This window comes from Lepus europaeus, chromosome 5 (genome assembly GCF_033115175.1).
Source record: "Lepus europaeus isolate LE1 chromosome 5, mLepTim1.pri, whole genome shotgun sequence".
Taxonomy (NCBI): domain Eukaryota; kingdom Metazoa; phylum Chordata; class Mammalia; order Lagomorpha; family Leporidae; genus Lepus; species Lepus europaeus.
The window spans coordinates 69,571,749-69,842,747 of record NC_084831.1 but is presented as its reverse complement, the minus strand read 5'-3'; the positions used below and the strand labels follow the sequence as shown (position 1 = coordinate 69,842,747).

At 40.2% G+C, this 270,999-nt stretch overlaps 1 protein-coding gene and 1 pseudogene across 1 annotated transcript; both read right to left on the bottom strand.

Annotated features, from left to right (window-relative positions):
* Positions 1-55,783: 55,783 nt before the first annotated feature.
* ST6GALNAC5 (ST6 N-acetylgalactosaminide alpha-2,6-sialyltransferase 5) lies at positions 55,784-241,804 on the bottom strand. The gene is made up of 3 exons (XM_062193407.1): positions 241,790-241,804; positions 240,747-240,974; positions 55,784-55,849 (listed from the first exon to the last, which is right to left on the bottom strand). Exons 1-3 carry the CDS (start codon positions 241,802-241,804, stop codon positions 55,784-55,786), a joined length of 309 nt encoding a protein of 102 aa, XP_062049391.1.
* On the bottom strand, positions 124,781-124,893 carry LOC133761389 (U2 spliceosomal RNA; annotated as a pseudogene).
* Positions 241,805-270,999: the final 29,195 nt, after the last annotated feature.

The window sequence follows — 270,999 nt, the reverse complement described above, 5'->3', positions numbered from 1 at the left end:
CCCCAGAAGTCTGGATAATAATCCTGGTTCCCAAAGAGTGGATTCTGTGCTTCAGGAAGAAAACCTCTTTTTACCCAGTGTTGGAACTTTTTAAGTTTCAAATTATAAAAACTCATGTAGAGCAAAGGCAGTCCAACAGAGGAATTCGCTGGAGAGGTATTATGATATCTCATGTAAAATTCTTGTGGGGCGGGGCTTGGTCTGCACCTCTTTAGGAGTTGGAATGTCACCTGGATTCTTTTCATTCTGCCTTGATCCCTCCTGGAAACTGTCTTTTTGCATGTGGCTGATGACTACAGAGCCTCAGAGCTCATTCTTCTACCATGAGAACAATTACTGTCTTCCTTTAATCCCAGTTACAAAATCTTGTGGAAGAACCAATTTACCTCATACTTCGTCAGATGGCCAAGGACTTGTAAGCACCGTAAAGATCTCTGTTGACATGGGGGAAGAGAGAGAGAACAGGAGCTAGGCAGTCACTCTTACTTTCTTCTAATTTGCTATTCAACAGGTGGCCCCGTAAATCCCAGCATCTGTAACATAATCTGAAACTCTTTAAAATGCAGACTGCCAGGCCCCATCTGTGAATGAGAATCTGCATTTTAACCATATCCCCATGTAATTCGAATTCATTTGAAAGTAGGAGGAACCTGTATCTATTATACCTTCCTAGACTCAATAGTTCAATTTTATCTCCTAAAAAGAGACTGTAAAAGAAGATTGAAAACACTCGTTTGTACAACAAACAGCCATGGGTAGCATATTTTATATGTTAATTTACTCAGGCATCACTACCAGCTTCTACTCAGACCTTTTAAGACTATGTACCCTTCTCATTTTTTTTTTTGTTGTTATTCCTTCTGAGACTTATTCAAAATGTGATAAATGCTTAAAACAGGCATCTGGTTAGCATTTATTGTGTGTAGTGTCTGCAACTTCTTCAATACTTCAAGAGGTGAGGGTAAATTCCTCTCCCCTTGAATGTGGGCTGACATTAGTAACTTAGTTTGATAAGTGAAATATGACAGAATCAGACTGCATGATTTCAGAGGGTAGGCCATACAAGGAGATAGAGCATCTGCCTTACTCTTTCTCAGCATACTGCTCTTGGAATGCAGCCACCATCCCCAGATGAAGCCCAACCCACCTGGAGAAGCCACGTTTGGAGGACAGCCCAGTGATGTCCCAGGTAAGAGCCAGCATCAAGCTCCATGGATGCAAGAGGAGATTCCTGACTTCCTGACTGCAGCCACAGGGGAGGTTCCCAAGTGAGAACCACTTGGGAGATCCCCAGAACTGTGAGGGGTAATAATGACAGAAAGGGTTATTTGCCCCACTGGTATAGAGTGGTTGGTTGTAACACTCTTAATGTGTTGCCCACTCTAGATGCTAGCAACGTGGCATTAGTAGGTTAAGCTGCTGTGACTCTGGCATCCTTAGGGGAGCAGTGTGAGTCCTGGCTCCTCTGCTTTTGATCCACGTCCCTGCTAATACACTTGGGAAAGCAGCAGAAGATGTCCCAAGTACTTGGGCTCCTGCCACCTACGTGGGAGATCTGGATGGAATCCCTGACTCCCGACTTTGGCAGGTCCAACCCAGCCATTGTGGTCATCTGGAAAGTGAACCAGTGGATGGAAGATCCATTCCTCCACCAATGTTGCTTTGCATTTCAAATAAATAAGGTAATTTTTTATTAAAAATGTTCCCACTGTAGTAGATGCTTATGAGTGAATATAAACATGATTGTTGCTAAAAAGTCACAAATTGATTCTAGAAAAACATACATGAAAAAAGAACTTAGCAGGAAATGACAAGTGCCATTTAAGAGATATATGATAGGGGCTGGCACTGTGACTAAGCCTCTGCCTGAGATGCCTGCATCCCATTTGGGCGCAGATTCGTGTCCTGGCTGCTCCTTTTCTGATCCAGCTCTCTGCTGTGGCCTGGAAAAGCAGTGGAAGGTGGCCCAAGTCCTTGGGCCCCTGCACCCACGTGGGAGACCTCCTGGCTCCTGGTTTTGGATCATCTCAGCTCCTGCAGTGGCAGCCATTTGGGGAGTAAACCAGCAGAAGGAAGACCTCTCTGTCCCTCTGTGTGTAACTTACCTCTCAAATAAATAAATAATAAATCTTTTTAAAAAATAGATAGGAAGTTTAAAGAGAAACTACTTTTTAACAATTTCTATGTACATGAAAGTTACCAATATTTATCAGTGATGGGTCAGAGAGCATGTGTAAGTGGAAGTGAAATTTGAATGATGGTTTAAAGACAACCAAATTATATTTATTTCTTCCCTTCTCCATTTTTTGCCATTGTTTCAAAAGTGTAAGTTTTCTTCAATTTTCTTGTCCCTCCAACTCAGTTCTTCCTATCATCATAAAGCTTTGCTTTGTAATCGGAAAATTAAATTAGGAAAGATAACCAGTTTGACTTCCAGCTCTATCTCCTACATAATTATGTCTTATTTTCTCCCATCCCACCTCTACCCTACTCCTTTGGACTCAAAGGAGTGGACAACCCTCCAGCTATAGTCATTGATCCCATTCCGTCTTCTGGAATCTTATCACTAATAGACAATCATCTCTCATTTCTTCCATCAATTTCTTTTTGCATAGAACTGCTTTCCCTTATATTTTATGATGTTTAAATCTTCTTCATCTTAAAATTTGCTCTCAAAAATCACATGTTCTCTTCTGAATGCTTTGCAGGGCTCTGTTCTACTTTGTTTCAAAGCTATTATTTTAAATGAGGGGGCCAGGTTCACTGCCGGAGCCTTCCTGCCTTGCCTTCATTGTGAACACTCTGCAATTTAGCTTCGCTCCTACCACTCCCCTGAAGCTATTCTCTTTACTGATAACAGCGATTCTCTTTACCAAATATAATGTAAAATTTTCTTCCTATCCTTTCCACTTTTGTTTTATTCATTTTTAATTTATTTGAAAGGCAGGCAGACAGTTCACTTCCCAATTGCCTGCAAGAGGCAGGACTGGGCCAGGTTTAAACCAGGAGCCTGGTTCTCAATCTGTGTCTCCCACGTGGGTGGCAGGGACTCAAGTATTTGAGCCATCACCTCCTGCCTCTCACAGTGTGCTTTAGCACGAAGTGAGAGTTGGAAACGGAGCCAGGATTCAACATCAGTCACTTCAGTATAGTACATGAGCACAAAGCACTCACAACAAATCCCACTTTTAGAAAAACTTCCCTTACCAGGGGTCTGGCGCCTCAGCGTACTAGGTTAATCCTCCGCCTGCGGCCCTGGCATCCCATATAGACGCCGGTTTTTAGTCCCGGTTGCTCCTCTTCCAGACCAGCTCTTTGCTGTGGCCTGGGAGTGCAGTGGAGGATGGCTCAGGTGCTTGGGCCCCTGCACCCGCGTGGGAGACACGGAGGAAGCTCCTGGCTCCTGGCTCCTGGCTGCTGGCTTTGGATCGGCACGGTTCCAGTCATTGCGGCCATTTGGGGAGTGAACCAATGGAAGGAAGACCTTTCACTCTCTCTCTCTCTCTCTCTCACTGTCTGTGACTCTACCTGTCAAATAAATAAACATCTTTAAAAACAAAACAAAACTTCCCTCTCCAGAAAGCAGACATCCAGCCTAGTAGTTAAAATGCCCACATCCCACAGTGGAGTGCCTGGGTTCAGTTCTTGACTCAGGCTTCCTGCAAATGCAGATACTGGGAAGCAGCACTGATTGGCTCCTGCTACCCAAGTGGGAGACGTACTGAGTTCCCAGCTCTTGGCTTCAGCCCTCTGGTTGTCTCAAGCATTGGGGGGTTAGCCAGCAGTTGCAGACTCCCTGTCTGACTTTGTATCTATCTGTCTCTTAAACAGAGTAACTTAACAAAAGAATATTTCCCCTTCTGCCTTCATGATCTTGATATCTTCCTAGTTTTTCTGCACTTAGCCACTCCTTTTCAGTCTTCCAAGTGCTTCTGTTCAGTAGCCCACTCCAGATGTTCTGCAGAGTTATTTTCCAAACTTCAAATTCTGCACTCTCTTTGGATATGCTCTTCCTGATCTATGATTTCCACATTTGCTTTGCCTCGTTGGCAGCCAACTTTGTTTAAAAGAAAATATTTTTAAAGTTTATTTCAAAGTCAGAGTTACACAGAGAAGGAGAGGCAGAGAGAGAGAGAGAGAGAGAGAGAGAGAGAGAGAGAGAGAGATATCTTCTATCCGCTGGTTCACTTTCCAGATGACTGCAATGTCCGGAGCTGCATTGATCTGAAGCCAGGAGCCAGGAGATTCTTCTGGGTCTCAAATGTGGGTGCAGGGTCCCAAGCACTTGGGCCTTCTTCTACTGTTTTCCCAGGCCATAGCAGAGAGCTGGATCAGAAGTGGAGCAGCCAGGACTTGAACCGGCACCCATATAAGTACTCTTTTTCTATTTTCTTTTTTCTATTTTATATTCCAAACCTTTTCTGAATGGTCACAGATTGTGAAGGTGTATGTCCTATGCAATACTACCATAGAATATTCACTGCAGTGGAGGTTCTTATCAGGTGGATAAAATGACATACTCTGTAGATGTCAGCTTCTTTTCCCAGCCATCCTGGTGATTGCTCAGTGGACTCCTGAAAAAGTGGTTATGGTGCAAGGATAGGGAATATGTTTGGACTGGACAACATGGACTTCCCCTCACCAATACTAATACTAATAATGCTATTACTGAGTACTCAAACTGCCAACTGCAGATAACAACACTGAAACCCACCCACCAACTATATGGTGCCTCCATTTTGTAGGAGTCAATCACTCAACTAGTGTTAGGTTTATGGCATTGTTCGCTTTGTTCAGAAGGGTCGGTAGAAACACATCCTCACTGGCATAGACATATTCTGGGTGTGGATTTGAATTATCTACATCATGTGTGGACTCACAGATACCTTGCTCACCATCATGGCATTCTTCTCAATACGGAGTCTGATCAAAAAATTCATTTCATTGCATGGGAAGTGCAGCAATGAGCCTAGACTCAAGGAATTAACTGGACTTATCATATATTCCATAACCTAGAAGTAGCTGACCTAATTGAAGATGGAATGCCTTACTGAAGACTCAGTTATGTCACCTGTTGAGACTCTGAAAGGAGAGGGTTCTGTTTTACAGGGTGCAGATAGTCACTGCATGGTATGGTTTTCCCCATAGCCAGATGCATAGATTTTGGAACAAGGAAGCATGTGTAGGGGGTTCTGACCCTATTACATCATGGGGGTTTGCTTATCCTATCTGGGGACTTAGAGCTTTGCTAGTTTGGAAGTCTTAGCCTCCAAGGGAGGAATGCATTCATCAAAGGCAAAATCAAATGGAATTTGATTCCAGTGCATTTGAAGGAAAGATTGCCACCTGATCTTTACAGGCCGTTTATATCATTAAACCAACAGGCTGCAAATAAGGTGTTACTCTATTGGCTGGAGTTATTGATTCCAATTACCAAAGAGAAATTAAGTTGCTGCTACATACTGGGGATGAGGGGGGTTTTGTAGAATCCCTGGGATTCTCTGGAGCACCCTTTAGCAGTTCAATGGGCAATAGTAAAAGTTAATGAAAAACTGTAACAAACCTAAGTAAACAAAAACAGCAGGACAATTGGGTCTCTCTATCAGATAAAGAATTAACCAACTGAACTTCTGGTAGAGGGCAAGAGAAATATACTTTAGAGGCATCAACTATAGTCTTACAGACAACTACTAAAGGACCAAAGTCGCTTAGCATATTATCTTTGCCTATAATATATGTTATGTGTATGCTACTTTTTCTCTTTTTTCCATTTTTATTTTTATACAAATTGTGGTGCTTAATCCTGTGATATAGTCTGTTTAAAGATTTATTTATTTATTTATTTATTTTTAAACTTTTATGTAGTAAATATAAATTTCCAAAGTACAATTTATGGATTACAATGGCTTTTCCACCCTATAACTTCCCTCCCATCCATACCCCTCCCATCTCCCACTCCCTCTCTCATTCCATTCACATCAAGATTCATTTTCAATTATCTTTATTTACACAAGATCGATTTAGTATATATTAAGTAAAGATTTCATCAGTTTGCACCCTCACAGAACATAAAGTGTAAAATACTGTTTGAGTACTAGTTATAGCATTAATTCACATTGGACAACACATTAAGGACAGAGATCCTACATGAAGAGTAAGTACACAGTGACTCCTGTTGTTGACTTAACAATTTGACACTCTTATTTATGGTGTCAGTAATCTCCCTAGACTCTAGTCATGAGTTGCCAAGGCTATGGAAGCTTTTTGAGTTCACCGACTTTGATCTTATTCTGACAGGGTCATAGTCAAAGTGGAAGTTCTCTCCTCCCTTCAGAGAAAGGTACCTCCTTCTTTGATGGCCTGTTCTTTCCACTGGGATCTCACTTGCAGAGATTTTTCATTTAGGTTTGTTTGGTTGTTGTTTTTTTTTTGTTTGTTTGTTTGTTTGTTTTTTGTTTGCCAGAGTGTCTTGGCTTTCCATGCCTGAAATAATCTCATGGGCTTTTTAGCTGGATCTGAATGCCTTAAGGGCTGATTCTGAGGCCAGAATGCTGTTTAGGACATCTGCCATTCTATGAGTCTGCTGTGTATCCCGCTTCCCATGATAGATCATTCACTCCCTTTTTGATTCTATCAGTTAGAATTAGCAGACACTAGTCTTGTTTGTGTGATCCCTTTGACTTTTAGACCCATCAGTATGATCAACTGTGAACTGAAATTGATAACTTGGACTAGTGAGATGGCATTGGTACATGCAATCTTGATGGGATTGTATTGGAATCCCCTGGCACATTTCTATCTCCACCATTTGGGGCAAGTCCGATTGAGCATGTCCCAAATTGTACATCTCCTCCCTCTCTTATTCCCACTCTTATATTTAATATGGGTCACTTTTCAGTCAAATTTAAACACCTAAGAATAATTGTGTGTTAATTACAGAGTTCAACCAATAGTACTAGAACAAAAAAAAAAAAACTACTAAAAGGGATAAAGTTTTAAATTGTACATCAACAGTCAGGACAAGGGCTGATCAAGTCACTGTTTCTCATAGTGTCCCTTTCACTTCATCAGGTTTCCTTTTTGGTGCTTGGTTAGTTGTCGCTGATCAAGGAGAACATATGATATTTGTCCCTTTAGGACTGGCTTAATTCACTCAGCATGATGTTTTCCAGATTCCTCCATTTTGTTGCAAATGACCGGGTTTCATTGTTTTTGACTGCTGTATAGTATTCTATAGAGTACATGTCCCATAATTTCTTTATCCAGTCTACTGTTGATGGGCATTTGGGTTGGTTCCAGGTCTTAGCTATTGTGAATTGAGCTGCAATAAACATTAAGGTGCAGACAGCTTTTTTGTTTGCCAATTTAATTTCCTTTGGGTAAATTCCAAGGAGTGGGATGGCTGTGTTGTATAGTAGGGTTATATTCAAGTTTCTGAGGAATCTCCAGACTGACTTCCATAGTGGCTTTACCAGTTTGCATTCCCACCAACAGTGGGTTAGTGTCCCCTTTTCCCCACATCCTCTCCAGCATCTGTTGTTGGTAGATTTCTGAATGTGAGCCATTCTAACCGGGGTGAGGTGAAACCTCATTGTGGTTTTGATTTGCATTTCCCTGATTGCTAGTGATCCTGAACATTTTTTCATGTGTCTGTTGGCCATTTGGATTTCCTCTTTTGAAAAATGTCTATTGAGGTCCTTGGCCCATCTCTTAAGTGGGTTGTTTGTTTTGTTGTGGTGGAGTTTCTTGATCTCTTTGTAGATTCTTGTTATTAATCCTTTATCTGTAGCATAGTTTGCAAATATTTTTTCCCATTCTGTCAGTTGCCTCTTCACTTTCCTGACTGTTTCTTTTGCAGTACAGAAACTTCTCAATTTGATGCAATCCCAATAGTTAATTTTGGCTTTGACTGCCTTGCTTCTGGGGTCTTTTCCAAGAAGTCTTTGCCGGTACCTATATCTTGCAGGGTTTCTCCAATGTTCTCTAATAATTTGATGGTGTTGCATCATAGATTTAGATCTTTAATCTATGTTGAGTGGATTTTTGTGTAAGGTGTAAGGTAGGGGTCTTGCTTCATGCTTCTGCACGTGGAAATGCAATTTTCCCAGCACCATTTATTGAATAGACTGTCCTTGCTCCAGGGATTAGTTTTGGATCCTTGATCAAATATAAGTTGGCTGTAGATGTTTGGGTTGATTTCTGGTATTTCTATTCTGTTCCATTGGTCTATCCATCAGTTTCTGTACCAGTACCATGCTGCTTTGATTACAATTGCCCTGTAGTATGTCCTGAAATCTGGTATTGTGATGACTCCAGCTTTGTTTTTGCTGTACAAGATTGCTTTAGCTATTCGGGGTCTCCTGTGTCTCCATATGAATTTCAGCATCATTTTTTCCAGATCTGAGAAGAATGTCTTTGGTACTTTGCTTGGTATCGCATTGAATCCATAAATTGCTTTTGGGAGAATGGACATTTTGATGATATTGATTCTTTCAATCCATGAGCATGGAAGATTTTTCCATTTTTTGATATCCTCTTCTATTTCTTTCTTAAAGAATTATTTATTTACTTGAAAGGCAGTTACAGATAAAGAGCAAGAGAGTGAGCTCCCATCCAATGGTTACTCCCTAAATGACCTCAATTGCCAGCCTGAAAACAGGAGCCTGGAACTCCATCCTGGTCTCCCACATGGGAGGAGGCAGCCCAAGTCCTTGGGCCATCTTCCAATGCTTTCCCAGGCTCATTGGCAGGAAGCTGGATTGGAAGTAGAGCAGTCAGGATTTAACCAACACTCTGATATGGGATGCTGGCATCACAAGCAGTGGCTTAACCTGTTGGGCTACAATGATGGCCTTTTTTTTTTTAATTTCGGCTTCCACATGTAAGGGACAGCATGCAGTATTTGTATTTCTGTGTCTGGTTTATTTCTCTCAACATGATAGCCTCCATTTTAAACTATTTTGCTATAAAAGATAGAATTTCATTCTTTTTTATAGCTGAATAATGTTCCATTATGTGTGTGTGTATGTGTGTGTGTATAAAATATTTTCTTTATCCATTTACCTGAGAATGGATACCTTGGTTGATTCTACATATTGGCTATTATTGACAGTTGCTGCTATAAACATGATGGGACAGATATCTTTGGTACAGTGAGTATATTCCAGTAGTGGGATTGCTGGATCATATGGCAAGTCTATTTCTAGTTTTTAAAGAAATCTCCATACTGTTTTCCATAGTGGCTTTACTAATTTTCATTCCCACAAACAGCGTATAAGAGTTCCCCTTCCTCCACATCCTCACCAACATTTGTTATTTTCTGTCTTTTGGATAATAACCATCCAGACAGGGGTGAGATGATTTCTCATTGTGGTTTTGATTTGCATTTCTCATATTGAGCATTTTAAAATATATTTAATAACATATATTATTTAATATATTTGTTGACCAGTTGTATTTCTTTTATAGAGAAACTATCTATTCAGGTCCTTTGTCTTTTTCTTAACTGAACTGGTTTTTTTGTTGTGGAGTTTTTGAGTTGTTGATACATTTTGGATAATAATCTTCTATCAATAAGTAGTTTTCAAAAATCTTCTCTCATTCTGTCAGATGTCCCTTTACTATATTTGTATCCTTTGCTATACAGAAACTTCTGAGTTTGATATAATCCCATTTGTTTAGTTTTGTTTGTGGGGCCCTATGCAAGAAGTCATCACCTACACCAATGTCTGAAGTGTTTTCCCTACTTTTTCTTTTAGCAAGTTCATAGTCTGAGGCCTTAAAATTAATTCTTTGTTCCCTTTTGAACTGATTAATGTGAATGATGAGAGGTAGGGATCCAATTTCATTCTTCTATATATCTCCAGTTTTGGCATTAGCATTTATTAAAGAGATCTTTTTTCAATGTATTTCTGGGTATTTTTGTCAAAAATCAGTTGACTGTATGTACATGAATTAATTACTGGGCTCTCTATACTTCCTATTGATCTATATGTATATTTTTATGCAGTTCCATACTGTTTTAATTATGAAAGCTTTTGAGTATGCTTTGAAAGGAGGTATTGTGATACCTTGAATTTTAGGGTTACTTTCTTCTAGTTCTGTAATGAATATCATTGGTATTTTGATAAGGATTACATTGAATCTGTAGATTGCTTTAAGAGTATAGACATTTAATTCTTATAATCCATGAGAAAGGAATATATTTCCATTTTTTTGTGTCCTTGATGATTTCTTTTATCAATGTTTATAATCTTTCTTGTAGAGATCTTTCACTTTTTTGGTTAAATTTGTTTCTAAACATTTGATTTTTTGTGGCTTTTTTGAATGGAATTTTTTTTCTGATATATATTTTGGCAAGTTCATTATTGGTGTATAAGAAAACTACTGTATTTTTGTATGTTTATTTTGTAAGCTAGAACTTTACTGAATTGGTTTATCAGTTCTAACAGCTTTTTGGAGAAGTATTTAGATATTTTCATATACAACAGCTTGGCATCTGCAAGCATATTGACTTTCTCTTTCCAATATCAATGTCCTTTATTTTCTTTTCTTCCCTAATTTCTTTTATTAGTACTTCCAATATTATATTGAAAAAGAATGTTATAGTGTCACATGTTTTCAGGATTTTTACTTCTAATGTAAGACTCCCTTTAGAATTTCTTTTAAGGCTGATTTGGGGGTGATGAATTCATGTTTTTGCTTATCTGGAAAATATATTATTTCTTCCTCACTTCTAAAGGATGTCTTCACTGGATATAGTAGTCTTCTTGGTAGTTTTTTTTCTTCTTTTAAGACACTTGAATATATCATCCCATTCTTTTCTGGCCTTTGGAGTTTCTGGTGAGAAATTTGCTGTTAGTCTAATTGGTTTTCCTTTATATGTAATATGACACTTTCTCTTACTGTCTTTAGAATTTCCCCCATGCCTTTAACTTTTGGTAATTTACTACAATATGCCTTGGAGAAGATCTTTTTATTGGTTGAGTCTGTTTGTAGTCCTTTGAAACTTCTGTATCTGGATATTCATATATCTTTCAAGACTTGGGAAGTTTTCAACTACTATTTCATTTAATAGGTTCTCAATGCCTTTTTCCTTCTATGCTCTTTCAGGAATCCACATAATAAAAATATTTGGTTGTCTAATGGTATCCAATATTTTGCATAGCCTTTCTTCATTCTTTTTAATTCTTTTATCTTTATTTTTGTCTGGATTATTTCAAAACTCTTGCCCTCCAGATCAGTAAATCTTTCTTCCGGTTGGTCTATTATGTTGCTGAAGTGCTCAACTGCATTTTTTATTTTATTGATTGAGGTTTTCAGCTTCAAAGTTTCTGTTTGGTTCTTTTTAATGAACTCTACCTCATTAATGAATTTCTCATTCATGTCACCTATTGTTTTTCTCATTTCTTTAAACTATCTGAATTCACTTGCAATTCATTGAGTTTCCTTAAGATTGTTATCTTTGAATTCTATTTCAAACATTACATAGATTTCCTTTAGATGAGGATCTATTTCTAGAGGACTGTTGTGTTCTTTTGGAGATGTTATGCTGCCTTGCTTGTGCATGTTTCCTATGTTCCCATGTTGACATCTCTGCTTCTGGTGTAATAGTCCCTTCTTTATGGAGTACGTTTTGTTAGGAAAGGGTTTGTTAGGGAAGATGTTTTCTTTTTTTGATGATTTTTTTTTAATGTGGGATGCAAGGTATCACTTGGCTTGTTGCTTTGGCTTTGGTTCTAGGTGAGCCTAGAAGTGTAACCTCTGGATGATTTGTTTTGCTTTAACCAATGTCAGCAGTGTCTGTAACTAACACAGTTGTCTATTCTGCAGCAGTGCATGGAGGTCTAAATACATCTTTGAAACAGAGGTGGACTTCTTAAGGTGTATATCTTCAGTCTTCAGAAACTTCTGTATCAGTCACACTCAAATTTATAATAACCTGAGTCTTGTTTTTGATGCTGAGAGACACCAACGGCCTGTCCCTCATCCCACTGGGCAGACCTGAGTGATGTGGGGCTTTTTGCACCAATATCCATGGCTCTAGAACCGTGTGAAGTGGATAGGACCTTCTCCAGCTTCTGCTGGGAGACAGGTACTGGGTTTTATAGCACCAAAAGCCCTACTTCCAGAACCTAGCAATGTGGAATGGGGACCCTGCTGTGGATCTATATGGTAACTGCAAGTTACACTGGAGATTGTGCACTGGCAAGTATGAGTCTGGACAGGTGAAATGCAGCAGGTTTTTCCCTGGGCCTCACAGGGTAAATGTTGATGAATCTGAGGAAATTAATAATAATTCTAACAGTCCTGGTCCTGTGGAATGCTGTGGGGTCATTACCTATGTCTCCCAGGATTACAGTCAGTTGTGTTGGGAATGGTGGTAATTACTTTCCTGAAATAGCATCTCAGATAGAGCTCTCCAGATACCTCAAGTGAGTATGAGTTACTCCAGAGATTGTAATACCAACATCAGCAATACAAGCTCTGTAAGGCACAGATGGAAATGCCTCCCAATTCCCACATGACATGCAAGGGTGATACTGGCTGGTGTTTGTGCCTTGGGTTCCCAGCACTGTAATCTAGGAGGTGCAGAGGTAACTTCCTCCAGTCTCGTCCTCTTGAATTTTATCTAAACTGCTCCTGGTGCTAATGCCAAGAAACCAAGAGGAAACCCGCTGAATAACACATAGGGAGTGAGCTCAAGCCCAGGGTCTTATTCCTAGAAATCTCATAGTCACAGGGCACAGAGTGTCTGCTCTCTGCTCTGAAAAGCACCCTGTTCTGGCGCTGGTGGCTTTTGGTAGTAGCAGAACTGCATGCTGTCCGCTAGAACAGAGTTCACTGGTGAATCTACCACAGTGAATGAGGCTGGCACTTTGGCAGGGAGGGAACATTTGGCTTTCCTATTTAGAGCAAAATTAGCTTAGACACCAACCAGTTCCCTAGGCTAGACTTGAAGTTAGTGGGGACCATGGAATGCTGACACATTTAGGACTGCCAGTGGTGGGAGCCACAACACCTTCTTTTTTTTTTTTTAACTTTTATTTAATGAATATAAATTTCCAAAGTACAGCTTATGGATTACAATGGCTTCCCCCCTCCCATAACTTCCCTCCCACCTGCAACCCTCCCCTTTCCCGCTCCCTCTCCCTTTCCATTCACATCAAGATTCATTTTCAATTCTCTTTATATACAGAAGACCAGTTTAGTATATATTAAGTAAAGATTTCAACAGTTTGCCCCCACATAGCAACACAAAGTGAAAAAATACTGTTGGAGTACTAGTTATAGCATTAAATAACAGTGTATAGCACATTAAAGACAGAGATCCTACATGATATTTTTTAAAAATTGATTAATTTTGTATGCAATTTCCAATTTAACACCAGGTTTTTTTTTTCATTTCCAATTATCTTTATATACAGAAGATCGATTCAGTACATATTAAGTAAAGATTTCATCAGTTTGCATCCACACAGAAACACAAAGTGTAAAAATACTGTTTCAGTACTAGTTATAGCATCACTTCACATTAGACAACACATTAAGGACAGATCCCACATGAGATGTAAATACACAGTGACTCCTGTTGTTGACTTAACAATTTGACACTCTTGTTTATGGCGTCAGTAATCTCCCTAGGCTCTAGTCATGAGTTGCCAAGGCTATGGAAGCCTTTAGGGTTCGCTGACTTTGATCTTATTCCGACAGGGTCATAGTCAAAGTGGAAGTTCTCTCCTCCCTTCAGAGAAAGGTACCTCCTTCTTTGATGCCCCGTTCTTTCCACTGGGATCTCACTTGCAGAGATCTTTCATTTAGGTCTTCTTCTTTTTTTTTTTCCAGGGTGTTTTGGCTTTCCATGCCTACAATACTCTCACCTTCTTACCTCTTCCCAACATGATGCTATTCCCTGTCTGAAAGCTGGTGGAGTAGGTGCTGTGGCAGCTGGTGACAGTGCTATGTCTGTCCTCTCTCTTTGCTGTCTTACAGAGCCTTTCTGCTCTTCTGTCACTTCTTTGCTGGAAATTTCTCTTAGTTCCCTCTGAACACAATCCTCCCTTTGTTTTTCTGGAATTTCTCTGTGGCTGAGATGAGTGCAGTTTCTCACTCTTCAGCCATCTTTGATCCTGTCATGATATTTTCTTGGTCTCTTGATTGATATGTGTATTCTCTTCTTCTTGTTAAAAAACACATTTGGAAAGTTTACTTTCCTATTATTAAAATATATATCTATTTGAAAGTCAGGGTTCCAAAGAGAGAGGGAGAGACAAAGAGAGAGATCTCCCATCCACTGGTGCACTCCCCAAATGGCCATAATGGTCAGGACTGGGCCACACAGAAGCCAGGAGTCTAGAGCTTAGAACTCCATCCAGGTCTTCCAGGTGGGTGACAGTGGCCCAAGTACTTGGCCATCTTCTGCTGCTTTTCCCAGGCACATCGGCAGGGAGCTGGATAGAAAGCAGATCATCTGGGACTTGAACAAGTGCTTATATGGGATGCTGGTATTGCATATAATGGCTTAATCTGCTCTGCCATAATGGAAAGGTTTTTTCTTTTTTTAAACTTTTATTTAATAAATATAAATTTCAAAAATACAACTCTTGGATTATAGTGGCTTTTTCCCCCATAACCTCCCTCCCACCCGCAACCATCCCACCTCCCACTCCCTCTCCCATTCCATTCTTCATCAATATTCATTTTCAATTATCTTCATATACAGAAGATCTACTTAGTATTTACTAAGTAAAGATTTGAACAGTTTGCACCCACACAAACACACAACGTATAGAGTACTGTTTTAGTAGTAGCTTTACTGTTGATTCTCATAGTACAACATGCTAAGGACAGAAATCCTTCATAGGGAGTAAGTGCATGGTGACTCCTTTTGTTGATTTAACAATTGACACTCTTATTTATGACGTCAGTAGTCACCCAAGGCTCTTGTCATGAGCTGCCAAGGCTTTGGAAGCTTCTTGAGTTCACCAACTCCGATCTTATCTAGACAAGTTCGTAGTCAAAGTGGAAGTTCTCTCCTCCCTTCAGAGCAAGGTACCTCCTTCTTTGATGGCCCATTCGGAAAGGTTTTTTTCTAAGTTGTTTCTTATATGTCCAGTATTAGAAGTTTATGTAAGTTTTCTCTGGAGGATTTCAATATAGTTACATGACAAACTTTTTAAAAATTGCTTTGTAGCATATGTTCACTCTATAATGGGCATATTTTCTACTTTCTATCTGACATAGTCTTTTTTTAAAAACTATTTTATTTATTTGAAAGATAGAGTTATATGAAGAGAGTTAGAGACAGAGAGGGACAGAAAGATCTTCCATCTGTTGGTTTATTCCCTAGGTGGCCACAATAGCCAGGGCTGGACCAAGCTAAAGCCAGGAGCCAGGAGATTCCTCTGGGTCTCCTACATGGGTTTCAGGAGCCCAAGTGCTTGGGCCATCTTCTACTGCTTTCCCATGTGCATTAGCAGAGAGCTGGATCAGAAATGAAGCCGCCAGGACTCAAACCAGCACCCATAGGAGATGCCGGCATCCTAGGCAGTAGCTTATCTCACTGTACCACAATGCTGGCCCCTGATATTCTCCAAAGACAATATTCAGTGGAACAGTAGATTCAGTGAATGTTGGGTAAATGCACTTCCTTATTTTGGTTTCTTCATTAAAGAATAGGGATATTTTGTTAGGTCGATATACAGCGTTCTTTCATTGTATAGAATTCAACTGTATGAAGAATGGTGATTGAGTAGCCAAAGGAATCCACTGTTCCAGTTACTGATTCCTTATCTTTCAGCTCCACATCACTCCTTGCTGTTTTATGAGAATGGAATTGAACCCTTTAAGGATTTCTTCTTCACAGTGAACCTGATGTTAGCTTTGCCACTAGAGTATGCTGGAGGAGGGTTGCAGGTGGATGAATCTTCTCTTCCTGTTTCTGGTATCCTCCTCTTGCAGTGTGTGTGTGTGTGTGTGTACACACAAGTGTGCATGAGAGTGTGGTTCTTGCAGTACCCAACACCTGGTAGCACAGCCCATCCTCCTGTAGGCAGCTTCATAAGGAAGGGTTACCAGCAAGGCATCTCCTTATGAATGGCTGCCTCGGGCAATCTAGCCTCAGCAGCTTTGCAGTGGAATGCAGTTGGTGGGCACATCCTGGGAACCCCCTCCTTGGCCACCTACATCATGGAGTGCTACTGGCTGGACACTTCCCCCTGACCAGTATTCCCCACTCCCCTCCAGGTGACTTTTCAGTAAGTTTTTGAGACATGGCTCCTCCTTGAAACAAGCTTTCTACCAAATCCCACTGAACTTATCTGCCATCCAGTGAGCTTCACCGTGCCTTCTCCAGCGATGTCTGGACCTCAGCCCATGGAGTGAGAAGGTCTCTCCCTTGTGTTTTTTCTCTGTCACAGGGGTTGCCACCTCTCAGTTTTTAAAAGATTTACTTATTTTATCTGAAAGGCTGAGCTACAGAGAGGGAGATATAGAGAGGGAAAGCTAAAGAGAGAGATTTCCTTCATTTGCTGGTTTACTCCCCAAATGGCTGCAACGGCCTGGGGCTGGGCCAGGCGAAGCCAAGAGCCTGGAACTCTGTTTAGGTCTCCAAAGTGGGTGCAGTGGTCCAAGCGCTTGAGCCATCTTCTGCTGCCTTCCCAGGTACTTTAGTAGATTGGATTGGAAGTGGAGCAGTTGGAACTCGGATCAGTACCTATATGCAATGCTGGTGTTGTAGACAAGGGGTTAACCAGCTGTGCCATGACGCATGCCTCTCCTCTCTGCTTTGAGTTCTCTTTATCTCTTGCTAGTAATTCCTCCCTCTCTCTAATGTCTTGCTTAAATTACCTTGTGATGCATGTCTCCTGATTGGACTTTGACAGATACAGCTTCTTACAGAAACCAGATGGCAGTAAGTGGTGAAATCCTTGTTCACATTCATTTTTTAAAGGTTTATTTATTTATCTGAGAGGTAGAGTTAGAGACAGAGTGAGGGAGAGACAGAGAGAGAGAGAGAGAGAGAGAGAGAGAGGTCTTCTATCCGCTGGTTCACTCCTGAAAGTGCTTCAATAGCCAGAGCTAGGCCAATCAGAAGCCAGGATACAGGAGCTTCCTCTGGGTCTCCCAAGTGGGTGCAGGGGCCCAAGCACTTGGGCCATCTTCCACTGCTTTTCCAGGCAATCAGCAGTGAGCTGGATGGGAAGTGGAAGAGTCGGGAGAACCAGTGCCCATATAGGATGCCTGTAGTACTGCAGAGGGAGGCTTAACCTACTACAGCAGAGTGCTGGCCCCTCACAATCATTTTTATTTTTCAGATTATTCTTCTTTAAAAAGAAAAATCTCACCCTCTACTCCTACCCCACAAGAGATGGACTAAGGGTCAGAGCCCATTCTTTGCCATCTCATTCAGAAGGCTTCCCTGGAGATATCAACTGAGGGTTGCAAGATGAATGGGGCACCACCTCTGACATGGTTCTGGCCCGTGGCATTGGCCTGGTGATGCACACAACTATCGTATACGAGGTGTCTTCAAAAATTCCTAGAAAATTGGCGTTGTTTAAGAAACTATACATAGATTTCAAAGGTTTTTATTCCCCCCAAAAAGCAATTTTATGCATATTAGCTAGTTCTCATTCAAGAAAAAGAAAGAGAGAGAGAGGGAGAGAGCTCACTCCCATGTACTGGTTTATTTCCCAAATGCCTGCAGTTGATGAGGCTGGGCTGTGGCTTAAGCTAGGAGCCCCAAACTCAGTCTAAGTCTCTCAGATGGTAACAGGGATCCAATTACTTCAGCTTTCGCCTGCTGCCTTCCAGGGTCTACATTATTGGACATCTCCATTCAGGGGCTAGAGCCAGGAATAGAACCCAGATAATCCATTAGGGATCATATATGTCCTAAATGACATCTTAACCCTCAGACCAAAATCCTGCCCCTCCATGAACTATCTGAAGTGACTTCATAGATTGAAACCATCCACCAGTTTCATCAACTGACTTTGTTTTAAAAAGCCCTGATTCTTCTGGTCCGGGCAGTTTTTCCTGGCTCTGTCTAAGGAATATAAGGAAATGGAATGATTCAGGCAACAGGAGATCTTTCTGTAAACCTGCCAAGAATGAAGATGGATCAAAAGAAAAAAAGCCATGATGGGCTGATGGGTGTGGGAGACATCGCATTGAGTGAACTACAAAGGTCTTTACAGATTAAGAAGTATGAATAATGAGTGGAGAGGTGAGGAGCCTAAGTTTTGCTCATCGCCTGGATGAATACACACAATCCAAGCAACAGAAGAATTCAAATGGCAAATAATGTAAACTGATTTACTTTATAAACCAATGAAACCAAAGGCAGAGGAGAAGACCTGACATTGCAATAAGAACAACCAAACAAAAACAATACATGAAACAGTTACAAAACAAAACCAAAAGCTCAGAAATTAAAAATAAAAAACAGGGAAAAATGAGATAAGGGGAATAAAATTTAGATATTAAAATGAGAAGCTAAGACTCTAAAGGATATACTTATGAATAAAGTAAATTGCAAATTGGAAACAAAACTCTTTTTCAAGTTAAAATAATAGAAGGAAAAATTAAATTGAAAATAAAGAGTAATCCAGGTAGCTGAAACATTTTAAAGGCAGATTAAAAATAAGCTCACATTAGTGAAAGAATATAACATTCTCTAAGTGCTAAACAGTTAGAGAACAAAACAACTAAAAATAAATACAGAAGATAAGAGATGAACAATTTAAAACATGAGAACATTTTTCTAAAAGGCAAATTACCTGCTTTTAAAAGACATCTAACTTTTGTTATTCTCCAAACATTAACACAGCCACAAGTTCTAGTAGCTTCTATCTGTGGCTTTAATTTCCAAGGTCAGGATCTTGGCAAAGCATTCTTCAGAGTCCCATTGGACCAAACCCAAAGGTAGCAAGCAGTTAAGAATGTTTAGCTCTTCTATTTCCTCATTCTCCAGAGGCTTCTGTCTCCTCTGATTGCCTGGTTTTCAATTCAGTACCTTGTAGAGTTGGGTATGGAAAGAGGCTAGCGCAACACATGCGCTGGCTTGGCCAGCCCTATTTGCTGTGGCTCTAGGAGCAGGCCTGCCAATAAAGCCTTTACTACCAGCCTGGAAACCCAGGAGTAAGCCTATAAGGATGCAGATTGCCCAGGTATCTCCTGATCCTGAGGTTGCTGTGTGTCCTCCTTTCTTCCCCTCACACTGCTGGCTGCAGCTCAAGTAATCAAACTGCTTGTCATATTTCTTGCCCAGGAAAAGGCACATTAGTGTTTTTCATACCTTTTGGTTAGAACATACAGTAAGAAATACTTTTCCTGTCTTGACTCAGTACATATATATGCATATAAACATATCTATAGGACTGAAAAATCAATTTTACAAAACAAGTCCCTCTCTATCATTTTCTATTCTTTTGTATTCTGTATTATGGAATTATCTCAAATGGGAGCTAGATCAAAGGTTTTCAAAAAATATTTGGCTTCCATATACCCTAAAAATGCATGTTACATTGTGTTTCCTAATGCATATGTATGCATATGCATGTACATAACTAAAATAAAATCTTATAGAACAATTATGAGTCTTCTTTCATGTAGTGCACCTTTTAATTTTCTACTCTATTGTGTTACAGTCTTAACTATATCTACCTCTACTTGCATCTCCAAGCTTCCCACTAAGCCAATGCAGTGACAGCATGGAGAACCACAACCAAGGAAAGTTGTCAGCAGGGTGGCTTAATAATCATACACATTTAAAAAATATCTTTATTTATTTATTTATTTGAGAGGTAGACTTACATAAAGAGGAGGAGTCAGAGAGAAAGGTCTTCTATCCACTAGTTCACTCCCCAAGTAACTTCATTATGCAAAGCTTGGCCAATCCAAAGCCAGGAGCCAGGAGCCAGGAGCTTCTTCTGGGTCTCCCACATGGATATAGGCGCCCAATGACTTGGACCATCTTCTACTGCTTTCTCAGGCCACAGCAGAGAGCTGGATTGGAAGAGAAGCAGCCAGGGCTTGAACTGGCACCCATATGGGATGCCAGTGCCACAGTTGGAGGCTCAGCCCACTATACCACATACCAGCCCCACTATACCACTCACTATACCAGCCCTCATACACGTTTTTGTACCAACAGCACACTTAACTCCTCCCTCTTGCTGATTGGATCTATACTTTGCACCCTTGTTTCTCAAATGTTTACGAAGTATAAATACCTTGTATATGAATGAAAAGCTCTCTCACTGAGGTATGTATAATAGAGGATGAAGATCCAGGACCCTGAATAGGGCTCCAAAAGGGTTTCTAGAAGGTGGAGACATTGAAAGGAGACATTGAATGTTCGACACAGGTTTTTCAAAAGTGACAGAACCAACACACATATACTTAAATAAAAAGTAGAATTTATTTATGTAACTGAATCTCTAGGAGAGATCTGTCTTCAGGCTCAGCTTAATCCAGGACATGCTGACATTCTCAGTTCTGTTTCCTCTCAGATGGCTTTGCTCTCAAGGTGGTTCCTCTTGTGGTAACAAAAACTGAAGCCCTCCTGAACATCAAAGGACCATGAAGTGAGGTGAGTATGGGTGGGAGGTAGAGGAGAGGAGTTTGTATCCCTTTATAGGATCATGTTCCCATCTCCATTTATTGTATCTGGAGAGACAATAAATGGACAATAAAGAAACAATAAATGTTCCCATCTCCATTTATTGTATCTGGTCAACAAGTTTAAGCCAGTGAGGGCCTGTCCCCTGGAGCTACATATAGAGCAAGTCCCCCATAGAGTGAGTTGATTTTTACAAAGAAAATATGGGGGATTGTGTGTGAGAAGATGGAGGCTGGTGTTTACCTGCAGTGAGCCTTGAAGGCTGTGTGGAGATGGAGAAAGTTTGGCTGGGGAGCTGTGTCAACAGTTGGAGACTCAAAGGAGGAGACAGTGCTTTACTTGGGAGTAGAAGCTGGCATGAAGCCTGGAGCCACCTTTGTTCCTCTGGAGCATAAGCATACACTGGGAGCAGTGGGAGGTGAGACAAACTGGTAAGGCAGCCTTTGGGTTCTGAAGTCCAGGCTACAGAATGAGGACCACATCCAGCAGCTGGTCATTCTCCAGAGAAACATCTTAAGTAAAACCACTACTTTCAGACACTAATTTTGGGGGCAGAAAGGACTAGAGAAAAAAAATCCTAGAACTTCACACTAGTGAAGTTGCAAGAGTTCAGTTGAATGCCAAACAGTGTAGCTGTGGTTGTGGAGGGAGGAGGGAACTTATTGGGAAGCTCTTGGCTCTCTGCCTCATAATCCCAGGAAACTTTAAATAAATGCTGTTGACTTATGCTGTGTAGGAGAGATCCTTTAATATTTAATGACATTCAACAAAGATTAAATAAATTTAACAGGCTTTACTTTCCAAAAGAAATCACCTTTTGGAAGAAAAACAAACTAATGGTTATGCAACGCATTAACCATATCAACCTCATCAAATGGTTAAATTACTCTGTATATTAGAGAGAAAAATACCACCACTTCTAACTCACCATACAAGCTCCAGAAGCCTCCCTAGAACCTTGTGGTCACAACTCCTCTCCTCCCTTTCCTATAGAATGTGGTTCCAAAGGTGTTGTTTCAGCCTTGCACTCTCCTGTGTGCATCTTTGTGGCCTCCAGTTTTTGGTCAGTATGACAGAAAGCTCTTGCAGTTGAGTGAAATAATTTCCCAAGCACCTGTAGCTAGATTTAAGCACTAGAGATACAGAGATGAATCTCAGCAACCACCCCCCCGCCCCCCCAAAAAAGGAGGCTCTATTCTAGTGTGTCAAATGAGATATTTGTAGAGTGCAATGGGAGGAGAGGTCAGCTGTGTGTGGCAAGAACAAGAAATGTCTCACATGAGAGAATCTTTAATAGTGAGTCTTAGAAAATAAGTAGCCAGGCCAGCTCTCTGCTATGGCCCAGGAAGGCAGTGGAGGATGGCCCAAGTGCTTGGGTCCTGCACCTCATGGGAGACCAGGAGAAGCACCTGGCTCCTGGCTTCAGATCAGCGCGGTGCGCTGGCCGCAGCGCGCAGGCCGTGGTGGCCATTGGAGGGTGAACCAATGGCAAAAGGAAGACCTTTCTCTCTGTCTCTCTCTCTCACTGTCCACTCTGCCTGTCAAATAAATAAATAAATAAATAAATAAGTAGCCAGAGAAGATGGGTGGGAAAGAGGAGAGCCATGGGGAAGTGCTTCCCTGGCAGATGGTTGTATTCAACTGGTAAGGCCATAACAACTTTAACCTCATGGATATCTCAAGAAATCTGTGGCCATTTCTTTAGAGCACAGTTAGAGCTCCGTTCCAGTAGCCTGAATCCAAACCGTTGGTTGTACCCTTGCTCAGGCTGGGACTGATTATTCTAGTGAAAACCAATGTGCAGATTGATAGTTTTTCAAGAGCCTTTCACATGGTCTTTTTTTTTTTTTTTAAGATGTATTCATTTATTTAAAGGCAGAGTTACAAAGAGGCAGAAAGAGAGAAGGAAGCTTCGGAGCTGTGCCGACCTGAGGCCAGGAGCCAGGAGCTTCTTCTGGGTCTCCCAAGTGGGTACAGGGGCCCAATGACTTGGGCCATCTTCTACTGCTCTCCCAAGCTGTAGCAGAGAACTGGATCAGAAGCGGAGCAGCCAGGACTTGAAATGGCACCCTTATGGGATGCCGGCACTGCAGGCGGCGACTTTATCCGCTACGCCACAGTGCTGGCCCCGATCTTGTTTAATCTTATAATAATGCTGGATGATAGGAATGATAGGAAGGATGCTAGTTCTGTGGAAATCCTCAAGAGGCACTCAGCCAGGAAGGGAGTGGAGGGAGGGCCTGGGAGAAGTTGTGGCTCACAGGTCTATTTGCTCCACTAGTGTACATGGATGTCATCTTCTCTGCTTGCTGGACTCTGTGTTTTCAGAGTTGGATCAGATGTGAGAACTGGGGCTCTTTTTGCTGCTCACAGTGGTGCCACTACTTCATTTTATGTATCAGTCATCCTTACAGTTTTTCCACTTGCTTGATGAAGAAACCATTATAGATAGAATAAACTGTACACACACAGGCGCACACACACATACACACATATCTGGCAAGAGTGATGACAAATGTATGGTAAATGATGTATGACAGTAAGAATACAAGTTTACACTAATAGTTATACTGAGAAAAAGGAGTAATGTTGTAGAAATTGAAACATTGACATTTAATGATTTTGATGTCTTTCTTTAAAGGAAAAATTTTATCAGAAGAAAAAGTTTTTACTATTTCTAGAACTCTGTAAGTCATTCATTTATTCACTACGTCCATGCTTAATGAACTTCAGTGATACACTGCTAACATTGCCAAGTCCATACCCTTCAACTTGAGATTCTAGGTGTATTTCACCACAGGCTATGTTCCTAGTTACACATCCAAGCTGTCTTCCCCACCCCTTGTAGTTTCCCTCCTCTGTCCCTGCTCACTCCTCTCTGCTTACCTTCAGTTTTCAGCCTCCTCAGTGAGACCTACTGCTCTTGACAATGCTCTCTGTGCTGAGAACACTTGGCAATAAGCCAAAAAAATCTTCTGCGGACTAAAGCCTTGATGTAATATGTGATATGTGGTGGGCACAAATCTCTTGCCAGTAAACTATATATAGGTCTTCTTTCACCTTGTGAGTGAACCTGGATGGATGTACCTCCTTTTTTAGATATACTTTTTTTAGGAATTTAATTGATTAATTAGTTTGGAAGGCATAGACAGAAACACACACACACACACACACAGATATTTTCCATCTGCTGATTCATTCCCCCAATGCTCACAATAGCCAGCACTGGACCAGACCAAATCCAGGAGCCTAGAACTCAATCCTAGTCTTCCTGGTGGGTGGCAAGGACCCAAGCACTTGAGCAATCGCCAACTGCCTCCCAGGGTGAGCATTAGCAGGAAGCTGAATTGGAAGCAGAGCTGGGACTCAACCCAGAAACTTCAATATGGGATGTGGATGTCCTAGGCCATGACTTAACTGCTGCATCAAATGCCTGCTCTTAGATAATTTATACAAAAGAGTAGCTCTAGTCTCATGGAGGGCCTGTAGGTGGGTGGGCTATTTCATAACCATCAAGCCCATACCTGGTTACAACCTCAAAGAAGGACAGGTACTGAGAGTGAAAAGTCAGGGCATGGGATTTCATCAAATTAAAGAGCTTTTATATAGCAAAGGAAACAATCAACAGAGTGAAGAGACCACAGGATAAGGGAAAATATTTTCAAGTTATACATCTGATAAGGGATTAATAGCCAGAATATATATGGAGCTCAAGTAACTCAATGGCAAAAAAAAAAAAACCCAAATAATTCAATTTAAAAATGGGAAGTAGATTTAAACAGATATTACTTCTCAGGTGGGATCTGTCCTTAATGTGTCGTCCAATGTGAAGTAATGCTATAACTAGTACTGAAGCAGTATTTTACACTTTGTGTTTCTGTGTGGGTGCAAACTGATGAAATCTTTACTTAATATATACTAAATCGATCTTGTGTATATAAAGAAAATTGAAAATGAATCTTGATGTGAATGGAATGGGAGAGGAAGCGGGAGATGGGGGTTCGAGTGGGAGGGAAATTATGGGGGGGGGGGAGCCTTGTAATCCATAAACTGTACTTTGGAAATTTATATTTACTAAATAAAAAAAGAAAAAAAATAAACAGATATTTCTCAGACAAAACCATAGGAATGGCCAACAAATCCACAAATCCAAACCACAATGAGATATCACCTCATTCCAGTTATATGGACTGTTTTCAAAAAGATAAATGATAACAATTGCTGACAAGGATGTGGAGGAGAGAGAGCCTTGCTATGTTCTTGGTGGGAATATAAATTAGTACAGCATTTGTGGAGAACAGTATGGAGATTCCTCAAAAACCTAAGACTAGAACTGCCACATGATTCAACAATTTCACTATAGGGTATATATCCAAGGGATATGAAATTAGTCTGTAAAAGAGACATCTGCACTGTTTATTGAGGCAAGATTCATCACAATAGTCAAGAAATGGAAACAACTTACCCATTCACTAATGAATGAATAAAGAAAACGTTGAACATGCAAATAATGGGATATTGCTCAGCAACAGAGAATGAAATCTTGCCATTTGCAGCAACTTGAATGGAACTGGAAGTCCTTATGTTAAGTGAAATAAGCGAGCACAGAAAGACATATATCATGTGATCTTCCTCACATGTGGAGCCTAAAAAAAGGTGAATCATAGATGTAAAAAGCACAATTGTGGTAACCAGAGGCTGGAGAGAGAAGAATAGGAAAATGTTTACTAACAGGTACTAAGTTATGGCTAGCTGAGAGTAAGAAGTTCTGGAGTTCTCCCCCAAAGTAAGGTGACTATGGATAATGTTGATGCATTGTATATTCTCATATATAAAGAAAAAAGTTAGAATACAAGATTTTGAATGTTTATGCCCTATAAAGAAATGTTAAAGGAGGAGATGGGTAAATTTACCCTGATTGTACACTCCACAATGTATATGTGTGTATATTGAAACATAACATGGAACTCTATAAATACATACAATTTATTTAAAATCTTTTTAAAAAGTAAAGCAAGTCATAAAAGCAAACACACAAGCAAGCAGGCACGCCCCCACTTCAGTGCCTTGTCTCATCTTACTCCTTTTTAAAAATGCCAAGGCAGTTAAAAGAAAGACGCATATGTCTCTTGAAATCCAGAGAAGGAAGGAGGCAGGTGTGTGGGCCAAAGAGGTGAAAGGACATGGTCTGATGCAGAGAAGAGGAAGCGGAAAACCGTAGCAGAGAACTGCAGGGAAAGGGCAGGCTCTCAATGAGCCCAGCATCATGAGAAAGGGCTTGAAGCACTCTATGTATGAAGGAGAACTTAAGAGAAGGAATACAGCGTTCAGTGTGTGCTAACTTGGTTTTCTTTTTTAGGTTGGTGACAGGCCATGGGGATGATAGAGACAGAATGTTTGTATTGCAGTAACATGACTGAAAAAGTCTTCCTCTGCATCCATGAAAAAGAAGTGGTGAAATCTGCTGTGAATCCCAGTAACAAGCACCAGGTGGACAAGTCACATCCAAATGATCAGCTTTCTATTAATATTGGAAAACCTTAGCGGCAATGCCATCTTCTAATAATACACTTATCTACTTCATGTTTGGCATAAATAATAAGGGATGCAATATTGTTAGAAATGACAGGATTAAAGTGACTTTAGCAATCAGATACTAATATCATCAAGTTGAACGTAGATAAATGTTGAGTTTTATTTAGGCTGTGTTCTCCTGAAGTTGATGTGATCTGGTCTATAGGAGTACAGGCAGATGCTGCTATGCGCTGAAGGTCTGTGTGTCTCTGAACCCCACCTATTCCTGTGTTGAAAGCCTGTTCCCCAGTCCGATGGTATTGGCAGGTAAAGTCTTCAGGTGGTAATTAGGCCCTGAAGGTGGAGCCCTCATGAATGTGATTAATACTCTCTCCCTCCAAAGGCAGGGTTAGAAAGGGAAAACAGAGGCCAGTGCCGTGGCTCACTTGGTTAATCCTCCACCTGCGGTGCCAGCATCCCATATGGGCGCCGGGTTCTAGTCCCGGTTGCTCCTCTTCCAGTCCAGCTCTCTGCTGTGGCCCGGGAAGGTAGTGGAGGATGGCCCAAGTTCTTGGGCACCTGCACCCGCGTCAGAGACCAGGAAGAAGTACCTGGCTCCTGGCTTCATATCAGCGTAGCTCCAGCCATGGTGGCCATTTCGGGGGGTGAACCAATGGAAGGAAGACCTTTCTCTCTGTCTCTCTCTCTCTCACTAACTCTATCTGTCAAATAATTTTTAAAAAGTGCTCAGAAAGGGAGAAAAAGAGAGAGAGAGGTCTTTCATCTGCTGGTTCACTCTCAAAATGGCCACAATGGCCAGGGCTGGGCCAGGCAGAGCCAGAAATTTCATCTGGGTTTCCTATGTGGGTGTAGGGGCCCAAGCACTTGGGCCATCCTGGCTGCATTCCCAGGCACATTAGCAGGGAGCTGGATCAGAAGTAGAGTAGCCTGGAATAGAACCAGCACCCATATGGGATGCTAGCACCACAGACAGCTGCTTTACTTGCTTTGCCACAGAGCTGGCCCCAGATTAATAACATTGTAAAAGGAGGAGACATAAGATCATTCTGCTGTGCACCACACGAAGGTTCAGAAAAGAAGTTGGTCCCTTTTAAACAGTGATCTTGGACATCCCAGTCTCTAAAACTGTAAGACATGCTTGTTTAAGCCTCCCAACTTATGGCCATTTGTTACGGTAGCACAGACTTCATAAGATGCTATGGAGAACTGTAGTGGATGATATGAAAACTTGCTGATTTGAAAATCCATGTGAAGTATTTTTAATATCCCACTATAGTTATTTTATATTGGATATGTAATCCTAGCCTCTTTTTAAAACAATATTTACTTATATATTTTATAGTAAAATATTTATTTATTTATTTTACCCAGAAACCTTTTAGTTAAGTATACACACTTTATGCATTTCATAAATACAAATTTAGGAACATAATGATTCTTCCTGCCCTACCTACCTTCCCCCTCTCCTGCACTCACATCCTTCTTCTTGTTCCCTCTCCTATTTCTATACTTATTTTTTTACTAAGATCTATTTTCAATACATTTTATACTCATAAGACTAACTCTACACTAATTAAGAGTTCAACAAATAGTATGAGAAAAAAACTGTTCCTTAGCAGTCAGGACAAGGGCTGTATAAAGTCATCACATCTCAAGGTGTTAATTGAAATTCTATAGATTACATTTAGGTACTTTATGAGTTATCACAAATCAGGGAGAACATATGGGACTTGTCCTTTTGGGACTGCTTATTTCACCAAGTATGATGTTTCTAGTTTCATCCATTTTGTTGCAAATGACAGGATTTCAGTTTTTTTCTTACCACTGTGTAGTATTATCCATGGTGTACATATCCCACAATTTGTTTATCCAGTATTCAGTTGATGGACATTTAGTTTGATTCCGTATCTTAACTATTGTTGAGCTGCAATAAACATAGGCATATAGATAACTCTTTCATATGCTGATTTCATTTCCTTTGGTAAATTCCCAAGAGTGGGATGGCTGAGTCATATCCTAGGTCTATATTCAGATTTCTGATGTTTCTCCATACTGTCTTCCACAGGGGCTGTACTAGTTTACATTCTCACCAACAGTGGGTTAGGGTACTTTTTTCCCCACATTCTCACCATCATTTGTTGCTTGTTGATTTCTGTATGAAAGCCATTCTAAGTGGGATGAGGAGAACCCTCATTGTGGTTTTGATTTGCATTTCCATGGTGTCTAGTGATCCTAAGCATTTTTTTATGTGTATGTTGCATTTCCAATTTTGAAACATACTTGTTCAAGTCATTTAGCCCATTTCTTAAGTGGGTTGGTTGTTTGTTGTTGTAGAGTTTCTTGAGCTCTTTATAAATTCTAGATATTAATTCTTTATCAGCTGAATAGTTTGCAAATACTTTCTCCCATTCTATCAGTTGCCTTTTCACTTTCCTGAGTGTTTCTTTTGCAGTGCAGAGGCTTTTCAATTTGATGTAATCCCATTTGTCAATTATGGCTTTGATTGCCTGTGCTTCTGGGGTCTTTTCCAAGAACTCTTTGCCTGTGCCAATGTCTTGCAGGGTTTCTCCAATGTTCTATAATAATTTGATGGTATCAGGTCATAGATTTAGGTCTTTGATCAATTTTGAGTGGATTTTTGTGTAAGATGTGTGGTAGGAGTCTTGCTTCATACTTCTGCATGTGGAGATCCAGTTTTCCCAACACTATTTGTTGAAGAGACTGTCCTTGCTCCGGGTATTGGTTTTAGCTACTGTGTCAAAGATAAGTTGGTTGTAGATGCATAGATTGATTTCTGGAGTTTCTATTATCTTCCATTGGGCTAAAAGTCTATTTTTGTGCTAGTACCAGGCTGTTTTGATTATAACTGTCCTGTGGTATGTCTTGAAATCCGGTATTGTGATGCTTCCAGCTTTGATTTTGTTGTATAAGATTGCTTTAGCAATTTTGGGTCTCCTATTTGTTCATAAGAATTTCAGCATTGTTTTTTTCTGTAACTGAGAAGAATGTACTTGGTATTTTGATTGGTATTATATAGAATCTGTGAATTGCTTTTGTTAGTATGGATTTTTTTAACTTTTATTTAGTAAATATAATTTTCCAAAGTACAGTTTATGGATTACAATGGCTTCCCCCCTCATAACTTCCCTCCCACCCACACTACTGCCATCTCCCGCTCCCTCTCCCATTCCATTCACATCAAGATTCATTTTCAATTTTCTTTATATACACAAGATCGATTTAGTATATATTAAGTAAAGATTTCATCAGTTTGCACCCACACAGAAACACAAGGTGTAAAATACTGCTTCAGTACTAGTTATAGCATTACTTCACATTGGACAACACATTAGGGACAGAGATCCCACATGAGAAGTAAGTACACAGTGACTCCTGTTGTTGACTTAACAATTTGACACTCTTGTTTATGGTGTTAGAAATCTCCCTAGGCTCTAGTCATGAGTGCCAAGGCTATGGAAGCCTTTTGAGTTCGCCAACTCTGATCTTATTTAGACAAGGTCATAGTCAAAGTGGAAGTTCTCTCCTCCCTTCAGAGAAAGGTACCTCCTTGTTTGATGGCCCATTCTTTCTACTGGGATCTCACTCACAGAGATCTTTCATTTAGGTGTTTTTTTTGTTTTGTTTTGTTTTGTTTTTGTGCCAGAGTGTCTTGGCTTTCCATGCCTGAAATAATCTCATGGGCTTTTTAGCTGGATCTGAATGCCTTAAGGGCTGATTCTGAGGCCAGAATGCTGTTTAGGACATTTTCCATTCTATGAGTCTGCTGTGTATCCCACTTCCCATGTTGGATCGTTCTCTCCCTTTTTTATTCGATTGGTTATTATTTGCAGACACTAGTCTTGTTTGTGTGATCCCTTTGACTCTTAGACCTATCAGTGTGATCAATTGTGAACTGAAATTGATCACTTGGACTAGTGAGATGGCATTGGTACATGCAATCTTGTTGGGATTGTATTGGAATCCTCCGGCACATTTCTAACTCCACCATTTGGGGCACGTACGATTGAGCATGTCCCAAATTGTTCATCTCCTCCCTCTCTTATTCCCATTCTTATATTTAACAGGTATCACTTTTCAGTTAAGTTTCAACACCTATGAATAAATGTGTGTTAACTACAGAGTTCAACCAATAGTATTAACTAGAACAAAAAATTACTAAAAGGGATAAAGTTTTAAATTGTACATCAACATTCAGGACAAGGGCTGATCAAGTCACTGTTTCTCATAGTGTCTCTTTCACTTCAACAGGTTTCCTTTTTTTGTGGTTGGTTAGTTTTCACTGATCAGGGAGAACATATGATGTTAGTATGGATATTTTTATGATATTGGTTCTTCCAATCCATGAACATGGAAGATTTTTCCATTTTTTTGTATCTTCTTATATTTCTTCCTTTAATGTTTTGTAATTTTCACGGTTTAGGTCTTTGGTGTCCTTGGTTAAATTTATTCCAAGATATTTAATTTTTGTAGCTATTGTGAATGGGATTGATCTTAGAAGTTCTTTCTCATGGGGTTGGCACTGTGGCATAGTGGGTAAAGCCACCACCTGCAGTGACGGCATCCCATGTGGGCGCCAGTTCGAGTCCTGGCTGCTTCTCTACCAATTCAGCTCTCTGCTATGGCCTGGGAAAGCAGTAGAAGATGGCTCAAGTGCTTGGGCCCCTGCATCCATGTGGGAGACCTGAAAGAAGCTCCTGGATCCTGGTTTTGGATTGGTGCAGCTCCAGCCATTGTGGCCAATTGGGGAGTGAATGAAGGATGGAGGATCTCTCTCTCTGCCTCTCTTTCTCTCTCTGTGTAACTCTGACTTTCAAATAAATAAATCTTTAAAAAAGAAGAAGAAGTTCTTTCTCAGCCAAGGCATTTTCTATGTATACAAAGGCTATTGATTTTTGTGCATTGATTTTATATCCTGTTACTTTACCAAATTCTTTTATGTGTTTCAATAGTCTCTTAGAGGATTCTTTTGGATCCCCTATATATAGAATCATGTCATCTGCAAATAGGAATAGTTTGACTTCTTCCTTCCCAATTTGTATCCTTTTGATTTCTTTTTCTTGCTAATGGCTCTGGCTAAATCTTCCAGGACTATAGTGAACACAATGGTATGAGTGTGCATCCTTGTCTGGTTCAGGACCTTAATGGGAATGCTTCAACCTTTCCCCATTCAATAAGATGCTAGCCATGGGTTTGTCATAAATTGCCTTGATTGTATTGAGGAATATTTCTTCTATACCCAATTTGCTTAAGTTTTCCATTATAAAAAGGTATTTTATTTTATTAATTGCTTTCTGTACATCTATTGAGATAATTATATTACTTTTGTTCTTCAGTTTGTTAATGTGATGTATCACATTGATTGATTTGTGAATGTTGAACCATCGTGCATACCAGTTGGTCTGGTTGAGTGAACTTTCAGATATGTTGTTGGATTCTATTGGCTATTTTGTTGAGGATTTTTGTGTCTATGTTCATCAAGGAAAATGGTCTGCAGTTCTGTTTCTCTTTTGTATCTTTTTCAGGTTTAGGAATTAAGGAGTTTGGGAATATTCCCTCCCTTTCAATTGTTTTCCATAGCTTGAGAAGAATTGGAGTTACTTCTTCTTTAAATGTCTGATAGAATTAATCAGTGAAGCCATCTGGTCCTGGGCTTTTCTTTTTCTGGGAGGATCTTTATTACAGTTTCAATTTCCATCTTGGTTATTATTCTGTTTAGGTTTTCTATGTGTTCATGACTCAATTTTGATGGGTCCTGTGTGTTCAGGAATCTATCCATTTCTTCTAGGCTTTTGGCATTCTAGTCTTTGGAGTAATTCTTAATGATTCTCTTTATTTCTGTGGTATCTGTTGTTATATTTTATTTTTCGTCCCTAATTTTATTGATTTTGGTCTTCTTTTTTTGATTAGTTGAGCCAATGCGGTCAATTTTGTTTGTTTTTTCAAACAACCATCTCTTTGTTTTGCTGATTTTTTTCAAATTTTTGTTTCAATTTTGTTTATTCTCTAATTTTAATTATTTCTTATCTCCTATTAATTTGGGGTCTGGTTTGCCATTGTTTTTCTAGGTTCTTGAGATGCATTCATGGCTCATTTATTTGATGCCTTTCCAATTTCTTGAGGTAGGCAGCAATTGTTCCAAACATTCCTCTTAACACTGCTTTTTCTGTATCCCATAGTTTTGATATGTTGCATTGTTGTCTTCATTCATTTCCAGAAATTTTTGATTTCTTCAGTGACCCACTGTTCATTCAGGTGAATGTTGTTCAGTTTCCATGTGTGTGCATATGTTCCAAGATTCTTGAGTTATTGATTTCCAGCTTCATTCCATTGTGGTCAGAGAATATTGATGGTATGATTTCAATTTTTAAAAAATTTGCTGATACTTGCTTTATGGCCTAGCATGTGGTCTAATCTGGAGAAAGTTCCATGCACTGGTGAGAAGAATGTGTATTCTGCAACTGCAGGATTGAAAGTTCTGTAGATATCTGTTAGTTCCATTTGGTGTATAGTGTTGATTAACTCTGTTGTTTACTTAATGATTTTCTGTCTGTTCACTGCTCAAAGTGGAGTATTGAAGTCCTCCATTACTGCTGTATTTGAGTCTATGTCTCCCTTTAGATCCATTAACTCTTCTTTTAAATAGCCAGGTGACCTATAATTAGTTGCATATGTCTCTCTTTAGATCCATTAACTTCTTTTAAACATCCAGGTGACCTATAATTAGTTGCATATATATTTATTAAAGTCACATCTTCCTGTTGAATTGATCCCTTAATCATTACATAGTGCCCTTCTTTGTCTCTTTTAACAGTTTTTGTGTTAAAGTCTCTTTTGTCTGATAACAGGATGGCTACACCAGCTCTTTTTGGGTTTCCGTTAGCATGGAATATCTTTTCCATCCTTTCACTTTCAGTCTGCATGTCTCTTTGATGGTAAGATGTGTTTCTTGTAGGCAACAAATAGATAGGCTTTGTTTTTCAGTCCATTCAGCAAGTCTGCATCTTTTAACTGTAGAGTTGAGGCCATTTATATTCAAGTTAACTATTGATAAGTACTGACTTGGCCCTACCGTTTTTCCATAAGTATTCCTATTTTTACTTTGGATTTCCTTTGTACTTTTACTGTGACATTTTCTGCCTTCATCTTCTTTCATAGTGATGACCATGTTTCTGTGTTTCTGTATGTAGCACATCCTTAAGTATCTTTAATTCATTCATGGATTTGCTTCAGATTACTTCTAGTAATCCTATGATAAATTTTTTGAATTCCATTTCCAGTATCTCATCAATCTTTTCACCTTCACATTCTAGTTTTGAAGTATTGTTATGACCTTTTGGAGGCATGATGTTGTACTCCTTATTCTTGTTTCTTGAATTTCTGTGTTTATTTTTAGGAATTTGTGGAGATACTTGTTGGGTTTTTTTTTAGCCCCTATAATGGCTCTTACATTTGGACTATGTCTCTGTGGTTTAGTGAAATCTCTGCTCTTTCAGTCAACATCCAGAAGTGTGTGCTGGTTGTAGCCAGTAAGCTGTGTTTAGTGCTCCAGCACGAGAGGAGTATCCAAGGTGATACCCAAGTTAGGTGTGATAAATCCCCTCATTTTATTTTTTATTTATTTATTTTATCAGAAGGAAGGGTTTGGTCAGCTCTGTTGGTGTAGTCTCATGCTCACCTCTCTTCCAAGGCAACTAATGCCTGAATGCTAGCCCCAGTAGGTGTAATATATTTCCATACCACCACAAGAACCACACAATGGATATGTGTAGTCCTCAGTGTGGGCAGAGATCCTATAGCAATAGCCCTCCCCAGGCAATGAGGGAGCCTCGAGTGTGTGGAGCTGCCCACAGCGACTGCCCAGAGACCGAGCCGCATCCTGAACCCTCTCACACAGCCACAGTTTTTTCACAGTCCTAGCACATAAGGCTTCTACAGTCATGGGCACCCAGCCCCTGTTAATTCTCCCAGCATCTCCTCTCAGCTAGTTGCTGAGATACAGATACAAGCTGATGTAGCTATTACATATGACCAAAATGGCCCCTGGCCTCTCTCAGCTAGTTACAGGATGCCAGTAACTAGGTGATCAGGAAGAGAGAAACATGCCCCCTTTTTCCCCTTTAGGTTGGCAGGTATACACTGTTCCCCACAGGGCTCCAAGCCAGACTCATGCCAGGCTCTCCTCACAGTTTTATTGCTGGCGGCTTGGGCTGTTGCAATCTGGTCTTACCTCACTCTCCAAAGCTGGTGCTGAGGTTCTCAGCTGCTGGGGTCTTGCATTGTTTCCGTGTTCATGTTATGTGTCTACACTCTCCATGTACATCCACAGCATCCCTCTAACTTGCTGGAGTTTCCACTGCCATTTTCTCCCTATCTATTTTCTGAGATTGCACTCTCTTACTTTTTTTAAAACTATTATCCCCTAGACTAGAGCAGTAAGCTCCCTCCCTATTTCACCGTCTTGGAATATCCTGTATTTATTATTTATTTATTTATTGGAAAGAGAGAGAGAGAGAGAGAGAGAGAGAGAGAGAGAGAGAGAGAGAGAATCTCCTCCATCTGTTTGTTCACTCCCCAAATGACCACAATCATGTCTGGGCCAGGCTGAAACCAGAAACTAGTAATTCCATCTAGGTCTCTCATGTGGGTAGCGGGGGTTCCAAGTACTTGGCCCATCTTCTTCTGCTTCCAATTCCAGCTTCCTGCTAATGTGCATCCTAGAAGACAGCAGGTGACGGCTCAAGTACTTGGGTCCCTGCCAACCATGTGGGAGACCTAGATTGAATTCCTGGCTGCAGATATCCACTTGGCCTAACTTCGGTTGTTGTATGCATTTGGGAAGTGAACTAGTAGATGGAAGATTTCTGTCTGTCTCTCTACCAAGCAAAATAAAAATAATCATTTTTTTATAAAAAGAGTGCAAAGATTTTTGAAGTTGTATGATTTATATAAGGAAATATATGTTTTTTTGGTGTGAAAATTTTGAAACGTGCAAATTTTTTTCATAATATGCATTTTTATGAACTATTTGAAGTACCATCACACAAGTTAAGATCACAGTGAAGCATAATTTATATACACCAGCTGGGCAAAAACTTACAGTCTGGCAATGCTGAGTGTTGGCAAGGGTATGGATAATTGCTGTTAGGAATAAAAGGGGCCCAGTCACTTTGGAGGAAAAAATTGGCAATATTGTGTGCATATGGACAATTGTACTCACTAGCACAGCAATTTTATTTGTAAGTATATTTTCTAAAAAATTCTTGCACACATGTATGGGTACTAGAAGAACTTTCTAAGAATATTCAGAAAAACATTGAACCTATGCAGTGATTCAGATGTGATTTGTTCCCAAAAGGTTTATGTGTTGGGATCATGGCCCTCGGTGTGGCCTTTTTGGGAGATGAGACACATTTAAGAGGTGTAGTCTAGTAGGTGGTCATTAGGTCATTGGGGCTATCACCCTAAAGAGGTTATTGCTGATCTTGTGAAGTGAGTTAGCTATCCCATGAGAGAGTTGTTATGGAAAGAGCAAGCCTGGCCCTCAGATCCCTCTCTGGCTTCTTGTCTCATCATGTGTTCTCTTCCCCACACTTCCACACTGTTGTGATACCAGCTGCCATAAGACCCTCACCAGAGACCAAATTGGTAGGGTCTCCTAATCTTGGACTTTCAGCCTCCAAAACTGTGAGCTAAATAAATCTTTTTTTTAAAAAAAGTAAAAAGGCATTTTGTTATAGCAACATAAAGCAGGCATATTAGAACAAGCAGAAGACCCGAATGTTCACTGACAAAAGAATGGATAAAAATAAATTATGATGTATCCACACAATGGCATTATACAAGAGTGAAAATAATCAAGAACTCTATGCAAAGAAAATGAATAAGTATTTAAATAAAGCAAGTTCCAGAAGACTCTACACAATTGTTAAAATAGTCATAATGTTTACAAATATGTAAAACTAAAGAGTATAGTATTTATAGATGTATATGTAATAAAACTATTTAGAAATCATGAGAATGGTAAATAGAAATTCAAAGGTAATAGAAGGATAGTGTCTGCTTCAAAATTTTGATGTCTGCTTCAAAATTTGCACAATTGTCACATTTTGTTTGGTATGTATCAAATATTATTATGCAGTGATTATTCTAATAAAATTGTTACCTATAAGATTACAATTCTGTAATAAGAACATGGTGACCAACAAAAGAAACTGCACAAATGCACTGGTTTTTAATTGCCTTTCCCACTTAATAGTGGTAAGACCTTGGGGGAGTTACAGAAGTGTCTTGTACCTCAATTTTCACATCTGTAAAAGGGGAATGAAAAAAGAACCTAGTTGATGGGATTGTTGTGAGAAGTAAATGAATTTACACACATAAAGTACTTAGAGGAAAGCTTGGTACAAGCATGCTGTATGTCCATTTTTGTCTTCATCACCCTGGGGCCCAAATGCACAGCTTCTCTTTGTCTCAGTTTGCTTATTTGCATAACAGGATAATAGGATTATGGGGAAATAATATGAGTATATATGTCACGTATGTTATTTGCAAAACACAGTAGATATTCAATGGATAAAAATGTAGTTGCAAAGGTTTTGACTCATGGATTTCCTATATTTGATTTTAAAATTAAATATCTAGCCTCATGCTAAAAAACTATAGCCTTGAGGTGATTTATGTAGTGAGTGAAGACATTTTTTTAAGTGTAGTTACATGTGGCTATCTTTCCTAGCACCCCTGCTAGAATTCTGTTTGAAATCCTGTTACAATGTCTTTTAATATTTTATGAAGTAATATTTTGTGATTGTAATAAAAGTATTGAAAATATGGGAAAATCTATATAATTCTAGCTCTTCAGAAATAAGTACTCAACTCAGTTTAATGTAGTGTCTTGTAGCTTTTCCCCTATGCTTTAAAAGGTGAAATTAAGATCACACAATTAAGTAAGTATGTGGAAGAGCCAGCAATGAATGAGAGGTGTTCTGAAAAAATCCACATATCCAAGAAAGCAATGGTTATGATCCCTCTCGGGGGCAGCCACTGGCAGTGAATTCACCTTTACTGGAGCTGTGAGGTCCCTAGAACCAGGTGTCGGCCAGTAGTGATTCAGGAGCCTGGGACACTCTGCCAGGGACACCTTTTTCCAAGAATTCTCCTTTCTCCTCATATTGTGAAAACGTTAAAGCCAGTTTTGATTGTTTCACTGGCACAAAAGGATTTTGGTTGTTTCATTTTGTTCTTAAGATAAACGTGCACTTAATTTTTATACACCCTTAATAACCATCAGTTGGATTCCCAATAGCTTTAGGAGGCTGTCAAGGTTAAGTTAAGTTACACCTTGTCTCATTTTAGCCCTTCTTTTGTTAAATCACAAAGTCAGAGCCTGAGCTGCTTTTTTGCCCTTCTGCTTATGGTGTAGCATTTGTCAATACTAAATTTAATTTCAACTAGGACCAGTGCATGAACAGCAAAAACATAAAGCTTGTTAACTTGACTTTGTCTGTGTGCTCTGTACAGCCAGCATTAGCAAACCTAATGAATTCAGCAACATTATTCTATCCAAATCTAGGTCAGCTATGTTGATTAAAAAATTATAAGATTAAAGACTGGCCCTATAAAAACTCACTTAAAATTTAATTATATCATAAGCTATTGCATCTCTTGTACTTTTAATACAGAATGTATTTTACACCCAATTACCAATCCCAGTGGGTCAACATTAAGAGATCATCATCAACAACAGACATTTATTGAGCGCCTATTGTGTGCAAGGCACTGTACAAGGTATTGGGCTACAAAAACAAAGGAGAAATAGTCCCTGCCCTCAAGGAGCTTACAATCTAATTAGACTCACAGGACACGTACATACAAAGACAAAGAACAATCCAAGGTAGCATATAATGTTAGGGCACTGAGTAGAAACCAACAAGATTTCAGCCTTTTTTGCATTTGCATTTCAATACCCTGAGTAGGTGGGGGTGAGTAAGCTAGAATAGAGGGGCTACTCTTGTTGATACTCTCTCACCTCTTTCCATGCCAAAGTATCTTCTGGCATGTGATAAAACCTAGACAATGGTTTACTCCCCTTCCCCCCACCTCCCAGCTCATTATAGTTCTTGAGGTGGCAATTAGACAGGGTGACCTCCTGTCCCAGTTCCAGGACTGCCCTAATGTTAATATTGAAAGTCTGTGTCTTGGAACTCCCACCTCTACACTCCTCTCGCAGTCTTGGGAAAACAAGGAGGGTAATTCTGAAGTACCTTGTTTGGTTGCCAGATGTATGCCTCCCATCTACGACAGTCATTACTCTGGCAGTCATTACTCTATCTGTTCCCCAGATAGTTCTCTAGCTAAGAAACCTAGGAGGAAGACTTTAACAACCACAAAGACTGCTGGTGTAGACAAAAGAATGTAGACAAAACTCAGACAGAATGGGTCCCAAGAGAGATGTGAGGATGGGAGGAATGATTGAGCCAGTTATGAAATATGTCAGGTGTTGCATTATTGCATCTTTTCCTAACACTGCCAAATGAGAATGTGGCACAGACTCTCTCAGGGTAGGTCTACTTGACATTTGGAATCACCACTCTGAACCCATGATAGACTCCTAAAATGAGGCCACTCTACAGGGGCAAATATTTGGACAGGTACTAAACAGGTACAAGTACATTTAACTAGCACTGCCTTCATGCTAACAAAATTTCTACTTTTCCCTTCCACTATTCAGCTAGCATTCATTAGCTTATAAATGAATCATTTTAACTTTTCAAGGGGGAGTTTATTTCAAATGAGATAATTTCCCTTCATTCTAATGTAATTCAGGTAGATCAGGGATGTAGAGAACTGCAGAGCAAGAGCAATTTAAGTTGGAAGGTATCTGATAAACAAATGTGGTAATAACCTAAGGATTCCAAAACACAAATGTGGTAGTAACCTAGGGATTCTGAGAAACCACATGAATTTCTCTTTTAGGTTCAATACTCTGTTATATTTGTTTGTTTGCTTTTCAAGAAAACATCTAATGCTGAAATTTTAGCATGTTGGACATTCTAGAAGTGCTCTAGTTTTATGTCTAGCCCTTAGGAGTACACACCAGGGTTAGCGAGGCACAGGGACTTAGTTGCCAAACACCCATTAACAGTAATGGAAATCACATAGCTAAATCCCCATGCAGCACACTGAATATTTACCTCCTAATGTTCTTTTAATGTATGTTTTCTTGGGTGAATATTTACTGTAGAATATTAAATGTGAGATTCCTCTTTTTATGGGCCATTTGCAGTGATTGATTGTGTTTGTGAATCCCTGTATCTTTGCCCATAATGGCTATCTATTGTAATGGCCTCTGCCAAATGTTCTTGCATTGAAATAACAGAAGCCATGGATCGACCAGCTGTGGGATTGTATTACCTTGGTCTTAAAAGCTAGGAGGGAGCTCATGACACAGCTGGAGAGAGAAGAAAAAGGTATGTTGCAGGAGTGTGTGACTTGTGCTTCAAACACATTCCTATCCAGTGAAGTCAGTGAGGTCTGTAAATGTGGTTTTGTAGTCATCTTTTATATCAGAGTTTATATTGAATGGTGTTGAATGATGTTAAGACTGACAGTCATGAAATGATAGTAGCAAGACAAGAATTCAATTGCCCACAACCATGTCCATCAGCACAATCTATCAGAATTCTAGGCATTTCCCTTCATGCTGTGATAAAGCATCTATCCAAGCAATAATTTCTTACAATTATTTACACCACCATTTTTTTAAAAAAATGTGAACTCACATATCCTAGCTACATGTGATGTAAAACATTTCCCAGTGAAGCCAGGATTCTCAGAATTTGGTTGCTTTTTACTCTTTTGAGTATTGAAGAGGGAACAGTTACCAACAATGGAATTATCATGATTTTTTTTAAAAAAAGAAATCCCTAAAACCTGAAATACACAGACATATGAGATACTATTAGATAACTATATTTAGTTATATCCTTGCATGTCTCAAGTAGTCCATACAGATTTCCAAGAATAGAGAATTCTTAAAGGATTCATTTACATCTGAGTAATAGAATCTACCCAAGTGACTGTAAAGTGGTCTGTAGATAATTGTACTGAATTCATACACCTTTGCAGACCTTCAGAAAATACAATATTCAGAGTCCATGCTGCATAAGATTATTGGAAAAAAAATTCATAGTCCCTTCAAAACCTAGGAGAAAATTGAAAGACTGTGTTCTAGTTTGTTTTAATCAGCCATTTCAACTTTAGTGGCTTTTAACAGCTCAAGCCACATCACCCTAATACCAACTTTGGTTTTGCTGTGTGAACACGTGGACTGTGTTTGTATTTCAACAATGTCACTCTATAATTAAGAGTAGCAGTTAGTGTAAGGGGATGGAACCTCATTACTAATTTTAAAAGGAGAAAGATGTGGTAATGTGAGTGACCTTTAATCACAAGCCAGGTCATGTTCTATAAAACAGTGTCAGATTCCATACATAATATTTGCTGGTGCCTTCAAATTTGAAATTAAAGAAACTAATGCCTTCTAATCCTGGTGTAAGGAAAACACTATAATATTTTTAAAATACTGTATTTGAACATGACTCTTTTTTAAATGAAAATCTATAATACTAATTGATCTTGTCTCTGAATACTGTAAGTCCTTCATATTCCTTCAGACCAGGGAATGGTTGTGAATATAATCTAAGAAGATTTGCAAAGAGTATAAATAGTTCATAGAATAAGTGAGTTATCTGATAGAAAATCTCTTTGTATTATTTTTTCACAGAAGGTCAGTTCCTCCCTCTTGTAGACAGAAAACACCGCAGAAGTAAGTCTGTGTGTATGTGGGTGTGTGGTCTTTTCAGAGAGGCAGGGGATAGATTTTAGCTAATGGAAATGCAGGAGGAAGTATGTTTTTAACCACAAGAGGGCGATTACTAGCATTATGGAAATATTAATGCTCCCCCCATGTTCCTACTATTGTTGTAGTCTGATTTTTCCAAGTATAAAGTTCTCAAGTGGGTCAAGAGGAGGCTCATAGAATTGTAGATTCAGAGTAAAACCTTAGAGGTCATCTGGTAGAGTGATATCACTCTACTGAAGAGGAGAAACTAAGGCATTCACGAAGCTACTTACATCACCTATTATTCAAGAAAATTCTCTTTAAGTTTTATCTTGCTAGCATGTTTTTGTTTTAATAACACAGTTTTTGGTTTTCAATTTTGTCTTTTTGGAGCAGTTCTGCACATTAGAAAATGTTGTAGCTATTCTTACTATGAACAAGCAATTTGCCTGAAGCCTAGGTGTTCAAAGAATGCAAGACAACATTTCCAAGTCAAATACCAAGTGCATGCTAACAATGAGTATTGTGAACACAGTAACTCATCAATCCAATTCTAGGCCATTTCCAAAAATCATTCAGGATTAAAGAGTTAGGAAGAATAAATCACCACAGAATCATAATCTATAAAAATACTGGCCTAGAGTGCACTAAAAAACTCTCAATAAATAAATATTGGACATTTGCTTTATGAAAGTTAGTGGAGATGTGCTCTTCAGAAATCAAGTCCATATTTTCAGATTGCTTTGTACAAATCACACATACAGAGTCCAACAGATGACAAAGGTTACAGATCAGGTTAGAATACAACTGGATAGAAAAATGTCTTTTGACATGGTATTTTTATAAAGGAATGTGATTATTCTTGTTGAGTTGCTCATGTTTCGGTTTGAAAGGCAATACTTAAAGTGATCCAAAATGTTTTTAGCCAGGGCAGCATCAGTGAAATGAGTGTTGAGTGCCTAAAGTAGCCCCTTTCAAAGAGGCAACACTCATTAGGATGGATTAATTCTGGTATCTTCCCTTTAAACCAACTGTACTGCCTGTAGTCATGGGACATAGGCATCTGTTCATGGTACTAGAGGAGTGAAACTGTTTTTTGCTACCTGTTCCTGTCTGGCGGATCAGGAAGTCCAGCACCCCTGTGTCTGGTACAGTGGGTATCTGAGATTACAGCCTGGCATGCTCATTTCTCAGAACGCAGGTTTATTTTCAGGATGATTTATAGCAAGTGGTTCTGGTTTCCAGTCTGGCTGAAAAAAGTGGATGTTGAATGTCCGTGCCCAGTTCTTAAAGACTCTCTTCTCTGTGATAAAGCGGTGATGACTGCCCTTCCGTCCTCGCTCATGGGAGAGATACATTGTACATTCATCGGGTCCAAAAGGCTCATAATAATGATAAGGGACGGAGAGGTGATTGGGATCCCTGTAAGAGGAAAAATGAGATAACTCATTAAAGCAAAAAAAAATTTTTTTCCTTTGACTGACTCAAGTAAGATGTTATCTTTAATAAGCTGATAAGCACAAATCATACTTTCTAGTTAAATGAATTTCAGGAAATGGTTTTTCTGACGTTTAAGCAATAAACAAGTAGAGAGGTTTTGGGGTTGTTAAATAAATGCAATGACCCTCAGTCTCAAACAAAGAGATTAAATCTGTGTTGTGGGTAGTCAGGCTTCCAGGATGGAGACATAACATATCACTAAAGTACCACTGGAGTTCCTACTTCCACTCTTGCCCCCTTACAGTCTGTTTACACCAGTAGCTATAAAGGTATTTACAAAGAACAACCATATCATGCCCCTCCTCCACTTCAACCCCTCAAACCCTGCAGAGGCTTCCGGTTATACAGAGAGCAAGGCATACAAGGCACTCCATGAGCTGGCTATTCTCCAGAGTCTCCTAATTCACCTTACTTGTTCACTATGCCCTGGCCATATCTGTCTTTCTGGTTATTTGCTTCAGGTCCTTTGCACTGTTGGGAACACTCTCTACATGAGCTCTCTCCTCATCACTGGGAATAAACTCAGATGTATATCCCTCACAAGAGGCTGTTCCTGACACCTACTCCTTTCACTCCATCACATCTTTCTTTTCTTTATAGCATTAACTGCTCTCCAAAATTGCTGTTTTTGTTCATTTATTTATTGACTGTTCATGAGGGGAGAGATTTGTTGTATTCCTGGAATATCACCTGGTAGATACTCAATAAAAATTTTTGGAATTTCTTGTTACTGAAAATGATTTAAATGGGCTCAGCAGCTAAACAGCAAGCTTCTAAAGACATTTTCTCATCCAAGTCTGGGAAATAGATTTCTTAATTTGATCTCATGGAAGAACAAGGAAGATACCAAGTCAGACACTTCTATTTTTCTCTTATTGCTCTAAATGGTTTATGTGTAAACAAATACCCCAAGAAGTTCATGGAAAATGGAATTAAAAGACCAGTTCATTTTGCTACAAAATCTTTTGAAATCCACGCATATTCATACTGAATGTTAAGTCAGTCCAAAAATTTTAAGTTGTCAATCTCTTGTTGGTAGTCTGGCAATCCCAACAACTTTTGGCCTTTATATTCCCATTTCAGCCTCAAACAAGAAACATTGGCTCATTTCTTTAAGGCAGTGTGTACAGGAATAACATACCAGGATGGTGGTGGTAGATGCCCTTGTTGAAGGGTTAGTAGACTATTCAACTCCCAAAGAGTACTGATCTAAGACTGGCCTCCATTCTATGTCTACCCCATTTTTTCTGTCTTTTAAAGAGTAGATGAAAAGGTTAGTCAAGGTTTCTCAGAGGACAATCTTTCTATCTTGAGTTTTGCTCACCAATACACCTTGCTGAAGAGCGCAAAAAGAGAAAAGGCGCAGGCTGCGCAGCTTCAGAAGAATCACCTTTCAAGGCTGATGACCTGGGGTTCCCTCTCCAGTTGCTTAGGCTCTCCTGCAGGTCTCATAACTTAATTCCCCCCGATTCTCCTCCTGCTGGACACCTACGTGTGTTTTCAGAGAAGATCAATACACAAATGGCTTTTAAAGTAGCAACTTGACTGGGGTCAAAGATTGAAGTCTTTTATCATGAAGGGTATCGAGTTTGTGGTTCTGACAATAAACATTTGAGTGGCTTCTCCTCTCAGGGTAAAGTTCTTCCAAGAAGAGAGATTTTTTTTGTCATGTAGCATCAAAACATTTCTCATTCCACCTTGGATACTGTATTGAATTAACACTCTGCATCTCTAACACGCCTATCTCAGAAATCTCTGTGTTCTATTGTAAAACTGTGGACTCGCCTGTCTGATTATTGCATAGTTCACTAATTTACTTACTTTAGAACTGGGATCCCTGTAACATTTTAATAGATGTGTTATAAATACAGAAAATACTGCTAGGAACAGTCCAGTATAAAGAAGGAAGTTAACAAAGAGGAAGAGAAAGTTGTGAGACAAATCTCCCCAGATTCATGTAGCATAATTTGGGTAAGCTGCCAAGGTCAGCTTGCCATGGTATACTTAGGGTTAAGCTCCTGTTCAATCACAAGGCAGTCTCTAAATCCGGTCCATCTAAGTTCTGGACACATTATTGGCATCAGTCTGACTAAAGAAACAATTAGGTTTCTAAAAATATCAGGAGATTGATTAGACATCTAGGAATAGAAGGTAATTGGAAACCAGCTAAAGGATGCTATAGGATCAATTTCCTTATTCAGGAAGACCATCTATTTGAATGGAAATTTATCTGGCTCCATACTGGTCACCTAAAGGGAGAATTGAATTTCTGTATTTGGTTGTTAAGATTTCAGAGATATCCAAATAAGTTATTTGTGTAACTGAGAGTTGTTGTTACACTGGAAATTTTGTCCACCTGGCCGAAAAGTGCTTTGCTGGACTTGGAGAGGCAGAGCTGGGAACTGCAGGACCAGCTCTCAGGCCCTGAGAGCTTAAGGTCCTAATTCCTGAGGTCTTGTCTCGAGCCCACCTTTCTAAAAGCTGCCTTTTCTTCCTCCACCTGACTACAGTGAAAACCACCGAAAACATCAGCAGAATTTCCACAGGAGGAGGCTGTTGTGCAAGGAAGGATTCTGGTGCCCAAGCTCCTGTTTGGGGCCAAGAGAAGCCAAAGGAGAGGAGTGTGGGCTGAGGGTAGACAGGAATATGGGCACCGGTGTGCTAACCTCCAGTGCAGGAACAAATCCTGCCAAATGTGCAAAGAAAGATTTTTCTTAAAGAGAAAGCAGAGGGGAGAGTGAAGCAGCTAATGTTTAGTGCAGACAGAGAACTTGAAAGAAATACCACTGCATGTACTCCACAACCATAGATTTTGGTTTACATGATTTGGTGAGGGTCCCAGGTAGGGATGTTTTTTAAAAGTGCCATAGCATCAAAATAAATAATGGTAGCATTGAGTTATAAAATCTATAAAATGAAATAAATATCTATGAGTCCTTGATGATTTCAGTAAATAGCTGAATAAATAAATAAGGGAGAAGAAGAAATAGCATTTCATTATAGAAGCGGATAAATGCAGAAAGAATGAAGGAATAGAACATCACCTGTAGAACAGAGCAGCAATTGTAGTGGGCAAGATGCACCAATGAACAGAATATTTTGAGAGGCGGAAATGAAGAGAAATATATTATTTTTATATTCCTAAAATTTCTCCCCGAAGGTATTTATGAATTGCAAGGGAAAACTCAGAACTTCAGAATGGGTAAACTTAGCAGACACCACTTTAACCAAGCGATCAAATTTGTCATTGCCAGGAATAAGTCTTACTGACATTATGTATTTCCTGATATGAGATGCTGAGGAGGGCTCATTGCACTCTGTGGCAGTCTCCCTAGGAAAGTATAACCTCAATCTACTCATGGGGAAGTTACCAGACAAAGCCAAAGCGAGGGACATTCTACAACATCCTGACCAGTACTCTTAGAAAGAGTCAAGGTCATGGAGGACAAGGAAAGATTTGGAGAGATTAAAGAGGCATGATAAGTAAATGCAAAGGGACCTTGATTAGGTCCTAAAGGAGACAAAGGACATTAGTGAAAAAATAGATAAAAATCTCAATAAAGCCAGTAATTCAGTTGAATCTTGTACTGATGTTCTTGCTTTTGATAACTGGCCCACACCTATGCAAAACATTAACATCAGAAGAAGTGGGAAAAAGGGTCTATGAATTCTGCCACTTTTGGAATTTTTCTGTACCTTAAAATGAGTTGAAGCAAAAAAATTTATATGTAAAATATGTATCTTTAATAAACATATGATGCCCCTTCAAATTGTTTGTGGGGAAATGTAATTAAAATTAAAATTGATTCTGTGCAGAATAGTTTGAAATTGATGTGTAGTTGTTTTATATTATGTATTTCCCATGAGCTTTCTGAAGGGCCCTCGTAGGCTCTCCTTTACGTCTCTGTCCCCCTCTAAGGCACATTTTGCTGCTCCTGTTTGATAAGTGAACACCTGGCACCCAAGTAGAGAGTTCTCTGCCTGGCTTTAGGCACATACCCTCGACCATGTCAGGCTAGCATGCAGGGTTCAGCACTCCACATATGGTAATCCTCACAACTTTCCCCTAAGAAAGGCAGTATTCCCACCTCTATTTTACAGATGCGAATACCCAGGCACAGGAAAGCTGCAGATGTTTCAGATCCAAGATATGGACCAAGACCTGTTGCCACCAGACCGTGTACTATCAACAGGGAAGTTGTGGGTCTTAACAGAACTCCTGTCCTGTGGATGCGGATTCTGTATTAATGGCAGCCTGAGGCTTCTGTGGGAGCAGCAGCAGCACATGATCATGCCTCATTCTTTCAAGGTCCTTGCTGCAGAGGTGCCCTGTGTGTGGTGCCCGCTCTGTGGAGCTGGTCAGAGAGGATGTCAGACAGAGGCCTCACACTCATTACAGTTCTCCCCACTAATATTCATGGCAGCAGGCGCAGCTGAATATTTGTAACATTCCACGCTTGAATTTTCTAAGATTGAACTGAGCAATCAGGAAAAAAAATCTAATAACATTAACAAGCGAGGCAAGATACTTCCGTTCTGGGTACTGATAAGGTTCATGTCAGACTACCCCAAAATATGGTATTTTGACGGAGGAAACTGCAGAAGCAGGAAGTTTGTTCTCATTTTTTCCTCATCCTTCTCCTTTAAAACAGAACACAAAAGAATTCTCTGACCTTCTTCTAAAGAAGATTAAAGAAATCCCTTCATTATGGACATATCCTAAAGTGAAGGAACATTCTTATTCTTGAAGACACAGAGGTGGCAAGAAGAATCTTAACAAACAGGCCTTGTAAAATCTCCCACCTCTCAATTTATTACCAGTAGATCACATACTCTTTGTCCAACCATATTTCTCCACATCTATTGACTTTTTCAGCATCTTTGTATAAAATATACATGAATCCCTATTGTTTTCTCTTTTTTTTATTTAAGATTTATTTTATTTATTTGAAAGAGTTGCAGAGAGAGGTAGAGACAGAGAGAGAGGTCTTCCATCCTCTAGTTCACTCCCCAAATGGCTGTGATGGCTGGAGCTGAGCTGATCTGTAGCCAGGAATCAGGAGCTCATGTGGGTGCAGGGGCCCAAAGACTTGGGCCACTCTCCACTGCCTTCCCAGGTGCACTAGCAGGGAGCTGGATCAGAAGTGGGACAGCCAGGACTTGAACCAGTGCCCATATGGGATGCTGGTGCCATAGGCCAGGGCTTTAACCCTGTGCTACACCACAGCACCAGTCCCATGGATCCCTCTTTCTTAGGGTCTTCATTTCTGAAGACTCTGGTGTCCCAGAAAACTCATATTAAGTAAATGTGCTTATTTTTCTGTTGTTACTCTTTGGGTATAGGAGCTCAGTCATGAACCTGCTGGTGGGTGAGGGGAGGAACTTATTTTTTCTCCCCTAGAGTACCATCGAAGGTTGACCCTGCTCCTGGGTTTGTGGCTTGACCATCAAAAATGGAAACATATCCCAAAGACAGCATGTGGTCTTTGCTTCTCTCTCTCTCTCTAGACTCACAGACACTCTCTCTAAACACATTTCTATTCTTGGCATGGTACCTGCCTATTGTAGGTAGGAAGTGTTTGAAGAATGGTTGCATTAACAGCTGTCAAGTGGCTGGCTTGTTTTGCAATTGGGTTGTATGGGCAGCCATCAGGGATAGCATGTAGCATTCAGAAGAAAATGTTCAACAGCAGCCCTTCCTAAACACCTGTCTCAGGTCCATGAGATTCACTTGGCCAACTTCAGTGTTTTTGATTGAATTCTTGCCCTTAGAGCCTCTTTAAGAAGTATCACAGCTGCACACCTTGGAAGCCTGTGGAATGACACTTGTAGGTCTGGGACACACGGGACATCAAGAGCTTATAGCTGCCCGTCCTTCATGTGGCAAAGAGACAGAGTGAATCACCTGAGCCCCACCCAAGCCCCACAACCCAGGCACCTCAGGTGGTGCCATACATCTCATAGTGGAACAATGGTGCCCACAACCCAGGGACTGGAAAGAGTTGACCAAAGTTGGAAGAAACAATAAGCATTGAGGAAGAAATGCCACAGTATATTTGAAGTATATGCCATAGACTATAAGCCACAGGGGGATATTACTATTCCACACCACCTTCTGAGAGCACCCCCTTCTGCAGGGTAGACTGTCACCAAGTAGGAACTCTCCCTGTCACTGACACTGGCAGCTTTATTAATGTTCACTAAGTAATAATTCCAGCAGAATCAACTCTCTGGCATTCATGATACCTTTGAGATGTCCTTCACATTATGGATGAAATATTAATTTAGTTCCATGACAGTGATCACTCTGAATCATTACCCCACTAATTAATACTGAAGAAATGATGGGTAACAGAGAGTTGTAAACTTGGTAATGTGCTAAGTATGACTGGAAATAAGATTATTAGGTGGAATTTAAATGCTAGACCCATTATCATCACAAATAATTTACAATGGAGAATGAGATTAAAAATACGCACCGTAACTTAGTTTGGAAAGCAATGATAACAGACCTTTTCACTGCAATTTATAGTCCATCCAGAGAGGATGGATTGAGCTTCCTGTGTGGAGATGGCAAGATTTAAGGGTCTACTATCCACAGAATAATATATTTTGATGCTCTCTCAGTGCAACATGGCATTAATATTCTCCAGTTTTCAGAACACTGATGAGCCCGAAGTCTGGTGATGAAGGCAGGTGGGGTGGGAGGTGGGGGGAGGGGCTGATGCCTGAACCCTTCTCTGAGAATCCCAGGCTGGTGGTGGCTTGCAATAAAACATGATGGCCACCACTGACTTCTGGGGATCCCTCAAAATATGAATTTGCCATTTGCTCATTACATTTTTCATTCACCTAGCACTTTTGGCATTATGATAATAAGTCTAGAATTAATCTCTCAAACACCCCCCAAAAAAGTCTTTGTTGTTATCTATTGTGGAACCAATCTATATTGAGTATAAACTGTGTGACAGACACACATGGCGATTGAGTCATGCCCTCCTCCCAGGAGCCCAGCGGCAAATGAAGGAGATGGGGCAGGGTGGAAGCAGAGGAAGGCCCATCACACCCAGAAGGTCTGGTTCAAGTCAGCGGTCAGGGAGGGTGTGAAGAGGAGCAGCTGCAGTCTCTGACACAGTGGAATGAAGGGTTATAGACGTGCTTTTGAGCACAGGAGTCCTGGATTAAAATCCTAGCTAGCTCTGTAACTTATCTGTTCCATGACCTTGGCTAGCTGTCTCATGCCTTTTAGCCTCATATGTAAAATGGTGAGAGTAAAATACCTATTTCATGGGATTATTAAAACCAACTTCCATGAAAGAATGCATGCGTTCATGCTAAGCACAGAGCTGGCATGAGCTATGCAGACAAAATGTCAGGCATTATTATTATAGTAAAGAATGGTCATCAGGTAGATTAAAAAAAAAAAAAGCGGGGTGTGTTACAGTGGGTTAAGACACCACCTACAATGTTGGCATCCAGAATGAGCTTTTTTTTTTTTTTTAAACAAAATTTACCTTATCTTTATTCCCTGACCCAGAGATAGTCATTGTTAATGTTCCAGAGTCCGAGCTTTCCGACTTCTCTTTGTGAACCACCACCAAAAATGTAAGTGATATCATGTTATGCCCGCTTCTCACGACATGGTTAATGCTCATAGGACTCCAGAGACACATGTAGAGGGATTACAAACTAGGCCAGGCCTCTGTTCCTTGGTAGGTGTGGTTTGATTCCCAGCTGCTTCATTTCTGATCCCGCTCACTGCTAATGCACCTGGGAATATAGTGGAAAGTGATTCGAGTGCTTGATCCCCTGCACACACGTGAGAGACTGAATGAGATCTGGGGTCCTGGCTTTGGTCTGGCCTAGTCCTGGCTGTTATTGCCACTTGGGGGAGTGCAACAGGGGATGGAAGTTTCTCTCTCTCTCTCTCTCTCTTTCTCTCTCTCTTTCTCTCCTCCCCCTCTAACTATGCCTTCATATAAATATAAATGAATCTTAAACAAAGAAGAAACTGGGGGGATGAGCTCTCCAGGGCAAGAGCATAGGGACTGGTGTGTTTAGGGTGAGTTTTTTGATAAGATTTTCAGAATGGCTAAGATATATCTGTGACTACAGAGATGTGATTAGAGCAGCACGCAGAAACAGAACTCTGAAGGGCTCATGTGCTAAGCTAGGGAGTGTGAACTCTGTCCTAAAAGCTTTGAGGGAACAAGTAAAAACCTTGAAGTAACAGGGCCAGATTTGTGGTGGTATCTAGCAGCACAGGGATGGTTGGTAAGGAAGAAGACCAGAGTGGGAGAGAAGCAGGAGGTTTTATAGAAGCAAATGAGCATCCTGCTCAAGTGACTTTTGGTCATTATTAGACTCTGCCAGGTGTTGAGTAAGAAATGTCACTCATCTGCCACCATGGCCTCTGCTTCCACGGGTGGTTTTAAATATGAGTATGGGGATATCATTCTTGCCAAGGAATCTACATGCCTGACAGTTTTAGGGGCTACTTGAAGTTTTCTTGCCAATAAATGACTGACAGCTGGAAGTAACTCAGGCCCTTGGGTGGGCTGAGGTGGCCAGACCTCCAGGCAAGCTGGATGGAAAATGACAGTTCCAGCTTAGTAAGGATGAACATTCTACCCAGGCTGTCTGGGAGATCAAGCACTTGGGGCCTGCTTAGCTGCTTTTCTCCCCCAGAGTATAATTCAGGCTCCTCCTCCCTCCCTTCTGCATCTCCTCACTCACGACCAGGTCGGTCGCTGACCATCCCTTTGGGCACCACCACAGGGCAAGTATAGTGCTTTGTTTCTCTGTGCTCAATCTTCCTGGCAGTAAGGAGGTGATGAGTAAACTCTCCTGAAAAATGTGTGAGAATTTAATTTAGGCTGGAAAGCAGCACGATTGCATCTTACTCCAGAGGTTGCCAAAGTCCTTATCTACCAAGGGATCTTTCATTGGGAAGAAATCACAAGAGCCCATTTGTAAAACAGATCCAAGGGAGTCCGTTGTTGATCAAGTTGGGTGTGGGTGGTGTAAATCTCAGGTTCTTTGGCTGCAGAGAAATGCAGATTCCTCCAAGTCCACTTCAAAGCCAGAGGCAGATGTTCCAAGAGAACTCAGTGCTCTGATAGGCAGAGAGTGAATATTTTTTTTTTTCTCTTTCTCATGAGCACCACTGTCCCTCATGACTGGATTGTGGTCCAGTGAGACTTGGGTCACTGAAGGCAGACACTGCCTCATGTGTCTTTGATTACCTCCCCAGTGCCCAGCATGAGTTAGTGGAATGAGTGAAAGTCTCTGTGATATATTTAGCTGATGACTTCTTTTGAGGGTACTAATTGCATCTTAAGTTCAGAAACTGTTCGCCAAAAATGAACAGTTGGCTCTCCATTTCCTTGCTGAAATCATGGATTGTGTGGCTAACTTTCAGTCCACTGGGAGACAGGGAACTTCAGAGAAGCAACAGAATGACTGGGTACATTATGGACAGTCCACATGATGTCCCACAAGGAGCTGGGGGTCATGGGAAGCCAATTCTCAATGGGGAAGAAAATTGAGGTCCTGTTCACACAAAGATAACACGTAGCCCTCCCTTTTCAGGAACCAGGCCCCCCTCACCAATGGGTATTGATCATTCATGCTCTTGGGCTCTTCTGTAAATTGTGCTAAGGCATACCCACACTTGAAGATTATCAAATCCTCCTGCCCTGGTAACTTTCTGTGTGCATAACATACCCTGGCAGAGCGCTAGGCACTCCTCCTCTAGCATCTCTTGGAACTCTCAGAGAAACTCTCAAGACAAATATCGTCCTCAGCATTCTACAGATACAGAAGCTAAGACTTCAGGACACAGTCATTAAATAACTTGCCAGGGCCTCTAAGGCTCAGTGAGGTCAGATAACTTTGCCAAGATCACAGTTTCTGAGAAACCAACATGGTTAGTTTTCATTCATATACAAAACCCTCCACCACAGCACTAAAGAGAGAGAAGAGGATGAAGTCACTGACTGACTTAATAATTGGGAAGCATCTGCTGTATATTGGGACAGTACAGATCTACAGCTCTGTGCAGTAGGGTCCCAGTCCTGAACCAAACACACAGAACTCCCTGCCCTCCATGAGGTTATGTTTGAGCACGCTGGACTAGTTTCAGCTGTGCTCTGTCACAAAACTGTGCCTAATCTATTTGGGTCCTGGGGGTGATATCTTATCTCCTTAGGTTCTAGATCTCATGGCACATGGATCATGCTTTGGGTCTCTAATAGTTCTTGGCTTCTTTCAAAATAAAGACAATAGGGCATTAGTCAGACTAGTAGCAGGACTTATACATTAGTATTTCATTCTCACATGGCAGATACTGTTTGTAAAGGTCTTTGGACTCTTACACGAGTATTGCAAAAGCTGCTTCCTTTCACAGTCACGTGCTAAGTGACTGTGGTCACTTTTTTTTTTTTTTTTTTTTTTGCCCATGATCCTTTTTTTTTTTTTTTTTTTTTTTTTTGTGGTAAGGTTTATCATATGCCTGTAGTAGGCAAGTGTTCTGGTCTATTTTTAAATCTTTTTCTCTAAATTCTCTGTCTCTCTTTTTCAAAGATGTATTTATTTAAAGTGGGGCCAGTGCTGTGGCATGGATGGTTAAGCCTCTGCCTGCAATGCTGGCATCCCATATGGTGACTGTTCAAGTCCCAGCTGCTCCACTTCCGATCAAGCTCCCTGCTAATGCACCTGGGAGGGCAGTGCTTGAGACCCTGCAATCACACGGGAGACCCAGAGGAAGCTCCTGGCTCCTGGCTTCAGCCTGGTCCAACCCTTGATGTTGTGGCCGTTTGAGAGAGTGAACCAGTGGATGGATGATCTCTCTATCTCTCTCTCCCCCTCCTTCTTTTTATCTTTCAAATAAAATAAATAAATCCTTTAAAAAAGTGAAGATGTGAGGAACAAGGGCACCAGTCTTGCTGCTCTGGGCTTCCCTGCTGAGCCTCTGCCAGACTGGCATCATGATGGCTTGGAGGGGAAGAGCAGGATGCACTCTCCAGCCATAAGCCTCTCCTCCATGCATTCCGGCAGAAGCTGGGCATAGGCATCCTTTTGAACCATTCTTGCTAAACACTGTCTTGTGCACATAGCTATGGAATCTTTCTGATGGTAGCTGAGGTACAGAAACTCAGAGCTGGTGGCAACATATGGTGCCTTGACATTATCTTAATTTCCTTGTTAGTATCATTCAATGAATTGTTTCCATCCTACTGTACAGGAAATCCTAATGAACTAATTCTGAATTAGAGAAATGACAGGTTAACTTGATTTTCATTTGTTCTCCATGATGAAGGAATATTCTTTGAACACTCTAAGTCATTAACATTTCAATTTATTCACGCTTTCTCTTTCTGGCATCCTAATGGCAACAGTATGTAATTACATCTGCTGTAAAACCATCAGTGTTGACAGGTCCTTGCATGTCTGTAAGTGTTGCCCTACTGCCTTTGTTAGCCTGTTGGTCTGCAGAGGCAGATTGCTTCTTTATGGCATGCTACCTACTTTTTGCACCTACATTGTTTAAAAAAGAAACAAAGCCAGTGAATTAAATACTGAGGAACTGGGTGAAGATCCAAGCTACTTGCCTCGTACTCGATATGTCCTAGGTGCTGTTGCAAACACTTCACTTGTATTCTCTTGGTGTATCCGCCCCCAACCTTCTGAGGCAGAGTCTATTATCATCATCACACCCACTTATTCAGCTGAGGAAGCTGAGATGTAGACAGATCAAGTGATTGCTCAAGGTCACACTAGTCTGGTAAGTGCCAGGCTAGCCTTCACTCCTGGGCAGTCAGTCGGGCCCCCGCATAGGAAACTCATCAAAAGTCGGCTTCATCCCTACCTTCCCTTCTCCTCTGTGACCTTTTATAAGTTGGCACTGCTGTTGCTTTGGATCTTTAGGCTATAAAAAGTGGCAAAATGCTAATGCTGTTGCCATGGTTTGAATGTCCTCATCCAAACTCAAGTGGAAATTTCATCTCCATTGTGAGGTGTTTAGAGGTAATCGGGTGGGATTTTTAGATTAGGTCATGACAGATTTGCCCTTGTGAATGGAGGTGGATGAGTTAAGGAGTTATCTCTAGGGTGGGTCTGTCATTAAAGCTGGTTTGGCTCTGTTCTTCCTGAACGTGTCCTTCCTGCCTTAAGGTGCCCTGGGCTACTCCAGACTCCCCACTATGTCCCCAACAGCAGATGCAGCCCCTTAACCTTGGACCTCCCAGCCTTAGAACCATGACCTGAATAAACCTCTGTTCTTTATTAACGACCCAGTCTGTGGTCTTCCATTACATAGCAACAGCAAACAGACCAACACAGACATGGTTAAGTGCCCTTTCTCATATTGGCTTTAGACCTTGACTTTCTAGTTTTTGCCTGAAGACCCAGAGCCTTTGTATTCTTGTTAGGTTTAAAACACATGAAAGTTTAGGCAAGCATACATTTTAATGAGCAAGTTTAAAAATGTCCCCCAACCCAAGTCTGACCACTTGAAGATCAGGGCATTAGGTGTTCCTGAAAATTAGGGAATTTTTTAAAATTGATTGTCTGCAGTACTTCAATTATGGGTGATTAGTGGGCTTCCACAAATCAGGCCCTGAATTTCACTCAGAGAATCTGTTGGAACACACCAAACTCTGAATACAAATATTCCCAGAGGGGACTTAGGTAGCGATAGAGATGTGCGCATATTTCCTTTAAAGAGATACATCAAAATAATTTGCTGGTGTTTTTGGCCATAAAAGTACAAACTGAGGCTATTGGTGTGGCAAGGGAAAGGAGCCTGGAGGAGTATTTTAATTTTAGAAAGCAGGCCTCACTGTCAAAGGAATTGCCCTCTTTAGTTCATTAGAAAATTATCACATCCTTTCAAATGAGAATAAAACTGATATTTCTTAATGCTTGTTCTTTGTTAGTTTTATGTCAATTATTGCACTACTTTCAGGTGATAAATATTCAGAGGATAAATGAAGCCCACAAGATGGATTAATTCTCTATCAGTACAAACAAAAACTTTCAATATTTTATATCACATAATTAAATATGATTTGTTGTTTCTAGAACCAGAACTTGGGACATGCTAATTAATTGCTTCCAGAAGACAGTTAGATATGTCTCACGGTTCATATTCAGAATCAGATTATTTGTAAACACTGTGCAGCATTGCTGATGATTTACATTCACAGAATAAATCCTACCTGCAGAAGTCCGGGGGCACCATGCCATAAACATTGATCCTGTCACAGAGTTCCAGTGCAATCGTCATGGTGAACCAGCCAGTGCTCAGCCAAGTGTTGGAGATCTTCCTGGAAGGAACCAAAATTAGGCCTGCCAACTGGTAGAACTATCATTACACCAGGCACAATTATAGCTACTACCATCCTGAATCCATCCTGGAGTAAGGCTGACTATAAACAGACGTGCTCTTGCTCTTTATCTTTCACCAATTGGTAGATATCTGGAATTTCACCAAATTGAAATATCTTAGCAATATTACCATAATCATTAACTGGCATCGATTCTCCATCATGATGGATTTTTGACACTAAATGATGCTCAAGGGAACTCTACATCCTCAAATTCAATGGCCAAAGTTTCGATGTTCAGTTGTGTGTTAGCCTAACTCAATTCCTTGTAGATGGTAATGTCTGCATGACAATTCTTTAGTAACTAGAGTGCTTGACTAACTAGAAGTTCTCAAAGCAGGCTAGATAATGAAGAACTTATGAAATATGAATAAACATGTGGATGTGAATATCAATCAATATGTTGTTCAATCAATCTCAGAGTAAAAGGTTGCTTTCAAGTAAACTAATTAATACCAACATCTTGATTGAATGTCTTTCCTTATGAAGAATACACTCATTTAGGAAGAGGTTAATGACCAGAGAAAAAGGGCCACAGAAATCCTAATATTTAAATGAATATGTGCTGTATTTTATCTCCAAACATTCAGGGCCCTTTGAACATTTTTATTAGAAGGCCAAAACCTGACAAAATTTAAGGAATAAGTCCATGCATTCTACCATTCATTACTTTGCCCATTCACAATCAGTACCTAGTCTCATCCATGTGCCATGCCTATGGAAACCGTGGAGACATTAACATCAAGGTCTAAACTGAACGTGTGAGAACAACTCATTGGTCTACCACACTGTGCTGCGGTTGACATTAATTTCAATTCATCGGGGGTTGCCACTTTTACTTTTTTTTTCAGTGCTTATGGCATGCCTCATTAGCCAGTTTCAAACACCTTATCCCCAAGGTCAGACTGTCTGCCTTTGTCCAGCCATAGCACCATATGTGATGTGAATAACAGAGTTGCAGAAAGCCTTTTCTACGTGCACTGTGTGGCCCCCTTCTTTCAGGAGCAGGAAGATTTTTGTGTTCAGCACTTTGCATTATTTCCATTTGACATAGGACCAAAGAAGAAAAAAAGAAAAAAGAGAACATTTTAAGGAATCCTTTGTTTTGTCAAATATCTGACAGGCAAGGGTACTTTGGTTATTCTGGAGTTCATGGCTTCTAGTTCTTCAGCCCCTGCTCACTCACTCCAGGCTCCCCTACATTTTACTGTGTCCTGACCCAGTAACGTCCTCAGAAGCCAAGGGGGCATTAGAAGTTCATGGAAAATGCATGTCCTAAAAAACACCATGCATGGATTTCAAATTATTTTTGCAGTAAAATAAGCTTATCTTTTAATGTAATTTTCTATGGACATTCTGAAGCGCCCTCATACATACAAAAAGCTTCAAACAATGGGAATTTCATGGGCTTGAATCTTACCTGGTTCTAGCATGGACAACTGGATGATCTGAGGCAGCTTATTTCTGATCTCAGACCCTTGATTTCTTATCTATAAAGTGGAAAATGGTAGCTCTATCCTCTAGGCTCTTTGGGAACTAAATGAAGTGAATGACAGCTTCCTTGAATTGCCAAGATCCTGATGTGGGAATCCAGGCAATAGCCCCATTTACAGCTAGTGGAAACACCAAAGGGGATTTTTCCCAAGGAGCATCCTTTTGGCTCTCCTTTGCGTAATGCTGGCGGGATCACCAGCCATAGCCTGGAATCTGGAAGGATGTGGCTCTACAGAAAAAAACTTCATGAGTAAAAATGTGGGAAGAATACAAACTAGGGGACTAAAGAAACTAAAGTGAAGAATTCTTTAAAGCACCACTTAAAATTCCCCAGACTTCCTAAATAATAGCCTTCTGGTATCACGTGCTACAGAAATGCAACTGCTTTGTACTGTCTTCCTAAAAGGATTTGAACTCTTTTTCCAACAAAGGAATATCTACTGTTTTTACACTTAATCAACTGTAATGAAAGAATATGAAGAGCTGTCATGTGCTTATTAGGGAAAATTATCAGATATTCTTTTATATGATGAAGTAACACACTGAGCTGATAATTCTATAGTGCACACTAAATTACAATTAAAGGCCTTTCTGCTCCACCAGAATCTCATTTATAATCTCTATGGAAATATTCTTCCTGCAGTTATTTCATTTATGCTTCCTTTATCTAATTACTATAATATTGGTTCTGAATCATATTTTCCTAATGTACCCTTATTCAATTATAAAGTTATTTTCAAGTACAGTTACTTTCTAATATCAAAGAATACCACTTGGCCATCTATGTCATTTGTCATGCTTCTTAATTGCAGATTGCTCCTGAGCCATTTTCCCCTTCCAGTTTTAAGTAGAATCAAACTTCTATAAATCCAAACTTATTGAATAATCCAATGTCTTCAAAGTATTAGTCTGAAATGAATGTTCTGATCTTGAAATATGCAAATTAGATATTCCACACTCCTTGTATCTTCAATATATGCTACCATTTTGTTGGGTTTTGAGAAAAACACACACAGAGGAAATACTGTCACACACTAAGTCTTTTGTGCTTTAATTTACAGATTTAGCTTTGTTGTGAAGGGCTGTTTCTGACTTGCTTTTTTCAGCTTATATTGTAGCAGGTTACCAGTCAAGAATGTAGACACATAAGAGTATTGGGTGAGTACAGTACTAACTTTTGAAAGACAGTTTCCTAAAGGTGACTGGCACAGTTTGTAGAAGTAGCATGTACTTAGTCACTCTACAAATTGTAAGTGTGATTCTCCTGAGTAGGCACTGTGTGGCCCTAAGTAAGGTGGATGCTTGCAGAAAGAATCCAAGTAGCCAATCCATGAAGATTTGGTTCCTTTCTCATCAGCTGGGACTACCAGAGACATAGACATGGTCAGACTTTAGTGAATAGGCTTTGTCTTTTAAAGATTTTATTTATTTATTTGAGAGGTAGTGTTACAGACAAGGAGAGGGAGAGATAGAGAGAAAGATCTTCCAAATACTGGTTCCCTCCCCAAATGGCCACAACAGTTGGAGCTGGGCTGATCCAAAGCCATGAACCAGGAGCTTCCCCCAGGTTCTCCCACATGGGTGCAGGGGTCCAAGCACTTGGGCCATCTTCCACTGCTTTCCAAGGCCATAAGCAGAGAGCTGGATCAGAAGAGGAGCATCTGGGACACAAACCAGTACCCACGTGGGATACCGGCACGGCAGGTAGAGGCTTAGCCTACTACACCACAGTGCCAGCCCCCTAGGCTTTTTCTTGAAATGGGATTATTTCTTAAAGATCCTAAGTGCCCAAGTCTTTAAATGATGAATTTAAAATAATAAATCTTTTAGGAGATCTAGAGCAATGTGTAATTATCCTAAATAGCTAACCCTGCAGCAGGGTTTCACAAGAAGTTTAATTTAGCAAATAGTCATTACCCTAAAAAAAAAAAAAAAAAAAAAAGAAAGGAAGGAAGAAAAAAAGAAAGAAAGAAAGAAGTGTTTCCCACTGAACAGGCAGTTTCTACTGATTTTGAATTTTCCAACCAGATAAAAAAATGAAATAATTTGAAATAATTCCAGGCACACTCCACTCCTTTGTCCCTTATAAAATGCTTTCTTAGCTAAGGACTCACTCAGTTGAAGGGCAGTCTCTGTATTTGTGGGTTTTAAGGGCAATGCCTGCTTGGATTTTGTGGCATTTTGTGCTGGTGACCAGGATGCCCAGAGAGACCCAAAGGCAGAGCCAGCCTGGGGTTTGCTGGGCCCTCCATGTGCCAACAGCAGCTTTCTCTCTCCTGCCTCTACCAGACCCCAGCCCACTCCTGCCAGGCCAGCCCTCACACAGTCACAGTCAGGAGGTTTCCAGGATGTAGAAAAGGTAGCTCCTTCACACAAAGAATCTGGGGACAATGGACTTTAGTCTTTTTAAGACTCTGTTCTCCAAACAATGTGTTTAGTACTTTATGCTCCTTATTTCAGTCATCTCTTTACTTCTTAAGATAAAAATGGGCTCAATAGTATTTTCTTGTATGAGAGATGAATGATATGATTAAATGTACGTTGATTGGAGAGTCTGTGTTTTAGAATTGAAGAAGCAAGGACGTTCAATTGTTGGAACAGGCCCATGTTCTTTTCACACGTGAGGTCACCAAGTCTCTAAAAGGTTAGCCAACCTGAGCAAGGCCACACACCTGGGGAGAGACGGAACCAGACCTCCAATCCACAGCCACGTATTTGGGCAACTCCATACCGCTGCTCTCAACACCGAGCTGTCCTTTATCCTGTCTAGGTTTGGGCAGCTTGTAATCCTTCATCTCTCAACTTCCCCTTGTGCCACCCCCTCCAGTCTTTCTGATCACAGCCATGGGGGGGGGCTTTCCTCCATCCTTCTACATGCTCCCTTATGTGTGATTTCTTGGATGCTAGGGAGGTCTCTCTCTTCTCCTCCCAGTTCTTTCCTTGGATAAATATTGGATTCCTTGGTCTGGGTCTTAGGTTAAACACACCTTTTTGACAAAATCTTTCCCTTATCTCCTAGAGAAGTAATTTTCAAACTAAGGTGAAAAATCCATCTTAAATCATAATTAAGAATTATATGAAGGATCTTCAAAAAGTTCACAGAAAATACATATTGCAAAAATTACTGTGTAACATTTGAAATTTTTTTGCAACAGCAAACACAAGCATTTTGAAGGATTCCTTTATATATTTTTCATTTCATTTATTTTTAAGCATGTAATTCAGTGATTCTTTTTTTTTTTTTAAAGCACATTCACAGGTGTATATCATTAACTCCAGAACATTTTTCCTGGCCTCAAACGGAACTTGACATCTATCTGTTTCTAACAAAGTGAAATAAAATTTTATGAAACAATACTTGGCCTTACTGTGTGGGATGAATGCTGAAATTGTCTGTTCTCTTCCATTCCATTTGATTCTACTGCATTAGAAAATAATCTTTCAGGGTGTCACTACATTGATTTCAAGTTTCATGACTGGGTTATTACAAAACATGGCCCTAGGTCACGCAGTGTGTCTCTACTCCACATGGTACAGCACCATTCTCTTCCCCTGGGTGATCCTCAGCACACTGGTTGCTACCTGGTGAATGTCTATGCCTTTATTTTCTTGGGTGGGGCGCTGGATCTTGCTTTTGACTGTATCCTCAGTGCCAGGTGCACTGTTGAGCAAGTAGTTGGTGTTCAGTAAATATTGGGTTGACTTAATAAACGCCTTTGGAGAGATGAGGAAACCCACACCTTTCTGATTAGTGTTCACACAAGCAAAATGAAATGCACCAGAGCTATTATATTCACTTTTTACCAATGTAGGCCAGCAGCTGGGAAGCTTCTTTCTCAAAAATAAAGATTGGGCACTGAATTATCCACAGAATTGTCCCAGTGCTTCATTTCACTTTGCTGTTATTTTACCTGGAGCAGCCATGTCACCCGGAAGACCCTTCATGCGACCACTGCTGATGACGTCATCAGCAAGGGCTGCGACGAAAACCTTAGCGGAAGCTTTACTGGTGGTGAATCAGCCGACAACCATCTTTCCTCCCCTCCCTGCCGCCTCAGCCGCCTCCTCCCCTGTGCCTCTGTACCTGTCTTTGCCCGTCTCCTGCTTGAAGAGTTCATCGAACTGCAGCATCTTGTGGCGCGTGATCATGAAGGCCTTCAGCCGCGGCAGCACTTGGCTGAGCAGCTGCAGGTTGTTGTAGACCTGGCCTTTGCCGTCCCGCCGCATGTAGCTGCTGGGGCCCCAGAAGATGAAAACAGTGCCTTGGCTCACGTTGAGCAGATCATGGCGGTTGCGGAGGATCCTTTGGATGCTGGAGTGGGCGATGACCCTCAGGCTGGTGCGATTGCCCACATCACGCCCGTAGCCGCGGGTGGGGGCATCGTTCATGCGGATGACACACTCTGTCTGGTCAATCTGGGGGCCTTGGTGACTGCGCAGCAGATGCCCTGAGCTGGTCACCAGGGCACAGTCCCTGCAGTGCATTTTCAGAGGCTGAAAGGTATGAGGAGAAGGACATTGTCAGGGGCAAAAGGGCTTAACCCTCAGGTGGCACCAGCAGGTTATTTCCCTGCCTCAGGAACAGGGCACTCACCTTCCTTCTCCCTTCTGCTCTGGCCTCATGGACCCACACATTCTCTTCTACAGTGGTGACAGGGAGCAAAAGGCAGGAGATAGAGAAAGCAAGCAATGACCTGTCAAACACTGAGCTGGGGCTTTGCGGACGTTAAATGACCAAATCAACACATCAACCAGCAATGTTGCTCTGATACTTGTTTTACAGATGAGGATACTGAGGCTTAGAAATGGTGAGAAATTGATGCAAGGATGCATACCTAGCAAGCAAGGAAGTCACACTTTCTAAAGGACTAGAACTCTCCGAATCCAAAGTTACCACCAAGTGAAAGCAAAGACTAGACTGTCAATTGCTGTGGAAATAGAACTCACCTTATTGTGAGTTAAGCATTTATAATAACATTCTTGAGTGCTGTACAAATACCTTTACCGTAAACAAACAGCATCTTGGAATTACACGGGAAGTGAAATGCAGATTGTAACCCCTTGAAAATCTCATGTCACAGACCTCATCCCGGAATCACAGGGGGGCTTGTCTCCTTCCTTCATCTACATTGAACACATGTCCTGGGAAGGCCCTTGGCAAGTAGTGTCCACCGAAGACAATGCCAACAGCAGTGTTCGGTTCAACACCCTGAACTCATGATTTGTGCTATGCACACCTACATTCTAACAAATTAAACATTCTCTTGTTCATGTTTAATGAGAAGTACCTTTTAGCTGCTATTTGAAGATCATATAATTAAGGCCTGAGGCCAAGGCCAGGAAGTGCACAAGAAAATGACAGTCATTATGTTCTGAAGGAATGTTGCATTGTTGGATTTTCCCCAGAGCTCCTGCCCTTCTTCTCTGTTAACTTTGAACAGGGCACACTGGTTCCCTGCACAGCCTCAGGAAATCGGATCTAATTTAGTTCTGCATATATTCATTCTTGTATCTACTCTGGGAGTTTCCTGAGACATGGCTGTGTCTTCAAAACCAGATCAAGAGCACCTGAGGGCAGCCACCTGCCTTGTTTCCACAACCTACTAGCTATGGGACTTGGTGAGAGACTAACCTCTACTACTTCAGCTTTCTCATCTCTAACTGAGGATAAACTCTCCATTCTACCTAGACAAAATTAAAAAATTAAGATACCCATAGTATTAGACTGAGCCATTTGAAATTGCCAATATTTGACCTGTGAAATTAAAATTGCATATGGTTGAACCCAAGCCTTATCATAGGACCTGTCACAGTAATCACTCAGTAAGTGAAAGGTATGCTCATAGGGTGTTCAGAGTGGGGAACATTGTTGCTATTCACTGAATCCGTACTGAACACCATGGGTTGACAACAGACACATTCACTTCTGAACGATGAGAATCTCCTCACTCATTTAACACCCAATTACTCTTGGGTTCCAGGCACTGTGCCAGGCAGAATGCAAAAATGGGGAAAGCAGAACTTTTCAAAGCTTACACTTTAGTGAGGGACACTGGATCAGTAAAGGAGTGCATTAAAGTGTGAGAGAATAAAGGCAAGAGTGATCAATTAGCTGATATTTATTGAGTGCTCTTCATGTGCCAGGCAGTGTTCTGAGCCTTCTGTGTAATTGTATTAATCCTTCAAATAATCCTGTACTACATTATCATCCCAATTTTACAAATGAGACTATCAAAGCATAGTACAGGGAAGCAATTTGCTCAAGATTAAACAAGAAGCGGCAGAGCTGGGACTTGAACCTGGGAAATCTGACTGCAGAGCCAATGGGATTGACCATTGTACAGTGTGGTAGAATAAGTAGAGTAAGTGTAATGGGATGTTTGCCTAACTCAAAGTCTGCCTTACTTCATCCCAATGAGAAACTCAGTGATGCTTTCTTAATCAGCAGTGTTGCTATTACTGCTCTGAAGGCACAGGGTCGGGTGGGTGCAGTGAAGGGACAGGATCTTGTAGGCAATGCTGTATTCCTCAGGGGAATCACTGACTAGGATGCTGAGTCCATGTTGGTGAAATGTGCAGTAGTCTGTTCTTCCTTTTGAGGAACAGCCACATTCCAGATGATCAGAAAGTGGTCTTTGTTTCCCCTAGGAAATGGCTAGAACCTGGAGTAAGGAGTGTTCTGAACCCCCTGGGTGAACTTCTGGGGCAAGGAGCAATTTCACTGGCCAAAGGATGGGGGAAATACATAACATTCTTATATGCACATCCCATACTTAGATGCTGAAGAGGGAGAGTTTTGCAATAATTTATTCAATGGTGGAGTTCCCAATATGTGCTGGGCACTGAACATGCTGCTGTTGATAAAAGGATAAGAAGGACCCTCTCTTCTTAAGGAACCTATGGTGCAGGGAGAGGGTGCCCCAGATCAACCACCTACAGGACTGTGAAGGAAGCGCTGTCATATAATCCCAATAGAAGAGACTGTTTCAGAAGGAGGGAGTGAAATGGAACCTTTCATGACACAAACAGACCTTTGATGATTGTTCTTCTGGTCAGCAACTCCTACAGGTCATCTATGTCCTTATGAAATTGTGAGTTATTCTCCTGGGCACCATCCTTGACCAGTGGTACATCATGTGATAAGCAGTTAAGAGTTTTCTTTTTTACCAATATCTTCCTAAATGCACCACAGATTTGTAGTGTAGCAAGTTTGGAATAGATTTCTTTATCTAAATTTCTGTATAATATATATCAAGCTTGACACATCTGTCATAAATCACAGTAGTCAACTGGTCATCAAGTTCACATGGAAGGTTTTGAGTTTCTACAAATGCCAGTGAGAATTTTCTCTCAGAATAACCTGGGCCCAAATTATTTCAATAGAAAGATTTCCCTTTTTTCCTTTCTTTCTTTCTTCCTCCCTTTTCCTCCCTTTCTTCCTTTCTTCTTTCCTTTCTTCCTACCTCTCTCTCTTTTTCCTTCCTCCCTCCCTCCTCCCTCTTTCTTTCTTTCTTTCTTTCTTTCTTTCTTTCTTTCTTTCTTTCTTTCTTTCTTTCTTTCTTTCTTTCCTTCCTTCCTTCCTTCCTTCCTTCCTTCCTTCCTTCCTTCCTTCCTTCTTCTCCTCTTTTTTCTATGTACTTTCTAGGTTTTAATCCAGGTATACATCATTATAATTCTTCTGGAAACACAGTTTGTTTTAGTTGCACATTATATTTGTTAAATAAAATATGCATATGCAGAACTAACTTTTACAAAGACTGATTTCTTTGTTTTTTTTTTTTTGTATCTTTAAATAGATTATTGTGGCAGAGTTCCAAGATGGTGGAGTAGGGAGGGAGCTTACTGGTGTAGTCTAGGAGAAGATAGTTTAAAAAAAGTGGAAAGAATGCAGTCTCAGCTAAGAGATAGGGAGAAAATGGCAGAGGAAACTACTCAAATTAGAGGGACACAGTGGACCTATGTGGAGGGCGTGGATGCCCACAACTCAGGACTCTAGCAGCTAAGAGTCTATGCACCAGTACTAGAAAGTGAGGTGAGACCAGACCACAGTAGCCCAAGCCACTGGTTTGGAGCCACATGGGGGATAGTGCATCTGCCAAACGAGAGAAGAAAATAAAGAGGGACATTTTTGTCTCTCCTTGAGCACTTTACAATAGTGTCCTGTAACAAGCCAATAGAGTGGGCACCATTTTGTACATACATAACAGCTTTGCCAGCTCATATCCATGCCCAGCAACCAGCCTAGTGGAGACTCCTGATGCTCATGGGGAGAACTGACAGGGGACTAGGAGCTCATGACTGTGGGAGGCTTATGTGTCAGGACTGTGAAAAAACCTGAGACTGTGTGAGAGGACTCAGGGTGTGGCTGGGACTTTGGGCAGTCACTGTGGGAGATGCCACATGATAAGAGCTTCCTGGTTACCTGATGAGAGAAGTTGCTGGGGAATCTGAGCTTACACTGAGGACAGAACGAATCCTTTGTGTCAACCCAGAATACTATACCCTGCAAAGTGCTCATTTATGAATAAAGGTGAAATAAAGACCTTCCATTACAAACAGAAATTGAAAGAATTTGTCACCACCCATCCAGCCCTACAAAAGATGTTCAAGGATGTGCTGCACACAGAAACACAGAAAGATGGTCATCACTACAGAAGAAGGTAAAGGAAGAAAATCTCTCAGTGAAAATTCAAAGGAAAGTCAAAGTAAAAAAATATAAATATTTTTGGATAATGGCAGGGGAAAGTTGGTACTTATCAATAGTCACATTGAATGTAAATCATCTCAGCTCTCCAGTTAAAAGACTGGATGAATGGATTAAAAAATAAAACCCATCTATATGCTGCCTACAAGAAACACATCTCACCAACAAAGATGAACACAGACTGAAAGTGAAAGGATGTAAAGAGATATTCCATGCCAAATAAACCAATATAGAGCTGGTGTAGCCATCCTAATATCAGACAAAATAGATTTTAACACAAAAACTGTTAAAAGAGACAAAGAAGGGCACTATGTAGTGATTAAGGAACAATCCAACAGGAAGATGTAACTATGATAAATGAATATGCACCTAATTACAGGACACCTGGCTATTTAAAAGAACAGTTAAGGGATCTAACGGGAGACATAAACTCCAACACAATAGTAATGGGGGACTTCAATACCCCACTTTCAGCAAAGGACAGATCTTCCAGACAGAAAATCAGCAAGGAAACCACATCGTTAATCAACACTATAGACCAAATGGATCTAACAGATATCTACAGAACTTTTCATACTACAGTTTCAGAATACACATTCTTCTCAGCAGTGCATGGAACTTTCTCTAGGATTGACCAGGTAATAGGCCATAAAACAAGTCTCAGCAAATTAAAAAAAATTGAATTAATACCATGCAGCTTCTCAGACCACAATGGAATGAAGCTGGAAATCAGCAACTCAGGAATTTCAAGAACACATGCAAACACATAGAGACTGAACAACATACTACTGAATGAACAGTGGGTCATAGAAGAAATCAAAAGAGAAATCAAAAACTTTCTGGAAACAAGTCAAAATGGCAACACAACATATCAAAACTTATGAGACACAGCAAAAGCAGTGTTAGGAGGGATACTTATAGCAATAGGTGCCTACATCAAGAATTTGGAAAGGCACCAAATAAATGAGCTATCAATGCATCTCAAAAATCTAGAAAAACAACAGCAAACCAAACCCAAAACTAGTAGGAGAAAAGAAAAAATTAAAATTAGAGAAGAAATCAACAAAATTGAATTGAAAAAAATAATACAAAGGAGCAACAAAATGAAGAGCTTTTTTTTTAGAAAATAAACAAGATTGACCCACCATTGACCCAATTAACCAAAAAAAAAGGATAGAGAACACACAAGTCAATAAAATTAAACATCAAAAAGGAAATGTAAGAGACACTACAGAAACAAAAATATCATCAGAAATTACTACAAAGAACTGCATGCCAACAAACTGGGAAACCTAAAAGAAATAGATAGATTCCTGGGCATGTCCATCCTACCTAAATTGAGCCATGAAGACATAGAAAACCAATACAGACACATAACCAAGATGGAAATTGAATCAGTAATAAAGGCCCTCACAACAAAGAAAAGCCCGGGACCAGATGGATTCACTGCTGAATTCTATCAGACATTGAAAGAAAAACTAACTGCAATTCTTCTCAAGTTATTAAAAATAATTGAAAGGGAGGGAATCTTCCCAAATTCTTTCTATGAAGTCAGCATCAACTTAATTGCTAAACCTGAAGAGGATGCAACAAAGAGAATTACATGCGAATTTCCCAGATGAACATAGATGCAAAATCCTCAACAAAATTCTACCCTATCGAATCCAACAGCACATCAGAAAGATCATCACACAGACCAAGTGGGATTTTTCTCTGGTATGCAGAGATGGTTCAACATTCACAAATCAATCAATGTGATACACCACATTAACAAACTGCTAAACAAAACTATATGATTATCTCAATAGATGCAGAGCAAGCATTTGATGAAATACAACACCTTTCATGATGAAAACTCTAAGCAAATTGGCATAGAAGGAACTCAAATTTGATTGATATGGATCTCCTCTCTATTCATCAACACAATCAAGGCAATTATAACAAACCCATGGCCAGTGTCCTTTTGAATGGGGAAAAGTTGGAAGCATTCCCACTGAGATCTGGTAGCAGACAAGGATGCCCACTCTCACCATTGCTATTCAATGTAATCCTGGAAATTTTAGCCAGAGCCATTAGACAAGGAAAAGAAATCAAAGGAATACAAATTGAGAAGGAGGAAGTCAAACTATCTCTATTTGCAGATGACATGATTCTATATATATAGGGGACCCAAAAGACTCCACCAAGGGACTATTGGAACTCATAGAAGGGCTTAGTAATGCAGCAGGATATAAAGTCAACACACAAAAATCAGCAGCCTTTGTATTCACAGATAATGCCACAATTGAGATTGAGCTTCTAAGATCAATCCCAATCACAATAGCTACAAAAAAATCAAGTACCTTGGAATAAATTTAACCAAGGGTGTCAAAGATCACTACAGTGAGAATTACAAAACATTAAAAAAGAAATGGAAGAAGATACAGACAAGTCTTCCGTGTTCATGGATTGGAAGAATCAATATAATCAAAATGTCCATTCTTCCAAAAGCAACTTACATATTCAATACAATACCAATCAAAATACAAAATATGTTCTCAGATCAAGAAAAAATGATGCTGAAATTCATATGGAGTCACAGGAAACCTTAAATAGCTAAAGCAATCTTATACAACAAAAACAGGGCTGGCAGCATAATAATACCAGATTTCAAGACATACTACAAGGCAGTTATAATCAAAACAGTCTGATACTGGTACAAAAATAGATGGATAGACTAATGGAACAGAATAGAATGCCAGAAATCAATCCAAGCATCTACAGTCAACTTATATTTGACCAAGGAACTAAAACCAATCCCTGGAACAAGGACAGTCTCTTCAACAAATAGTGATGGGAAAACTGGATCTCCATAAGCAGTAGTATAAAGCAACACCCCTACCTTCCACCTTACACAAATATCCATTCAAAATGAATTAAAGATCTAAATCTACAACCCAACACCATCAAATTATCAGACAACATTGGGGAAACCTTGCAAAATATAGGCACAGGCAAAGAATTCTTGGAAAACACCCCAGAGGCACAGGCAGTCAAAAAGTGTTCTACATGAGGGATTTCTATGAGACCACAGCACAAAGAAGCGGTCATCAAAGAAGGATGTAGTTTTCTACAAAGGGAGGAGAGAATTTCCACTTAGCTTATTGCCTTGTCCAAATATTGTCAGAGTTTGTGGACTCAAAAGGCTTCCATAGCCTAGACAGCGCATGTCAAGAGCCTCAGGTGGTCACTGATGTCATACTTAAGAGTGTTAATCATTAAATTAACAACAGGAGTCACTGTGTACCAACTCCCCATGCAGGACCTCTGTCCTCAATTAGTTGTATTATGAGAGTTAACTGTAAAACTAGCTCTCAAACAGTTTTGTGTGTGTGTGTGTGCAAATTGTTGAAATATTTACTAAATATAGTTGGTCTTCTGTGTACAAAGCTAATTGAAAATGAATCTTAATTGAGAATGGGACTGGCAAGAGAAGAGGGAGGAGGAGGAGGGTTTGGGATTGTGAGTGAGAGGGCAGGTATGGTGGGAAGAATAACTATATTCCTAAAGTTGTACTTGTGAAATTTTTATTCCTTAAAAAATTAAAAAAGAAAACTAATTAGTAAAGAAAAAAATAAATAAATGTAGTAAAATAGAGTGTTAGGTATTTAATATTGGCTGAATTCATTGTATCTGGACTTCATATTTCTTTTAAGAAAGCATCAATACAATGGTCAGAGTTTTTCTGAACAAGAAAGTGTCATATTTTGTGTACTGTAAATGTGATTGGAATAAACATTTAGAACAGACAAACAACAGCAAAAAAAAAAAAAAAAAGAGGGTGTGTTCAGTGGCATCAGAGGGCACAAAAAGACCAGTGAAACAAGACTTGGAGCATGTTGCTTAGGTCTGATGACTTCAGGAAAAATGGTCTCTGTTGGGCCGAGGTGACACAGTCTGACTGTGGCTAGCAGGGAGGAAGTGTGGCTGGAAAGGGTTGGTAGAGTTGATGGTGGAGCTCGGCAGATCCACGGGACTGACTCTCACACTTTTAGGGTGACCAGCTGACTGAGTTTTCCAGGGGTTGTCTGGGTTTTAGCATAGGAAGTTCTGCTTCCTGAGAATGTCCTGGACACCCCAGGATGTTTGGTCACTTTAATGGCTACTCACAGAGAAGCCCCATTAAAAATTTGCTGCAAAAATGATAAGGGACATCTGTAGATAGCGTGCTATTCCATCATGAGTAGGGCCAGAAAGCTGGAGTCTAAAGCTGACTTTTTCACAAATGAGGGAATTAATTTTCTCATTCATTTCAAACAAAGAGAAGATCAATGAGATACTTGTGGCCAGGTGACATTGATTTGTTCATTCATTCAAAAGACCTTTCCTGAGCACTTAATATACCCCTGAGGTTCTGTGTAGCTCAGTACATGTGCTTCATAAGGTTACTTTGTCAGTTCTTCTCAGGGCCCCAGAGGCTATGGGAGCCTGCTTTTTCTCATGACACTTACTAGAATCATCCTGCATTTTCTTGATTGATCTATAATTTCAAGACATTGTGAATATTGTCACTGAGGAAAACATTCTGAAGAAGGGTCCCCACAGCATCTCTTTCCCCCAGTGTTAACTGTTCTGCTGTGATTTTCACAGGTCAGGCTGATTGACCAGTGAAACCCATGTCATTTAGTGGCATTACAGGGGACCTCGTGTGCTCTCTCTTCTCTGTCTTCAGCCCATAGGAGGCCAGCTGCATACCCTGATAGGCAAGGCCAAAGTGGATGCACCGTGTTGACCCCTTGAGATCACTGGGCACCATCAGAGCACATGGGGTCCACCCCATTCTAGAAAGCCTTTCTTCATGGTTCCTGCCCACCTGCCTGAGCTCTGCGGTACTCATTACTTTGGGTACTAACACCCATTCTTTGAGTTGCACAGATGCACCAAACAATGCCAAAAAGATTGAAGTCTGAATTATGCCTTAAGTGCCTTTTGGCAAGTGGTGCCAATAAAATGACAATAGCTGTTCTAAACACAATGCTACACTTTTAGCAGCTGAGAAGAGCATGTACCAAAGTCTGAACCACTTCCAAAGGAGGAAATGAAGTCTGGTCTCAGCATTCTGAGGGACTGATGATGCCTCGGAAGCAGAATGACTAAGAATTATGCACATGGTGTGACTGACCTTGTTTCTCGGGATGTGCCCTGATTCTCTGAGAGAGCCATGTCCCTCCGTATCTCAATACCCTTAGTACCCTTTTATATCTTGATGACATGGGTAGAAATATTCAAGCCCTGGTGAGTTCAGATTCCGGATACAGTATTTGCAAGTTCTTCCCTTAAGCATTCAGATGCTGGTTGATGAATCAGTAAGCAGAGCGTGGGATGGTGAACTCGGGACTCTGCCCATGAGCTTGTGAGATAGAGCACAGCCAAGAACGCAGGAAAGGAGGCAGCCTCCGGTGGACTTGCTGTCCAGCCAGATCTTTTCCCTGGCTCCTTCCTCACAGTATTCAGTCTCCCAGATTCTTTGGGACATTTTCTTTAAAATCTCAGGCTGTGAGATTCTCTGTTCATTCATTAGTAGGAAACAGGGTCACCCATATTAAGTTAATCTTGATCATCTGTCTTCCATCCTGACACATTAAAAGCATTTAATTAATACTGAATAGATAGATGGATGGATAAATGAGTAAATGAAACCCAACCTCTTGACCTTTCTGTCTTCTGAGAAACCCTATGTCCTGAGACACAAAAAAGTAGATGGGACGTGAAGCCCTGATAACAATTTGCCTACAACCCTTGTTGCTGATGCCACAGAGAGAAGAATGGGGAGTGAGCTACAGAAGCCTTGTCTACAGAGAAAGAGGCTGCGACCAGTTGCCTCACGGCAACCTCTGGATCCAGGGAGCCATAACGGCCAGAGCCCAGGTCACCACTTGGAATTAATGGCTGGCGGGGAAAATGGCCCAGGACACGGTAAGGGCCATTAAGCCCAGCCAGTTATTAATCCCCAGTAAGAGCTTGATGCCAAGGTTATCAGAGTTGTTGTGAGGTGAAAAATGCCAGGAAAATCCACAGCACAGGGAGGAGTCACCCATCTCCAAGCAACTGATGCTCAGAGCCATGATCCCGGGCTGCACAGGTAAGGGTAAGAGCACAGGACTGCCCAGCACCTGTGGGAGCTGAGTGGGCTCTCCGGAGGGTTTGCACACATGCACAGACCCAGAAACTGAACACATGGAACTTGCTATTTATTTTGATGTCACTTTTGCTCTTGAATGTTTTGTGAGCATTTGCCATCACCCCAGAAGCTACGACAGTGTCTGCAACTTAGTGGGGGGGGGGTCATGCATATTTTAGAATGTGTAAATGAATCTCTCCCTCCACCAACCCCATATGCCTTTCTCCCACCAGAAAACAGCACAACAACTCAAAATCAGGCACCGGGTCAGCATAACAACTTTCATCACAACAGACTCCTTTGGGCTGTGGCGACGAGAGCAATACCTCTTGGGCAAGGGAGCTCTGGGAATCAAGGTCTGATTTTCTGTCACCATCTGATGACCAAGAATAGAAGGAATTCTCTCTGTGACCCAGCTGATGCCTCCAGAGCCTTTCTTAAGAGAATAGAGCAGACCAAGTCAAATTAAACTTGACACCTAAAACACTCAGTGATGTCCTTGCAAACATTTGCAGCACGGCAATCTCAGGCTTCACTTTGTAAAATTCTGATTTATTTGGCAGAGGGAAGGGTACTTTAGAGCATAATGCCCATTAGCTCAGTAATGAGCCTGCTCTTGCTTTGGGAGCTGCCTCCTGGTCTGGAGCAAACATCAGATATATTAAACAGCTTCAGGTGTTTTGAGAATCTCTGCATTTTCCAATCTGACGTTTTCCTGTAATTACTGGGCTTTCATTAGCTGTCAATCTAGCTCAGGCAGACACGGTATAAGCCATGCTGATTATTTAATGTGATCCACTAGAAAAATGTTCCTCTTCCAAGCCTCTCCTTTTCCCTTTACTTGAGAGCAAGCCTCCACCCAGCCTTCATTGGCAAGAAGGCTCCTCTCTCCTCTGGACTCCACCTTATCTGATTCTCACCTATTGGCTGGCAAAGGTTGGATGAATGCTGAGCGGAAGTCAGAATTAAGCAGTATTTAAAATACAGCCCTGGGAGCCCCTGACTTTGTTTTTTTAAAAATTTATTTTATATATTTGAAAGACAGAGTTACAGAGAGAGGTAGAGACATAGAGAGAAGTCTTCCATCTGCTGGTTCACTCCCCAGATGGCAGCAACAGCCACAGCTGAGCCAATCCAAAGCCAGGAGACAGGAGCTTCTTCCGGGTCTCCCACATGGGTGTGGGGGCCCAAGGCCTTTGACCATCCTCTATTGCTATCCCAGGCCACAGCAGAGAGCTGGATCGGAAGAGGAGCAGCCGGGACTAGAACCGGCACCCATATGGGATGCTGGCACTGCAGGCCAGAGCTTTAACCCATTGCGCCACAGTGCTGGCGGGAGCCCCCTTGACTTTGAATCTGCTTTTCTCACTCCTTAGATGGGTAATTTGGGGTAAGATTGCTTAGCTTTTCTGAGCCCCATGTTTTTCTTCTGTAGCATAAACATATCTAAAGCCCATCTGAAAGGGCAGGAATGCAGGCAGGCATTTGGCACAATGGTTAAGATGCCACTTGGGATGCCCACATAGGAATGTCTGAGTGTATTGGAGTGTCTGAGTTCAAGTCCCTGCTCTCTTCTCGATTCCAGCTTCCTGCTAATGTGTTGAGGGGCAGTAAATGATGGATCAGACATTTGGGTCCCTGTCACCCTCATGGGAGACCCAGATGGAATTTCTGGCTCCTGGCTTTGGCTTCATCGAGCTGTAGCTGTTGTGGGCATCTGGGGATTGAACAAGTAGTAGGGTATTCTCTCTCTCTCTCTCTCTCTCCCTCTCTTGTCTGTTTCTCTGCCTTTCAAATAAATTAAGGAAATGGACAAAATTAAAATTTACTTTCTTAAAAAGAGAATTTTGCCATCTTGATTGACAAGCTGCTCTATTCAGCTGCTCAAGTCAAAAATTCAAGGATTGGCCGGTGCCATGGCTCACTAGGCTAATCCTCCGCCTGCGGTGCCTGCATCCCAGGTTCTAGTCCCGGTTGGGGTGCCGGATTCTGTCCCGGTTGCTCCTCTTCCAGTCCAGCTCTCTGCTGTGGCCCAGGAGTGCAGTGGAGGATGGCCCAGGTTCTTGGGCCCTGCACCCGCATGGTAGACCAGGAGGAAGCACCTGGCTCCTGGCTTTTGATCGGCGCAGCGCGCCGGCCATAGCGACCACTTGTGGGGGTGAACCAACGGAAAAAGGAAGACCTTTCTCTCTCTCTCTCTCTCTCTCTCTCTCTCACTGTCTAACTCTGCCTGTCAAAAAAAAAAAAAATCAAGGATTTTTTTTTTTGAGGTATTTCCATATTGTTTCCCACAGCAGCTGTCCCATTGTATTTTTAAATTTCTCCTCTATTTGAAAAATAGGCAGAGATTGAATTAGAATGAGAGCAAGAGCAAGTGAGAGATGGTTGATTCATTCCTTTAATGTCAAGGGTGAGCCAGGCTGAAGCCAGGAGCCAGGAAATCAATCCAAATCTTCATAGATGGCAAGGACCCAAGTACTTGAGTCATCTTTTGCTTCCCAGGGTGCATTGTAGCAGGCAGAACTTGAACTCAAAGGCTTTTTCTTTTTTTCCAAAAAATATTTATTTATTTATTTAAATCAGAGAGAGAGAGAGAGAGAGAGAGAGAGAGATCTATCTGCTGATTCACTCCCCAAGTGGTCACAACAGCCAGGGTTGGATGAGGCCAAAGTCAGGAGCCAGAAGCTTCTTCCACGTCTGTCACGTGGATGCAGGGGCCTGAGAACTTGGACCATCTTCCACTGCTTTCCCAGCACATTAGCAGGGAGCTGGATGGGAAGTGGAGCAGCCTGGACTCAAACTGGTTCCCATATGGGATGCTGGCATTGTAGGCAGTGGCTTACCCTTCTATGCCACAATGCCGGCCCCAACCCAGCATTTTAATAACTGTGTCAAGCGTCTGCTCCTAAGGACCATTCTTGATAACCTCTCTCTCTCTCTCTCTTTAATTCCCTTGCAACTCATTTAATCCTCTTGGATCAACATACATTCATCCCAAATTCTACCACTTCTCATTGTCCCCACTACCTCTATCTACGATAATATCGCCCCTCCTTAGCTTCTGCAGCAAGGATAGCTCTTAACTTTACTTCCCTTAATTTCCCTCTCCCTGACATTTCAGCCTCCATGAATCTCCTGGCAGGCCCTTAAATATGTAAATCAGATCATATAACTCAGCTGCTCCAAACCTCCCATAGCTTCCTATTATACTGGGAATAAAAAACCAGAGTTTAAGCAAACTCTGTGCCATGACCCACAAGCCCTGCACCTTCTATTCTTGTGTATTGTTCCAGCATCCTCTTGCACAATGCATCCTCACTGCTTGCTGTTGGAGGTGCCTTATGTTGGCTGCTCCCTCCACACAACCTACTCTTCTGATCACATCCTTCAGGTGTTACCTAGGGAGGTCTTACCCAACTATTCACTCTAAACCAATCCCCTCTCCCATCTGCTGTCACTCTCTCCCATTATTCAGGCTTTTTTTTTTTTTAAACTCATATTATTACTTAAAATAATCACAACTATTGATTGTATTTATTTTTATTCTCTTTCTCTTTTCTAAGATGTAAGCCCCACAAAATTTAAGGTTTTGTCTTATTCACATTGTATCTTCAACAACAGGAGCAGCATCCAGGACATAGAAGGTGTTCAGCAAATATTTGTGAATGAGTAATTGAATTACAAGGCATTGTGCAGCACTTGCCCCACTACCTGGCACACAGTGCTTTTTGTATTTAAGTTTCATGATTGTGTTAGTAATTAGTACTTTTTTATTTTTTACTGGATTTCTAGGCTTTAATGTCTAAAGCAGAGTATTTAGAATGGTGTGCATAGGTCATAATCACCTGTAGCAATAAGCGACCCTCAAAGAGAGGCTGAGGAAATTCCATTAGTTTTTTAAATTTAATTGTATTCTATTTCTAAAAGGCCTTTTTAAACAGCTTTATTGAGATATAATTTGCATCTATAAAATTCACCCATTTTAAACATGAACTGGGCAGCCATTACCACAATCTAATTTTAGAACATTTTTACCATCTTGAAAAGAAACCTCATGCCCATTTATAGTCAATTTCCATTACATGTCCAGCCTCAGGCAATCACTGATCTACTTTTTGTCTCCATAGATTGGCCTTTTCTGGACATTTCTCATAAGTTGAATCCTACAATACACAGTAGGCCCCCCTTAACCACAGTTCCACTTTCTGCAGTTTTACTTCCCATGGTTTCAATTACCCATGGCCAACTGTATCCAAAAATATTAAGTGGAAAATTCCGGAAATAAGGAATTCATGTTTTAAGTTGCTTGCTATTCTGAGTAGTGTGATGAAATCTGGCATAGCCTACCAGGATGTGAATCATCTCTGCATCCAGGGCATCCATCGTGTATGTATTCATCACACCTCTTATTCACTTAGTAGCCATCCAGGTTATCAAATTCACTGTTGCAGTATCACAGAGCCACCCTTACCTAGTAGCCTCACTCAGTGTCACAACATCTGCATTGTTCACTTCATTTTATCTCATCACATAAGGACTGTATCATCTCACATCATTAACAGAAGGGTGGGGACAGCAAAACTGGGATTTTTAGAGAGAGAGAGAGAGAGAGAGAGAGAGAGAGAGAGAGAAATCACATATGTTTTATTACAGTGTATTATAATTGTTCTATTTTATTATTAGTTATTAGGATCAATCTTTTACTGTGTCTAATTTACAAATTAAATGTTATCATGGGAATATTCTCACATGTATAGGAAAAAGCATAGTCTATAAAGGGTTTGGTACCACTCTCATCTTTGGGCTTCCACTAGGGGTCTTGGAAAGGATGACTCATGGGTAACTGGGGACCGCTTTGTAGTCTTTCGTATCAGGCTTAGTTCACTTAGCATAATAACTTTGATATTTATCCATCCTGTAGCATTTATCAGCACTTTTGTTTCTACTTGTTATAATATCTCATTGTATGGATATACAATCTTTTGTTAATCCATTCATTAATTGATAGAATTTGGGTTGTTTCCAAGTTTTGGTTATTACGAATAATGGTATTATGAACATTCACATGCAGATCTTTATGTTACCATGTGTTTTTACTTCTCTTGGGTGGATATTGAGGCATGGAATTGTTAGATCATGTGATAATTTTGTTTAATCTTTTGAGAAATTGCTAAACTACTTTCTAAAGTGGCTAAACTATTTTATATTCCCACTCAAAATGTGTAAGAGTTTCAATTTCTTTTCTCTTAAAGATTTTTTTTTTATTTGAAAGGCAAAGGTACAGAGAGAGGACAAGAGACAACAGAAAGAGAGAGAGAGAGAGATCTTCCATCTGCTGGGTCACTCCTCAAATGGCTGCATTGGCCTGAACTAGGCCAGACTGAGGCCAGGAGCCTAGAGCTTCTTCTGGGTCTCCCACATAGGTGCAGAGGCCCAAGTACTTGGGCCATCTTCTGCTGCTTTCCCAGCTACATTAGCAGGGAGCTGGGTAGGAAGTGGCACAGCTGAGTCTTCCACTGGCTCCCACATGGGATGCCAGCATCGCAGAGGGAGGCTTACCTTGTTATGCCACAACCCTGGCCCCAAGAGTTTCAGTTTCATACATCCTTGGCAACACATTATTGTCTCTTTTTGATTATAGTCATTTTAATGAATGAGAAGAAGTATTACATTGTGCTTTTGATGTGCATTTTTCTAATGGCTAATAATGTTGAGTGTCTTGTCATGGGCTTATTTATGCCATTACTGTCAAGTTTCTTATCTCATCCTTATGCTTCATCAACCATGTCCAAATAACTGCCACCAAAAGTAGGTGATTGTATTGAACTTTGAGTGTAGTACTTAGCTGACTTCTGCAGGAGTCTTGTGTGCATTGGAATCACTAGCCAGAAGAGTGTGGGTGGTCTTTTAAGCCAAGAATGGAAGAAAAGAAGGGTTATATAATCAACACCCTTAAGTGTGGAGAGGTAAACCCAAAGTAAAAAGCGAGGTAAGCTGTGACTAGGAATATTTTTAGATTGTAATCAAACTTTGCTCATTAAAATTAGACAATTCATTTTACTTGCCCATATTGTTACAGGAATTCTGAGTTGGTTCTTTTACTCTTGATGATGAAGAATTATGACACGAACAAAAACAAAAGGCGTTGAGCAGAGTAAGCAAAAGTACATTTCATGAAGAGACTCCTGCTTGCTGGGATGGGGGGGCTCCCCAAGGGAGGAATTTGTTCTAGGTCTGGGTATTGGGAACTTATATAGGGACTATATATCAATTGATCAGTTCTTCTACTAAGTTTCAATACATCAGGGAGTCAGTTTTTTCTCCCTTCTATGTCTCCTGTGTAGCGGTCATGGTTCCTGACCAGTTAACAAACGTTACCATGTTGACCACTTGAGATGTGACAGTTGAGAAATATTGTTGACCTGAGCAATTAAGGTAGGTTATGTCAACCTGATGAGTTGCTAAGCACTTGAGACATGCTGCTTTGTGATGTATTCTGGTGTGATGCCAGAGCCTAGATTCTCATAGGGTTATCTATGGATATAGGTCCATTGTGATCCCTAAATATCAGTCTTAACATTTTCTTGGGACAATATATTTTGTCTAACCAGCTGATGTCAGGTTTTTTACAAACACCTGGTTCTTTGTTCTCACAGACGTCTTTCCTAACTGGCTGTTAACCCTTTAATGCCTCATAATATCTCTGGCAGAAATCTCACATATTATTCAATAATTCTCAGTGTGATCCCCAGGACAGCAGCAATAGTCAAGGACTTGCTAGAAACACAAATTCTCAGGGCTTACTCCAGATCCCTGCATCAGCTGTTCTAAGGGGTGGCCCAGGTCTTTGTATTTTAATGAGTCCTTGAGAATTCTGACGCATCCTCAAGGATAAAAACCACTGGGCTAGCCTACGACCCTCATTTAACAGAAGAAGCTGAATTCAGGGGATTATGAGATTTACTCAAGGCCACGTGTTAAAGGCAGCACCTGGGGATGAATCCCAGGTCTCCTCATTCCTAAAAAAATCTAAGAAAACACACCTACATTCATTTTGTATGAATGTATAACTTTGACTTGTCAAAGTTACTGGTGACTCACTGAAAACAAATCAGGAATTGATAGCACTTAACAGGCAACCTAAAAATGGAGTTGGTTTTGTGGAGACTGATCTTTGAAAAGGAACATCCTCTGTTGGGTGTGTTGTCCCTGCTCTTCAAGGCTGTCTGGCTCTGCACCACCTGCCTGCTGACTAGAGTGAGAGACCTGGAACAGCCCCCATTATGGTACTAAATGCTTCTGCTCTGTGTGTCACCAGGGGCTGCTCTTGGCCAAAGAGGTGGACCTCTGAGGCCTCTTGTAGGCTAGCACAGTCTCTTCGAGGCCAGCCAGGTAGGATTCTCCTCTTTGTAATGGGTTGAATTGTGCATCCCCCAAAAGATGTACTGGGATTGTGAACTGCAGTACCTGTGAACTTGACCTAATTTAGAAACAGTTTTTGCACACACAATTCAGATGTAAGTCAAGCTGAGGTCATACAGGATTAGGATTCTCAGTCCAATCAGAGAGGAAGTTGCAAGAGATGTAGAAACACAGACACACAAGAACACCCTGTGATGAGGAAGGCAGAGACCAGAGGGATGTCTATACAGGCAAGGAACACCAAGGATTCACTGGCAACCACCAAGGGGCTGGAAGACACAAGGGAGGATTCTTCCTTAGAGTCCTTGAGGGAGTAGTGTCATGCTGACAGTTTGATTTCCAGGCTCCAGAACTGTGGGAGAATACACCTCTGTTGTTTTATGTCTCCCCAGATTAGAGTGACTTGTCCCACCATCCCTAGAAATTAACACTTTGCCACCAACAAGATCACTAACCTCTGCCCAACACCATTCACCAGCATCACCACCCTTACCCTTGCTATTTCTGCCCCCATCTGTCAGCTTTCAGCTTGATGGCTCATTACTGGCATAGCAACCAGAGCAGTATTTCAAAGCATAGCTCACACTGGCACCGTGGCTCACTAGGCTAATCCTCCACCTGTGGCGCTGGCACCCCGGGTTCTAGTCCTGGTTGGGGCGCCGGATTCTGTCCCGGTTGCTCCTCTTCCAGTCCAGCTCTCTGCTGTGGCCCAGGAGTGCAGTGGAGGATGGCCCAAGTGCTTGGGCCCTGCACCCCATGGGAGACCAGGAGGAAGCACCTGGCTCCTGGCTTCAGATTGGGCAGTGCGCCGGCCGTGGCGGCCATTTGCGGGGTGAATCAACGGAAAAGGAAGACCTTTCTCTCTGTTTCTCTCTCTCACTGTCTAACTCTGCCTGTCAAAAAAAAAAAAAAAAAAAAAAAAAAAAAAAAAGCATAGCTCACCTCACTGCTGTGCCTGGCTTATAGAAGAAAACTCAAGTTCTTTCCCTGGTCAGAGTCTTCTTGGCCTGATAGTTCTCACCTCATTGCCTGCTCCCTCTCTCTTGCTCTCCTTCTCCAGACCTGCCAACTGCTCATGTCTTGCCTGTTCCTGGGAGACAGCAGATGTTCTTTCACTGATCTCCAGCCTTTGTCTCTCCAGCTATTCATATGCTTGGCCTCTTCTCATCTCTCAGGTCTCAGCTTAAAAACTATCTCCTCCAAGTGGCCCTCCCTGTCTGCCTCCTCTACTTATATATTACATACACTAATCACTCAAAATGCCAATTAAACATTCACCTAACATTCCAGGCAGTGTTGTGAGCACAGAAGGTACATGATGGAACCCAATCCTAAAAGTAGCCCTGAGAAGCAGATTCTACCATTCTCTTTATTAGATGAGGAAGTCAAGGCACCGGTAATAGCCTGTCATGATCCTGAACACAAACCTTAATGATTTAACACATTTATTTCTTCATTGTCTGTCCCAAACCACTAAAATGGGAACTCCAAGAGGGCAGGGATGGCACTTGGTGCAGGTACACAGCACACAGCAGGTGCACAAGGGAGAGCTAAAGAGATATCTTGCTGCCTTTCTTTCTTGGCAAGCAATTGATGATTTTCCATCATCTGACAGGGGTGTGGCTGAGCTGTAAGTGGGAAAAACCAGCTTCTAGAGCCCATTTCCACCTGGAATGCTGGCACACTGGTTGATGCTTTGCACTGGCTCACCTTGGTGCCTTCAAATAACTCCCTGATGTGATTCCCACAAAAGGTCACTCATGTGCAATTACTTCCTCCAGGAGGAGATTGGACATAAAGGCCCCCTGTGCTCATTAAAACAAACAAAAAGCTGCATTTTCATTAGAGGAAGGTGAGATTTAATGTGACCAGACAAGCCTGATTCCACAAAATTGACTTCTTTGGCCTCTGCTGCATTTGAAAAGGCCCAGGATAAACATAGCATGGCCCCAAATCTGGAAAGATAACTGAGAATTGATTGTCAAATTCAAGACAATGATGAGAACCTAGAGTTCCATATATAGCTGAATTAGGTGAGGGAGGAAGCCATGGTATCTGTTGACCCATTGAGAAAAAAGTTTAAATGAACAGAACAATGTATGATGTTAAAGTGTAAAGACTATTGGCCGGCGCCGTGGCTTAACAGGCTAATCCTCTGCCTTGAGGCACCGGCACACCGGGTTCTAGTCCTGGTTGGGGCGCCGGATTCTGTCCCGGTTGCCCCTCTTCCAGGCCAGCTCTCTGCTATGGCCCGGGAAGGCAGTGGAGGATGGCCCAAGTCCTTGGGCCCTGCACCCGCGTGGGAGACCAGGAGAAGCACCTGGCTCCTGGCTTCGGATCGGCGCAATGTGCCGGCCGCAGCGGCCATTGGAGGGTGAACCAACGGCAAAAGGGAGGACCTTTCTCTCTGTCTCTCTCTCTCTCTCTCTCTCTCTCTCACTATCCACTCTGCCTGTCCAAATAAATAAATAAATAAATAAATAAATAAATAAATAAAAAGATTAAAAAAAAAGTATAAAGACTACTGGCTTGGGAGTTAGACTTGGGTTGAAATCACAGTTCAGTCTCTTACTGGTATGTGATTCTATATTGTCAGCCTCAGTTTATCATCTGAAAAGTGGCCATGATAGATATTCAATAAGGAGTAGTTATATATGTAGCTATATATAGTAGCTATATAAGACATACATAATATGTCTTAATTGTACAGAGATAAAAAGCGCCCTCTTAAGTAATTCACTACCCTCTCTTCATGTCCAGTCACTCATTTACCCTGTTGACGTTAATCATTTTGATCCACCTGAAGGCTTCCCCCATACCACCTCTGGTTTGACTCACCATTGTCTTCAGCTGATCATTGCTGTGCTCCCTAGCCAGTCCTCCTGCTTCCATTTCTGACTACACCAATTAGAGTGGCCTTTCTAAACTGAAATTCTGCTTAGTATGGCTAAATGGCCTCCTGTTGCTTTGAGGATGAAGTACTTCTGGTGGTTAACCAGGCCCTGATACCTCACTAAGTCCCTCTGGATCTTCCTCCATTTATGGTTGTCTATATTCAAGTCCCAGACAGTAGCTTTACTGGACCTTGTATTTCCATGTGACTCCAAGTGCCACTATTCACAAAGCTTTGCCTCAGGGCCTTTGTACGTGATTTCTCTGAAGTCTGAATAGATCAAAACAGAATAACTATCTTGCAGTTATTTTGTGGCTTAACTAAGATAATAATACTATTCAAAATTTCCTTTCTTGCCTTCTCCCTCATCTACAACTTTTGTAACTACTTCAATTCTCATTCAAAGGATTACTGCCTTGGGAGGCCTTCCGTAAATTCTGTACTCCATTCCTCTTTGTATAATTCTCATTATATCTACAATCATTGAATCAATGTCTTTCTTCTCTACAAAATTACATGGTTCTTAATAACTTGCTTCATGTCTGCTTTAGGTTTAGATTACCATAGTATTCTTAGTGCCTACCACACAGAAGGTACTCACTAAATATTTGTTGTACAAGTAACTAAATTAACTATTGCAGGGGAGGGGAACATCCCATTTCCATTTGATTTGCCTAAAAAGAGATTAAGAAACAAGTTTATTCAAAATAAAAATAGAAACTAAATTTGGAGGCAAATACTTATTTTTCTCTTAGAAGGCTGAGTAGCAAAACTAAACCAAATTACACTATAACCTGACTTCAAATCTTTTTATGTCAGCAGAAGGGTTTCCAGAATGAGTTACCATGTGAGGCTCTGGACACTGACTATCGCCAAGCAGCAAATAACCAGATTGTGTCAGTGTTGACACTTTGGTTCTCCGGCTGATGGTTTGTTTATTGAACTGCCTACTTAAGGGGCTCTGGGAGGATAAGAATGGTCATGTGCAGCCTGGATAACAACTCAGCACCCCAGCTGGAAACACATGAGTAAACAAATTTATAATTTTTCACTTTGCCAAGCTCAGTAAACTCCATCTTGATGAGCTACTAGCAAGGTAGCCATTAGTTAAATAAATAAAGCATGAGACCAGGAGCAGAGTTTCTGACGCAGGCATGAGCTACTCATTTGCTGACCATTGATGGACATTAACCACGATGTACACACTGGGGAGGTACTTTTCCACCTGCTTTAATATTGCTAAACATGATGCATCCTCTGGGTGACAGACAGGCTTACTCTATATTAGTGAAAAATCACATTTTCTTCCTTTCCCTTTTCATTTGCTCAACACATAGATACTAAGCACCTACTGTTTATGTAATGGAAACTCTTAGGCAAGTTGCCCAGTGCAAAACTGCCTTCAGTCCTCTGGCTATATCCAGACTTGGCCAGGGGTTGTAAAATACAAGGAAGCAGATTCCTGGCAAGAAGAGACTGAGGCATCCCAGCTCCTTCAGGAAGCCTGGGAGCGAGGGAAGGCAGACAGGATTGATAGCTTCAGAGAGTTTCATGGCTCAGGACTCTGAACCCCTTCCCCAATTCTGTTTTTGAGAAAGAGGGAAGCTTTTTACCTAGTCATCTTCCATTTTTGATTATCTTCTTCAGCTTCATCCTTTTATAGTAGACCTTTCTTCTCATTCTGCTCAAGCACATTAACAGCTCCCTAGCTCCTTGTAGACTTTCAGGAACCTGACTCTTGGCTTCAGCCATACTCTCCTTGGAAATGTCACCTTTTTTCTAGTTCTTCCTCTATCTGGATCTGGATTCCAATTCTCTGGGGCCCTGTAGGCCATTTTTATTTCTATTAACAGTGGCAAAACCAGGTCTCATAAGGGCAAAAATAACAACAATAATGAGCACCAATTTTTATAGAGAAGCATTTATTATTGTTATTATTACCTCGGCTAATTCTAAAGTAAACCTGTGAGACACATGTTGTCTTGTATTTGAGGAAAAAAATGTGGAAGTCAAATCATTCAAGGTCACAGAGTTTCCAAGGCAAACCTTGTGTTGGCACAAAGGCCAACAACACTCCTGAGTGCGTGTATGCGCTTTCCACCACAAGGCACAAAACAAAATGAGTGGAAGGACTGAAAACAGAAGGAGACTAGACTTACAGTCTAAAGAAAGATGAGCTCAAGAGGGGAAGGACTGGCAGATCAAAATGTTGAGAAATGTGTAAAGGAGAGGCACTAAGACACAGGGACGGTAAAAATCCTGGGGGTCCACAAAGGTTAAAGAGAAATCTTTATGGAACTGCCTAGAATTCAGGAAGACTTCAGTGCTAAAACAAATATTTCCATGCCACTCAAAAGCTGTTGGAATACAACATCCTGCTTTACGATAAATGACATTCACAGTGGCGATCCTGAGTCATCAAGAAAAGCTTAAATTACGTTAAGCTTTGTTCACTTAGGTGAGAATGCATAAAAACAATTTGGAACCTTCAAAAGTAATTTAGACAAATAAGATTTGGTGCTAAAAGGGTCTGTGCTTATGTTACTTTAAGCTGCATTTTCTCATAAAGCTCATTCCTTAGCCAGGCTTCAAAATGAGGTGCTAAACGATGAAAAGTTATTGCTGAAGGATAAACAAATTTTCTTTCCTCACTCAGGTAAACTAATGATAGTTAACTTTCCATCAAAAGTGGTGCTTCCCTTCCAGGGTGTAAATCATGTTTGGAAGTGGCTGCCCAGTTAGGGACTACATTCCCAGCACCCAGGCTGTGAGGGGAAAACCATGTGCCACCTTGTTGGACTGCAGCAGAAATCATGGGAAAAATGCAAGAAGCAGGTGCCTCCTCTACTCTCCCTCTTCTGAAGGCAAGAAACTTAGAAGTCTCATGTCAAGGGTGGAGTGCCAAGCAATTAAAGGAAACTAAGTCCTTGGATAACTAGTTGGGTGAGAGACATTAGGATCGCCCACTTTTGCAACCATTTTAACAAGAAAAGTAAATTTTGGAGGTATCTATTTGTGACAGCAGCAATTTAATGCAAATATTATATCAGGCAGTCAGGAAAGTTTCTTTTTTCCACTTATTTTACTAGGTGGAGAGCATCTGGGGATCATATGTTCTTTCTATCTTTTTAAAAGATTTGTTTATTTATTTGAAAGCCAGAGTTAAAGAGAGAGAGAGGAAGAAATAGAAACAAATGTTTTCTACCTGCTGGTTCATACCCCAAATGATCACAATGGCGGGGTTGGGACAAGCTGAAGCCAGGAGTCAAGGGCTTCATGTGATTTCCAAGTAGGTAGCAGGGGCCCAAGCACATGGACCATCTTCTGCTGCTTTCCCAGGCACATTAGCAGGGAGCTGGATCAGAGTGGAGCAGACAGAACTTAAACCAGAACCCATATATGATGCTGGTATTGCAAGTGGGGACTTAACCTGCTGTACCACAATGCTGGCCCCTATATGTTCTGTCTAAAATACAGTTCTGATGCCACTGCTCCTGTTCAACGACCCTCTGTAGCTCTCTATTTATTACCTACAGAGGAAGAGCTGCACTCCTAAAAGTGATCCTTAATGGCTTATCTATCATTGATCCATTTCAAGAACTCAGAATTCCCCAAATTGGGCGACTATTCACTTATCCATATACATCCTGCCCTTCCCTTTGCAAAGTGGCAGAAACTCCTCCATCTGGTTGTTCTCCTGGCTGTCTCAGGTCTAGCCACCGAAAGTCAACCCCCACTTCCAGGTCCCATGCAAAGGCCATGGGCTCAATAGAGTTGTCCTTAATCAAGATTGCCTGGGTTCAAATTCCACTACTTATCAACAGTTTCCTGTTCTTATCAACATGGGAAAGTTTCTCAGCTTCCCAGTGTCTCTGCTTTCACATTTACAAAATAATGGTAATGAGAGAATACATGTCATAGGCTGGGAAGATTCAATGAGCGACTCTATAGAGGAGCTTCCACCTGCTCATGTGCCACCAGCAGAACCCACTTCACCCTGCAGTTATTTCTGAGCCAGTCTGAACCTTTCATGTGTCATGTCCTTGGGAGGCGGAACAACTTTTGTCTTTGTGTCACACCCTATTCCACAAGGTGCCATAGGAAGTACCCGGTAAATTTTGGTTGAATGAATGAATATATGAACTTGTGAAGCTGCAGGAACTGAGTTTCCTCTTTGCTGTCACTCAGGCTTCATCCAAAGGAACGATGACATTTTCCTTCAGCTTGATCTCTAATTGGAGAATGACAGACCCTTTTAATCTGCTCAAAATTTGAAGAGGCTCTGATCATTCTTCCAACTCCAGTGAAGGTGTCTTCTCCTTGGTCATGGAGATGGTGCATTTCAGCTTTGAAAGAACAAGACTTAGTGAGTGGCTCCAGTCAGGGTGGGGCAGAGGAACCTGCTTCTTCTTCTGTGCTTATCCCTAGACATGGCTGAGATTTCAGAGATACTCAGGATTTGCTTTGAGAAACCATGAAGGGTTAAATAATTTGAGGCTTCAAGGACTAAATCTCCTTTAGAGCTGACAGTGCAGAGGCCCAGGGCAGAGGCCGCTGAAGGAAGTCATTGTTAAATATGGAGGCTGACAGACTGCATTCCCGGTTGGGCTGGCCCCGCTCATTTTTAGTTGCACTCAGGGCTGCTAGGCTGTTTGTTTCAGAAATAAGATTCACTTAGGAGGGAGTCCAGAACTGCAAATCAGTCTCTTGTCAAGCACAGGGGACTTGTTCTCTAGAACACTACTGGAGTTAAAAAATATGAAAACAATGAAACTCCCCCACTTTAAAAGTGACATTGTGTATTAAATTATTTCACTTCCTAATGATCTCTTCCCCTTGGATAGCACATAGAAGCTCACAACAATACAGCAAAAGCCAAACTCATCTTCCATCTCTCCAAATCTGCCACTCTTCCTTCTACATGGTGAGGGTCTCAACTCTACCTGGATGCACAATCAGAAACCCGGGAGTCACACCAAGCCCTCCTTTCCTTCTCCACCCCAACCAAACCATCAGTCAGTCTGTTATCCTTCATCCTAAATTTCTCCCAGCTCAATTCTCATCTTTCCATCCCTTCTGTCAACACCTCAGTTCAAGACCCCAGTCTCTATCCCCGAATGACTCCACCCCTGCTTCAGTGGTGATTGATTTGCCAATGTCCCAGCTTCCTAGATTGCAGATGCCATGTGGATGTTATCTTATCCATAGAGTCTGACATACAGTGGATGTTCAGTAGATGACCATGGAAGAGACCAATGGGAAAGTAGACCTTCGCCTCTTCCCCCAGGACCAAGCCTCTGAGTCTGGGTTATAAGTGTAAGGAAATGTCAACACATTTCAATCCATCTTCAACATAAAGGCTAGTACTAGTTTTTGCTGGAAGTGACCAGAGGGCAGATAACGTATCATTTGGGATTAATTGCATTCTAGGACGCTGAAAGGATCCACAAGCCCTGTGCAGTGGGAGTTGGTGCTAGCACCTGTTGCTTGCCTTGGTGTCTTTAAAATTCATTACTTCCTGTCATTGGAGCAGAGATGAAGAAACTCTTCTGTGAGCACCATTCTTCCTGGACCTCCATCGCTTGGGGGAATATGCAGACTAGGAAAAAGAGTTCTTGGGTAGCTGATGACTCTTGCCATTGTGCCCACAGTCTAGGATTCCTCTCTGCCTTGCTCTTGATCACATTACACCTGAACAAACTCCAAAGTGCATTCCATAGAATGGCATATGTACCCAACACATCCTCACTCACTCATTCAACCAAATAGTTCTTTAGTAGTTTTCTATGTTCTGGAAACTGGGATAGATGCCAAGGATACAAGAATGAGTCAACCTGACAGAAACTCTACCATCATGGAGGGTACAAACAAATTGAGAAGACAGACAGTAAATCAATAAACAAGTAAAACATGTCTACTTGTTGACACCTGTTGTCCTTTCTCTGCTGACTTTGCAGAGCTCTGCTCATTCTACTGCTCCTTGGCACAAGGAATCAGGGCTGTATTTCCCCTGCCCAGGGGAGGTGCTGAGGTTAGCCCCCTGAACCCTTCTCAATGACACCTCTGTGGTCCAGTGCCAAGGCAGGCAGTAGGCCCTCAAGATGAATGAGTCCCAACTCCACACAAAGAAAGCCCAGCCAAGACACATGAATGTGTGCCGTTTAGACAGCAATTTCAAATGCAGTCGGCCATGCTGTGCCCTTATATGTAGACAGCAGGGTTGGCAAAAAACAAGGAGGAAATTAACAAACAAAAAAAAAGCTCAGGCTGAGCCACAGATGCTCAGAGGTTCTGAGCAGGAAGTTCCTCTCTTCCTGCTGACATGCCAGAGTCCTTTACCTAATCAGATCTTCCAGGGCTTTCTTCCCAAGAATATAGTAGCTAAGAGGCCAAAGGGGGGCTCACAATATATATAATAGATTATATTTATAATAAACCAATAAGAACCATGGAAGAATGAGCAGCCCTGGGGGGTGAAGGAGCTTGCCCATGGCTATCCAGTGAGTCAGGGCCAAAGCCAGGACCAGAAATCAGGTTACAATATCCAGTCAGTCCCTTTCCCATTTTGTGATGCTTTCTACTAACAGAAAATCTTGGGGGATAATACTTTTTCCTGAAATCATGTCTGAACAAATCTGCCCCCCCTCCCAGGAGATCAGAGCAACTGACGTGCCTGTATTTACCCATTTCCCACCTGTGGAGATGGCTAGGTCTATGGCTCCTGGCAGTAGCAGGCAGAGGCTCTGCAACAGAAAGGAGAAGACTGTCTGCAGTGGACGGGGAGGCTGAGCTGGGCTGGCTGGCCTTGACATAATAGCTAGAGCTTGAACTAGCAAACTACATCTTCCTTCAGCCCCTTCTCCCATTCTCATCTTCTGTGCATCATCTCCATGTGACTCCCCATTGCTCACCTCATCACATCATCAGCACCTTTATGCAGCCTGCTGTTCCGCCATGCCAGCATCCCATTATAGCTACATATGCATCTCATATTCCAGACCTTTTTTACCCAGATTTCCTGATCAAAATCAATCTACATCATGACCCACTTTTGAAGACTATTTCAGGGACCCCCAAGAGAACTGATTTCCACAAAGGAATTGTGTCCAGGTATAAGGAAGCAATTCTTCAAGTCAAAAGAGTGACTGTCATCAAAGACGGAGGTACTTTTCTCTGAAGGGAGCAGAGAACTTCCACTTTGCTTATGGCTTTGTCTAAATACTGACAGAGTTTGTGGACTCAAAAGGCTTCTATAACCTAGGCAGCTCATGTCAAGAGTCTTGGGTGGTCACTGACGCCATACATAAGAGTGTTAATTGTTAAACCTATGCAGGACCTCTGTCCTCAAAGAGTTGTATTATAATTAAAATATAATAATCTAAAAAGTTGTAACATTCTTGGGTGTTTTTTAAAAGTTAATTAAGTTTCTAAAGAAAAAAAAAGAAGTGAAATTAACTTCAAGATGCAATGACTTTGAACAGCCCTTGTCTTGACTGTTGAGGAACAGAGTTTTTTTGGTTGTTGTTGGTTTTTGTTTTGTTTTGTTTTTTGGTGCAAATTGTTGAATTATTCACTTAGTACAGAGTTGGTCTTCTGTATATAAAATTAATCAAAAATGGATCTTAGTGGAGAATGGGGCTGGGAATGGGAGAGGGAGGAGGAAGAGGGGTGGGAGTGTGGGTAGGAGTGAGGGTATGGTGGGAGGAATCACTATATTGCTAAAGTTGTACTTATGAAATGCTTGAAGTATGTATCCTTAAATAAAGGCTTTATTTTGGGGAAAAAAGGTGACTGTGGTAAAATATCAGATATTTTAGCATTCTTAGTGGAATAGGGGTGAGGATAGGGTAAAAGGCATCAGAAACAAGGGGGCTTTCTCAGCACCTGTCAAGGTCTAGGGCAGACAAAATCCAGAAAGGGGGAGTACTGGCAGCCAGGGGTCAGAGACAGAAGAGGATAGAAAGGGTAGATGGCCAGGGAGATGATTTTCCCAGTGTTGGGGCAAGTGGAAAGGTGGAGCATGCAGGTGGAGTTGGGAGATAGGAAACTTCTCCCCATGCTTAGCTGGGCAGCGGGGGATTCAGGTGTGTTGTGGACTGCCAGGTTTTGTAGGGCAAGGCTGAAGGCTGCTGAACAGCCTGTGCATGCATCTCTTCCTTCCCAGATCCCATCTTAGCCCAGACTTCACAGCCAGCACCCCTACCTCTGCCATACTTCAGAGCTCTTTCTGAAATTTCAAGAATCAGATGCTGCTCTTGGGCCCTTCTCTGGCCTTCCAGAACACACGGTATCAGAGGTGAGATGTTGACCCAACCTACATCACAACACCTGCACTCTGAGGCCCTGAGGCTGGGAGAGGGCATACACTTCTTAGCTTACCCCTGGCAGGACCCTACCTCCTGCCCTTGGCACCCCGTGCATCCTACGTTGTCCCATACCCATGTGAAGTTCTGATTATTTGAAGAAGTGAAGGTAGTATCTACATTAATTCATTCATTCACTCATTCAACAAAAATGTCAACTTTGCTGGGGACCACACTATCTATGGAGGATACAATGAGAGTAGAAAAGCCACAGCTGTAGCCACCAATACATACTTTAGTGGGGAAGAGAGATTTTAAAGAAATGATTGCACCAGCACAGAATTACAAACTGTAATAAATGCAGTGAAAGCAAGTGTGGGTGCTGTGCAAACATTCTCTAGGGAGCAGGTCCATTCTGCTGTTGAGGTGACAGAATACAGTAGTGTAGCCCTGGCTTCTGAGAAGCCCTCCGGTTTCCAAGTCCACACTGGGCAGGCAGCTCTTTCGGCCACTGCCCTGGGCCTGTGAAGCTGCTTATTGCCTGAGCTCTCTCGGAACCATTTCCATAACAGCGACCCCTTTATCCATTCTGCTTTCTCTGATCGATGTAACTGGGTCTGAAGTTTAAAGCTGAAATAGAATACAAGCCTGCCTGGCCTGATTTTGCCAGCATCAGCCCAGGACACCTGCCGATGGCCTTCAGATGGCTTCATCCTTTTGGTCCTTGTGAAGAACTCTGCCACTGCTTTGTGGCTCATGCTGTGCTGGTTGGCTCCAGAATGGCCCAGTTCTCCCAGACCCCCACCCAGGGCCTCTGGATTCTCTGCACACTGTCAAAGATAGTGGCAGGAAGCATGACAGACACAGACACAAAGGCCCCTCCTATATCCTAACTTGGAAGGCTTCTGCCTCCTCCTGCGCCACCATTGCTGAGACTGTCCTGGGTGTAGGTCTGCTCTTATGGGGTCTCCCCCCTCAACTTAGGTCACCCCACAGTTCCAATGGCTCTGGACTCTCTCATTGGACACTGTTTTCTCAGCACAATCCTTGGGTTACTTTCCACGGCTCTCAGCAGGAGCCTGTGTGGAATGGGTTGAAATGCATCTGTCGGTGCCCAGGCCCTGCCTGACTCCATGGAGAAGTAGACTGGGCCACAGTCACTTTGTGCAGAGCTATAGCTAAAAGTGTGCAAAGAGCTTTTACTTAGTTACCTAGAAAAGTGTGTTGCTGTTGTATGCAGGCAAAGCTCCCAGCTTACTAGCTTGTTAGGGCTATCACAACAAAATGGCAGGCTGCGGGGCCTCAGCAATGGAAATGTGTTTTCCCATGGCTCCCGAGGCTCAAAGTCCAGGACGAAGGTGCTGCACGTTTGGTCTGTGGTCTGCCTTCTCACTGCCTCACGTGGTTGCCCCTCAGGCTGTGTTGTCTGCGTCCTCATCGCTTCTTCTCATAAGGATGCCAGCTGATGGGATTAGGGCCTCCTGAAAGACTCCATTTTCACTTAACTGTCTCATCAAAGGTCTTGCCTCCAAATACAGTTCCACTCTGAGGTCATGGGAATGAGGACTTTGATATATACATTTTGGAGGGGCACAGTTCGGTCCCAACACCCGATGTGCTTGGAAATCTTTATCCAAAAAGAATGCTGGTGTCAGGACAGGAAATCAGCTTCTGAAACATCACCTCTCCTAGAGGCATCACACTTTCCACTGTGAGGACAAGATTGGGAGTAAAACTCAGTTATTCAAAACAAATTCAGTGTTTGAATATTTGTTTTCCGCAATAGAAATTCAATCAGGATTGTTTCATATATAACTGATTTTTTCATTTAGAATATAGAACAAACCTAATTTCATAACTCTGTTTTACTGGTTCACAGTGTGCCCGTACTGAAGTGTGAATGACAGCCTTTTCCTCTGAACTTCCTGTAAACTAATTAGCGAGTCTTGACTCTAGCCTGGGTTGCTTAAGTTTGAGTCCCCTCAGTCCTTCCATGTTCTGAGTGCAGGACTTCGTTTCCAGAACACACCAAATCCAGGGCCTTTGCAAGTGAGCATTGCATTACAATGGCTTCCTTGGCCTGAATATTTGTGGGGTATAGACGTCACATGAGAAACTAAAACTTTTCACAACACACTTTATTGGGTCTGGAAAAGTCAGACTTTAACACTGAAGCATATGTCAAACAAAGAGTTACCATTGCCTATTTCTAAAAATTTCAGGGACTCAGTTTCCCAGGAAGAGTGAGTGGGTCTATTATAAAGCAAGTTTCTACTTCTGTGAGGGGTTTGCAATCACACTAATTTTCTGTTTTCATAGAACTGATGGCAAGCAAGAGCTTTCATTAGAGTAATTAAAATACCACTCTCCTCAGAAGAGAGAAATGATGCATGCTGCGCTTCTAGAACTGGCCAGGTCCCAAAAAGCACTTACCTAGAAGTGCATTTTGTTGGCTGGGAAAAAAAAAAAAGACTAATGGGGGGCACAGCATGGACTGCTGATTGACAGCATCTGCCTATGAAAGGCATTTCTGTTCTTATTGGGGGTCTGATTACACGGTTCTCAAATTCCCCCTTAAGCCTCCTGAGATGTGTGTGAGGTGCAACCTTGTAAATTGTCAGCACATAGAAAGCTAAGATTTAGAGAGTGGTTTCCACTGTGCATCCTATAAAATGTGTCCCACGAGGAAGATTAGTATCAATCACAGGCTTATTGGAGAGGGAGATAGGATCCAATGATAACCTGGCACCATCAGCTAGAGTAATGGTCTAAGAAGCAAAAGCAATCAGAGAGGAGAAAGGGATATCCACAAAGAAAGACAGAAGTAGAAAATCAGAGTGCAATGCATCATATTGATGAACAGGAACTGTTATCCAGGACAAAAGCTCATGTGAACAATGGAGGTGCTCGCACAATGGATAATGCCTATTGCTTATCTTAAGGAGAATGGGAGGGGACGCACGTGTCACATAAAGCAGCCTAACCCCACATACAGCAGCACCAAGTGTAATGAAGTCATTACACCCAGGTGTCTTACCTGTGCTACCTCAGGATCATTTCTAATTTCAAAAGAGCAGCTAGCACTGTAGTTTCATCAATAACTCCATCTTGGAGGCAATAAAAAGACAACATATCCCAGCCCCAGCCAATTTGGTTAGGTGGAATCTGGTAGAATTATGCCAGTTGTTATTCCTCAGGACATGATAAGAAGGATGTGGAGGAAAAGTTTGACTAGTTTCTTTCTTTCTTTTTTTTTTCAAAGTTTTTCATGTTTTGAAATTATTTGGAGGCTAATTCCCCTTATACTAAATGTGGGCTGATCTTGGAGCCTCCACTTCCAATAACCAGAATGCAGCAAATAATGTCACAGTGGTTAATGACCCTGTGACTCCTGAGGATAGATTAGAAGTAGCAATGACTTCTGTCTGAATTCTCTCTTAGATTGTTCCACCATGGAGAAAGCTCAGACAACGCAAAAAGGCTGTTTGCAGATGTTCTGGTCCATAGTTCCTGCTGAGATCCCAGCCAACAACCAGCATCAGCTGCCAGCAATGTAAGGCAGCCTTTAATGATTCTATTGCCAGCCACAATCTACCTGCAACCACAGGAACCCTATGAAAGACACTGAGGGAAACCTATCTGACTGTGTTTGGTCAACTCTCAGAATTCTGGGAAATAATAATAAATGATTCTTGTGTTATGACACCAAGTTGGGGGGGTGGTTTGTTAGTGATTCCTTCAGTAAGAGGCATGGTACAAAGCAGAGTAAGTGCTGGCTAAAGATAACCAATGTGGCTGCTGGCTACATACCCATGCTGACCTGTAGTTCATTAGAATAGCATTATAATAAAATTACCATGGCTGACATTCCTACTACCATAGTGCACCTGATGCCATGACAGTCCTGAGAGCCCCAAGAAAGAGCAAAGAAATGGACGGGACTCAACCCTGCCGCAAGCTTGCCCTCTGAGAATATTCAAACTCTGTCTCAGACACCCCTCCCCATGCCTCTAGATCATACAAATGGATGACCCTGAACCTTGTTGAATATGGCTGCACTTCTGCAAGTATGTGTTTTTGGTTTGCATGCAAATAAATTCTATTGCTTTACTAAGCTTTACTTATTTCTCATCCTTGAATTCTTTTTGGTATTAGAAATAAGAATCTGGATCCCACTGCCCCATCTGATGACATCTTGACACAGCAAACTTATTATGCTAAATTCCTGGAATTATGAGCAAATCAACACATTCAAAAAATTTTTATATATAATACTTATTTATAATATATATAAAATACATAATACTTTTATTATATATGACATATCAAGAGAGAGATAGAGAGAGACAGACGGACCTCTCCTATTCATTGGTTCACTCCTTAAATTTTTGTAATGACTGGGTCTAGGCCAAAGCTGGAAGCTGAGAACAGAATGCAGGCCTCCCACATGAATAGCAGGGACCCAACTACTGAGCGATCATCACCACCTCACAGGGGGCACATTAGCAGGAAGCTGAAATCAGGAGTGGCACTGGAACTCCAACCCAGGCACTCCAGTATGAGATGTGGACCTTTTAATTGCTAGTCTGAACGCGTGCCCAGAACATCAATCTTTAAACATAACAAAGCACATTTTAAGAAGCATGTACTAGGCTGCAGGCACATGTAAGGTGGATTTTCTAGCAAAATGGAATTAAGCTCCTAAACACTGCAATTGTAACTGGATCAAACTTTCAGGACCCCTTCTGCTTCTCCTAGCACTTTGAGCAACGGACTCAGGGCTGACTTTTCCATAAAGCTGAGCTAATTATAAATTCTGTGCAGAAATTCCTCCTGGCCAGCCTTTAGAACTGACTTGATGTGAGAATTGAAATGGTGCTCCAGATAGTTCTGGGACCTTTTCGCAGGAATTGCCTACATGAACTGCTTTCTAGCACTCTGCTTTCCTTTATCTGTGAAGTCTGAGGCTCTCATGGTGGGAACTTGTAGCAGTCTGAGCGTCTTGCACCACCATATGACCAGAAGAGAACAAGGGAAATAAACCTGGCACTGAAGGGTATTTGCTTGCCCGGGGTCACCTGTGCTGCCAGGCGCTTGTGTGGGGACAGCAAAGTGTGCTGCCCTCCTGCTCCACTCAGTTGGCAACATCTGGAGAAGAGGTGTGTTCTCCAGCGTTCCATGGTTCCCTGCCACCAGCCCGTGGGGAGCGCTGACTCCTGTGTGTAAGAGATGACACAGTGCTTTCTCTCTGCCCCATCACCTGGCATAAGTGATTTCTAGACAATGAGACAGTTTGAAGCAGACATGACTTTGTTTTCCCTCTTCCCAGAAGCTCTGGAATTGGTGTGATTTCTTTGCTTCCCCGCGGACTTTGAGGAAACCATCCATTCAACTGGCAGGGCTGAGGGGCCGGACGGGGGCAGCACATGTGCTTTCTCAGCCCCTGGCTCTGGCTCCCTTGTGAAATGTCAAGTGCATCTATTAAGTGATTTCCTTGCCTTTCTGCATGACAACATGGCTTTGCAACCTTTTTCTTTGGGCAGTTTAATAAGAGCCATTGAGAATGCTAATGGACTAATAACAATAATCATCATTATCTATTAAATGCTTCCAATGTTCCACTTATGGGACTCAGTACCCGGCATGCTTTATGTAGGGCTCACTAAGCCTCAATCAGAATTCTGATTCCTTCCCAATTACAGAACAAAATACTGAGGTTTCAAGAAGTCACATTTCTTTGTCAAGGTTATTTAGCAAGTGGCAGATGCAGGATTTAAACTGAGTCCTCACTCACAAGAGCAGATGGTGTGGTCAGTCCTGTTTTGGCCTCTTGATGGAAACCATAATCCAAGCCTTGGCATGAGGGTGCTGGGTCGCCTGGCCCTCTTTGCTGTGTGAATGCACACATGGCTGTTCCCTTCTAAGCCCCAGGTCTTCCCTCTGCAAAACACGTCCAGGAATGGGTCTGTAGAAGACTTTGCTAGGGGCTGCTGTGAGGAATGTGGACCTAGGTCCCGGGCCCAGTACCTTGTGTGTGGTGAGAACTTGGTAGGTGATTGTTGCTACTGGGATTCTTAACTTGATGGGAGGCTGAATTAGGATTTTTAAAACAGAAGAGTGGGGAATTCTAATGGTCCAAGGTGTACTAACATTTGTCTAAGGCGCAGCCCTTACTAGAACCATCTTTTTTCTTTTCTTTTGTCATTCTGTGAACCTCTGGCAACCTTTTTGTTCTTGCCTGGAATTGTTAATGGAAGAGAACCTCATCATTCAGAGTGAAACAAAGAGTGCTCAGTGCTGCTGGTGACGGGACACCACTGAGGGGCTGCGGCCGGCCGGGTGTCAGTGTGCGCCACCCAGCCAGAAGAATCTGAATCCAATCTTTGGTTTTATAGATGAAGAAACAGAGGCAGGGATGACTACATCCTGGCCAGTGGATGCACGGAGACTTAGAAATTCTTTAGTCGGTGTCTGGTGCTCCTTCCATCGTGCTACCTTATTCCTACTCATGTACCATCTCTGCATGGATGATATTTAACACCAAATCCTAGCCCCACATTCATTCCATCTCATGCTATTGAGATTTACACAATCCTGCGTATCCATGATATACAGTAAGCCATCACTTTTCTTCCTACTAAATGAAGGAACGAATTTATTTCCTAACATCTTAATTACATGACAACACTTCAGAGTGAGGCATTTGCTCATTTAGAAATAAGAAAAAGGAACCCACAAAACCCAGAATTTCTGCTTCCCTTGAAAATTCGGGGTATCTGCATCACTGGGTCCCTATTCCCTTGTGCTCACCATCACTCGCAGCTGAGCGAAGTCCTAAATGTGCAGGGATGGTTTTGGAACCAGTGCCCTGGACACACACCCGGGTCAGCCACACTCCAGTCAGCCTCACACGTCTCCAGCTCTTTCCTGGCTCCTGGAGGCACTGTTGTTTGTACACCCTAAAACCATTCTAACTGGAGATTTACTAACTCTGTTATCCGTGAAGAAGGAGTAGGGCTCTCTGACATTTAAATAGCTCCTGGAAATACCCCCCTTCTACTTCACTGACATTCTGATACCAAAGGAGACATAAATGGGTGTGAGGATGCCTCTCAGCAAGTGGGCCCCTTGGTGTGATGTTTACTGCTCCAAGGGAGGGGCATTATGTCTCCACTTTGATCCATTTTTTGCCTTTTCTGGATTATGGAGCCTGTAATACAAGTCTGAGCCTGGGCCGGCTTCCTGCTCCCTCGTGCTGGACAGCGCTAAGATATTACAAGGCCCAGTCTCTCCCTCTCTTTTCCGTTCAATGATTATACCCAGACTCGCAGCGCATCATACACCGTTCATGCCACTGCTATTTATCCTTCCCTGTAAATTGTTCATGTCACCCAGAAACAAGAAGTCTTAATAATGAGGCTTCCCACATTGTTTCGGGTACAATTATGAGTTTATTACTTTCCTCCAATTAGAAAGGAAACATCCAAGAAGTTGTTAGAAATCCTATTTTCAGTGCAATGTCCTCACTCTCTTTGTGGATGTAGGCACGAGAACGATATCATTTTCTCCAACATGAAATAATTTGGAAGAGAAAAAGATGTAAATGAAAGGGTGCGCATCACAGTGAGTTTTTGAGTGGAAAGGCGAACACACAAAGAGGCCAAGGCGGCATTTAAATCCCACAATGAAAGCAGCTGGGGCAGGCAGCCTGCTCTCAGACCCCAGCACAGTCTGTGGCCAGCAGCAGCAGGGGAACTTGGTGAAGTCCCTGGGGTGGGGCTGGGTGTGGGGATGTGGAGGGAGGCATCCGTGCTGGGAGCTCTGCAGCAGAAGCATGGCTGTGCAAAGAGCAGGATGGTGACCCAGGGCAAATCTTCTTTCCTCTGGAGAGGGGGAGGGGTGGAGAAGGCTGAACTTGCTGAAAGGGAAGCTGGGGCCCCTGTCTTTCAGGGGTGTGGGAAGAGAAGTGGGGGTTCTGAGAGCAGAGCCACTTGTCTGCTTACTCGCTGCTCCACAGAAAGGCCCAGGGCTTCCCAGCCCGCCTCTCTCTCTCCCTCCTTGTGTTCTAACTGCCACACCTGTCTGCTAAACTCCATCTTTCCTCTGTGGTTTTGTGTGTGCTGTTCTCTCTGCCTGGAAAGTTCTCTAAATCTGGTTCACTCCTGCTGGTCCTGGAGATCATAAGTGATTTATCTCTGCTACACCACAGTACTGGTCCCACATTGTATCATTTAAAAAAAAATTTTTTTTAATTTGAAAGGTAGACTTATAGAGACAGAGAAAGAGATAGAGATCTTCCTTCTGTTGGTGCACTCCCCAAATGGTTGCAACAGCTGAGACTGGACCAGGTTGAAGATAAAAGCCAGGAACTCCATCTGGATCTCCTACATGGGTGAAAGGGACCCAAGCACTTGGGTCATCTTCTGCTGCTTTCTCAGGCACCTTAGCAGGGAACTGGAAGTGAAGCAGTGGGTACTTGAACGGGTGCTCAAATGGGATGCAAGGGTCGGTGTCCCATGTGGCGGCTTAACCTGCTGTGCCACAACGGTGCCCCCATACTGTATAATTTTACATGCTTCCTGGTCTGTCTTCCCCACTACACTGTGCGCTCCTTGAGAATGGCTGTGATGCGGTTTCCCATATCAGCTTGCTTGGGCCATGGCCTGCCCAGACTAACATTACTTACAAGTGTGTCCATACCGGTGTTTCTAGGGTGAGATTTGCATTTGAATTGGTGGACTCAATACAGTAGACTGCTCTCACAATGTGAGTAAACATCATCTATCTGTTGAGGTCTTGAACAGAACAAATTGTGAGGGAAGGAGGGATTGGACCTCCTTGTCTTTTTTTTTTTTTTCTTCTTGCCTCATTACTAGAACTGGGATATCTTATTTCATCTTCTGTTGTCCTTGAATTGGGACTTACACCATTGGTCCTTTGAGATTGTGGAACTTCTGTCTCCATAATTGTGTGAGTCACTTCCTCATGTCTCCACATATATGGAGACTATATATATATATATATATATATATATATATATATATATATATACATACACATATATACCATTGGTTCCTTCTTCGGATAATTCTGACTATTGTAGCAAGCTCAAGCACATAGTTAGTTCTCAATCAATGTTTACTATGGAACAAGGGAGTAAAGAGGGTATTTGCAAGAGTAAGTTGGTAACCCCCAGCATACTTACTGAAGAAATATTATAATTTTGGCAAAAAAGTATCTAGCTTTACCATTCAGTAGACACACATTAGGAGATCATTCAGATGTCTAAATCTTAGATTCCTAAGCTATAAATACAGATTTAAGGGGCCAGCGCTATGGAGCAGCTTGTTAAGCAACCACCTGTGATGCTGGAATCCCATATAGGTGCCTGCTTGAGTCCCCATTGCTCCAGTTCCAATCCAGCTCCTGTTAATGTCCTGGGAAATTCAGCAGAAGATGGCCCAAGTGCTTGGGCCCCTCTTCCCCCCAAGTGGGATGTTGTGGATTCATTCTGAGAGGAGAAGCAGGGTGAGGGCAAGAGGTGCGGAGTCACCACACAGACACCGAGAGTTGGGTGAAAGCGGGCCAGAGGCAAGCAGCTCACAGACTCGTTTATTTCAGCTGGTACAGCAGCTTATATAGCCGAGGCAGCCAATCTGGTCAAGGGGTGGTTTATGCCCTAACCAATCACACCCTGTTGCCAGGCAGACTCTGTTGCCAGGTGGGTTCCAAAGCCATTCCTGAGTAACTGATGCTCGCTTGCCAGCAGCCATCTTGGCACAGTCCTCTCATTCCACCACAGTGGGAGACCTGCATGAAGCTCCTGGCTTCTGGCTTTGGCCTGGTGCAGGCCCGGCTGTTGTGGCCACTTGGGCAGTGAGCCAGCAGATGAAAGATCACTCTCTCTCTCTCTCTCTGTCTCTCTCAGTCTCTCCTTCTCTCTCTGTTACTCTGACTTTCAAATAAATAGATAAATCTTTAACTCCCCCCCCAAAAAAAAAGACCAAAAAATGTAAAAGCCCAACCCTTTCTGCTTTGTAAATAAAAAATATGATCACTTTCCACATGGCTGTGTTTCCCAGATAATTCCTTTCTGGTTATTTCCAGTGCTCCCACCCCTGGGCCTCTTCCTAAGGATCCATTAGGTACCTGCATGCCAGGAATGAGGTTAGGTGGTTGGGGTCACATGGAGGGAGAGGAAGTCTGTGTGTGAATCTTAGTCTGTGTCCCTGCTTTCCTCATGATCTGTTTGCCCAGCCGGGTGGGCTCTACTGGCCTGGGCTAGTGCTGGTTTTTAGAAGCTGCCAGTCAACTGAGTCAAGAGCACATTCCATGTTACAACTTCTCTGGAGAGGACAGCAGCCAATGTCACAGAATTCACTGTTTGGATCCTTCTCAGCTCCTTTTTTCATGGAAAAACATCTTCCTTACATTCTGTACTCATAGCTTTTCAGAAAAGCTGCCATCTCCTCCTGCTAATTGCTGTGCCCATCTACATATGAAGCTCTACAGGCCTATCCACTGGAAGAAAGTTGAGGAGCCCCTCACAGCCAAAGGCTTGGTAGGGAAACCTGTCATTTGGCCAATGGAAGGGTAATATATGTGGAAGTAAGAGAAGAATAATGGATCATGGGGCTTACAACCCAGCCCCCACATCCAAACTGCCTGGAAAGGTTATGGGATTATATGGCTGAGATGCATCAATTATGAAACAGAAACTACTCTCCCTTCCCCTTCCATGGCCGAGGTGGTAAACAAGTTATAGTGGCTCCCGTGCAAGAGCTAAGACTCTGCTTTTATGATCAGCCCAGGGTGCAACTAAGTGAAGGCAAGAGGGAATCACAATCCCAAGAATGACAGGCAATGATCCTTTACTTATGACTTTATCCACAATTTGCCTTGACAATTGATGGGAAATGAAGTGTGATCAATTTTAGCCGACTGCACATCACTTCCCATTGACTGGCCTGTCAAATCACTGATTGAATAATTAGTTAAAGTTCAGTCGGAGCAGCTATTTTGCACAGTCCTCTCTGAGACAAGTCCTAATGGCATACCAGAAAGGCCAGCCTGCCAGGAGCTGGGACATTAGTTGTTTATCCTTTCACTTAAGGCCGTGTGCTACCATGTCGATGTAAATATGTGCAATAGTCCCCAAGGGATGAATGGCAGCTGGGAGTGTGGCCAACCACTTAAAGAAACACAGTGTGGCTTCTGTTTGTATGGATAGCATCTCCTCAAAGCAAGGGATATACCCTCATGCGCATGGAAGCCCAGGAGAAAACAAGTCACCACACAGTGCTAGGTTGTGAGAGGACATTGCTCAGGCACTGATTCAGGCAAACAGCTACAGTTGGCTAGAAGCTGCCAGTAAAGAGTGTTATAAGGGATCTTCAAAAAGTTCATGGACAATGCATGTTACAAAAAAACTATGTATGGACTACTGATTGTTTTGCTCCCAAATAGATTTATCTTCTTTTAAAATTTTTATTTATTTTACTTGTTTGCAAAGCAGATGCACACACCAACATGCACAAACATACACATACACATACACAGAGAGAGAGAGAGAGAGAGAGGGAGGGAGAGGGAGAGAGAGAGGGAGAGAGAGAGAGAGAGAGAATGTGATCTCCCATCCATTGATTTACTCCTTCAAAAGCCCACATCAGCCAGGGCTGAAGCAAGCAGAAGCCAGGAGACCCACTCCCTGAACCATCACTGCTGCCTCCCAGGCTGCACATTAGCAGAAAGCTGGAATTGGGAACAGCCTGGCTTCAAACTCAGACACTCTGATATGGGCAGGTGGGGTCTTAACCATCAGACCAAATGCTTGCCCTTAAACCTATCTTTTAATTCCATTTTTCCATGAACTTTTGGAAGTACCTTCCTATGTAAACAATAGCAACATCTTCCCCAACCCCTCTGTGCATGAAACACAGGAACTACTCAAGAAATACTAGCTCCTTTCATCCTTGGCAATTCTAACTTCATATGAGGGGCTGACCAGCTTTTCATGCCATCTATTTTCCAGGTGATATTTGCATGAACTTGTGCAAAGAATTACACAGGAGGCTCTAGAAACAGGGAGACTGACTTCTTGCTGGGGAATAGACCTTGACTTGGGATTCTCAAGCTTGTAGATCTGGGTTCAAACCCTTCCCCAGAGGGGCTTCTAAGAGACAGGAGAGCAGAGACTGGTTCTGGTTGCTCTCAGTGCACTTGTAGGCTTGTGGGTCTGTCCCTGCCATCTGTTGTCCTATGCACACACTATCCAGGGGAACGCCCTCCCACAACTCAAGTACTCCATTGCATAGTGCAAGGTTGCCTCCTTAAGGCACTTTGCTGGACTTGACTTTCTCATCCCTAAGAAGTCTAAGTGTCCTTGCCCCATAGGCATTTTAACAATTCTTGAATACATCTTTTTTTTAAAATGATTTATTTATTTGTTTGAAAGGCAGAGCTATAGAGAGGTAGAGGTAGAGGTAGAGGTAGAGGGAGAGGGAGAGGGAGAGGGAGAGGGAGAGGGAGAGGGAGAGGGAGAGAGAGAGAGAGAGTTTGAGAGAATCTTCCATCCATGAGTTCACTACCCAAGAGCTACAATGGCTGGAGGAACTTGGCAAATCTGAAGGCAGGAACCAGGAGCTTCCTCCGGGTCTCCCATGCAGGTACAGGGACCAAAGGACTTGGGTCATCTTCCATTGCTTTCCCAGGCCATACCAGAGATCTGGATTGGAAGTGGAAAATCCGGGACTCGAACTGGTACCCATATGAGATGCTGGCATTGCAGGCGGTTGCTTTGCCTTTTATGCCACAGCACTGGCCCTTTGAATATATCTTAATCACCTTAAACTGCTACTGGTTTTCTTGTTTGTCTTTATTGTACACTTGTGAGATTCTTATTGAAAAAGACCATTTTCTCATCATTTCTGTATCCTCTTCCACCAGATGCTTTTCTTCACTCACTTGAGTACTACCTGGCTCGTGAAAAGCCACTTTTTTTTTGCACCAAGAAAGTTTATATATTAATAAATAAATGTTCTTAAAATCTGTTACACAACTCTTAATTCACCCATAATCTTCTGGAACTTTGATCTAGACCAGCTTTTATAAAAAGCCCTTCTACTTGCTGGCAAGGGGAAAGGGCTTCCCCTGTAATTAGAAGTCCAGGCAATCCAATCTGAACTTGTCTTTCTAGCTGTTTCTGTCAGTGCAGAAAAACAGAGAACCTAACCAATCTTTTCATCAGAGATTGGAACAATCTCTTTGCATTGTATGTCTTTCACTCTACTGTCCCTGGTTCTATCTGACATGCAGAGGCAGGCTGTTCTCCCATCCCCAGTTGGATGTAGCCCAAGAATGGCTACACAGTGATGCTTTTTCTTCCCCATCTCCAGAGCAAGTCTTGACCTGGATTCCACACTTCTCTTGGCAACTTGGCTAATGGGCTTCTGCAAAGTCTTTTTTTTTTTTTTAAACAGACTTGGACATCAACCAACTAAGTATGCTCCTGACCACACATAGATGGTCTAATTTATTGAAGACTCAAAAAAACCTCTCACCACTAGTTCTGCAGAGAAGACATCTTTCTTTCTCTTCCCACATATTTTTTTAAATACTCCTTCTTTTAATTGATAAGTGATGCAACCTTCTCCAAATTTTCCAAAAACTTCTGGTCATATGGATTCTGTGCAATGTGCTAGTTTAAATGTCTCATACACCAGAATCTCCAGGTTTGAGTGTCAATTCCAGTTCCAGCACTTTCCAGCTAAGGGACCTTAGGCAAATCACTGAAGTTCTTTGTGTCTCTCTGCTCTCATCTATAAAATGGTGATAAAAGCATCACCTCCTTGAAAGTCATTATAAGTATTGTGATAATACATGTAAAGCAATTAAAACAATATCTTGTATATAATAAATAGTACTTGTATATGCATAGTTAATATATTATAACCCATTATTGCCATTTACCAAATATCAATATTGTATACAAAATAATCATATTTTTGTGTTATATATTTTATACACAAAATGTTAAAATTCTTTAACTTACAAAATTATAATAAAATAGATTACATAAAATTAAACAAGTTTAATCAGTCTAAGATACAACTATGTAAACTACATAAAGGAGATTGCTGCAAAGGACTGTAATTTCCAAACACCATCATGTTGGGATACCTGCTAGAAAGCAGAAATAACTGGGCTACATACCTGGGGAATATTTCAAAATGGCTTTTCTGCCCCTTGACAGTGAATAAGATTTTATTACTTCAGGACTTGACCTGATGTCACCTCCACTGACCACACTTCTGCGTCCCTAAGTCTCTTCTCTGGTTTGACAGACCTTGTATGGGCCAGCATACATGGAGCAAAAATTTTTCTCCATCTCTTAACTGCACACTAGGAGTCAGATCTTCTCACAGCAAAATGTTCTCATTAGCTCTGATCTTCATCTTCCTACTGGCTGCCACTCATAGGATTCTGTTCCAGTTGTGGGTAGTCTAGCGAGGTGCCTTCTACCTTTTAGAAAGTGCTAGGCTGTTCTGTCCTCTGCTTTTCAGAAGCCAAGTGTGGCAGCCTCAGATGTTAAGGGAAATGATCAAAGGCTGTAATCAGCACTGAAGCACCAGGGACTGAAGTAATTTCTGCCTCTCAAGGGTCTCCAACATCAGAGTAATATGTAGAGAAGACAGAAGCAGCTCAGCTTTCTATCCAAACATCATTTTCAGGAGAACTAGTGAAGTGAATCAATTTGTCCCCAGGCTGCAATTGCTTTCAGAAATAGTCTAAGAAATTCCATTTCCAAACCAATTAGAGCATGATCTTTAACATCTTTAAGGACAGGAGTAGTCAAGTGTTCAGTCTAGAACGCCCAGGTGTCCTGGAGCCCCAGGTTTCAAATGGTTGTCACACACTGAGCCTTCCAGCAGTAAAGACCCTGGGCCACACATTTAGATGGCTCAGCTGAGGGGGACTGCTCCAAGGAAGCAGGAAATTGCAACTATACTTGGCAAGGTGGGTCTTTTAAGTGATAGATCGTCTTCACAAACACTGAGTAAATGTTTGGTAAGCAGTGATTGTTCACCAGGTCTTGTGTTAGGGCCTGGATAAGGCAGGTACAGTGAATGGAAGCCCTCTGTCTATAGTGCAGTCACTTCATGGATGGTCACTGGTAAAAGTACCCAAGGACTCTGCTTGGAAACAAACATTTCAGTGCTGTAAATGTGGTTGTTGCCACTAGGATGACAACTCCTTCCTTCAATTTTTCTGTCTCTAGTCTAGAAATCAGAAAAAATGGCAAATGGGAAGGGATCAAGGTCACCCTATTACCAAAAAAAAAAAAAAAGCATTTTAATGTTTTCCATAAAAGAGGAAATTGGCAATCTGTCCTAAGAAAATACCCCAAGCCTAGTAAGAAACTTGAAGACACTTCAATGTTCACAGTGATAGAATTACGATTTCCTCGAGGTGAAAAAGATCACCTGTAACAAGGTAGAAGGTGAGACACAAAGCAAGGAAATAAATACAGCCTCTGAAGGAAATAAATCCTGGCAGAGATCTGCTTCCTGTCACGTGGAGGAGGACAGGAAGATGGGACTTTTTCACACCGTGTTAAGGTTGCTATAACACAGCTAAAAAGTTTGCCTTCCACCCTTATTCATTTTCCCTCTGGATTTCTTCCTGACTCCTGATTTCTTACCTCTCTGCTCTCCCCAACTCCAAAGCAGTGCAACTTCTCCTGGCTACCCATAGGGAGCATCTGACCCTCTCCTGTGCCCCAGCTTTATGATGAAGCAAATGTGTTGCACGATTTCTATAACCATGCAAAATCTTCTCTCTTTTCTCCTCTTACCTCATAGGACCCCTATTTCCATCCATCCAAGTCTACTTGCAACTAAACTCCCACTGGGCCCAGCTGTTACTTTCAGCTACATCCAAAGAGGAAATCAATCAATATACATTTTAGTAGTGAGGCCTTCCAGCAAGTGTGGTGGAAAGTTACACAGGTGATATTTTGGGGGTGTTGTTCTAAGCCATCTAAAATCGTCCCTGCCAAAGTGCTAGTGTTTGAAGTGCTGGTGTTTGATGTTGTTGCAGAAGGAAGGACTGCTTTTACAGTGGCTCCATGTCACAGAAAAATTGCAGAAATAGTGGGAAATAGCCTAAACAGGAATCCCTGATTGGCTATTTAAAGGGAAAAATTCAGTTTTATAAGTGTCTTTAGCTCAGTTTGGTGCATGCTAGGGTACTCACCGTGCCTTCTCTGTAGCTTAGATTCTGGCCCCAAGAGCCAGGCCCCAAGCACCTGCATGTGCTGAAGAATCTGTAGGTCAGAAAAGTACTTATTGAGATAACAACCTTTATTTGATATTTTTATCATGTGCGTACTACAGGTGCTATCCCAAGCATTCTACATGCATTATTTTAGCATTTCTAATTTCGCAAGGCTGCTAGTGATATCATTCCATTTTATAGATAAATAAACTGAGATTAAGAGACCTTCAGTCATTTGTTTAAGGCCAATCTGAGTAATGGACACATCCATCTGAATAAAGTGCTGCTGTGAACATCCTATGGGCCATCTCCCGATTCTCCTGCATGGCATTGCCTGGTTACCCTGAAACATGAAGCTTGACCAACAGGCAATGAAAACTCTTGTTCATGTCACTTCCCTATACTGAGTGTCCCAGCACCTCTGACCCCCAGCTTGACATTAAAAGTCAATCTCATCTTCAGGTATTGACCCACTTTTTTGGATTATGAAAATAAAAAATTCCAACAAAGTAATGATATTTTTAAAATGCTGAATTCTACTATTTTCCCTCAGGATTAAACACTGGAGATAATAAAAGAAAAAAGAAAAAGTATCCATAGGAAATGTTTGTTCTAGATAGCCATCATGGTTCAGCATGTGTGATTCTTGGGTGCCCCTTGAGCTGTCAGGATCACCTATCCTCTCTTGGGCATTATTATAAAGTTTCAGCCACCAAGCCTTGCAGAGACATAGAGAAGGTGCTTATCTCCCAGTCCTCTACAAAGATTACAAGCCAAAAGTGAATTCTCATGCCCTAATACAGTTTTGCATTTACTTCTTTACATTCAAATACCTGAAACTTTTAACTAAACTATTTTCTTATACTCAAAGATTAACAAAATTACAAAAGGATGAAGAATAGGGAATGACTAATTCCTGGATATTTGAAGGATCCAAATACTTATTCTCACCTCCAAAACTTTTGCACCCACAGTAGAATGAATGTGAGTCCCAGGAGAACAGGGACTAGAACTATATTGCTGATGTCCTTATCCCCAGGGCCTGGAGGAGTTCCAGACACAGTAGATTCACAGTAATCATCTAGCAAATGAATGAATGAGCACACAAATGGAGAGCATTGTAGAGATGCTGAGGCATGTAGTTCTGAGGCATACATACAACTTCAGACACTATTATGCCCCCATTCACTGGTTTATTATGGCCGGAGAAAGCTTTCAGATAACCCACAGTTCATCAGAAAACTGAATTAAGCAGCAGTTGAATTGTGGTGGAGTGCAAATAGTGTTCCCAGTTCTCATTCTGCCTCTCCATATTCACAGTTTGATGGCCCAGGCTTGCTTCCATGGTTGAAAGTTTCTCAGTGCAGCAAGAGGGCAAGCCAACAATGCAGAAGGGCCATGCAAGTCTTTGTGAGCATTTCGTTTGCATGTCCCATTGGGCAAAGCAAGTCATCTGACCATGCTTATGGTCCATATGGAGGGTACTAGCAAATAGTGCATGGAATATAATAGCAACATTCTACTCAACAGCCAAATGGTGGAAACCATCCAAATGCCCATTGATGGATGAGTGGATAAGTAAAGTATGTACATACATACAATGGAACATACTTTGCTTTGAAAAGGAATGAAATTCTGATAATGTTGCAACATGGATAAACCTTGAAAATAAGCTAAGTGAAATAATCTGAGTCAGAATAAGAGCAGGGCTCACCAAAATCAAGCCCCACCAGACCTGACATGTATCCATCTCCCAGCCCAATAGTTTTCCATCTTTGGCTCCGAACTAATCAGGAACAAGGACTCTCCAGATCCTAACAGCAAAAGACCCCCTGCTGCCCTGTTAGGGACTTCTCAGACCTAATCTGTACACATGTTCCAAATAGACCAATGTGGCAGACATACGGCCTTCCTGGGGTGGTGCCAGTGAGCAACACCACGATTTTGAACATGTTGTATAGAGAAGAAGGAACTACATCTGTGCAGAACTTGGAGCCAGGTGCAAACCACAATGCTGGGTGTCAGGGTAGGGGTGGGGTGAGGGGGGGAAGTACACACTTTCCCACTGGATAAAAACTTCTGCCCTGCCCTCTCATTGAACCAGTTGGTGAAACTTCTACCCTTGTGCTTGAGTATACGCCCCCAGCAAACCCTGTCTAGGATGCACGTTGACCTCTATCCAATTTTTATTGGCAAGTGAGCCAAATAACCTGGAGTCAGTAACAAGTGCAGAATTCAAAAGTACAAATGTTATTTGATTTCACTTACACAAGGAATATGGAATAGTCAAAGTCATAGACAGAAAGCAGAATAGTGGCTCTCAGGGGCTGAGGGGAGAGAGGAATAGACAGTTACTGCTTCATGAATACAGAACTTCAGTTTTGGAAGACAATAAAGTTCTGGATATGGATAATGGTACTGTTTGGACAGCAATGTGAACGTACTTAATTCTACTAAATCGTACACTTTGAAAACAATTAAAGTGTTTTGTTATGTATATTTTACCGTATTTTAAAAAAAGATTTATTTATTTTAAAGAGTTACACACAGAGAGAAAGAGATGCAGAGAGAGAGGCAGAAATAGAGAGAGGTCTTCCACCCTCTGGTTCCTTCCCCAATTGGCCACAGCAGCCAATCTGAAGCCAGGAGCTTCCTCCAGGTTTCTCCATGCTGGTGCAGAGGCCCAAGGACTTGGGCCATCTTCTACCACTTTCCCAGGCCATAGCAGAGAGCTGGATCGGAAGTGGAGCAGTCAGGACTTGAACTGGTGACCATATGGGATGCTGGCACTGCAGGCAGTGCCACAACGCTGGTCCCTTTTATACTGCAATTTAACAAAAATGCTGAAGCTACACATTTCCAGATCTGACCCCAACTTTGGTCACTATCTCCAGTGCAGGATCAGGTTTGTACTAGACCAGCCCATCTTCCAAATTGCCTCAGTATATAACTCCAAAGCATGTCCACATGACATTCAGAATTAAAATGTCTTGCCTCTTTACCAACCATGGATATATCTGGAAAAGTCACAAGATAGAGGCTTTTTGAAGGATTAAGTTAAATATCTAAATCCTTTATTTAATTTTAGAAATGCACCAGATTTCAGATAAGACACAAAACAGGGAAATCCCATAGTGTCCTCCAGATCAAATCTGGCAAAACCGCCTATTTTCCATTGCTTGGGCATCCAGGGGAAATACTATGCTGAATCCAAAAGGTGATTCTAACCTTTCTATTTTCCTGCAAATTGGAGCAAGAATAAGTTAAACCACTGTCTGAAAAGAGCCAGCCATGCGACTCTATTTCCCTTTCATAGTTACTAGATCTTACTAATAATGAAAAGCTATGGCATGGAAATGTTTCTTAAAAAATTTCCATTCCAGGTATGAAAACACTGCCTCTCTTCTGTAAGAGGCTGACTGTTACTTATGCTAGATAGAACTTTCAAATAGTATCCCCAGGTAGGTAATTCACATGGCAGAAACTATTCCATATTCTGCGGTGTATAATTACAAAAGAGAGTTTCATCTTCAAACATTTCACACATATTAGTCACAGAACTTTTAATGCCTCTGGATTTTTGATGGATTACTCAATGATGGTTCAGGTTTTGCAGAAGTCTCTGTGGATTTAAAAACTCTAAACTTAAAAAATTTAAGTCCTACTAATGAAAAGAAAACCAATATGCAAGCAATATGTAAAAGAATGGAGAATTTCTTTTCTTGCAGAGTGCCCTTCATTCTGTTCAACAGTGAACATAATTCATCTCCTTGTCTACAGTTATTGCAGATTGTAGTTGGATCTGAAATAGGAATACATCTTGTTCAAGTACACAATGCAGTTATTTCTAAACATTATTCCATTTAGAACGTCATTTGTATTGTATTTTTATGCAAGATACAACCTAAAATTGTTAATGTTCCAAATGTAACTTGGATTATAGACACTTGATTTGACTTCTGTATTACAAAATGGAGGGAGGACATTGGATCTTGACACTCACTGTAGTATTCAACAAATGGTATTTGAGTTTCCTGGACTGTTTATGAGGAATCAACTATTAAAAGTACATGAGAAGCTCCAATCCATATGGAAGAATCTTCTATACTATAGAACTGCTCTGTTGAAAACTTTATATGGAAGGTTTTTAGGTTGTTTTGACTAAGGTGCCATAGTTTCATTACTAATTTGAATGTCCACCAAGGACCCTGTGTTAGGGAGCTTGGATCTCAAAGTCTTGTGTTAATGGATTGTTGATGATTTGTTGACTAAGAGTGTAGACGTAATCCAACTGTGTTGGTGAAGGTGGGCCTTTAAGAAATGGTGACATTGGATTAAGTTGGTGGGGTGGAGCCCCATGATTGAATCCAGGGCACATGGACATGGGGGACAAGTGTTGTCCCTGCCTCTCTTCTTTCTGGCTATCCATATGATACATTTTGTACATGTCAGATCAATGAGCTGCCCAATCTTGAACTTGAAACCTTTACAACTGTGAGTCAAAGTAAATTTTCTAAGTACCTTCTCCCAGGCATTTGCTGTAGTGGTAAGAGCTGACCAATCCACAAAGCTGGCTCAATCTGTCTCTGTTGTACTCTATGCTTCATGAAATGACTCCATACTTAAGTGCCACTGTGCCTAATGGACTAGTCTTCTACTTTTTTTGGAAACTAGAAAACCACACAAACCCTCTGTATCTTCTACCTGCGAAAGTGAATTCTCTATTCAGGTTTCCTTTCTGAGTTTCCATGTACTTGCAAGTCTATTATCCTTTTTTATTTTTGAAGGACATGTGCTGTGAAACAGATAAAAATGCATTTGTTTTGTACTCTACACTTCCTGGGACCTTATCTCTGCTGTGCTCTACCAAGTGCACCCAATCTGTGGGTGTGATTGCCAATCAACCATCTCTGCTCTCCCAGCAGCTCCAGTGACATTCCCGAGACTGACCCTTCTGGGAAGTCTTTTAATCAAAATGTAACACAGCCCGGTACAAATCCTGGAAGATTACGCTCATGTATGAAAGTGCTATTTCCTTCCCTGTCATCTCTGATGATCTTACCTGCTCAAAATTTGTAATTTTCTTTCCATCTCATCCCTTTGTACATTCTTTTCTCACCTGGAATTCTATGTAGACACTCAACAGTAGAATGAGGGAAAAGACAAAAATGTGCTTGCTGCTTATATTTTCCTGAACAATTCCTTGACAATGCCAGTCTGGTTCCAGCTGTGCAGGCTGAAAGAAGTTCCATGACTATTTCTAAAATATAGGCCTCCTGGCTTCAGCTCTGCAAATACTCTCAGTGGTAAACACATGAGCAGAATGATTAAAATCCAAACCTGAAGCTAAGTCATCATGCCTTGCTTTTCCATCCACTTAACCTGTATTTTACTATAACAGGAAGTCTGATGGGATTCTGACCACACTCATCAACTTGAATTGGAAATTTACATGCTCAAAACACTTCACTGGAATTAGATTATGAGTGTTTTCAGGAACAAGGACCATAACTCATTCATGTTGGCCACTTGAAAACTCCATGCAATGCCAGGTATAGACTATATGTTTTACATCCCTCTGTTGAGTGAGGGATGAGCTGCAATCATGGCTTTCTACATGCACAGAGTGGCTTACTCTGGTACAGAGAAGTCATCATAAAAGTAGAAAAGGCTGCCTATACAGGGAGCTCAGCCGGCCTGGCTCAGGATTAGAAGACAAGGGTAAAAAGGGTACAAAATTTTGTTCTGCCACAATTTAGCTGTGCAACTTTAGGCAAGTCATTTAACTTCTCCAAGTCTCAATCTCTTATCTGAGACGGAGTGGGGGACAATCAGGCCCATCCTCTTTAGAGAAAAGCCATGTTTGTAAAAGCTCATTGTAAATGATAAAGGCATTTATAAGACAGAAATGTAATTGAGCCACATTGATCAATTAGACAATGAAGTCTCATGGTCTCTTTTTCATTTATTCGTTCATTTAATAAACACGTATTTAGCCTCCTTGGACTCTTCCTTGTCACTGAAAATGAAATGGTGAACTAGAGACACACAACCCTTTCTCTCATGAAGCCAATAGTCTCATAGATGACACAGGTATAGATGTAACAAGCACTTAGATCAATGCCAAAGCTATGGAGTGCTCATTACACACCCAAAATGGAGGTTCTGCATGTGTGCTCATAGTTTTCAATGAATGTCATTTGCATTATTTCCTTCTTTCATTTAAAATTAACTCAAGGGGACAGAGTGAAAGCAGAAGGAAGTAGAGAGAGAGAGAAAGAGAAGGAGACATAGCAATTTGAAAAGTGCAGGTAACTTGTTTGTCAACAAGGTATTGTCTACTCATCTACTCTTCATCACTTTGTACCAGATCTTTGCTTCCAAGGCCATTCTGAAGGTGATTCCTAGTATTTCAAGATACTAAATTTTCTATGAGGAAAGCTCAACTGAAGTACCAGTAATGGATGATTTATAGATTTTGGTGGATAGTTCTTACTAAACATCATTGTCTCTTTAAAATTGACTTTAGAATCAACCCCAGTATTGAGATGCATTACAAAGCTGGGGGTTTAAGCTTGAATGGATAAGACAGGAGTCTCCTCAGTCCTTGAGTCTGGCACAAACCCACATTTCTACAAGGGGCCAAGACCACCTTTTTAGTAATTTCCTCCCAAATGTAGACCCAAAGACTAGCCAAAAAATCAAGTAGGACTTCACTGCTTTTAGCTTGGAATTGTCCTGTGTGTATTTTTCTTTGGGTACTGCAGGAGATGACCATACTGTGATCTGAGTCAGTATGGGGATACCCATGAGTCCCTTCCTACTTGTGGTCCAAAACAGCATTTTAGGGTCAACCTGGCTAAGCAGGTTTAACACCTATGTTACCCAAAATGAAGTTCCAAGTATGTGTTGTGGTTTTTAGCACATCGTCCACATTCTCTTTCATTAAAATAAAACTTACCAGAAGGTATACATTTCATTGAACAGGAGGCCATAATGCAAATGGATCCTGAGAAACTTCGGGAAATCAGTAACCTACCCCAGGTCATGTCATTTTGAATTTTGTTGTAAATGTTTTGTCCACAGAAAAAATTCTCACCTTCCTGAGTACTACAAAGTCATTTTGGAAAGAGAGCCAATGACCAAATTAATTCTTTTATGGAGCTGTCAGATTTGATTACATTGTTAGACCACATTTTAAAACTCATTAGCAGGAACTATCAAGCCATTTTGTAAGTGATTTTTTCTAACATCTTTACATTTACTGTCCTGGAAGGCTTTTGGTGTCAATCAAAATAGATGACAATGCTAAATCACTGGCTTCATAACATAATTCAATACTGGCTGAATTCAGCTGTCTCTGTGAAATATGACCTTGCCAGAGCAGCTGATTTGCCTGTTGTCTTCTCTGATAAGAGAGATATATTTATAACTATGTTGTGATTCTACGTATATTTCACAGTATATGTTACTTTATAAGAAATATGTTTAATTGTAAAGAAGCTGCTTCCAATATTAAGTGAAAGAATTAACCTCTAAAAGCAGCTTACTTTCCTCTTTTTCTCCTTTTGAGCCAAAGATTCCTCAAATAGATTGTAAGTCAGGAAGCTCCAGAGGAGAGAAATTCGCACTTGAAAACAGAAGGAATATGGCTTTACTGGGTGAACTTAATGAAAGAAAGTGAAGACAGTTGGATAAATCTGCACAAAGGAGGCGTACAATGAGCACTTTTCAAAGCTGAAAGCTAAACATAACACAATAGCAATTTAACTGCTTAGGTACAAGGACTGGAGCCTGGAAAATATCAAGCTTTGCAAATTTCTCTAACCACACAATTCCTCAGATGGAAATCTCAGGAATTTACCAAATAAAGAGTTACAGTTATTATTTCTAGTAACACAAGAAAAGCATCCAGTACCTCCCCTTACCCATGGAGGAATGCATCCTAAGACTCTCCACAATGGATGCCTGAAATTGCAGATAGTGCTGAACCCTTAGATTATTTTTCCAATACAAGCATACCTATGATAATGTTGAATTAATGATCACTGTAAGAATTAACAACCATGTATAAGATAGAAAAATTGCATCAATATATTGTAATGGAAGTTATGTGAATGGTCTGCATCTATTTAAAGGGTTAAGATGAGCATGTGACAACCTTTTTAGACTGTGGCTGACCACGGATAACTACTGCAAATGCAGAAAGCCGGTCATGGATGCCATGGATGCCAGGTGACTGCTCCATGTAAGAATTAAGTTCTCATGTGACCAAAGAAGAGTACAGCCATAATCCATATTTTTTTACAGAATTCATTAGACAAAGCTGCAGAAAAATATAGCACTGAAACATTGAAAGATGGTTCTGCTTAATGGAGACTAAGAATGAACCATTAGTGTAGGCTAATAAAGGCCTCACTAGCTTAGCAATCATTGATTGAGTTTTACCATTTTCCAAATTTTGCCTTGAGGGAGAGGATTATCAAGAAATATTATAGTACCATGTGGTCCTTTTGGGCTTGTGTTTGCCAGGTAGAAGTTTCAAAATCTAATTAATGGACGGCACAGAGAACAAAACACTGCAGTCTCAAAGAGAGGGAGCAACTAAAGCAAGTGAGTTCACAAGGGCAACATGCTGGGGTGATCTTTGAGGTGTTTCTTTTGCAAATTTTTATTAATATACAGAGAACAGATTTCATGTATTTCATAGGTATAATTCTAAGATGATAACTGTATTTCCCTCCCTTCTATTTTCTGCCCTTCCTCCCTTCCTCCCTCAATCCTCCCTCCTTCCTTTCTTCCATTTTTTTCTTTAATTTTTGCAATAACATAATTTCAATTTACTTTATAATTACAGGATTAATGTACCACTTTGGGGTGTTTCTTAAAGCATGAATAGGAACTACCAGGAGTAGGAAGGGGGCATGGCACAAGAAAACATTTTCAGGGACAGTGAAAAGTTGAAGTATCCCACTTCTAAGAGAGTAAATTGTAAAGATGGAAATGTGGCTATAAAGGCAAACTTACAGCCATGCTAAGGAGTTGGGTCTTTGTAGCAGCAGATGATGCTGTGGCTTAGTAGATTAAGTTTCCACCTGCAGCAATGGCAGCCCATATAGGGCTGTTCCACTTCTGATTCAGCTCCCTGCTGATGGCCTAGGAAAGATGTAGAAGATGCCCCAAGTACATGGGCCCCTGCACCCATGTGGGAGACCTGGAGGAAGCTCCTCTCTCCTGCTTTTGGATTGGCCCACCTCCAGCTATTGAGGCCATTTGGGAAATGAACCAGCAGAAGGGAGCCCTCTCTCTCTGTCTCTCCCTCTCTCTGTCTGTAACACTGCCTCTCAAGTAAATAAATCAATCTTTAAAAAACCAAAGAAGTAAGGTGTACTGTGGGGTCAACACTCAATACTCAGGAGTTATTTTGGGGTCTAGCAAGAAAGGGAGATGTAGTAGGGCTAGAATTTCACTTTAGGCAGGTAATTGGTGAAGGGAAAGGATTAGAGGGGGTACATTTGGAGGCAAGAAGGAACTTGGCAGGCTTTTCAGTGCTCCAGCAAAATAACCTGAAGATCATGGTAGCAGCAGAAATTAGGTTCTGGAAGTAGAGACAGCTAGAAGGTTGAAAGACGGAGAGTCAGTTATTCAACACATAGTCATTCCAGTGTCACGCTCTAGGAACACTGTACCACGCAGAGAAGATACAAGTTGATCCCGTGGATTTGGATCACCTGCATGTGGGACCCAGTGCGGGTATTGAGAATTACTCCTGGGAGATGCATTTGGGAAACTGACCCCTCACAGACTATAGAAATTGATGATTTGCTTTCCATTGTAGGAAGCATTAGTGAAAAATTTGAATATTTGCTTTTTATCTCTACTCAAAAAGAAATTTTCTCCATACATTATCTATCTTTGTTAGAAAATAAAAATGAAGAGAATAGAATGTTAACTAAGTTTGTACTTTAGGAGCAGGCACGGTGTGTGTGTGTGTGTGTGTGTGTTGGGGATCATGGACAAGAAGGCATAGGATACCACTTTGGGTCTTCACATGTAAATTTCAGACACCTGTGGTGTGTCCAGGTGAAAATGTCTAATAGACAGTTAGACCTATGAGCTGGCAGAAAAATAGTTTGAATCCCACTGAAGAAGTTGTGGGAATTGGTGTCAGAGAACTGTACAAATTTGTCTACAATAGAGTAGAACTGGCAGAGAAGTATGCTGAGATAGGAAACAAAAGGATTAAAATGAGGTGGGAAGAAGGAAACTGTTTATGGAGATTAAATTATATTTGTACAGGGAGATTCTGGGTGAAATGGTAACAACAGTGAAATGATTTTCAGATAATGTGCAGTGAGTACATGTTCAAATAATACTATGGCTTAGCTGTCATCGAGGTGATTATTCATTTGAAAATAATAATATATAACTATGGTGGGCCCTAAAATTCACCATGTAATTGACACATGAGCTCAGATTTATGTCTTCTTTAGGCAAATCTTGTGTTTGCTTTCTGTGAGCCAACAGTCTTTATCGCATGTTGGCAACAGGATAAAATCCCCTGCAAGTTTTGTCTCATTAACTGGTGGATCCCTAGAGTGCAGTTGAACTTCTGTGTGCCTTTCCAGGTCCTCCCTCCACTCTCCTCCCTCTTGTCCTGGGAGACTGACCTTTGTGGATTGATCAAAGCCTTCATTTGCCATCTGGCTTTTAATCGAGTTTGCCTGGTGAGAGGCACTGGCAGGAGCTAGGAAAATGAGAGCCAGGAGGCTGGGATTTTTCCTTGCTTTCCTCCTTATGCGGGCTACATTCCTTCACTGACGGCCACAGCTCCTTTCTGGAAGTCCTCTTGATAGAATGCCCTTGCCGGGTCTGTAGCATTCTTACCTTGGTCCCTTCAGGCCTAGCGATGGCAGAGAGGCTTCCTGCCATTGGTAAGCCCCCAAATAGTACACCGTCTCTTCACTGCTTTTCCCAGACTCTGAATGAGGACTTGTGGTCCTGCAGGGTTAATCAATAGCCCCTTTATTCAAATTTCAAACCACCCAATTTGAATGTGGTATCAAACCGGTTGCTGTCAGAAAGAGCTTAGTTCATAGAATACTTTGTAATTTGTCAGTGATGAGCCCGGTTTTTAGGTGGGGGAGGGAGCAGAAATCAGTCTGGGGAGGGCAGAGATTTCCTGCACTTGGAGTCTGGCTGTCTGCATAGAGCCTTGGAGCCAGCACCAAGATCATCCTTCTAGGGCATTTCTATGTAACCATTTAGCAAGAGAACCAGAGACAGCAGGAGGCCGAGAAGGTGCACGTTTGGTCCTGATGGAACTGACGGATAGCGGGGAGGAAGCCTCAAGTGTATGGGTTTTCAGGAAACTGCTGTTGGAGTTCATACTCAGAACCATCAATTCTGTAGAGGAGAAGTTTCATCAATCAGCCTGCCACACAGTGAGCAATGCCTCCAGTTGCAAAGAAGATATTCTGGTACTATTTTTGGCCACTGTATAAAGAAACTAAGGTGGCAAAAGAAGGAATTTTTCAAAACATAGAAGAATATCTTTCTGGTGGAGGTTGGGGATGAAGTGGCAACTCCCAGCATAAATACATGGCCACATAGCTCAGCCACCCCCCAGCCTTGTCTACCTGTGAACTGCCCTTTGGCAAATGAAGAGAGGACAAGGCAAACAAGCACTCAGTTCCTAACAAAACTTCAAGAAAGATTCCAGTCTAATTTTAAGCTTTCCTAAAAGCAGAAGTGAGAGAGCTGAGGAGAGGAGCTCAAGATCTCTGTGGGAGAAGCCCAATATGGCTGATCTCAGGACATGCCCCCAGCCACCCCCTTCTGCGAAGTGAGAAGTCCCTGGGAAACAGAGCCTGTGCTCCTGATGGCAAAGGTGTGGCAGAAACAGAAGGTCACTCTCCACCCCACGAGGACTGGAGCGAGTCCAGTGAAGAGGAAGAAGCAAGGCCAAAGGAAGATTCAGACAGACGAGGGGCACTTTTGGAAGCATCCCATGTTTGTGGAACCTCTGAAAAGAAGAGATCTTTTGTATTGTGCAATTCCATGCTAGACAGGAGTGCTGAACTGATCCAGCCGTGAGAAAACTCTTATTAAGAAACACCTGGTCTAGGAAAATGGAAACCATTTAATAATGCGTAATCTACAAGAAACATCATGTTGTCTATCTGATGATACTCTAAGATAAATGAGTAAAAATGGACAAAATGTCTTGACAAAGTACATTCTACTATAAAATATTACCATAGGGTAAATGAATATTTTTTTTTGACAGGCAGACTGGATAGTGAGAGAGAGAGACAGAGAGAAAGGTCTTCCTTTGCCGTCGGTTCACCCTCCAATGGCCGCTGCGGCTGGCGTGCTGCGGCTGGCGTGCTGCGGCTGGCGTGCTGCGGCCGGTGCACCACGCTGATCCGAAGGCAGGAGCCAGGTGCTTCTCCTGGTCTCCCATGGGGTGCAGGGCCCAAGCACTTGGGCCATCCTCCACTGCACTCCCTGGCCACAGCAGAGAGCTGGCCTGGAAGGGGGGCAACTGGGACAGAATCTGGTGCCCAGACCGGGACTAGAACCCTGTGTGCCGGCGCCGCAAGGTGGAGGATTAGCCTGTTGAGCCACGGCGCCGGCCCGGTAAATGAATATTTTTTAAAAGTGTTTATTTATATGAAAAGGAGAGAGAGAGAGAGAGAGAGAGAGAGTGTGTGTGTGTGTTGTTTTACTCCCTGAATTCCCTTGATGACTGGGTTTGGGCCAGACTGAGGCCAGGAACCAGGAACTCCACCTGGGTCTCCCACATGGTTGGTTGACAGAGGGTCTAACACTTGGGCCATCTTTTGCTGCCTTCCCAGGGGCATTAGCAGGTAGCTGGATTGGAAGCTGAGCATCCTGGACTCAAACTGGTGCTCTGATATGTTACACCAGTATTACAAATGGTAGCTTACCTCACTGCTCCACAGCACTGGCCCCAGTAAATGAATCTTGTGAATAAATATTTTTGAGATGAATTTGGAGAAAAAAACCCAAATGAAGTTATCACTTAAATGGACAAAGATGTATAGTAATGCAATACGAGAGAATTCATGCAGAACATGGTAGGAAATAAGATATGAACCCAAAGAACTTAGAAAGGTGTACAATTTTTAAAAAGTATTAAAGAAATTAAAAGACAAAAAGAAACATAAAAGAGAATAAGCACTATCTAAATCATAGTAGATTCATAGAGGACAGGAATGAAAAAGTTAATGTAATGAAGCAGCAATAATAGAAAGACCCAGAATGAACAATGAAGGTACTAGGCTTCAAAGATAAAGAAAAGTTCTTTTGAGCAGACAGATGAAAAGATCAGGTCAATTTTATAAAGAGAGAAGAACCAAGCTAACCTCATATTTTTGCACAGCAACACTGAATATAGATATTAGACCTACAAGATTCTACAAGAAAGTTTGAGATAAGGACAGTACATTCACAAAGACTCTTCCAGGATCAAAGCTACACACAATGATTTAAAGGTGCAGAAGACAGAGAAGTAAATATTTTGTTGGTATCTTTTTGTAGAAACTAATAAAGCACAGCATTTGGCCAATCAAGCAGGAGGCTGCTTATATTCACCAATTCCACTAAACTAGAAGAAATGTGTTTCCAATGGAAGACATAGCACAACTGGACAACTGTGAGGGAAAGATGAAAAAATCTGGAGGAATGTTTGCTATTTCATACCCGAGAGCTGGAAGCCAAAGGATTTCTTTAAAGTTGACAAACCAAGTAACAAAACATAAGCTCAGATAGCTGTAACTCAGCAAACACAGGGAAAGCAACAGACTAAAATCAATATGCTGCAGAAAAGTGGAAGGAGAGAAGAGGGCTAGTGATTGAAATCTTCATAATCATAAATAATATGAAGACAATTCTGAAGATAACAGGATAAAAATACATTCTAATAAGAGCAAAATAAAAAAAATTCACAAAAGAAAACAAAATGAAGAAAACTGACCATAGAATGATCAAATTAATTAAAATTTATGTAAAACACATGAGAAGAAGTGATAGAACCAATGCCACACCTATGCCATATCGCTATAACTAGCTGGATCACAATTACTGGGTAAATGAAAGTGATTCCAGATGGACTATTTGGTACAATAGAGACATATTTAAAATGAAGTGAATCAGAAAAGTAAAACAAAAATTACAAAATGAACAGATATCTTAGATAAATGAAAACAAAAAAAGGAAGTTGGTGTTATGGTCCTAATAGAGCTTAGTAATTGACAATATTGAATATTTATACAGCACTTGCTATATTCTAATTATTTCAAGGGCAGCATATATGCTAACTTATGTAATCTTCTCAAAACCCAACAAGACAGTTGCTTTCAGGATGTCCATTGTTCTTTTCAGTTGAAGAAACTGGCACTAAAGCACATCAGCAATAAGCTGTAAAGTCAGAATTGAAACCTGGTCAACCCAGATTTTGTGATTTTAATGGTGATATTTCCTGCCTATTCAGGCAAGAAAGCTTTAAATGAGAAAAAAATGTCAAAAGGTACAATTCACAAAGCAGAATATAACTGTTATGAACTGCACATGCATCTAAAAACTGGTATTAAGATTGACAGAGTAAAACCTTAAAGGGATTTTCACAAAGAGAAATAAATAAGCAGAAAAATTGTAGTAGAGGTAACATTAATTTTTAAACAGCATCATTGAAATAAAATTCAGATGCCACACATTTTACTCATTTAAAGTGGATGACTTGCTGGTTTTTAGTATACTCACCAGTTTGTATATCCATCACATTTTCATTAAACCAAAAAGAAATGATGGACTCACAGCAGTCATCCCCAGGATCCTTTTGTCTGCCCCTCCCAGCCCTAGGCAGCCAGCAGTCTATGAGGGTACTTTCAAAAGTTCATGGAAAAGGGGGTTAGAAGGTAGTTTTATTTTTCGCAAATAATTTTGACATTCATTCATGCAAAGGATCTTCAAAAAGTACATGGAAATGCATGCTACCAAAAAAATGGAAGGACTTCAAAAATTTTTTTTGCAACAAAATATACTTACCTTTTAATTCCACTTTCTATGAACTTTTGGAATTACCCTTGTACTTCCTGTCACTGTCCATTTTCCTATTATAGGCACTTCACGTAAGTGCAATCAGAAGCTATGTGGGCCTTTGTGACTGGGTTCTTTCACTGTAGATTCTTTCACTGAGCATATATTTTCAAGGCTCATTCATGTCTGTATCTGTACTTCATTTCTATTTGCTACTGAATTGTACTCCATTGTATTTATGTACCAGATTTTATATATCATTTCATCAGTTGATGATCGTTTGGAATGCTTCCATTTTTGGCTATCATGCATAATGTTGCTATAAACATTCAGATATAAGCTTTTTGTGGATATATAATTTCCTTTCTTGTGGGTAGATACATAGTAGTGGAATTTCTGGGTCACACAACAACTCTATGCTAACTCTTTGAAGAACTGTCAGAATGTCTTCCAAAATGGCTAATTATTTACATTCTCACCAGCAACAAAGGAGGGTTCCAATATGTCTACATCCTCACCAACACTTGCCATTACCCATTTTTTTTTTTTAAATATAGCCAACCTAATGGGTGTCAAGTAGTATCTTAACATGGTTTGGGATTTGCATTTCCCTAGTGATTACCAATAATTAATCCAGGTGTCTACTAGCCATTTGTATATCTTTGGAGGAAGGTCTATTCAGATCTTTTACCTATTTTTTAAATTGAGTTATTTGTCTTTATTATTAAATTAAAGTTTTTTCATATTTCTAGATGCAAGTCCCTTGTCAGGTAATGATTTGCTCAAAATTTCTCATGATCTTTGGGTTGTCTTTTCACTCTTTTCATGATGTCCTCTAAAGCAAAAAAGCTTTTAATTTTGATGCTTTCCAGTTTGTTTTTTCCTTTTGTTGCTTGGGTTTGTGATGTCACGTCAAAGGTTCCATTGCTTCATGAAGGGATTTTGTACTTTTACTTCTTACATTTCCATCTCTGATTCATTTTGAGTTAATTGTTGTGATGCAAGTTAGGGCTCAACTTCCTTACCTTCATGATTGTATCCACCTGTGCCAGCACTATTTATTGAAAAATGATCTTTCTCCATGTAAATGAGATTTGCTTATTTCTATTTAGAACTCATTAGAGAAAAAATTTGAAGAAGTGTAGAAGTGCTAAATAATTTAATACCTAGCACTAAATGACTAAGTATTGCCGATATGTTCAAACTATATACTGTGAAAATCCAGATTTCAGGATTTTATTTTGTATTTGTGTAACATTCACCAAAATTAACCACAATTCTAAGCCTCAGAGAACACTTCAATAAATTTTAAAAAGCACAAAACATCTGGTCACTGTCTCTAATTACAATGCAAAAAAAAAAATTAATATGATTCAGAAAACAAAGGTCCGGATCACTTAAAAGTTAAGAACTTCTTTCATATAACTCATAGGCACAACTGAGAAATATCCAAATATCTGTAAAAAGAGATGGTAAAAATGCCATATGTCAAAGTTACTCAAGCAGAAGATAGTTGTCTTCACAGCAATTCATAGAAACATTCAATATGATAAATGGTTAATTACTTTAGCTAGTGAATTAACTTTTAAAAAGTATTTTCCATTAATAATCAAATGGAATGAAAATAAAAGTATTGAATATCTGTTTCAGTACATTGGGAACAAATTGAAGGCAGAAATTACTACAGATAAAAACATATAATGAGAAGAAATAGATGTGCTAGGACATTATCATGCTCAATTTGAGCCTTAGGCAAGCAGTATTGGTATCCCTGGGTACCGGCAACAAATGCAGAATCCTGGATCCCAGGATAGAACTACTGAATCCGGGTCAGCACTGTAGCTAGACTTCTAGGTGATATGCAGAGAGTGCAACATTTGAAAAGCAATGATTTAGACACTATAATAACCAGATAAATAAATAAAAATACACAACACTCCAATTATTAATTTCATTAATTAAGGGGAAGGAGGAGAATATTCAGGTTCACAACTAGAAAATGACATGGGAAAGAAAACCATTAAAACAGAGGAAATGAAAATATTATAAGGCACTACTTTATTTTGATGCAAATAAGAAAACCTAGATAAAACTGAGAATTTTCTAGGAAACTGTAATTCATGAAATGTGAACAGGAATACTGAACAGTCCTAAGTGGACCAGCTTTTATAAACAAACAAATCTAAAGCTTGTGGGGCAGCCATTTGGCCAACAGTTAAGACCTTCCATCCCACATTGGAGTTAGAGTTTGAGTCCTGGCTCAACGTCCCGCTCCAAGTTCCTATTAATATGTACTCTGGAAGGCAGCAGGTAAGGGCTCAACTATGTTTGTTCTTGCCCCCAATCTGGGAGACCCTGATGGAGTTTTCAACTCCCAGCTTTGGCTTGACGCAATCCTGACTGTTGCTGACGTTTGGGGAGTGAACTTGCAGAGGGGACATGTCTGTCTGTCTGTTTCTGTACCTGCTTTTCAAATAAATGAAGAAAAAAATAAAAATTTTAGAAAAATAGAAAACTGTTAAAGAACTATCTCTTCTGAAACATACAGGAAAAAAAAACAGGCTCAGACAGATTTACAGGAGACTTCTACTAAATCTGTATACAATGAAGAAATTAATCTGATAAGAACAGATACTACACTTGATCTTAGCCAAAAGGCCTAGAAGCGATATACAATGAAGAAATTACACAGTGATTTTAACACTTTCTGAGCTAAGACCAAAAAGTTATAGTTTCAAGATCTTTGATGTAATCAGCATACCAAGTTTCAAAAATGAATAAAAGCAAGAGAAAACTATAGACACTTTCACTTTTGGATGGTGTAGCAAAAACACTAAATACGTTATTAGCAAATAATTTAAAAAGGCTTTTTCATAACCTAATAAACACATTAGATGTAAAGCTCTATGAATTATTGTAGAACATGTATGTATGCAAATACTGCCCACGTCAAGATTTCAAACATTCCAGCACCTGAGAAATCCCCTCATAACCCTGTCCAGTCACCCTTCCCTGTCTTTTAAAGCAACTATTCTGACTTTCACAACTGTCTCCTTAAAATACACATCCTCGCCGACGCCGCGGCTCACTAGGCTAATCCTCCGCCTTGCGGCGCCGGCACACAGGGTTCTAGTCCCGGTCGGGGCACCGATCCTGTCCCGGTTGCCCCTCTTCCAGGCCAGCTCTCTGCTGTGGCCAGGGAGTGCAGTGGAGGATGGCCCAAGTGCTTGGGCCCTGCACCCCATGGGAGACCAGGAGAAGCACCTGGCTCCGGCCATCGGATCAGCGTGGTGCGCCGGCCTGCCGCAGCGGCCATTGGAGGGTGAACCAACGACAAAAGGAAGACCTTTCTCTCTGTCTCTCTCTCACTGTCCACTCTGCCTGTCAAAAAAAAAATAATAAAAAAAATACACATCCTCATTTATGACAGCTTAATTTTTCCACATTTGTATGTATACAAATAAGGTCATGCACTATTTATTCTTTTGTGTCTGTGTCTTTTTTTGGGGGTGGTGGTGGTGGTGAAGGATACAAAGTTAGTTTATAAGATTTATTCATCTTGGTGCAGATTCTCATACTCTGTTAATTTACATTTACTCATAATTTTAAAACTTTGCCTTTAGCTATTTATTTTTGAGAGACAGAGGACAGATAGAGACCACAACAGAAAAAGGGCTTCCACCCACTGATTCACACCCTGAAAGCCTAAAATGGCTAGGCCAGGATGAAGCCAGGAAACAGGAACCCAGTCCAGGTCTCCCATGTCAATGGTGGGAACCCAACTACTTGAGCCAACACCACTGATGTCTCCCAGTGTATGCATTAGCAGGCAGTTGGACTTGAGAGCAGAGCTGGGACTTGAATCCAGGCATTCTGATTTAATATGGGATGCAGGTGTCCCAGTTGACATATTAACCAATAGACTGAATGCCCACCCTCATGCATAACATTTTACATATATAAACACTGCAACTTCTCTATTACTCTGTTGATGATATTGTGGATTGTATTTCTAGTTTTTGAATTTTATAATGCTGCAAAATTAATCATTATGATCAAATAGAATTTAATGCACCTATACAAAGACTGTTCAATATTGGGTAATATATAGGTTAAACTTAGCAGTTTAATAGGTCAAGAGAGAAAAAATATAATCTTCATTGATATAGAAAATCATTCAAAACATCTAAATCCATTTTTGAAAAACAGTAATTTGTTAGCAAATGATGTTAATCAATAGATTAACATGAGCCAATGTATCCACTTCTGTCCCAAAGCCAGTGCCATTATTGATGGAGAAACACTACAAGAATCCTCACAAGAAAAGAATATCAAGTATTAACATTATTATTTAACTGTGTACTAGACTTTCAATCTCATGAAATTATGATGAGAGAAAGATCAGTTATGAAAATTGGAAAGGAGAAGGAGTGATATGATTTCATATCTAAAATTCTATCCAAGCAATAAAGAAATGCAATAATGTATCAGGTAATAAATTAATATACAAAAATCAATAACTTTCATACCACACCTCATTTACAACAGCAACAAAAATAATAAAATATCTATGAATAAATTTACTGAGAAAATTTGCAGACTTCTATTAAGGAAAAATGTCTCTAAAACAGGTCTCAAGAATACAAAAGCAGACTTCAAGAAATGAAAAAGCATACTACGTTTTTTGAAGCAAAGAGTCAAAAATCACAAAGATGTAAACCTGTGCTGATAATTTCAATTAGAATCTAATAAAAGCACTTACCATTTCTTCCCTGTAACCAGATCAGTTGATTTTTCTCTTTTATAAATTAGAATAGTTAAGAAAACAAATGAGAGATAGAACTAGCTTTGTCAGAAATTAAAACTCTGGAAAGCTTCAGCAATTAAAGTAGCCTAGGGCTTGGGATGCCTTCATCTGAATCAGAGTGCCTGGGTTCAAGCTCTGACTCCACTCTCAATGCTAGCTTCCTGCTAATATTCACCATGAGAGGCAGCAAGTGAAGGCTCGAGTACTCAGGTCCCTGCCACACACGTGGGGGAGCCTTGCTTTAGTTCTAGGCTTTTAGAATAGATTTGACCCAGCCCTGGCTGTTGTAGGCATTTGGTAACTGAACCAGTGGATGAGGTCTCCATCTCTCTCTCTCTCTTTCTCTGTTTCTTCCTCACCTTTAAAATAAAATAAATTTAAAAAAATTAAAAGAAAGCCCTAAAAACAAAGCAGTCCATTTTCATTGCATAACTAGGCAAATGAATCAATTCCATCAGAACACAAAGCTCTGACAGAGATCTAAAAGCACTTAAAACTTTAGTAAAAGGTTGACATCTTAAGTAAGCAGGGAAAATAATTATGGTTCTATTCAATACATGATATTGGTACAATTGGATACCTTTTGAACACACATACAAAAGAGAATTTTCAATGGAATTAAACATTTAACATAAAAAGAAAAGCATTATTGGTAAAAATGGAAGGATTCTTTTATAACTTCGAAGTGGGAGAGAAGTCTCCAAATATGACACACAAAGCCAGAAGCTGTAAAGGAAAGTGTGATAGCTAATTTCATGTGTCAACTGGCTGGGCTTCGGTGCCCAGATACTTGGTCAAACGCTATTCTAGATGCTTCCCTGAGGGTGTTTTTGGAGGTGATTATCATTTGAATTAGTGGACTTTGAGTAAAGCAGATTGCTCTCCATAAGGTAGGAGGGTCTCATCCAATTAGTTGAAGGCCCTATTGCTGACTCACAAGGAAGAGGGAATTCTTTGAGCAGACAGTCTTCAGATTGTAACTACAACATTTGCTGGCCTGTGGGTCTCCAGCCATCCAGCCCACCTTGCAGAGTCTGGACTTGCCATCCTCCATAATTGTGTGAACCAATTCCTATTTAAATAAACCTCTCTGTAGAATCATATGCATCCTATTGGCTCTGTTTCTCTAAAGAACTCTGATTTAGAAAGCTTGATAAATTCTGCATTTACAAAAAAAAATTCTCTATATTTCAAACAAAACTATAAACAGGTAAACAAACTGAAACAAATTCTTTCCGTCTGCAAAGCCAATGCACATGTTGCAAACTGGGAAAACATTTGCTAAGACAAATGATTAATGTCCCTAATAGATAATTCTCTCCTATCAGTTGATAAAGACCAACCAAGCAATGGAAGGGTGGGTAAAGGGGTAGTGCTGTTTTACATGGTTCCTCAGCATCCACAACCATGCTCACGCTGCTCACAACTAGAAATAAGAAATAAAGCCACCAAGAACAACTAAATTCTGAAAGTATTAGCTACTGAGAGTGAGAATAGATGGAAACAGGCAATTTCAGTTATTGATGATGAGAGTGTAAAATGGTACAACCTATATGGAGGGCAGTTGGCACTGTCTGCCAACATGACAAATGCATCTACTTACAGACTCAGAATTTCACTTCCAGAAATTTATTCTACAGAGAGTATATTCTCATGTGCAACATGACATATATATAATGTTTTAAAATTATGAAAACAAGGGAAGAGAAATAACTCAGAATTTCATGAACAGTTCGGTACTGACTGAAGGAAGAGGTATGGTATATTCATAGGAGAGATATCTATACATTATCAAAAAAGAATGAAGATTCGTATGTATTGATACGAAAAGCTTTTAAGGATGTATTAGGAAAGTAAATAAAAGCAGAATTGTAAAGTATAACTTCTGTAAAAATGGGAAGGTAGTAAAATATTCTTTTAAAAATTATTTTATTTATTTGAAAGAGAAGGCCTCACATAAAAGCACAATAGAAAGATATCCAAAGAAACCCTCTGGTATTGAAATGTTTTGATACAGAATTTAAATGAGTGAAAACAGAAGGTTGATAATTTGGTTATAGAACTGGAAAAACAAGGAATCGAATAGAGGTTACAGAGCTAAAAAGTTACCAACATCAAACAGGAAGTTAATAATTTGATTTAACAACAGATCGTCATTAGTGAATGACAAGTCCTAGCAGTGAAGCACAAAGGGAAAGGATAGAAGATACTTGGTCAGCGTAAGAGGCAGTAGCTACATGGAAGTTTAACATACACAACGACAATCCCAGGAGCAAGGACGGGAGGAGGGGTAGTAGCTGTAGTTGAAGAGATAATGGCTGATGATTTTTCCAAACATAAATAAAGCATCAACCACAAACAAAACGTTGTAAAAACACAAAGTGGAGGAGTAGCAAAACAACACTCACATTTAAACACATCATGGTGAAATATCCCAGCAAATTAATGTTTAGAAAATTAGAAAACAATCAGAAAAACTTATACATGATCTTCATAGGAGCAATAATTACATTGATAGGTTTCCTTCTCAAAGAAAAAAAAAAAACAACAAATAATGAAGGTCAGAAGGGGACAGAAAAATATTTTTAAAGTGATAAAGGAAAATATCTATCAACCTAGAATTGTATACCCAAAGGAAATTTTCTTTAAAATGAGATTAAAATGAAAATATTTCCAGACAATTGAAAATGAAAAGAATTTGTCACTGACAGAGCAACACTAAGAATATGAAAAATTCTTCAGGCATAAGGAAACAACTCCTGATAGGAAATTGGAACCACAAAAAGAAAAAAGCTATGTAAAGCAAGGAAACCGAGGACAGGCATTGAGCCTAGTGGTTAAAACATTCACATCCTGCAATGGAGTCTCTGGGTTTGAAACCCAGCTCGAAGTCCTGACTCTAGCTCCCTGTCAATGGGAGGCAGCAGCGCTCTCTCTCTCTCCACCTGCCTCTCAAATAAATAATAAATGAAATTTCTTTTAAAAAATGAATTGTTTGGGTACATTTAAATCAATATTATTAACTATACAATAATAATAATGATAATGTTTTTGAGTTTTAAAATTTGACAAGCTTTAATATTTATGATAGCAATTATGCATAATTTTGGAGTAAGGTAACAGAGTTAAGTATTCTAAGATCTTTGAATTGTCTAGAAAGGTTAAAGTACCAATTGAGATTAAACTGTGATAAATCAAGGGATGCAACTTATAATCTCTTACAGTGGTTCTCAAAGTGTTGTCTGGCTAGTTGTGTCAGCATCACCTGGGAACTTGAAATATTAACTTTTTCCCAGACTGATGGACTGAAATGCTCAGGGGATAGAGCCCTGATACCTGCAAGACGTTCTTCAAAATGTTGTGGGAAATGGGAATAAAAGGTAATTTTATTTTGGAACAAAAAATATTTGAAATCCATGCATATGAAGGATCTTTAAAAAGTTCAAGAAAGTACATACGAAGACTTGATTTTCTACTAATTTTAAATCTGATTTCTTTTTTTTTTTTAAGATTGTTTTATTTATTTGAAAGGTGGAGTTACAAAGAGAAAGACAGAGGCAGAGAGAGAAAACTTCCATCCGCTTGCTGGTTCACTCCCTAGACGGCTGCAATGGCTAGGGCTGGGTCTAACTGAAGTCAGAAGTGAGAAGCGTCATCCAGGTTTCCCAGATGGGTGCAAGGGCTCAAAGTACTTGGGCCCTCTTCCACAGCTTTCCCAGGTGTATTAACAGGCAGCTAGATGGGAAGTAGATGAGCCAGGACTCCAATTTGCACCCACAGGGGATGTGGCATGGCAGACAGCAGCTTAGCCCACTATACCACAGATCTGGTCTGCTAAATCTGGTTTAATCTTCTGACTTTTAAAAAGTCCTCCAAGTCTAGTCCAAGAGAGGATCCTTTTAAAAAGTGGAAAGAGTGCAGTCTCAGGTAAGAATTAGGGACAAAACAGCAGAGGAAACTCTACACAAAGTGGAACTACGTGGAGGATGTGGATGTGCACAACTCAGGACCCAAGCAGCAAGAGCCTCTGCACTAGTGTTGGAGAGTGAGGTGAGACCAGACTGCAACAGCCCAAGCCACTGGCAAAAGAGCTGCAGGAAGAGCATAGAGAGAATCTGGCTTGGAGCCCCATGGGGCATAGAGTCCCTGTCAAACTAGAGGAGAAAAACAAAGTGAGGGCATGTTTCTCTCTCCACGATCACCATGCAATGGCATCCTGTAATAAGCTGATAAAGAGCACGTGCCATTTTGAATATATGTAACAGCTGCACTATCCCCTGTCTGCACCCAGCAACCAGTCCAGTGAAGACTCCTGAGTCTGGTGGGGAGAACAGACAGGGGGCTGGGTGCTTGTGATTATGAGAGACTTGTGTACTGGGATTGTGAAAACACTGAGGTTGTGTGGGGAGACTCAGGGCATGGCTGGGACTTTGGGCAGTCACTGTGGGAGGCTCCACATGCTTGGAGCTCCTTGGTTATTTGGTGAGGGACATTGCTGGGGAATCTGAACTTACATTGAGGACTACACAGATCCTTTGTGTGGTTCTTGTTCATAGCAGACAAGCTAACACCCAGGGACTGGTCTCTGTTGAGGAGAGGAGCTCAGGTGAATCTATACCAAGAGACAAGAACAAACCACCCCTCTGATTAAAAAAAGAGAGAGAGATTTACCACTCCAAACCTGGGTGTGTCACCGTAAGTGAAATAGTAATAGAAAATTTCCCTAATTTGGAGAAAGAAAGGGGCATCCAAGTACAGGAAGCACATAGAACTCCTAATAAACATAACCAGAAAAGAGCTTCACCACAACACATTGTAAGCAAACTCTCCACAGTAAAACATAAAGGAAAGATTCTAAAATATGCATAAGAGAAAGGCCAGGTTACTTTCAGAAGCTCTCCAACTAAACTGACAGCAGACTTTGAGTCTGAAACCCTACAGGCTAGGAGAGAATGGCAAGATATATTCCAAGTCTTAAGAGAAAAGGACTATCAACTCAAATACTATACCTTGCATTCATATCAACTCAACTGAAATACTCTTCATGGGAGCAATAATTACATTTCCCACAACATTTTGAAGAACGTCTTGCAGATATCACCTGTATTCATTTCTGAACAAAGGTGAAATAAAGACCTTCCATAACAAAGAGAAATTGAAAGAATTTTTCATCCAACCCTGCAAAAGATGCTTAAGGATGTGCTGCACAGAAGCATTGTCAACACTTCAAAAGAAGGTAAAGGAAGAAAATCTCCTAGTGAAAGTACAAAGGAAATCCAAAGTAAAAAATTAGGAATATTTATGGAAAAACAGCAAGTCAAAGTCATTATTTATCATTAGTTATTTTGAATGTAAATGACCTCAACTTTCCAGTTAAAAGACACAGACTGGCTGAATGGATTAAAAAATAAAACCCATCTATTTGCTGCCTATAAGAAACACATCCCACCAACAAAGATGCACAGAAAGTGAAAGGATGGAAAAAGATATTCCATGCTAACAGAAACCAACAAAGAGCTGGTGTGACCATCCTAATATCAGACAAAATAGATTTTAACACAAAAACTGTTAAAAGAGACAAAGAATGGCACTATGTAATGATTAAGGAATCAATTCTACAGGAATATGTAACTATTATAAACATATGTGCACCTAATTACAGGGCACCTGGCTATTTAAAAGAAATGTTAAGGGATCTAAAGGGAGACATAGACTCCAACACAATAGCAATGGGGGAATTCAATACCCCACTTTCAGCAATGGACAGATCAACTAGAAAGAAAATCAGCAAGGAAACCACACAATTAATTGACACTATAAACTAAATGGACCTAACAGATACTTACAGAGCTTTTCATACTACAGTTTCAGAATACACATTCGTCTCACCAGTGCAAGGAACTTTCCTTAGGATTGACCATATACTAGGCCATAAAGCAAGTCTCAGCAAATTCAAAAATATCAAAATCATACCATGCAGCTTCTCAGACCACAATGGAATGAAGCTGGAAATCAGCAACTCAGGAATCTCTAGAGGATATGCAAACACATGGGGACTGAACAACATGCTCCTGAATGAGCAGTGGATCATAGAAGAAATCAAAAGAGAAATCAGAAACTTTCTGGAGACAAATGAAGATGATAATACAACATATCAAAAGTTATGAGATACAGAAAAAACAGTGTTAAGAGGAAAGTTTATAGCAGCTGGTGCCTACATCAAGAAATTGGAAAGGCACCAAATAAATGAGCTATCAATGCATCTCAAGGATCTAGAAAAACATCAGCAAACAAAGCCCAGCTATTAGGAAAAGAGAAATAACTAAAATTAGAGAAGAAATCAATAAAATTGAAACAAAAATACAAAAGATCAGCAAATCAGGAGCTGTTTTTTGAAAATATAAGCAAAATTGACACATGCCATTGGCCCAACTAGCCAAAGAAAAGAGAAGATCCAAATAAATAAAATTAGAGATGAAAAAGTAAATGAAACAACAGACACCACAGAAATAAAAAGAACCATCAGGAATTACTTCTAATAGCTGTATGTCAACAAACTGGAAAACCCAGAAGAAATAGATAGATTCCTTGACACATACAACCTACCTAAATTGAGCCATGAAGAAACTGAAAACCTAAATAGATCCATTACCAAGGTAGAAATTGAATCAGTAATGAAGACCCTCCACACAAAGAAAATTCCAGGATTGGGTGGATTCACTGCTGAATTCTACCAGACATTGAAAGAACTAACTCCAATTCTTCTCAAGTTATTCAAAACCACTGAAAGGGAGGGAATCCTCCCAAATTCTTCCTATGCAGCCAGGGTCATCTTAATTCCTAAACTTGAAAAAAAAAAAAAAAAGCACAACAGAGAAAGAGAATTACAGACCAATTTCTCTGATGAGCATAGATGCAAAATCCTCAACAAAATCTAGGCAATTGGATCCAAAACACATCAGATATATCATCCACCCAAACCACGTGAGATTTATCCCTGGTATACAGAGATGTTTCAACATTCGCAAATCAATCAAAGTGACACATCACATTAACATCTGCAGAACAAAAATCATATATGATTATCTAAATAGATGCAGAGAAAGCATTTGATAAAATGCAACACCCTTTCATGATTAAAACTTTAAGCAAATTGGATACAGACTCAACGTTACTCAACACATTCAAGGCAATTTACAACAAACCCCCAGACAGAGCAGTATTGAATAGGGAAATGTTGAAAGCATTCTCACTGATAGCCATAATCAGACAGGGATGCCCGCAGTCACCATTGCTATTCTGTATAGTCAGTTTTAGCCAGAGCTATTAGGCGAAAGAAAGAAAGAAAGAAAGAAAGAAAGAAAGAAAGAAAGAAAGGAAGAAAGAAAGAAAGGAAGGAAGGAAGGAAGGAAGGAAGGAAGGAAGGAAGGAAGGAAGGAAGGAATCAAAGGAATACAAATTGGGAAGGAGGAAGTCAAACTATCCTTATTTGCAGATGACATGATTCTATATATAGGGAACCAAAAACTCCACCAGGAGACTATTGGAAATCATAGAAGAGTTTGGTAAAGTGGCAGGATATAAAGTCAATACACAAAAATCAGTATTATATACAGACAATGTCAAGACTGAGAAAAAACTTCTAAGATCAATCTCATTCACAATAGCTATGAAAAAAATCAATACTATGGAATATATTTAACCAAGAATGTCAAAGATCTCTTGGATGAGATTTACAAAATATTAAAGAAATAAAAGAAATTACAAAAAAAAATGGAAAAGATCTTCCATGTTCATTGATTGGAAGAATCAATATCATTAAAATGCCCATTCTTCCAAAAGCAATTTACAAACTCAATGCAATACGAATCAAAATACCAAAGACATTCTTCTCAGGTCTAGGACAAATGATGTTGCAATTCATATGGAAACACAGGAGATCTCGAATTGCTAAAGCAGTCTTATACAACAAAAACAAAGCTGGAAGCATCAGAATACAGATTTCAAGACATATTACAAGGCAGTTATAATCAAAACAGTCTAGTACTGGTACAAAAACAGATGGATAGATCAATGGAACAGAATAGAAATGCCAGAAATCAATCCAAGCACCTACAACCAACTTAAATTTGACCAAGGAGCAGAAACCAATCCCTGGAGCAAGGACAGTCTCTTCAACACATGGTGCTGGAAAAATTGAATCTCCATATGTATGAAGAAAGACCCCCACCTTACACCTTACACTAAAATTCATCAAAAATGGATTAAAGACCTAAATTTTTTGACATTATACCATCAAATTATTAGAGAACATTGGGGAAACCCTGCAAGACATTGGCATAGGTAAAGGGTTCTTGGAAAAGACCTCAGAGGAACAGGCAATGAAAGCAAAATTCACAAACGGGATTACATCAAACAGAGGTTACTGTACTGCAAAAGGAACACTCAGGAAAGTGAAGAGGCAACCAATAGAATGGGAAAAATTATTTGCAAACAATGCAACTGATAAAGGACAAATAACCAGAATATACAAAGAGATATATGGTTAACTGAGGTTACTAAAAACAAAAAGCAATTCAAATCAATTGGCAATCTACAAAAAGAGTTAAAGATTTTAAAAGCTATTATTAAAATTGCTATATTGGACTATTATGCTATGTTATATGTGTGTATATATTGTATATCCACATGGGAAAATTTTATTAAGAGTTTTATTTTAATTGGCTTATGATTAGATTGCCCATAAATCTAAGCTGCTAAATTTAATCAAAGATACATTTTAATTTGTGTGACCGGAATCTCTGTATCATATGTTTTAAACTTGTTAGTAGAAAGAAACTAAAAACATTTTATATGGTTGTGCTTAAGTTTACTGGTTAAACAAACTACACCATGTTAGATATTTAAGAGGTGTTTCCAAATACATGATTCTTAAAATTTATAGAAGGCATTGGACCTTCTGGTAAATGTTTTCTTAAGTTGTTATCTAATGGTTGAAACTGTTTGCTAAGTATTCATGTAATATTGCTATTGTCAGCAAGCGATCTAGGACTTGCTCCCTCATTTCTCTATTCTAAGCCCAACTTGTTCTTTCATTTCTCTATTCTCAAGGTAGGAAACTAATTCTATTATGAAGGAATCTGTAGGATGCACAATTTAATCTTTAGACCTTATAAAAGAGATGGCTAACATTTTTCTGTAATAGCATAGCCAAAATAAGAACTTAAATAATAATCTCATAGCTAGATTTACTTCGCCATCAGTGAAGTATACAGTAAGTAGAAAAAAAACCTCCCTTTCAGACCAAAGGGAAAGAAAATTTTAAAGTGAGAATATAATTTTCCTCATGGGCATTGTCTACCTTAGAAAAACTACTACAGAACATGCCTGTGACTATAGACTTGTAGTTCAGGCCACCGAAGATTAGAGATGGGACATGGGCACTCCCTTGACTTGCATCCTCTGGTCTGCTTTAACACAAACCAGGAGGAAAAGAAAGCTAGGCATCAGAAGCAATGGGTGGCAGGCCTATAAATGGCTGATCTGTACAGTGATCTGCCCTCAAGGACACCCAACAGGCCAGTCCACTGCAGTGGCTTTCAATGTGGTAAGCCTGGGCTTCAGCAGAAGTCAGCTTGTGAAGAGCCCTGGCAGCTCTGCCAAGAGTTGGATCACTGGAAATGGACCTGCCCTGGAGTCGAAGGATGCCCAGGTCAGAGCCACAGATCTTATTGGCTCTAAGCTGAAAAACCCTTCACTCAGCCCAACTTCCAAAGTGACCACTGCAGCTGAGGGGACAGTCAAGTAGGGTCAGCAACATTGCAGGCAGAACTGTAAATTTCCTGTTAGAGATGCCACCTGCCTTTACCTGGCCAGCTCTCCTCCCAGGCCAGCCAAGTAATGAAAGTCAACAGAGTGCCTTCCCCTAGGAGGTTCACACCTCCCTTAGGATATACCCCAAGTGAAGAGATAGATAGGTCTGGGCCTCTTAATTTACAAAGCCTAAAGCCCACCAGATTATTATCAAGCCCCTTCTATCAGGTTCTACTTGCCTCTCAATCAGAAAACTTAATTGTAGCTTAGACAGCACCTTTCTTAGCTCCTGTAATAATGACTCTGTCCTTTGTTCTAGACCCTGTCTAGCGCACTTGGGCCTCATTCCTTCGTAATCATAACCTCTACTCTACCACCAATGGCTCTACTCCCAACCTGTGTGTACTGGTGGTCCTCTTCCCCACTTAATGCTGTATAATTGTTCAAACCTGGTAAATGCCACTCTTAGGATCATTGGTTACTATCCTCACTCTGTCTTTTATGACCTTGTCTAAATATGATCAGAGTCGGCAAACTTGGAAGGCTTCCATAGCCTTGGCAACTCATGACAACAGCCTAGGGTGGTTACTGGCACCATAAACTAGAGTGTCAATTTGTTGGGTTAACAACAGGAGTCACTGTGCACTTGCTCCTCATGTGGGATCTCTGTCCATAATGTGCTGTACATTTTGATTTAATGCTATAACTTGTACTCAAACAGTATGTTTCACTTTGTGTTTCTATGTGGGTGCAAACTGTTGAAATCTTTATACTAAATTGATCTTGTGTATATAAAGAGAATTGCAAATGTATCTTGATGTGAATGGAAGGGGAGAGGGAGCGGGAGAGGGGAGGGTTGTGGGTGGGAGGGAAGTTATGGGAGGGGGAAGCCATTGTAATCCATAAACTGTACACTGGAAATTTATATTCATTAAATAAAAGTTAAAAAAAAGAGATTAAGAAATTCCACAACAAAGCAAACAATCCACGTAAGAGATGGATAAAGGACTTAAACACATTTTTCAAAAGAGAAAATCTAAATGGCCAACAGACACATGAAAAAGTGCTCAGAATCACTACCCATCAGAGAAATGCAAATCAAAACCACAAGGAGGTTTTACCTCACCCCAGTTAGAATGGCTTTCATGTGGAAATCAACAAACAACACATACTGGTGAGGATGTGGGGAAAAATGTACCCTAATCCACTGTTGGTGGGAATGTAATCTGCTAAAACCACTATGGAAGACAGTTTGTAGATACCTCAGAAACCTGAATATAGACCTACTAAATGACCCAGCAATCCCACTCCTGAGAATTTACCTAAGGGAAATGAAAACAGTACTTAAAAGAGTTATCTGTATCCCCATGTTTTTTGCAGCTCAATTCACAATAGCTAAGACATGCAATCAACCAAAATGTCCCTCAACTGAAGACAGGATAAAGAAATTATGGGATATGTACCCTATGGAATACTACACAGCAGTAAAAATAAAAATGAAATCTGGTCATTTGCAACAAAATGGATGAATCTGGAAAACATCATACTTAGTGAAATCGCCAGTCCCAAAAGGACAAGTACTATAGTTCTCCCTGATCTGATAACTAAAAAGCACCTAAAAGGAAATATGTAGAAGTAAAATTGATACTTTGAGAAGCATTGACTTGAAAAGTCCTTGTCTTGACTATGGAGGAATAGTTTTATTTATTTTTTTTTTTTACTCTTCATACTGTTTGTTGAACTCTTTACTTAATACAGAGTTAATTGTATGTGTGTAAAATCAATTGAAAATTAAAAAAAGCCCTCCAGGAGTTTTTATGTGTTCTAAAGTTGTAAATCATTGTTTTAGTATAACCACTAAAAGGATAATGAAAGAGTATGTAATTTCTGAGTTAATGAAAGGATGAAATGAAATAATTGGAATTGCAATCAATCCAAAAGAAAGCAAAAACAGAGTCAAAGAAATACAGAATCTCAAGGAACAAATAAAAATCAATTTGTAATATAAATACATCAAATCCAAGGACATCAGTAATTTCATCAAATGTAAATGCAATAAGTGGAGCATTTTAAAAAGAGTTGACATATTGGAGTTTTTCTTAAAAAACAACCATAGGCTGGAGACATTTCTAAAATACACAGATGTAAAAATTTCACAAATCAAGACATGGGAAAAGGAATCATGGGACAATAAATGAAAGAAATCTAATGTATCTCTACAAAGAAGAAATCTAATGTATCTCTTCAACAAAGAAGAGAATAAGATGAGAAGAAGTACTAGAATAAAAGGAGCAGTGTCCTAGGTAGATAATAATTCTAAATTTGTACCAAATAAAATGCTTTCAAAGTTAAAGCAAAAATTGTCATAGTTATTAAAAGAACTAGATTCATCAACAATCACAATAAAATAATATTTTAGTACTACTCTGTAATAGCTAAAATATGACAAAAATATATTCACAGAAGATTTGAATAAGATGCTACAGTAACTCTTATAATTGGTTGACAACTATAATGCACAATAAATGCACCGTGTTCATTCTATATAAGAACATACAAAAATTTATAAATATCATCCATTTGTTGAGTCATAAATTACTGAAATAGTATAGTACATTTTGTTGACCATATAGCAAACTAGTGATCAGTAACCAAAAACATCATTAGAAATTAAGAAATGTTGTTCTAAAAAACCACTGGGCAAAAGTACAAATCACATGGGAAATTAGACAATACTTTAGACTAAGAATAAAACATGAATTGTAGGCTATATTTATATTCATGTTTTGAGGGAAACGTATTTAAGTTATCCATTTTGATACCTTAGAATAACAGTAAATTAAACTCAAAAGGAAGGCAATAACAACAACAAAACTACTCATGTACAGATTCTTAGAAAAACATAATTTACCAAAACAGACCAAATAGGAATAGATAATCTGAATCTCCAGTTCAAAAATTTTCCAATAATGAAACTCCCTATCTTCATGATTTCTTTGATGATTTTCACTAAACATCTAAGGAAGGAATTGGAATAGAAAGAGGTCATTCCACAGCTTGCCTTATGAAACCAGAATAACCTTGAGTGTACAATCTTATAAGAACATCGTGAGAAAGAAGAACCATGAAATAGTTCATTTATGACATTGTAAAAATCCTGAATATTAGGAAATTTAGCCCAGCAAAACAACACACACACACAGACACAGACACACACACATACACACACACGTGCACGCACGTGTGCGTCATGATCAAATTCCAGGTATAAAAGGTTGGGTTAACAATCTATTTTATTTATTTTTTTGCCAGGCAGAGTTAGACAGTGAGAGAGAGACAGAGAGAAAGGTCTTCCTTCCGTTGGTTCACCCCCCAAATGGCTGCTACAGCCCGCGGCGCAGCACCAATCCGAAGCCAGGAGCCAAGTGCCCCCTCCTGGTCTTCCCTGCTCCATCCTCCACTGCCTTCCAAGGCCACAGCAGAGAGCTGGCCTGGAAGAGGAGCAACCGGGACAGAACCGGCGTCCCAACCGGGACACGAACCCGGAGTGCCGGTGCCGCAGGTGGAGGATTAGCCTAGTGAGCCGCGGTGCTGGCCGGGTTAACAGTTTAAAGATTAATTTAATTCACCTCGTAACAGTCTCAAGTAGAAAATATGCTATGATCATGTTGATAGATGTGAACTAATTGTAAATTCCAACATTAATCCATGTCAAAAGTATTTAGCAAATTAGACACAGCAGAGAATTTCTTTAATCTGATAACTGCTTTCTACAAAACAAAAAATAACTCTTACCAAGCATCATACTAATACTGATTTGCTGAAATCTTTCTTTGTGATATTGAAAATGAGACAAGAATGGCTATCATCAAAATTTTAATTCACAACTATAGTAAAGTACTAGACAATGCAATCAGGAAAGAACAAAACAATAAAGATAGTTTTGAAAAGTGTCTTAATCTGTTTTCTATTGCCATAATAAAGTATCTGAGTTTGGGCAATTTAAAAAATATGTGCAACATTTTTTGACTCATGGTCTGGGTGCTCAAAAGTTCAAGAGCAAGGTGTTGGCATGAAGTGAGGACCTTCTTGTTGTCATCGCATAGGGTATCACAAGGCTGGCAAATGTGCCAGCTTAGATCACTCTTCAACTTCTTATAAAGCCACTAATGCCTGGGCTGACACTGTGGTATAGAATGTTAAGCCTCTGCCTGTAGTGCCATCATCACATATGGGTGCTGGTTTGAGTCTTGGTTGCTCCTCTCCCAATCCAGCTCCCTGCTGATGTACCTGGTAGGGCAGCAGAAGATGGCCTTAGTGCATGGGCCTCTTTCACCCAAATGGGAGACCCAGAAGAAGCTCCTGGCTCCTGGCCTCATGATCTCACCTGTTCTAATTACCTTCCAAAAATCTCACCTTCAAATACCATTAATATATATCTTTGAAGATTGAATTTTCAACAAATGAAATTTGGAGGAACACATTCAAGCTAAAGCAAGAAGCAACAAAATTTTCCTTGATTATCTTGAAGTAATTGTTTATGTAGCAAATCCAAAAGACTTCATAGATGAGTTATTTGAATAAAAATGAACAAATTCCAAGTGCAAGCAAAGTATGATTCTCAAAGATAGTACTAAATGAAAGTCATACTGAAAGGAATACTAATTCATTATTCTATTTATATAATATTCAAGAAACTGAAAAAACTAAATTTTATAACTTAAAGACATACACATAGATAATTACATTGTGAAGAAAAGCAGGAAAACAAGTATAAAAGCCAGGAAAGTTACATCTGAGGGGGAATTTCTGTGCCCAAGGTGGGGAGGGGAGGAAGGTAGTTTGGGCCATTAATAATTCTGGGTTTGGTCTTCAAGGAATGGACTCATTGAACAGTTTTAAGCCAGCCAATATTATTGAACTTGTATTTTTCAAGAGAACAGCTTGGGACAATTAGGGGTTATGGAAGGACAGAACTGGAAGTAGCAGAATCAGTTGAGAGGCTATTGCAATAACTAGTTCAGGTGACTATAGCTGGTGGTTGACATTAGAGGACTGTATTAATTTTCTGTTGCTCTTGAAACAATTTATCACAGAGAAGCTTAGAACAGCACAACTTATGATTTTTGCATCTCTGTAGGTTAAAAGTCTGATACAGGTCTCACTGGGCTGAAATCCAGGTACTAGCAGGGCCATCTTCCTGATGACTCCAAAATAGAAGCCATCCCTTTCCTTTTCTAGTTCTTAAAGGCCATATACATTCCTTGGCTCATAGTCCCTTCTTCCATCTTCAAAAAACATTTTTCCCCAGTCACATTTCTCTTTGAATCTGATTTCAGCCAGTAGAAGTTCTCCTTTTTAAGAACTCATATGATCAGGATGGATTCACCTGGCTAGTACAAGGCAATCCTTCTATTTTAAGGGCCCTCACTGTCTCAGTCTACTTTTGTTGCTCTAACAGAACGCCTAACAGAGTACTGAATAAAGAGCTTTATTGCATTTATAATTCTGGTGACTGCAGCATCCAAATGGCCTGGCTCCAGCATCTGGTGAGGGTCCCCTTGGCTGTCACAAATTGCAGAGAAGTGATATGGGACACAGTTGTGTGTAGAAGGAGCAAGTGTAAGTGTGAGGAGGCAACCGAGCAAGAGACTGGGGAGGGGCCAGGCCCACACTTCCATGACAACCTGCTCACATGGGAACTAATCCTGTACCACAAGGCCTGATCCACTCCTACCAGACAGTGTTTTTCCATTCATGAGGATGGAACCCCAAGACCTTATCACATTAACTCAACTCCATTTCTTAGATGTACCATCATCTTTTCACCACCACACTGGAGACCAAGCTTCCAGCACTTGAGCCTTTGGTGGACAAACCATATCCAACTAAAGCCATCACCTTAGTATCTGCCAGTCCCATTAAGTGAGGTAAGGAATTGGAAAAGAACATACTCACAGGTTCCAGTGATTAAGACACAGACATCTTTGTGGGTTTTTATTCTCCTACTACAGTGGTACAGGTAGAAGTGGAGAGAAAAGTACACGCTCAAGGCATTCATCTGCCTTTGAGAAACAGTTTGGATGCCTCTGGTAGTCTTCATTGACCGACCATGTGAGACTCCCAACCCACTCTGCATGTGATGTTTACTAAACCAGACCAGACCAATGATCTAGGCATCCCATTCTTCAATTCAAGCCTGTTCTGAATTTGTTCCTTAGTCTCCATCTTGCTCAGTCCTACTTATTTCCTCTTCTCAAGGGCAAACACATTCAGTTCAGCTAAAGTCTTTGATCATGCACAATTCCATGATAATTTTGTAGGCAGAACTGTAACTGCTCTAATAGCAATAGTTGTAAATGCACAACAATCCTATTAGCCATAAAATTCATTGTGTGACCTTGGCCTATTATCAAAAAAGCAGTGGATAGTCATATTAAATTTGATTTTTCTTTTTGCTGGAAAAAAATCATATGACAATTTGTAGTTAACTACATTCTTTAATGTGGTAAATATAGACAAGTTCTATTTACCACCATAATTCTGTTTTGTCACCTGCCTTTGCTATGTCCTTAGTCATCATACCAACTCCCTTCTCTATTCTCACCATATCTTCCACAATTGTACCTAATAATTCTATGTACAAATTGTCCAGAGGGTGGAAAAAATGTACTTCAAGAACTATTCCATGTCCATACCAGTATGCAGTATAACACAAACATTCTACAAAATGTCAATGTTCACCTATTGCCTTCAAAGCTTTTGGCAAACACTAAGGATTATAAATCTCCCTTCACTTTGGGAGTCAATAGGATACACTAATGAGTAGAAAACAACAGCTATATTCCTGCTTCTTTCAGACTATGATAAAAGAGGCTGATTCAAATGCAAGATAAATGTGTAGTCCTTTGATTTAAAAGATCCAAATTACTGCCATATTTTTGTTAGACTCTTTAAAAAATACTTTTTAAAAAATAAATGTGTGTATGTGTGTGTGTGTGTGTGTGTGTGAGAGAGAGATAGAGAATTCATTCGCAGATTGAACAATGCCTTCTCATTAAATAGTAACTTCAATACCTTATACTACCTTATACCTTTAAGTCCTTTAGTTGCTGTTGATAATAAAAAATATTTCATACATTTGCTTTGAATTGCTAGGATCTCTGCTTTAGGATCTGTGCTATGTAAACAGGTATTTGTTAAGATGAAAACAGCTGACATGATCACATGCAGCCATTGAGCTTTGAATCTGTTATTATATCTCCTTCAAGTCCTCTTGACTTTCCCCTTACAAGTCTTGAAGCTGTCTGTGAGCTGCCTGATACTGGATCTAGGATCATACAGGCTGCCCCGCCCCAGCTCTTCTCCCTGTCTTTGCACTCCTGTGGCAGTGCTGTGACTAGAAATGAATGCTGCTTTCAGACACAGGCAGCAAGTAGCTCTGAATTTTTGATCATGTTTTCTTCAACCTTCTTCCTCAACCTTTCCTCTTGGTTAATCCATCTGTCTCTCATGCTATGTATATAGTTGTTTTAGTGTCTTTGTCAGAGATGACCAAATAATGACTTTTTAAAAAATCAACCGGAGAGGCGGCAAGATGGCGGAATAGGCAGGGAGCACACTTAGTCCGGGGGGAGAGAAAGTATAATATAAGTGGAGATACTGCAGGGTCAAGGAAGAGTAGGGGATGAAACAGCAGAGGAAACTCTTCCGGAACTAGTGATTCACAGTGGACCTGCGTGGAGAGCGTGGGAGCCCAAGTTCGGGACACCAGTGGCAGACTCAACGCACCAGCGCTGGAACGCGAGGTGAGCCGAACCTCCATAGCCCGAGATACCAGCAGGCAAGCGGAAAGAGGAGGCTAGAGGGAACAAGGCTTGAAACTCCGTGGGGAAAAGTTCACCAGGCTAACTAGAAGAGAGAGAAAAAAAAATTAAAAAAGTGACTGATATGGACACAAGTTTCTCTCTCTCTGCTCACCTCTCAAAGGCGAGCAAGACAGAGCAGGCGCCATTTTGGACATACGTCATAAGCAGGGCGACCTCAGGTCTGCACCAGCCCTGAGCCTAGCAGAAAAACCTGACTCTGTGGGGAGGGGTGAAATAACAGGAGATTAGCATCTAACTTGGCAACCCAGTGGGAGACTGCAGGAGAATTGGAGCCCACACTGAGGGCAGCAGAGATTCCCTGTGTGGTCCTTGGGAAAGCGCTTCCGATCTCTGGCTCCTGTGGGTATATCATTTGCCTGCTAACTACCTCCAATTACGTTCAGCTGTGCGGAATTACTTCCCTTTTAAATCAAAAAAAGAAAGAGAGATTTACCACACCTAACCTGGGGGTGTCATCCTTGACACACCCTCAACCCTGAGGAACCAAACACAGCTCTCAGTCCACACTCATCTCAAGCCTCTAAGGCTCCACTGAAAGCAGACAGTCCACTTAATATAGAGCCATAGTGTAACAAGAAAAAACACCACAGTGAAGAAACCAAATATCTCCAACATGCCAAACAACAAACGCAAAAACCAAGCTAACAAGAAGGACAAGGAAGAAACTATGATGCCCCCAAATGAAAAAGACACGCCAATTCAAGATTATGAAGATGATGAGATCGAAGAAATGCAAGAAGCAGATCTCAAAAAATTGATAAGAACATTAAGAAGTTCTCAAAAACAAATTCTTGAACTACAGAAATCCTTCATGGACAAGATAGAAAATCTCTCTCGTGAAAGTGAAATATTAAGGAGGAATCAAAATGAAATGAAACAACTAGTGGAACAAGAAACTGTGATAGTGACGAGAAATCATAATGAAATGAAGAGTTCAATAGATCAAATGACAAACACATTAGAGAGCCTTAAAAACAGAATGGGCGAAGCAGAAGAGAGAATATCAGACTTAGAAGACAGAGAACAGGAAAGGAAACAGGCAAACCAAAGAAAAGAAGAAGAAGAAATTAGAAATCTAAAAAATATTGTCGGGAATCTACAGGATACTATTAAAAAACCCAACATTCGGGTTCTAGGAGTTCCTGAAGGCATGGAGAGGGAGAAAGGATTAGAAGGCATTTTCAGTGAGATACTAGCAGAAAATTTCCCAGGTTTGGAGAAGGACAGAGGCATCTTAGTACAGGAAGCTTATAGAACCCCTAATAAACATGACCAAAAGAGATCCTCACCACGACATGTTGTAATCAAACTCACCACAGTGAAACATAAAGAAAAGATCCTAAAATGTGCAAGAGAGAAACGTCAGATCACTCTTAGAGGATCTCCAATTAGACTCACAGCAGACTTCTCATCAGAAACCCTACAAGCTAAAAGGGAATGGCGAGACATAGCCCAGGTACTAAGAGAGAAAAACTGCCAGCCCAGAATACTATATCCTGCAAAGCTCTCATTTGTGAATGAAGGTGAAATTAAGACTTTTCATAGCAAACAGAAACTGAAAGAATTTGTTGCCACTCATCCTGCCCTGCAAAAGATGCTTAAAGATGTGTTACACACAGAAACACAGAAACATGGTCACCAATATGAAAGAAGGTAAAGGAAGGAAACCTCACAGCAAAAGATCACAGGAAGCTCAATTTCTCTTTGACATAGAATTAAACTCTGATGCTCTGTTAAAGCAATGTGTTAAAGTAATCTATTATGTTCTCTGATGTCTGTTAAATTCTAATTGTTCAAAAACAGCTGAATTTTTATTAAGAGCTATGGGTTATTTAAATATGTGCGTTTTTCAAAAATTTGAATAATCACCTTGTAACAATGATCAAATTTGGTCTATGTTATGTCATGATTTTAAGAAATCTTATTTCAACCAGATATTTTGGATTTTGAGCCTTCTTGGCATTCTTGACAGGCATTCAAAAAATCAAAGTTTCAAACAATCTGGTCTCTAAAATTTCCAGTAAATCCTGGACTTTGGTTTTTCCAGTTTGGGCCCAACTGAAAAAATCGAAGGACCTATGTCTCTCATCTTATAGAGACACCAACTAATCAGTCTATTTGGAGTATATTAGAAGTACTGTCAAGATGTGATGTGGTACCAGACTTTAAGTTTCTATAATGGAAAATGCTATTAATACAAATGTTTGAGAATTAAAAAGTCTAATGATCTTGTGTTACTAGACATGATAGTTATCTTAATGAGAAAGCCCCAGAGGCTTAAAGGGTTAAATACTTGTAAAATCCTACAGGTGCTTTCAAAAATACTGTGAAGTAAGCAAGTGCCTCTTGTTGGTTGATGAGTTTATAATTTTAAACATGGCAACTTAAAGTCTTTTGTCATCCACAGTTATCTATGATCTGCTGCTCATAAAACTAAAGCGTTGTTGGTTGTGTGTTTAGCTGTCCTCCTATAGGTTCCTATGGACTTTTTCCAGCCACTTTTATTGTATTCAGTACTTTGGGATGGCTCTGTAAACAGATGAAGCCAATAATGTATTAACAGTACCAACTGAGAGAAAGTATGGTTAACTGAGGTTACTAAAAAGAAAAAGCAATTCAAATCAATTGGCAATCTACAAAAAGAGTTAAAGATTTTAAAAGCTATTATTAAAATTGCTATATTGGTCTATTATGCTATATTATATGTGTGTACATATTGTATGTCCACAAGGGGAAATTTTATTAAGAGTTTTATTTTAAATGGCTTATAGATAAGATTGTCCATAAATTTAAGCTGCTAAAATCAATCAAAGATACATTTTAATTTGTGGGACCTGAATCTGTGTATCATATGTTTTAGACTTGTTGGTAGAAAGAAACTAAAAACATTTTAGATGGTTGTGCTTAAGTTTACTGGCTAAACAAACTACACCATGTTAAATATTTAAGAGGTGTTTCCAAATACATGATTCTTAAAATTTATAGAAGGCATTGGACCTTCTGGTAAATGTTTTCTTAAGTTGTTATCTAATGGTTGAAACTGTTTGCTAAGTATTCATGTGATATTGCTATTGTCAGCAAGCGATCTAGGACTTGCTCCCTCATTTCTCTATTCTAAGCCCAACTTGTTCTTTCATTTCTCTATTCTCTTCAAGGTAGGAAACTAATTCTATTATGAAGGAATCTGTAGGATGCACAATTTAATCTTTAGACCTTATAAAAGAGATGGCTAACATTTTTCTGTAATAGCATAGCCAAAATAAGAACTTAAATAATAATCTCATAGCTAGATTCACTTCGCCATCAGCGAAGTATACAGTAAGTAGAAAAAACCTCCCTTTCAGACCAAAGGGAAAGAAAGTTTGAAAGTGAGAATATAATTTTCCTCATGGGCATTGTCTACCTTAGAAAAACTACTACAGAACATGCCTGTGACTATAGACTTGTAGTTCAGGCCACCGAAGATTAGAGATGGGACTTGGACACTCCCTTGACTTGCATCCTCTGGTCTGCTTTAACACAAACCAGGAGGAAAAGAAAGCTCGGCATCAGAAGCAATGGGTGGCAGGCCTATAAATGGCTGATCTGTACAGTGATCTGCCCTCAAGGAGACCCAACAGGCCAGTCCACTGCAGTGGCTTTCAATGTGGTAAGCCTGGGCTTCAGCAGAAGTCAGCTTGTGAAGAGCCCTGGCAGCTCTGCCAAGAGTTGGATCACTGGAAATGGACCTGCCCTGGAGTCGAAGGATGCCCAGGTCAGAGCCACAGATCTTATTGGCTCCAAGCTGAAAAGCCCTTCACTCAGCCCAACTTCCAAAGTGACCACTGCAGCTGAGGGGATGGTCAAGTAGGGTCAGCAACATTGCAGGCAGAACTGTAAATTTCTTGTTAGAGATGCCACCTGCCTTTACCTGGCCAGCTCTCCTCCCAGGCCAGCCAAGTAATGAAAGTCAACAGAGTGCCTTCCCCTAGGAGGTTCACACCTCCCTTAGGATATACCCCATATGAAGAGATAGATAGGTCTGGGCCTCTGAATTTACAAGGCCTAAAGCCCACCAGATTATTATCAAGCCCCTTCTATCAGGTTCTATTTACCTCTCAATCAGAAAACTTAATTGTAGCTTAGACAGCACCTTTCTTAGCTCCTCTAATAATGACTCTGTCCTTTGTTCTATGCCCTGTCTAGTGCACTTGGGCCTCATTCCTTTGTAATCATAACCTCTACTCTACCACCAATGGCTCTACTCCCAACCTGTGTGTACTGATGGTCCTCTTCCCCACTTAATGCTGTATAATTGTTCAGACCTGGTAAATGCCACTCTTAGGATCATTGGTTACTATCCTCACTCTGTCTTTTATGACCTTGTCTAAATATGATCAGAGTCGGCAAACTTGGAAGGCTTCCATAGCCTCGGCAACTCATGACGACAGCCTAGGATGGTTACTGGCGCCATAAACTAGAGTGTCAATTTGTTGGGTCAACAACAGGAGCCACTGTGCACTTGCTCCTCATGTGGGATCTCTGTCCTTAATGTGCTGTACATTGTGATTTAATGCTATAACTAGTACTCAAACAGTATGTTTCACTTTGTGTTTCTATGTGGGTGCAAACTGTTGAAATCTTTATACTAAATTGATCTTCTGTATATAAAGAGAATTGAAAATGAATCTTGATGCAAATGGAAGGGGAGAGGGAGCGGGAGAGGGGAGGGTTGCGGGTGGGAGGGAAGTTATGGGGGGGGAAGCCATTGTAATCCATAAGCTGTACACTGGAAATTTATATTCATTAAATAAAAGTTAAAAAAAATAAAAAAATAAAAAATCAACCAACTGTTCATCTGTCTAAATGATTATTCCATGTTTGTTTCAATTTAGATAGCCCTCACTACCTGCTTTGTGTTGATCAATTCCTTTACATGTGCAACAGGAATTTTACACAGCACCAGCAGCAGGTCAGTCTTTGTTCTAGGCACATAGGAGTCAACAGTTGGCAAAAGTTAATTCAGTACTGCACTGGTGGAGAATATAGTCCCATGGGGGTTGGAGGAGGACATTATTAGTGAAAAGATCTCACAAACCATAAAAAATCACAACTGTAAGGAATACCCTAGAAGCATTAGTCATGATGAGGCTTGGTAACAGGGGCACTGACTGTGAAGGAGTCTTATTTGACCTGAGATCTGAACAACACACAGCATGAATTCAGGAAAGAGTTGCAATTGGTGCAATCAAGGCAGTGGGAACAACATATGCATACACCTCTGGTGGGAAGATTCTCAGAGGTTTGAGAACTGAAATGAGGGCAGTGTGGCTGGTACACAGAGAGACAGAGAGTTGGGACAGCAGATAATACTGTAGAAGCTGACACTACGTAGACTATGGAGGATTGTGTAGGTACTGTTAAGGATTTGCTCCTCATCCTAAAACAAGGAGAACTGTTGCAGGCTTTATCCAAGGGAGGGGTTATTTCATCTAATTTTCATCTTCCCCTGTCTTTTTTTTTTTGTTCTTTGCATTCCAGGAAGATGTGTGTGATATGTATAACAATTGTAAATAGGAAAACTCACAGAACTTCAGCTCAGATCTTTTGAATTTGCAATAGAGTGATTCTTAATGGGATTCATAATCTAGTCCCTCTAAAGTGCTTTATGGGCCTTGCCTCGGCAGCCAGCTCGTGGGTGGCTGTTGTTGGATATACCCATATAATACATATTTAAAAGGGAAGATTGACAGCTTCCCTTTTCTTACAACTCCTTGAGCAGAATAAAGTGGCCTGAGGATATAACAGAGTCAGGTCTCAGAGGCTGCAAAGCCCATGAGTGCTCCTGGCCTCATTCCTGCTCAGGTGCCTTTCTTTCCCATCAGTCCCCAAAGGAAACTAAACTGCTTTTGATGTAATAACTCTTGTGATCTCAAGAGTGAGGCTTTCAAAGGTGATTGAACAGTCTCTGAGTACCTACTCTGGGCAAGGCTCCAGCCAGATGCCCTCAGAGGAAGGAGGTAGGAGTCGCTCATGAGAAGATGAAAGCTTAATAGAGAATTTGGGGCACAAGCAAGTGACTAAGAATGAGACAATCCAGAGCTGCTCTGAGGAGTCTGACAAGCCGCCAGATTTGAAGGGCAGTTGGTTCTCAAAAAACTCAGTGGAAATGAGAGCCTCAAGTGCCAAGAGGCTTGCACTCAACTTTTCTAAGAAATTTGCAATCAAGACTTCCCTTGCTCCTGCCCATTTTGTGCTTCAAAAAGCATCGGCCACATTTGGACCACATTTGGACAAGGCCCTCGCTTGCCCCTCATTTCTCTAAGCATCTGTCCATTTCTAAGCAAACTGGGTCATGGTTCCTTATGTTCTATTTTGCCCACAGGCAAGAACAGAAGGTCTAGATAAACAAGCCAAAAGCAAGGAATAATTTCAGAAGAATTAAAGAGTTAAATATAAAAAAGAAAAACACAAAAATTTGAGAAAAAGATAGATATAGTGGCTCTATATTTGATTTTAAAAATCCAAAATATTCACACACAATCGTATTTATGTTCAAACATCAAAAAACTACAAATACATATATGCAGGCTTTGAGTTTCTACACATTAAACATGCAATTCTCCACAGGTGTCCTCTGAAATCTATAGAGATGAGCAAGGAGAGAAAATAATTCCCTCCTACCCCTGTCTACAGCACAAGTAGGAGGCATAAGTAGGAGGCAAAGAATTCTACAAATTTCAATTCACACAGAAGTAGGGAAATAAAATCTGAAGCCTGCAGAGCCTCTGCTGGGGCTGAGAGTTAGCTAGAGAATATTCAGGAAAGAGGAGGGTGGGAGCGAGCAGTGGCACCACACAGATCAAATCACTGCCAGTAGGAACATGTTACACTCAGAGAGGACAAAAGTCCAGAAAGGCCCCTGACCTAGGTGACTAGAAATTGCTGCTGGGGCATAAGACGAAGCAGCTTGCAGGTGCATAGATTCAGAGGTGACCATCTGGGAAAGGCTCATCTTCTGGGAGAACAGGTGTCCTTGGAGCCTCAGTGGTGCAGTAGAAGAAAGTCTTTGAAATTAAGGGTCCATTAGAAAAGGAAGAGAACCCCCCTTGCCCCACCCACTACACAAAGTATACCTTCTATTTTAAACTAAGTTCAGTGCACTTCATCAAATCAACAGAAGACAGTGCTCTTATTTTTTTTTTAAGATTTTATTTATTTATTTGAGAGGCAGAGTTACAGACAGTGAGAGGGAGAGACAGAGAGAAAGGTCTTCCTTCCGTTGTTTCACTCCCCAAATGGCCGCAACGGCCGGAGCTACGCCGATCCGAAGCCAGGAGCCAGGAGATTCTTTCTAGTCTCCCGTGCGGGTGCAGGGGTCCAAGCACTTGGGCCATCTTCCACTGCTTTCCCAGGCCACAGCAGAAAGCTGGATTGGAAGAGGAGCAGCTGGGACTAGAACTGGGGCCCATATCGGATTCCAGTGCCGCAGGTGGGGGATTAACCTGCTACGCCACGGCGCCGGCCCCCACAGTGCTCTTGAACCAGAAAACCAAGTAAGTCTCCTCTAAATCTGATCACTATCTATACAGAATTATCCTTTTTTTGCTGGTCAAGGAAAATGCAAGGTAATTAAAAGCTAAAACAGCAGATAATATCTCCACAAAGCCACTGGAAAATGAGAATCAAAATACTTCAGCAACTACATGACAGTAGCTCCAAAACTGAGCTAAATGTCTACTAAAGAGCACTTAGAGATTTTTACTGCAAACCACTCATCAGAAGTTCAGAAGCTCGGAGCAGAAAAGGACAAATGAAGAGACAGCAGGAAACAAGAATTGTGGGACTCAGAGTACAAGGTGAATTACAATGGGGAGCTACAGCTGTAAGTATCATGGCTAAGGGATCATCCTCAGCATCACCACTTAGGGAGCAGAGTGGCATCAGGAACCTCATGATGTGATGGGACAGGTGTACACAGGATCATCCATGTCATGTTCTCCCCAAATGTCTAACCTGACCCTCGTGATGAAGAAATAGAGAAGTTCAGAGTATGGGACATTCTCAAATTCAACTGGCTTGGACTCTTGAAAAATATCAGTGACATGAGAAGAAGGGAAGCATTTTTCTAGCCAAAATTGACAGAGACATACTAAATAAATCTCTTATCTGATGCTTTAATCAATCCCAAATTTTGGGAGAAAACTTCATCAGCTATAAAGAATATTTTTAAAATAAATAAGGACATTTGAATATTATCTCTATATCAGCAGTTTGAGAGGGTGGATAGAGGGGTGAATGAATTTAAGGGAAAACAAGCATATCAAAATATTAACAACTGGTGACTGTATCTGTAAGGAGTTGAATAGTGTCATCTCCCACCTCCCTCCCATCCATGCAAACTCAGAAGTGCAGAATGTGACCTTACATGGAAATAGGGCCCTTGTGGATGTAATTGCATTGAGATGAGGTCCTACTGGATCAGGGCAGGTCCTAAATCCAGTATGACACATTCCTTCTGAGAAGAGGAGACGGACACACAGGGGAAAGGCCGGGTGACCAAGAAGGCAGAAGTTGAAATGATGCATACACAAGCCAAGGAAAACCAAGGACTGGTAGCAGCCACGGTAAGTTGGGAAGTAGAAAGGAAAGCTACTTTCCTCGAGACTTTGGAAAAAAGAAAGGCCCTCCTGATATCCTGCTTTCGAACTTGCACCTCCCAGAACTGTGAGACAATACATTTCTGTTGCTTTTTCTTTTAATTATGTTTATTTGTTTGGGGCTGGGGAGAAGAGAGAGAGGGAGAGAGATCCTTTATCTGATGATTCAGCACCTAAATGGCCTCAACTGCCCAGGTTAGGCCAGGCTACAATTAGAAACCAGGAAATCCACCCAGGTCTACGTGGGTTGCAGGGACTCAAGTCCTTGTATTGAGTCATCATCTACTGCTTCCCAGGTGTATTAGTAAGGAGCTTGATTGGAAGTGGAGCAGCTGGGACATGAACTGGTACACGGATATGGGATGTGGGCATCTCAAGTGGTGGCTTAAGTCCCTGTAGCCCAATGTCTGTCTCAAATTTCTGTTGTATTAGCCACTCAGTTTGTGGTAATTTGTTATAGCAGCCCCAGGACACTAATATGGGAGTTAAATGTATATAGTGTTCAGTAAAAATATTTTTAGTTTTCTTTTTTCTGTAGTTCTGATTTATTTCAAATCACAAGTTTGGTAACATAAAAATAAATGAAATAAACTTAAAAAGTACATGCATGAAATACAATTAAATACACCAATTAAAAGAGGTTTTCCCTGTTAAGAAGTCCTTAGCTCTCCAGTGACTTCAGAAAACCTCCTAAATCTATATTAAAAGACATACTTAATCATCTCCATCCATCATTCTCAAATGTGTGCCCAGGACTGTATGTGGCTTTGGATATTGGGTAAAATTTCCTTATGTTCAGAACCAGGGAGATAGTTGGGAGTTATACTGCTATGAATGGAAAAAGACTTGACCTTCAGGGAAGGTTCTGGAAAGAGGGTAAAGGCACATGACACCTTCACTAACAAGAGAAATAGGCAACATCACATAACAAGCTAGATATGGACAAAGTCGATACAGAGAGAAAGAGAGAAAAGGTGTTGCCTTCACACAGCAGGAAATGTGTGGGAACAGGAGGAGGGCTGGCAGTGGTCACTCAGTGGTCTGTAGTCTCACACGGATGATTGGCTTGCAGATTCTGGCCCCAGTTCCCCTGGGTCTGAATTCAGGTTCTGTCTCTTTCTGCCTCTGTGACTTTAGAAAATGGGGTCATAACAGTACTCACAAAGGATTGTCTTAACAATATGTTTGTCATGCATTTAGATAGTGCCCACACCATAGTCTTATGCAGGTAATACTGACGTGCGTTTGTTTTTTTCCTGGATCTTTGGCCCACGTTGGGTATTTTAATTAGTCTCAAACTGCTGTAGAGGCAAAGCAGCAACCTTAGCAGAGTTTAACAACGAAAGTTTGTAGTTATCACACCCACTTTTCAAGGACGGGCAAAGACTGCTAACAGTAGCATCACAAATAGTTTCTATTTTGTCCTTTGATGTTTTTATTCAATTTTCTTCCAATAAGGCAACACTTATTTGATAATTAAGAAAAAAACAAAAGATGGAAACAGAATACTGTTAACCATGTCTCTCTTACTCTTCATCTTCCCACCAAACGATGGAGGTTAGGTAGAGACAGTGACGAGGAGGAAAGAATGTGCTTTTAATTTGAAGCAAGAACATCAGCCAAGAGGCGAAAGCCCTGAGATGCCTGCACAGGCCCCATCTGTGTCTTCTGCCTCCCAGACAACCCACACTGCAATTGGGCACTCAGTAAATCAGAGGAGACTTAGTGAAAAGCCAGCAAAAAATTAAAATGAAAGAAAAGATTCAGATTGAGGTCAGTGAATCACTCTGATGAAAATATACAAGGCGAGCTGGAAAGTAAAAGGATATCAATAAGGTTGGATGTTTATTTAATGTGGATTTATGGACTTAATTACAAAAAAACATCGATCAACAATAACCTACTTCCCAAAAAAAACTTGAAATGTACCAAGAGTTGAAAATAAAAGTGGTAAACACTTCAGCAGTCTTCTCATAGTCTTAGGTTTCAGAAGCCTAGCTCCTTAAGTCTTTCTAATTCAGTTCATTAAGAGCACAATGAGTAGAGAATATAGTGGGAAAATGTGATTAAAATATGAATACCTACATCTAATCCACTGACTAGCATATTCACTGCTGAATTTATTTACATGATTATGTAAATAAAAGGAACAAATCCCTGCTTGACACATATGATGGTCAGAGATTTTTAAAATAGATGGAGGACCTTACAGCACATGCAAGTTAGGGCTACATGCAGCAGGCATTACAGTATGCAGCAAAATTGACAGGAAGGCAGGCCTGCAGATGAGTCTTTCCCAACTTTTTCCTGAGTCAGGTTGGTCTTAATTTAATCTGTAAGGATCAGGACAGCTACCACTTGGTGACTTCTGAGTGCTCAGAGCAGTGCTGTGTATTTTGTTGCTTGCGTGAATCACAACACCTGCATTATTTCCCTTGATGCTGCTTATCAAAATTGTGGCACCAGTTTTCTGGGGTGCTTATTTGTTCACCGTCCATCCCTTCCCTCTTTGCATAGTTTCTCTGAGTCCAGAAATCATGTCAATTTTGCTCATGGCTGTATCTCCAGTCCTCTTTTTTTTTTTTTTTACAGGCAGAGTGGACAGTGAAAGAGAGAGAGAGAGAGAGAGAGAGAAAGGTCTTCCTTGTCCATTGGTTCACTCCCCAGTGGCCTCTGCGGCTGGCGTGCTGTGGCCGGCACACCGCGCTGATCTGAAGGCGGGAGCCAGGTGCTTCTCCTGGTCTCCCATGGGGTGCAGGGCCCAAGCACTTGGGCCATCCTCCACTGCACTTCCGGGCCACAACAGAGAGCTGGACTATATCTCCAGTCCTTTTTACACAGCCTAGAACTCATCAAATATTTTTTAAATTAATGAACATAGCTTCTGACTATCCCGATTCAACATTAAGGGAAATTTAAGATGAAGCAAGTGTTTCCTCAAATACTGGTAAATGTCACAGCCAAGAGTCAGATCCAGCCCCTTTTGACCACAGTAACCATGACTGTGGGCTGAGCTTCCTACCCACCCAGTTTGTTTGAAGGAAGCCTATTAAGTTCAATTAAACCTATTAATCAATTTAAAATGGATACTGTAATTACATTCAATTCTAGTTCCCTCCCTCTAAAGCTGATAAAGTGTGATTTTCAAATCTGAGTTTTAATTTTCTACAAGATGGTACTAATGCCACCTTTGGGCCTTGATGCTTTCTACCATGTTTCCATCAGATATTTCAGAGTTTACAAATACTCATCATCCATAATCATCTCTATGATGGCTTTTCCCCCTTCTAATTAATAACATAAAACATACTTTAAACTAATGTGGTGTTGTAACCAGTCATTATTGGCTCCCAGAACCAATTGCTAATTTTTTAGAAATTTTGTGAACCAGTTATTAAGCATAGTCATAATTAAAATTATTATGAAATAGACTGTATTAAAAACAAAGAAAATTTCAGTGGATAAATTCTTCAACAAAAGGTACTAGAACATTTGAACAGCCACAGGCAAAAAAAAAAATGAACGTTGATTTAAAACTTCATATAAATAGTGGGAGTTTGGCACAGAGGTTAAAACACTAGGGGGAGGCTGGTGCCGCGGCTCAATAGGCTAATCCTCTGCCTTGCGGCGCCAGCACACCGGGTTCTAGTCCTGGTCGGGGTGCCAGATTCTGTCCCAGTTGCCCCTCTTCCAGGCCAGCTCTCTGCTGTGGCCCGGGAGTGCAGTGGAGGATGGCCCAAGTGCTTGGGCCCTGCACCCCATGGGAGACCAGGAGAAGCACCTGGCTCCTGCCTTCGGATCAGCGTGGTGCGCCGGCCGCAGCGCACTGGCCGCGGTGGCCATTGGAAGGTGAACCAACGGCAAAGGAAGACCTTTCTCTTTGTCTCTCTCTCTCACTGTCCACTCTGCCTGTAGAACAAACAAACAAAAAATCAAAAAACCGCTAGGGGGATACCAGCATTCCATACTGGAATGCCTGGATTTGAGACCTGCTCTGCTTTCAGTTGCAGCATCCTGATAATGTGAACCCTGGGAAGCAATAGGTGATAGCTCAGTACTTGGGTCCTTGCCACCCATGTGACAGACTCTTATTGAGTTCCCAGCTCCCATGTTTTGCCTGGCCCATCCCTAGCACGGCAGGCGTTTGTGGAGTGATCCAGAGGTTGGGCTATCTCTTTTTCTCTTCCTTTCTGTCTTTCTGCCTTCCAAACAAACACATAAATAAAATAATTAAAGACAAAAACAACAAACCAAACAAAATTTTTATGCCATATAAAATTAATTCAAAATATTTCAGGATTTAAAGGTAAATATTCAAACTAAAAAACTTTTATAAGAAAATGTAGGAGAAAATCTTCAGGCTCTAAAGCTAGGTGAGGATTTCTTAGACATGACAGCCAAAGTATGATCCATAAAAAAAAAAAAAGCCGAGAAATGTTGTTTGAAATGAAAAACTTTTGTGCTGTAAAATACCCCTGTAAGTAGAGGAGAAAACAAGTACAGACTTGGAGAAAAAGCTTGAAAACCACACAATGACAAAATCCTGATATCTGGAATACATAAAGAACTTTCAAAATTCAGTATTAAGAAACATATAATCCAATTAAGAGATGAACAAAGACATGAAGAATCATTGCATCCACATTTCCTAGTTTGTTTGCCAGCACTGGGAAAGGTGTCTAATATTGTGAGCTAGTAGCAAATACGAGTTAAAACCACAATGAGATGTCAATTACACAACTGTTCAAACAGCTAAAAGGAAATGTATTGATAACATAACATTCTATGAAGGATGTGGAGAAGCTTGGTCTCCCCCCCATACACACTGGTGGAAAACAGTTTGGTGGTTTCTTTATTAGTCATACCACTCATAATCACTCCTGGGCACTTATCCCAGAAAAACGAAAAACTACATGTATACAAATGTTTATGTATCTTTATCCACAATAACAAAAAACAAATCAATACAAATATTCATCAACAGGTGAATGGTGGAACAGCCTCTTATGTCCATACAGTGAGATACCACTCCAGGAATGGCCCATGTAACAATGTAGATGAAGGCCAGGAATGTTTCCTACTAGTTAAGATGGCTGCACAGCATACCAGAGTGCCTGGATTTAGTAGCCAGATCAACCTCCTGGCTCATTTTGTGTCAGTGCACACCCTGGAAGGAAGCAGTGATGGCTCTAGTAATTGAGTTCTAGCCACATGCGGGAGATTGAGGTCCTGGTTCCCAGCTTTGGGGACAGAATGAACATATGGGAACTTTCTGTATCTCTGACTCTTCTTTGTCTCTCAAACAAACAAAAGAACAACCTAGATCAAAGGAGATTGTGCTTAGTGAAAAAAATCAGGCTTGAAGGCTTACATACTATGTGGTTCTGTATTTATAACATCCTGGAAGTAACAAAACTATACAGATGGAGATCAGATTAGTGGTTGTCAGAGGATGATGAGGGATTAGTAATATGGGGAGAAGCAGGAGGGAGCCCCTTTGCTGCGACAGGACAGTGCTGTAACCCGTATGCTGGTGCTTACGTGAATCTATACATGGGACGACACTGCATAGAACCACACATATGTATCCCACCCACAAGGGAGTGCACATGAAAATGGTGATAACTGGTTAAGATCTGAAAACTAGTAGTAGCATACTAGTCTCAAGTTTCTGATTGTGAAATTGTACCAAGTTATATAAGCTGTCAGCACTGGGGGAAGCTGGAGGAAGGGTAGGCGGCACTCTGTGTAACATTTTTTTTTTTCGATTTCCAGTACATTTATAACTGTTTCAAAATAAAAAGTAAACAAAACAGAACAAGAACAGAAGAAATAAATGACACATCATTTTCTAATAGGCTACTTTTTAAATTAACTATATCATGATCATGAGGCTGTTTACATGATCTGTGTGATGAGTGTATCAGTTTTGGCTGCTGTAACAAAATGCCATAGACTGGGTGGCTGAAACAACAGACACTTAGTTTGTATGGTTCTGGAGACTGAAAGTCCAAGATCAAGGTGCCAGCAGAGTCAGCACCTGATAGAGTCTTGCTTCGTAGTTTATAGCCAGCCCCCTTCTCATTGTGTTCTAACATAATGGGAAAAAGAGAGAGAGGGAGAGAGAAAACGAGCGGAAGGGAGGAAGAAAGTGAGGAGGTGGGGAGAGAGAGAGAAATAGAGAGGGAAGTGGGTGCTGAAGCAAGCATCACTCTGGTCTCTTCCCATGAGGTTATTAACCCTGTCATGAAATCCCACTTTTATGAGCTCAGGTAAACCTAACTATCTGCCTAAAGCCCCCCTGCCAAATACCATCACACTGGTGGCATTGGGCTTCAATATGGGAATTTTGAGGAAACAGAAATATCCGATTCATAATAGTGCAAACAACACTGCCATTGGCTCTCTTCCCAGTTGTTTACTAAGTGATGTCTCTCCAATAGCTGAAAACTAGCCATATGGGAGTATTTAGATCAGAAATAATCCAACAGGACCAGTCAGAACTTGTTTGTTGTATGATTGATTGCTAAGAGACTGATGGATGTTGCCTCTGGCTTTTGCCTTTCACAGATGTCAACTTTCAGGGACATCAGTCTGACCTACAGTATGTCCAGAACCACCATCTACTTTAACTGTAACTCCTGAGACTTCACGGGAAAAGTGTTCTAGTTTCCCCCTATGAAGAAACTAACAGTGAGCCAGGTCAGTTCCAATTTGCTTGTAAGTTTTCTAATGGTGTACAAGGTTCCTGACAGTTTTTATTTTCTTTTCGTTGATTTTTTTTTTCTGTAACAAAATTAGAAAGCAGGATTTCTCTATTGTAGGTGGTTCTTATTCAAGCCTTATTCTTTACACCCACCATCCCTTTGTTGTGTTCATGCATGGATCAAATGTCAAACTCCATGATCTTTAACCCCTTGTAGGGCAGTGACGCTTAGGCTTTTTCTGGCTTTTCATTCCCAATTCCAGTGTCCAGAATCTACTCTTGTTTTAGAGACACGATTTAATTATCTTGTCCCTTGCATTTCCTTCCTAACCCATAAAATATAAAAACAAACAAACAAAACCACATCTGTTTCACTGATTTCCCCCAGAATCTAGCCAAAATCTCCTCTCACCTCAGTCCTATCCCTCTGTTAGAGTACTGTTACATGTCTGTGGCTTATGTTGTATATTACCACCAACTCCTTAAGGGCAGAGTTCTTTCCCAATTTTCTCTAAATTACACTCCAGTGATTAGTTGAATGCCTGCGCAAAGTAAAGGTTCAAAAAATGTTCAATGAAATGAGTAGTCTTTATGTCACCAAATGTAAGCCTCAATTTTCTTACCTATAATCTGTGAATAAGAGGTTACAGATATGTTATATATAATGTTAAACATATTTATAAATATATTGTGAATATAGTTATCTTCTTTGGCACTGTCATTATCATATACTATTGATTTTAAGATTTATTTATTTTTTTATTTACTTGAAAAGCAGTTATATATAGAGAGAGAGGTCTTCATTCACAGGTTCACTCCCCAAGTACTGCAACAGCCAGGGCTGAGCCAGGTTGAAGCCCAGAGAAAGGAGCTTGCTCTGGGTCTCTCATGCAGGTGGCAGGGGCCCAAGTACTGGGCCATCTTCCACTGCTTTCTCAGGCATATTAGCAAGGAGCTGGATTAGAAGTGCAGCAGCTGGTACACTAACTGGCACCCATATGGGATGCTGACATCGCAGGAGGCAGCCCAACAAGCTGTGCCAAATGCTGGCCCCCAAATTAATATTCTTAATATTAGATTCAGACTTCAGTGAGCTTGCCTATGACTTATCCAGTGCAATGTAGTGTAAGAGAACTGGCCTGAAAGTCAAGAATCAGAGATGTAAGTTCTCATCTCAGTTCTGTACACTGTTCATGACCTTGGGTTAGTTAACCTCTCTGGCCTCCTGTTTTGTTGTCTGCAAAATGTTCCTGAACCTGAAGTGTAGGCAGGACCTCTTTGCAGCTTTGTCTGTAAGTCCACAGTGCTGTGTGACACTTTTGGCAGAGCTGGGCTCCCAGTGATGGGTGCTGCTCCACCTGCTCTAACTTCCTCTCTAAACCCCCAGCCTCTCCCTTAGCAGTGGGCTACGTATCGTTTGGTAAAGATGTCTTGGAGACATAGTAGTAGCTGCAAAGATACCTGGCGATTCTACTTTGGTAACTGTACCAATTGGAGAAGGATTATTGCTTTCTTCAATTTGTGACCATAGTGAGCATTTGGAAGTTATAGGAAAAAAAATCAATGCCAATGGGCTGCAGAGGTGAGGTGTCTAATGCTATTTTTCTGGGAAGTCACTGTGGGAGGGATGCTTCTAGAGTTGATGAACCTGATGACACTGCTTCAATCCATCCTCCCTGCAGACCCTGTGTGACCCAGGACTGGGGACCTCAATTACAGAGGCAGGATCACAGATGCCCAGAATAACAGGCTGTCACAGCTGGAAGAACCCTTGTTTAGTCCAAGCCTTCAATTTTACACATGAGGAAACGGGAGCTGAACAAGGCCAAAGGGCACCTCCAAGGTGGCAGGGCTCCCAGCAGAGCTGGGTATGGGAAGAGCACTTCCTGGAGTCCTGGTTTGCACTTGCTGCTCCTTCCTCCAGCTCCACCCACTGGGATCTGGCATCTCTGAGAGCAAAAATGAGTCCCAGGTAGGCACAAACAGGCAATAGCTGCAATTTATCTTCTTCCCTCATTCTCAAATAAAGTCTGATAGATCAAGGCTATTGGAGATAGCTGAAGTTGATCTGGGGAAAAATTAGTTCCCAATTCTTAACTGCAATACAAATAGTAAAGCCTTTGTCTTTAAGGTGCTGTGGGCCTATCCTGGAGGAGATAAACACGGGGTGTCCCAAGGGCCTTTTTCTTTTTATGTCTGAGCACATACCTGGCAGCACACCTCAGGGTGTGGGTTGCAAGAAGCAGTGATTATGCTTCCGGTAGTATCTGTCAGAACTTGGATGGCATCTGCTAGAAGGGGCTCCTTGGATGGATACAGCCTCAGGATCAAGCTGGCAGAAGGCCTAGTACTTGGAGGACATTCAAAATGTTGGTTGGATGAGTCCAGCTAGTGTCACTCATGCTGATGACCACAATGTCACAGATTGTTCAGTAGAATACGAAACAGTATAGAATATGAAATAGAATATAAAAGAAGAGAGGATAGGGTAGGTAATGAGACTCAGGAAAGAAACTTAAGGTTCATGATATATTTTTGGAGTAAGAAATCAGACATACACTTGGTCATATTCACTGCAGTGGGACTGGTTACACAGGAGGAAAGAAAGTGGAGTGAGAAGTGTATTTTGATTTATTTCAATAGTATGAGTGCATTTTCTTATTTTTACAATTCTCTTTCACTCTTTTTGCTCTCTGAGAGAATGATGTGCTGAATGAATTCTACTCTGAAATTCTATGCTTTGGGGGCATTGTATGATAGCTGCTCCCACCTCTATCCCGCTTCCATCTCCACCTCCCCATCCCCCTCTCTTTCACTGGATGTTTTTTCTCTTTGGAAGGATATTGGTACTGAGTAATCCAGGGGTGCACAGCACACCCCTGAGGAAGGAAAACAAGGATCTGGCTATGAAGGCCAGAAGAACTTATTGGAGTCATGAAGTCTCCGTTGGCAGTTTTAGTTCCCACTTCATGTCCTCTGCCTGACCACACCCTTCCCAACTTCCCTGGCTATCTTGCTGGGTACATGTGGGTACATGTGGCTGAGCTCTGATCAGTGAAATGCGGAAGGAAGGGTCACCTGGCACTTCTAAACCTGGCCATTCTACACATACCTGGTGCACATTTCAGCTCTCTTTCCTTAACATAGCAACCTTGTATAGGCTCCAAGATGGAAGAGGGCCATGTGATTCATTTTGGACATTGAGTACAAAATAAACTCTCAGTTTATGACAGGTCCCTCTGGGGAGTTTGTTACTGAAGCTTGCCCTACTCTCTCCTGACTTTTCTTCCTATCTACTAAGCTCGCCTCATCTGAAGCTGACAAGGAGGCAAAAATGCAGGCCAAGGAACTTCTGCAGGATTAAAAATTTGCATTCATCTGCAGGTCCGGTTCTGTTCTGTTAGGAACAGGAATGTGTCAGTGCAGGAAAGAAGGATGTGAGGAGAGGTCAAACCAGGTTGTCTCTTCCACTTTACCACTTTCCCTGAGTCATAGTTTCCCTAATTTCTCCTTTTTGGTTTTAATGTATACTAGAAGAAAACTTTCAAGATTAAAGACAAAACTTAAAGATGAGTGACATATTTCAAGTTGTTTTTGAACTATAAACTTTAAATAGTTGTGTAATTTAAAAAATATTTGAAATCCAGAGTTACAGAGAGAGAGAGGGAGAGGGAGAGAGAGAGAGGGAGAGAGAGAGAGAGAGAAAGAGAGAGAGAGAGAGAGAGATCTTCCATCCACTAGTTCACTCCCTAAACGGCTGCAATGACAGGGGCTGGGCCAGGCTGAAGCCAGGAGCTTCTTCCAGGTCTCCCACATGGGTGCAGGGGCCCAAGCACTTGGACCATTTTCCATGGCTTTCTCAGGCCGTTATTGGGGAGCTGGATCAGAAGTGGAGCCACTTGGTCTTGAACCAGCATCGATATACAATAGGGTGGAGATGGGTGGCTTAACCTGCCATGCTACAACACCGGCCCCAGACTTTTGTAATTTTTTACTAATCATGATCTAAGTTGAACCTGAACAATCCATCATTTCAAGTTAAACAGTTTAAAGAGCTTAATTTTAATTTATTTCCTGCTATATGGTAAAGGAAAATTTCAAAAAGCCACAAGAGATTGCTGCTAGGTCAACATTATTCATGTTATCATCAACTTAGATGTGTAAAATATATTCATCCTAAACTTGGTTAATGTCTAATGAATATACAAGTAAATTCATGAATTCTGGACTTGGTTGCATTAACTTTGTCTCAAAGTTAATTTGTTGTTAGTAAATAAATTATTGTTATGAGTTTGAGGTAATGCCCATGCAGATTAGACTTATGAGTGATTATAAATAAATAATAATGTGCTTGAGTTATTGTTATTTTTTATTTTTAAAGAAGGAAAAAGCAAGATGAACAGGAAGAGAGATGAGAGAGAGAGAGAGAGAGAGAGAGAGAGAGGGCCCCATCGACTGTTTCACTCCCCAAATGCCTGCAATGGCCATGGTTGGACAGGACCAAAACCAGGAGCCAGGAACTCCAACCAGGAGTCTCCCCTGTGGATGTCAGGAGCCCATATACTTGAGCCATCACCACTCGCTCATAGGGTCTGCATTAGCAGGAAGCTGGAGCGAAGAGGGGGAACCATGTATCAAAAAAAGGTACTCTATATAGGATAAGGGCATCTTAACTGGTAGGCTATATATGCCTGCCCAGAGTATTGGTAAATTTGTATCAGCTTAGTATTAAACAAGAGGAAACCAGACTCAGCTTATACTTTATATACTAAAATGATGTAATGCATATCAACTTAATTTTGTAATGTGGCAGAAAGTGAATCTACCTATTTAGGTAAAAAGTCACCCATCTGAAAATAGGTGTGTGTGCTTATCCTTGCATACAAAGAATGCATCATCAAATTTAAATACAAGAGCACAATTCCAAAGTCATTTAAATGCTTAGGTTAATTCACTTGAAGTATTAAAACTAAACAACTGCCACTTAAATTTTTTAACATCTGTAGACCACTGGGGATCACTCTTGCAAAAAAGTTCACAAGGCAATTTGGGTTGGAGGCATTTTTCTTCTTTGCCTCTTCTGAATACAGTTTTGTATTAGCATGTTCAATAAAGCAAGTAACACTTCCACTGGATTACTTGGAGCCGTTCTTGACCCTCATTTCATTCTAGTTGGAGGTAATTACTTGCTTGCTGCTAATGCAAAAAGGCTGCTAGAGATGGCCTTAAATTCTGTTGAACTATATTATAGACTGGGAATCAAACGTTTCCAAATTCTTCACTTCAAACAGCACCATAACTCCATTTTCTACTTCTCAAACACAAAAGTCAACATGATTTTTGGGAATAAAAACTTTTTACTTCAAGTAAAATATTGCCTTGGACCTGGTGGAGGAAGTGGGTGAGTTACTTTGGAAATGAGGAGGGGATTGCCGAAGTTGATCATAGCAGAGGTGAAGTGTCTATCTTCCGTGAATAATCAGAATGGTGAAGCTTGGTTTCCAGTCCCTTTTCTCATAGCAGTGTGCGGAAAACACAAGCTTCTGTCGAGGCAATCTAAGAAGCAACTCTAAAATTTAGTTACAGTCACTGAATAATTGTGTTGTTTATATGAATCTAGATGGGAACTCTGAATATTAACTCATTTAAATTCAAATCAATCATTTCTCTATACTAAGAACTCATCTTTGGATTAATAATATTTACAGTAAATTGGAGCAGCATTTCTCTTAGCCTGATTCCTGGAATCAATAAAAAACAATAGTAAAAGGCTCATTTTTTTGTGAATACCTAAATGACTTCACAACCATTATTCCACTCAGAGAAAAAATTATTCTTATATCACAGCAAGGGGGAGAGAATGCACAGCTTCTCTTAAGACTAATGGAGGCAGAGACACAAAGTTCAGTTATGAGGATGAACGTTATTTGCCACAGGCTTGGGGAACTGGAGGGGAATTTACTAATTAGCTCTTTCTAAACCAAGGAGCTTTCTGTTTTACTGTCTCTCCTTCCTGAGAAAACAAAGCACAGGATCATCACAGATTCCTGCAAAGAGTAAATTAAAGATCTTCCAAAAATTAAGAAGATGGCAAATATAATAAACAACCTTCAGTGCATGGGGTTGTACATTAGTTATTTTTCACAATGTAGAAAATTATGGACTACAAAATACAGCAACCTTATACTTAAAAAATATAGAATAGAAGGGGATGATTTATGATTTCAGTTCATCCCCACAGGGCAGGCCCCAAGCATGTTTTCTACTACATTCTACTGTTTTCAATTTTCTAAAATTATGCATCTGTTTTAATCAAAACACTATTTTGACACAGCCTTTTTAATCTCCCTTTTTATCCCTCCCACATACACCACATCCGACACCACAAATCCATTTTATTGGCAACTATAATCTTATGCTTAACAACTCATCCTTAACCTGGGACCCTCTAGACATCTTTTATTTGATCTAGATGAATCCTAGAATCTTAGAATGTCAGACTGGGCTCAGGTCACTGGGGACGGCTTCACAGAGCTTCACCAAATATGGCCCATCCCAAAGGCATTTCACCCAGTGCCTCAGGCATTGCCCCACTGTTCTGCTGGGCCAGGACAGACTCTAGCTATAGTCGTGATTCCTGGAAGACCCATGTCAGGCTGAGTCTAAGCTGCAGAGTGTCCCTAGAGCAACAGAGAGACCAACTGTCTTGAGCTACAGATCTCCTACATATCAAAGATGGTCAGACAATGGGTGACTCAGTTTGCCAAACTCCAAATGTCAGGACAACATACCTTTGCTCAGGTGAATTATGCCCAGAAAAAGCTATTTCTACACCTGCTATACAAATGCTAGGGCACAAAAACTGGGTGAGGGAAGCAGAAAACCATTGCTAGGGAAGAGCAACATTCTTGGTCTGGAAGCTGATATAGCAAACTCTACTGCGTTCTCTTTACATTCTGCTCCTTAACCAAGGCTGCCACTTTATAGACACTGAGTTGGCTTATTTTAAACAATTAATTCTTTTGGTGGGATAATGCTTCAGATTGCAATTCATTCATTCCTCACTTATCAACAAGTAAGTGCTGAATACAGACTATTTCCCTGATTCTGTTCATGGCACTGGGAATACCTTATGGACAAATGGACAAGATCCCTACCCTCATACAGTTCACTTTCTTGGGAGGGAGGAAGAGGCTGGAGGTAAAAGGAAGGGCAATCGAGAACAATTTATGTATCTATTCCCAATGCCCAAAACACCTCTCTGTACTCATCCACTTTAGGCCTGGGATTAAACCGAAATCCTTTTCTAAACAAAACTCTCTCTTTTTCATGTTGTATCACAAACATCTCATTTCTTAGCTACAGGCCATCTTGACCTATAAGCCATTAGCTGTGGAAGTGATATAATAGCCATCTATTTCTCTCTTTTAGAAAATGAAAACAATTGTTGCCAGCACACTCAGACAGAACTTGCATGGTTTCCTCCAGACTTCTCACACTGCACATCAGCAGAAGTGCTTCTGCATCCTATCAAGATGAAAACTATTGCCTTGGGCAGCCTTAGGGTAAGAGAAGCAGAGCTGGGGACAGACAGTCCTCCCCTTGTTTGATCTGTTGACATTTGAGCCCTTGAGCTCCTCAGCACAAGACCACTAAATAACTGACTTGCTGGGCCCACAACTTTCTTGCATTCTACCTGTGCAAGCCCACTCTATAACTTTTGTTGAAGAATGCAATATTCAGGTGTTGTTGTACTCCACAGAAATCCCACACAATTTGAAATGTGTCCTAAGTGAATCCTGATTACTAATGTGCCCTCATGCTTTATGAGTAGTTTCCTTGAGTTAGATATATTGCCTTGTCACAATATTGAATTAAGAATCATGAATTATATATTGAGATATTATGGATAAAAAAGATCCTGGTTAAATGCTCACTCACTTGTATCTTGGATCACTCACATAAGCAATTGGGCACCTCCCCAAATGGTCAAAAAGGGATGTTGTGTGGGGAGAGCCCATGCTGTATGGCAGAAGTCACTGCAGCTGGCTCCCTTCTTTCAGGGCACAGAAGAATGGACTGGAAAAGGTGCTCTCTGACTGGGAGCATTTTTTTTTTAAGAAATTACTTATTTGTTTATTTATCTTATTGAGAGGTAGAGAGACACACAGAGAGAACTCCCATCCACTGGTTCACTACCCAAATGCCTGGGAGCCAGGAACTTAATCCAGGCCTCCCATGCAGGTTGCAGGGATCCGACTATATGGTTCCTTCTATGGTGTGCATTAGCATGAAGCTAGAATCAAAACTAAAGCCAGGGCCTGCGCCGCGGCTCACTAGGCTAATCCTCCGCCTTGCAGCGCCGGCACACCTGGTTCTAGTCCTGGTCAGGGCACCGATCCTGTCCCGGTTGCCCCTCTTCCAGGCCAGCTCTCTGCTGTGGCCAGGGAGTGCAGTGGAGGATGGCCCAAGTGCTTGGGTCCTGCACCCCATGGGAGACCAGGATAAGCCCCTGGCTCCTGCCATCGGATCAGCGCGGTGCGCCGGCTGCAGCATGCCAACCGCGGCGGCCATTGGAGGGTGAACCAACGGCAAAGGAAGACCTTTCTCTCTCTCTCTTTCTCACTGTCCACTCTGCCTGTCAAAACAAACAAACAAACAAACTAAAGCCAGGCCTCCAATGCAGGCACTCTGATATGCGACGTGGGCATCCCTAAAGGTGTCATTGACCACTGTGCCAAATACCCACCAACTGGGGGCACTTTTTACCTCCACTAAATGCACTTGACACTTTAATATTCAGTTTCTCCTTTTCCTACCGTTTGACCTCAAGCAGAGAGATTAGTACCAGGTAGTCAAAGAATCTGAATTCTTTACAGTTTGGCTACTGATTAATCAAAATCCAGTCACAGATAGGTGAACAATACATGTTAGTTTGGTTCTATGATGGCAGTCTCGTATAACGGTCAATGAGCCAAACTATCTGGGTTTGAATCCCACCTCTTCTCTCTAGTTGTATGAAAATTGAGCAAGTTACTTAACCTTTCTTCAACCCAGTGGAAATGAAATCACCTATCTCAGGTTGCTTTGAGGAACAAATGAATTAATAACTCTAATATGTTCAATGCAGTGTAGGGCAGAATAAATGCTCAATAAACACTCATTTTAACTAAAGGTTGCTTGTGAAAAACAATTGGAATTGGCTAGTCAAACTCTTTGTGAGTGACAATTTTTATCCTTAAATTATAGGAAAAAAATATATGGAATTTATTTATTTCCAAATTGTTTTTTTGAGAGGGAGGGAAGAAACGAGGGAGAGAGAGAGAGGGAGAGAGAGAGAGCAAGCTATTACTTCCATCTGTTGGTTTACTCCCCAAATGCCTTCAGTGGCTAGAGCTAGGTCAGGTCAAATCTGGGAACCAGGATCCTAATCTGTATCTACTTCAAGGGTGGTAGAGAACCAACTGTTTGGGCGATCGCCACCTCCTCTCTGGTTCTGTGTTATCAGGAAGCCAGGATCAAGAACTAAGACTCAAACTCAGGTACTCCAATGTGGGATATGGGTATCTCAAGCAGATTCTTAACCACTAGACAAAACACCTGGCCTCTTTAAGGAACTTATGGTTAAGAAGGGTAACTCTTCAGATGGCTGAGTGGTAATTCCAGTGGATCTTGTTGAGCTCTGTCTAGACCTGGAGTTGGAAAAGCTGCTCCAGATGTGTGTGGAGGTGGAGAGGGAGAGGGAAGGAAATTTCGGCCAAACACATGGTCCCACATTCCCAAAAGCCTCACAGATGACTGCATCTACTCCAGAGCTCTCTTTTGGAGTCTGGATTGTTCTGACTAGGGCAGGCAGAAAGAAGGGCCTGAAAGAAAACCAACAAAATTACATTGTAATCCATAAGCTGTACTTTGGAAATTGATAGTCATTAAATAAAAGCTTTTAAAAAAATGGATCGTGCAAATAAAAAAAAAAAAAAAAGAAAGAAAGAAAGAAAGAAAACCAACAAAATTAGATCCCAAAGGGATCTCGGACAAGACCAAGGTCAGAGTCTGACCAAATCCAGAGGTGTGCTGCTGCACTGAGTGCTCTGGGAGTTCAGCACTGAGTCTGTTCTGTGCTCCGCTGTGTACCTGGGGCCTTACATGGTCCTGGCCCACATGGGATGCATGAGTTCCCCAAAGGCCCCTGCAGAATGAACATGGGGCAAATGTGAGTAGCATGTCTCCAGGTGCACCCAGTCAGTGCTATGACTGCTCCAGTCTTTCTGGACAGTAATCTGATGGGTGTCCCTTCATCTATTTGCAGGTGAACTTGCCAACATTGGAAAAAACTGATCCTTTGTGTGGCAGACACAAGAGAACGAATGGTAAAAGAAATATGAACTCTGATTTAAATAAGCAATAGAAATACTTAAAAACAACTTAGAGAATATTACTTGCTGGAGTGGCTGGTTCAGAGTTCCAATTGTCCTTATATTACAGTTTAGAAGAAAAAGGCTGAGATGTTCTTTCAACACATGCATGTGAGGAAGGGAAAAATGGAAGCATGGGCGAGAAACAAGCAGACAAGTCTTTTCAGAGTGAAGCACTTGTGCAGAAGGATATGTACACATTTCTTCCAGAATCTCAATGTCGGGCTTCCCTACTGCTTCTACCCCACAGGGCCTGCTTGTCTCTTCACCCGCATACCCATGTTCTGCATAACCAACTTGGAGAGATGCTGCCCCCACCTCACACTTCTCATTCAGAGGAGAGCCGCCTTGCAAGTGTATCATTTTCTGGTGCCACTGAAACCAATTATTACCACAAGCTTGACGCCTTAAAACAAGAGAAATGTCTTGTCTCACAGTTCGAGTGGCCAAAAGTCAGCAATCACCTTGCTGGCTGGGCCAACCTCCTTCTGAAGGCTTGAGGAAAGGGCCGTTCTTCCTTGCCTATTTCAGACTTTGTTGCTTCCAGATATTCCTGGCTTGTGGCTGCATCATTCCAATCTCTGCCTGCATCCTTATAAGGCTTTCTTCCCTTCTCTGAGTGGGTGTCTTCTCTTGTATCTAATAAGAACACTTGCCATTGGATTTGGGATTCACCTGAGTAGTCTAGGACAAGCTTAATTCAGGATCCTTAACTTTATTGTAACTGCAAGCACCCTTTTTCTAAAGAAGCCCTCATTCTTTGGGTGCCACCATTCAACCACATAGCAGGTGAGAATGCAGTCAGTTCTCCTGGCTCCAGGGGTGGAGGCCAAAGAACTCTGCACATGAAGAGTGATGAAAGGGTGGGGGCGCTGTGGCACGGTGGGTAAAGCCGCTGTCTGCAGCATCCCATATGGACACTGGTTTGAGCCCTGGATGCTCCATTCCCCATCCAGCTCCCTGCTAATGCTCCTGGGAAAGCAGCAAAGGATAGCCTAAGTACCTGACCCTGCACTCACATGGGAGATCCAGAGGAAGTTCCTAGCTCCTGGCTTTGGCCTGACCCAGCCCTAGCTGTTGTGGCTATTTGGGAAGTGGATCACTGATCTCTCTCTCTCTCTCTCTCTCTCTCTCTCTGCATTTCAAATAAACAAAATACATCTTTAAAAAAATAATGATGAAGCTCCTTGACATGGGTAAGCTCATGATAAAAAGATAAGTCAAATCCATGTCTACTTTGAAAGGTGCTGCCTACTGTCCTTCTAGACTGCTGTCTCAAGTTCAAAGCACACAGCTCAGCACAACACGAGATATTTAAGACAGGACAAAAGCAATGTTTAAGAAACCTGTGGTGAACAGAAAATTTCAAAATCTTTGACCCATATCCAGGCTCACAGTCATCAATCCTGACATCTGGTCACAGCCACATTTTCTATCCTCTTATCTCCAAATGCCACTTAACTGGGTTGTGCCCAGCCATGGCAACTGTTACTTAATAACCATGATTATTTTTATATTATAAAATATATTTTACATATTTTAATTTTGTGAGGATACCAAACAAAAGTTTTTTATGAGTCTACACAAGCATAACTCATCCATAGCAACACCAGCCATGCAGCCAGCTGTGATTGTCAGTCCCACGACTTCTGTGTTAGGGTTTTATATTCACGAGGAACCGGAAAACACAGGTGGCAGCAAGACAGGGAGACTTAGAAGGCAAAACTGGTGCACTCCAAACTTCTAAGCTTGCCATGAAAGAGAAAGGCATCTGCAGTCTACCACTGTGGTGTGGACCTTCCTTGCTGTCACTGTCCTCACACATGAGAAAAATAGTCAGGGGGCGAAGCACTGCGGGGTACAGCAGAACTTTTGCAGCTGGGGCAAAAGATGAGATTTTAGTTCATGGTTTACCACCACTGTTACCTAGCCAGTTGCTTCACTTCTCCAAGTCTGAAGGTTCAAGCCCCTGAGAGAGCCACACTAGTCATTTCTAAGGTCACTTCCACTAAATTTACGTTGTCTGTACTCTGCCATAATGATGCAAGTTAACATGCACGCATGTGTGTGTATGTGTGGGTGGTGGGTGTTCATGTGTGTGCCAGCTACTATTCATATTTGATGTGTACAAGCACCACTCTTAGGGCACCATGGCCAGTTTTTACTTACGATGCAGAAGCTCATCATGAGTTTCTGATTAATACAAAGATTTTCAAGCATATAAATTATAATAAACAGTGCTAATAACATTTAGCATTTATTGAATCACTCAGTTCATATAAACTATAAAACTAATGTTCCTGACTTGCTCCCCAGACTCAGCTGTGCTCTCTAACATCTGGTCACATATAGCCCTGTCTTCTGTTCTTGTTTCCAACTGCTACTTAAACTAGAGTTGTATCCGGGAAGAGGACTTTTGATTTAATATCCATAATTAAAATGAAAATTTTGTTAGGCCTCAAATACAAGTTTTTAGTGAACTGATACATGCATAACTAATCTACAACCTCATGAGGTTAGTTGTAAGTGCCAGTCTTAGGGTTTCTGAATTGTACATGTATTTTCATGTGTGTAATAACATAATCATAACTAACATATGAGGGGAATGGTTATTCTCATTTTATAGGGCTGCAAAGGTTAAGTTATTTCCCCAAGGTGATTCAGCTAATAGTTTGCAGTTGTGACTCAAACCCAGGGAGATTTACGTTCACTGGACTGTAAGTTCCATAAAGGTAGCAGCCATGTCTGCCCTGCCTTCTCTCTCAAGTGCCCGGCACAGTGCCTGCGGATAATATGTGATCACTATGTATTTGTGAAATGAATGAAGCCTAATGTGTATGACTCCCTCTTAATCACTATATGCTATACAGATCACATGACCAACCCTTCCTGAGATTGGTAATTGGTGACAAGACACTGTTAGTGAGCATAGGTAGATTAGCACAATTCCTTCTTTCTCCACTCCAAGAAAACCACGTGACACTAATTCACATTTTTTGTGGTCATGGTCCCCATCTTTTCACACAAAGGAAATTGGCCCTGTAAGATTTTTGTGCCAGAAATGCCAGGGGAGATAAGCCTGTCTTGTTGGCCTTTGGAAATTGTATTCTCATTGACAGCCTTGAATTTGTTTTGGAAAAGCTTGCTGGCCAATCAATTGTGTGAGTGACTATCTCTTATAGGAGTTATGATTAGTTTTCATCATGTCTCTGCCTTTTGACCACAAACAATGTTTTGCTTTCCTATCATCTGCACTGGCTCCTAGTTAATGAATTCTCCAACCCTAACAGAAAAAGAAATTGTGAGGGAGATGGCAGGAGTGTCCCACTGGCATTGGGCCTGTTCATGCTAATGCCGAGCAGGGCGATTCATCCAATTAGAGTTGACAAGTGTTTCTGAGACAGAAAAGGATGCTCTGGCTGAAACCAACAAGCCAAGAGTTCACTCCCCTCCCAAACACTGGTATGCAAAGGAGGACTCCTGGAGCAAAGGTTTGCTGCAAATCAAAAACATTTAGCTCTGTGGAATCCAAGAGGGTTGATTGTTTAGTAAATATTTCATTGAGAACATTAGCTGTGGAATTTGGATGCTTAAGTAATGCAGATAATTAAATGTAAATAATTAAAAATTAATAATGTTTGAAATGTTAAGCATAATTAGGCAGGCAATCCATCAGTAATAAAAGGGCTCCATTCATGCTGAATATCTGCTCAGCAACTTCAGGGCTGTGTCACAGCAGAAATGACCTACTACAATTCCCAGCTGTTCTAGGGGGAGTCACCCTTCATGCTGACTTGGCGAAAAGCCTTATCTGCCGATGTCTTCTGGTAGAAAATGTCACAGTACAGGTATCTTTACAAATGGACTACACAGAACATCTACTCGGGTGTGTTTGAAGGGGAGTAGAGGAGATTCTATAAATACATTGTGAGAAATCACACTTGCAGTCAGAAGGAGCTGGAAACAAAGATGAATCCACATTTGTTTAGTGAAATATGTAATGGAAATAAGCTCTCTGGGGAGTTGTTCCATTTATTCTTTTCTTCTGCTCTTGCTCTCTCATCTTCAATCACTTCCCTTTTCCTCTTCAGTAGCTACTTCTCTTCAGTCTAAAAATAATACATTCAAGCATTCCTTGTTGTACAAAGAGAATTCGCTCAACACATCTCTCGCGTGAAAGCAGCCAGTCTTACTTGCTCTTTTCTTTTCGCATCAAACTTGAAAGAGTGGAGCATATCCCCTCCCTCTCTCTCTGTAGCTGCCTTTCCCTGGTGTGGCAGCCTGGCTCTGCCCCCACTCACTACACGAGAGCGGCCCTTACCACAGTAACCAATGCTGTCCTGCAATGATGAGAAGAACCAATGATCTCGCTGGGCCTCTTGGCAGGATGCTATATTCACAGCTCTGCTCCTTCTTTGGTTACTGCTCTAGCGTTTTCTCCTGGCACTCCATCTATGCCTCTGATGGCCAGTTCTTAGTTTCTGGTTTGCCCTTAAATGTGATGAGTTTTTCCCCTTAGGAATGTGTGAAGTGGATGAGAGAGGAGGGAGTATAAGATGCTAGGGATTGGTGCAACCTGTGGCAAATGGGTATTGAGCACCCCAGTCCTTAGTGCATTCTGATGAGAGTACAGACAATTCTGATCTCTTCAGGATCCTTACTGAGGGTAATGAGTTACAAGCATAAATAGTCTTGGCCAGATAGGATAGGTAAGAGGAAAAAACTATTTCTTCATCAAGGCTTTTTTCCCACCATTTTAACGAGTAACAGTAGCTTAGCTCCAAGCGTATGAGCTAGTTGAATGCATGCATTGCCTGTTCTTCCTTTAAATTGGCATGAATTCCAACTTGGATGTTTTATCTTGGGCATTTGCCCTTGCTCTTTCCTCTCCAACTCAGAGGTCTCAACTTTTTCTTACAGTACCTTTCATAAAACTATTAATCATTTTCTTTAAAAAAAAAAGGTATTGGAAATTGGACATCTTTTAAAATCATGCTGATAATCAAATACTGTTGTCTTTTTGATAGTATTATGATTGCAAATCTATGAGTTTTTAATTTTTTGCCATATTTCCATGTTCCCCATAATACTGATTATTTTTAATGCATGATTTGTAAAATTTTTGTCTTTCAGAAAAGCCTGTATAGTCAAACATTAAAAAGAATGCAAAAGAAATGACAAGTCAAAAATCAAAAACCACTTTCAGAGCCAGTTAAAATATCTATTGTGTACCTCTCTCCAAGCAATTTTGGTTTTCTTACAGGTTTCTGTTATTGCCAACATGTTGCTGACTCCCATATTTATCTTCTCCAGATACCACGGCTTGGGTATTAGTTGGGTGTCCCACAAAAGCCCATGGGTTAAAGGCTTTGTCCTCAGGATGTTGCAATTCAGAGATGGTAGAATCTCTAACATCGGAAGAGGTCCTTAGGTCATTGGGATTGGACCTTCAGAAGGTGGTTCTCTTGTGACCTCATGAGAGGGCTGTTATAAAGGCCTGGTTTGGACCGCCTCACTCTATTTCCTGGCCTGCCTCACCCATCTTCTGCATACACTCTATGCACTCTACTGTCTCCCATGGGGCCTTTCCCAAAGCCTGCCTCATGCTTTTTGGTCTTCATTCCCCAAAACTTAGTGCTAAACAGACCTCTCTTTCCTTTACAAGTGGCCTGTCTCGGGTATTCAGTGACAGTGATAACAAGCTGACAAATACTTTCTTTTCTCCAGTCTACTTTCTTGAGAGAGAGATGATATTCAGTGATCTACAAGACATCTCAGTGTGACATCTCCAAAGATTGTGTCCTAAGTGAAGGTCTCATAACTCTTCTTTCACCTCACCAATACAGACACACAAACATACACACACACAAGAAAGAGAGAGAGAAAGAGAGAGAAGGGGGACCCTGATTCTCTTCCTGTCATGATTTGGTTTTCACTTCAGTCAAACCAAGAACTAAGAATCAGCTTAAGTTCTTCAGGATCCATATCAAAAGTCATGAGTTGTGAGGATAAATTTCATTAGTCAAGTAGATCAGCAGCAAACAAAATCAGATCATCCTGAGAAAGATTTGTTCCATCTGGCCAAGGACCTCAATAGACATTTTTCAAAAGCGGAAATCCAAATGGTCAACAGACACATGAAAAAATGTTCAGGATCACTAGCAATCAGGGAAATGCAAATTAAAACCACAATGAGGTTTCACCTCACCCTGGTTAGAATGGTTTACATACAGAAATCTACGAACAACAGATTCTGGAGAGGATGTGGGGAAAAAAGGACACTAACCCACTGTTGGTGGGAATGCAAACTGGTAAAGCCACAATGGAAGTCAGTCTGGAGATTCCTCAGAAACCTGAATATAACCTTACCATACAACCCAGCCATCCTACTCCTTGGAATTTACCCAAAGGAAATTAAATTGGCAAGCAAAAGAGCTGTCTGTACCTCAATGTTTATTGCAGCTCAATTCACAATAGCTAAGACCTGGAATCAACCTAAATGCCCATCAACAGCAGACTGGGTAAAGAAATTATGGGACATGTACGCTATAGAATACTATACAGCAGTCAAAAACAATGAAATCCGATCATTTGCAGCAAAATGGAGGAATCTGGAAAACATCATGCTGAGTGAAATAAGCCAGTCCCAAAGGGACAAATATCATATGTTCTCCCTGATCAGTGACAACTAACTATACACTTTAAAGGAAACCTGTTGAAGTGAAATGGACATCATGAGAAACAATGACTTGATCAGCCCTTGTCCTGACTGTCGAGGAAAAGGTTACTATTTTATTCCTTTTAGTATTTTTCTGTTCTACTTAATACCATTGGTTCAACTCTTTAATTAACACACAATTATTCTTAGGTATTTAAATTTAATTGAAAAGTTATACCTATCAAATATAAGAGTGGGAATAAGAGAGGGAGAAGATGTCCAGTTCAGCACATGCACACTTGGACTTACCCCTAATGGTAGAGTTATAAACATGCCAGAGGATTCCAATTCAATCCCATCAAGGTGGCATGTATCAATACAATCTCACTAGTCAAAGTGATCAGTTTCAGTTCATAGTTGATCATAATGATAGGATTAAGTGTCAAAGGGATCACATAAACAAGACTAAGGTCTGCTAATAATAACTGATAGAATTAAACATGAGAGAGCAATCCAACATGGGAAGTGGGATACACAGCAGACTCAGAATGGCAGAAGTCCTAAACTGCACTCTGGCCTCAGAATCAGCCCTTAAGGCATTTAGATATGGCTGAGGAGCCCATGAGAGTATTTTAGGCATGGAAAGCCAAGACACTGTGACAAAAAAAAATGACCTAAATGAAAGATCTCTGTGAGTGAGATCCCTGTGGAAAGAACGGGCCATCAAAGAAGGAGGTACCTTTCTCTGAAGGGAGGAGAGAACTTCCACTTTGACTATGGCCTTGTCTAAATAAGATTGGAGTTGGTGAACTCAAGAGGCTTCCATAGCCTTGGCAGTCCATGACAAGAGCCTTGGGTGATTACTGACATCATAAATAAGAGTGTCAATTGTTAAATCAACAACAGGAGTCACTGCGAACTTACTCCCCATGTAGGATCTTTGTCCTTAATGTGTTGTATTATGTGAATTAATGGTATAACTCATACTCAAACAGTACTTTGTACTTTGTATTTCTGTGTGGGTGCAAACTGTGAAAATCTTTACTTAGTATATACTAAATTGATCTTCTGTTTATAAAGATAATTGAAAATGAATCTATGAAGAATAGGATGGGAGAGGGAGTGGGAGATGTGATGGTTGTGGGTGGAGGGAGGTTATGGGGGGGAAAAGTTGCTATAATCCAAAAGTTGTACTTTGGAAATTTATATTTATTTAATAAAAGTTTAAAAAATAAATTTTTTTCATCTGATGGATGTCAATAGTGAATGAGAGTGATTTTCTAAGCCTCTGGTTCTTAGAAGATCTTTTTTTAGATGTCTGTTGAAGGAATGATTAATTGTACACAAATATCTTAGGAAATGCCAGATTACCTCCTCCTCCCCCCACACATATCCAGCTAGCACCACCACTCTTATTTCAAATTCTGTCTTAAAATTCTTCCATCAGCAGGAGAAAAGGGAAGCTATCCATCATCTGGTCAGAAGGATTGACGTCAGGGATCTCTTGCTTCTTGGAGATGTCAGAGAACTGGGGATTGCTTTGCTTTTGTTAACACAAGGGGACACTTTCTTTTTCAATCTTTGCCTTTTCTTCCAGTCACCCGCTTCTATTCAAAGGAGGCTGAGTCTGGAGGTGATCAAATACTAGTTCATTATGTATATTAAATCAATTAGAAACTGTCTGCTCCTATGACTTTTAAAATGTTATTTTAAACGATTATGTAGAACACAATTCTCTACTTCAGATTCATTTGGTAATGTCCAATTACCTAAGTGGTCATTAATGGACTCCCTATTTAGGCATTTATGACTCTTTACAATAGGTCCCTACCTACCTGTCTACCTTCAGCCTTCAGTCACTCTTGTAAAACTGCCTACAGTCTGCTTATCCTATGCTGTTATTTTAAAACTTTATTATTAGAGAAAGAAGGAGAGTGCTCATTTCCATTGGTACACTCCCCAAATTCCTGCAACAGACCCGTTTCAGGAGTCAGGATCTCCATCTGGATCTCCCATGCAGGTGGCTAGGACCCATATGCTTGAATCAACACCTGCTGTCTCCCAGAGTGTGCACAAGCAGGCACTGGAATCAGGAGAGGAGGTAGGACTTGAACCCGGGCATTCCGATACAGAATGGGAATGCAGACATCCCAAAGAGCATCTTAACCACTGCATCAAACACCTACTCCCATGCTTCTTTTTAAACATACCTTATTTATGGTCTTTCTCTGTTTTGGCTTAGTTATTTACTTCAATCTGTTGTGTCTTCTTCTTTGAGTTTCTCTTATATCCTTTTGGGCCAGATTCATAATTTCCTCCTTTATAAGGACTTTCCCAACCCTCTTTCCCTTTAAAACTGAGTATGTGGTCTATCTCTTTTAAATCTCAAATTACCTAGGAATTCAGGCAATAATTTTATCAATAAAGGCATATTATATGGTCCTTCCAATACTCTGAATATCATTAACATTTTAGACTACAGTTTTTTGTTTTCTTGATTTATTGCATACATTAACTTCTTGACACTAATCATGATGTCTTATTCAGCTCTGCATCTCCTAGGACAACCAAATGGCATCCCTGATTCTTGGACATGGTTCCTGTCTCCTTTGCCAGTTCTTCTCCTTTATAAAACCATAATATTGGGGCTGCTCAGGGTTATATCCTGAATTATTCTCATCTCATGCATTTCTTACATTATACATTTGCATAGTTTTAAATATGCCTACTAACAACTTTCAAATGTGTGTCTTTGGCTTTAAATTTTCATGTGAACATCAAACTCATACAATCAAGAATCCAACTCAGATATTTAAGACTCAATATGTATAACTGAATTTTTGAATTCCATATCTTCTAGGAAGGAGAGAAGAGAAAAGAAGAATTGAGAGAGAGAGAAAGAGAAATCACGTCTATCACAAAAGGTGAAGGCGCAGGAATTCAGCCTACTGATTAAACCTCTAGTTAAGATGGATGCATCCCACATTAGAGTATCTGAATCCGATACCTGGTTCTAGTTACTGATTTCAGCTTCCCACTAATGCAGACTCTGGGAGGCAAAAATAATGGCAATGATCACTCAAGTAATTGGGTAGTACCATGCATACAGGAGTCCAGGATTGAGTTCCTGCGTCCTCACTTAGCCCGTTGGCTATTATAGGCATTTGAGGAGTGAATCAGTGGCTCACTCCCATGAACCTAGAGTTGTAAACTCTTCAAGGGGCCTTAGAACTATCTAGCCCATATCCTCATTTGCAGTTCAACACATATTCTGGAACAAAGTCCAAATCCAATGTTCTTTCCACTGCATTACCAGATAACTTCTAGTATTTAGTATTCATGATTCATTATCAAAAGTTCAACAATTAATATAACTTCAAAAGGTTAGTGATTATAAAGTAAATGTCCCAAAATTACTCCATTTGGATAACTTCAAAAACATTGTTGAAATATCTTATAATTTCTTTAAATTAAGGGTTGACACCACAAAAGGAATTACCTCACAGAAAAAATTCTTCTCCTTCAGATTCCAACAGCATATAAATGAAAAATCTCAAGAAAGAATGTCCTTCAGTGAACCAGGCCATGAATTTTCCTCCAAAGGGACTCATTTGGAAAAAGAAATTGACCATGATTTTTGGTGTAGACCTTTTCTTACTACATGTTGGGTTCTTACTTCAATCTGAAGATAATTTGTTGCTTTAAATTAAAGTTAATGATTTAGACATTTGCTTTAAAAAGCCATGTATCAATAAAATAAATAGACAGACACAGACACTAGTATTAACACATACAACATAAGCAGAGTATCTTAATTAATTAATGAGCTTCAAGTGAATGTAAGAAAACTAAGACTCCTGGAAAGTAGTCAGACAATTTATGAAAGAAAATAATACAATGAGTAAACAAATATGTGGAAAATTCACAACCCAACTAGAAGTGTCTTTATTGTTTGCTTTGTTAGCAAACGCCTTTTGGAAAATTAGAAGTTTTCATGTGGTATGCATTTGGCTTAACAGTTAAGATGCTGGATAACACACTTGTACTCCATATCTGAGTGTCTAGGTTCATTGTCTGGTTCTGGCTCCTGATTCCAGCTTCCTGCTAATGAAGACCTTGGGAGGCAGCAGATGATGGCACAGGTGGTTGGGTCCTTGCTACCCACATGGGCAACCTGGATTGAATTCATTACTCCCAACTTTGACCCAGCCCAGCCTTGGCCATTGTGAGCATTTAGGGTATGAATCAGCAAAGAGGAGCTGCTTCTCTCTGTACATCTCTCTATTCTCCAACCGTCCAATCCTGTCTCTCTAACTCTCAATTAAAAAACAAAAAACAAAACAAAACAAAAACACCCAACAGGTACTTTTACTTCTACAGGAGATAAACTTTTTTTTTTTTTTTAAACAGGCAGAGTGGACAGTGAGAGAGAGAGAGAGAGAGAGACAGAGAGAAAGGTCTTCCTTTTCCATTGGTTCACCCTCCAATGGCCGTCGCGGCCAGCGGCCGGCGCACCGCATTGATCCGAAGGCAGGAGCCAGGTGCTTCTCCTGGTCTCCCATGGGGTGCAGGGCCCAAGCACTTGGGCCAACCTCCACTGCACTCCCGGGCCACAGTAGAGAGCTGGCCTGGAAGAGGGGCAACTGGGACAGAATCTGGCACCCCGACCAGGACTAGAACCCGGTGTGCCGGCGCTGCAAGGTGGAGGATTAGCCTGTTGAGCCGCGGTGCCGGCAGGAGATAAACTTTTGACCATTCTAGAAGAATGTCTGAGGGTTTGTGGAATCAGGCAAGAGCTACTTCCTAGTTCTTTCCCTAATTAAAAAAAGAAATGATTGCACAGAATTTCAATTTCCTCTGGTGAAAGATTTATCATCAAGTACACCTGAGATGGCATACACAGAGTCTGGTACAGAAGCCATACCTAATCAGCATACGTTCACAGGAGTGGGCTGTAATTCCCAGGGGCTAGAAAGTGTCTGGACTTTGCAGGCATTTAATAATAATCATAAGCCTTGAATTATATTATGTCAAGGTAATTTGAATTAGCATATTGTTATGGGCCTTTTATACAAATCCCAAATGTTTTTTCTTTAAATACTAGGGCCAAAAGTCTTTAATTTTTGTGCTGGTTTTGCAATTCTGTTGTTCAGCATCTGGGTAATTTCCCCTTACAGAAAAAAAAGAAAAGGGTTAACCAAAGAATTTAAATCATAACAACCAACTAGTGCAATGATAATTCATTTCCAAATTAACAATATTACTTTTAGTTATTTAGCACTTCACAGCAGAATTAACCAACCAACCTACACTTTATATATATGTATACATACATATATATGTAGTGTATATATATATATGTATATATATATATATATTTGTTCAATTCAACTAGTGTATGTTCTGCCACACTCGCTGAATATTACCACTACTGATGATTTGTGCCTAAATAATAACTCCTGAATAGAGCTCACTGTTTTATGGGTCTTTGGTGAGATTTTTAAAAAATAAATTCTGCACAAGGGATGACATTAGAAAGGAAAAAAACCCCATAATCTGATTTTCCCCCTATACGGACATTGTGTTAGTTTCCTTTTATTAATCTAAGCAATAAAATCACTTTGGCACACTGTCATTTATTATTTATTTCCCACATATTTCCAAAAAAGGATTTAGAGTAGTTCGTTTTAACATGCTGTTAGTGTCTTCAAAATTCGGTTCCCTGGAAACAGCCATGAAATTGAATATATACAGCTAAGCTCAAGCTAACATGTTATAGAGCCTACTCCTCCCGTGACAAATAAATAAGAGTGTTTATTATATTCCCACATACTTATTTTGCTGAAATGACTTCTATTAAATCTGCAATTAAGCAAAGAGAAATTTGACTTATAAAACAACCAATAGTAGAATGAGATGAAAGTAATTACAGTTTAATTTGTGAATATTGCATATAGCTTTTGACTATGACTTACAAATTCCTAAAATAATTGATTAGCTCAAAATGTCAAATTCATAACAGAAGACTCCACAGAGACTTTCAAGAGGGGGCTCACTTTCTTCCATGTCCTTTTCTGTTTTCTCTTTCCTCGGATTGCTTCAGAAGATCTGAGCAGCAAGGCTTCCCGTTTAGCCTGTTAATAACCACCAAAATATTCACAGTATTCCCTGGGCTTTCACCACTCCTCACATCGCCAGATTTAGCATGCAGGCCTTACTCTCAGCCCAATTACCTGGATATGAAGCAGGAACTTCACAGCTGTCACAAAACACCTAGACCATTTTAGCAAGGCATTGCTATCAATAATCAAAAATGCGGGATTTCAGCACAGACAATATGTGTAATTGCACCTCGCCCGACAAAGCCATTGCAGGGCCCCCGATGATAATATTATTATAGTAATTACCATATGTCTTACATCAAATGCAACTCCAGCTTGATTATCATTCAGGTTTTCTGGAAGGAGATAGGAGAGAGTTGTCAGAGATAGACAGAGAGCTTGTCCTCTATTCAACTGCCAACACTGGCTTTCTATTCTCCTCAAAGAAACACAATTACAGCTCCATTTGCATTGAGAACAAGAGAAACCCTGGGTTAATTACAGGTAAGGTTCTGTTTACATTCCCTGGGGCCAGCCGCAGCTCAGATTCCATTTCTGAGGTGAAAAAAAGCTGCTGGAGTTTGACCTAAATCCACATTTTTTATTCCACTCTTGAAATTCTGTGTGGCCAAAGGGAGCCTGTCACTCAATATCTTTCAAATGTAACCTCAGAAACCTTCATTTTCCAGAGTCTGAATATAGTTAAAAAAACCCCAAGTTCAGAACCCAAAGCCTAAACAAAAGAAGAAAGAGTTTTGGGGGCCCCTATGTGTGGATCAGGAAGAAAGGAGGTGACACTGTGCGTATTATTAGTGTTAATATAATCAATTGATAAAAATCCTAAAACATGGGGTTGCAACTAGGGGTTGGGTGTTATGGAAATAATCTTTTTCTCTAAGTCTTACTGTCCTGTTCTCTTCTGGCTTTCTGGAATTTGTTTTTGGTGAGCAGGAGGACAGGTGCACCCTACTCAGCTCAGCTGATGTCAGGGGTGTGACTCTGCTCTCAGGCCCACAAAAGGGAATCATTTTTCCTGACTTAGATTCAGCTTTCCAAAAATACAGGCACAACAGATCTTATGCCACTTATGTTCCTGCCAAGGCACTCACAAGCAGTTTAGCTGTCCGGCTACAACTGGAAAATCAGAACATGGCAGATCCTGGGTCTCTAAAGCCAAGATATTCTAGCTATTGTCCATCACCTTTTCTGTAATAGTTTGTTCAGACATATGCCTGCCTCACAAAACACAGTTTTGTCTACTTGTTTATTTTCAACATCATTCTCTCTTACTACACACAGACACACACACATACACACATACACAGTTATTAGCTCCCTGAAGCAGGCATTCTTTCCTGGAGACAGGTAGCATCCGATAGGCAATTGGTGTTTAATCATTATGTTATAATGATTTTAGAGGACCTGAATGCTGGCTATGGCAGTAGCCATTGGCAGGTTCCGTCTATACAAAGATGATCTAGATATGGAGAATTTTTTTATTTTTACAGATCCTTTCATTCTCATTAAAAAAAATAAAATAGAAAACGATTCCAGTTTTACAGTCTTAGATTCCTTTACAGAAAAACAAGTTACCTTTACAGAGTTGTAATGCAGGCACAGTTTCCAGAAGAGCAAGTCCTGAAGGATGAAGAAGGGATGAATTTTATCCCATTTTCGTTAGACATGGGGAAGACAGACATGGGGACTGACCATATTTGCAAAGGGAAGAAAAAAGTAGAGTAGCATCACTCCTGGTGAGCATGGCATACCACCTACTACAAGGAACAACTCCCACAAATTGAATTCCTCACTTCCAATCTGAAGACCTAAAGTTTTTCTTCCCATGACTTCACTACGTTAAAACAATACAAAAACCTAGGGTTTTTTTTTTAGCCAAGAAGCATGAGAATAATCTGTATGAGTGCAGGAGGAATGGCACTGGCAACAGGCTTGGAAGCTGGGCTGGAAGGTATTTCTCAAGTTCAGATTCCTCACTCTGATGGAAGCAAATCAAATTCCCTTGACCTTCATATGCAAGGGAGATTTCATGATAGTGTTACTTTCAGATTAGTGAGATTTTCAACTCTTCTTAGGAACTTAGCTGTACTCAGCAAGTCATTTGTGTTTAGTGGGTTTTCCCTCTAATTTCTAGCAGCAATTTTGCCTTTTTACCCAATTCCCTAAAACCCCTACTCACCCCACTCCCCCCTTACTCCCAGCAAATAAGAAAACCTGAGGTCACAGGAATTCTCTAATTCCCAGTCTCACATCTATGAATGTTTCTACTCCCCACACAGGCTAGTTTTCTTCCTTGTAGCTGGAGAGAGGGAGGTCTTTTACACCATCTAGGACCAAACACCCCTGGATCTCACTTTAACAATGTTCCCCTTCCTTTCCCATGTGGACTTGTCTTATAACTCCTCAAGGCTAACAAACATAAACACCTGTTCCATCACTTAAGAAAGACTCTACCCTTGACTAGATGTTTACTTTGGCAGTTCCTTAAGTGAGCATTTAGCTCTTCTTCCTCATTCCTAACTTACTTAGTGACTCAATGAAATCCAGCTTCCAATCCACCTTACTTAAAGTCAAGGATCACTTCCTAATTCCTAAATCTAACTAATTCAGTTCTTATTTTGCTGGTTTTCTTTTAGGTGTTCTCTTTCTCTCTTAGGTGAAAACTGCTAGCACCTCTGACGTCACTCTCTTAGATCTTGCCTCCCTTTCTGACTTGGTTTTCCTTTTGCCAGTTCTTCTTATGTATGATTCTTAAACGTTGTTTCTTTCCGGGACCCTATCCTTAGTATTCTTTATCTTCTACAGATGATCAAGTGGTTTATTCCATTCCAGGAGCTCTGACTACCATTTGGAAAAGCGAATAACTTGAAAAACATTTCTCTGGTCTAGAAATCTCTCTGGAACTCTAAACATATGTTTGTCCTGCATTTCTAACTACACAATCATGTCAGATCTGCAGGATGGAAAATGAATCACATTCTACTAACCAGGAGTCTGTCACATATAGACTACTTAAAATGCTATGACAAATTGGAAATGTAGAAACTGGTTTTATTATCATTATACACCTAAGTCCTTCAGCCAGGCTTACTGAGATAGCAGATGCTACTAACAAGAAGGAAAAGAACACCAAGTCCCAATAATTTATATGTATATAACACGCTTTGTTCATAAAATGTCTAGAGGTTACATTTGGAAAAGTCAAACTATCAATATATGAGTTGACAGCTGATTACCATGAGTTAGTGGCTTAAAATAACAGAGACTTACTGTCCCATTATCTGTGGGTTAGGTTCAGGAGCCGGGAATTTTGCACTGGGCTCTCTGCTACAGTCTCACAAGGTTACAACCAAGGTGTTGGTGGGGACTGTTGTCTCATCAAAGACATGACTTGGGAAGGGTCCACTTCTAAACTCAATCTAGTTGTTGGCAGAATTTAGTTCTTTGCGGTGGTACAGTACAGTATCTTCACTGGTTGTAGAGGCTGAGCTCAGCTACAAGAACCAGCAACTTCTTGTTTTGGGTGACCCTCAACACAGATGTCTACTTCTCTTCATTAGGGGAATGAGAAATTTCAATAAGACAGGCACTACCATTTTATGTTCATATTATGGAATCACAAACATCCCATCACCTTTGCTATTTTGTGTGCATTAAAAGCACACCCTATGTCCTTCCCACACTGTAGAGCAGTCATCACACAAGAATGTTAGCACTGGGAGGCAGGGATAGAAGGCCACCTTCAGTGTCTCTCTGCCATTTTCAACTTAATGTGCAAATTTTATAAACATCTTAACTTTTCACTGACCTCAAAGAGTCTCTTCTCTAGTTAGTTAACAAGCACACGAATACATGGAGGTTTGTGGACGGCTGCCAACAATGCTCATTAGTGGATTCATTTTGTGAAGAATTCATTCACTAACTTAGAAGCTTGGATTTTCATATTTTAGATTTCTTTCAAGGTACCCATGCAAAGTAAGGGAATCACAATAATATAAAAGAAAATTTGTAGATTTGCTATTCATTTCAACAGCCTTCTCCCAGAGGCTCTACTAGAGAGTAATGCAATTCATTCACTTGAGTTTTGCTCCTTTCCCTCTATCTTTTCCAGAGGCAGGAGTCGGGGGATGGAGGTAGGGAGAAAAAGGCAGAAAGAAGGGAAGTGAACAAATAAACCATCAAAAATGTTCACTGTGTCAGTCTATGATTGCTACTACTGCCCGTAGGAAAATACAGGCTATTCATATGACTGTTGTTTAAAAAGTATTTTATTTCTTTGATAATTCCACCTACTGGGGTGAAAGTGCAAGTGACTAGTAGATTTATTTACTTTATTCAACTAACACGTTAAGAATGAATACTTTATGCCAGACACTATTCTAAATGACTCACATATGTCAACTATTCTAACAAAAGTATGAATTAGGTACTAACACTATCTTCATTTTATCAGATGATAGGTAAGAGATTAAAGATAGATTAAGGGGCTGGACACCGTAGTGTAGCAGGTGAAGCCACTGCCTGCAATACCAGCACCCCATGTGGGCGCTAGTTGCTCCTCTTCCAGCTGCTCCACTTCCAATCCAGCTCTCTACTGTGGCCTGGGAAAGCAGTGGATGACGGCCCAAGTCCTTAGGCTCCTGCACCCAAGTGGGAGACTGGGAAGAAACTCCCAGCTCCTGGCTTCAGATTGGCCCAGCTCCTGCCGTTGCAGCCAATTGGGGAGTGAACCAGCAGATGGAAGACCTTTCTCTATCTGCTTCTCCTTCTCTCTCTGTGTAACCCTGACTTTCAAATAAAATAAATACATCTTTAAAAAATATAGATTAAGCCAGATACTAAAGGCTGCTAACTGAATAGGGAGAAGGATTTTGATCTGAAATGAAGTAGTCTGCCTTTAGTCTCTGTCATCCCTCACTGTATACTTGCCCTAAGCAAGTATACAGTATAACGTAGCAGTATAATGTAGGCCACAAGTGAAGCCACATATGCAATTTTAAATTATCTACTAGTTACGGACATTAAAAGAACCAGGGGAAATTAAATTTAATAACATTTTATTAAAACCAAACTATCAAAAATACTACCTCATCATACAACCAATGCACAAATTATTGAGATATTTTAGATGTTTATGCTAAGTCTTTATGACCTGGTGTGTTTTACAGTTAGAGTATCTCAAATCTGAAGAGTACATTGCAAGTGGTAATGGCCACATGTGGCTAGGGGCCACTGTAACTCATAACACAACTTGCTCTATATTATGTATCTCTAGTATACTGTGCGTCAGTAGGAAAGCTCCAGATGCAAGTTTTTAAATATGAGAGGATACTTGATTTGTTTGTCCAACCTGAAATGTGAGAGCATGTGACTCAGACAAACAAGACCACTGAGTTATTCCACAGATTTTTTAAGTCCCCAAAGGCAAAGGTTATTTGTATCACTTTAACCACTACACTCTCTGTGCCAAGAACAGTATTCACAAAATAGCCAACACTTGATGATTATTTTTGAGAGGAAGAAAGAAAAGCTTGAAGAAAGCCGAACGTTGTGTTTAACCATCAATGGTATACATTCACTGCTCAATATGTTAAGATGATAAGACTGGGTTCACACAACTGAACTCATCAAATGCCAACCTTGCTAGTGCCTAGGGGGATACACAGATGACAGGCCCAGATCTTGCCCTTAAGATGCACACCAGGAAGACCGACACTTATACAATGCAACATGGATGTGGAATACAACTTGAATAGCCTTGGGGATGATTAATCGACTGTTGGCAGAGGGTGAGGGTAGGGGGGTAGGGATGCCAAAGGTCATTTTCACAAGACGACAAGTGACAAATGATGCAGTGAAGGAACAGTAGACATGCACATTTTCAAAATATCGCACTTAGTATGGTTATCTAATTATTTCTGTGACCCATATGGTTGGGGGTAGACTCACCTATCTGATGAAGGTAAAATGTCATGGAAACCACAAGAAAAACTTCCAATGTTTTAAAACAACTGAACAACATAGGTAAAGCAATGGGACGAATGTGCTGCAACTATTGCTATGAAATTGAGAAAACACACCCCTACTGAATTAGATATATGAAGGACTTGATGTGACACGGATGATATAGTATAAACAATGACAAACATTTCCTTTTATTAAAAGCCAGACTTCCAAAAGCATAATTTTGGTGTGGTACACTAATGAAAAAGGCTATAGTACATCAATCTCATCATGCTAAAAATCAATGAAGGATGAAAATACAAGTATAGTATCCAAAACAATTCAGATCAGGATAAAACTGTTAATCTTTATGTTCTGTTCCCTGGATTTAGTGGAGAAAGGAGAGAGAGAAACAACAGAGCCGGTAGTAAAATGTGAGACTATATTTTATCCTGGGGCTGAGAGTTCCACAGTGTAAACTGTTGAATCGCAGCAAAGTAATACAAGGTCTGCCTGGGGGCTCCCTCCCAACTGTGTACTCCCAGATTGTCTCCATCAAACTTCGTTTTCCTCCAATAAATCACACATTGAAAAGATCACAATTTTCTACTTTGAACCCCAAATTAGACCCCACAGCATATGGTTGATCTTCTGTAAAGCAGCATTAATACTGGCATACACAATTATACCAGAATCACAAATAAATGACTTTAACAGATTTACAAACAACCTTTCAGAATAAACTCATCCATCAAATTTAAATGCTTGAATAACGCAATGATGCCACTTATTAGACAAGCATACAGAGGATGGATATATTTTATTGCTGCCAAGAGTAACAAAATGATATAGAGATCATTTGAGACCTTGTAGTTAAGGGGGAAAAAGACCTTATGTTCCATTGAAACCAACAAAAGGGATGTGCACAATGAAGAAACATGGGGGCTCAATTAAAATCATAAGCGCGGTGCGCCGGCCGCAGCGCGCTACCGCGGCGGCCATTGGAGGGTGAACCAACGGCAAAAAGGAAGACCTTTCTCTCTGTCTCTCTCTCTCACTGTCCACTCTGCCTGTCAAAAAAAAAAAAATCATAAGTCTACCAGAGCACACAAATAAAATATGCAATGGTCTTCTGTCACTGAGAAGAAAAAATTATTATTTTCCCCCTGGGCTACTTTTTCTTAACATTAAGCTCATCTTCTTTTCAAAATATTCCAGTAGGGTCTTGGCTAAATCTTGCTTTCTTTCCTAGTAGTAATAAAGGAGAAAAGTCTCACCTGGCTTTCAGTTTCTCTTGTTACAAGAATTTTGAGGATCCCAGCTACTTTATTTTCTCTGTCTGCTCATCACCTCTCTATCTCTCTAACACAGAACTATTTATAGTGATGAGAAACTAAAAATGAAATAAAATAGAGCAAAACAGCAAACAGTAAGGAAATAATGGTACAATGCTAAAGTGGTATTTTATATATTCATTAAAATATTGTTACAATCTTTAATAACAAGGGGAAAAAGCAATACAATGTTAAAAAGACAAAGGACAAGTGTGATATTTTGCATTAGGTGTTATTTGAGGGTCCTAAAATATACACATAATCTGAACATTTTTGTGTAGTAAAAATATCATAAGTTTAAAAAATGAAAGTGCAAATATTTGTAATACAAAACATACATTAAATATGCATTCACAATATAACATGAGCCTTTACAAAACCATTTTAAATGAGGTAAAAGGCCAATTTAAAACAAGTGGTTCAGAAAAGACTTAAGATGGTCAATGATGCTTGGCTGCACTATTAATGAAAAATGACCATTAACAAAAATGACCCATCATATTTACCAAACAATGAGGTAAATATTTAATTTTATCTTAATAAATTGGGAAAACATTAGCAACACTGATAAGACTTTGGGGAATCTTCTTTTCTTATGAATTGCCAGTGGGTGCATACATTTTCACGACCTTTCTTTTATCACTCCTGAAGTGGATATCAAAATTGACCCAGTAATTCCTCTTCTAGAAATTTTTCTAAGAGAGCTATTTGGTTAAGAATGAATTTCAAGGAACTTCACTGAAACTTTTCAGACTAGAAACCAGAAACGACTGATATACTCATAAATAAGGGATTAGCTGCCTATATCCTAGAACATCTATCCATCCATTTAAAGGGATTATTGACAAAAAGACTTTTTATATATTTCCTGATATAGAAAGATCTCTCTGAAATACACTTGGAAAAAAAGAGCAAGATGCCAAATATGATATAGAGGATGACCTCCTTCATGAATTATAGGGATAAGAGCGTACAGGTATGAATAAAAGATAACCTGGTATTCACTGACATATGTATTATTTACTATTTCTTGAGATAACATATTTTTAATTTACATTATAGCCAAAGGCTTGTTGGTGCCACTTAATAAAGGGCTCAACAAATAAAAAATGAAAAGACCACAGTCAAGCAGGAAAATTGGCATGGACTATACACAATAATCAAAGGAAAAGACGTTAACTTCACTGACATAAATTTTAAAATAGTCACAAAATTGGGCCGGCGCCGTGGCTCACTTGGTTAATCCTCCACCTGCGACGCTGGCATCCTATATGGGTGCCGGGTTCTAGTCCCGGCTGCTCCTCTTCCAGTCCAGCTGTCTGCTGTGGCCCGGGAGTGCAGTGGAGGATGGCCCAAGTGTTTGGGCTCCTGCCTGCATGGAAGACCAGGAAGAAGCACCTGGCTCCTGGCTTTGGAGTGGTGCAACACTAGCCATGGCGGGCATTTGCTATCAATTTGTTAGGGATGGTTTTTTTTTCCTATATTGATTGAATTTTAAATGAATAATTTTGGAAAAAATCTTTATAGACAAAGATAAAAGTGATTTTTTATTAGAGGAATTGCATTTTTTCTTCTTCTAAAGTTTTTGATATTTTATAATTTGTGATATTTTATAATTACTTTGCTTTATTTTCATAACACTAAAATAAAATAACAAGAAAGAAAAGAATTTCTCCTGATTCTACCTGAGAGATTTATTTGCGCAGTTTTCTCACAAATATGTCAGCTTTTGGGAAGTCACCAGTTGTGTGACTTGTCCATGTTTTAAGCCAGTGCAGTCAAAACCTGCATGTAGTGTCCTAAAGAGATGAGTGTGGATTGAAAATCCTGGTTTCAGTGTGACTGGCTTACAGATCAACATGTCAGTCTAGGACTTAGAGATCTCTTCTGGAGAGTTTTGTCACTAGTTATCCTTTAAGATACTGTCTCTGTAAGGTTGACAGATGCAAAACAAGTAGAGTTTTGAAATGGCAATTTGTGTCTCCCACAAGTTCAAGAATGGAGGAAACCTTTGTACTTACTAATAATAGTCCTGCAAAAAGCTAGAGTCTGGGTTTTGATTTACATATTTGGTTCTATGACATCATTGGTGATGGAGTGTACCACACAAGACACACATGCTCCTTTAACTGCTAGTCTTTTTAGGTGTCAGATATTGGGCTTGGTGACTGTACCACATGATGGATGCATTACAACTATTGGATGCCTTTCCAAGAATGGCCCTGACATTGGAAATTTTCAGGCAAGGGGCAGGCTGTTCTTACTCTTAATTAAGTTGAGTACAGTATTGACTGATAGTAGACAAATGGACATTGTTCTGTTCAGCCCTATGATCTTCAAGGATGAGTTATTCTGATGGCAAACGTAAAATAAGTCTTCAGTTTTGAACCAGCAAATTACAAGTTTTCTGGGATCTTTAAAGAAACCGGGCATTTAGAATTATTATTATTATCATTATTTTTGTTTCAAAAAAGTGAAAAAAAGTCTAATTACTGCTCATAGTTCTGTACTTGTCAGCAGTGTTTGAACCAAAAAGACTACTTATTTCTTAACCTCTTAAGGTTTCTTGGAACCTCTTGAAATGGCACCTAATACAAAACCCTGTGTGTTTGAGTCCATAAAACTGGAAACGATCCAGTCATTTTGTAACCTATGGTAGAATGCAGAGAAACTTTGCTCTGTGTGTGAAAATATCTGAGGAAGTAGAGAAACACGGTTCCATCAGTGGTGATGTCATCACAGGGAAAGAGCCAGACCAAAATTCTGTGTTGTGAACATTTCAGGGAAAGGACAGTGTAATAACGGTGTGGTGTCCTCCATCAAGTTCAGCAAACATTAGGCACACAGCTTGAGCTCAGTGAAATGTGTGGATTTGTCCCACCACTTCACAAATACGTATGTGCCCCTATATTAAAGTAACTGTGGCTGAGATAACAAGAAGCATGAGATGGACCTGCTGTGGAGGAACTTTGCTTGAATGAACTTTCCCAAACAGAAACCCTGTCTCTTGATACTTACGTGGTGGACTATCTCTTCAATGTTCTGCCTTTCTTCTCACAGCTGAAATTGGAAGGGAACGGCTTAATGGTACAAAAGCAAAGCCACCAAACACTCTGGTTCCTGTGATTTACAACATAATACTTCTTTTATCTGGAAGTAAATATTCTTAATTTGGGCCTATGATTATACAATCTCTGTCTCTGTTCTATGTCTGTCTGTCTCCCTCTCTCTTGCACGCATGCACACACATACTCACACACAAAGGCAACCCACAGGAATCTGTCTCTCCCTCTCTGGCATCACAGTAGTTCTGGTTTTCCCCTACTCGGTTCTAATGCTCATTTTAGTGCCATCATGCTGTGTTTATTTGACCATGTTTTCATTTGGACTTTTATCTGATGCACTTGCAAAGCCCAGGGGTGCCACATGCAGTATCTTTTCTTTGGAATGGCACATTGATTTTAAAAACGTTGAAGCTGATACATGACAGCTTCTGTGAAAATCTGCATGATTTTTACCAAATGTGATATGTGATGGTCGTATCTTGGAATCATGCTTTTCTAAATACAGTTAATTATGCAAATTGTTTTATTACAAATCCATGAGATTTGACTTCAGCAGGGCTAGTGTTGGAACTAGATAATTCTTTTATTTATCTTCAGTTGACAAACAAGTACCTTCCACATTGGCTGTTCCAAAGCTTGTCCTGTGGCTGCTGGGTCTCTAATCTCCAGCCCTGATCTTCCATTCACTCTTTTTCTTTTTCTAAAATAATTTTTTTGAAAAAAAACTTTTTGTTTTGAAATAATTATAAACCTCAACTATGCAAAGTTATAATAGAGATATGGTACATGCCTTTTACTAACTATAACATAACACTTTGAAAAAGTATAGTATCAGTATTATAGTATCACCATTGATACAGCAAAGATACATTTCAAAGATCCTTTATGTTACTCTTTTATGCTCCAGTACCATTTGTGGAAAATGCTATCCTTCTTCCTTTGAATTCTTCTGCATCTTTGTTGATGATCACTTGGACATATTTGTATGAGTGTATTTTTGGGTTCTGTATTCTATTCCATTGATCTATATGTCTGCCCTTCTGGCAATAACATACTATCTAGAGTACTGAAGTTAAATTGGGCAGTGATTACCCTCATTTTAATGTTTATATTTTAAGAATTTCAGCTATTCTAGGTCCTTTGTATTTACATATAAATTTTAGAATGAGCTTGTCCATGGCAACAAAAAAATCTTGCTTTTATTTTAATTGCATTTGCATTAAATTTATAGATCAATTTAGAGAAAATTGGCACCTTTGTTACCTTAACTCTTCCAATCCATAAATGTAATATGTTTCTCCATTTAGTTAGGTCTTCTTTTATTTTTTGTACTGCAGTTTGTGGTTTTTATTATGCAGATTGTGCATATTTTGATAAATTTATGCCTACATATTTCATTTACTTTGGAATGATTACAAATGGTTTTGAGTTTTAAATTTCTATTTCCATATGTTCACTGTGAGTAGATGAAAATGCAGTTGCTTTGTACATGTTGATCTTTTATCTGTGAATATACTCAACCTATTTATTAGTCATAGCATGTTTTTAAAATAGATTCTATGGACTTTTTTACATGGAAAATATGTCATCTGAATAGAGACAGTTTGAATTCTTCCTTCTTAATATTTAAAAATATTTAAATTTTTTGATAACATTTTTAATTTGTGTTGCAGTCAAAGGGTCAATGCTCCACAAATAAAGAGATCAACAAGTAATCAAATGAAGAGACATCAATTTCACTCATATACAGCAAATTTTAAAATAACCACTGATGATTAAAACTATAGGCAGTTTGTCATTCTTCTTCTTCTTCTTTTTTTTTTTTTTTTTTTGACAGGCAGAGTTAGACAGTGAGAGAGAAAGAAAGACAGAGAGAAAGGTCTTCCTTCCATTGGTTCACCCCACAAATGGCTGCTATAGCTGCGCTGTGCCGATTCGAAACCAGGAGCCAGGTGCTTCCCCCTGGTCTCCCATACGAGTGCAGGGCCCAAGCACTTGGGCCATCCTCCCCTGCCTTCCCGAGCCATAGCAGAGAGCTGGACTGGAAGAGGAGCAACCAGGACAGAACTGGCACCCCAACCGGGACTAGAACCTGGAGTACCGGCGCCACAGGTGGAGGATTAGCCTAGTGAGCCATGGCGCCTGCCTAGGTAGTTTGTCATTCTTAACACCTCATTTTACTAAGTTATAAAACAAAGTTTGACAAAACAATATTTGTAATAATATTGTTACATACTGGCCTTTCTCACCTGGCTTTTGTTTTTTGATTGCTTAAAAAATTTTCTATCTTCCACATATAATGGAGAACATATGGTATTTGTCTTTCTGTATCTAGCTTATTTCACTCATGATGTCCCACCTTTGTAACCATTTTGATGCAAATGATAGAATTTCATTATTTTTTGTAGCTGAATATTATTCCATTGTGTGTGTGTGTAACCCCTTTTTATCCTTTTATGTAATGATGGACATCTTGGTTGATTCCATATGTTGACTATTGTGAGCAGTGCTGCTATAAACACAGTGGTACAGGTATCTCTTTGATACAATCTGTTCATGTCTTTTGAGTATATACCCAGTAGTGGAACTTCTGGATCATATGGCAAGTCTATTTCTAGTTTTTAAGTCCTCTCCACATTGTTTTCCATGGTGGAATACATTCCCACCAACAGTGTATAAGAGTTCCCCTTTCTCCATATCCTCCCAGAATTTGTTACTCTCTGTCGTTTGGATAATAGCCATTCTGACAGGGATGAGAGTAGTATCTCATTGTGGTTTTGATTTGCATTTCTCTGTTGATTTTGGGCATATTTATTTATTTATTTATTTTTTGACAGGCAGAGTGGAGACAGTGAGAGAGAGAGACAGAGAGAAAGGTCTTCCTTTCTGCCGCTGGTTCACCCTCCAATGGCCGCTGTGGCCGGCGCATCACGCTGATCCGAAGCCAGGAGCCAGGTGCTTCTCCTGGTCTCCCATGTGGGTGCAGGGCCCAAGGACTTGGGCCATCCTCCACTGCACTCCCGGGCCATAGCAGAGAGCTGGCCTGGAAGAGGGGCAACTGGGATAGAATCCGGTGCCCCGACCGGGACTAGAACCCGGTGTGCTGGCACCGCAGGCTGAGGATTAGCCTATTGAGCTGCGGCGCCGACCAATTTTGAGCATTTTAAAAAATATTTTTCTGGATCATTTGTATTTCTTCTTTTGAGAACTTCCTGTTGAGGTCTTTTCTCACCTTGTTTCACTGGCTGACAGTTCCAGTACAATGCTTAATGAGTGTGGTGTCAAACATCTTTCCTTGTTCTTAATTTAAAAGGAATGTTTAGTCTTTGACTGTTAAATATGATGTTATCTGTGAGCATTTGTGTATATATGTGTGTGTGAGAGAGAAAGAGAAAGAATGCAGAGCGAGCGAGAGAGAGAATTTCTTATCTAGTTAACTAAGTTCCCTTCTATTCTCAGCTTACTGAGAGCTTTTATCATAGATGGATGTTGAATTTTGTCAAATGTATTTCAGAGTCAATGGACAGGATCATGGTTTTTTTGTGCTTTAGTCAGTTAATATGGCGATTGATTTTCAAATGGTGAATTTGTTTTGCACACCTCTGGAACTCTTTAATTACAAATTCAATTTCATTAGTGATTATGGGAGTATTCAGATTCAGGTTTGGGAGTTTGAGGTTATTAAGAAATTGTTCTATTTCTCCCAAGTTGTCAAATTTCTGAGTGTAAAGTGGCCTCTTGTATCCCATTATTATCCCTTTAATGGCTGCAGAATTTGTAGCGATATCCCTATTTTATTCCCGATGTTGGTGATTTGTGTGTCTCTCTCTTTATACCTTTGTCATTCTTGCTAGAGGTTTATCAATTTTATCGACTTTTTTGAAGAGCTAGCTTTTTGTTTCATTGATTTCCTTCATTGTTTTCTTGTTTTGCATTTCCCATTCTTCTTTATGCTGAAGATCAGGTCTTCAAGACAGGAAAAGAAAAACTTTTCCTCTCATTTTCTTCCTTGGTGCTTCCTCCTATTACTTTTTCACACCTTCTGCCAGAGCAAGATTCTTTTTTCCTTCTTTCCAAAGCTAATCACCCTCTTCCCAGTTTGTTTCAGTTTTCTCTCATGCCACATTCAGTAACTTTGCTTTATGTTCCATCTTTAAGACACTTCTCAGCTTATAAATTGCCTCCCACCTCCATCCCACTCTAAATAAGGTCCCCTAAGTACAATTCCTGCCACACTATGACTTTATTGCTTTCCTTCATCAGCAAACCTCTCAAGCGGGTGGTTTACATTCTCTGCTGCTAGTACCGTGCTTCTCCTTCACTCCTGGTCTCATGACTTTTCCCTAACCATGACGCAGTTTTCTGCTGATTGTTGGTCAGCTTCCACTTCTCCTGACATTAACTACTCACTCAACGATGGTTTATGGTGCTACAATCAGTTTTGACCTCTCTCTTACTTCCATTCTGTGTCTTTTTTTTTTGTTTGTTTCTGTCTTACTGTTTGCCTGTTATCTGTGTGTTTCTGGGCTTTGGCATGGATCTATTATTTGTGTCTCTACATTCAAACTCATGAAGACAGCACAGTGGCATAGTAGGGTAAGCCTCTGCCTGCAGTGCTGGCATCCCATATGGGTGCTGGTTCATGTCCCAGCTGCTCTTTTGATCCAGCTCTCTGCTGATGGCCTGGGAAAGCGATGGAGGATGGCCCAAGTCCTTGGGCCCCTGCACTTGCATGGGAGACCCAGAAGAAGCTCCTGCTTCTGGCTTTGGATTGCCCCAGCTCCAGTCGCTGCAGTCATTTGGGGAGTGAACCAGTGGATGGGAGGCTTTCTCTCTCTCTCTCTCTCTCTCTCTCTCTTTGGGGACTGAATCAGTGGACGGAATTCTCTCTCTCTTTCTCTGCCTCTCAGTAACTCTGCCTTTCAAAAAATAAATAAATCTTAAAAAAAATTCACTGGAATTTCAAAAACCCTGATGTGTGGCACTGCCTGGAGAAGCTGTTCTAGGACAGTTGACTCTCCTTTCCTGGACATGAAGGATGTGAGTACTCTTTCCATTCCCCCTTTTTTTTTCTGATTTACATGTGAAATAAAGTCATCATCAGAAAGATGGATACAGCATGTCAAAACATGAAACAGGACATTATTTCTCACTGCCTTACTTCTCCACAAATATTTCCATCTTCAAGCTTCAGCACAGCTTTCTACCCTATTTAACGCCATATTTATGGTGTTTTCTCTGATTTTTATTAGCAGTCCTCTGTGAAATTGGTTATGGATCTTTCCTATTATTTCTTGAACAACACTAAAAAATTCATTCAAGAGCGCTACAGTTCTCATTCTCACTTTAACTTCAACTCCCTGATTACAAAGTTATTTTTAGGGAAAACATATTCTGAATTTGACAAGATTTTAATGAAGAAAGGTCAGAAGTTTATTGTTTCAAAAATGTACCTACGAACTCTTGCCTTCATCTTTGGAAATCAAGCTTGGTTCAGCCCACAATTACCAAGGGCCTACACTCTGCTCAGCCCTGGGGAGGATAAAATGAATTAACACAGATAAATCAAATATTAATAAATAATAATATAATAAATGATAAATCAAAGACCTAACAATCTTGTAGATGAGATAGTTGGAAACACACCCAATGTCACTATTGCTAAATTTCTTCTGGGTGGCAGAGGAAAGGCGCTTTGTGTTTTTGAAGGAGCAAGAGAACATGTTAGAGAAAACTTTCCAGACAGGAAGATGGGGAGCTGTACCTTGATGAAGGAAGGGAAATTCCTAAGGCGAAGAAGGTGGGAACTTCAGGAACTCATGAGTGGCACTAAATAGTGTGAACAATGGCTGATTTTTTCATATTATTTAGTACTTCTAGAGATAACATGGCTGGCCTGCAGTAGAGGAACCTGGAGCTGATTAGGGCAAGATGGGAGAGTTAGAGCAAGCCAAGCTGAGTCATCACTCAGTCCTCAGCTTATTAAGGATGTCAGGAAGTGATTTAAGTTGGGAAAGTCCTGGTCATACTGGTTCTTTACAGGGCCACCGGATCCTTGGTACGGAAGATGAAAGTGAAGGAGTAAAACCAGAGGCAGTCAAAGCAGTTGAGAAAGTTCTGCACTCACAACTAAAGAGAAACATAACAAAGGCCTGAGAACCCAGTCACTGGGAAAGAGCTGAGAGGTGCTTATTCAAGGAAGTGAAAAGGGGATTCTGATGCTATTCCACAATATGCTGACCTCACCCCAGGAAACATAGCCTTTGAATACAAAGAAATGGAGAAGAACACAAGAAGAGGGTAGAATACAAGCCTTATGACTTTTCAGTTATAGAGGACACTTCATGTCAATAAACTTCGTTTTAAATCTGGGTGTGCATAAAATATACATTTCATTTAACAGAGTTATGTGTGTTACTATCTGGTAAAGGAAGGTGTCCACTAGCACACAAATCTGGCAAACACTAAAGCAGAGAGAAGGATGAGGCGTCCCTGGACCAGGGTTTGAGGGCTTATTCCTCTGACTTCCTTCTGTAATACTAACTGATACATTGGTAAAAATGACCCACACATTAGAAATATTTCATTTGACATTTCTTCTTTCCCTCATTTTCAAACTGAAATAGAAACTGGAGAAGGGATTTCACACATCATCAGCTCAACTCTCTTCTATGACTTTATTTTCTAGGACAATACTTTCTGTTTAACTGATTAACTGTCTTTTTTTAAACTTTTATTTAATACATATAAATTTCCAAAGTACAGCTTTTGGATTAGAGTGGCTTTCTCCCTCCCCCCACCCATAACTTCCTTCCCACCTGCACCCCTCCCATCTCCCTCTCCCATTCCATTCACATCAAGATTCATTTTCAATTCTCTTTATATACGGAAGATCAATTTAGCATATATTAAGTAAAGATTTCAACAGTTTGCACCCACAGAAAAACACAAAGTGTAAAGTACTGTTTGAGTACTAGTTATAGCATTAATTTACATTGCACAACACATTAAGGACAGAGATCCTACACGGGGAATAAGTGCAGAGTGACTCCTATTGTTGACTTAACAAATTGACACTCTTGTAATCACCCTAGGCTCTTGTCATGGGTTGCCAAGGCTATGGAAGCCTTTTGAGTTTGCCAATTCTGATCTTATTTAGACAAGGTCATAGTCAAAGTGGAAGTTCTCTCCTCCCTTCAGAGAAAGGTACCTCCTTCTTTAATGACCCATTCCTTCCACTGGGATCTCACTTGCAGAGATCTTTCATATAGGTCTGTTTTTTTTTTGTTTTGTTTTGTTTTGTTTTGTTTTTTTTTTTTGCCAGAGTGTCTTGGCTTTCCATGCCTAGAATACTCCCATGGGCTTTTCAGCCAGATCCGAATACCTTAAGGGTTGATTCTGAGGCCAGAGTGCTGTTTAGGACATCTGCCATTCTTTGAGTCTGCTGTGTATCCCACTTCCCATGTTGGATTGCTCTCTCGTTTTTAATTCTATCAGTTATTATTAGCAGACCCTAGTCTTGTTTATGTGATCCCTTTGACACTTAATCCTATCATTATGATCAATTATGAACTGAAACTGATCACTTTGACTAGTGAGATGGCTTTGGTACATGCCACCTTGATGGGATTGAATTGTTTAAAAAACTTTTTATGTGTTATCTAATGTGGTAGCTAATTTATATCAACTTGCCTGGGTTACGGGGTGCCCAGACATTAGGTCAAATATTATTCTGGGTGTTATCTATGAGGATGTTTCTGGATGAGATTAAATACTCATTAATGTGTAATGTTCTCTCCCTTATGCAGGTGAGATCCATCCAATCAGTTGAAAACTTCAGTAGAACAAAAAGATACAATAAGAGGAAACTCCTCCTACTGACTGCCTGAAGGGGAACACTGGTCTTTTCCTGCCTTTGGAAACAAGTCTACAGTCCGGCTTTAATTGAGTCTGATGCCTGCCAGCTTTTGGACTAGAACATCATTGGCTTTCCTGGGTCTCCTGCTTGCCAACTGCAGATCTTGGGACTTTTCATACTCCTTAAACACATGAGCCAATTCTTTAGAGGAAATCACTCATTTCCAGAGGATACCAAAATCTTAATGTACAAAGAATCTTACATTCATTGAAAAATAAAATTTAGACCAAGACCGTAACTGAAAGTGACAATGTCTTGGTTATGATAATTTAAATTCAAATTCCTAAGACAAATGCATGGCATTTGAACAGGGTGTACAAAGTTATTTTTAGTTTAAAAGGAACTAAAGAAAAAACAAGCAGATTTAGAGTCTCTCTGGTAATGCAAGACTTTTTGAAATGCTGAACAAGAACGAATTGTTAGAGACTATTTGAAGCAGCTGCTTACAGCTGTGTGGGGTTGGCTTATTCACGTCTCTCCTTGATGCACTATCTGTTCCAACTTCCCACCTGGTAACTCTGTGTTTCAGAGACACCTACTTAGCACACAGGTACATATTGTTTGCAATCAAAATTCGGATTCCTTTTTCCATTCAAAGATAAAAGACAGTTTTCTCTTAAAGATTATGAGTTGGTGCCACCAATGTGGTTCAGTGGGTGAAGCCACTGTTTGTGATATCGGCATCCCAAAGTTCAGGTTGCTCTGATTCCAATCCAGCTCCCTGCAATTGTACCTGGGAGGGCAGTGGAAGATGGTCCCTGTACTTTGGGCCCCTGCCATCTATATGAGAGCCCAGGATGAAGTTCCTGGCTCCTACGTTTGGGCTGTCCCAGACACAGCTATTGGGGAGTTAACTAGCGGATGGAAGATCTTTCTGTCTCTGTTTCTGGTTTCTTTTCCCTCTCTTTGTATGGCATTCTGCCTTTCAAACAAATAAATAAACCTTTACAATATGAAAACCTATGAATTCAGTGAATCAGTGGGAGATTATTCTATGTGAGTACTTCAGTGAGTTGTTTTTTATGCAGATAGCTAGATCAATCTTGCTTTAATTTTGGTGGAAAATGTGTTTTCCATTCACCTTCCAAATTCTCAAATACACAGAAACAATTATCATCAAGAAATTTTATAAATGTGTTAAAATTTTAACAAAGATGTACCAGCCTCAAGTATTCTGAGTGAGCATATATACTCTTCTATCAATAAGTGCAATTCTTTAATTAAAGATGAATGTAGCTCAATAGACTGGGCTGTCAACACACATGGTATTCTAGAGCTAAAGTGGTTAGCTTGATTAAAACCTGATTTAATTAATGTAGGATTCCAGTGGATGCTGAACTTGAATTTTGCAATTTTTGTGGCCTTGACCATTGAAGTATACTATTTACCTAACATGTAATTAGTGAAACAAAATTGTAGTCATAAGGATTTTGAAAGGCACATAAATCACCACTATTTCTGTCATTACATCAGCATAAATATTTCTAGCTTTGTAGCTAGATGTCAATATTGACTATGTATATCCAGTTCAGGGTGTTAATAAATGCTTCTTGGAACTCACATTGATAAAATGTGGTAAATGTATAATTAGAAGTATTTTATGTATTAAAGCTAATACTGAAACTTTACAAGTGATTTGCCAGGCGAGCATCAAACTGATTATTTAAAGCTAAGATTTCTAAATCTCTAAGTTATCAGAACAGGCAAAAACAAAACCTCTTATCTATGTTTAAATAAAAATGTTTGGTTGATTTCTTTGGGCAATCAATTTAGACAGCTAAAATACTTTCCCCTGAAATTACTATATTTACATGGCTTTTATTTTTTTTCAAAAATTAAAAAAATTATACATCTTTAACCACTGCAATTGTGACACTGCATATCACCACCCACATGTTCTAATTCCATGATTGCATATATTTGCTCAAATTATATAATAAGATGCAATTACAATAATTACAGAGGAATAGGCAACAATTGAAAAAATTAGAAATTCCTACTAACATAACACTAAATGATATGAAAATCATCAGACAAACCAATAAAAGAAAAGAAACTGTTTTAAGATGAACTATAGCATGGCAACCAATCTAGAAAAACACCTTAGTCTTAGCAAAGTGAAACATACTACACTGGGAAATTGAAAGCGTAAGGTTTAATGGTCAGATTCTTTTCTCCTTTAAACTGGATTCTTTGTCCTACCATGTTAATGTTTAATATCTTGACTTTCCTAAACATATTATGACTGGAGAAGCTTTTTCCTTGGTGATTTCTTATTGTTATTTCAAAGGAAAGAGGAAGGATAATTACTAAGGTAATAAAACACAACAACTCTATGGAATTTTAATTAGGAAAGAGCAGGTCCCGCCATGCTTTTCTTGTCATCTTTGTCTATAAGCTGTCTCCAAGTGTACATCTCATTTGCAAGGATTTACGTTCTTAGGATATTGCTTGTTTTCCCTTAAGGAAAGGCTATTCATCAGATAAGTTATGCAACTCATACATTTGAGCTCTCTATAAATTGTCCTATAGTGTATTTTATTTGTATCCTAATTTCTTAGATTGTTTTATGGTTCAGACAAATGTACTTAATATTAAAACTGGGACATTTACCCTTTGATCTCTTTTTGTAATGAATTGCTAGATCTGGGACCATGTCTTACCAACTGTCTGTGGCAGTGAAATATCAATGTTTTGATACACTTGTATTCTTCACAAAGGAATATAGGTGTATCCTTATTCTAGGGTATTCATAATGTTTACATGAGCCTAGTTCTTTATGTATATTGTATTTTACATAATGTTTCATAAAAGTCTTTTGAGATGATCTTTCATACCAGCAGAAACCCCATTTTAAAGATACACAAACAGAGGTTTTGAAAGCCTACATATAGCTAGGTATTGGCAATTACAAAATAGTTGAGGCAAGATGTAACATTTACTGACTTGAAAAACTGTGTTAGGTATAAGATTATGAGAACAAAAGGTGACTGCAGAACATGGTCATTGCCTTTAAGGCTAACTTACTGCTTTATAGGTAAGAGAGACCCAATCACTGGTATTTCAACACAAAATAGAAAGTGCTGAGAGGAGGGCTTCAAGATATTTTACTGTGAAAAAATTTTATTTTTTTAAAAAGATTTATTTATTTATATGAAAAGCAGAGTTACAGAGAAGCAGAGGCAGAAAGAGAGAGGGAGAGAGAGAGAGGTCCTCCAGTCCCAAAATGGCTGCAATGGCCAGAGCTGAGCTGATGCGAAGCCAGGAGCCAGGAGCTTCTTCTGTGTCTCCCATGTGGGTGCAGGGGCTCAAGGACTTGGTCCATCTTCTACTGCTTTTCTAGACCATAGCAGAGAACTGGATAAGAAGTGGAGCAGCCTGGACTTGAACAGGTGCCCATCTGGGATGTCAGCACTGCAGGAGGTGCCTTTACCTGCTATACCACAGCACTGACTCCGTGAAAGAACTTTTTAAGGTAGTACTAGATGCCTTACATACTTTATTGTATAGTAAAATGGCTTTATTAGACACTGGGTAGTGATGATTTAAAGTAGGGATAAATTATATTCCTTAACAAATGAAACTAGTGTATAATTTCAGAAAATAGCATTTAAAGGTCTTAGAGCATCAGAGAATTGCATGGAATTGTAAGTTCATTAATTCACTGATAAAATGATGATCAGAATGTTCTATTCACTCATTTATTAGCAAATGATCATTAGTTACTTGTACTGGGTGAGATACTACAGCAGGCTCTGAGGCTGCAGTGATGAATAAGACAGAGAAGAATCTGCTGTTAAGGAGATTACACCTCCTCCAAACAACCCAACGTACTTGTTACTTGCTGTGTGATAGGAGTGGAAGGTGCTGTGCAAGCACACCAGGAAACCCAAACCCACCTGTTCTGGAGGAAGGGAGATCTAAAAACTGTGATGAAGTAGACAAGCAACGAGGAAGAGTAGGGCCCTGGTGCTCCTGAGGCCATCTCTTATATAAAACCTCTGAATGCTGGCTCTCTCCCAAATGTGTATGTTGACATCTGCTCATCAACGTGATCGTGTGAAGAGGAGATGGGTGGGGAGGGCAGAACCCTCATGAATAGGATTACTGCCCTTATAAATGCCTGAGAGAGATTGCTCACATCTTTTGCTATGTGAGATTACAGTATGGGGCTGGAGTTGTGGTGCAGTGGATTAAGCCACCATCTGCAACACTGGCATCCGGTATGGGCACCTGTTTAAGTCATGGCTTCCAATTCAGCTCCAGGCTAAATGCATCTGGGAAAGCAGCGGAGTATGACAAAAGTGTGTGAGCCACAGTATTCACGTAGGAGACCCAGATGAAGCTCCTGGCTTCTGGATTTGGCCTGGCCTAGCCCTGACCATTGTGGCCATTTGGGGATGGAGCCAGCAGATAGAGTCTCTCTCTCTCTCTTTCTCTTTCTGTCTGTGTGTGTGTGTGTTTCTCCTTTTTTCTATGTAACTTTGCTTTTCAAATAAATAAATAAATAAATCTTTAAAAAAGGAGAGAGGAGGCTGGGTTGTGTCTGAACACGTGTGGGGATGACCTGCCTTACAATTTTTTTTAAAGCAAAAAGATCAGTGTCTATAGAAAAGTGGTCCCTCACCACACCCAGAATCTACTACCAACTTGATTTTGGTCTTCTTACTCTCCAGAAATAAATTTTTGTTGTTAAAAGCTACCTGGTTTAAGAAATTTTTAAATACTATCCCAAACACTCTTAGAGAACATGGCAAAAATATGAACTTGAGAGAAATTTAGTCTGCTTGGAGCCATGAGTGGGAAAGGAAAATGGTGAGAGACCAACAGTAGATATTGCATTAAAATTGGGCTGGGCCTAATTATATAAATGGAAGGGGAACCTTTCCAGAGTTTCTGCAGGTGGTAACACAAGCTAGAAATATCTCAGCTGTTACTCAAATAGAAATACTGTAAAATACACTAAATTCATGCTTGTAAAGTTCTTGGTTAATAAGATGTATTGACACAAGGCTAAAATATAATGGGGGGGGGGACTTGAGCAATCTTGAGACTAAAACTAAAATGAGTAAAGGTTGTAGGTGGAGTATGCTACATTCAGCAGAGACAAAGTTCAAGCACCCATCTTCATGACACTAATTATGAGAACTCTGTCTTTCTGTAAACCTCAGATTAATGGAACCATTAAGACTGGGGATAAGGTAATGTAGGCACTCAATTGAAGTTGGAACAATATGAATCCTATACAAAGAGTGAGATGACATGAAGAAACACTTATGAGTGAATTAAAAGGACTGAACACAGTCTGGTCATGTAATCAATTGTGGAGAAGAACTTTCTCTTGCTAGTGAAGTTGAATGCAGAGAAAATTAACTGAATGGCTTCCTACTTATCACCATCACTCTGCAGAAGGGTCCCTCATTCAGCACTTGCTAGCTTTAAGAGTCACCTTGGGCTAATAGCAAAGCTGACAGTTTGTTACCTCAACTGCACTTTCTTGCTGCTAACTGAGAAGGGTAGGCATTCTCAACAATAGGAACTGTGTGATTCATAGTGGCTAGAGTTGTAAACAGGATCAAAATCTTGATAGAACCTATAGACTGTATTATGGATTTTATACCAAGAATAATAGAAACCCCAAATATTGATATAATGAAAGAGCCCTTCTACGATAATGATTTAAAGGATGAAAGAGAGTAGGTGGCCACAGGAAGACTAGTTAGCAGAATGTTGAAGCAATCAAGTGGAGGAATGATGGCAGCCTCTTCTAGATGGGCAACAACAGTGGGCTTGCAGAAAGTGGTTGGATTCATAAGATCCACAGAAGGGGATGCAAAGGGGTGTGTCTCTGGAATTACAGAATCCAACTGATGCCTTGATGTATGATTTTTTTGAAAATGACTTAACAATGATTAATAGAAAACAAAAATAGGAAGCACTAATAAGGGGCCTGTTTTGGCGAGCTGGAGAATCATGAGTTGAAGAATTTTATTTTGAATATATTGAATTAGGATCCCCGGGGGGGGGGTTATTTTTTTAAAGATTTATTTATTGATTTGAAAGTCAGAGTTACACAGAGAGAGGAGAGGCAGAGAGAGAGAGAGAGAGAGAGAGAGAGAGGTCTTCCATCTGCTGGTTCACTCCTCAATTGGCCGCAACAGCCAGAGCTGCACCGATCAGGAGCCAGGAGCTTCCTCCAGGTCTCCTACATGGGTGCAGGGTCCCAAGGACCTGGGCCATCCTCCACTGCTTTCCTAGGCCACAGCAGAGAGCAGGATTGGAAGAGGAGCAGCCAGGACTAGAACCAGTGCCCATATGGGATGCTGGCGCTCCAGGCCAGGGCGTTAACCCACAGCGCTGGCCCCTGGCAGGGAGCTCTAAAGGGGCTATCTCTAGCAATTAGTTGATTACTCAGATCTGAAGCTCAGGAGAGAGGATATATAGAGATGTCTTGTGTTAGTCACCAACACTTAAAAGCAAAAAAGAGACAAATTCAATTTCCATACACATATACCTTACTATTTAAGAGAGATTTCTTAAGTTGCTTTTTTTATATTCCATCAGAAGTGTCTTCTTAAAATTCTTATCATGCCTGTACTCAACAATGAAAAAAATTATGCGGGGAATACTGTATTGAATGATGGTATTCTTCTAAAATTCAACAGTTTAAGTGATATTAATTCTCTTTTCCTATCTTATACAGACTTTCAAAAATAATTATCTGATCAGGAAGTTCAAAAGTTCAGATATTATTTTAACTGCCTTTCTCAATTCAAATTCTCCCTTCACCTTTTTGCAGCAGTCATGAAAGACATCTCCACTTTATCTCCCTCATGGAGAAAATGATTCTTGAGAAATCCTGCCAACAAACACCTGTGTGAGAAACCTAATGAGAGCAGCTTTATTCTAGAAGCTCTCAGAAAACCCACTTCAGTTAGGGGTTGTGCCACTTTTCTTGTCATATTCTTCATTGTGAAAGGGCTTTTAACTTGGTTATATTATTATCCAGTAGAAAAGAATTTTGGCAGGTCATTTTTGTTTTACAGTAGGTTGGAAATTTGTGTTGCTAGATAACAGCTTAACTATCACTGCTATGCTTTGGTTAAGAAAAAGGAAAAAGAAAGGAAAGACTTCTCGTGGCTTTTCCTCCCTCAAGGTGATGAATACACAGATTATTAGAGCATTTTGTTTCCTTTCTAGCAGTCAGGTCAGGCTAACTTTCTGCCTGCTTATGAGAGTGAAGGGGCTCAGCAACAGCACTAAAGAACACACCTTTCTTAACCTGAAAAGCAGCTAAAAAATATCACTCTGCCCTAAGAAAAGATTGTAGCATGTGAAGGAGATAAATGGATCATTCATCTCCCCTACCACAATATTCTCATATATATCAAAGACACCTAAACATATCTAGGGAATTTATTGGAAAGATTTTCTTGATATATGGGCCCCAGTTTGCAAAAGACTGAAGAAATTAAGGTTTTGTCCTATGAAAGTAACTTTGCAATGCAGAATAGAAGTTTTGTCTTTATAAGTGGGAACATTATTTTCATTCATTATCAAAGCACAGATTTCCTAGTGCTTCAGAAAACTCAAATACATCTTTTCCCAACCAACCACAGTTTGAAGAAGAGGGCCTTGATAATTAAAAATTATATATCTTGGGGCTGGCTTTGTGATGTAGTGGGTTAAGCTGCTGCCTACGACACCAGCATTCCATATGAGCGCCGGTTACAATCCAGGCTGCTCCACTTCCAATACAACTCCCTGCTAATGTGCCTGGGAAAGCAGTGGAAGATGGCTCAAGCACTTGGGCCCTTGCCACTCACAAGGGAGAAAAGAAGCAGTTCCAAATCCCTTGCTCCACACTGGGCCAGTCTCAGCCATTGTGCTCATTTGTGGAGCACGCCAGGGAATGGATGGAAGATCTTGCTCTCTTTCTCTCTTTCTGTATCTCACTCTCTGTGTAACTCTGCCTTTCAACTAACTAAATAAATCTTAAAAATTATATCTCTTACTGATTAATGAGCAAGTTAGAGGATGGCTTCTAATTTGTATATAAACACACCATAGAGAAAGACACTTTGTTGCCTCACCCATTTGCACCCCTGACTATACTACACTCTTCTAACTGTATGTAAATCTGGGAGGGAAGATGTCAGAACAGCCTGACCAATGTGCCAGTGAATGACCACAACCTTTAGCTAACATGACATTAGGAAGGACTCTTGGACAGTTCACCTACAAGACAGTAAGAACGAAAGGTCAGGCTAAGAGGAAGTCTATTGCTCAGGCAACACCCTGTAACTCTGAATCCTATAAGTGATTATACCTCCTCTGTCACTGGGCAAATCTCTAACCCTGCTGTAGACATAAACATTATTTGCTTTCTCTCTTTACAGAAAGTAGACAAAGCTCTTTACTTCTTTTCTTCATCTTAGTCAAAGTACAAGAGACACAGAGAAAGGTAAATAAATAATAAGTACACAGCTCAATAAAATTTCATGAAGTGAAAACCTTCAGAGCTCATGTAAACAGCACCCAGATCAAGAAAGAGAACATGTCAACCCCTGCAGCCCTTCCTTTCCTCCCTGTTTATCTACAGCTCCCCACAAGGATAAATACTAATCTGTCTCCTTATAAACAGATTTATTTAGACTACTTTTGAACTTTAAGTAAATGGAATCACAGTTCACATTACCATGAATAGCTCTTTTCATTCAACATTAGATTTGTGAGTTTCTTTCTTTCTTTTTTTTTTTTTTTTTTTTGACAGGCAGAGTGGACAGTGAGAGAGAGAGAGACAGAGACAGAGAGAAAGGTCTTCCTTTTGCCATTGGTTCACCCTCCAATGGCCACCGCGGTAGCGCGCTGTGGCCGGCGCACCGCACTGATCTGATGGCAGGAGCCAGGTGCTTCTCCTGGTCTCCCATGGGGTGCAGGGCCCAAGGACTTGGCCATCCTCCACTGCACTCCCTGGCCACAGCAGAGAGCTGGCCTGGAAGAGGGGCAACCAGGACAGGATCGGTGCCCCGACCTGGACTAGAACCTGGTGTGCTGGCGCCGCAAGGCGGAGGATTAGCCTAGTGAGCCGCGGCGCCGGCCAATTTGTGAGTTTCATTCCTATTATGTGCCTTAGTAGTTTATTAGTTCTTGCTGCTATATGGTATACCATTTTGAATATACAATGATTTATTTGTTCATATGTTGATGAATATTTGGAGCTAATAATGCTATTGCTATGTATATTCTTGTACCAATCTTGTAATGAATGTATACATGCCTGGCACAACACCCTTAGTTATGAAGTTATCCCATCTTTCTTTTCCCAAGTGAAAATCTTATATAGCCCTCTTCTTCTGAATACCCACGCTCTTGATGAGCACAAGAATATGTATAGTAGACTTCTGATCATTTACTGTCTGGCATCTATTCATGCCCTTTCCAGGAAAATTTCCTTACGCCTTTTCATAGCCCATGTATTCAGGCAGAACTCCTCACCTGAAAGAGACAGGAAGCACTCAGCCTGGGCCTAAGACAGGGAATCACACCCTTGTGTTTTATTTTTACATCTCCATTGAGACATAGCTCACAGGACATAAACAGTTCACTAAAGTGTGTCAATGAGTGGTTCTTGGCATATTCAGAGATAGATGAAACTGTGAACCATAATGAGTCTTAGAACATTTTTATCACTTCACAAGGAACTCCATGCCCTTTGTATATCACCCTTCTATCCACCAATTTCCCCCAAACCAAAGTTATAACTAATCTGCTTTCCATGTCTATGAGTTTGCCTATTGTAGACACTTCATGTGAATGGAATCAAATATTCAGTGGCCTTCTGTGAGTGTTTTCTTTAAGCAAAAAGGTTTCATGATTCATTCATATAGCAGGATCTATCAATACTTAATTGATTTTTATGGCCAAATAACATTCAGTTGTATGGGTATGCCACATGTTGCTTATATGTTCAATAGTTGATGGACATAATACTGTCATAAAATTTTTGTAAAATTTCTTTTCTAACTAGATTTTTTCAATAAATTGGTATGTACCCAGGAATGGAATTTGTAGGATATATGGTATCTCTGTGTGTCACTGTGGAAATGTCACACTGTTTTCCAAAGTTGCAATACCTTTTTAAATTACCATCAGCAGTGTATGAAGGATCCAATTTATCTATATCCTTGCCAATAATTATTGTTATATCTGTTTGAATACAACTATCCTAGGGGGTGTGTAGTGGTATCTAATTGTGTTTCTGCTTTGCATTTCTCTTATCATTAATGGTGCTGAGAATCTTTTCATGTGCTGTAGTGTATTTGTATATCTTCTTTGGGGATATGTTTATGGGGATTCTTTGCCCATTTTTAAATTGGGGTATTTCTTCTTAACATTGATTTATGAATTCTTTATATATTCTGGATACAAGTCCCATATGGATACAGGATCTTGAAACATTTTGAAAACTCTATTCTGTGATTGTCTTTTCCCTTTCTTGATAAAATCCTTTCAAGCATAGAAAATTTTAATTTGAAATGAACATTAATTTATTTTTAATTTTGTGGCTCATGTTATTGGCGTCACATCAAAGAATGCATTGTGGCATCCAAGGTTATGCAGAGTTACCTTAAACTTTCTTATGAGAGACAGAGCAAAGATGGTGGAATAGGGAGGGAGCTTATTGATAGTCTGGGAGAAGACAGATTAATAAAAGTGAAGATAAAGTATCTCAGGGAAGAATTAGGGAAAAAAACAGCAGAGGCAATTCTTCCATAATTAGAGGGACACAGTGGATCTAGGTGGAGGGCATGGGCGCCCGTGGCTCGGGACCCCAGCTGCCGAGAGTCTCCGCACCAGTGCTGGAAAGAGAAGTGAGACGAAACCGCAGCAGCCCGAAACACTGGTGGAAAAGTGGCAGGAAGAGCCTAGAGAGAATGAAGCTTGAAACCCCATGGGGGAAAGTACACCAGCCTAACCAGAGGAGAGAAAAAATAACAGGGATGGAATGGACACAATTCTCTCTCTCCAATCACCTTACAAAAGCCTACGAACTGATAGAGCGGCCGCCATTTTGGACAAACATAACAGCTGCACCAGCTTGGGGCTGCAGCCGGCAATCATCCAAACAGTAAAACCTTACTCTGGGGAGTAATAACAGGAGACTAAGACCTAGTGATGGTTGGTCCTCTGCCTGTGGCACCGGCATCTCATATGGGCACCGGGTTGTGGTCCTGGTTGCTCCTCTTCCAGTCTAGCTCTTTGCTGTGGCCCGGGAGGGCAGTGGAGGATGGCCCAGGTGCTTGGGCCCCTGCACTTGCATGGGAGACCAGGAGGAGACATCTGGCTCCTGGCTTTGGATCGGCATAGCGCCAGCCGTGGCGGCCATTTGGGGAGTGTTCCAATGGAGGAAAGACCTTTCTGTCTGTCTCTTTCTCTTACTGTCTATAACTCTACCTGTTAAATAAATTTAAAAAAAAAGATTAAAGAAAAAGACCTAGTGAATGTGTGGAGCTTATGAACTGGGACTGTGATAAAAAAACAACAACAACAACTGAGGGTGTGTGGGAGAACTCATGGTGTGGCTGAGACTTGAGTAGTCTCGGTAGGAGATGCCACAAACTCAAGCAGTCCTGGTTACCCTGTGAGAGACATAGCAAGGGAATCTGAGCTTGCACTGAGGACTGCACAGATCCTTTGTGTGGTCCTTGGGACAGAGCAAGCAAATATTATACCCACTGGGACCAGCACTCAGTCACTGATCACCATCGAGGAGAAGAGCTCAGCTGAGCAGAATTACTTCCATTCTGATGAGAGAGAGAGAGAGAGAGAGAGAGAGAGAGAGAGAGAGATTTACCACACCAAACCTGGCTGTGTTACCTTAGGCACACCCTTAATCCTGAAGAACTGAACAGAGCTCTCTGGCCACACCCACCAGAAGCCTCTAGAGAGCCATGAAAGCAGACAGTCCAATTACAAATGCCAACAACAAATGCAACAACTGAGGAAATAAGAACAAGGAAGACAAGATGATGCTCCCAAAAGAACATGACACATCAATACAAGTTTATGAAGATGATGAGATAGAAGAAATGCAAGAAATGGAACTCAAAAAATTTATGATAAGAATATTTAGAAGTAACCAAAAACAAATGCATGAAATACTGAAAACCATGCAGGACATGACAGAAAATCTCTCTCATGAAAATGAAATCTTAAGGAGGAATCAAAATGAAATGAGGAACTTAATAGAACATGAAATTGAGATATTGAAGAGAAATCAAAATGAAATGAAGAATTCAATAGAACAAATAAAAAACACATTTGAGAGCCTTAAAAACAGAATCTATTAGGCAAAAGAGAGAATATCATACTTAGAAGACAGGAAAGTATACAGTCAAACCAAAGACAAGAAGAGGAAATTAGAAATCTAAAAAAATATTGTTGGGAATCTACAGGATACTATTAAAAAGCCCAACATTCGGGTTCTAGGAGTTCCTGAAGGCCTGGAGAGAGAGAAAGGATTAGAAGGCCTTTTTAGTGAGATACTAGCAGAAAACTTACCAGGTTTAGAGAAAGAAAGAGACATTCAAGTACAGGAAGCACAAAGAACTCCCAATAAACATGACCAGAAGAGATCCTTTCCACAACACATTGTAATCAAACTCACCACAGTGAAACATAAAAAAAAAATTCCAAAATATGCAAGAGAGAAATGTCAGATTACTCCCAAATCAGGCATGGAAAGCCAAGACACTGTGGCAAAAAAAAAATGATCTAAATGAAAGATCTCTGTGAGTGAGATCCCAGTGGAAATAACAGGCCATCAAAGAGGGAGGTACCTTTCTCTGAAGGGAGGAGAGAACTCCCACTTTGATTATGGTCTTGTCTAAATAAGGTCAGAGTTTGTGAACTCAAGAGGCTTCCATAGCCTTGGCAGCTCATGACAAGAACCTTGGGTGATTACTAACATCATAAATAAGAGTGTCAATTGTTAAATCAACAACTAGAGTCACTGTATACTTGCTCCCCATGTAGGATCTCTGTCCTTAATGTGTTGTACTATGCGAATTAAATGGTAAAACTACTACTCAAACAGTACTGCATACTTTGTGTATCTGTGTGGGTACAAACTGTTGAAATCTTTACTTAGTATATACCAACTTGATCTTCTGTATATAAAGATAATTGAAAATGAATCTTGTTGAAGAATGGGATGGCAGAGGGAGTGGGAGATGGGATGGTTGTGAATGGGAGGAAGGTTATGGGGGGAAAAGCCGCTATAATCCAAAAGTTGTACTTTGGAAATTTCTATTTATTAAATAAAAGTTAAAAAAAACTTTCTTCTAAGAGTTTTATAGATTTATAATTATACACATCTTACATTTTGTCTTTGATCCATTTTGAGTTAATTTTTTATGTGATGCAAGGTAAGTGTCAAAGTTGAGTCCAAGAAGGGTAAAATATTAGTTTGAAGAAAAAAGCCTTTATAGGAGCAATAGGAGTTCTATTCAAATTGAAGCAAGAACAACCATAAAATTTATGGTGAAGCAGAATGGTGAAATCATTGACACTTTATGAAAAGTTTATGGGGATAATGTGTCAAAGAAATAAGCAGCTTACCAATGCATAACTCATTTTACGGGATGAGATGATGTTTAAAATGAAGCCCACAGTGGCAGACCAACCATGTCAACTTGTGAGGATGAAATTAACCCTTGTTTGAGACCTCATGAAAGAGGACCAAAAAGTAACACCAGAAACAATAGCCAATACCACACTGTCTCAAGTGGTTCAGTGTACACAATTCTGACTGAGAAATTAAAATGGAGCAAATTTGATGCTTGATAGGCAACAAAGCTGTTGTGCCCAGATCAGCTGCAGATAAGAATGAAGATTTCAATGGAAATATAAACAACTGAGATCAAGATCCTGAAGCATTTCTTCAACTAATTGGAACAGAAGATCAGAAACGGTTTTACCAGTGTAATCCTGAAAGGAAAGTACAATCAACGCAATGGTTATCAAAGCCACATGTCAACCAAAGCAAAAATGGTCCAAACAAAAGTGTACCAGTTAGGAGCAAAGGTAATGACAACTGCTTTTTTTTTTTTTTTTTTTTTTTTTTTTTTGTGCTCAATATATTTTGCTAGTTGAATTTCTAAAGGACCAAAGAAAGTTTATTATAAAGGTTGCTTCAGTGGAACAACCCCCAGAAAAACTTCCCCTGGGGGTCTTAACCTTAACAATATTCCTGCTACTTATTGTCCTCAAACAAAGGCAATTTTTGAGAGATTCCATGGGAAACAATTAGGTACCCACTTTGTAGTCCTGATTTGGCTCTTTGTCACTTCTTTTTGTTTTTTAATCTTAAAAACGAATCATAAAAGAACACCTGTTTTTCCTCAGTTAATAGTGTAGAAATGATTGCATTGGCATGCTTAAATTCTCAGGAACTCCGAGATCTTCAGTGATGGACTAAATGGATACTATCATCACTTACAAAAGTGTCTTGACCTTGATGGAGATTGTTGAGAAGTGAATTTTCATAATTTTTACTTTCATATTTTAATTCCATTTTTATGTGAACCTTTTGAGGTCCCCTCATATGTCTATTTCTATGTTAGTAATACAAGTTTTGACTACTGTCAATTTTTTGAAATTTGAAAGCTTCCAACTTTATTCTTCGCTTTTAAGATTGTTTTTGGCTATGCTGGGTCCCCTAAAATTTCATAAGAATTTTGGGGTCAGATTGTCCAAAACTGGTATTCCAGTAGGTATTGCACTGAATTTGAATTATTTGTGAAGTACTGTCATTTTAACACTATTATGCTTTCTGATCCATGAGCATAGACTATTTTTCCATTTGTTTATGTCTTCTTTCATTTCTTTCTATAATGTTTTGTAGTTTCCAGAGTATAAGATTTACATTTCTTTTGTTATATTTTTCCTAAATAATTTGTTCTTTTTGATACTATTATAAATGTAACTATTTCATTCATTTCATTTTCAAATTGTTCATTTAATTACAATTAATATTTGGATACTGAGCTTGTATTCTGCAACTTTACTGAAATCCTTCACTGTTTTTACAGTTTTTTACTGTATTCCTTAACATTTCTTTATAAGTTCAAGTCCCACATTTTTTCCATAAGAAACATAATCACCATAAGGAGGGAATGTATGATCTCAATGTGTCATTTCTTAACAATTTTCTGGAAATGAGAAGACAACATCTTCTTGCTCTTTGGGGGAAATCTGCAAAGGAATTCGTAGCAGTGATACAGTTCACTCCACTTTGTCAATTTGCTGTACAACTGTACTGGCAAAGAAAAAATGAAACCACACATAATATCTGCTCATTGAAATAGGTTGTCCTATTAAATGGCTTAAATGGCTTCCTGGCGAACCCACCCAAGAGAAATTTAAAATCAGCTATATAATAAGGTGAGAAAGTAAAATTAAATTTTGTAAAGATATTATGGAAACTTCCAAAAAGAATAATTAGGATTATATTTGCTACATTAGGTGAAAGATCAAGATAATATTAACCAGTTCAGAAGACTGATATAATGGAGCCAATTTGCAAATAGAAAATTTACTCAGACCCAGTACAAAGTATTTCTCATTTTCAAAATACTTTATAGTCCCAAAGAACCCTGTTTTCTTGTTTTTTTTTTTTTTTTCAATCAGCAGTTTTTGAATGTACCATAATTTATTCTCATGTTTCCCAGATACAGTGCTTGATGACTTGTAATCAGAGTGCTAACATGGTACCACGGTAGACTGTGAGAACATATCATCACCACAGCCTGACTTGAATTCTTCCACATAAACACCTAGGTTTTAGCCCATACTAACCACTGCCCACTGAGCCCTGAGATGGCAATAATCTCAGTATTGCCTCTTCCTGGTGAATGCCAAAGCAGGGCATGGGCAACAGCATTTGGAGTAACCAGGCTCTTTCCAATCTAATTGAGGAAAGTCCTGTTATCCTAATAAAGAAAACTTGAGGATTAAGGAGGCAAAACGTATCAAATGAATCTATAGTTTTTCAGGAACTGAGAATATTCTGTGGCCTCACTCTTGACATGTTTAAATTTACCAGTAAAAATAAATTTTCTTTAGAATAGGATGTCAAATTAATATACCATGAACAATTCTTGCAACTATCCCATTTCCTCAGCTTCCATGTTCTAAAGCTAAACACTTTCTCATTCTCAAGACTACCGAGGTGCTTTATAAAATATGTATTATTTAAGTAAGAAATCTATTGACATCTAATGAGAATAATGTGCTAACTAAATATCATCTTAATTGCTTAAACATTATGTTCTGAGCAAAGATTAATCCATGAGTGTTCACAATGCATTATATTAATTACATATTCAGATAATTTTCAACAAACCAGTTATTAAACTATAAACAATATTCATTAGCAAATTTATCTACATGTGATTAACATAGAGGAACTAAATATATATTTAAGAAAAATTTTTTATATTTACAAAAGATAAAACTGAAAGATTTGAGATGACAATTCTAAGTTGTTCACTTTTGAAATTACAATAGGCCACTGTCTTACTTTTGTTTTGTTCAGTGTGAGATTTTTCATATGCTGTGATCAGATATCAGGGAAATCTAATAAAACCCTAGAAAGAAGCACTACTAATTGGCTTGTTTTTATGGCAGGTTTGATAAATACATTCTTTTGCAAAAGTACATTCTATTTTTGGAAATATCCTCTATGTGATGTGACTCATACAAGCTCTGATAAATGGAGTTAGGAATCTAAAGTCCTGGTTTTACTACTGATTGTGGTGAAAACACCAAATCTTGACTAATTTCACACCTCAAACAGATCTTGATATTTATCTTCTGCTAACCCACTTTTGTTACACACCTACCACTTGTAAGATATTTGGTGGCATTTAAAAGGATTTGGATTAACTACTGGAAAATCACCATCTCCACTCATGAAGCTGCATTGTTGAAAGATGAAAGAAAGGCTTTTTTTATGCCCCCTTGAGTGTGACCTCAATTACCAGGTGACAAGTGACAATAGGGAGTCCATCAAGTTCACATGGAAGGCCCACTGGGCACAGCTGGATACAAAGATTCTTTGCCTAAAGTCCCTCCAGTCTTTTGTGTGCTCCAAACTCCCATATCCGCTGATAGCATTGCCTACACTTGGCTGATTTTTGACATAATTCCCCACCTGGAGCTCCTTAGGATTCTGAACACTGCTGCCACAGGGTCGGTGCAGGCGAGAGAAGGGTCGGTACAGGCAAGAGATGCACACTGTACAGGGACCGAGCCTGTTTGGGTCGTCAGGAGTTCAGCTACCAAGAGACCACATTCCTGCAGCTCCAAAGTAGATTCAAAGTAAACCTCAAAAAGTTTTATGATGATTTTTCTATTGAAGCATCCAGGAAGGTCAAGGGAGAAACTTTAGAGATTTGACAGACTTTAGAAAGGCAAATGACACAAAAAATGCATTGTTTCTTCTGCAGAAGTTTTCCATGGGAGCATTGTCTTGAAGTCATTTCAAAGGTAAAGAAACATCTAAAAACCTACCACTCTGGTCTGAGTTGGAGTTTTTATACTTATGTGTCATGGTTACATTTGACAGTTAAAGATAATCTGAATACAAGCAGCTTTTTTTAAAAATTTGTTTGAGAGGTAGAGTTACAGACAGTGAGAGGGAGAGAGAGACAGAGAGAAAGGCCTTCTTTTCGTTGGTTCACCCCTCACCCCCCAATTGGCTGCTACAGTTGAAACTGTGCCAATCCAAAGCCAGGAGCCAGCTGCTTCTTCCTGGTCTCCCACGAGGGTGCAGGCGCCCAAGCACTTGGGCCATCCTCCACTGACTTCCTGGGCCACAGCAGAGAGCTGGACTGGAAGAGGAGCAATCGGGACTAGAACCCGGTGCCCATATGGGATGCTGGTGCCGCAGGCAGAAGATTAACCAAAGCGAGCCACAGCGCTGCACCACAAGCAGCTTTTTTAAATTACTGAGTAATATCCTTTGAGTTCTTTTTATGTGCTGCGTGTTGTACTGAATAGGTAACACTATCTAATTAAATCTTCCAAATAATCTATGAAGCAGATACTAGTACTCTGTACATATTAAGTAAGGAATTTGGCTCAAAAATAATTAAGTGAATTGCCCAAAACCACATCTGATGAATGGCAGATCTAAGATTCAAATCCAGGCTGTCTCCAAAGACAACACACACATTTTCCTCTCTGGTCCTATGCGTTTCTGAACATTTCTGGTCTTTTATGCCACTTCTGTGTCTCAATATAATGAGTTCATGAGTTCATTCATTTCCCTCTCCTTCCTTTTCTTCCTCTTCATTTCTGTATTAACGAAATTTACCAAACATGCTACACCAAGCTATCTTCTGAGTGTTAACAAAGCCTCCAAAGCTTATACAATCCTTGAGGGCAGCTTCTAATTTTTTTTCATTGCAATATTTTCTATTCCTGCCAAGACACAGGCATATATTAAAGAGTGAATAGTGGGTGATGTTTAGAACAAAACTCTTCTGTCTAGGAACAACATGGCATGCTTGAGGCTACAGCAGTGAATCTGGTCGCCACGGCACAGACACTGGGTAATGGAAACAAACAAGTTATGGTGAGCAAGAGGCAGGCATTGATTCACTTTGGGGAACTGGCTGTGAAGCAGCTAGAAGCACAAGCTGCTCATTTGCATGTTTAATCCTTCTTTGGTTTCACAACTGGACAGACTAAGGTGCAAAAACTTAAAAAGAGAAATTCAGTTCTGTGTGCTGGAGTTTACCAGGTGTGCCTTATGTTGTTGCATTTGTTTGTTGCTTAATTGACACCACATATAAGAAAATGATTCTCTCCTGCCCTTCCCCCCATTTTATAAACTGTGAAGTTGTGTGGTGTGCTTCTGTACTTCCATCTCAGACATGCAGTGTTTCATTTTGGAATGAATTTAACTGGTCTGGAATATTTAAAATACATTTAGCTGTTTGTAGAATTGAAAGGGAAGTTTGAGGAAATTCTTTTGTTCTATTCCTATTTGCAAACACATAGGCTGTTCACAACGATGAGTATCAGAAACCACATTTATCTTCAGTGTTTGCAAGTAATGGCTAACATCTTCCAGGACAAATGGAAAAATCAGAGACTAAAAGGAAAAAAATGCATTAAACACAGCTCTCTAAGATCCTTCTTAAGGTGTTGCTGCTTATTGCAAAATGAATTTGGACAACAACTTCATGAAACAAAGAAGCCCTAAATGACAATAGCAGCACTAAAGACGTAAAGTCTCTCTCTCTGTCCATAGTAACACTCTCACAGGAATACTTTTATTTGAGACTGTCATGTACGAGTTGTGAAATCAAGCTTTCTGCAAATGTGAGCTCTGAGAGACTTGAGAAATTTACAACCTTTTAACTACTGATTCAGTAGTGTACAAAGTAGACCTATTCTTAGTCTGTATAAACCAAACAAACTCTCAGCTGAGCAGGCATCTTCACAGGTTCATAGGATCTTTGGAGCTAACAGATCACTATTCTATTCCATGGTCAGTGATCATCATTATCTGTGCCAGTCTTAAGCTTTTAAGGACATGTGATGCCTGGCATGGTCAGGGATGATAATGCAATGTGTGTGTGTGTGTGTGTGTCTTATTTTCCAATCTCTATTTGACAAGAGTGCCAAGATGGGGCAGGTTTTGTGGAGCAGCTGTTCATCCCATTTGGGCACTGGTTCAAGTCATGGCTGCTCTCCTTCCAATCCAGCTCCCTGCTAATGTGCCTAGGAAAACAGCTGAATATGACCCAAGTGTTTGGGCCCCTGTCACCCATGTGGTAGACTGGGATAGAATTCCAGCATCCTGACTTTTGCCTAGCTCTGCCTGTTGCAGCTGTTTGGGGAGTGAACCAGAGATCTGTATACATTATACAGAGATCATATAGAAATCTGTAACTTTGCATTTCAAATTAATTAATTAATCTTTAAAAAATGAGTGTCAAGATAATTAAATAGGAGAGAAAATAGTCTTTTCAGCAATGATGCTAGGACAACTGGATATCCACAAGCAAGAGATAAAGCTGGACCTCTATGCCATATCATATATTCAATTAATTCAAGCTATTGGAAACCTAAATGTAATAGATAAAACTATAGAACTCTTAAAGAAAAATCTAGGAATAATTTTTAATGATCTTGGATTAAGTGATGATTTCTTTCTTTCTTTCTTTCTTTTTTTTTTTTTTTTTGACAGGCAGAGTGGATAGTGAGAGAGAGAGAGAGACAGAGAGGTCTTCCTTTTTGCCATTGGTTCACCCTCCAATGGCCGCTGCGGCCGACGCATCTCACTGATCCGATGGCAGGAGCCAGGTGCTTCTCCTGGTCTCCCATGCGGGTGCAGGGCCCAATGACTTGGGTAGTGATGATTTCTTAGATATGATGACAAAAGCACAGTGAGAAAAAAATCTATATAAATTAGTATCATAAAAATTAAAAATTGTTACTCTTTAATGGGTACTATCAAGTGACAAGCAATTCACAAAATGAGAGAAAGTAATGCAAATCCTATATTTCACATGAAAATTGTGCCCAGAATATGTATAGTCTACTTACAAACTCAAAAATAAATGACAAATAATCCATTTTTTAAAAATGGCAAAGGATCTGAACAGACATTTCTCCAGAAAAGGGATAAAAATGAAAAGTAAGCACATGCAAAGTTGCTCAATGTGGTTATTTGGTCAGAAGAATGCAAGTCAAAACTTCAATGAGATAGTGCTTCACACTCACTAGGGTGGCTAATATAAAAAAAAGAGAGATGCTAAGACACGTTGGCAAAGATGCAGATAAACTGGAGCAAACACTGCTGATGGGACTGTCAAATGGTCCAGCTACTTTGGAAAACCACCTGATGGGTTCACAAAGGTTTTAAGCATCAGATTACCACATGATCTAATGATTGCACTTCTAGGTATTTGCATAAGAGAAATGAAAACATGTGTTCCACACAAAAGTTGTAGTTCCACAAGAAGAAGTCTGCATAATGGACATTGTTTAAAATACACATGATGAATTATTACTACTTTTACATTTTAATTGGATATATGAGGATTTAGATAATCATTTGGAGAGTTGATATGATTTGCTGCAATCCTCTCTATATAATGTTCCATCTTCCCACTTGTGAATATCTTTAATTATGCTTAAATTGATATACATGATATGATCTCATCTATGAGAAAATGCACATAGAACAAATCAAAGTTTTTACAAGGACTATGCTGTGCATACTTTATAAAACTCCTGATGATTTTTATTTTATGTTTCTCCTTTTCTATGATTCTAAATTAATCATAATAACCAATTATTAATTTAAAAATGCTTTAAAAGTTGCCATTGATACAAGCACTCACATTACAGAATTTCTAAAAAAAGCCAGGTAAAATATTTTAAAATCTTTTGTTACTAAGTGAATTAACAATTAAGTCAGAGAAATTCAGAGATTCAATGATGAAGCTGGAGTATAAATGTACCTAAGGAGCAGGCACTGAAGACAGTTGTAGCTCTAAGGGTAATGGGCTGGTTCATAGCCTAGATTCTTGCATTCTAACAGAGGTGGTAGGAAAGAAGGCAGAGGCTTGAACCTAGGCAATGAGGAGAAATAAAAGGCCGTATCTGTGAAGAAAGAATAAACTAGAAAAAGAAAATCCAGCCTACTCAGGAAAGTCAAAGAAAATCCATTAGTTCTGTCCTCGGTTCTGAGCGAAGAGGTGAAAACCCTCTTCATCAAACTTGAGAATTTATAAAATTTATGTAGATTATTGCTCTACAGTCACACTACTGACATGTGAGCGGAAGGTCCAGGCTTATTTTAGAATAGCAGTTCTTAGTTGGTAGGGTCTCCAGGAGCTTGGTAAAAGCAAATGCAATCCTTCTTTGGAGAAACACATTTTCAACTTGGGCAACTGAAAATTCCCTAAGACACGGTTCAGTTGATCATGGAGTCATGATTAACATACAAATCCAAACAAACAATATACATAACGAAATAAATTCCTTTGAGTGAAATCAGCACAGAAGCAGAAAGCATCCTTGCAAAGATTTAAAATAATGGAGGTATCAGGTACAGAAAGAAAAATGCATATATGGAGTAAGACACCAAGAAAGAAAGACCATATGACTTCAAAAAAATTCTAGAAATGGTAATTGAATTATTAAAATAAAATACTTGGAAAAATACTTAGTAGATGAGTTAAATGACAGGTTAGACACAGGCTAGTAGAAAATTAATAAAAAAATAAAAATACATCTGGAAAAAAGAAACAACAGCAACAAAAACAGAAGAAATTGCCCAGAATGCAGCATAGTGAGATAAACAACATATTGTAAAGTGAATAGGCTATGGGAGCGATGATGTACTTAAAGAGTCCATAGTTTAGAATATCTAAAAATTAGTGAAAATTAGCCTGACAACAAACAACTCAATATGAACACCAACATGGAGAAAACACAAGAATTAGATTTCAAAATATTGACAAAGAAAATAATTGATGTGGAGAAAATATATTTTCAGATAAAATGAAAGAACTACATTAGTGGAATTTATAGAATTATATTTTGGGAAGAAGTATAACAGAGATCTAAGTTGCAAAAAAGAATTGTGAATGAATAAATTGGTAGCATGCAAGTAAATCTATATAAATACTGATTATTTGAAATGACAACAGTAATAATGTTAATATCTACTTTGTTCAGCTTAGTAAAAGTAACATACCACAATACAATGGGAGATAATATTAGTGTTTAGGTTGACTGGAGTGGAAGTGTTGAGGTCCTTGAATTATCTAGAAAATTAAATACATTAATTAATTAATTTATATGTGGAATAAAAAATTGAACTCAAGGAATCAGAGTAGAATGGTATTGACAAGAGACTAAGTGTAGGGGAAGAAGTGAGATGTTGGTCATAGGATACAAAATTTTTGTTAGACTGGGAGAAATAAATTCAAGAGACCTTTCACACAGCATGGTGACTGTAGTTAATAACAGCATAGTGTATACCTGGAAATGGCTAACGCAGTAGCTTTTAAGTATTCTCATCATAAAAAATAGTATGTAAGTTGTTCATATGTTAGTTAGCTTGATTTAGACATTCTACAATGTTATGCATTTATCAAAACATCATGTTGTATACAACAAATAGATTTTCATTGTCAAATAATTTAAAACTATATCAATTAATTTAAGAATTTTTAAGTATGCATGTTAAAATCTCAAGATTGGGGCTGGCGCTGTGGCATAGTGGGTAAAGCTGCCGCCTGCGGTGCCAGCATCCCATATGGGCACCAGTTCGAGACCCGGCTGTTCTACTTTTGATCCAGCTCTCTCCTGTGGCCTGGGAAAGCAGTGAAAGATGGCCCAGGTGCTTGGCCCCTGCACCCGTGTGGGAGACCCGGAAGAAGCTCCTGGCTCCTGGCTTCGGATCGGCACAGCTCCGGCTGTTGAGACCATCTGGGGAGTGAACCAGCGGAGGGAAGACCTCTCTCTCTCTCTCTCTCTCTCTCTGCTTCTCCTCTTTCTGTGTAACTCTGACTTTCAAGCAGAATAAATAAATCTTAAAAAAAAAAAAAGCCTCAAGATTGATGTTAAAAGAGTAGAAACAAAGAGTTTAATCTGTAGGCCATTATGACTCTAAAAATGAAATAAGAGAGAATAATAAAATTCAGAGAAAGGAGAAAAGCAGGCTGAAAACATAAGCAAAAACATATGGTGTAGGCATTTGGTCTAGTGGCTAAGATGCTGGTCAAGATGCTTGTACCCCATATCAGAGTACCTGAGTTTGATGTCCAGCTTTGGATTTTGATTTCAGCTTCTTGCGAATGCAAACCCTGGGAGGCAGTGGTAATGGCTCAAGTAGTTGTGCTCCTCCCACCCATGTGGGAGACCAGGGATTGAGTTCCAAGTTTTGAGATTTGGATCCCTGGTATTGACAGTTGGAGAGTGAACCAGCAGATGGGACCTCTCTCTTTTTCTGCTTCTCAAATAAATAAATAAATAAATTGTAAGGATATAATAGAAAGTGTCAAATATAAAACCAATATTTAAATAATAGAAAACTCCCAACATATCAGTAGTAAATGGTAAAAATTAAAATAAATGTATATGAAGTAAATATAACTCTTAAAAGACAATGATTGTAATTATAAATTAAGAGTAAATTCCAGCTATATACTATTTACATAGGAGACATACAGTATTAACTTTTACTATCAGACAAGAGTGGTCCCTGTCCTGAATCGTATGCTTCAGAATCTTGCTACTCAAAATACGGATCTTGGACCAATAATAGCAGTGGCATTACTCAGTTGCATTAGAAATGCTGACTTTGAGGCCCTGCCTAAGCCCAGAGATCCAGAGGCTGCATTTCATACGATCCTAGGTGACTCACACACGCATTAATGTTTGAGAAGCACTGAAATGGCATAGTCTATCACATACAAGCACACAAATTACATTAGAGACCACAGAGCACCTCTGTCATTCTGTCACAGCACCATCTATAACCTTAAGCAACCACCTTTGTGTCTAACACTGCTGCCACTCCAGAAAAAGTGCTTCTCCATATTACTTGCCCTATAGTCTTGAAACAAAAGGCCACTGTGCTCAAATGCCATGAAGATTTGTGTGTTGTACTGGCTTCTCAGGAGGAGCTAGTCATTGCCTTAGGGTGTATATGAGGGGCAGGGGAATAGAATGAGCGGAATTTGAGATTGGGATAAAATATAACCAATGAGAAGGAATCCTGGGGTTGGGAAGGAGCTGAAAATATAAATAGAAAAATAGGCAGTCTGCTTACATTTTTAAAAACTAGAAATAATTAAAGTGGGTAAACTTTTGTCAAGCATTACCCACAAAAAACATCCCAAACAGCATATTTCATATCTTTTATTTAACACAGATTTACTTACTTAATAATCACAATAAAATGAATAAGAGAATTTCTCTGATCAAATTCATAATCGGAATAGGTCAAATGAAATGTTTGAAATTTTAAAGTCTTCCCCAAATGAAGAAAAAAATCAGTGAATAAAACAACTAGAATGTATGAGGACTTCCATTTGTACTGCTGCCTCAGAGCCTGCAACTATTAGGGACCAGGCCAGGTACTCTGAAAGCCTGAAAATCATAGGATGGGAAGTTATAAAAGGCGAATGCTAACCAAAGGAAACCTTAATCACTATTTTAATAACAGTAAAGCAGACACAAAACAGACAAAATCTCATGCACATTTAAAAACATATAAAATGCTCACATTTGGATTTAAAAGAGAATGCAGGGGCAGCCAGTCAGTCTAGCTGGTAAGACACTTGTTTGGGACACCTACATTTCATATTGGAGTGCTAGGGTTTGGGCTCTGCCACCACTCCTTCTTGCTAATCTACCCTGGGAGGCAGCAGGTGATGGCTTCCGTAGATGGGTCTTTGCTACCCATGTGGAAGACCTGGATTCAGTTCCTAGCTCCTGGCTTTGATCTGGCCCAGTCCAGGCTGTTGTGGGCATTTGGGGAGTAAACCAGGGGATCGGAGATCTATCTGTCTCTGTCTATCTGTCTGTCTCTAAAGCAAACAATTAAAAACAATGTCTGTTTCTAAAACAAACAGTTAAAAATGTCTTTTTAAAAATAGAATGCAGTAATGCAAAAAGTATCAGAAATAAATCAAAATTATATCATTACATAAATGAAAGTATTAGGAGGATTATGGAAACATTTTTAATTTCCTATTTTCTATACTTTTCAAAATTTTTGACAAGAATACAATTAGTGCAATTAATTAATTTTTTAATTTCTATATTTACTTATGATTGTGTATTTAGGTGGGAGCAGCTGGATGCTGGGCAGCCTTGACAGGTATGGGAGCTGGAGAGTAAGATGCTGCCATGAGGTTGGGAAGGAAGGAGGTTCTTAAAAAAAGGAATGAGAGTACCATTGCTCATTACCACATTATTCTCAATAGCCAAAGGGTAGAAATTACCCAAGTGTCCATCAACAGATGCCTGGAAAAAGAGAGTGGCATATTCACACCATAGAATATCACTTATCCTTTGAAAGGTATGAAGTTCTGGTACATGCCACAACATGAATTAACCTTGAAATAATCATGCCAATTGAAATTAGACACAGATGACAAATACTGAATGATTTCACTCATGAAATATCTGCAATAGGCAAATTCATAGAGATAGAAAGTAGAACTGAAGTCACTGGGGACTAGGGGGAGAGAAGAATGGGGAGTAAATGTTTAATCATTAGAGAGTCTCTGGGGGTGATGAAAATTTTTGAAATAAATGGTGATGATGGCTGCACAACCATGAACATAGTTAATGCCACTGAATTGCCCACTCAATGACTAAAATGGCACATTTTATGTTATATATATATATATATATTTATGTTACCACTATAAAAACATTTCCAAAATAAATGGGAAAGATTCAGTGGTTCCTCTATTTAGAGTGCAAAGCAGAGCTCAGGCAGCAAAACAAAGGACTGATTTGATAAAGAGCTTGTTGGCAAAGATCTCTGGTGATCTCAAACTCATCTCTCCTTGGAAGCCACCAACCAAGACACATAAAACTATCCTCCCTGCCAGTTGGCTGTCATGGGAGAAGCAGGCCCCAGCATCACTCCTGACAGATTTATCCCATCCATGGACTGGAAGAATAACAAGGAGTTTTGAGGCCATGCCAAAATCAAGATATAACTGTGTAACAGTACATATTTGAAAAATGAAAGAAATAAAAACTAGCTCAAAGACCTTGTTTCGTGTGTGTGTGTGTGTGTGTGTATATATATATATATATATATATATATGTATACTGTGTGTATATATATATATATATATATATACTATCAAGAGGAACTGCAGTAGAAATCATAAGTTGGGCTAAATAATATAAAGGATTTAAAAGATTTTTGTAAAGCAACCAGTGTTGTGGCATAGTGGGTTAAGCTGCCACTTGCAATACTGGCATCTCATATTGGAGTACCTGTTCCATTCTTAGCTACTCCACTTCTGATTCAGCTCCTTGCTCATGCACCTAGGAAAGCAGGGGAGGATAGTGCAAGCACTTTGGTCCTTGCCACCCACACAGGAGATCCGGATGAAGTTCCTAACTCCTGACTTTGGCCTGGCCCAGCCCGAGCCTTTTTGGGGACTGTACCAATAGATGGACGAGCACTTTCTTTTCTCTGTCTCTCCCTCTCTGTCTGTCACTCTGCCTTTCAAATAAATAGATAAATTTTAAAAAAAATGTTTTATAAACATAGAAAATGAAAACAAAATACAGAAAAGTCTGCAAATTAATAAGAAATTGATGATTATAATTATTTGTGTTGTAGCAAACAGTGATGTGAAAATAGACCTGTGCTGTTTTTGGACATGTAATTAGATCTGCATTATTTGTCAACAGAGAAATAAGTCACAGAGTAGGAGCCCAGAAAATAAAGACAAATATGAGGGCCACTTTACTGACCATAAAGGTGAAGGTCACTTTCAACAGTGTGAAGTTATCATGACATCCCCAAAGTAGCTACTGATCAAGGGGAGAGAATTTAGTGAAAGTTGACAGGAAGGATTAAAGGATTACTGGGCGTGATTTATAAAATTTTAAAATTGCTGGAACAGGAGTGGGGATTGCTGCACTTTTTAAGACACCACTTGGGATCCTGTATCAGAGTGCCTGGGTTCGAGTCTTCGCTCTGCTCCCAATTCCAGCTGTCTGCTATTGCACACCCTGGGAGCCAGCATCTGCTGGCTCAAGTACTTGGGCCATGCAACCTTTTTGGGAGATCCAGATTCAGTTCTTTCTGCCTGGATTTGGCCTGACCCATTCCTGGCTGCTGTGGGCATTTGAGGAGTGAAACAGCAGATAAGAGGTCTCTGTCTGTCTCTCTCAAATAAACAAAAAAATAAAAATTGCTGTAACATATTTTGTAGCTGAGTAAATGGGTCAGAGGTCAAAGATGGGAGGGGGGATATATTGCCACAAGATAAATGTCTAGGAGCTTGTAAACAGCAGGGAAAGAAAGGAGTTTTTAAGCTCGTAGAGGGGTGTATGTACCTCCAGGATTAGTAAGTGGAGAATTTAGCATAAATGTCAAGATATATTTCTTAATATTCTCACTCTAATTGGAAAGTATTTTAGTTTTAAGTGATTAGACAAGATAAGTCTTTATAATTAGGGAGTAACGACAAGATGGCACCCTCCTTTTTACCACTGATCATATTGGTAAATCAGTGTACACACAGATCCCACAAATCCAGCATATACGAATAAAACAGTGAAAAGAAGCACATGAAAATATCATATATTCACATCATGACATGTATGAAAATATCTGTTAAAAATTCATTAACATATCAGCAACAGTAATGATGTCTTGGTGGAAGATTTCTGACTGCCAGCCTCCTTTTTTACCTTTTGTCATTTTGAGAAGACAATGAGTATATAAACATTTACAGCTTTGAAGGGGGTACTGCTTGTTTCTCAAGACTAGCATTCTGGCCCTCTCCTTCCTTATTCAACATACTACAGTGGGGATGGGATGAGTCAGAGGAAAAATTTCCCAGATAGAAGGAATTCCATATTCTTATATCTGGTCTACAGGCACAGTTTGCATGAGATTCTGCTGAGGTTTGGTGTTCACAGTTTGGTTCAAAACCTTTGAAGACGCATAAGGTAAAGTCTGGTCCCATTCTATCTTTCCAAGCTTCCAAAGGTTCAGATGCTCTGTGGGCCCATTAAGAATAGTCCTTTTCTTGGCAGATCAGTCAATACCAAGATTTATGACTCCCTAGAGGACCCTAGTCAGTGATCGCAGAAGGGCACTATGGTGTTCATTCCAGAGTAAAGGAAGCCCCCTTACTATTCTTCCCCAGCCATCCTAGGCAGAAAAACTTACTTTTAATTGATTCCTTTGTCCATTGGTATTCTGTTATTGAACAGCATATAAAATCATAATCAAATGTAATGATGTCAAAATAACAGTGAACCCTTTTTAAACACCTCAGAGCCCATGACAAGCTACCCTTAACTGGCCTTCTAGAATCCAATCAACACTTCATGTGTAAATTACCAGAAGGAGTCCCTCTGGAAACAGAGAAGAAGCACTTTGCCTTGTTTCTCACTCCAGTACTTCCTCTTAGTCTTAGGTCTAATTATGCTATGTTAACCTGTTATGGCTTGACTGCCTCCAAAACTCAGGGAATGCCAATATGACAGGATGAAGAGGTGGAGCCTCCTAGAGATGATTAGCCCAGGAGGGCTCCTTGCTGGTGTATGCAATGAGATGCCCTTAAAGAGGGGCTTGAGAGAGGGCACTTATTCTTGTCATTCTACCATCTGCCGCATGAGGACACATCCCCTCTGGAGGAGGCAGTTCTCAACAGACACCAAAGGCTGTGGCCTCCATCTTGCACTTCCTCCAGAACTGTGAGCAATAAATGTCTGTTCTTTGTAAAGCACTCAATCTGTGGAATTTTGTTATAGCAGCACCAAATGGACCAAGACAACCCTTTACCCCTTCAGGCTCATTCAGGCTGCACACCTTGCTTTCCATGACATCTTTCTCTGACTTTCATTTCTAAACATTTGGGTTAAAAACTCATCACATTTCAAACTGAGTCCCAAACCACACTCAGTTGTAATAATGGACATAATTCTTGCAGGGATTAGTGATGGCAAGTACTAAGGTAGAGCTTCATTCATGGTGGCAGGGGCATTGCTAATCGGAAACACACACAGGTGCCCACAAACCCGTTCCCAAGTGCTGGAATAAAAGCAGCACATTATCACTTCCTGCGCTCTAACTGTTCCAAACCTGTACATGTGGAATAAAGATTAAACGAACCAGCTTTACAATTTTCAGCACACAGTGGAAGCATATTCCATGTCAGCTAATGTGAGCAATGTGGATATATCCCTGACAGCAGCCTGGCAGGTGTGACATTGCCAAACAACTCCAGATATGGGCCCCATAAAGCTGGAGTTCATTCAGATGTACAGTATATGTTTTTGCTACCAATCAAAAGCTTTTGAATAAATTAGGATCCAGACTCCTTCTTGACAAATTTTACATTACTTTATGGCCAATTTCCTTCTGAGGCAACTGAAATGGAAACTTTACTGTCCTTAGAAGTTGTTACCAAACTTCAGTGATTTAAAAGAATGGTAATTGCTCTCTCTATAGCTACATGGGAAGTGAAAGGAGAGGAAGCCACTCTCTGTCCCATACTTCTACCTGGTAAGAAGGATTATGCAACAGTCTCCCTTGACAAGGTTATTCAAGAATAAAATCTGCTCCCCACCCCGCCCCTACTAGAATCATTGCATGATAAAGTCTCTGCCAACACACTTACTCCACATCCCTCTGGCTCGGCTGCAGGTGGAGGGTTTAATTCCTGTTTCTGCCAGTACACATCATGGAGTCCCCACAACAGCTTGCTTCAGCCCTAACCATAATGACACCGTTTCTTGTTTTGCTCAAGTCAGTATGTGGTATTAAGATGCACAGCGAGGTTCAAAATTAGACAAAGTTGAAGTGCCATCTGTGATCCTCCTCAGACTCCCTCCACCACTGATGGAGAGGCAATCTTGAACCTCAAACCTTCTGCTGTTGGAGAAGTTCCACTTAGCAGACACAGTGGGATGAGCAATGGCAGAAACTTAGAGTGGGCAGAAACCTTAGGTATCTTCATCTTTGGGACACTGAGACCACAGTGACGTTCTGCTGACTGGTCCCTCTGCAATAACCAAGGGCTACTACAACTGACCCCATCCCAAAGCCAGGGTTACCCTCTGAAACCCACAGCTGATGGAGTCACTCTGCTAATTTATCCTTAAGGCCACCTCCAGAGGTCTCAGGATAAGAGCCAACGTTGGCAGCATATAAATATTTTTATTCAAATCTGTACTGTAATTTTAATGACTCTTTTTTTCCTGCCTCTCCTAAAAGAGGTAGGTTTTATGGAGTCAGAGATCACACCTTATTCGTTGTTCATTGTCTCTTGGGTTCTGAACACAATGTCAGGAATATGGAAAGCACATAATTGCTACCTGATCATTGAGGGAATGAATGGATATCATTTAACTCCCTCTTCTAAGACTAACTTAGGCCTACAAGTTTTGTGCCTTGCTCAAGAGCTCACATCAAGTAAAAGGCTTGGGCAAGTACCCTTGCCTTCCATGATGCTATATGTTCTTCAAATATAGACCCTGGCACTATTATATACTAACATCTAGTCTCCCATTCTGGAATGGTCAGCACATGTTGATCTGTATTTAAATGAAAAGCAGAAAATAAACATGTGTGACAGCCATATGTGTGAAGTCCTTTTTCCTCTATTTATCATTTCTGGGCTTTTCTTGGTTACAATTAATAAGTCTACTGACCAGACGTGTTCAAATATCCTCCTAGTATATGTAATTACAACAGGATTTTGTTTAACTCTGATCAAAGATTTACTGGGCTTCAATGTGTATGAGAAACAATTTTAGGTTCTGGAGATATCCAGATGGACAAATTATGTTCTTAGCCTCCAGAAGGTAGTTTAGACATTGAGCATGAAGTTGAATAGTTGCAATATTATGTTATCAGAGGCATGTAAGATAAAAAAATAATTTAGCACTTCCCAAATATATATAATATTTCCTACACTGATTCTCATTTCCCTCTTCTGTCTAACACGTAGTAGGTTTCCAGCCTATACGTGATTGATAACTGATGCATGAATGGTATGAGAGAATGTCTGGTCTACTCTGCATGGCTATTGCTTCTGGAAAAATTTTAGAAAGGAACTGCTTGAGCTGGGTCTTGATGAATTAGTTCTCCACCTGGCAGAGAAAAGGAGAAAGGATACTCTTTGCTAAAAGAAAAGCAGAAAAGTAGACAACCAGCTGTGTTCTCAGGGTGTGTGGAGCCTGAGTTTAGGGGAGCTATGGGAGATAAGGTTGGGGATTTAGGCCACAATGACCCTGTATGACCTTGTGAGTTTTACAAGTAGTCAGAGCTTGATCTTCTAGGCTAAGGAAACATGCAAGGAACATTTGCAGATTTGTAAGTTAGAAATTTTAACAATACGTGTAGTTCAGCAGGTAGTGATGTCCCACATGTGCAATTAATTTCCAGAATATGCTTTCTTATAAAAAATTGTTTACCTCTGCATTTCAGTTTGCAGCATTGACTCAGACTCTGTGAGGTTCCCAGGAATTCCACAGACACTTCCGTAGCCATTAAGAGAGAACAGAATACAAGTTTTCTTTTCATATTGAGCTACCGTAACTATCCAGGTTAATTTCCCTACCAGAGGTGAAATGGTTTCTTATTTGTCTCAAGTAACTCTCCCCCAGAGCAAGTATTACCTCTGAGAATGTAGGGGGAGTCAGTGGTCTCTGCACGATGGCAGTTCTCCACACAGTTACTTAACTGCGTCTTCTGATGATGATTTCTTCCCCACTGTGGAGAAGGTAATTCAGCTAAATGAGTGGTCTGTTTGTGTCATTTCCTGCAAATAATTAAACATGGCCCTTTTTTGGGCTTGGTTTACTTTTTAAAGGCAAAATCAGATTGCTCCAATAGCACTAGTAACAGGTATTTTATGCAGCATTCACAGTACCCATTGCAAGTCAGTCGTGGGTGCAAGGCTGTCTTTAACTATCCAGAGGCATATTCTCACATTCATTTCAGAATAATAAGATGTTTAAATATTTATTTCTTTCCAACAACTGGGTAGGCCTGGGCTCATCATTTTAATAAATTCTATCCAAATAATGTTGAGTCACTGCTTAGAAGATATTGGCACCGACTTTCCTTTATGGTAATGATGTTCATGTCAGAGACCCACATTTTATCCCCAGCTCTGCGGCTAACCTGCGACCTTGGGCAAATCACATGACTACTCATGAATTCTTTTTGATGATTTTTAAGTTTTCCTTCTAGCTCTAAAATTCTGAGTATGTTTGAAGAGATCTGATTAGTACAAGAAGGTAGAAATGAATTAGTTACAGAACTACAAATTGTAGCAGGAGAAATTGGTATTTATGATGTGAAGCTTTTTTCAGTAACTCCATATGGTCAAAAACTCTTGAGGTAGGCTTATTTTAGAAGAAATTTAAAATTCTTATGTAGATATACTCTCTCATTCAATAAAAATGTATTGAAGATGCATTATATGCCAAGGATTATGTTAAAGGCTAGGAATACAAAGGCAAAAAGGGGAGGAAAAATTTATGACCTTCAAGAACTGATCATTTAGTGAAGAAATCAGCCAATGCTAGATAAGAAATAGCAATAAACAAGAATAGGTATTATCATGGGATCCTGGCTATGATGACCAAACATAAAGTTCAGGTCTAACAGGCCTACCACTCAGGGAAGATTTTCCTGATGTGATAAGCTGAGAATAAACATCCCTGTGATCTGTATTTGAAGATCATATTGAATACAGCATACAATAAAATATTTATTTGTCCTAGGTTCAGACTAAATAATTAGGAGCAAAAGAGCCTGTGAAGAAGACTCTGAGTAGATCTCATAAATGTCCCTACTCAAGTTTTTATCAGTCATTTGATCATAAATTCACTGATCCCAGTGAATTCTTCATTGGATCAACACTATTTACAAAATGATCATTCATGTCTTTCCATATTTAAAATCTTACATAGCTGATTAAACAATATAATATGTGAGTGGGAGGTTTTGAGCAATGATTTGATGATTAATGGTACATTTTAACTTTTTGAAGTCTTTCTCATTTTGAATCTCACTTTATCCCAGTATTTGCAGGACAGGAATTACGCACTGCCACCTCATCCTAGAGGTTATAGAAATTCATCTCTATAACAGATGTCATGTTTCCAGGACAGAGCCGATTGCAAATATTCTGTCTTGTGGCCAACACAATTATATTTGCATTCATCATGGCAGGAGCTATGAGATTTAGGTTGGATAAAGTGATCACCATATGTTATAGTGACAGTGGAACCAGGTTAGCCCCCTTCAAGAATCCAGAAGAGTGTATGTCATGCCAAAGGGAAATTACAAAGAAGCTTAATATTTTTAATTTAAAATCAATCACTTTGAAGTTGCTTAGATATCCAAACTTTTTACCCGTTATTCTTTGGATGCCACACACACATAAACACCTATATGAGGTTAATAAATAAGGGAATGTTGATTTGAAAGTTACAAACATATAAGGTATTGATAGTATTTAACTTACTTTATAGATGGAGAAAGATCAGAGATATTACCTCCTTTTAGTGTTAGTACCTTCATTTATTGCCTCCTGGTTTCATATTATTATTCAGTAGTTGCTTTATTAATTAACTTTCCTTGCTCCTTTGTCTTTTCTCTCCAGTTAGATCAAAGGTTCTTTGATGGTAAGGACTGTGTTATTCCTTCAGAATGCCCCATTTTCAAACTACTAGGCCTCCAGTGAGTTTTTACTAAGGGTTACAATTAGTTTCAAAATGTAGACATAAATTAACTACATAATTATATAAAGTGATAACTAAAAAATTTCAAATGTTGATTCTTAAACTTCAGTGCATATAATTAATTTTGAGAAGCTGTTGAAAGCTAGATTCTTAAATCTCATTCTCAAAGATTCTTATATTTTATATCATTTCCTCTTCTTCATCCCCAATACTATTACCTTTTTTGAAAAATAATTTTAGGAAAAATGAGACATACTAGGGACTTGGCACTGCAATGATGTTTCTTATAGAGAAAGAACTTGACACAAAGGGAAGCAGCTCTGTTCTTCCCTACTCCATCCTCATTTTCTTATTTGTTTCAGTAAATATTTATGGTGCATCTACCAGGTGACGGGCAGTTTTCCAGATCCTGGAGTTCCAATGGTGATGTACAAACACTTTGCTGTCACAAGGCTTATATTCTCATTGTGGGGAGGATACTCAATGGAGAAGTAAACTTTGAGATGATTTCTGATACTGTTAAGTATTCTAAGGAAAATAAAGCAGACTAGTGTGAAGAAGAGCAACTGTAGAGGAGGGAACTGTTTAAAGAGTGTGGTCCACAAGGGGATGACATGTGACCTGAGAACCAAATGACCAGAAGACACCAACAGAACAAAAGACCTTGGGGAACAGCTTTCAAGGAAAAGGAAAGAGCAAGTGCAAAGGTCCTGAGGCAGAATGAGGATCAGAAAAAAGTCATCAAGCTGGGAATTCAGAGTGAGCCAAGTTAAACTCTTCTATTAGGTACAGGAAGATGGACGTATCTTGAGATTACCCTTGTGGGAATCCACAGCAATGTTCCTGGATGTCATAGAAATATGAAATCTTCTATTAGAAGCAAATATATTACAGCAACTCCTCTCCTTGGGGGAAATAGTTCATTTCATGATTCCTTTTGGTTGATATTTAGTAGTAGTAGGATTCATCATCATTAGCAGATTATATCTTGTGCTACCCAAGTACTGAAAAATAGATCACTTGAATTTCCTTGATATCCAAATGATTTCTCATTTATTGGCTGACTCAAATATCATAAATAGGGTCTACTAAATGGTGTAAATGTGTATTTGAGAATTTGTATACTTTTCTAAAGAAAAAAAATATGACTACTTTTAAAATAAGTTCTTTGGTATATGTCTTTTTCTGGTTTGAGATGATTATTTAATTCTGGCATTAACATGTCTCATCACTTGACATCTACCAAAGATTAATACTAATACTACTACCATAAATGGTTCTGATCTGTCTGAATAGCTGAGTACCCAAGGAAGGAAAGGCTCAAGGACAAACATATTATTAGTATGTGGTTAAATCCATCACTGGGGACCACTTCTGAAGTGAAAAGATACCTGCTCAGCTACAGACCCCACTGACACTGCCCTTCCAGAAACTAATTCAGAAAAGAGAAGTGCAGGTTGACAGTAGGCCCTCTGCAATAAGGGCCTGTCCACTGTGAATGGGAATCAGCTCCCAGTCTGATTTCATAGGGTCTACCAGATGGCCAATGATTTTATCTACACAGGACAAATCTGGACTAGGAACTAAATCTGAGTCCATGTCCCCTTCCATTCTGCTGCAAGACATGGAGCATTCCTCTGATAGTTTCACGATTTAATGTGTGTGAGTATATACATGTGTTAGCTTGGTTAGACACTATGCTGTAGTTCTAAATGCAGAAGTTTCCCACACCATGAAAATTGGCTACTTCACTTGTATCTGGCTAACCTGGTCAAAAATCAACGGCTTCCGGAAATGGAGACCAGGGGAGTAATGGCAGAGTCCAGGCACACTAGCTGCAGTGACAAATACCCAAGATGCAAATGAGTTGGTGGAACGTTTGTGAGAAAATGTCTAGGGTAAGGTATTGGGGAAATAAAGGAAAAGACTATTAAAAAGAAAATGAAATGTTTTCATATCTCAAGAAACTCCACTGGAATTACAATTGCAGCTCACATTGTTTGTGAAAGAGGAAGTAGGGAATCTGACCGGGGAAAGTGATATTTTAAGCTTTAACACATACCGCTCATCACTGACTTGACTTGCAGCATATCTTTCAACAAAAGCGCACAGTGATTTAATCTCAACAATAATTCAGGCAGCAGCCATATGAGACAAGACTATCATTGCAGACAGGCTGTAATTTGTGAAATTCAGGTGCTGGGGATTAGGACCACCTGTTGAATTTAATCTTGGAGTTATAATGTTAATACCATCATGTAGCTGAACATAAACACTACATATTTATCAGTCTTTGGGACCTCCAGCTATGGTGATGTGAACATTTTCCAAAATAGTATCTATAACTCTCTCCAGGCTCAGTAAATCAACAGCAAATAAAAAGTCTGCTGGAATTCTGATTCAATATGCAGCAGCATATGGCTTGGTGGACATCACATTCAACATATCCTATAATTTTTCTGAGACCTCATGTGAAAGTGAAAAAATACGCAATCTGAGTATCATTGGCACTAGAATGAGAATAGAAAAGCTTTCATGTCTTACCATGCCTGGCAGCAACAGGAGGAAAATATCTCCAGCAGCATAACAAATGATTTCAACCTCTGCTTAAGAAGACTATAAGAAAATCTCAAACAAAACCTAATGGACAGCAACTTTTAGAGAGGACCCAAACAACATTTTACAGATGTACCTTCAGAAGTGGAACTCTTCCCCAGTGCCAAGCAGCTAAATCATAGTAGGAAACCAGTTGAGTGAATGTACTCTGAGCACAAAAGTTTACATATAGTTCAGTGGGACATTTGTGATAATCGCTACAGAGAAGGCATGGCTTAATATTTGCTTTTGTTCCTTTGCTTACAGTAGTTTTGTTGACTCCTTTGGGTATAGAATTTTGAGAGATACTGGCTTTCTATGAAGAATTTCATTGGGATTGATAATGATCCAGAAGGACCCTTCTGCCAAGAATTCCAAGGGCTTTCATACAATATTTGTCACTCACATAGCATTCCAGTCTATAAAGCCCTTTTACTAGATTGTTTTGATTTTCATGTAGAATTTCACATTAAAAGTATTATGAATCTCTTCCCCCAAGCACCTCAGCAAGTGTACATGTTGATACCCCTATTAAGCAAAGTTTTACAAGTAAAATGGCTCCCTAAGTTAGTCAATTCCACAATAGCCATGAAGAGCTCCCAAGTTCAACATATTCATCATACATTAGTTACACATAAACAGCACATCCATCCATTCCAGAAGCTGATGTCTACACTTTCCTAGAACTTCAGCCCTTATGGGTTGCTTGCACAGGCAGACACAAAGTACACAATCAGTCAACAACTAGGACAGAAAACTGAAACTGGCACTGTGAAACAGATGGTCCTCTGCTTTGGGGTTATAGCAGTCTATCACCCCCCTCTCATCTCCAACCCTCTCCCCCCATCCCATTTTCTTCCTAATGAACTTACTCCCTCTCATCTGCTCCCCTATGTTCTTCCAGAACAAGTTCCACCTTTTCCAAGAAACTTTCCTTGCTCCTTCCAGAAGACTAATCTTTCTTATCGCTGCACCCCTATAGTACAAAAAGCTTATACCCAGCATTTACTATGCATTTATATATCAGTGTACCCATCTATGTACATCTCATGTTAGTTGCTTGTTTCTCAGGCATTGAAAGGTCCCTAAAGGCTAGCTCCTGTCTTAATTCTTTTGTACCCTCCAAATCCCTAGCATTACGCATTGCTCCAGTGAGTGACAACATTTGATTGTCACTTTAAAAAAAAGTTTCCTTTTTTTGATGCCCACTAACAGTGATCTTTATGCACAAAGGAAGCAGCTGCTAAATATTACTTTGGTTCACAGTGATAGAATTTAGTAAAATAGCAAGTGGAATAATTGGGGGATTCCAGGACATCCTCTAGCTGTAGAGCAGATACAGAGTGGAATGGTGTTTTAATAAAAACATATTAGCAGCTTCAGATAATGAGGAATACATTTAAACTGAATTAAAATATCTTCAGGATCAGAAAACTTGATTAGGATTCTCCCAGAGGTTCCACACACTGAAATCAGAGATTTATTATTCCAGGGAAAGAAGGCTCAATTTTAAAAAATTCATCTTATTAATTATTAGCCAAGCCATGAAGCCACTTCCCGAAAGGCAGAGGAAAACAGGCTTTCAAGCCAGTGCAAGCTGTGTTTGTGCCTCAAGCCTTCTGCGGCCGCCTGGGCACCGCTCCCTGGGCCTGAGAAGGCGAGATCAGAGGAGCACCTGCGGTCCTCAGCAGCGGCCTGCCGCCGGCTGCCTCTCGCGATGGGAGTCCCGCTCGGGGTGGAGCCCCTGCCATCCCGGCTTCCTGAGACCAGGGCATGACTTGGTTGCCAGACCCGGAGCTTTCGCAACCGGACATACTCTGGCAGCTGCGATGCTGAGGATCAAGGGGTTCTAGATTCATGGTTGGTTCCCTTAGAGGAATTGGGTTTGGGATGCACGCATACCACGCCTATTCCTTGGAAAACTTTGCACCTTTCTCCAAATAGGAATCCAAAGCAGGTCGGAACTAGCCCACCCACCCCGAGGGTCCACTTCCCACTCCAGCCTCCGCGGGGCACCTACTCACTGTGCCTCCCAGCCCCGGGAAAGGGGGGAGGCTCAGGCGCGCGGGATCCCCAGGCTGAGTGGCACGCGGGCTGGTGGGCGAGCCGTCACCTTGTGGTCCGCCACGCCGAGGTATCCGTCCAGCGTTCGCGGTCCCGCGGGGGCCCCGGCGCCCGGCCGGGGGCTGCTCTCGGCCGCCGGCTGCGTGCTGCCGGTCTCAGGCGGCTGCTGCTGCTGCTGCTGCGGGGGCCGCTCCTTCAGGCCGCCGAGGCTGCTGTACACGAGCAACAAGCTGGTGCACATGGTGGTGAGCGCTAAACACACTGCCAGACCATGGCGCTGCGGGCGGGCGGGAGAGAGCAGAAGAGAGCTGCTGAGCGCCCGCCCGGAGGAGCGCGCCCGGCGAGGGGACCCCGGCGCGCCGCTCAGACTACCCGGAGGTCGGGGGTCCTGGGTGCCCGGGGCCCCGTCTTCCGCGCTCAGCCGAGGGGCAGAGGAGGTGCTGTCCCCGCGCCCGGAACGGGATGCTCCCGGCGCGTCTCCGCTCCTGGCCGCCGCCGCGCCCAGATCTCTCGGTAGAGGGCAGGTGGTGCGCGGCGCCGGTCTGCGGGAGGGAGGGCGCGCTGGAGGCCGGGGCAGGAGTGGGCTCGCACTTTGGGGAAGGAGGCCCTGTACCCCAACCTAGCTGCTGGCATCTTTAGCCTTGGCATCCCCTCTTTGGTGGACCCCCAATGGCTCTACCTTGGCGAGCCTTTGCAAGTTTTCCACCTGGCAAGGAAACCAAGAAAGTCTGCAAAGGTACCCCTTACCCTCCCCTCTTAGTTTTTGCCAGGCTGTTGCTTTGGGGCATCTCTCGTACCCGCGGCGTCCTGCAGGCTCCTCCACCACTCCTGCTGCTTTGAGGCCGCCCTTCGGACCTCTCGCGGGAGAGCCAGGAGCCCAGGCAACCCGAGTTCCCATCCCGGCTCTGGGATTCCCAGCCAGGCGCGGCCGCGGATCGGGAGGCGACGCGGAGCAGGTGGAAAGTTGTCCCTTTGTACCGGTCGACCTGGCGGTGCAGGGTTGGGCTCCCCCAAGGCTCCCCGGAGCTCCCCGGGGACGTTGAGCCCGTTGATCCCCGCCTCTGGTCAGTGGAGTTGCCACAACTGACTCACCATCAAGGTCTTCATTTTGGGCACCTATTTTGTGTGGAATCCTCAGGCACGCGCGTCCGGGGCCACTTTTTCTTGGAAGGTTTCCATGGTGGGTGATGGGGCGGAGGTGGCTCCGATTCTCGCCCGCGGCCGGCCGCTGCTGAGCGGGCGCGGGAGCGGCGGGACCCGGGGAGCGCCGCTGTTGCAGAGATTAGAGACAGAATTAAAACTGAACCGGACCCTCGTAGTCTCTCGGTGATCTACACAACTGCCGCCTGCCGCCGCCTGCTGGGTCCTAAAAACCTCTGCATCCCCCCTCCCTGCCCCCCAAATAATAATCCGTTCAGCAGACTGAAATTTCTGGGGCGAGAGAGTTAACTGTGCCAGTGTAGCCACTTCTTGGTCCGAGGGCTTATTTATCTTTTATGAAGTCATCAAGTGAAAAAAGGACTGAGGACCTGGCTGCATTCTGAACGTGATAGCCATTTGAAAATTTTCAAACTAAATTTCCTGTTTCGTGGTTTGCATAAAAACAAGTCAACCTCCCAAATGCCAAAAGCTCTATTTATGGTTTTTTTTTTTGCATTTATGTTCACAGCATGGAGAAATCTATCACAAAATCATTTCTTCTAAAAAATTATTGATTAGCTCAGTTTTCCTATGTAAGCATTATAATTTTCTCTTTTTCCTTAATTTTATTTTCTCAAAGCCACTTATTCTCATGCAATTTTTAGAGCACCATTTTCATCTGAATTATTTCATGTATTATTTGCTTCAAATATTGTACTTTATATTTTTACTCAAACTTCAAGGTTTCTAGCGGTGTTCATCCAAAAGATTTTAAAGTTTTAAAAACCTTCAACATATCATATCTACATGAAAAACTGGACCTATCGATTCTTCCTAATTTCAATGAGGACTTTCTGGATACTGGAGATAAAGCTGCCTTTGGTTTATTTCATAAGAATCCTAAGGCCTTTGGTGCTGGCTTTATGTTGATTCACTGCATTGATGGTACATGATTTCACATTTAGAACTTCAATTAAAATAAAAGATGTAACTTGTTTTATGTTGGGCAATTCACATCAATAGTCTGTTTTAAAGATACTTTCTTCCCTGCATTGAATTACAAATGGCATTTGTTGAATGTCTAATTTAGCTAAAACCATATTTCTTGTGACATTGCCCAGTAAAAACAGTTGTCTTAATATATTACTTAACACTTCACCTGTAGCAGTGTAATGTTAAAGATTACATTAAGAGGAAAATAATCAACAGGCCAACTGAACCATGGGCACAATAAGAGCGTTCTCAAGGCCAAAAAAGGCATTACAATCCTTTTTTAATCTTCACTAATCTACTGCTAGACTGATGATACAACAGTAACTATTTTTAAGCTTTGAGGCATTTTCCATACTTAGTATTAAGAAAGTTAAAATGAATGGTGCGATAATGAATATCTAGGCAACATATTTTGGGAAAGGGCAAGAAATACCCAGAATTCAGCCTTTCAGGGAAAAACGAAAAATTCAGAACACTGTACAACATTGCCAGTCTTGAAGCTATTTATTCAATTTGTGCTTTAGGCATGAATAGTACCCCTTGTTAGGGCAGGCAGAGCAGCAGCCAGAGAAGAATCTTATCTGGTCCTGGCAATTCTTTATTGTATGGTTGCACTTGACACTCAAATTAATGAAACAAAGAGCCAACTTGATGAATCATTGCAACCAGATTATCTGTGTTTCTCCAGGGCTCCTTTTGAGATGCCACTAGACACAGCTCTTGCATTTTTCAGGATTGTTCTCCCCTCATCTAGCAAGTTGTCCAGTGACCGATAAAACACTTCTAATATATTTTGCCATGCCAAGCAGAGGCATCGTATTGATGATTTAAGCTCATGGCAGCACGTTGGACATCTGTTACATCGTATGTCTGACCAAATTCATTAAGCTTCAAGCTTATGCTTTTTCCCCCCTCCCGGGATAGAAGTTAGCTAGTTGCTAAATCTACTTATGAAATGGCCAAATTTAAAAATTTAATTCTGAGCTTGAGTTGAATGATTTCAAGGTCTTTGGTTTTCAAATATTTGATTAAATTGATGTGACTCTTAGGCATTCTGGATGGAGAACCAAATGGAGGGAGGGCAGATAAAATAGAAAAAAGTAAGGGAACATACTTCAATTCAATCATCATTTATCAATCACCTGTTATCTGGTGGCTCTGTGTTAAAACAATACAGAGATGAACAAGACGTGTATTTTCCTCTAGGGGATCACAATGTTGTATGTGTGTTGACGTACATTCGTGAACAGGGAATGAAAGACAATGCTATAGATTCAACATGTGGTTGTCAAGCAACTATAATATTAAGTCCCTTCTATGTTGAGCAGCTAACGTATGTCAAGCATTGGAGAATGGTTGGATCAACAAAAAATATAATGTCCTAAAGGAACTCACAGCCTACTCCCAGATAGGTGCAATAAAGTTTTATAAAGAATAGGAATAGGCGATGGAGGAAGGAGGATAGTAGGGTGGGAAGGATCAATATGTCCCTAAATTTGTATATGTGAAATATATGAAGTTTGTATACATTAAATAATTTAAAAAAAAAAGCCTTTTATTTTCCAAAGTACTAGGAAGAATCAGCATGCTTGACTTGCTCTTCAACTCCCCTGAATGCCTGCTTACTTAAGATCTGAGGGGTTTGATGTTTTGAGGGCATTCATCTATGTTTATATAGCTTGATACACACCTCTAACTTAATAATTTGAATAACCAGAAAGAGCAGAAAATAGGCAGCATTCACTAACACTTGATTGACTTAGAGACAAGTAGACAGGTAGACAAGTCAATGAAGCTTTTTCACTTCATCTAACTTGCAGAATTCAACACAATTTGCTCCTCAAAATTCCAGTAGCTGAGATGGATTTCTCACCATTTAAAATTTTGCCACACTTCAGCCTTTGGTGCCTTCACATCCAATCAAATCGATTTCTACTTAAAAAAGGAAAGAAAAGGAATGGAAAATAAATTGAATGTTCCACAATGTAAGTTATGTGATAAAATGAAGGTGAGAATTTATGAAACCAGGCATGCCATGAGATGATGAGGGAACAGGTGGGATCCAAAGCTCAGACAGAGTGCCAGCCTATGTGTTCAGCTGCAAAGGCTCCCCAGAGCTACCAAAGGAGGAGGGAAGACTCCTGGAAATCTGTCAGCCCTGCCCACAGTTCCCAAGTGACTTCTTGAATCAGAAACAAATGTCTCAAACATTTCAAAGATGGATGAGAAACAGACAACATGATATTAGCAGTGTTTGAAATAAGACTGCTTTCTATCTTATGATCTCAAAGGAAGAGAAGAAAGTTGTGCTAAATGCAGCAACAACAAAACAAACAAACAAACAAACAGTTTAATAATGGCAGAAAGTCTTGAAACAAATTTGATGCTTGGCCATTTGTGTTCTGCCGTGTACATAACTGTCTTTGTTTCAGAGGCCAGGCCAGGAGGGTTGGTTGGTTGAGAACGAGTACCTGGAACCAGACTGCCAGGAACGTGGTTCTGAATTTACCACTTATGAAAGTTCCATGACCTGGGCTGTGTTACTGCTATGCCTTAGTTTCCTCAACTGCCAGACAACAGCCACCTCAAAGCACTGCTGCAAAGGTTAAATGAGACACTACAAGGGAAGCATCTGGGGTGACAGCAATATCTTGTTAATAGTACTTTATGATTGTGATTAATTGACTGAATTTAAAGCCAAAACACCAGACTTGAGCTTTATTTCTAATAGCTACATAACCTACAGCAACGGACCTAAAACTATATTAAGTTATTAACTTAGCTATAAAAATAAATATAGTAAATTGCCCAAAGGCTTACTAAGATATTGTATATGGTACTTTTTTGTAATTGTGAAGCTTTGCATATGCCAAGGTGATGATAACTCATTCCTTATTTCAGCAAATATCAGGTGAGCATCTGTGTGCCAGGTTTTATCCTAGGTGGGTCCTACAGATGTGAAGAAGCCCCATCAGAGTGCTTCTCCATGAGGCTTAGCATTCAAGAAAGGGCTATAAACCAATACAGGATGTCAGACCCTAGGAAGAAAAGTAGACTAAGCATTTAGAGCTGGAGGTGTCTGTTCTGTTTTGTCAGGGTGGTGACAATTGAGCGAGATGTGGATGAAGTGAGGCAGTGAGCCATGAGGCAATCAGTAAGAAGGACATTCCATGCAAAGGTAACAGCTTATTCAAAGGCCACAAGGCAAGAGAGCTTGCTGGGTATGTTAAAGAGACACAAGAAGGCTGAAGTGGGGGAACCCAGAGGGAAGATTGGAGTGATAGGGGCAATGAGATAGTTTAGGGCCAGATGACCTTGGACCTTCTAGACCATGAAACAGTGTGGAGAAAATCTGTTGGAGGGTTTAATGCAGGCAAGCATCATGCTTCATGATGTTTCAGAAAGATCACCTGGCTGCTGTGATGAGAATCACTTTGGAGAGAGGGAAGAGTAGAACCAGTGAGATCAATTCTGTTATTGCAGTAGTTTAGGGAGGAGGAGGTCATTTCACTTTTAGAAATGCTGAATTCACAATGTGCTGGATGATGGATATAAGATAGAAGAAGAGAGGAGACAAGGAAATCTGCAAGATTTTTGGGCTGGGCCATTTGGAGAATGGAGCTGTATTTCTGATATGGAGAATGCAATGGAAGAGGCAGGTATTAGGGGCCATGAATGAAGAACTTGGATTAGATGTCCTCAGTGTGAGATGTCTTAAGCAACTGCAGTTCAGGCTCACAGGCACATACGACTGAGAGCCAGGACCCAGAAGAGAAAAAGTCACAGGCCTGAGCCTGGCACGTCTAAAAATTCAGATGACAAGGACAGGAGGAGTCTGTAGTAACCATAATACTGAAGGATAGTAAATGACTATCTGAACTTGATTTGATTTAGGTGGCTGACTGTTTTCATTTTGAATGGGTTTTCCATGCCAAGGCAGTTAGTCATTTATGTTTTCAAAGCACTTTCAAATTCTATTATTGTGCCAAGCATATTTGTTCATGTTTATTTATGTATTTATTGTTGATCCTCCCTTCTCAACTATAAATTTTCTAGAACTAGGACTATGTCCTACTGCTGTTTATATCCACCAAGCCTGGCATAAAACTGATGATAATAATATTAATCACTAACAATTTATCTAGCCCTTACTATGAGCCAGCGTTATTCTAAGAATTTCATATCTGTTAGTATGTAAAACTGATTTAGTCTCCACAACTGCAGTAAGATGAGCACTATGACTATCCTCAGTGCATAAACGAGGAATCGAATGTCTGTCCATCATGTATCCAAAGATTCCCAGAAAGAAAGTGCTAGCATTGGGATAAATAAATATTTATTAAGATAAATATGTACTTGTTAAAGAATGAATGAATAGCAACATTGTAGGTTTTCATTATCAGGTTCTTAAACTGAACTCTAAATTGGTCTGCTTTACAAGAGTTTTCTTAGAATCTGATCTTTAGAGAATATAACCAAAGGCAGCTCTTCATTGTGTGACATATTATTTTGCTATTGCGTTTCAGGATGTATACATTTGTAAAATGTACAAAATGTAAGTGCACAATTTGATGGGGTTTGACAGAATTATACAGTGGTTTACCACTACCATTGCCAAAGTATAGATCATTTCCATCACTCCATGATGGCTTCTTGAAGTCATACCACCCCAACCTGATTAGTAAACAAGGAAGCACTATTTTTGTTCTTTTAAAAAGGATATTCTATTTATTATTTTTATTCTTGATTTATTTGAAAGGCAGTGATGGGGGAGGAGAGAGAGAGAGTGAGGGAGATATGGAGAAAGATTATTCATCTGCTGGTTTATTCCCCAAATGCCTACAGGGTATTTTGGGCCAGGTCAAAGCCAGGAGCCTGGAACCCAGCCTGGGTCTCCCATGTGGGCGGTAGGACTCCAAGTACTTGAGAAATTGTCTGGTGCTTCTCAGGGTGCACAATATCAGGAAGCTGGAATCTGAAACAGATCTGAGACTTGAACATAGGCACTCTGATAGGATATGGGATTCAATTATCCCAACCAGCTTCTTAACTGCTGCCAAATGCCCACCCCTGTTCTGGTTTTTCAGCCAAGGAAATTGTTGTTCTGAGTAGCCTTGTCTATTCTAGAACTGAGTTTAGATGATGTCATACAGTAAATACCTTTTAGTCTTTCACTTATCATAATTTTTGAGGCTTATTCATGCTGTTGCATGTATTAATACTTTGTTCCTTTTTTATAGTCCACTATTCTATTGTGTGAATATAGTACTCATTTTTAATCCATTATCCCGTTAATGAATATTTGGGCCATTGAAATTTGGAACTGTTATGAGTAAAGCTACTGAGAACACAATTATTAAGTCTTTTTATAGATCTAAGAGAATGCTTTCTTTTTTTCTTGTGTGAATACCTAGAAATGGAATGTTTGGGACATCTAACAGATATACAGTTAACTTAGAATAAATTGCCAAACTGTTTTCCATAGTGGTCGTACCATTTTATATTCTATCCAGAAGAATGAGAATTCCATTTTTCCACATCCTTGTCAGCATTTTGTGTGATTTTTTTTAAAGTGTGCTTTGATTTAAAAAAGATTTTTACAGTTTTGAAGAAAAACTACAAATGATTACCTAGTGCTCTTCATAACTATGTGCCCTTCATTACATTTTTACCTCATCTCCTTATCCTCTCCAAAAGAATCATTTGAACTGACCACAAACACTTGTATTTATATTCATTCATTGAGTCTTTCAAGAAGTCGTTCTGTCTCCTACTCCTTCTTCACATTTCAGGCTGTGCCCCTCCACCAATATTCCTCACTTCCTAAACCTCCAGAAAGCCAGTGAAGTCCCTCTTTTATGCTTCCATAATTCAGTTCAAAGCACAAGCTCCCAATTATACAGACCAAGTTTGCTAGCCTCTGATGCTTAATTCTAATATGACCAAGATAAGTCACTGATGGCTCTTCTCAGTTTCCTCATTGGTAACAGGTAGATAGTCAAAACTTTCTAGCACAGTGCTATGTGGACAAAGTATACTAATGCATGTAAAGTGCCTGACATACAAAGAGATCACATAAACAAGATAAGACTAGTGTCTGAAAATACTAACCAATAGAACAACAACAACAAAAAAGATCCAACATGGGAAGCGGGAGACACAGCAGACTCATAGAATGACAGATGTCCTAAACAACACTCTGGCCTCAGAATCAGCCCTTAAGGCATTGGGATCTGGCTGAAGAGCCCATGAGAATATTTCAGGCATAGAAAGCCAAGACACTCTGGCAAAAAAAAAAAAAATGACCTAAATGAAAGATCTCCAAGTGTGAGATCCCAGTGGAAAGAACAGGTCATCAAAGAAGGAGGTACCTTTCTCTGAAGGGAGGAGAGAACTTCCACTTTGACTATGATCTTGTCTAAATATGATCAGAGTCGGCAAACTCAAAAGGCTTATAGCAAAAGTAACAATTAATATGTATTGTGTGAATGCTGTCAGCCCCGATGCTTGTTATGGGTAGCAGCTTATTTAATCTTCACAGGAACTGTCTGAACAGTAATGGTAATTTCTCCATTTTGCCACCAAGAAAACTGAGATGTAAAGATGTGAGACCATTTGTCCAAGGTTACAGGGCTATAAAGTGGCAGGTGCTGTGTTTGACCAGGTCTGTCTAACTGGAGAGTCCTCTTTCCCAACCTCTACATCCCACATTCCACTATTTTCAAAATACTCTGACTCTAGGCGGAGCCCTCCACTAGATGGCTGGGGCCACTAAGGGGAGTTACTGTGGAAGACAAGCCCATGAGCAGATAATTATAACCCAATGTGCTAAGAGCAGCTTGAGTTACAAACAAAGAAGACAAAGTGGCATGGAAGAGGGATGGCTCGGATATGATTTTTAGTGAAGCAGAATTGTTCAGATGGTTTTAAAGGATCACTAGGAACAGGCCAGCAGATCAGTGTTTCCTGACAGAGAGGATGGTATACACAGCAACATGGAAGCATGGGACCTCATAATAGGTGTTGGGAGTAGACAAGCAGTTTGTGAGAGAGGCTAGGGAGTTACCAGAACCAGGGTGGTTCCATGCAGTTGTGCAGGTTGTGTAGTGCACACGAATGCACATTTAAGTGGGCATCACTCCTCACAGACATTGAAGATTTGTATATTTATTTTATCAATTTCCTTGAAAATGACTATTAAGCATCTTTGTTTCTAGAATATTACAAGAGTTTCTCATCAGGTAGAAGCATATTTGTTTGGGCTGCAGGTAGTCTGGTGAGAATTTTTGTTTTCTGGTTGGACATCACTGGAAGTAGACAGCAAGAAAGATGGTTTGTGAGGGGAACTGGAGCCAGAGAACAGCCAGGAGACTTAGAAAATTGCAGATGAGAGACACAGGTTTCTACCACAGTGGTGTTGATCCAGATGTATTGAAAGAATTTTTAAGTGTAAGTTATGTTATACTGACTGACATGGATCAAACCCAACTTTTCAGGAGGGAACTTACAAATACAAAGTAGTACTTTCCCCATGCAAACAGTGTATATGATTCTGACCACTTTTCAAAATGATATGGAGTAATAATAATAAATGATTTACTTGTTGTCATAATCTGAGTTCTCTCAGAAGCAGACCCTGGGATAAGGATTCACATGCAAGTGTTTATTTGGCAGGTGATGAAAATCTCATCGGAGGAGTAGGGAAGTTACATAGGAAGGGAAGGCAGCCAATGAGTGGTGCATTTCCAAGCAAGTCACTCCTGCAGGCAACTTGAGCTCAATTCTGCTGGGAAAACTCTGGCAGCCAGTATAGAACCTAGGCCTCAGTTATTGCAGCTGAGGGTGACAGAAGGACAATGCATATTTGGTTGAGGGCTGCTCTGGGTGTGGGGTAGGGAACATTGATTCCTTGGCACACATAGCCTGCAGCACAGGTGGCACAGGAAACAAGCTCTTGAGACTAGAAAAATCCCTCAGACAGACATGCAGATGCTAAAGGGTTCAGTCCCCAGTTTGCACTGAAGTGGCAAAAACATGTGGATATGGGCAAGGTGCCAATAGCATCTGCTGCACGTGGAGATTACTCTTTAGAGTTTTTGAAGGCTTACAGTTTATTATTATGTCGTTTGGATCTCCAATAACCTTGTGGTATAGAGGAATGTGCAGTTTTCAAACTGTATTAATCTGCTCTTTGACACTTTATAACATAGGCAAGCAGAGTTTTTTTTGTTTTGTTTTGTTTTCTTAAGAAAGCGTCTATTTCAGCTTGTAGTTTGGAGGCTACAGTTTGGGATCAGGTGGCCCCATAGCCCAGCATCTGTGGAGGCTATTCATGCTAGGTATGGAGGAATGACCATTGAGCTAGGCAGAGCTTGAATTCAAATAATAATCAACCCTCTAGAGAGAACCACCTTCTGAGGGCATGCCTACAAGGACCCAAACCTCCAAAAGACCCATCTCTCCAATACCACAATTAGATCAAGTTTTCATCCTTAATCCATCAACCATTAACATTAAGACATCCGAGTTAAAACACCTGCAAGAGTTTTGGGAGACAAATCCTAAATTTTTAACACAAATTAAGTCAGGGCATTCCTTATGAATGGCCAGTTCCTTCCACCTTTGTAGCTACTATTCCCACTCAGAACCATCTCTTGTCAAGAAACACCTTGTCATGGATTTGTCTCCTGATCTATGTTATGAGTGGCTGAATTTAGAAACTTTGAATTAGTCACCTTTGCTAGCAAACAGAAGGTGCTCATCAAATGTGATTGTGAATGTGTTAATTATTATTATCATCATTACTTTAATTGTGAGAACCAAGAGAGCTAAAAAAACTTCCCCAAAGTCACAAACTAGTTAGTAGCAACACAACTTGGACTTAGCTCATTCACATTTGAGAAATCTTTGTTCTACAACATGGTTCCACAGGGTGGATATGGCAAACCTTTGTTGAGGATGCATAAACCATCCCCAGATGAATTAAGTGTTGAGTATCTGTGGATACAGGTCCAAAAGTGCATACTGCCACCTCCCCGTGGGACCTGATTCAGAGTCCCATTAGTGGCTACATATAACTTGAAGTCCAGTAATACTACACAGTGTCCATTACTCTTTATTCCCTTTAGGATATTACATTCATATTATACAGATAAGGATTAGGGGAAGTGAGAAGGAAGGAAGAAAGATATTTGTTAAACTAGGCACATGTAAACATGATACACCATGAAGGACTATCTGAGCATAAGCCAATAACTGTGAAGAACAACCAGCAAGTTTCAATAAAGGGAGCTTATCACATTAGGAATTGACTTTTTTGTTTTATATTTATAATGTATCCAAATAAAATGGGGAAGGACAAATAGGGGTGGACACTATATGGCCTCCTTAAAAATACAACAACCATGTCCTCCAAATAAAAAAGATAAAGGACAGTCCGTTTATCAGGATCCAATGTAACTCCTGCCACATAACTCCCTGTGTGCCTGGCTAAATCAGGAAGTCAAGGATGATACTGGCCCACACTGAGAAAGGAGGGTGTTTTTGTGCTTTTAACACAACATGCAACAGAAGCGGTAGCAGCTGCAAGCAGGGAAACCAGTTAGTTTTCAAATGAATTAAAAGTGCATTCTTGAGTGTCCTTGTGATATCTCTGCTAATGTAAAAGGCATGATTGATTCATATGCATCCTTCTGCCTTTCTTCCCCTGCTAATTTATACCATTTTTATGTCTTCTTAATTTTTGTTTGGAAATGTTGCATATGCCATTTTAAAGAGCTGATTTATTTAAGCAGCATTGAAATGTTGAACTTTTAAAAGTCAACATTAAGAAAAAAGTCAATTAGAGCCTTGCCACCTCATCAAAAGATCTAAATTTGAGATTTTCAAATTTCTTTTTAATCTGTGGAAACTACCGTTCCCCACTGTGTAAGATTAAGCATTCAGGCTCTCCTGTTGACTGGATCTTTGTTTCAATCCCAGCTCTGCCGCTTAGGGACTGTGACCTGGCTCAAGGTACTGAATCTCTGAAAGTCTCGGTTTTTTCACCTGTTCGGGGGACATGATAACACTGCCTTCCTCATATTGGGCCATTGTAAGGATGACACAAAAAACACCTTACTGTGTATACATCATCTTTTTTGCATAATACTCACAACAATTGTTTCAGGTAGTTTCTGTTGTCTCCTTGGGACACAGGGAGGCATAGTATATTGTCTAAGATCCATCAAAGAAGGAGGTACCTTTCTCTGAAGGGAGGAGAGAACTTCCACTTTGGCCATGACCCTGTCGGAATAAGATCGAAGTCGGCGAACCCTAAAGGCTTCCATAACCTTGGGAACTCATGACTAGAGCCTAGGGAGATTACTGACGCCATAAACAAGAGTGTCAAATTGTTAAGTCAACAACAGGAGTCACTGTGTACTTATGTCTCATGTGGGATCTGTCCTTAATGTGTTGTCCAATGTGAAGTAATGCTATAACTAGTACTAAAACAGTATTTTTCACTTTGTGTTTCTGTGTGGGTGCAAACTGATGAAATCTTTACTTAATATATACTAAATCGATCTTCTGTATATAAAGATTATTGAAAATGAATCTTGATGTGAATGGAATGGGCGAGGGAGATGGGGGGGTGCGAGAGGGAGGGAAGTTATGAGGGTGGGGAAGCCATTGTAATCCATAAGCTGTACTTCGGAAATTTATATTTACTAAATAAAAGTAAAAAATAAAAAACATATTTTCAACCTGTACATCGCTACCAGGGTTGGTGTTGTTTCATACTTATGTTAAATAGTAATGTGTCTCAATAAGTAGAGTTTCAAGATTTTATATATATATATGAATTTGAGCCTGGATTTATATGCTTCCTAAGTAGAAATGCCAGTTGAGAAGTGAGGCTTAAGTTGAAGTGACTTGACATGCAGTGGTTTCTAAGACTAATTAGTTAATTACTTAATTCACTGATGAAGCATTTATTGAGAGGCTACACTGTGAGTGGCAGCAGGCTAGGAACTGATACCATGAAGAAGGAGGAATTTCTTGGGTTCCTGGCAGACACAGTTTCTTTAGAGAAGTGGAATGTTCTGGTGTGTGGAAAGTGAAAAAAAAAAGAAAGAAAAAGAAAAAAAAGAAACAAAAAGAAAAAAGAAAAAAAATTCAAACCAAATGATTCAAACAAACAAAAGAGGCAAAACTAGTATGTCCATGTATTGTGGTGGCAATAAAGCAGGAGCAATCCATTTACAAGTTTTAAGATCTAGGTTTTGTTATTGTTCAAGTGTTGCTGAGGGCAACAGATCAGATGTTGCCACTGAAAAGATATTCAGGCATCCTGATAGGGGAGGTACAGCCTGCTTTGGAAGCCCCCAGAGGAAGCATTGGGCTATCAAGAGGTGAAGGCACAGATTAACATTGGCTGCTCTGAAAAACTTCCGCATAACTTCAGCAGACTTTGGGGGTAAGAGAACTGTCCCTAGTTGTATGGTACTTGGTTCCAGGGCAATTAGAATACTTAAGAGGGCACTTCAAAAACATGTGTGGGTAAATGGAGTGGATGTTTGGTCTGCTGGTTAAGAGGCCTGCATCCCATAATGAAGTCCTTGGAGTTCAAGTTCCAGCTCTATTTGGGATTCCAGCTTCTTGCTAACGTGCACCCTGGGAGGCTGCAGTGATATCTCAAGTAATTGTGTTGTGGGCAGCAGGCTCCAAGTTAGGCATATTGTAAGTCTTTTCTCCACATGTGAGATAATTCAAAGGTGGAGGTGTACAGATGTACAAGAAAGCAGGATTTATTTTTTTTTTAAAGTGCAAACTCAAGAAACTAGTGCATGACCAAACAACCAACAATGCAAAAAAAAAAAAAAAAAAAAGACCCAGAAGAAAAACTCACCATGGTAAAACATCCAACAGTGAAAAATCCATCTATCAAAGAGAAGCTCCCAACTAAGAATCAACCAGGTTAGCTGGACTTTCCTTTATACCCTCTAGAAGCAAGGTATAATGGGTAGGGTTCAGTTGAACACTCTAAAGGAGATGTGATTTGGGATTGTGCTAGAGCAACACCCGTGTCCATGCTCTTTTAAGAAACAATAGAAATGTCATGGCATCAGGTGCATAGTGGGAATGGGAATACACTTCATGGTAACTATTATGGCATTATAATGACTTAAAAGTCATGAGCAATAGGGTGTGGGTTATACATCCTGCAGTCATATTGGATATTTCCAGCCAGCACTGCTTCTAAGTTCACAACATTACAGAACTTGTGGTTTTTACTACCAGAAAGTGGATGGGGTGGAGGTGCTTGTTGGTACATAAGAGGTAGGCCTAGATGGTGCACAGAAAGGGATGCTTGGGATATACACAGAAAGGGAAGGTAGTTTGAATGGTGCCCAGAAGGGGGCTTGTCATGCAGACTTGTGGGGCTGTCTCTTGAGCCAGCCGCAGTCCTCCTGCAGGGGCTGGGTTGCAGCTCTCAACCCATGGATTTCCTGGAGCACTCCAACACCAACCCAGAGAATGAGCAAGGAGCTGTCCAGCAGCAATTCAGCTGAAGCTGCCAGACCTCAGCTTCTCTCTCTAGCTACCTATGTGGTACCTAGCTACCACAACAGTTGGGTCTCTGTCTTTCGCATAAATTGCTTGGATGAGTTGTGGCTTTGTTCTGGACCAGCACTGGTCATTGAGGGCATTTGGGAAGTGAATCAGAGCACAGGATTTCTCTGTCTCTCTTTCCTCTCAAAAGAAAGGACTAATTTTATTTTGGTGCAAAAAAATGAAATCTAGACATAGTTTTTTTTCAAGTTGTGCATTTTCTGTGAATTTATCTACTCTATGTGGATGAGAATTGATAAAGAAGGCAGTTGGGTTTCTGTACTGTGGATTGATCAGTTTGCATATCTTATTCTTGTGTTAGTTCTTTACTATCTCTAGGAATTAGCTGAATTTTGGAGGGGCAGTCACTCTAAAGGTCAGCAATGATCAAGGCATCACAACACCAAAATATACAAAATAAACCAAAACATCATTAATACAACCACGTGAGGGTAGAGTGGCTGGGAAGACAGGTGTAAATCAGGAGAGAAACTTTCTTGGCAGATGGTGCATCTTATGCCAATGCCCAGGTATATGGAAGAGCTTGCTTGTATTTCAATGTGTTTGGAATCTGCAGTGAGGATGCAAAATGAGTAATAGGACAGGAGTGAGTGAGTGAGTGAGTGAGTGAGTGTGTGTGTGTGTGTTTGATGAAGGCAGGGGTCAGCTCTTGAAGTTTGGCTAAATAATTTGTACTTTAAAGACATCAAAGAAAAGATAAATGATTTTACATTGGAGGGTGACAGTGATTTTAGTTTGCTTCTGTTTGGTAAAAATCTATGCCAGTAAATCTATGCTACTTAAAAATTAATGAAGTTTCACATTTCATTTTTGTAAGATAAACAACATGTTATGTTTAGTACTTTCAATGGTTATGTAAACAGTGTTTACTCTTTCTCTCTTAGGGATTATAAATCCTTAGTGTTCTCTTTCCAGTGCCCAGATCTCATGGAGTTAGTACAGCAGAGTACAGAGTCTAAGGCAGTAATTAGATGATCAGTGTCCTGGTTATTGCATTGGTTGGGTCACCTAATTTCTCTGTGGAACGGCTCAGTGGTTAAGATCATCTACTAGAGGCAGACAGTGGGTGTGAATCCTGTCTCAATCACTTACTGTGTGACCTAAGGCAAGTTATTTAAGTTCCAATTCAATTGCCTCATATATAAAATGGAAATGAGAATATCTGTGTCAGTATATTGATAATATTTGGATTTTTTTCCATACTAATCATGAGTCTGCCTGCACCAACTCTGGGCATACTAATACCTTTTGCAATGTTATGCTCATTGACACTACAGTAAACCAAATAATGCACAGTGTAGCAGAATAAAGGGCAATGAGATGAAACTTTTTGGAAATCACTGGTACTATTATATATATGTATATATATATAATATCTCTTATCAAAAATGCTTGAGGGGTGCACACTTGGCACAGTGCTTAGGATATTTTTTAGGATGACCCCATCCCATACCATAATGCCTAGGTTTGAGTCCTGGCTCTGCTTATGGTTCCAGCTTTCTACTAATGCACACTTTGGGAGGGTGTACTTGGCTCAAGTACTTGGGTCTCTGTCACCCATGTGGGAGACATGGATTTCATTCTATGCTTCTGGCTTTGGCCTGGATGTTGTCGGCATTTGGGGAATGAATCAGAAGATGGAAAATCTCTGTATCTTCCTACCTTTCAAATAAAATGAAAATAAATAAACAAAAATTTAAAAAAATGCTTGAGATCAGAAGTGCTTTGAATTTCTTTAGATTATAAAAATTTTTGTATATAGAATGCAATATCTCTATAATGAAGACCATGTCTAAACATGAAGCTTATTTATGTTTCATATACACATTGCACACATGGACACATGGCCTCGAGGTAATTTTATACAAATACTTAGTGTGTCTATGATTCAACTTATCCATCATATGAGATCAGGTATGGAACTTTCCACCTGTGGCATCACGGCAGTGCTCAAAAACTTTTGGAGTTTTGGAGCATTTTGAGTTTAAAATTTTTAAATTAGGAACACTCAATTTGTGTTTTCACACCTAGGAGCAGATACTTTTATATAGTGGAGGAATGGAATATTGAAGAATATCATATCTGGTTGACGCTAATACCCTGTGAAATTGATGTACTTTTTAAAATATTTGTATAAATGAAAGATCAATTTATGGTCTGTTTCCTCCTCCCGCGCTCCAAATGCAGACATTAGGGAAACAGCAGGCAGAGGGAGTGGTGACTTGCAGTCTTATATCTAATGGCCTCCTAGCAATGTTTTGCTGTTGTCTTTGTGATGTTGGGTTCCATGTGTACCAGGAAACACAGTTATTGTTCACTTGAATTGACAGCTGCCTGTGCTGCCTTGCTCTTTCAGGTACTTCATGTCAGTAGGCAATCACACAAAAAGAACTTGTGTAGGCTGGGATGATTGACCCTGAATAGCAAGGTAAAATAAGGTAGCTTTGAGAATATCAGAAAAATGGAAGCTGTAGGTGTATGGAACATTAACATAAAACTATTGAAATCTCCCATAAGCAGATATCCCAAATGTTCAAATCCCTACAGAATGAAAGTCTTCATTAAGAACTGGGAAAAGAACCCCAGTGACTGAATTGATGATTCAAAGTAAGAGAACACAGAATGTGTTTTATTCTTTGCCATTCTGTAGAAATAATAGATGAATGTCAGATATATGTGTTTAGTAAAATTCCATCCAAACATGAAAAGTAGGATTTACTAACCTGCCACATGTTCTGCTACTATAAGTTTAGTGAAAATAGAATATTTATTAGTTGCTCTTTGAGTCACCATGAAATAAAATGTTTTCAGTTATTAGTTATTTAGGAACTACACCAACTATTACAATCAGAATATGTTCTAATCATGTCCCAAACAATTATAATATAATCACTCTCTAATTTGACCATACTGCTAGCTCCTGTAGAGAAAATAGCAACTTAAGTCTAGCTCAATTTTAGAACAGGAGCTGAATGGAATACAAAAGTAGACAAAAATAATTTATTGATGTATTCTTCCTTTGGGATAGGGCAAATAATTAAAGTTTTGTTTTGATTTGGTTTCATGACTATATCTGATAATATTATTGCTTGAATTAAGTCATAAAGAAGTAAGTTTTGTTAATTTTCTTGCTTCCCAGAATCCGTTCTTCTTGATTTTCTTCTGTAGAATTACCTCTTCCCCATTTGTGGAATCTAGATGGCACTCTCAGTCACTCTCAATGCCCTCCTCTAGCCAATGGATGGATTTATGATCCAGGACATGTGTCCTAGGCCAATCAGACTTCCCCTGCTGGGATTTGAGAAGTTGAGCATAGTGATGAATAGATGAAAATAATCTGATTGAAGCGGACTTCTCCTCAGGGTGGTAGCACCTTTGATTGACTTCTTCATCTGAAAGGGACTCTTTTGGTTCTTACCCCTTCTGAGCCTGGTTCTGCTAGTATTCCTTCAACCTTGTGCACCATCCTATGGCATTCCCAAAGATTCATTTTGTCTTGTGTTAATCAGAGTCTTGAAATTTAATAACCCTAAATCAGAGTGTAAAAGCTTTTAAAACAGGCAGGAAGGAGAAATTGATACTCTTAACATAAGGAAGATGTAGCAAAATGAAGAAGGTCGCAAAGAATAAGATGAATCTGGATAATCCCAAATCAGACAAGGAGAGGGCACAAAATTAATTCTGAAGGAGTTTTTAGGCTCACTAAGGGATTCCTATTATGTGGGCCATGGGTCCCTAGGGTACTGTCCAGTCTAAAAGACAAAGTCATAAGAATTCATACGTGCATCAACAGTCAGAACAAGAGCTGATCAGGTCACTGTTTCTTATAGTGTCCATTTCACTTCAACTGGTTTCCCCTTTGGTGCTCGGTTAGTTGTCCCCGATCAGGGAAAACAAATGATATTTGTCTCTTTGGGACTGGCTTAATTCACTCAGCATGATGTTTTCCAGATTCCTCCATCTAGTTGCAAATGACCGGGTTTCATTGTTTTTGACTGCTGTATAGTATTCTATAGAGTACATGTCCCATAATTTCTTTATCCAGTCTACTGTTGATGGGCATTTGGGTTGGTTCCAGGTCATAGCTATTGTGAATTGAGCTGCAATAAACATTAATGTGCAGACGGCTTTTTTTGTTTGCCAGTTTAATTTCCTTTGGGTAAATTCCAAGGAGTGGGATGGCTGGGTTGTATGGTAAGGTTATATCAGGTTTCTGAGGAATCTCCAGACTGACTTCCATAGTGGCTTTACCAGTTTGCATTCCCACCAACAGTGAGTTAGTGTCCCTTTTTCCCCACATCCTCTCCAGCATCTATTGTTGGTAGATTTCTGAATTTTGTTGTTGCTCTAGTACTAGTGGTTGAACTCTGCAATTAACACACAATTATTCTTAGGTGTTTAAATTTTAACTGAAAAGTGATCCCTGTTAAATATAAGAGTGGGAATAAGAGAGGGAGGAGATGTACAATTTGGGGCATGCTCAATCGGACTTGCCCCAAATGATGGAGTTAGAAATGTGCCAGGGGATTCCAATACAATCCCATCAAGGTGGCATGTACCAATGCCATCTCACTAGTCCAAGTGATCAATTTCAGTTCACAATTGATCACTCTGATAGGTCTAAGAGTCAAAGGGATCACACAAACAAGACTAGTGTCTGAAAATACTAACTGATAGAATCAAAAAGGGAGAGAAGGATCCAACATGGGAAGCGGGAGACACAGCAGACTCATAGAATGACAGATGTCCTAAATAACACTCAGGGCCTCAGAATCAGCCCTTAAGGCATTCGGATCTGGCTCAAGAGCCCATGAGAGTATTTTAGGCATGGAAAGCCAAGACACTCTGGAAAAAAAATACCTAAATGAAAGGTCTCTGTGAGTGAGATCCCAGTGGAAAGAACGGGCCATCAAAGAAGGAAGTACCTTTCTCTGAAGGGAGGAGAGAACTTCCACTTTGACTGTGACCTTGTCTAAATAAGATTGAAGTCGGCAAACTAAAAAGGCTTCCATAGCCTAGGGAACTCATGACTAGAGCCTAGGGAGATTACTGACGCCATAAACAAGAGTGTCAAATTGTTAAGTCAACAACAGGAGTCACTGTGTACTTATGTCTCATGTGGGATCTGTCCTTAATGTGTTGTCCAATGTGAAGTAATGCTATAACTAGTACTGAAACAGTATTTTTACACCTTGTGTTTCTGTGTGGGTGCAAACTGATGAAATCTTTACTTAGTATATACTGAATCGATCTTCTGTATATAAAGATAATTGAAAATTTAAAAAAAAACCCTGGTGTTAAATTGGAAATGGCATGTAAAATTAATCAATTTCTAAAAAATATCATGTAGGATCTCTGTCTATAATGTGCTGTACACTGTTATTTAATGTTATTTAACACTTTGTGTTGCTATGTGGGGGCAAACTGTTGAAATCTTTACTTAATATATACTAAACTGATCTTCTGTATATAATGAGAATTGAAAATGAATCTTGATGTGAATGGAAGGGGAGAGGGAGTGGGAAAGGGGAGGGTTGCGGGTGGGAGGGAAGTTATGAGGGGGGGAAACCATTGTAATCTATAAGCTGTACTTTGGAAATTTATATTCATTAAATAAAAGTTAAAAAAAAAGAATTCATATGTGGCCAAATCTCATCTATAGATTGAATGAAATCCTTAGTGTTACTATGAAGTGGTATTGTGTGAAAAAGTTTAAAATGGGGCCGGCATTATGGTGTAGCAAGTAAAGCTGCCACTTGTGACTTCGACATCCCATATGAGTGCTGGTTCACTTCCTGGGTGCTCCACTTCCATTCCACCTCCCTGTTATGGTTTGGAAAAACAACAGAAGATGGCTCAAGTGTCTGGGCCCTTGCCACTTGCATGGGAGACCAGGGTGAACCTCCTTGCTCCTGGATTTGTTTTGGCCCAGCCCTGGCCTTTGTAGCCATCTGAGGGGTATACCAGTGGATAGGACAGTGAACCAGTGGGTTAAAGGTAGCTCTCTCCCTTTCTTTCTACCTCTCCCTCTCTCTCTGTAACTCTGACTTTTTAATAAATAAATACATGTTTCAAAAATGTTAAAAAAAAACAGTTTAAAGTAGGAGAGTTCTGACACTGGTCTAATTCAGCAGTTCTCAACTGTAGACTGGTTAACACACTTTTTCAGGGAGCACCTTGATACTAGTATTAGTTAAAATGTCAAGGTTTATAGGTACATGGCTTCTTTTACAAATCAGTGCAGATTCAAGCTGTCCTTCCTATAAATATATCTTGTCTACTTGTATTCTGGTTTGCTTTCTTGAATGGAAGAGAGTGGTGTAGAATTTTAATTGCTGCTCCAAGAACCGCACACCAATCACCATCTATTCTATTTTAGTACCAGAGCATGGGAGGCCACTGGTATTGATGTGACATTAATAACTGCAGTGATAATGAATTGTTATGGTGTTTGTGACTTGTAATTCCATCATTACCTCTTGTTTATTTTTCATTTTACCCATATATACATTTACTATTTTTAAAAAATTCATTTTAAAATCATTTGGCCCAGTGGTTAAGATGTCATGTGGGATACCAACATTCCATATCTAAGTGAAGGATTTGAGTCCTGGCTCCACTCACAACTCACTTGCTAATGTGTACCTTGGGAGGCAGCAAATGGTGGCTCAAGTGGTAGGGTCCTTATCATCTATGTGGGAGACCTGGACTGAATTCATGGTTTCCAGCTTTGGCCTGTCCTAGCCCTGGTTTGTTGCAGGTTTTTGGGTAGTAAACTGATAGATGAGAAGTCTGCTTTTGTCTGTTTGTCTGTCACTATCTCTGTGTCTTTCTGCATTAAAATTACATCTATTAAGTAATTTTTAAAATTCAATTGTATGCAGAAGTTAACAGAGCAGTGTAAAAAATTTTCCAATTCACTTCACCTGGATTTCTGAACTGTTAAAATTTTATCACATTTACCCTATCTCTTCTCATAAATTGTGTACATAATACACACCCACACACCCACACCCACACCCACACACACCATTCATTTCTGAGGTATTTTTGCAGAGAATGCCTCTGATCATGACAAAACATTGTATGAAGCCAGGCTATGCATTTAACTGTCTTGTTTCTTAAGTCTCCTTCAATCTGAAACATTTCAATCATTATTTGTCTTTCACATTAATGACAGGTTTTTCTTTTTTGAAGGTCTCTGGCAAGGTTGGAGCTAGGAGCCAGGAATTTGATCTGAGTGTCCCAGAACCAATTACTTCAGCTATCACTGCTGTCTCCCAAGGTCTACTTTGGTGGGAAGCTGGAGTTAGGAACCAGATTTGGGAACTGAACCCAGGCATTCAGATGTGGGAGTGGATATCTTACCACTAGATGGAAAGTTCACTTCCTTCACAATATGTTTAAGTAATGGAAACCTTTCATTCTTTGGATAGCTTTGCTCATTCAGTGCATGAACCACAAATATATTTAAAAATTGTCTAGTGGCCACATTACAAAAAGCAAAAACAACTAAGTGAAATTAATAGTCATAATACATTTATTTAGCACATTACATTAAAATGTTATTTCGGCCGGCGCCGTGGCTCAATAGGCTAATCCTCTGCCTTGCGGCGCCAGCACACCAGGTTCTAGTCCCGGTTGGGGCGCCGGATTCTGTCCCGGTTGTCCCTCTTCCAGGCCAGCTCTCTGCTGTGGCCAGGGAGTGCAGTGGAGGATGGCCCAAGTGCTTGGGCCCTGCACCCACATGGGAGACCAGGAGAAGCACCTGGCTCCTGCCTTCAGATCAGCGCGGTGCGCCAGCCACAGCGCGCCAGCTGCGGCAGCCATTGGAGGGTGAACCAACGGCAAAAAGGAAGACCTTTCTCTCTGTCTCTCTCTCTCACTGTCCACTCTGCCTGTCCTAAAAAAAATGTTATTTCAAAATATAATAAGTGCAATGAAAAGCTAGCATTAGATTTCATACAGCAGAAACCTTGCAGGACAGGAGATTGTGAGATGATATATTCAAAGTGCTGAAAGAAAAAACCTGCCAAGCAAGAATACCATATTCTGGGGCCAGCATTGTGGAGTAGCAGGTTAAGCTGCCGCATGTGGCACAGGCATTCCATATGGGAGAGAGTCTGAGTCCTGTCTGCATTACTTCAGATCCTCCACCTCCCTGCTAATGTGCGTGGTAAGGCTGTGGAAGATATTCTGAGTGCCTGGGCCCCTGCCATCCACATACAAGACCCAGATGGAGTTCTAGGCTTCTGGCTTCAGCCTGGCTCAGCCCTTGATGTTGTGACCATTTGGGGAGAGAACCAGCAGAACCAGAGAGAAGGCATTCTCTCTCCCTCCCTCCCTTACTCCTACCCTAACTCTGCCTTTCAAATAAATAACTCAATCTCCAAATGAATACTATATTCCACAAAACTGCCTTCAGAAATGAAGAAGAGATAAAGACTTTCTTAGAGAAACAAGAACTGAGAGGATTTATCACCATTAGACCTAACTTACAAGAAAAGCCAAAGGAAATTTCTCAAGTTGAAATGAAAGGATGCTTATTAGCAACATGAAAACATACAAAAGCAGGGCCCGATGCTGTGGCTCACTTGGTTAATCCTCTGCCTGCGGCACCGACATCCCATGTGGGCACCGGGTTCTAGTCCTGGATGCTCCTTTTCTAGTCCAGCTCTCTGCTGTGGCCCGGGAGGGCAGTAGAGGATGGCCCAGGTGCTTGGGCCCCTGCACCTGCATGGGAGACCAGGAAGAAGCACCTGGTTACTGGCTTTGGATTGGCACAGCGCCGGCCGTGTGACCATTTGGGGAGAGAACCAAGGGAAGGAAAACCTTTCTCTCTCTCTCTCTCTCTCTCTCTCTCTCTCTCACTGTCTAACTCTATCTGTCAAAAAAAAAAATACAAAAGCACAAAATTCACTGTATAGGTAAATATATCGTTAAATTCAGGATATTCTGATACTGTCAGTGTGGTGCATAGACTACTTTTAACTCTCATATAAAAGTTATTAACAGTAAAAGTACCTGTAGATACAATAATTTATTAATATATACAATATAAAAAGATGTAAAATGTGACATCTAAAGCATAAAATGTAGAATAGAGGGGAGTAAAAGTCTGGACTCTTGTATGTATTTGAAGTTATCTTGTAATCATCTTAAAATAGGCTGTTATAACTATAAATGCTTTATGTAAACCTTATGGTGACCATGAGGAAAAAAATCTCTAGTAGATAAACAAAAGATAAATAGAAAGCAATAAAACAATACCACTAAAAATAATCAAATTACAAAGGAAGAAAACAAAATAAGAATAAAGGAACAAAAGAACTATAAAATAGGGGCTGGTGCCATGGCACAGTAGGTTAATCAATCCTCTGCTGTCGTGCCGGTATCCCATATGGATATTCCATCCAAATTATGACCAAAAGAGCAGGAGTAACTATATATATATCACACAAAATAGACTCTAAGTCAAAAGCTGAGAAACAGTGACTTGATCAGCTCTTGTCCTGACTGTTGAGGTACAATGTAAATCTTTATCCATTTTAGTATTTTTTTTTGTTCTAGTACTAGTGGTTGAACTCTGCAATTAACACACAATTATTCTTAGGTGTTTAAATTTTAACTGAAAAGTGATCCCTGTTAAATATAAGAGTGGGAATAAGGGAGGGAGGAGATGTACAATTTGGGGCATGCTCAATCGGACTTGCCTCAAATGATGGAGTTAGAAATGTGCCAGGGGATTCCAATACAATCCCATCAAGGTGGCATGTACCAATGCCATCTCACTAGTCCAAGTGATCAATTTCAGTTCACAATTGATCACTCTGATAGGTCTAAGAGTCAAAGGGATCACACAAACAAGACTAGTGTCTGAAAATACTAACTGATAGAATCAAAAAGGGAGAGAAGGATCCAACATGGGAAGTGGGAGACACAGCAGACTCATAGAATGACAGATGTCCTAAATAACACTCTGGCCTCAGAATCAGCCCTTAAGGCATTCGGATCTGGCTCAAGAGCCCATGAGAGTATTTTAGGCATGGAAAGCCAAGACACTCTGGAAAAAAAAGAAAAGAAAAAGAATACCTAAATGAAAGATCTCTGTGAGTGAGATCCCAGTGGAAAGAACGGGGCCATCAAAGAAGGAAGTACCTTTCTCTGAAGGGAGGAGAGAACTTCCACTTTGACTGTGACCTTGTCTAAATAAGATCGAAGTCGGCGACCCTAAAGGCTTCCATAGCCTTGGCAACTCATGACTAGAGCCTAGGGAGATTACTGACGCCATAAACAAGAGTGTCAATTGTTAAGTCAGCAACAGGAGTCACTGTGTACTTATGTCTCATGTGGGATCTGTCCTTAATGTGTTGTCCAATGTGAAGTAATGCTATAACTAGCACTGAAACAGTATTTTTACACCTTGTGTTTCTGTGTGGGTGCAAACTGATGAAATCTTTACTTAGTATATACTGAATCGATCTTCTGTATATAAAGATAATTGAAAATGAAAAAAAAACCCGTAATGTTAAATTGGAAATTGCATAGAAAATTAATCATTTTTTTAAAAAAAATATCATGTAGAATCTGTCCTTAATGTGCTGTACATTGTGATTTAATGCTATAACTAGTACTCCAACAGTATTTTTCACTTTGTTTTGCTATGTGAGGGCAAACTGTTGAAATCTTTACTTAATATATACTAAACTGATCTTCTGTATATAAAGAGAATTGAAAATGAACCTTGATATGAATGGAAGGGGAGAGGGAGCGGGAAAGGGGAGGGTTGCAGGTGGGAGGGAAGTTATGGGGGGGGGGAGCCATTGTAATCCATAAGCTGTACTTTGGAAATTTATATTCATTAAATAAAAGTTTAAAAAAAAAGAAAAAGAAACTAACCTGTTAGTTATCAAAAGGAAAGAAATAAAGATTAAGGCAATAATAAATAGAAAAAGTTTAAATCAACAAAACCAAGAGTTGCATTTTGGTAAAATTAAATCAACAATGCATTAACTTGTCTAAGAAAAAACACATACAAACTCATTTTATAAGGCTAGCATCACCCTATTACTAAAGGCAGACACTATAATAAAATTATAATACTATTTAACATAGGTGCAAAAAACCTCAGTATAATACTAGTAAACCAAATTCAACAGCACATTTAAAATATTATTTATCATAAAAAAGTGATATTTATCCTTGGAATGCAAGAATGGTTCAATATCAATCAATCAACCAAGCAAACAAATAAGAAAGGAAAAATCCCATGAGATCATTTTAATAGGCACAGAAAAACCATTTTACAAAGGTTAACATCCATTCATAATTAAAATTCTCAATAAAATAAAATAATTATTGAAGGAACTTACTCCAGTGCATTAATGGTTAAATATGAAAAACCCACAGCAGACCTCATAGTCAGTGGGGGAATTGGATATCCACATTCAAAAGAATAAAACTAGATGGTTATCTAATAAAATGCACAAAATGAACTCGAAATGGTAAGAGATTATAACATAAGACTTAAAGCCATAATAGAAAAGAGAAAAATCTACTGACATTGGTCTTGGTAATAATCTTTCCGGATATGACACCAAAAGCACAGGAACAGAAGCAAAAATAAAGCAGTGAGGTTGCATCACATAAAAAGATGTACACAGCAAATGAAACTATCAACAGAGTGAGAAGACAATAAGAGAATGGATTATATATTTGCAAATTCTTTATCTGTTATGGGCTCAGTATCCAAAATCTTTAAGGAATTGGATCAATTCAATAGCAAAATCAAAAAAACAAACAAAAAAAGAACTAAAATGAACTGAAGATATGCTAGACATTTCTCAAGGAAGACCTACAAATGGCCAACAGGTATATGAAAATGCACTTAGCATCACTAATCATTAGGGAAGTGCAAACCACAAAGTGATATTGCCTCAGTCCTATTGGAATGGCAAAAGATAAATGTTGGCAAGGGTGCAGAGAAAATGCAACTGTTGTACATTGTTAGTGGAAATTTCAATTAGCATACTCATTCCGGAAAACTGTGTGGAGATTCCTTAAAAATTAAAAATAGACTAACATTGTGACACAGTGGGTTAAGCCGCTGCTTACAAAGGTGGTATTCTGTTATCAGAGTGACAGTTAAAAGTCCAAATATTCTGCTTCTGATTCAGCCTCCTGATAATGCACTTGGGAAGGCAGTAGATGATGACTAGAGTACTTGAGTTCCTGTCATCCATGTGGAGACCCTGATGGAACACCTGGTTTTGGCCTGGTTCAGACCCAGCCATTGTAGCCATTTGAGTAGTGAATCAGTAGATGGAAAAGCTTTCTCTCTCTCTCTTTCAATTCCTGTCTTTTTCTGTCACTCTGCCTTTTAAGTAAATAAATGTTAAAAATGTGAAAACAGATCTACCTTATAATTCAGCAATCCCCTTCTCTCTATCCAGTTAAAGGAAATAAAGTCAGTATCCCCATGTTCAATGTTCCATTAGTCATAATAGGAAAGATAAGGAAACATATTGGGTTCCCATAGATAGATGAATGAATAAATAAAATGTAATATATATATGTATACATGTGCATATGTGTACATATATACAATACATGTATACATGTATACAATAATATTATGGGAAATATTATGCAGGTGTGCATCAAATACATATACATTTAATGTGCATATACATCAATATTTATACATTAATTACAAAATGAGTTCATGCTGATACTACCTATTCCAATCCAACACCTTGGAGTTCGTTCTAGGCTTTTCCTTTTCTGCTTTGTAATCCTTTTTCTGACAGTGAGAAACTTCACTCTCATTATGTTCAATATAATTTTTTTGCCATTATCCCTAAGAATCCAAGGGGATTTGCTCCATAATACCCACCTCACTCAAGGATACCCAAATCTGCAGATGCTCAAGTTTCTTGTATGAAATGATATACTATTTGCAGATAGCCTGTGAAATTCTCTCTAACACTTTGCTATTCATCTCTAGATTATTTGTGATACCTACTACATTGTAAATGCTACATAAACAATTGTATTGTTTATGGAATAATTACAACAAACAATATCTGAACATGTTCATTACAGATATTTGGTCAGATCTATAGATGTAGAACCTGAGGATATGGAAGGCTTACTACATTTGTTCAGTCCCAGACATATCATCACTCTAGGTCATGCTGCTGTTCTGGGTCCTCAGCCCTGTTGTTGACTGGTGGCCTTATCACTGCCTTCTTGGACCCACTGCCTCCTCCTATGCATCCTTGCCTCCTTGGCTCCCTTACCCTGCAGCCACCTCTTCGCCACTGCTACCTCTCAGCTTCATCCCTCTCTTAGCCTCAACTGTGCCACTGTCTACAAGAGAAAGGGAAAGGAAAGGAAAAGAAAGAAGAAATGCTTCTTTTAAAAAATTTAAAAGTCAAGCATAGATTTGGGCTTTTGGGAAAAGTGGCAGATTAGTTATTTTGAAAACTCTCCCACTGTTAGACACCTAGAGTGTGGATAAATTAAAATCAATTAAATGAAAAAAAGTTTTAAACACATTTCTAAATGTGCAGGAAAATAATGCCAGTAACTAAGGCCAATAGACCTCAACTACATGATAAAGGAATAAATAATTACATTACAAAAATTAGGATTTGAAACCAGAGTGATAAGACACAGAAAATTATTACTGTCTTGGCTGGAGGGAGAGGCAAGAAATGCAGTTGCCAGTACAATAAAACTTGGAGGGTTAATGCCACATACAGGGATAGGATATACTAGTCCTGAAGGCTATGCAATGTGGACAGCTGAATGAGTCACTCCCACCCTACCCTGGAGGCAATATATGGAGCCACACTTTCATTGTAAGAGTGGGTTAAACAATGACAATGACATTGAAACTGTCCAGGTGGTAGAACAATATTTCTGGAGAATTTTCTGCCATAGACCTACTCTTATGTGGTGCTGGGGGTTTAAATCTATACCACATTTATGACCAAATAGCAAACCAAGAGATTAAATTGCTTCCAGCATTTTAAGTTTTTTCAGAGCTTCTCCTTACATGTTTAAAGATTAAGTTACAACAGATATTAGCTCATGATTAAAAAAATAACTTACCAAACACATGGGACAACCAGCTACCATGTTTGAATATCATCAGAAACAACCCATCAAGCTCTGGACTCTATCAGCTTCAGCTATTTGGAATATCAGATACATAACAAAAAATCCATTCTATATGCTGGATTGTATACCCTTCACTCTCCAATTTTGTGTGTTGCAATCTGAACCAGCGGTACATTAGTATGTGTATTTGGAGACGGTGACTTTAATAAAGTAATAAAGGAAAATCAGATCATTAGGGTGGGGCCCTAATCCAATATGACTAGTGTCCTTATAAGAACAGGAAACTGGACTTGGATCTGCACAGAGGGAAGAAAATGTGAAGACAAGGGAGAAGGCATCATCTACAGGGCAAGAAGAGAGGCCTCAAAGAGTTCCTCTGCTCATGGCTCCTAGAACAAACCAACCCCAACAATACCTTGATCTCAGACATCAAGACCTCAGAACTGTGGGATAATAAGCTCGTGTTGTGTATGTTGTGTAAGCCATCCAGCCTGTGATACTTTGAAACAATAGCCCTAGGAAATCAATACAATAACTATGTATGAAATGGAAAAGAAATGAAAAAAATCAAAGAACAAGGGAGAAAATCAGTAGCAGGTACTGTGTGTATTAGTTATGGCAAGGCTTGGGAAGCCCACATCCCATTTCAGACATCTGCATTTGAGTTCTGGCTCCACTCCTGATTCTAACTTCCTGTTAATGCACTAATGTGCACCCTGAGAGGCAGCAGTGAAGGCTCAAGTAGTTGGGATCCTGCTTCCCATATGGGAGACGATGGATTGAGTTCTTGCCTCCCAAGCATTTGGGGGCTGAATGAGTGGATGAGCCTTCTTTGTCTCTCTTCCTTCCTTCCTTCCTTCCTTCCTTCCTTCCTTCCTTCCTTCCTTCCTTCCTTCCTTCCTTCCTTCCTTCCTCCCTCCCTTTCTTTCTTTCTTTCTTTCTTTCTTTCTTTCTTTCTTTCTTTCTTTCTTTCTTTCTTTCTCCCTCTCTCTTTTCTCTCTCTTTTTCTTTCTCCCTCTCTTCCTTTCTTCCTCTTGCTCTCTAGTAAATAAATAAATAAATAAATAAATATACACTTTTTAAAATCAGCTATATTTAGGAATAAATATAGAGTACTGAAATTAGGAATGGCTCAAAAACATCCAGAATTCTCATTTATTCTGGAGTGTACATTGGTACAAACACTTGGGAAAACTGATTGTGTCCATTAAAAGTTAACTTATAGCAAAATTTACAGCCCAACAATTTCATTCCTAAGTGGGCATGTATGTGCACCAACTCATGTCCTGAAAGGTTCATATCAGCAATCTTTTTAATAGTTCTTAACCAAAAACTGTCACATGGCCTGCAGCAACACAGTATAATGACATATAAATTATGATAGAGTCATATAATGGAAAATTGTTAAGTAAGGAGAATGAACAAAC

What these genes read in the sequence shown, in the direction of transcription:
- ST6GALNAC5 (XM_062193407.1), bottom strand. An exon ending in TCGGCGTGGCGGACCACAAG is followed by an intron (nt 55,850 to 240,746) that starts GTGACGGCTCGC and finishes GGTTCCTTCCAG; the next exon opens with GAAGATCTCCAACACTTGGC.